The sequence below is a fragment of the Parasteatoda tepidariorum genome, chromosome 6 (genome assembly GCF_982258835.1).
Source record: "Parasteatoda tepidariorum strain Cologne lab strain chromosome 6, Ptep-v5.0, whole genome shotgun sequence".
Taxonomy (NCBI): domain Eukaryota; kingdom Metazoa; phylum Arthropoda; class Arachnida; order Araneae; family Theridiidae; genus Parasteatoda; species Parasteatoda tepidariorum.
This window is the reverse complement of record NC_141760.1, coordinates 23020803-23288114: the sequence shown is the minus strand read 5'-3', so window position 1 is coordinate 23288114 and position 267312 is coordinate 23020803. Positions and strand designations below refer to the sequence as shown.

Sequence of the window (267312 nt, the reverse complement as noted above, 5' to 3'; positions counted from 1 at the left end):
AAATTATCAAAATAAGACTTATTTTTAATATTTATCTAGAATTTTCGAAAAATAATTTCTGGTGAATGCTTATTTAATAATTTCCAAATAATTATAATGAGATTTATAATCACATTTAATATTTAAATAGGAAATAAATAATATATTTTATTCAAACATTCAATTATTTTTATGAAAAAATAACTATTTTTGTTTATATTTTATTTATAATTTTTTGAAGAATATCAAACCATTTGCATGCATAAATTTTTATGCTAGATCTCAGATCAAGTGTGTTGATCTAAAAATTAGTGGTTAGAAATTTCCGTGATAACTCGACTACTGTTCATATTATGATAAAGGTTCGAAAAGTTATTAAATCTAAAATCGAAAGAACTTTTAACCGTGATTCTAAAAAAGTTGAGATTAAGTCCTTGTGCGTTAAAGAAACCTATTTTATTTTAAGAAAAAAAAATAATTAAAATAAAATAAGTCAGTGTTTTTGCTATTAAGTTTGCTATCAAGTTAAGTACATCACTTGAAAGTGGAGATGGTGGAGCGGACTTTAAATTTTTAAACCAGTTTAAAAAGCTTATTCTGAAAGAGTTTAAAAAGTTCACTGAGTTGTAATTGTAGAGAGAAGGAGGGAGATATTCCATTCTTCTTTCTTTTTATAACAAATGATTTTATGTTAAACAAAATGTTTTTAAAACAAATCTTTAGTAGAAGGGCAAAATATTTTATAAAGCTGTACTGACTGCACACGCGTTCACTGTAAAACTTTTGTGCACCTCAACGCTAAAAACGGTGACAACGAGATCACGCCAAAGTGGTGTTCCATGGATAACCAAAGATAGTAAAGTGACAAAAATTTTCTCCAAACTACTTGTTGCAAAGTAGCAGTCTCCATTTTTGTTATTCACGATCACTGAAATATATAATCACTGTAAGCAATGATGGGTATATGAGTCGGTAAATCTATTTTTACGATACAATATAAAATAGAAATTATTAGCTTAGGATGCATATATACTACATTTCTCAAGATAAAATTAGTTTAATTAAGCATAAGCAGGACAGAATTTTTTTTAAATTGAATTCTAACCAGGCTTAATAAAATCAAAGTGAATAAAAGTTGAATATTATAAAAGTATTTAATACTATTGACAGATTTATAGAAATCTTATTTGAACATAAATACCTTTATTGTACAATTAAAAGTATTCATTCTTTTTGCAGTAGTTTATACGAGTAGTGGGTCAAATCATTCATTAAAAAGATTGAAATTACTTAAAAATATTCGACCACAATTAATATGTTCGACCAATCATTAAAAAGAATTGAAACTAACTTGGTATTAAATTGACAATGATCAGTTTATCAACTCAATCCGAGAAGAACTTTGATATCTTGGGAAATAATTGACAGATGTTGGAACTCACTCCCCAGTAGGTACGACTTTCAATATCCAAGCTTCGATGTCTGTCATTAGAAATATAATGTAACCAGATTTTTCAAAACTTAAAATTAGGATATATCACTAACTAGGGGAACTTGGGAAGTGATGCCATTTTTTCCCCGGAGTTTTATAATTAAATAATTTTGCACCAGGCATTCATCTCACTTCTCTTGACGAAGCGGGGGTGCCATCCCCTCTGCAGAGGATCAAAATTGTGAAAATTGTGATGGCATGTCTTCGGATCATGCTCAGGGATGTTTCCCAGACCGTCGCCCAAAGCCCATTGTGCAGCTCTAGTGCGACGTAAATTAACTACAACAACAACTTACTTCTCTTGCAATTATATTTTAACGTCTATGAAGAGAGGTATAAGCAAAGCGTAGCAAAATATTTATGAGATAAATTATTGTTGTAAGTTTTTGATAATGGGAAGTCAAAACGTTGGTCATTCTGGATAATCCTGTATTTTTTTATACAAATTTTGTTTGGTACTTTTCGATTAGCCAAACGCAAGGAAATACACCTTTTTTTAATTTTTTTTTATTTAATGTTATTTAATTTATTTTCATGTATTTCATTTTATGTGATTAAAAGTAAATAAATAAGGAAACATTAAAAATTTAAATAGGTGAAGGTGTGCATTTTTTGGTGACTATTTGCTTGTGGCTGGCTAACAGAAAAGTATCGTTTATTTTAGATATCAAGGCTTTCATTCAGCCAATTTTGTCTAAAATAGAAAGTATAAGTATTAAAAAACTATGATGTTTTCAAAAATCTATAATTATGAATCTTGTAACCAATTGTAATTTAATTGGGAATCTCTGTCCAAATTTCCATTTGAAAAACAATTTCAATCATATTGATTTTACTCTCTTGACCCTGGAAATAAAATCCAATGACAAAATTATATAAATTTAAAATAAAAAACCGGCGCCATTCTTTTATCAGATTATTGGCATTATTTTATAAAAAAAATGAACATTTACGTTGTTTTTATGCTGTGGTGACTTACCATCTAACTCAACAAATATTTTACTAACGATAAATTTAAAATTAAAAATCTAACAGTTTGTCACGCAAAAAAAAAAAAAAAAACAGTAAAAGAATCTGAGAAAATAAAATCAAAACACTTCGTGATATCACGGTTGTTTTCCAATCAAAAATCGAGCTTGGAATTGTATTGTCGTATTATTTACTCATAATTTGTTTAAATAATCCATTAACTTTAATCTATACATAATAATAAACGCGGCTGTGTGTGTGTCTGTCTGTAATCTGCTTGGAATTCTATTGTCGTATTATTTACTCATAATTTGTTTAAATAATCCATTAACTTTAATCTATACATAATAATAAACGCGGCTGTGTGTGTGTGTGTCTATAATCACAATATATCGCCCCAGAAGCCTCGCCCAGGCACGAAACTCGGCACATAATTGCGTTTTGACATAATGAAGAAGTATTTTTTTTCTTTTTCAAAAATTTGGATTAGTTTTTTAGCTATCAGTCATTTTGTAAGAAAATCTATGCTTTTTCGTCTTCAAAAAGCCATATTCAAAAAACTATTAAAAAATGCATATACTTTTCTCCACTCTTATAAATGTATGCTAATGCGAACCTTACAATTGGAATATTAATTTTCGACAACTTAAACCAATAATATACGAAGGAATTAATAATTTAATTGTAGGGTTCGCATTAGTTTACATTTATCAAAGTGGAGAAAAGTTTAACTTCTGTATTAAAAATGTGGCAACATATTCCATACGTAAATAGAACGCTTCGCTTTGATATATTTGTCGCTGTTCATAATTGTTATAATAAGTTTTTCTTCTTCTTCCCACGCTCTATTTTTTTTTCTTAAGCGAAGACGATAATTTTTGTAGCGATATAGAAATGGAAATTGATACCATAAAAAATTATATAGAAATAGAAATTGATACCATAAAAAATTTATTCGTTTTCGTGTTCTTTTCATGTATTTAGCATTTTAGTTTTTTTTTCTTAAGCGTTGTAGCTATATAATATATAATATAAGAATTTGATTGTTTTTGAAGGAACGATCACACTTACCTTGGATCTCTTTGATTATTCTTTTCCTTATTTTAACAGTTTTTATTAAATGTAATTAGTTATTTTCAAAAAGTTTCAGTTTGCAGGTAAGCACTTATATCTTAATATTGAAGTTTCATGATTTGCTTTCATAGTAATTGTTGTTCTAAAGTATTCGTTGACTTCTTAAAAACCCGATTACTGACATGGCAGAACCACCTTCCAAAAAACTTAGCACTTTTTCAAGGAAAAAGAAATTAAGAGATTCTCAAAGAAGAAGAAGGGCCCAAGAAGCGTCTGTGGAATGTCAAAGAAGGATGGAACATGACCGAATTTCGACAAGCAATTCTAGAGACCAAGAAGTATCAGAGAAACGCCAAAGAAGATTAGAAGAGGATCGTGTCTCAACTAGCAGTGCTAGGGTCCGAGAAACACCTAAGAAGCGCCAAAGAAGATTGGAAGAGGATCGTGTCTCTACTAGCAGTGCTAGGGCCCAAGAAACATAGCGTGGCGGACAGCTGGATGCCTTAGGCGGCTAGTCTATATTATATAAAACGCTAATACGTACGTATGTATCAATAAAACCGATGATATTTCTTTTCTCGCGCTGGCAACAGTTTTAATTTTTAATGATTGGATTCGGCGCGCAAGAGCACGTAGTGTGCATCATATGGCTAATCCATGTTATATAAAACGCTAATACGTTTTAATTGATAGGCTTCGGCGCGCAAGAGCACGTAGTGAGCATCATAAGTCTAATTGTTAACAATGACTTAAACAAAAAGTTTTATTTTAACTGATAAATATTATATTATAATTTTAACTTTTTCTATGACTATACTCATTTTCTTACTCTTTGTTTTTAATACATTTTATATTTTTGTGATAAAATAAAAAACTTATAGTTGTTCTGCTTCTGAACACTGATGAAAACGCAAAATGATGGGCTTCATCAAGAATCAAAAATATATACATTTATTTTACAAATTCCATATTAGGGTGGCGCCATTCAGAGAATTAAAAATACAAAATTATCTTTAGCGAAGCCGATGCTTTACATCCGGCGTTCAGTGGCAGACTACTATTTCATATTGTTTTACAACACATGGCTTTAGCCCTTTTGTGGGAAAGACTTTAAAACAAAACTTACAACAGTTACTTTTCTCAACAACTGAAATTTAAAATAGTGTGATTAAGAAAAATATGTGAACTGTTTGCAATTTCAAATTAATATTGAAATGTACAGGTTTAGAATTTTCTACAGTGAAAAGTTTTCGGAACTTCAGTGTTCAAAAAAGTATACGAAAGCTAGACGTTAAGAACGTATCCAATGAGCGAGTAAAGCGAGCATCGGATTGCGAAGCAATCCGAAATGAACTGCGAAAGCAGTTCCGGGGGTTGGCGAGGAGGTTGGCGAGCCCCAGCGAGCAGGGGGTGAAGCCTCCTAGTATTCAATAATTTATTAACTGTGCGTGCGTTGTCATTGCCGTGAAGCAATAAAACTTAGATATTTCAACAGCATGATTGGAGTTATGGGGAAATACATTTTAAAAACAGTAAAATTAACATAGAGGAGTCTAAACTTTGGATTACTCTCCTAATAGAACTATAGAGACCATATTTCCCAGATTCGCCCTTTGACCTCTGTTTCGACAGTACTACCTCTGTTTCGGGAGTAAGAAATCTGAATCCATCGAAAAAAAAGATATGTTTATACAGAGAAAGTACGTTTGTGTGTCTGATTACGTAACTTAAAATATCGTCGGTACTTATTAATAGGCATATTTGAGTTTTTAAATTTTGAAACATTAAGAACGAGTTCTAGAACGTGAGAATCCGAAGATTAGATCAAAAGTTATTTGTGAACTGTACATTGGCAATAAATATTCGGTCAAAAAATAATAACCGGATGAAATTTTTTTAATTATTTTATTGACTTAGGCTGCGTATTTACAATTTAATTAAACATTAATATTTTTATTAAGGTATCTGATGTAAGATTTCTCTAAACAGATCCTAGGTTTTCAAATTCTAGGTTTGCTATGCGGAAAGGACTGCTGGGTAAAATACGACTTTTTGCGTGCAGAACCGTCAATAGGTTAAAGAGAGTTGAAACTTACTCGGTATTAAATAGACAATGATCAGTTTGTCAACTGAATCCGACAAGAAGTTTGAAATCTTGTAAAATAATTTATTAACATCTTGGAAACTGCTTCGCAGTAGGTATTACTTATTACTTTCAATAATTGAGCTTAGATAGGCTTCGATGTCATTAAAGATATGATGCAACCAGACATTTCAAACTTGTTTATGGAAAATTGTAATTTATTTGGGATTTTCTCTCTAAAATTACATTAAAAAAGCAATTTCAATCATATTGATTTTTCATACTTGCTCTCGGAGATAAAATCCAATGACAAAAATATATAAGTAAAATTGAGTAAAAATAAAAGATTGGTGATTTTTTTAGCAGATTCTTGACATAATCTCATGCAAAAATAAATAAACTAACGCTAACGGTGTTTTTATAACGTGGTGACTTACAATTTGGACTACAAATATTTTTCTAATAATTTTATTCTCCAAAAGTTTGTCACGCAACAGAAAGTTATTTCAATAATCTGTAATATGAAATCAAACACTTCGTGATATCACGATTGTTTTTTCTTTCAATGTTTGTTTTTCTCTGATTTGTATGTCGTCGTATTATTTACTTATAATTTGTTTAAATAATCCATTAAATTTATAATTCAATAACACATCAACTGTGCGTGCGTTTTTATCGCTATGAAGCAATAAAATTTAGATATTTCAACTATATGATTGCGCGAAATATTAAATTGGCAGTTTTTTTTTTCAAATTTAGTCTTGATCAAACAAACATATTTCAGCGACTAATGCAGTAAAATAAGTATTAAAAAATTAAATTAACAGAAACGATAGGTGAATGTTGCAAAGAAAAAAGTGTTTAGTTTGTTAAATCCTATAGACAGTTTGCATTTCAGAAGATATGTGTGATATTAAAGAAAATTTACTGCCATCCTCATTAATATGTGCTACTAGTGCTCCGATTGCAAAGAATAATGCGATCGAATATAATAACAGAAATGATAGGTGAATATTGCAAAGGAACAGGCGTTTAGTTTCTAAAATAGAGCAGACAGTTCAAATTTCTGAAGTAATGTGTGAAATTAAAGTAAATTTATTTTCGTCTTAATTTATGCGTGATGCAAGTTCACATATTTTAGTGAATAATGCAATGGAATAAGTATGGATTAAATACATTATCATAAACGATTGGTGAATATTACACAGAAACGTTTAGGTTTTTAAAACAGATCACACAGTTTGCATTTCAGAAGTAATGTGCGACATTAAGAACATAACTGTTTCGATAATTAAATTGAAAGACGTCCTAAATTTGACTACTTTCTCAGATGGACGCTATGAACTTACAGGGTTTGAGGGAAAATTTTTGCAACTGTTGCTCCATTTCTTGGGCGTAAATGTGAAATTTATACATCACCATGATTTTGATGAGTACAAAAGTGCTTTAGAAACTGTGAATGCCGGAGCAGCAGATATAGCCACATCCGAAGTTGTGACATACGAGTCATTTGTTGAAGGTGGTTTCAGCAACCCCTACAGCTTCACTTATTTCACATTTGTGATAAGAAAGTCTGTGCCCATATCTACAAAATTTGCATTCATTTATCCTTTTACTTTTGAAACATGGTTGGGATTAGGCATCGTTTTTACTTTACTTCCTCTAGTAGCAATCAAAATATTTAGAACTAAGCAATCATATACAGACCTGTGTTTTCATATGCTTGGTACAGTGTTAAGGCAGGCGGTAGACCTTCCTCTTAAATCTTTGAAAAGAAGATTATTTTTTCTCTTTTGGCTGTTCTTCACCATGGTAATTTCATTCAGTTACTCAGCAGTTTTTTTCTCCTTTATGGTGAATCCCTTAAAAGATCCTCCAGTACGGAATTATGAGGAACTCTCGGATGCCGTGGTTGCTGGCACACGCAAATCTTATATGCTTTATACTCAAGGCACAAACGCGCTAAAACTTCAAAACAATGAGAAAATGAGAATTTTGGCAAAAGAAATGGATGATAAAAATTATTATTATAGTCCTGGAACAGAGCTAGATTTTCGTGAAGTTTTTGAGGAAGGTGATGCATTTAATTTTGTAGAGACTTACTTGAGGTTAAAGTTTGGCACAAATCCAAATTTATTCATATGCGATGACAGAATTTCACCTATTATGCTATCCTATTATTTTCGCAAACATTTCTGCTTAGAAGAAAGAATAAATACGTTCATTTCCCGTTCATTCAGTGCAGGATTATACCAGAAAGTATTTAAAGAGGTTCAGATGAAAATACCTATTGTTGAAATGAAAGACTCAGATTTTACTTCAAATAATGTGAATCCAATACACCTGCAAGATATTTCAGGTGTTCTCATTTTATTATTTTCTGGTTATATCTTCTCTTTCTTCGTGTTGATACTCGAAATATTTCTGTACAAGCATTCAAAGTCATTCTAAGTATGAACTCATTTTATTTTAGCAAAGATTTCTGTTTAAGAAGAGAATAAATATTACGTACATCGAATGTAAAACTATACGAAAAATGTTTTAGATAATATGAAATTAAAACATGTGCATTTCTATAACGAAAATGAAAGACAGAAACGGCTACCATATTACTATAAGTACCCTGAATCTAATGCGATTTCATGGTTTATCTCAGTTAATTATTTTCTAGTTACTTTCTATGTTTCTCCATGTTTGTACTAGAAATTGTGTTTAAAAATGGAAAGAAGTGAAAAGTTAGAGTGTGTGAAACGTAATAATGAACGCTTTGTAGGGTAGACTTGAGAAACTTTAATTTTAATATAAATCTTTTATTATGATATATTTCCAAAAACACTTTCTTTTCAAAGATATGGAAAAATAATTGAAATGTAATTAGACGATGTTAAATGATTAATGTTGAAAAAAAATTTCTAACTTTCAAACTACAAATGAATTATTGGACTGAATAAAAAAAGGATTAATTTATTAATATTGAAAAATAAATAAATACATTCCTCCATGTTTGGCATTGATGGATCAAATGTGACGGATGAAAGAAAAGCATCCACTTGTATTTCTAATCAGAAAAAAGACTTTCAGCGAAATATTGATCTCTTAATTGTACCAAAAATCATGGACTTAACACCCTCTAAATATTATGATATATTTGAGATAAATTTTCCCTCTCATTTAGCGTATTCTGATCCCAATTTTAATAAACCAGGTAAAATCGATTTATTAATTGGGCTAAATTATTCTACGAACTTTTAGGCTCAAATCAAATCAAAATAAAGGGTACTGATATTATTTAGGTGGAAAGTAAATTGGGATGGATAACTACTGGGGTTATGGATGGAAACAATTCTGCAAATACCTTAGCTTGTTGCTTAGTAAAAAATCAGGAATCTCTAAAAAACAATTTAGATAGATTCTGGCACCTTGAAAGCATCGAGATAAAATATGATTTAAAAACTCTAGAAGAGGATTTAGCGTTACAAATTTTTAATAAAACTATTACTTTTAAGAAGGATCGTTATGAAGAATCTTTGCCCTGGAAATGCGATACGCATGAGTTACATGATAACTACAATTTGGCCGAACGGTGATTTAAAAGTCTTGTCAAAAGAATTCATGACAATGATAGTCTATAACAGCAGTATAAGGGAGTATTAAATGAACATTTAGAGAAGGGTATCGTAGAACCGGTGATACAAATAGTTCCAAACAATAAACATTTATTCTATCTTCCGCATCAGCCTGTATTAAAAAATTAAAGCGTAACGAGAAAATTACGCATTGTGTTTGATGCTAGTGCTCATGAAAATGGACAGCTTTCACTTAATGAATGTTTATGTCCAGGTCCCAATTTAAATCTAAATCTCGTAGATTTATTGGTAAATTTTCGCTTAAATAGAATCTCTTATAGAGTAAACCAACCAGTGAAGGAACACTACCTAGTGAAGGAACATTTCATATATATTGATTAAAAATAAGAATTTGAAAGCTTTTCTTTAAATTGATTGGTAACAATAGTTTACTGCCAAACAATAGGAAGTCATCCAGCATTGTTTTTACTTGGTCACATAGACTTCTCTGGAAAAAATTTTAAATTTGTTATTATCTCTGCAAAACCTTGTTTCTTTGAAAAAATTATAAGGTGAGTGTTTGTATTGATATGTTTGAAGTGGAATTAATTGCATGTAATAGTTTTATTTTTCTCACCGTGAAAAAGAGAATTCAAAATATAGTTATTGAAGTTGAGTTTTATTTTTTTAAGCATCATAGCATAATCAAGTACTGAGATAAAGGGGTGTTTATTCACTGGGTCACCTAACGATGAAAAACCAATGAAGGAACAAGTGTTTCTTTACTGTTTTTTTTTCTAAGTTAATGAAAATAAAAGATAAACTTTAATTTTCTTGTACCTTTAGTGATGTTCCGCATCAAAAGTATGTTAAAAATATGAAAAACAACTTCTAACCAGTGAGAGAACAGGCATATTCCTTTACTGGGCATAGATTTCCCAGTGAATGAACAATATGTGTTAATATGTTAACACTTTAATTTTCAATTCATAATTACGAAAAAAAAGTTAACATTTTCCAACTATTTATGTGTAATAATGTCAAGAATAGGCTTGTTTTTAAATATTTGTATGGCTTATAAATTCATAAAGAGCATTAAAAAATAATCAAAATTAAGTGTTCCTTTACTATGAAATTTTGTGTTCATTCACTGGTAAGAACTGTTCCTTCACTTGGTCTTTATTCTACTCGCTATTTGAACCTCCAAAAATTTAAAACACTATTATGTAAGTTCTCTACAATTTTTTTACATAATTTGCAATTAGTAACTAGTAATGACACTATCATTTAACTAAAATTACGAATTTTGAAATTATTATGATTTTTTAAAAGGCAAGCGAAGCTTAAGTGTTCTTTTACTGGTTAGTTTACCCTATATCGGACATAGCTCAAGCGTTTTTACAAACATCATTGTCAGAAACGCACAGGGATGCAGTAAGGTTTTTATGGAGAGATAACTTGTCAACTAATGAGGAAAATTTAGTTATTGGGTTAGTTTATTTAGTATCGATTAACTTGCGTACTTTTCGGAGTAAATTGTCGCCCATTTTTATCAGCCGCACGACGAAACGAAATATCGCAAAGATTATCCTAAAGTATATCAAATTTTAAATGCTTGTTTCCATGTGGGGAGATCGGACAATATTTCAGAAGCGTTTAAAAATACTAGTAAAGCTTACAGTATTATGAAAGATTCAGGAGTGACTCTTAGAAAATGGGTTTCCAATGATCGAAATTTAATACAGAGACGGGAGGAGTCTGGATTTGATACACATCCGTGTCACTCCAATGTTGCATTAGGAACTCGTACATTAAATATTTTAGGATTAAGCTGAAACACTGAAACTGATTGTTTCACGATCGATGTAAACAATGTTTTGGAGCTCTTGACCAATGCTTAGAGCACAAAGCGCTTTCTCCTGAAGGTAGCAGGGATAATATTTGATCCGTTAGTACTCTTAACGGCTTATACTTTACGAATCAAGTGCCTATTTCAAGAACTATGGATACGAGGTATCTCCTGGGATGAAGAGCTTTCTCCTGACATAAAAGAACCGTGGCCACAATCGTATTCTGAAATTTCGAACTTACAAAATTTGAAAATACCACGATACATCCACAATTCATTTGAAGACACTGCTGATTCCGCAACAGAAATTCATGGATTCTCGGATGCAAGCAAAAAGGCCTATGGTGCTTGTATTTATGTTAGACTCTTCAAGAAAGACAAAATCGAAGTGAGTCTGGTTACTTCTAAAAGTCGTGTCGCACCACTCAAGAAAATAACTTTACCTAGGATGGAATTTCTTGGTGCTTTGTTATTAGTTCACCTAAGAAATAAAAAAAACATAATAGAGCAAAAAAAATCTACCAGCGTAATTCTATGGTCAGACACAAAGATAACGTTATGTTGGATTAAAGGTTCCAGTCAAAACCATTTGTTGCTCATCGGGTCAAGCAGATTAAGAACTTGATCGATATAAGCTCATGGTACCACTGCAATGGAAAGGAAAACCCAGCTGATGCTTTGACAAGGAGTCTTACTGTTGACTCTTTACATACCAATACTTCGTGGTGGAATGAACCTTCCTTTTTTCATTCTGATTCTGAACTTAGTGACTCTCATTCCTTTAGTTTAGATGAAGACTGTGCTAATGAATTAAAAAACTCTATTAAACATAATAGTGACTCTAACTACTGTTTAGCCAGTGCTAATGATTATAATCTCTTAACCAGAATATTTAATATCTCTAATAATTATTTTACTATAATTTATGTCTTAAGTTATATTTTCAGGTTTTTTCATAACTGCCGAAATTCCAACTCAAAAAGAAAGGGACCTATTTCCCAGATCGATTTAGAAAAAGCAGGAACTGAGTTAATCAAAATGGTTCAGAAAAAATCATTCTCCATGGAGATAAGTGAGATTAAAAAGGGGGATCCTATAACAGGTAAACTTAAAAATTTAAATCCCTTTTTGGATGACAAGGAAGTCTTTCGAGTTTCTGGAAGACTAAAAATATGCAAATTTAACTGTTAACAATAAATTTCCGATTATATTATCAAAGAACAGTAAGCTTACTTATATTGTTATTGAATATTATCATAAAAAGTATTTCCATCTTGGCGGACAATCACTTTTGTATTGTATTCGCCAAAAATACCGGCCAACTAATGGCAGAAACTTGTGCAAAAAAATTGTTCACAAATGTTTAATTTGTTTTAAAAATAATCCAAATCTTATTGAACAAAGTATGGGTAACTTACCCAATAAAAGAGTTACGCCAACATTTCCTTTTAATTATATTGCGGATATTTCATTGCCGACCGTTTTTTATTAAGTATAAACACCAAAGAAAAGGTTCTTTAAACAAAATATATGCATTTATATTTATATGTCTTACTACAAGAGCCATTCATCAGGATATTGTTACTGATTTGACTACAGAAACATTTATCGCCACTTTAAAGCATTTTTTTGCTCGTAGGGGCAAATGTTCGAAATTGTTTACACATAATGCTTGAAATTTTAACGGAGCTAATGCCGAAATTAGAAGATTAAACAATCTTGTAAAATATCCAGATGAAAGCTTAGCAAAATTTCTGACTAATGAGAGTGTTGATTGGAAATTCATACCCCCCAGATCTCCTAATTTTGGCGGTCTTTGGGAAGTAGGGTTAAAGTCATTTGAAAAATTCCATTTGAAAAAAATAGTTGTAAATCAAGCTTTTACGCATTAAGAATTTTTTAATATAACTTTACAAATTGAAGGTATATTAAATTCTAGACCTTTAACACCTCTGTCGTCAGACTTTGGCGATTCTGAAACTCTTACTCCTGAACATTTTTTGGTTGGTAGACCAATAAATACTCTCGTTGAACCAGATATTTGTAAAATAAATGATAACAGGTTAAATAGGTGGCAAAAAACCAGTAAGTATATTCAGAGTTTATGGAAATTGCGGTCACGAGATTATTTAAATAATTTACAATTGGGTATACTATAGCCTACGTCACAGATCGTGTTATTCCTACTAAATTTAACTAGTAAACAGCATTTTATGCGAACCTGATTTCTAGCAACAAGTAAAAGCATCAAACGAAGTGTCTTGTTTATAAATCGCTACTCACCAGGTTGGAATTGTATTAGTCTAGTTCAGGGGTTGCCAAACTTTTTTGATCATCGACCCCTACATAATTTTTCGAAATCTCCATCGACCCCCATAAAAGTAATTTTCTGCTAATTAAAATAAAACTCTATTAGATACTGTGTTTGTACATTTATTTTATGATTTTGAACATTTAATAAAGTAATAGTACATAGTGGAACAATAGTTTATGAAAAATATATAAATGTTGAAATATAAATACCTTAATATTTATGAAATAATAAGTAATTATAAGTAAGATCAAATAATAAGTAAAGTAACTTCGGATTTATTGCTTCTTAATCAATGACATGGGTGTGCCTGGTGTTTTTTTTTTTTTTTTTTGCAAGGTTCGTTATATTAGGTTCAAAACTGGTCAATTTTAATCTTAAATCCCCTCGAAACTCCACATTTAATTTATTTCTGTTCTTAGTCAAGATTGAATTTACGTGGCTGAAACCGGCTGAAATCATATAGGAACTTGGAAATGCTATCATAAATGGCTGAGCTATTTCGTAAAGTTTTACATATTTTTGCATTATATTTATATTTGTCCAAAATTTGCTTATTGTTAAATTTTCAAAAAGCGTCATCGCTTCAAATCCCCATAATAATTCAGCAAGCTCATCTTGCAGGTTGATATCCACGTTTTCAATTTGAGCAGAAAATGGCACAATAATCCAATCAGGGATGTCAATGTTTTCCAAATCAACAAAACGCAGTTTAAAATCGTAGCTCAATTTTTGAAGATTACCTGTATATATTTCTAAGCCTTCTTCTTTTATTTCTAATTGTCACATATCTGAAAAATACTGATAATCCTTCGACAAATCGACCCTTCCGCTTCGGATCGACCCCCATTCGACCCCCTGGCTCAGATCAAACCCCACTAATTTAAAATAGACCCCTGGGGGTCTATATAGACCACTTTGGCGACCTCTGGTCTACTTCCTTTGGAAATAATTTATATTGTTGTTTTACCGAAGTTTATGAATTTAGTAAACATATTTAAAACTCAGTTTATTAATTAAACTAAAAGGTAAATGTTATTCCTAGTAAGTGAAAGTAGTTGTGCTTTTTTCATATTATACCCAATTAAGAGGTAAATGGCAATTTGAAAAAGATAATGTTGAGAAAGGTAGATTAGTTTGGATTAAGGAAGACAATCTTCCAATTAACAAATGGTTAACTGCTCGAACGTAGAAGTTTATGCAGGTACAGATAACAAAGTCAGAGTAGTAAAGGTTAGATTGCCAAATGGCAATACTTTGAAGCGTAGTGTTAGACATCTTTGTTTATTGCCAGTTGAATAAATGTACTGTGCAAAGTTTTACGAAATCTAGAATGTTACTGAACTATGAAAACTTGTATTGGGAATAATTAATATTTGGGTTTATATTTACTCCTCTTGTCAATGCATATGTATTATATATAGTAATGTGTTTTGCGAATATTGTGCTGTCTACTATTGAAATAATTTAAATTATTTCAATGGTGAGGGCAGCATGTTAACGCTTAATAAGATATGTTCAATTCTAATAAATTAAATTAGCACCCACGCATGATCTTCTAAAGCAGTGTTTCCCAAACTTATGACTTTTGTGTACCCTTTCTACATTTTTCATAACGCTGTGCACCACTAACAAAAAAAAAATGAATGCATTTTCTTAAAAATATGTTTTTTTTTCTTTTTTGATACAAAGTTTTGTAGATACCAACCGGCGCTCCATATTCTATGTTAGGAATAAAAATTATATTTCGTAAAAATAATCAAAATAAGTAGAATTTATTACAAACCTTCACTATAAAAAAATTGCACAAAAGTTAAAAATCACAACTGGCTGTTGACACCACTATTTATTAACTGTCAACTCTGCAAAAAATAGCCTATAGAAAAATACATAATCGTAAATTTTCATAGCTAGTTTTGCTTTTAAATAAAAGTTTTTGAAATTTTCGTTTGTTGCTAGATATTTCGCATAAGAACGAGTACCCCTGCTAAACTGTTCCCGTACCCCTAGGGGTACGCGTACCACACTTTGGGAAACACTATTCTAAAGGATCATGAGTAGGTGGAAGTGGCGTTCATCACGCGCCACGGGAAATAACCGTGCCTTCTCGTTCTCTCTCTGCACAGAGAATCTGTGGCGTAACTACCACTATAATTATTAAATACCCAATCACTAGTATATAAGACATATTAACTTGATAACATGTCTTATATTAATTGGTGACCAATGAGGGGATTTTAATCTTAGACTATGTCAACCTTCATCTATCAAAATTTATCTCCTGACAGAATCAAGTTAACATGTCTTATATACTAGTGATTTGGTATTTAATAATTATAGTGGTAGTTACTCCACAAATCACGCAGGTCAACAGCTCCTCTACAGTCCGCCAAGCAGGCTTTGCTGTTTCTTATATTAAAATAAAATTTTTGTTTGAATCAGACAGTCAGCTGCTGCAGTCATTTGCAACACACACATTAAACCCCTCCACCATTTACCATTAAAAGGGAAAAAGTAATGAATACTTATGAATAGTTTAAATACTCTGGTTTTATTAACCAGATTAATGTTTTTTTTTTCATTTTTTTTTTACCCATTGGCAAAATGGGTCTTGGTTTGGACTTCATGGCATCCTCAATTTTCAATTACTATAATCAAGAGTAATAGCAAACAGTGCGCATGCGTTGCTGTGGCGACTGCGAATGTTTGATAATTTGTTTAGAATTCTTTTCTTCACTTTAAATTTTCTAAAATTTTCTTTATTTTGTAGTGATCCGTATTATATTACATTTTTACATTTTTTAAATTGTATTTTTATGTAGTTTTTTAAAAATATTTTATTACCTTAAATGTCATGATATGGTATAGATCAAAACGGTAATTTTGACCAATTTGTTTCTCCCACCAGATAGTATTTTATGGAAATAGTGGAATATTACGCCTTTTTATGCTTATGAGAGTAGAAATAACAATACAAAAAGACCAATGAATGAAAATAAGAATTTTAATCAAAATTAAGAAGATAAATTATTGAAAAAGTGAATGTATGAAACACTGCTACCCCTATTATTTATTATTTGTTGCTAAATATATAAAAAAATTACACTCATGAACAATGTGTATATCATTTGGTATAGTTTGTTGCTTTTAATGAAAGTTGAATTGAAACGCTCTTTTCAAGACATATATTTCTATTTCCCTTCTCAAAGATAATTAAATACAGTTTTCATCTGAAAGGGCTGTTTACCCATGAACGATAACTAATTTTTTTAAAATTTTTTTCTCCCTTTCCCTTTCATAAAATATATTTTATTAGCACACTTATATAAGCACACTTCCCTATATTACTATTACCAAAACATCCACTTGCATTTGAGAAGCGTGCTGTGCAATAGATCCTATTTTAAATTTTATTGATTTATACTATTGAAAAAAGAAATTTATTTTAAAAATATCTTTCATAATCATCGAAAAAAAACTTTTTTATATTTTTAAAACAAACAAAACGCAAAAAATATTTAAATAAATGATATAAAATTTAATAAAGCGTACATGCGTACGCTGTAAAACATTTTGTTTATCTCAACGTTAAAAACGGTGGCACCTAGAATACGCCAAAGTGGTGTTCCATGAATAGCCAAAGATAGTTCCTGGTGTAATGTGACAACAATGTTCTCTAAACTACTTGGTGTAAAGTAGCCGTCACCATTTTTGTTATTCAAGAAAACTAAATAATCACTGTAAGCAATGACTATACACGTGTACACAGTAAAAACCTTTGTGTATCTCAACGCAAGAAATGGTGGCAACTACTTTGCACCGAAGTGGCGCTACACCGAGTGCCAAGGATAGCTGCTGGTGACAAAAAAGTTGCTCGACTACTTGGTGTAAAGCAGCCGCCACCATTTTGTTATTCAAGAACACTAAAATTTATAATCACTGTAAGCAATGACACACATAAGAGTCCGCAAGTCTTTTTTTACGATGCAATATACAATGAGAATCATTAACTTATGATATACAACATTTCTTAAGATAAAATTAGCTTATTAATTAAAATTATACACCACAGAGAGAGAATTTTAATATGAATTCTAACTGGGCTTAACAAAATCGAAGTGAATAGAAGTTAAATATTATAACATTATTTATTGCTATTGGCAGGTTTATGGAAATTTTTTGAGAACATGAATATCTTAATTGCACAATTAAAAGCATGCAATAGTTTACGCGATTAGTGGGTCAAATCAATCCATTAAGAAGATTGAATTTGCTTGGAAAATATTCGATTGCAATCAATATTTTCGATCAATCATTAACCCATAGGAAGTTTAGCAAAAGGTCGAATTGGAAGGATGTTTCTCCCCAACACACTATTTTTCTATCTAATAACATGAAGAAAAAAAATCAGTTTTGCTTTGCGGAAAAGACTGCAGGGAAAAATACGACTTCTTACGTGTGAAACTTACTTGTTACTAAATAGACAATGATCAGTTTGTCAACTCAATCCAACAAGAAGTCTGAAATCTTGGAAAATCATTTACTATCATGTTGTAAACCGTTTCCCAGTAGATATTACTTTCAATATCTGAGCTTAGATAGACTTCGATGTCATTAAAGATATAATGAAACCTGATATTTCAAACTTGTTTATTGAAAATTGCAATTTATTTGGGATTTTCTCTCTAAAATCACATAAAAAAGTAATTTTAATCATATTGATTTTTCTTTCTTGCTCCTGAAGATAAAGTCCAATGACAAAAATATATAAATAAAATTGAGTAAAAATAAAAGTTTGGTGATTTTTTTAAAATCAGATTCTTGAAATAATCTCATGCAAAAATAAATAAATAAACACCAACGGTGTTTTTATAATGTAGTGACTTACAATGCAGACTAAATATTTTTCTAATATAAATATTTTTCTAATAATTTTGTCACGCAATAGTAAAAATAATCTGAAAAATAAAATCAAAGCGCTTCGTGATATCACGATTGTTTTATTTTTCAGTGTTTGTTTTTCTTGAATTGGTATCGTTGTATTATTTACTTATAATCTGTTTAAATAATCCATTAAATTTATAATTCATAACATATCAACTGTTCGTGCATTTTCATCGCTAAATAGCAATAAAATTTAGATATTTCAACTATTTGATTGCGTGAAATATAAATTTGACAGTTCCTTATTTCCAAAGTTTGTTTTGATCAAACAGACATAATAATGCAATTACATGAGTATTAAAGAAGTAAATTAACAGAAACGATAGATGAATGTTGCAAAGAAACAAACGTTTAGTTTGTTAAATACAATAGACAGGTAGCACTTCGGAAGAGATGTGTGATATTAAAGAAAATATATTGCCGTCCTTATTAATATGCCTTATTAATATGTGATACTAGTGCTCCGATTGCAAAGGATAATGTGATAGAATAAAATAGCAGAAACGATAGGTGAATATTGCAAAGTAGCAAGCTTTTAGTTTCTAAAATAGACCAGACGGTTCGAATTTCTGAAGTAATGTGTGAAATTAAAGTAAATTTATTGTCGTCTTAATTTATGTGTAATGCAAGTACACATATTTCAGTGAATAGTGCAATGGAATAAGTATTGATTAAATACATTATGATAAGCGATTTGTGAATATTACACAGAAACGTGTAGCTTGTTAAATAGATCAGACAGTTTGAGAAATAATGTGCAATATTAAAAACATAACTGTTTCGATAATTATAATGAACGACATCCTAAATTTGACTACTTTCTCAGATGGAAGCTATGAACTTAGTGGTTACGAAGGAAGATTTTTGAAACTGTTGCTCGATTTCTTGGGTGTAAATGTGAAATTTAAAAATCACCATGATTTTGATGAGTACAAAAGATCTTTAGATATTGTGAATGCCGGAGCAGCAGATATAGCTGCATCCGAAGTTATGACATACGAGTCATTTGTTGAAGGTGGTTTCAGCATCCCTTACTGTTTCACTTATTTCACATTTGTGATAAGAAAGTCTGTCCCCATATCGACAAAATTTGCATTCATTTATCCTTTTACTTTTGAAACATGGTTGGGATTACTCATTGCTTTTACTTTACTTCCTCTAGTTGCAATCAAAATATTTAGAGATAAGCAATCATATACAGACCTGTGTTTCCATATGTTTGGTACAGTCTTAAAGCAGGCGGTAGTATTTCCTCTCAAATCCTTAAAAAGCAGATTATTTTTTCTCTTTTGGTTGTTCTTCACCATGGTAATTTCATTTAGTTATTCAGCAGTTTTTTTCTCCTTTATGGTGAACCCCTTAAAAAATCCTCCAGTACGGAATTATGAGGAACTCTCCGATGCTGTGGTTGCTGGCACACGCAAATCTTATATGTTTTATTCTCAAACTCGCATAAACGCACTGAAACTTAAAAGGAATGAAAAAGTGAGAAATTTAATAGTGGAAATGGAAGATAAAAATTATTTTTACAGATTTGGTCATAAGCTAGATTTTCGTGAAGTTTTAGTGGATGGTGATGCATTTAATTTTGTAGAGAAATACTTAAGATTGAAGTTTGGTACAAATTTAAATTTATTCATATCTGATGACGAAATTTCTCCTGTTATGCTAGCATATTATTTTCGCAAACATTTCTGCTTAGAAGAAAGAATAAACACTTTCATTTCCCGTGCACTGAGTGCGGGATTATACCAGAAAGCATTTAAAGAGGTTCAGTTAAAAAAACCTATTGTTGAAATGAAAGACTCAGAGTTTACTTTAAATAATGTAAATCCAATACATCTGAAAGATATTTCTTGTGTTCTCATTTTAATATTTTCAGGTTATATCTTATCTTTCTTCGTGTTCATACTCGAAATATTTCTGTACAAATATTCAAAGTCATTCTAAGTATGATCTCATTTTATTTTTAGAAGGATTTGTGTTTAAGGAAAGAATAAATTTTACTTGCATGGAATGCAAAACTGTACAAAAAAAGTTTTAGACAATATCAAATTGAAACAGATGTATTTCTATAATGCAAATGAAAGACGGAAAAGGCTAGTATATTACTATAAGTACCCGGAATCTAATGCTATTTCATGGTTTATCTCAGTTATTTATTTTCTGGTAACTTTCTATATTTCTTCCTGTTTGTACTAGAAATTATTGTGTACAAAAATATAAAGCAATTAGATTGTGTGAAACGTTATAATGAAAGCTTTGTCGTGTAGATTTGCGAAATTTTGTTTTTAATATAAAATTTTTATCATGATATATTTTCAAAAACACTTCCTTTTCATAAATTGAAATGAGATTAGACCATGTTAAATGATTTAGGTTGAAAAATATTCAAAATATCAAACTGCAAAGGTACTAGAACTTTCTTACAACGCAATTCTAAGGAAGCTTATCATAATTTGCTTGCATTTCGATATTTTGAAACTTTTTTTCCCCTGGTTTCAAACATTATGGCTTACTCTAGGTAGGTCTAAATCAGGTAGGTTTCGCGATAATCCGATATTGAGGGTAACTTAGGTGGACGATACACACCACAGGAGGACGCCACAGGAAAAACTTTTCATCGCAAATTTTATTTTATTTCCATTATTGTGTTAAAGTTTAAAGAAAAGTAACAGATATACTTCGAATAAGTCATGAAGTTTCATATGCTGAAATAAAATTCAATACATCAAACAATGAATTATTAGAGTAGAACTTTCCCAAAACGTAATTCTAAATAATACTCTCATAATTTGTTTGCATTTCGATATGTTGAAACTTTATTTTTCGTAATTTGAAAATTTATTGCTTATTCTAGGTACGTCTAAACTCACTTTCTTTCTAAACTTAAGATTTTAAATTGCCTACATAAGTGAAAAATAATTGTCTCCAGTGGAAAGGTGTTCTCTCACCGCACCCAAGTTTTCAAGTTTTTTATCCCTCAAGGTTTTCGTCTGTAATATATATATACTTTAAAAAAATTTCAAATAAGTTTGCAGGGTGAGTATTTATTGTAGTTCTTTATGTATATGTGTATCCTAAATTGGTCGAATCTTAGCTTGTCCCTGAAGGTTTCTATCATTAAAGATAGACATTTATTGCATTTAAAAACACTTACATTGGATCTCAAATTTGAATATGCTATTATTAGATATTTTTTCAAGTTGTTAACATAAAAATTGGATGTGATTGAAAACAATCAAAAAATTTAGCCAATTATTACCTATTTAAAAGTTTTGCAATTATAAGCATACTTTCACTCGCTGCGCTTGAAATTAAATGTTCTCATATACATTGCGCAAAATTAAAAATGAACCATCCTTAATAAATTTTAATCTTATCATCGTATCTTCACTTTCTAGGACTCAATCTTAATGGTTTAAGGAGTTAACCTCGAATTTGCCAAATAATTAGGACATACGATATTTCAAATTCAATAGATAATTCCATGCAAAAAATAATTTTAATAAATATTTATTGTTTATTATTTTTTATTTAATTTTAGTCGAAAAAATTTCGAATTGTCAGGTATACAATTTTTTTATGTGAGCAAACATTTTTGCATTTGCCTAAAAATATCTCGAGTTATGGTGAAATATATAAAAAATAAAATTAACATTAAGGAGTCATAATTTTGGATTGCTCTCCTAACGGAGCTATAGAGATAATATTTCCCAGATTTATCCTTTAATCCCTATTTCGGCAATACTGCCTCTCTTTCGGAAGTAAGAAATGTGAATCCATCGGAAAAAAAGATATGTTTATTCAGGAAAAGTACGTTTGCGTGTCTGATTACGAATTTGAAATATCGTCGGTACTTATTAATTGGCATATTTGAGATTTTAAAGTTTGAAACATTAAGAATGAGTTCTGGAATGTGAGAATCCGAAGATTAGATCAAAAGTTATTTGTGCAGTGTAAGTTAGCAATAAATATTCGGTTGCCGAATGAAAAAAGTTGTAATTATTTTATTGACTCATGCTGCGTATTTAAGATTTAAATAAACATTAATATTTTGATTAAGCAATCCGATGAAAGATTTCTTAAAATAGATCGAGGGTTTTCAAAAATTGGTATAAAAAAGTTTTCGTTAAATCGATATTTTTTTTATCGTTAAATATCATTTCGATATTGTTAAATCGACAATCGATCGATTTAGACACAAGCTTTTTCCTCCCATATTTCTTGAATTCATTTCAATAATTTTTCTATAGCATTGTATCTGTTGATTAATTAATTAAGAACAATTTTTTTCTTTTTTGTAAAGCAAAAAAAATTTTCATGGTATGTAATCTTCGCCATTTTTTTTAATTCGTTTGTTTTTTAATAAGTAGATGGCAGCACAACTGATATTAATGGCAAATGTGGTAAGATTTCGTAATTTTATTATTAAAGCATGTAGTGTTGGCATAAAAACCATTTAATCGGTAAAATTTGTTTTTCAGATTTTTATTTTTTACTAAATGTGTGATAATAAGAACTATAACTTTAAAAACCGGAATTTTCGGTAAACCATTTACCATATAAAGGGAAAAAGTAATGAATAGTAAGGAATTCTTATGAATAGTTTAAATATTTTGATTTTATTAACCAGATAAATTTTTTTTACCCATTGGCAAAATGGGTCTCGGTTTGGATTTCATGGCGTCCTCTTTTTTTGACTACAACAATCAAGAGTAATAGTAAACAGTGTGCATGGGTTGCTATGGCGACCGCTGCTGTTTGATAATTTTTTTAGAATCCATTTTTTCAGTTTTAATTTCATGATGCATTAAGTTGGTGAGTTTATTTTTGAAATATGGGACCAGAGAGAATCCATATATACTTGAGTTGTGAATAAAAGAGAATTTCATCATTTGAACAATATTTTTGCTTTTACTGTTTTAATTAAGAATCGAAAATTCTAACCTACAGTTTAAACTGAATAATTTTCAATTCAGGTGAATATCACAAATAAAGAGGGTCCAAACTGATTGACATGGTCTCAAAAGTTAGAATTGAAGCAAGAAAAAAAAAAGAAAAAACGATGCCAAGACCTAAACTCACCGAGGCTGAAAAGGCCAAAGAACGCAGTCGAGAATACCTTAAGCGTTACACACAAACGGAAAAACGAAAGGATTCCGTTCACAAACGCAAAAATGAATGAAGCCCGTCCCACACAAAAGTACCAAATTGGTTGAGAAAATTGAACCCTACCGATGAGCGAATGGTAACTCTCTGAACCCCTTTCTTTCAAATACAAGAACTGGGTGTTGATCGCCAGTTAGGGATGAAAGCATCCGTTGTCAACGTACACAATAACTTGCACAAGACTGTAGACTGTCTTCCACGCTATATAAATGATTCATTTACTATTCATGCAAAATTGAATAAAAAAAAGCCAAGCTTTCTCAATCATATTTCATGTATTAACTTGCGAATCCCAAACGGGTGTATGATGCAGCTTACAATCTCCATCAAACTACCATTGTACCAATCCGAAAATGTTGATATTGATCTCGATATGCTGTTCAATGTCTATTCAGTCATCAAAAGAATTTATACAGAATGTGTCTGAGCTGCATTTAAATATGTCCGCGAAATTGTGTACCGAGCAGTTCAGGATTAACAGTTAAAGATGTCCAAGATGAAAACAGAATTAAGTTTCTTTTCCAAAATTTTTTTTGACAACAATCATTTTGCCAATGTGTTACCTGTGATCGCCTTGCGGAGATCACAATTTTCTTATTTTGTAGTGAATCATATTATATTATGCATTTATATTTTTTATTTGTCTAGTTTCAGTTTTTTAAATTGTATTTTTATGTTGTTTTTTTAAATTTTTTTTCTTCCTGAAATGTCATGATATGCTATAGATCATAACGGTAATTTTAACCGATTTTTTTTCTCCGCTCAGATAGTATTTTATGGAAATAGTGGAATATTACGTCTTTTAATGCTTATGAGAGTAAAAATAACTATACAAAAAGATCAAAGAATGAAAATAAGAATTTTAATCAAAATTAAGAAGATAAATTATTGAAAAAGTGAATGTATGGACCACTGTTACCCCTTTTATTTATTATTTGTTGTTAATTGTATGAAAAAATTACACACATAAGGAATGTATATGTTTATGATTTGGTACACTTTATTACCTTAATGAAAGTTGAATTAAAACGATCCTTTCAGGGCATATTTTCCTATTACCATTCTCAAGGAAAATTAAATACAGTTTTCATCTTTAAGGGCTGTCCATAAATGATAAAAAAAAAAAAAAATTCCAATTTTTTTCTCCCTTTCCCTTTCATAAAATATATTTTATTAGCACACTCATATATTAGCACACTTCCCTATATTACCAAAACATCCATCTGCATTTGAGAAGCGTGCTATGCACTAGATCATATTTTAAATTTTACTGATTTATACTATCGAAAAAGAAATTTATTTTAAAAAAAATTCAAAATAAAAAATATTTTTAAAAACCACGTTTTTGTAGTGGAGAATAATAATTAAAAAAAAATTGAAAAACGAAAAACGTGGGGCGCATGAAGTACATAACAGTAATGTTATATTAATGTTTGTATGTGTGCTCTTGAGAATATGTGTATGTATATCTGTAATTGCAATTGTATCTGAATGTGGAGGCGGAGTTTGTTTGTGTATATGCATATGTATGTGACTGTGCATGTGTATGAGTAAGAAAATGTGTATATATGTGTATGTATGTGTATATGTACTGTTATGTATTTCATGCGCCCACGTTTTTCGTTCTTCAATTTTTTTTAATTATTATTCTCCACTACAAAAACGTGGTTTTTAAAAATATTTTTTATTTTGAATTTTTTTATTTTAAATTATAATTTTTTTTAATTTTTTTTAAATATTTTTTTAAAATTATTACTTTTTAATTATTATTCTTCACTACAAAAAACGTGGTTTTTAAAAATCTATATATTTTTATTTAGATTATTTTTCTTAGTCAAGAGTAGTCAAGACTATTACAAGACCACTATTAAAATAATAGAACTTTCATTTTAAATTAGGGATACAAAAATCTTTATTCGCGATCGCAACGAACTATAGGGGGCGTTGTTGTATGAGACGCTTACCTGCGATTTCCATATGAACCGTCATTCAGTTACTCTGGAGACGTCGTTAATGTAGCCTGTAGCATTGCAACGTTCCTTCTTTAATGTGGCTTATTAAATTTAAAAAAGAAAAATGCTTGATCTTCTTTCTTGCACAACCGAAAACAAAATGGTATCTCTTTTTATAAGAGAAGGAATATCCAAAACACATCGGAAAAATATTTGTACATTAACAGAAAAAAATATGTATATTCTTATAAGAGTTAAAACCTAATGCCCGAGAAATAGTATTACTAAATTTAATGATATAACATGAAAGGCCCATTTAAACTTTACATTCTATAGTTTTAAGAATCATATTAGTTCAAAAATTAAAATGAACAAAAAGTATACATAAGCCTCATAATTTTATGAAATTTAATTTTGTAAACATTTTGACAACAATTTTTATCAAAAAATTTCAAGTTTCAATAAAAATCATTATTTAGAAACTAAGAAACGTAAAATAAAGAATGCTGACGAAACAAAAACAAATGAACAATTCTTTTTTGTCGCCATTTTTAGTGCTACGAATATTCGTCTTTGGGATTTCCCAAAAACAAAACAAGATGCAATTTTATTTTTTCAGGAGGGAAATATTTTACCGAAAAAACGAAAATGTACCAATTCCCACAACATAAAACTTTATCTTGGCAAACGTACGTTTTGGAAATGTTATTTCATTTGGAATCTTATTCATCAGAGTTCATATGGCGATATGATTGTTTTGAATCTATGCTAAACTCTATATCGGCTCATTTTCCACCGAAATCCAATTAACTATTTTGATTTCAAATAAAGTGTTTTATTTTATGAACTGTCGCAAAAATTTTAAGTGTAGATTGGCGGCACTTAAAAACCGCCAAATCTGTAGCGGCGGTGGCGTTAATACGTCGTAAGTACCGAATTTTTATTCCATACTTTTCTGAATCATATTATTTCAAACATTGGAATATACAAGAAGTATACATAAACACATAATGTTATACCATTTAATTTTTCAAAAGTATTTTGAGAACAATTTTTTTAAAAAATTATAAACTAAAAAACGGAAAATAAAGAATTCTTAGGATAAAAAAAACGATTTTAAGAATTATTAACATTGAAATAAAAACTTTCATATTGTTTCTTTTTTTATTATTCTTATAGTTCTTAATCAGACGTAAAAAACCATTCTGTAGAGAACCATCATCAAATGAAAAAAAAATATTTACAAGCAAATTTTTTATTGTAAAAATCATTGCACTTACCTGATTTATGATTCCCGGAGAATTCCAAAATGATAAGTTCCTTGTTTGAAAACTTTATTCTCAAATAATAGATACATAGTTTATACCTTCATTACTTTTAGATAACATACTACACAGCAAAATTTTATAATTGATATGAATTTGAATATGTAGCTAAAAACAGAATAGCTGAATTCTAGTTGAACTTATTCTTTCAAAATTAAAAAAAACTTACCAAGAAAACGATTTAAATTAATTAAGAATCAGCAGAAATGGCACTATTTCAAGTAACTTGGATAATTTTTTATTGTTGTTTTCCGAATTATATGGATACAGAAATATATACTATTCTATAACTATTACAATTCTGTATGTTCTGAATTCATATTTATTCACTGGAATGACGAAAGCAATGTTGACTTCACTTTAATTCGTAATGAATTGAAGACAGAAGAAATGCATTTTACCTTAATACACACATCTGTAACAGTATCCGAAATCGGAAGTCATCAGTTGCAAGTTTGTTGATAATAGAAATTAAAAATTATTGACGAATTTTTCTTCAAATGTTTGGCGTGTTCTGTTCCTGAAAGATTTACTAATATTCTGGAGATTTTTTTCAAGTTCTTCGGCCTTTTCCTTAGGGAAATTTTGTTTCTTATTTGCTGCTAAAAAATGGCGTCTAATTCAGTCAATGACTTTGATGGAACTAAATGAAAACGTGATAAATTAATGTCCGATATTTACAGTCTCCCGCTAGACGGCGTACTCGAGCGTTGCGATCGCGAATAGAAAAACAATACCTTTACGACTTTCATTAGTTTTATGCTGATGACCACCAAAACAATCAGGAAATGAATGAGGAAAAACTGGATCCTGCCACGTGATTTTTCAGCCAATAAAAATACTCCGACAACAAAAATATTTTCACCTGACACGTAATAATTTGAAATAATGGAATCGACAACAAAAGACAATCTCGAAAATATTTTTTTTTTTTAATTTTAATTTTATTTTACTTTGCATGTCTTTTTTCTCTTCATTTTCATGCATTGTCATCCAATTCTGAACTGTGTGCTAAATTTGAAGTTTGTAGCTAGTCGGGAAGTTAGTTTAAAATCGATTACAAAATTCCACCCGGACAGACATACACGAAGGCAAGTTTATATAAACGTGGTAATAAAATATCTTTAATCATCATACACTGTAAAACATTTTGTGTATCTCAACGCTAAAAACAGTGGCAACTACCTTACACCAAAGATGTGTGCACCAACTGCGAACCAAGTATAGTTGTTGGTGAAGTGAAATGTCAAAGATGTTTTCTATACTAGTTGGTGCAAAGTAGCCGCCACCATTTTTGTTATTCAAGAAAACTTAATCACTGTGTTACATTTGAATTAGTAATACTTAATGGTGCGAATTAAGGTAATTTATTTAATCTTATTACAAAGATAGATGATAGATGGGTTGTAATGCTTGTATAAGTACTTATATATTTGTATTTGTATTTGGATACACTCATTATTAATAAAATAGTTAAAGATCGATTTTTATAATAAACAAATTAAGGCCGAAAATGGTATAACAAGTAATTAAATAAAGGGGGATTTGATCGTTAAGGAAGTGGTAGTGCAATGTTTTCGTGGGATAGCAACAACCCAATAGGTTCAAAGGGTCACAAAGTCTGAGGTTTGAACAAACTGGATAAATTGGTATCACAAAATTTGGTAAAAGGGTGAAACTAAAGTAAATTAAAGACTAAAGATTAATGCGATAATGACATGCCATATCCAGACACAAACTTAACATTTAGTACTGCAAGATGATGTTTCCAATAAGAAAATTAAAAAATTCGCTTAACAATAAGAAAGGTACTCACCATATACAGGAGGACAAAGGTAACAGCAATTAGCAAAATCACCAAATTAAGAAATGAAAAAAAACACACACACTTGTTTAAAATCAACACGTTTTATTATGAACGAATTCACGAATTATTTTTTTCTTTTTACTTCTTCTTCGGAGGGAACTATACGGAATTCAGCTTTTTTCACCTCATCCATTGGAGCTTGTTGACATATTATTAGTTGTTTCTTTTCACGTTCTTTTTTGGTCTGCGGCAATTATTTCCAAACAAATTACTTCGCCACTGCCGGTTTGTAATGTTATGCCTTTAAAGGCTAGATATTTGAAGAGAATTAGGCGAATACATTTAAAAAGGCATTTTATTACTTATATGGAGTATGGAAAACAGTGTTCGTGGAATCTTTACAATAATGATTTCCCCATTTCAGGGATTGTTTGGATTTGGCCTAGATTTCTCTAGCCATGGCAAATATGGAAAAGACACGCATTTTTGCCTCTGCCGAGCTTTTAAATCGAGGTCCTGAAAGTGAGGGAGTTGCAAGCATCTTCTTATCTCAATGAAACGTCATTCAATTGATAAAATTTAGAGATTTTGATTCGCTAAAAGGATATCGCCACTCTGGCGGTGGGAAATTTCGGGAGTATTTTAATGTCTACTTCATTGACGAATTATTGCCCATTAGCTTCAGAAAATAATCTTTTATCTGGCCGTATCTGGTTCATCTTGACTTTTTATGGCTCTTTGTGAGAGACTGACTTCTACATCTTAAACTTGATAAGAAACATATGTTTTAAGCTTATCAGTTAATATAGAAAGACTCGCATGAGAAATTCTATATATATATATATATATATATATATATATATATATATATATATATATATATATGTATATATATATATATATATATATATATATATATATATATATATATATATATATATATATATATATATATATATATATATATATATATATATATATATATATATATATATATATATATATATATATATATATATATAACACCGAGGGCGCCGAGGATAATTGCTGGTGTAGTGAGGTGACAAAAATGTTGTTCTACTACTTGGTGTAAAGTAGCCGCCACCATTTTGTTATTCAAGAACATTAAAATTTATAATCACTGTAAGCAATGATACGCCAAAAAGTTGGTAAATCTATTTTTACTATGCAATATATAATGAGAACTTATGATATACAACAGGGGTGTAAAACTCAAAAGTAAACTTGGGCCAAATGTACAATGCTTCACTTTAGGTGGGCCTCAAAAAAAAAGTTTTAAAAAAATCAGTGTTTACGGAAACAAATATTTTTATTTTGAATAGTACATTGTAATAAGCATATATAAAGTAAAATTATTGTTCGGTATTTGACATCTCTTCTCTGCTATTATCTTTCCTATTTCGGGTGAAATTTTATTGGCCGAGACTACTTTCAAAATTGACCCAACGAGAGCTATTAATATGGTTTCGGACAGGAGATTTATTTTCATTCATAACAGAAAAAAATTGTTCGCACTGATAAGTACTTCCAACCATGGAAATAATTTCATATGCGAATTTTCGAGTATTTTCAAACCTTGCCGGTAAATATTTGTAAAATTCAGGCACACCCACTTCAATAAATTTTGTCTTCAAATTTGAGTCGCACTGAATCCCAATGACTTCCATTTGCATAATACTGGGTTCTGAGTCTATATTTATTGAGAAAATCGAAGAAAACAAACAAAATTTGTCTTTCAAAGAATTAAAATCTTTAAACCTTGTTTCAAATTCTGTTCTAAGATTTGAAATTTTTTCTGCTTATTTTTGATAAGATGCAGTATCCCTGGAATGGCAGGTGCCGCAATCCAGTTGGAATTTTACATTTTCGCGAATACAATTTAAAATGATCCGTATAGTTTATAAATAAAGTATATTATAATTTTATATGCTAGTTTCCTTTCTAATTCACATTTCTATTTTATTTTTACTTTGCGTTGGATATATTGACTGGGCCGCAAAAATGTTCATCTCGGGCCACATGAGGCCCGCGGGCCGCGAGTTTGACACCCCTGATATACAACATTTATTAAGATAAAATTAGTTTATTAATTAAAATTACATAGCACAGAGAGGGAATTTTAATATGAATTCAAACTGGGTTTAACAAAATCGAAGTGAATAGAAATTAAATATTATAAAATTTTTTAATGCTATCGACAAAATTATGAAAATCTTTTGAGGGCATAAATATCTTTATTGTGCAAATAAAAGCATTCATTCTTTTTATAATAGTTTACGCAAGTAGTGGATCAAATCAATCCATTAAGAACATTGAATTTGCTTGGAAAATATTCGATCACAATCAATATTTTCGACCAATCATTAACCCACGGGCGGAGTAGCAAAATGTCAAATTGGAAGAATGTTTCCCCCCAACACACTATTTCTCTATTTAATAGCATGAAGAAAAAAAATTGGTTTTGCTGTGTAGAAAAGAGCGCAGGGGAAAATACGACTTTTTACGTGAAGAATTTTCAATAAGTTAAAGAGAATTGAAACTTACTTGGTATTGAATAGACAATGATCAGTTTGTCAACTCAATAAGGCAAGAAGCTTGAAATCTTGGAAAATAATTTACTATCATGTTGGAAACTTTTTCCCAATAATCATTACTTTCAATATATCTGAGCTCAGATAGACTTTGATGTCATTAAAGATATAATGTAACCAGATATTTCACACTTGTTTGTTGAAAATTGTAATTTTTTGGGGATTTTCTCTCTAAAATCACATTGAAAAAGCAATTTCAATCATATTGATTTTTCTTTCTTGCTTCTGGAGATAAAATACAATGAAAAAATATATGAATATAATTGAGTAAAAATAAAAGTTTGGCGATTTTTTTTAAAATCAGATTCTTGAAATAATCTCATGCAAAAATATAATAGATAAACTCTAATGGTGTTTTTATAATGTGGTGACTTACAATCTAGACTACAAATATTTTTCTAATAATTTTATTCTCTAAAAGTTTGTCACGCAACAGAAAGTTAGTTTAAAAAATTTGAAAAATAAAATCAAAACACTTCGTGTTATCACGATTGTTTTTTCTTTCAGTTTTTGTTTTTCTTGGATTCGTATCGTCGTACTATTTACTTATAATTTGTTTAAATAATCCATTAAATTTATAATTCAATAACATATCAACTGTGCGTGCGCTTTGACGCAATAAAATTTAGATATTTCAACTACATGATAGCGCTAAATATTAAATTGGCAGTGTTTTCTCAAAGTTTGTCTTGATCAAACAGACATATTTCAGTGAATAATGCAATTAAATGAGTATTAAAGAAGTAAATTAACTGAAACGATAGATGAATGTTACAAAGAAGCAAACTTTTAGTTTGTTAAATTCAATAGACAGTTTGCATTTCAGAGGAAATGTGTGATATTAAAGTAAATTTATTATCATCTTAATTTATGTGTGATGCAAGCACACATATTTTAGTGAATGTTGCAATGGAATAAGAATTGAGGAAGTGCATTAACATAAACGATCGGTGAATATTACGCAGAAATGTTTAAGTTTTTAAAATAGACAGTTAGCATTTCAGAAGTAATGTGTGACATTAAAAACATAACTGTTTCGATAATTAAAGTGAACGACGTCCTAAATGTGACTACTTTCTCAGATGGACGCTATGAACTTAGAGGGTTTGAAGGAAAATTTCTGCAATTGTTGCTCGATTTCTTGAGTGTAAATGCGAAATTTAAGCATCACCGTGATTTTGATGAGTACAAAAATGCTTTAGAAATTGTGAATGCCGGAGCAGCAGACATAGCCACATCCGAAGTTGTGTCGTATGAGTCATTCGCTCAAGGTGCTTTCAGCAACCCCTACTGCTTCACTTATTTCACATTTGTGATAAGAAAGTCTGTCCCCATATCGACAAAATTTGCATTCATTTATCCTTTTACTTTTGAAACATGGTTGGGATTACTCATTGTTTTTCCTTTACTTCCTTTAGCTGTAATCAAAATATTTAGAGATAAACAATCATATACAGACCTGTGTTTTCGCATGTTTGGTACAGTTTTTAAGCAGGCTGTAGTCCTTCCTCTTAAATCTTTGAAAGGCAGATTATTTTTTCTCTTTTGGCTGTTCTTCACCATGGTAATTTCATTTAGTTACTCGGCAGTGTTTTTCTCCTTTATGGTAAATCCTTTAAAAAATCCTCCTGTACGGAATTATGAGGAACTCTCCGATGCTGTGGTTGCTGGCACACGCAAATCTTATATGTTTTATACTCAAGGCACAAACGCACTAAAACTGCAAAGCAATGAGAAAATGATAATTTTAGCAAAAAAAATGGATGATAAAAATTATTATTACCGATCTGGACATGAGCTAGATTTTCGTGAAGTTTTCGTGGATGGTGATGCATTTAATTATGTAGAGATGTACTTAAGGTTAAAGTTTGGTACAAATCCAAATTTATTCATATGTGATGACGAAATTTTACCTCTTATGATAGGTTATTATTTTCGCAAACATTTCTGCTTAGAAAAAAGAATAAATACTTTCATTTCCCGTGCGCTGAGTGCAGGATTATACCAGAAAGTATTTAAAGAGGTTCAGATGAAAATACCCATTGTTGCAATGAAAGATTTTACTTCAAATAATGTGAATCCAATACATCTGGAAGATATTTTAGGTGTTCTTATTTTATTATTTTCTGGTTATATCTTATCTTTCTTCGTGTTGATACTCGAAATATTTCTGTACAAATATTCAAAGTCAATCTAAGTATAATCTCATTTTATTTTCTTAAAGATTTCTGTTTAAGGAAAGAAAAAATTTTGCATCTTTGGAATGTAACACTATATAAAAAATGTTTCAGATAATATCAAATTAAAACATGTGTATTTCTATAACGAAAATGAAAGACAGAAACGGCTACCATATTACTATAAGTACCTGGAATCTAATGCGATTTCATGGTTTATCTCAGTTAATTATTTTCAAGTTACTTTCTATGTTTCTCCATGTTTGTACTAGAAATTGTGTATAAAAATGGAAAGAAGTGAAAAGTTAGATTATGTGAAGCGTAATAATCTTTGTTGAGTAGATTATTACGTTTCACGCAATACGCAATAATCTTCGTAGTGTAAATTATTACGTTTCACACAATACGTAATACTCTTTGCAGTGTAGATTATTACGTTTCACACAATACGTAATAATCTTTGTGGTGTAGATTTGCGAAATTTTGCTTTTAATATAAACCTTTTATTATGATTACTTTAAAAAACACCTTCTTTTCAAAAATTGAAATGTGATTAGACCATGTTAAATGATTAATATTGAAAAAAATTAATTATTTAAGTAGAACTTATCCTTATTTGAGTAGAAGTAATCCTTTCATAATTTATTTGAATCTCAATATTTTTAAATTTGTTTTCGCCGTTTGAATTCCTATGACTTACTCTAGGTACGTCAGAATTCACTATTCCTGAACTTAAGATTTTAAAATACTTATGTGGGTTAAAGAGAATTGTCCCCCGCAGTACTGTGTCCTTGTAAGGCAACCCTCAATATCAACTTTTGGAAAATGTTACCCTTACTGTTATAATATATATTTTAGAAAATTTTCAAACAGGTTTGAATGGAGAGTATTTATTGCAGGGCTAAAGAGAATAGAAGGGCTAGTTCACTCCGCTCTTAGAGCTGAAGCTACGATTTTCCTCCTCATGACGTCACTGTGTCCACAGATCTCGGTGATCGCAAGCAAAGATATTATGATGACATCTTTCTCTTTGTAAAAATAAGTTAGACTTTTTCTGGTTATTAGCTTTCAAGCTTTACGTGATTAACACATTATTTCCGTTCATAAACATAGTTCAAAAAAACTTTCTTGGTTATTATATTAAAAAAAAAAAAATAAACATTTCAAACTTATAAAAATGTTTTACTAGTTGGCGAAAATGACACTATAAATACTTTATTTTAAAAAGTTCAGTTTTAACTTTAATTATTAAGAAAAATGAAAGCATATGTCGACAATTTTTTTTATCTACACATTCTTTTATAACGATAAGTTGAGTTAAATTTAGAATCCCTGATTTTAAAATATGTCGTTAATAGCAATTTGTTCATACTTAATCATTAGGAAACATCAACCTTAAACGCTAATTACTGAAACAAAATAATAATTTAGGTTCATAATGACATTAAAAATTTTACAATTGTTTATAGATATATAAATTTACGATGATATAATTTATAGATATTTGAAATGAAGAGAATATAATTTTTAAAAAAAATCATAAATATTTAGAATAAAAAATATGTTATGAAATTAGGAGAATTTCAACTATATGCTATATATTTTATTTATACTTTTTATTTACATTTTAATTTTCTTTGACTTTATCCATTTTTAAATTCTTTTCACTTGCCTTTCTTTTTGAAGTAACGAGGCGGTTTCTATTTAGATAATGAATTTTTATGAAAGTTCTTAACGACAGAATAAACGTATTGCTGCTTAATATTAACTGTATCATTTCGAAATCCATTCTTTACAAAGTTGTTCATTTACTTTATTAGGGAAGATGCGGAAAATTATATTTTTTCAGTTTGTTTTTGTATCAGAATTTTTGCAAATTGCAATTGCGCAAACTGGCATTTCGATGATAGTTTTAAATTCTTGTAAATTCACTGCAAAAACTGAGGAAAGTCATTATAGAAGATAACAAATGTCTTAGAATATCTCGCAAAAAGAAATGATCTGATATTAGTTAGAGCTAGTAAGACCGAACGCTCCGTTCTTGAAGTAAAAGTGTGAGCTTTGCGCCAAAGTGACGTCACAAGAGAAAATCGGAGGATTGGCGCGGCGAGAGTTACTTCAAAGGAGTGAACCAGCCCTTCTATTCTCTTTAGCCCTGATTTATTGTAGTTCTTTTTGCATTGCTATTATATGCATTCTAAATTCGTCGAATCTTAGCTTTCTGCTTGCTCTTAACGCAGTGTTTGAAAGTTTCTCTCACTAAAGATGGGCATTTATTGTATTTAAAAAAACTTACATTGCATCTCAAATATGAGTATATTATTATTAGATATTTTTTTCAAGTTTTAAAAGTAAAAATTTGATGTGTTTGAAAACAATGGAAAAATTTAACTAATAATTACCTATTTAAAAGTTTTGCAATTATAAACGTACTTTCACTCGCTGCGCTTGTAATTAAATGTTGTTGTTGTTTGTTGTTTCTAATGCCACTTGCCATGCTAGCAAGCCTGCTTGGTGAAATCGAGCAAATTTAAGGCAGAGTGTGCGTTTCTTGTTTTTCAATGGCGCCATCTATGGCCAAGAATTCGACTTCTTCCACACCATACGTGACACTCGTGTATAGGGCAGACCCATTCATACATCCATTCATTCATCCGCAGATCGTGATCTTGGCCTGCATCAGAGAACGATCAATCTCCAATCCAGTACCCCCAGAGGCATTTATTGTAATTAAATGTTCCCATATACATTGTGCAAATTAAAAAACGGACCACCTTGAATAACTTTTAATCTAACTATCGAATCTTTTCGTTCCAGGTCTCAATCTTAGGGGTTCAACAGGGTAACCTCAAATATGCTAAATAATTAGGGCAGGCGATACTTTAAGTTACGAAAGCAGACACAAAAACGTATTTTCTCTGAATAAATATAGTTTTTTTGTTGTTGACGTATTTGGAGTTCTCACCCCCAAAATATAGGGGATAGCTGCAATCTGCGAAGTATGGTCTCCATAGTTTAGTCAGGAGAGCTGTTCAACGTTTATTTAACTTCTGTCAATTTAGTGTGTAACCCTTAATGCTAATTTAACTTTTTGCATATTTCGCCATATCTCGAGAATTTTTTAACTGATTTGAAAAAACTTTGCACACGACTATAAAATTCATTTATCTAAAGATAATACCATGCAAAAAATATCTTTTAATAGATATTTATTATTTAATACTTTTTTTTAATATTAGTAGAAAAATCGAATCGTCAGGTATACAATTCGTGTATTTAGAATTTTTTTTTTTGAGTTCGCTTAAAAATATCTCAAAATACGGAGAAATACATACAAAGTTAAATTAATATTAAAGGGGTCTAAACTTGTGGATCTCCACTTGCGGAAACTCCAGATTGTGGCAATTATCTATGTTTTGGGGGTAAGAAATCCGAATTCGTCGAAAGAAAGATATGTTTATTCAGAAAAAGTTCGTTTGGATTTCTTAACTTAAAATATCATTTGCGTTTTTTAATTAGCCTGTTTGAAGTAACCCTCTATAAAATATTAAGAATGAGTTCTAGAACTTGAGAATCCGAATATTAGATCAAAAGTTATTAAGGATGGTCCATTTTCTTATTCCGTACACTGTGCGTTAGCAATAAATATTTAGTAGAAAATAATAACTGCGATAAATTTCTTTTAAAATTCTTTTATTGACTCATGCTGCATGCATGCTATTTAAAATTTAATGAAACATTCATATTTTTATTAAGGAATCAGATATAAAATTTCTTAAAATAGATGAAGGTTTTCAAAAATTTGTATGAAAATTGTTTCCGTTAATCGATATTTAAGGCAAGCTTTTTCCTACCATATTTCCTGAATTTAGTTTAATAATTTTTCGATATCGTTGTATCTGCTAGTTAGTTGATTAAGAATTTTTTTAAAGCAAAACAAATTTTTATGCTATGTAGTCTTCGCCATTTTTTAATAAATAGATGGCTGCACGATCTGATATTTATGGCACTTGAAATATTTTGAAATCTTTTAGAATTGTAAATATATCGGGGTTTTCAGGCAATAGCAAAATATTGCATCGTTCTACGCTTTTGAGAATAAAAATCGAAATTTAAGAAAAAAAAATCATGCAACGTAATCTGCTAATTTGTTAACTATTAGCTGATTTGCGTAATGTTAAATAAATTTATTATTCACTGTTTTATTTATTTATTTTCACATAAACTGATGGCAACGAAATATGACATTTGAAATAATCTGAAACATGATTTTAAGAATTTTTAGACTTGAAAACACATTGAGGAAAAATTATAGTTTAAATCTGCCAAAATATGGTAAAATTTATCATGTTTATCGCCATCATAACACCAACAAGACCTGTAATTTTTACTGAAGATCTTTGGTAATGATTTTGGTAAAATTAGCAATAAAATATGACTTTGTTACGTATGAAAAAATTTGGTAAATGTGGTAAGATTTCACATATTTATCATGAAATCATGGAGCGTTGGCATAAAAACCATTTATACATTAAAATTTATTTTTAAATTTTGTATTTTTTACTAAATGTGTGGTATTAAGCAAACCAGAATTTCCGGTAAACCATTTACCTAGTTTAAATGCCATATACTAGTTTGGTTTTATTTACTACATTACAGTTGTGGGGGAGGGGTTATCGATCATGCCAACCTTCATCTATCAAAAGGTACCTCGTGATTGAATCAAGTTAGCATATCTTATATACCAGTGAATTGATGTTTAAATTTCGTAGTGGTAGTTACGCCATACTGTTTATTTTTGCCAGAAATGTATTGATATGTTATAGATCATAACGTAGTTTTACCCAAATTTTTTCTCCGCCCAGATAGTATTTTATGGAAATAGTAGAATATTACGTCTTTTTACGATAAGAGGATAATTTACGTTAAGAAGAAAAACGCTCTTTTCGGGTCATATTTTCCTATTACCATTCTCAAAGATAACTAAATACAGTTTTCATCTTAAAGGGCTGTCCATAAATGATATATATATATATATATTTTAAGTTTTATTTCATTTTTTTCTTCCTTTCCCTTTTTATAAAACTTATTTTTAACGCCCTTTATAGTTGCATAATGGTAATAGTGATATATATATAGTATATATATATATATATATATATATATATATATATATATATATATATATATTTATATATATATATAGTATATATATATATATAGTATATATATAGTACATATATATATATATATATATATATATATATATATATATATATATATATATATATATATATATATATATATATATATATATATATATATATATATAGTAGTGATATAGGGGAGTGAGCAACACTCCCCTATATCACTATTACCAAAACATCCACTTGCATTAAAAAGAAAATTATTTTAAAAATATATTCAATCATCACCGAAGGAAAAAAGCTTTTTTTATATTTTTTATAAACATAAGGCAAAAAATATTTAAATTAATAATGTAAAATTATTTAATCTTTAATTTTTTCATTATTATTTTAATTAAAATAAGGGATGTCACATATGTTTGCTATCCAACCCTGCTTCGAACAAGTTAGCACAATATTGTGACCAACCTTAAAGTGTGACATCATTTATCCATTCTAATCTATAAAGATCTGGTCAATGTTATAAAATCTCATGAAAATATAGTTAACAACTCTTTATTTTCTTAATCTTTCAATGAAACTCAATTCATCAACAGTACTTGAAAAAAGTTCTTTCTAAATAATAAATATAAAAACAATATAAGTTCATGGAAAAACACAGTTTTTCTTTGAAAGAGTTCCTCTACAAGAAGCTAACAAGGCACGCTATAAGAACTTTTAACTTTTGAAATTTAAATAATCGTTTAACTATAATTTTTCGATCAATGCCAACTGCAGTATCCACGTAATGCTGTAATTCTTTTGTCAACATTTTAATTAATTTTACAAAAAAAAGTACAACAAAAAAATTTAAAAGCTTAAAAAATGTAATATTCAATTCATGTGTTTCAGAAATTTGGACAACATTCTTATAAGATCGGATTTCACTAATTAGCTTATTTAAACCGATCTGACAGTGCAGTTATCGATCCGACAATTTTACCGAGCGGACAGTGCAGGCTATAACAGTTCTGTCTATGCAATCGAATTTTCATTTCGATGATTCTTATTTAATAGGTATTTTCATTTTGATGAAAAAGGTACAAAAATTACTTTAGGCCTAGTGTTATAAATTATTTTGCATTACAACTAAAATATCGTTTTCAAAAGACAATATCGATTGTTATAAAAGAGAGATAGAAAATTAAGTTTCCCACTCTTCTCTCTAAGAGTAAAACTGGTTGATTTTTTTAAATCTTTAAGAACGGCAACTTTTGCTATCACTTTAACATTTTTGAGAGTGCGATCCACTTTCTCCATGTCATGAATCTCTCCTAAATGGTGAACTAAATGGAATTGATAAAAAAGAGAGAACTAAAATTTTTTAATCAAACAATTTATTCACTTTTTTTCAAATTATACAAAAAGTTTTCAGTACAAAATAGGAAATGAAAAACAAATCTTACTAAATGGACGTTAAATATTACAAAATTGTGGCACTAAATACAAAACAAATCCTTTATATTGCAGTATATTGGGGGTGGTAGATAAGATAGATAAGGCGATCAAACGTTCAAAATTAGACAACATTTCTTACTAGCAATGTTTGTCATTTTGAGTCGTAATTTGAATAATAAAATCTATTTTTGATTTTCAGAATAAAACCACACACTTAGTCATTAGTCAATGACTCTCTCAGCTCCATGACTCGTGCTATCCCCACCTCCAAGTATATGAATCAAAAGGAGATACTTCGAAAAATGGAAATACTGCGTAAAATGACACTTATAAAAATAGTAGAAACCCACGAAAAGTACAGTACATGTGATCAATAAAATACGATGGTTAAAAAGGAATGTAAAAATAGAAAAATAATATAACTAAATAGCATAAAAATGTCGTATATTTTAATACACATTCTAAAAGTAGTTTTTTTTTTATGTTTCAGCAATTTACGTTCATAAATATATTCTTGGGGACATTCTTTTTTCCAAGACTTCCCTCGTTTGCGAACTAACAAAACAGACCTCTGAAGCTCAAATTCAGTAAAAAGTTAAAATTGTTTACTCAATATGAGATAAAAAAAGAAATGTCGGCAAGTAGTTAAAAAAGTTTTATTTTATTTCAAATTGCTTCTTTTTTTTTAACTACGAAAAAAAGGCGAATTTCTACTCCAAAGCAAATAAACTACAGAGTGAAAAAATTGCTATAGCATAAAAATAGTTCGTATATAGGTGCTTTCCAGTAAATGTTTTGTTAGCACTCATTATTTCAGCCTCTCATCCCTTCAGTGGGTCGATAAATGAGTACCAAACATGCTTGGGAACTAAACACTGGGGGTTCCGCGTTCGGCTGACCACCTAACCGGAACATCTGCTCTTACACTCCAGAGTCCAAAGTCAAGTAAACTGAGATCGGCACAGTAGGCCTTGGCCCTCTATGGGCTGTCGCGCCACTGAGTTTAGTTTAGAACTCATTATTAACATTTTAAAACATGTGAAATTCCACAAAAAATTATAATAACTCTCTTTATCTTCCTATTAGCTTGTAATGTTTAAATTTAAAAAATATAAAATGATTTTTAATTTAAAAAAAATAAAATCGTCACCTAATTAATTTAATAGCATTATGTTCGACACATAGATCAAACATGAAAATTCAATAATTTATGTAATTTATTATAATCCAGAATTATTTATAGTTAAATTTAAACCAGGGGGCAAAATTATATATTAAACTTAAATTTGTATTTCAATATTAACTAATTATAATGCATGTGATGCAAAATTTATATGAATTTGTGCTTTATTGAAGCAAAAATATTATCAACTCTTTACTGCCTAAGGTCAACATGAAAAAAATAACAATAAAAAGAGGATAAGAAAGATTTAAAAATGCATAAAATGATATTAATATTGATAAATAAGTTTTTTTTTAAATGACAGCGAAAATAGCAGCAAAAAAATTTTTTAGCATGCAAACAAAAACATAAAAAATTGCTTCAATGGCTTTTTTTTCATAAAAAAAACGTTTTAGCATAAAACATTACAATCTAAAAATTAAAAAAATTAATATTTATAGCCTAATATTAATTATAACGTAATTACTATAAACTACATAAAACAAATATTACAAAACGCCATTAAGGTCACAAATCATAAGCTGCAGCTAAAATTTGTCAGAAAAATATTAAACAAAAGAAACACCCAAAAACGAACATTAAATGTATATTTTCAACTAGAAATAAAACGAAATGGGAAAACGGTAAATATAACATCATCTTTCTTTCATAATCTTGAAAGATTAAGTATATTTCGTTTTCATACATCTTGTTGAATTAAAATACAACATATGAAACAGTAATATTCTAACATAAAGGTAGAGTATGCGTTATCTCCAGAAAAGAACATATTACGATTTAAACTGAATTATGAAATAAAATTTAATCTTCTTTTTTTAATTTAGTACACTAGGAATCACTTGAAAAAATATAGCTTTAAACTAAATATCTATGTTATGAAATTATATTATCCATGCACATAATATATTAATAGGCACTCTATGAAAATACTTAAAACTGTATCAAAACATAAATTAAATTTAAAATGGCCAGGATTGAATCCCTGATTTTATAATTATTGGAACTATAAAAAATAGAATTCTAATTATTTTCAGGGTCATTCATGAACGAAAACATATTTTTATAAATAATTAAAACTCTTATCTGTATTTAAATGTAAGTCACCCAAGAATTGTGTTTTTATTCTACATATACATTAAAAAATATAGTTTCATGTTAAACTAGTTTACGGGTAACATCACATAAACGCTAAGATGTTTCCAAAATGTACGTTTTAAATTTTTCAAAGAAAAAAAATAATAAATTTAAGAAAAATTATAGCTCAGCACTATTTAAATTTGTTTAAAAATGCAAGTTAAAGAAAAATTAGGCAAAAGTTCTTTTTAGTTGCTCAAAAAGTCAATTATAAAATGTTCAACTGTGAAAAATTATAGTATACATAAAATATCTTTCGGTACTTTTACTTATAGACATAATACACAAATTCAATTAATTGTGTGTATAAATATCTTCTAATTTTTTTTAAAAGTTATTGCTTTAAATTAAAGTTCATCCGTTTTCACATTTAATTTATTAAATTGTAATGATAAGTGTACGATAAAGCCAGAACTTTTTTTAAAGCTTTGAGCATTAATTTTTCTTTTAGAATTAATTGAACATTATTTACTGTTATTCATAAGATTGTAAATTTTTTACAATTTTTGAATCCTGAATTGAGATAATAATGGAGTATAGTTAAAACTCGCTTTCTTGTGAGGAATAAGACTGATTTCTTCTTATGGTTCTTTGCTTTGGACAATCTTCAGTGTCATGCATATTGTAAATATCGCAAATATCACAAAACACTTGAGAGCTAGACCGTGTAGGTATACCTCTAAAAAGAAAAGAATATTAAAATTATTAATTTATTATATATATCAACTTGCAAAAGCCTAAATTATAAATTTAAATGCTTAGTATTTAATTTAAATTATGATGAAATTAAATTGAAATAAAATTTGTTTTTAAGAAAATTTTTAAAGTAGGATATATATGAAAACTGAAGTAGTTAAGACTTTAAAAAACATTTTTAAATTAAATATTTCACCAACAAATTTTTCTATTTTTAATATAATCATAGTGAAAGATTTTTTAAGTATAAAGGGTAAGGAATTGTATTTGCGCTTAATGGTTTCAAGGACTTATTTAAAAAAAAAATTAAAAATTACCAAAATATTGCAAAATATGGGAGTTTCAATCAGTTTCAACCAAAACGATGGTAATTGTAACAGTATAGTACAATTTAAAATGATGGAAAAATGTTCAGTTTGTTAGAATACACTTTTTAACTTTGTATTTCGTCGGAAAGTTGTTTCGATTTCTAAGTAAGCTATAAGCGAACATCTACCAACTAAAAAATGAGTATTTGCAAACACACAAGTGCTTGGACTAGGCTTAACTAAATCAGTAGCTTAGCTGTTACGCATCAGGGCATGTCCTAACATCCAAAAGTATAAGCATAGAGGTTGCGGGTTCAAATCCCACTGCAACCTTGGCAGTATCCAATTATTGATACTTATTTATTGTAACGCATACATATATAGGCTTTTATGTTCATTACGAAATTCAACTTATCAACCCTTGCCAAGTCAATAATACGGATAGCACACGATAGAGAGAGGCATTACTAACTTATATCCTGGGACACGTTGGGGTTTGAACTCGCTACATCTACAGTGCAATAGGTGCGTCTTTGTTATGTTTTTCTCTAACTTTTAACTCTGTTCTTCAGCTTAAAGTTCTTACTTTACAATGAGCACTCGGGCTCGTATATGTATGTGTGACAAGAAATAAATAAATACTTGAAAAAGTTATGTTTATTTATTTTATCATTCGTTTTAAGAAAGCCTCCCTGAGTAAGCAGTCACCCTTTTCCACCAAACGTTATGTAAAATGGAGGTAGTGGGTTTGCTATCCCACAGTATAAACCTGGATATTTAACAATAAATAAATAAATTTGGCTTATATAAATATACAGGCTCGTATGCTTATACATATAATTGCTTTTCTTTCGTCAAATTGAAGAAAAGATAGAACAGAAACGGAAAAGAAAGCACATCGATATTAAACCTTTACGCTTCGGAGCATTTGACAGAAGAACCCTTTGTCATTGGAAGCTTAAGTAATGGTTGTTTGATTGTTTTACTTCAATAAAGTTAAGGAGTCGTCGTGCGGTATCGCTGTTCCGCTAACCCCTCAGAAGCATGGCTATAGTGGAATCGAATCCCGCTATAACCCTAGATGTATACTTTTGCTGTCCTTCTCAAGTTAGTACTATCAATGTTTTTCGATTTGAAACGAGCTTTAAGCTATTCTTAGTATTCAGAATGAAATCCACTTATATTAATGTGAATTAATAAATATACCCTTATAAAAGATGCATACGATATACACATAGCATTTTTTCTTTGTTCGAGAAATATATTTGGGAAATAAATAATTAACTGTTACCTAACTCTTATCGTACATTAAAATTAGCAGCCATTTTAAATAAACCGTAGTTTAAAGTAAACGAAATATGTTGAAAATCAAACATGTAATCCATTTTCTAAGGAATGTTGTTATTTGGTAAGCATAAACAATAAAAAAAATTATCAGAAAATATAAAAAATAATTCCATTTGCTGATTAATTAATTTTTAAATAAATGATTAAATAAATAAAATATTTAAATAAAAATTAAATAAAAACTGCGTAATACTTCATTTGTTAACAAATAAGTAATTAAATAAAAATAACTCACTTAAAATAAATAAAATATAACTAAAATGCAAACGAATTATAGCAAATATGTAAATGAAAACTAATTAAAACATAAACTAAAAATAAAATTTAGTGACCACTACATTCATTTATTAGTGAGCTAAATTAAGGATAAATGCAGGTGAAGTTAAGTTTTAACTTACAGTGCTAGATGCCCATCAAATATGACTTCTGTTTCGAGAATATCCAGTCTTGATTTCAAATCATCGTTTTTATGTTGCATATCTACGATTACACTGTTCAGAAAATTTACCTAGAAAATAATTTTTTTTGTTTCATTGAAAAATGAAGCAATGTTTGGACTTATAGAAAATTAATAAGCAATTAATATTTACTGAATAACCTATGACACCAATTTAGAATTTTAAATAATATTTAAATCTACTTTTAATATCGGTCAAAAGTGCCAAAATTTTAAGCAATAACTGAAATAGAAACTTAATGTAAGATTTATGAAATATAATGGATGACCTACTTGTTGGTCTAAGGCTTCTTTATCTCGAATTATTTGAGTTATGTGATTACCTGTAAAGAAAAGAATACAAACATTTAAATCACTTGAAGATTAAAAATTAAAACTGATAGCTTACTGAAGCTTTAAAAAAATCAACATAATTCACTCTAAGATTAGTAGCAATAATTTGTAAAATAACTGGAATATAGTTAAATATTCATAATTATATGCAATGCGATACTCCTAAATATATATTCAAACATTCGTTGAAGCATTATTTCTGTACAAAAAGATATGCATGTACGTTTTAATTAAAATAAAGTAATAGTTTTAGATAATGATGAAAAATTCACTACTTTTGAATTAATGCTTTTTTCTTTATTCAAATTAGGCACTAACTTTAAACATTATATGCACAGAAAAATATGATATGAAAAACACATCAGGATAATCAGGAATGCAATGGGAAATCAGAAAATTAGAAATCGAACGTTTCTTTAAATGTACAGGAAAATATAAACAGATGTCTCAGTAATTTTACAGAAATAAGCAAAATACTTTCTGGACGTATCAATGACAGACCCAGAGTTTAGCACAGGAAATTTCACCTTAATTAGGACATCTTAGTTGGTGAAGATATTCATTATTTAGTATATCGAATTCATCAACAATATTCATCCACTATACCGAATAACCGGTAACTTGTCCATGAAAAAATTAACAATACATTGAAGCATCTAGAAAAAGTCTCTTTAGTGAAATTCGAAGGGAAAAACCAATATTTTCCGTAATTCAGTGAACAAAATACTTGGTTATATGCATTTGTACATGAATTTACGTAATAGTAGCAGATATTTATAATAACCTGTTGAGTGAGTCCTGTATTAGCAGGATCTGCTTCGTTTCGATAATCTCAGCACTCGTAGTAAGACATATAAGCTAACATCAACATACTAAGTCGATTTAGAATTTAGAGTATCAAGATAAATAAAAGAAGAAAAAAACATTCAAAGAAATGTGATTTAAGGAAGAGAAAGCTGTTTAGCAATGACAAAGAAAAAAGAAAAACCATCAGACAAAATAAGTAAAAAAAAAAAAAAAAAAAAAAAAAAAACCAACGTAACAAAATAGTTTTACAAAAAAAAAAAAAACCTGAATCCTTATTTGATGTTTTTTTACTTTATTTATTTTTGAATGAAGATGATAAAAGCACATTAGATGTTGATTGTTTATCTTTGTGATGATGTATTTTCTAACTTAAAAAAGGAAGAAAGATGCATCCATTGTTTAAAAGTGCTTTCTTTCTTTTTTTTCATCTTTTTTTTGGGCCCACAAAAGCTGCAGTGGAGTGGAGGAAGAAGATAATTAATTCACATGCAAATTTCGTACATAAATTAATGCACCTGATCTTATCCCAATAGTAGGGTAAGATCATGTGATATGACCTTTTTTAGAAAAAAATAATGTTTCGAGGAATTTTTCAAGAATAACCCATTGTTCACAAATAACAGTTTCTGTGTACCTAACAGGCCTTCGAATTTTAACTACGGGGTTTTTCCTTACTTTCCCCTGTTTGTCTAAAAATATAAAATTTGAAAAAGTATTTTAAGATCCTGAACGTATTCAAAACGTAATACAACAACCTTAATGATCTGCTTAAACAATTTATTAATGATATATGAATAAGAAAGAAAATTATTTACTTGATTCTGATTTTCCATTTTTGACAGTCGACAGTTCAACATGCAAATCACTTATTTTCCTCTCCAGTTTCACTTTGTCTTCTTTCAGCTTTTCTGTTTCTTCTCTCTAAAAAACGTATTCCAAATAAAAATCAATATGTTAAATTAATATGCTCAAACTAAAATTAAAAGTTAAGGTCACAATAAAATGCAAAAATAATACCGTAATTATTAAAAATTAATGGTCATTTTAACAGATTCCAGAAGACCGATAATTTAATTATAGTATATCACATATATATACATAGCACTTACTAAGACAATTAAATTTAAAAATAATTACTGATCCAAAAATTATTGAATTACAACAGAATAATTACCAAATTCAGTTTTGATTGTATTTTACTACTTTAAAATCAAATTTAAAAAAACAAAACATGGTATATTTATATTGTTTTGCTTTGTTTTAGTAGAAGATACAGAAATTTGTATAAAAATACAAATTCTTAATTAAAATGAATTAATAATTATCATTACAAGAAATATTTATTCTTGATGTAAATTTTTTCGCTTAATTTTAAAAGCTTTTGCATTTTTTTTTCTGACAAATGAATAGTTCCCCCCCCCCCCCAAAAAAAAGTGCACATCGATTTATTTTAAATTGTTGCAAAATATACAATACTTAACCAGAAATCTCTTTGCTTCGTTTTAAAAAGCTTTTGCAAATTTTTTATGACAAACGAATAGTTTTTCCCATAATACGAAAATACGCTCACTGATTTCTTTTAAATTGCTACAAAATATACAATACTTAAAAGCGTATAATGTAAGACTGAAAGGAAAAAAACAAAAAAAAAAAATAGAACAATTAATTGAAAGGCACCAGATATAATATCAATCTTTTAACTTTAACACATCAAACACTGCCACTCTAATATATTTTTAAATAATCAGAAAAAAAGGAATAAAACTCTTTTCTTTAGCTGTTATTACTTTATTAAGAAAGAATTTTGAAAAAAGAAGAAACTGAAAAAAAAATTTAGTCTAACTTCGTGTTATGTTTTTTTTTTAATTTTATTAATTTTTTTTATTTATTTTAATTATATTTTCTTAAAACTATTAAAGTTATATAGTTCTTTACCGATCATTGGAGTTGCTTGCATTTTTAAAAATGACCATTTAGCGCAAAGAGAATTAATGAATTCGTTCATTTATTTATTTTTATTATCATTATTTATTTTATTTATTGTTTTTCTTACTTGTTGTTGACGCATAGATGCTGCTTTTTCTTCAATTAATAGCTGAGAAGCTTCAAGACTTCGTGTTAGGGATTGTTTCTGAGCTTCGGCTTCAGCTAGTCTGAAAACAAAAAAATAAATAATTAAATAATAAAATTTATAAATTAATGCTTATTTATAAAAGGGAACACTAACAATAAATAGTTATTTGTTTTAGAAAATTTTGTTACTTTTGTTCAAAATTAAAAACGGATTTAAACATTATTTAAAATTCTAAATTGTTGTTATATGTTATTCAGTAAATATTAATTCCTTATAAATTATCAATAAGTACAAGCTTTATAAATATGAAAAACAATCTGTAGCTTTGCATATTATATTCATTGCCAAACTTTTTAGACAGTTTGATATCTCAATGATCCGGAAAAAAAAATATTAGTTGAATTTTTTAGAATTAGCTTTAATTAAAGTGAATCAATGATCAATACCCGAGAAAAAAACAATAATATTTTGTTTTTACTTAAATGCATAACACGTTTATTTAACTTTATATGTTTTAATAAAAACAATTTTATTGAAATGATACTTTAGAAAAATTTATTATTTAATAATATTTTTGGATAGTGCAGGCTTTATAAAGAATAATTTTACTTAATTTAACCGAATTATATAAAGACCTGCAACAATTAGATAAGTCTAAGATAAATTAGATAAAGATTAGATAAAGAGATTAGATAAATAAAGAGATAGATAAAGAGATTAGATAAATTTCTTAAAAAAAAGTATCATAACAAGCTTTATCAGTTTATTTCGTAATTTATTTTATACGTTTAATGGAAAAGAAATGTAACAGTAAAAAATTTGCAATTTAAGTTCCTTTTAATTAATGTATTTCAGGTGCTTCCATCTATTAGCAAAATACATAACTAAAATCATACCTAATATAAAATGCAAATCTATATTTATTTATTTTTTATAATTCAGTGCTGTTTATCCTTAATTATAATGCTGATAATGCTCATTCCCCCTTTTTTTTAAAAAAAATTATAGTTGAACATTGAAATTTTACTCACTTCACAAAACTATTATTATGAAATATACTTTCAAAAATTTTCATTTTTCTTATTTCACAAATAAATATATATATTTGCAATTTTTTTTATAAGAAATAGAAGAATGTTAAAAAAGAAGTAATTCTTTTTTTAAAAACAATTTTGTCAACAGCGATTTTCGGAATTATAAATTTAGTTACTTAAATTTTAATTCAAATTAGGTTTTTGTATAGATTTTGATTTGCCACGGAACATTTGGCAAATCAGATACTAGTTTGAGTTAAATCAGAAAACAAATTTTAATTTATACTTTTCTTTTTGAAAATATTAATATAGAGTTCCACTATACCTAACTAATATGATGAAACAGTGAAATATTGGAAATGAAATAATCGAGAATTAAAGTATACGAATTATATTCATAAATAGATACTTCAGTTATTAACGAATTTGAGAGATCATAAAAAATACATATGCTCTTTCACAACTCATAAAGTTGTTCAAACTAATGTTCTAAAAGTAAATTAGGGACAAAAAATTTTAAAAAAAATCAGATCATATGGTGATAAAAATAGGTATCAAATGTTTGAAAGTGGCTTTTTATAGCATTAATTTCTGTTATCTTGAAAAAAATATTTTTGACAAAAACTACAAAGAGCTTTAATATTTTTTCATGAAACTGAATTTTATCAACTTCGGTTTCCATGTAATATGTAAGATTTGTTAGTGAATATCTTTTTAGCTATGCATCTAGGAGTTAGGAAAGATAAAAGAGAAATATTATATTAATTTAATGTTATTATCACCCAGGGGCAAAAGTAAAACCTTAAACTAAATAAATAATAGAATAATACAAATTTGATTATTTCTATACTTTTTTCAAGGTTTATTTATTCTAATTAATCATCCTACTTAAAAAATTAGGTAAGTAAGATTTTATTTAGATGGCATGGCTTGTGCCTGATTTATTACAGCTCATTACAGTATTTTTACTTTAACACCCATTCAGCATTTGTCAGACAATTGACAGTCCTCTATCTATGTCACCTTGTTGTTTATGCAACCGGAAACCTTTAGCTAAATTGTCTTAGTTTAAGAATTCCAAATATTAATTAATGAAATATATGAGTCATACTACAACTGACCGATACATTCATCCAGAAAAAAAATGCAGACTTTAAAAACGCAGTGAGAACAAATTAATTCTGTAATAAAAATTTACAACATGTTCAACAGTTCAATTTACCAGATTACAGATTATTGCTTTCTTCTTCAGTCAAAATGAAAACAGCTCATAGTAAACAAAAATTGTGTAATTTGTGACCTTCACACTTTTATCACTTCTCTTTGGCAAGAAATATTAAAATCCATTAATCAGATCGCCGATTACAGCGGCAGGCAATTTAACCAGTCGCTGTAACCGTCAATATCTCCTGGACTAAAGAAAGAATTTTATCGTGAAAATTCATCTCGTGCGTCACGTAGCTCGTAATGAAGTCGTGAGTGAGTCACTTTTTTTCTGGAATAGCCCCGCCGCCCTCTCTCTCTAATTATTCAATCAAGATGCAATCGTAGTTAAATTCATTCAACGACTTAAGATAAAAGAAGCGTGTCTGGGAATCTAACAGAAAAACAAAAATCCCAGCAGCTTGTTTTTTGATTGTCTGAACAGTTGACAAACGCCGCATTTTATTGTAAGAGAAATGTTTGATAGTTCATATTAATGCTGTTTTTCGAAGCTCGGTCGCCAAGGAAAATTTAAAAAAAATCCCATATTTTAAGTGCCTTAAACTTAACGCAATGTGATAATTTTAAACTATATATATAATCTTGCCGTGAAGAATTATCTGGGCTTTAGAACAGACAAATAACTTAAATATTCCAAAAGTTGTTAAACCTTTTTTTTAAAAATCGCGACATTTTTCCACCTAGATGAAAATTAACAAAAACACTGACGTATTCTCGATTTTTCCAAATTTTTATGAGCCAAGGTAGTATATAACATTGGAGTAATTTTTTAAATATTAAAAAAATTATACCTCAAACTTTTTCCATTTTCAACAGTTTTTTTTCCAACTGTGGCTTTTCTCCTTTTGCGCCATTTTCAAAATAAGCATAGACAGTGCTGGTTTTAAATAGGCTGAACTTGAGCTATCTCGTCATGAGTAACAGTTGCAAACTAACAGCAGTTGTAAAAATAGCATATTATTCGCAAAAAGAAGCATCATTTCATATTACGACGAAGCCTTCGAAAAAATGCCTGAACTGGCAGAAATTGTGGGGTAATAGAAATGTTTTCATCTTTAGTAAAGTCTGTGTTTAGCTTTTTTTTTTCTTCAATCAAATGTTCTATGAAGTATATATTTTTTTTCAATGCAAGTGCCTAAAATGTATCAGAAATCCAATTTAAAGAAAAAGAATCATTTCATGAAACGTTGAAACCGTTATCGATGAAAGCATTAGCTATATTTCTGTTCCTACAATGGAAAAATTATTTTTACTTTAACGCATATCAAATCCAATTTAAAAGGTGTCCTTGATATATATTTTTAGGATCCTTTGTAAAATGAAGTGAACAAGTGTTCTCAATAAGGGTTGCTATTTGATATTTAAGTAAGAAAGAAATGAGCACGATATCAAAGTATCACGAACCATTATTGAGGAGGGCAGAATTGAAAACTGTTTGGTTACTGCAGTAAACAGGGAGAAGTTAAAAGTTGATTTTTAAAAACACTCCCAAGTTTTATCTATCAATCAAACTGGTCTTGATATTTATTCTTCTTCCATGCCTTCATTACTAATGGTATAAGACAATCGAATCGTAGTTTTATTTCGGATTTAAATATTTATTTCGGATCATGAAAGTCTATTTTTTTTCACTTTATTTCTAACATAGATTTTTATAATATTTATTAAAGGTGGTCATTGCCGAACATTTTTTTAAGGTTTGATATCTTTCAAACGCACCTCTATAACAACTGTCATATTATAGACGTTATACAGTCAATTTCTCCCAATGCCTAAAGAAATTTGGTATGGTTTAAATTTTTTAATAACCATTTTTGTATTTATAAAATTATACGTATTGTATGAATTTAAATTTAGTCGAAATTGAAAACGCATTTTATCAATAACATACATATAAGGGTTTAAAAGTGACGATCATCTTTGATAACCACAACTATATCTCCAAATTCTGAATTTCGGTGTCTTACGAAAAGCGAAGCAGTTTCCTGCCTGCTACATTTGAATTCACTGGAGAGAAAATTTAAAGTTTTTATGATGACAACAAGCGAAAAAGAATCATTTCATAATTTTGTTTTAAAAAAAACTAAATAAAATTATTTTATTACAACTAAAAATGCTTAATTTTAATGCTAAATTTAACTTTATAATAATTGTGTTAAAACACATACGTAAATCAACCACTAAGAATTAGTGACATATTTTTATCTGTAAATTAGGAGTAGGAAGCAACCCATATTGAGCCAGCAGCATAATTGGGATAGTATGGTCAGTATTGTGCACATACCGCCTCTACTTCTCCAACTAGCAATCTGAAGCTGGGTACACTTCAAGTCATTACTGAGGATCTAGCTTCAGTGCTTCGCAGTCCAATGCTTTTAACCACGAATAAAAAATAAATGGTAATTTGCCGGTTAAACAAGAAGGTTCGTTAACTTCATCAAGTCAACCGAAGTTATCAAAAATAAAATATATAGTAAACGAAGATGAGCTGGAACATTATCACAAATCGGTAACCTTTTATTGTTTTTAAACACAAAATATACGATTTTAGCCCCTTTCTTTGTAAATTGTTTACTGTACAGCCTTCTCACTTATACAATTATTGGCAAAAGCAACACTTTGTTGACTATAAAAATAATGAATTGTCCACGTCTCTATTCTCGCAAAAATTAGATTTTTGAATTCCCAGTTTTACGTTTATCTGCTATTTGCAAGGTATGTTTAAAAAATGAACAGCATATCGGACGTATAATTCACAGACATTTGTATATGAAAATACAATCAGAAACTTGAGCAACGGAGAACAAAAGAGGTTGAATCTGTTCATAAGTTACTGCAATTACCTATAAACAATTTACTATTAACATCTGATTCATAAAAACAGAAGAAACACTTCAGATTGAAACCTATTTATATGTAATAACAGAGTTGAAAGCTTATATCAATCAAGGCGGAAAAGAGGAAAAATTAAGGCGAAAGACATTATAGCTTTTTTTTAAGAGAAAAATAAAACAACTACCAAGTTTTTATTTTTACAATTCTAGCATATATATAAAACTGCTTCGTTCCCGAGAAATAGTAGACATTGTTGAATAGTTAGGAGAAGTTGAATAGTCATTGATTTACTCGTCTCGAAAATTAGCTTTAGCTAAAATGGTTTTACCACCAGCTTTTTCTCTTTTCCTTCTCGCTTTTACCCATATGCAAAGATTTGAAACACAAGGAGCTTTCAAACACTTTCGAAAAGAACGAAATAATTATAAACCAACAAATACTTTTTTCTTCTTCTCGAAAATTATTAAACATGTTAAGCTCGTAAGAGCAGAACTTTCCGTAGGCTTTTTAACATTAAACTAACCATTTATTACATTTCCCCTTGTTTAACTCAGGATATCGTTTAAACAGGGAGTGCAATATTCGAACTTAAATGTATTTTTATCTTGCTTTTCCAATGAACGCTTTTTAAATTATTGCAGCACTAACAAACAATATTATTTAACGACTTTCATACATCAGAGATCTAAAAAAACACATCTCAACACATTTTATAACTTCTTAGTTACAGGGAGAAACAGCAGAGAAAATAGTCAAAACTAATTTTCTATATCGTTCATCAACAAGGATGCCCTACAATTAATGAATTATTTATATTTATATTCCACTGTTTTAGTGAAATAGAAGTCTTAGTTCCAAATTTTCTCATTAAATGGCGTAGTTAACAATTTTATTGAGCAACTTCTAGCCACTGTATTATATAGAAACATATTTCTTAATATGATCATTATAAATGTAGTAGATGGTGTTTTTGAAATTTTTGTGCCAATTATTAGAAAGAAGCCACTGTTTAAGGACCTTAAACTTTAAAGAAAGTTTTAATTTAAAACTATATTTATTATTTGGAGAATTATCTGTTACAAGTCCCGCAGTGGACTGATCGTTAAGACACGGTTCCCAGCAGATCACCGAAGTCAAGCATCACTGGTTGCGGTCAGTGTGCGGGTGGCTGACCACTTGGTATCATCATCAGTCTGCGTAAGGACCGAGGGTGTGCGGTATTGGTCCTCGTTAAACTGTTCTACCGTCAAGTACTCGACTTCGCGCGCAGGTCATCGGGCTACCTAAGCGGGGGTGCCATCCCCTCTGCAGAGGATTAAAATTGTGATGGCATGTCTTTGGATCATCCTCAGGGATGTTTCCCAGTCCGTCGCTAATAGCCCATTGTGCAGCTCTAGTGTGACGTAAATGAACTACAAATCTGTTACAAACGAATAGCTCAAATATTCTGAAAAAAATTTTGCAATTTTTTTTAAAACAAGAAATAATTGCAAGTTTAGGGGAATTTTTCAGATCGAGGAAAATTATTTAAATAAATGATAAATTGTCATTTTTTTTGCATTTTTGTAGGATTCAAATCAATGCAACTCTGAAGTAGCATTTTTAAATATGAAAGAAGCAGATCACAAACGCTTCCCGCTTTTACAAACCTGGGACTTCTCTTAAAATTTGTGCCATTTTAGTCACCAGCATACAATAATCTGGATAAAGATGAACATACTATCATACTGAAAAAAAGCATATTTGTTCGGTAAATAAAAAAGTTATCTCCTTTTAGCATTCGCAGAACAGCCTTGAAAAGAAACTAAAACTAGCTACATTATTTGTAATATACAGATTTTTTTTTATCATTATAGCTTTTAATCAAATAATTTGATAAAAGGTATCATTTTATGTTCACCAAGTGCGAATAGTGTGGTGAACGAGATCTTACACATGCATATTACAAAGTAAAACATTATTAATCCAATAACAATTATTATGAAATAATTATAAAATTTTATCAAATTTTTCAAAAATTGCAAGTTATGCTGCAAAAGTATTCAAGACATATAGTTGCATGGTAACACTTAGTTTTCATAAATCAGAGCTTTCAACTTCATCCACCAACTAAGTGTTCTCCAACATCAGTTTTGAGTATTAACTCAGCATTTAATATATACCAAAACTTTACATTTAATGTATACCAAAATACTTTTTTAATGATCTTCTATGAAAAGTTATCAGGTAAGGAAACCATACCATGAGAAATTGTTAAAAAGTAATGTTAAAATACTATTACTTTTGCTGAAAAAGTGTTACAAGTGTTATGTATCACGCAGTAAACTTAAAGGCAAAGTTTAGTAAAGTTATGTGGCAAAGTTATAGAATTATGTATTAAAGTCAAAATATTTAAATTGTGTTGTTATGGTAAAATTTTAAATTGAAGTCATTAAGAATATAAACATATAATCAGCTGTAGTTAGAACTGTGTTAATCTTGTTATAAAAGTATGAAAGAAATTAGTCATATAACTGTTACTAATACTTTTATTCTCACTTATGTTACAATAAGTTAGTCATAAAAATTTGTTCGAAAGCAAGACTCTAATTTACAAAAACACTTAAAGACATAGTAGAAAAATAGAAGCCTATAACACACCTGTTACTAGCAGCTTAAATGAGAGCTAAATTGGGATCGACTTAAAGATTTTAAGGCACGGTGGATTCTACAGGAACGAAATTACACAAAAAATATATCAAGATAAGTTTCAATATTAAAATGGCATTTCGGTAATTTTTTATTACTTTGCCGTGGTTCTATTGGAGTAAATCCAATGCATTAAATAAAATCTAATGCATTAGAGTAAAACAAATATATTAGAGTGAAGTCATGCATACATGAAAATACTTTTACTTGTAGTTCGTTACGTCTTGAATTTGGTACTTTTGTTTATTTTTGTCACTTTCTTTGGAAAAAGGAAGAGTATTTGTAACAGAAATGTGGAAAAAAATCGTTACTTTTTTCTAAATTGTTTTAAAAATTTTCCTCAAAAAAAATTTGTTTCGAAATTTTTGAAATCATATTTTTTCAATATATAAATTTAATGCATTATATATTCTTTCTCGCTAAGAAAAATAGTTTTTTTTTCTTCTTTTCTTGCATCTGAGCACAATTGGGGTGCAAAGAGGTCGAAGGTCACAGCATAACCGCCTGCAAATTTCTAGAAATTAACAATCAACCCACCAGCATAATTAATTTTGTTTCTATCCGAAACAATATGTTCAATTTTTGTTGAATGAATTCAATGCGGAATATCTAATATTCAAATTAAGAAAATCTTCATTATTTAAATTTTACAATTATTTTCTTTTAATTTTTACAGAAACGAAATAGTTTTAGTTTAATTTTACAATTATTTTCTTTTAATTTTTATAGAAACGAAATAGTTTTAGTTTAATAGATTTCAAGGGGTTATCTGTACAAGAATATATTTTTTTTACTTATTTCTTTTAAAACAAAATTTCATACTTATTGAATTTATTCACAAATTAATTTATAACTACATATTCCGGAATTAATAAATTAAAATTTAATTTTTTCTTAAATTTTTTTAATGAAATTTAAGGTTACTTAGAATTTTCGATTTCCACCAAATATACTTGAAAATCCTTACTTTTTTTGTTTCGTACTTGTACTTTTACTCGTACAATTTACTTGTTACTTTTTAAAATCAAACCTTTTTACTTGTTAATTTTGCTTAGAGTACTTATACTTTTACTCATTACCTTTAAAAAGTTACGTTCCCATGTATTAAGCCAATACATAAAAACAGAACCATTGCATAAAAGGAAAACCGTTTTAGTGCAATACCATCGCTTAAGAGTAGATACTCAGACAGAAAGTTTAAATTTTAAAAGAAAAAACTACCATGGTAAACACACTAATCTTTAAAAAAACATTTGAATTTTTGACACCATTGTTTGTTAATATGCTAGAAAAGAAGCAAACTGTGCAAAATACATTGTCTAAAAAAAGCTTCTAAATTTACGTATGAAATTACGTTATGAAAGCTAATGCTTTCTATTTCTTGCATTTGAGTAAAAAATAAGTTCACAATAAATAAAGAAGATGAAAGATATGGCGCAGAATGTTAGGAAAAAAATGAAGAGAAAGATGGTTGTGGATTGTTCTACCTCCTCTTTAACGTGTCCATTTCTTGACGAAGACCATTTTCAACCTGAAAAAGAAAACACAATTAAACTCTGCAATGTTTGGATGAAAGGCAAAACAATCACTGATGAGAAAATTATTATAATAATAATAATCTACAGGGTGCCAAAAAAGTGGACTATCCTGAATAACTTTTGAACTTTGGAACTTCACTTTCTAAGACTCAATCTTAATAGGGGACTTTAAAAAAGCTAATTATTTAATACTGACGATATTCTAAGTTAAGAAATCAGACACAAAAGCGTACTTTTTTCTGAATAAACATAACGTTTTTTTCGACCGATTTCTGACCCCAAAAATATAGGGTGTAGTCGCAATCTGGAAATATGGTCCTAATAGTTTTCATGTATATATATATATATATATATATATATATATATATATATATATATATATATATATATATATATATATATATATATATAATATTGTCATATTGTATATATATATATATATATATATATATATATATATATATATATAAATAATAGAGTCAATAACATTGTTTACATTCCAATTCTGAATTTTCGTTTGGTTTAAATTCATTGGTGTTAAGATAAAAATTGGAAATGATGAAGAAAAATAGCTTCTTCACGAAAATGTGAAAAACAGACAAATAATTCTTCATCCAGTTTTTGATTTTTTCTGTTTCTGCTTTTTGATTACTGATATCAACGAAATGACTATAACTCAAAATTCGTAAAACGTATCATTTCAATCGTTTCTTTTTCTAAAACCACTTACCTGTATCTGATCCTGATGCCGACTAGAAAGCACGGTTTGAAGTTGATCTCTTTCTCCTTCGGTCCATTTCAATCTTTGCGTCATTTGTTCAACAATTCCGCGCTGCTCCTCTCTGAAAATAACAAACTTTGTTCAATAACTCTACTCGAATGTAGTAAAGAAAAATATTCTAATTTATTCTAGCCAGAGAGAAGCAAAACCATTAGTTAGTTGAGTCGCAGTTTAATCAACGAAATAAGAAAGAGCTGAATAAATTGTATTAAGGGTGGTGGTTATGGTATGAGGACATGTTCTGTTTATGGTCAACTTATTGTACTAAGCAAGAAAATAATAATAAAAAAATTTATGCTTAAAAGTCATTCTTAGTCTGCCACTTTATCATTTCCTAATTATAAAGGTTAAACTTTGTCATTTCCGAATAATGTCCTATCTAGGTATTTACCAAGACTGTAAAAAAAAAAAATCCGGATTAAATTATGGTAAAGTTTACCGTCACTCATTTATCCCAGCAGGCATGGTAAAAAGTGCAGGTACTGGCTCTTTTTACAGTAAAATCCATTTCCCCCGAAATGTATTACGACGGAAAAAAAATTTCAAATACCGTAATTCTTACAGCAATAATTACGGTAAAAGTCACTAAGTCTCTCTAATTATGGTATGTAAAAATTATGGTATGGTATTTTACGGTAAAAAAGGATTTTACGGATGATGCACCTAATGGGACGATACTTTATACAGTAATTTAATATGGAACTTTATACAATAAATTTTGTACGTTAGTTAAACTACATAAAATAGTTTTAATCAGAAATATAAAAATTCTGAACGAAACCTTTGACCACTGAGAATTGTTTCAAAAATTAGTTTTGATAATTTCGAATAAAATATGTCTTAAGCATGACAATACCTGCAATGCAAAATTCAGGATCAAATTACAACATAAAGTACCAGTACTTTTTACCTTAAAATCCTTTTTCACCATAGCATTTTATGAAACAAAAAAAACAAAAACAAAAAACTGATATATCGTAACTTTTAAAGTAAAATTTACTGTAAAATCTCTGTAATTAAACAAGTATTGCTGTACTGATTTACGGTATAATTTTTGACGGTAAAAATGGATTTTACGAATACTCCAAGTAGGATGCCAATACTTTTTAACGTAATTTAATCCAGAATTTTGTAATGAGTGGTTAAAACTGTCGTGCAATAGAAAACGGCAAAACATTCTAAATTGAATTTTGCTTTTTTTTTATATAATAACTATTGCAAAAATATTTTTTTACAAAAATAAATTTTGTTATATTAGTTTTTTGAGGTTCTGTTTTAGCGCTCATGGCATAAGCAGCTGAAAGAAAATAATTGTCTAGCCACTTACTCGAAATTTATTGAAAAGACCTTACATTGTTTTTTCAATTCGCGATCGCAACGCTCGAGTACGCCGTCTAGCGGGAGCCTGTAAATATCAGACATTAATTTATCACGTTTTCATTTAGTTCCATCAAAGTCATTGACAGAATCAGACGCCATTTTTTAGCAGCAAATAAGAAACAAAATTTCGCTAAGGAAAAGGCCGAAGAACTTGAAAAAAATCTCCAGAATATTAGTAAACCTTTCAGGAACAGAACACGCCAAACATTTGAAGAAAAATTCCTCAATAATTTTTTATTTCTATTATCAACAAACTTGCAACTGATGACTTCCGATTTCGGATACTGTTACAGATGTGTGTATTAAGGTAAAATGCATTTCTTCTGTCTTCAATTCATTACGAATTAAAGTGAAGTCAACATTGCTTTCGTCATTCCAGTGAATAAATATGAATTCAGAACATACAGAATTGTAATAGTTATAGCATATTCTTCTTCGTTATAGAATAGTATATATTTCTGTATCCATATAATTCGGAAAACAACAATAAAAAATTATCCAAGTTACTTGAAATAGTGCCATTTGTGCTGATTCTTAATTAATTTTAATCGTTTTCTTGGTAAGTTTTTTTTAGTTTTGAAAGAATAAGTTCAACTAGAATTCAGCTATTCTGCTTTTAGCTACATATTCAAATTCATATCAATTATAAAATTTTGCTGTGTAGTATGTTATCTAAAAGTAATGAAGGGATAAACTATGTATCTATTATTTGAGAATAAAGTTTTCAAACAAGGAACATATCATTTTGGAATTCTCCGAGAATTATAAATCAGGTAAGTGCAATGATTTTTACAATAAAAAATTTGCTTGTAAATATTTTTTTTTCATTTGATGATGGTTCTCTACAGAATGGTTTTTTACGTCTAATTAAGATCTATAAGAATAATAAAAAAAAAAAACAATATGAAAGTTTTTATTTCAATGAAAAGAATTCTTAAAATCGTTTTTTTATCCTAAGAATCCTTTATTTTCTGTTTTTTAGTTTATAATTTTTTGATAAAAATTGTTCTCAAAATACTTTTTTTGAAAAATTAAATGGTATAACATTATGTGTTTATGTATACTTCTTGTATATTCCAATGTTTGAAGTAATATGATTCAGAAAAGTATGGAATAAAAATTCGGTACTTACGTATTAACGCCACCGCCGCTACAGATTTGGCGGTTTTTAAGTGCCGCCAATATACACTTAAAATTTTTGCGACAGTTCATAAAATAAAACACTTTATTTAAAATCAAAATAGTCAATCGGATTTCGGTGGAAAATGAGCCGATATAGCATAGATTCAAAACAATCATATCGCCATATGAACTCTGATAAATAAGATTCCAAATGAAATAACATTTCCAAAACGTACGTTTACCAAGATAAAGTTTCATGTTGTGGGAATTGGTACATTTTCGTTTTTTCGGTAAAATATTTCCCTCCTAAAAAATAAAATTGCATCTTGTTTTGTTTTTGGCAAATCCCAAACACGAATTTTCATAGCACTAAAAATGGCGACAAAAAAGAATTGTTTTTTTGTTTTTGTTTCGTCAGCATTCTTTATTTTACGTTTCTTAGTTTCTACATAATGATTTTTATTGAAACTTGAAATTTTTTGATAACAATTGTTGTCAAAAAACTTTTTTTACAAAATTAAATTTCATAAAATTATGAGGCTTATGTATACTTTTTGTTCATTTTAATTTTTGAAGTAATATGATTCTTAAAACTATAGAATGTAAAGTTTAAATGGGCCTTTCATATTATATCATTAAATTTAATAATACTATTTCTCGGGCATTAAATTTTAACTCTTATAAGAATATACATATTTTTTTCTGTTAATGTACAAATATTTTTCCGATGTGTTTTGGATATTCCTTCTCTAATAAAAAGAGATACCATTTTGTTTTCGGTTGCACAAGAAAGAATATCAAGCATTTTTCTTTTTTAAATTTGATAAGCCACATTAAAGAAGGAAAGTTGCAATGCTACACGCTACATTAACGACGTCTCCAGAGTAACTGAATGACGGTTCATACAGAAATCGCAGGTATGCGTCTCATACAACAACGCCCCCTATAGTTCGTTGCGATCGCGAATTGCACGACAGGAAAGAGAAGAATTTACATTGCTTTTTAATTTACATTGTGATGCATTTTTAAACGGTAAGGTTATTGTAAACATTTCAGTGCTTCACGATTTATAAATTTCTATTAAATTCATCATTATTAAGATAAGTGCGGATATAGTTACTCCTTAAATAACCGTAAAAAGCCTAAATTTTACGAATGATTCAAGTTTTAGGAAAACAAAACAACTATTTTAAGGTTGACTATTTAATTTTATTTCAAGTAAATTGTGTTTCTGCATTTAAATTCAAAATAATCAAGTGAAAATATTATTCATTTTATGAAAGCTTTTTATATAATTAATATATTTTTTCCTAAATTTACGTAATTGTGCTGTTGGGAGATTTTTTACTTATATTTTCTATTGTCCTTGAATCATTATTTCGGTCAATTACATTCCGAACAATTTCATTTGGTAATGATACTCACTGCAATTAAGATGATTACGAATTCATTCCTTGCGAACATTTTGGCAAAAAACCTAAACGAACTTAGTCATTTATCAGCAAATGTATATCAATAATGTATGATAAAATGAAGGAAATATTTATGGGATAATTACAGTAACGTTGTTTAGGTTTTATATTTAAAAGGGGGAAAAATTTTATTAACATCGAAAAAGAAGTTTAAAAATACTTTTTTCTTCTTCTTTTTACTCACAAGTAGATGCAATATCGAATTACATATGTTGTACAATGCGCAAAAGAAAACGAAAAAATAAAAAATAAAAACTCAGAATAACTTTTGAATAATCGGATCTTCACGTTATAGGACTCATTCTTAATAGTTCGAGGGGGTGACCTCAAGAATGCTAATTAATTCGTGTAAACGATATTTTGCGTTACGAAATCAGACATGGAGAAGCAAATTCTGGAAAAATTACCGTACAGTATGGTAATGACATTTCTGGTAAAAAAGACAACAAAATTCTGACATAAAAAAATCAAAATATACGATATTGAAACCAGTCATTTATTAAGTTTTCTGTTCATATGGTAACAGCTTACCAAAAATTCTGGTTTTAAAAGTTTTAGACCTTTATATCACACATTTAATAAGAAATGAAAAATTGAAAAGTAAATTTAGCAGAATAAATAGTTTTTATTCTATGAGCTAAAGTATCATAATTAAATTACCAAATATACCAACTTTTATCACTTGTTCTAAAGCCATATTACATTGGTATCTACGAAAATTATAACCAAAGTGTTTCGGTAAAAATTACCGAGATTTTTAGTGTTGCCATATCGATACAGAAATACAATAAATTTTGCCATTTTCTTGTAGATGTGACAATACTTTTTTCTCAGTGTAGTACTTCACTATACCAGGAACTATTTGCGATTCTTGGAGCTGTGAAACATCTATATACTATACTCAGTTGCAAGGTAAATAATAACCATAGCTTTATCTGATTTTAAGTAATCATCTAAGACTGTATGTAGTTTCGTTTTATTTCGTGATCAAATTTTACAAATATGCTTTCAAAGACTATAATAGATTTTAAAAGTTAAACTCGATAGGCAGAAATTTAATTAAAATTTAATATCTTTTACTGTATTATTACCATAGAATTAAAAAAAAGGTTATAGTTCCATAGTCTTACTCGAATCATTAACTTGGGGACATATTACGATAAATTAGAAGAACATTTGTCCTTGAAAAAGAAACAACGGTATGACGTTTCAAGAGCATTAAATTTCATTGGACCACAAAAAATGGCGATTCTTAGGCTGACATACCCTTAACAAATCAAATGCGAGATAATTTTTTTAAACTTCTGTTTCGCTATCGGAGAAAATCGACTGCGAGAAACAATACTTATTTTTTCAACAGTTTCCTTAAATGCTAGCAGAATAATGTATATTTGTTACGATTTTTAGATACCACTTTTATTACTTTTTTATACTAGTTAATTGAGTTTTAGTATTAATTACTGCTTTTTGTTCATAATTGTTTACAATTTTCGATTTCAATTTGCAGATTTTGAATTAAAGAAAAGAATATAAAAGGCTGTAAAACGCAGATTCAAAGCGTTGGTGATGTTGATATACGTTCTCAATGGGAGCTCGCCATCCTCTTGGCGTGCACTTCGATGCAAACAAGCTCTTTTCATAGGGAATAATGGTTTTTCATAACTTGCAACAGCGTATAGAGTCACCTATATTACTTCTAAACATGACTCTGACGTCGAGTATTTGTCACCATTTTAGGTGTGGATGTACATTAAAATTTACAACACATATTGACTTGAGAGTTTAATGCAGATAATTTTGCAGATAACAATGCAAATACTTCTGAATAAGAATTTATTTAGTTACTTGCTGGGAATCAATTCCTCTATTATTTTAATAATAATTTGAATGTTTCTATCAGGAATTCTTGTAATTTACACTTTCAAGAATTTAAAGTTAAAGACTATTTATAATTCATATTAATTTTTAGATTATTTATTTATTCACTGAATCCAAATATTTAATTTTTGAAAAAACAAGACTTGTGGAACAAAAAACTGATTAATTTATTTTAGTAATAAAATTCATAAATGTATAAAACATTTTTTTATCGTTCAGCTGTGTATTGCGCTTTTAAAAATTAATACAGTTTTAAAAAAATGAATCATATTTCTAATCTATAATTTCAATACTGGTCAATTAAACTATTTTTTTGAGACAATTTACAAATATTTAAAAAAAAATAATTTTTTTTTAATTGAAATTATTTTCTTCGTATCAAAAATACGCTTTTTTAATTAAGATTTATTAATTATTTTTTACTTTTTTAGCTAAAAGATAATTACTTACATTTGCATGTGCAGATCTTGAACGACTTTTGAGTCAAATTCTGTTTCGGCTAATTTTTTGACTAAATCTTCTCTGTGGCTCATAAATTCCGTTCTTAAGTGTTGAACTTGAGATTTCAAAAGGTTCACTTCTTCGCTTCCTTTATTTGCTTCAGATTCCCACCTTTGCTTTGTCTTTTCGGCTGTTTGTAACCTTTTCCACAACTTAAAAATACAATCAAATTACGTTAATTTTATGACACAAAATAACATGCAAATCATTGAAATCACAATAAGATGTTTATTACAGTAATTATTATTTTGAAGAAATAATAGCCTACAAATTTTAATCCTAATTATTTTGAAGAAATAATAGCCTACAAATTTTTTTTAGGATTAATTACAAATTTTAATCCTAAAAAAATAGGTTCAACCTTAAACTACAATTTTGGTACTTTAAAACTGTACTACAAACCTATAATTTGGTCATTAGGTAAAAGTATTATCTGCATTGTTGATAATACTTTTGCAATCTATAAGAACAGTATAAGTTGATTTAGAAAACATCACGGGTACCAATTTAAAAATTAAAACAGAACAGAGAAAAGAAGTATGGTCAAAACTACATGAATACTGTAAAATCTATCATATTTCTGGCTCGGTAATTTTTACTGAAGAGTTTTGGTAAAATTAACAATAAAATATGGTTTTATAATATATGATAAGGTTTGGTAATTTTATCATGAATCCTTAAAGCAGTGCTCCCCAACCTTTTTATCATCGATGACCGGTAAACGCTTGATAATTTTACCGCTGCCCGCTGAGGAGAGGGGAGGGATGTTGAATGTTTATATTTTATATCGTTTTGATTTACAAATTTTAATTTAATTGTATTTAAACGTGACATTAAAATAAAATTAAATTACACGAGCAAGATCGGTGCGACTCTAGATGACGTCTCTTCAGATCCCGGTTAACCTCTTCTTTATGGAAAGTCGAACAAACCCACGAGAAATACACCTCAGTAAATAAAATGGAAATAATGTAATGTACCTTGGGTGGCTAGGTACCATTTTATCCACTTACCGGTACCATTTCAAGGCCCCAGAATTATAAAACACTGCCTTAAAGCAGGATATAAAAACCTTTATTCTGTAAAATTTACTTTCCAGTTTTGTATTTTTTTCATAAATGAGTGGAAATAAAAACTATAATTTTGAAGACCTGAATTTTCGGTAATATGTTACCATTTGAACTTTAAAATTACCAAATAAATGTTACTTGATTAAAAAAGCTTTATTGGCTGATTTATTAAATGATTATTTAAATGATTTAAGTATTTAAAAAAAGAAAGATTTTATTGCAACAGGTTCTTGGTATTATTTATTTAATACCGGGTGAATGGTTGAAATATTTACAATATTTTGGTTTAAATATAATTTTAAAATACGTATAATGGTTGAAATATTTATAATGGCTTAAATACTTATAATATTAGAATATTTATAATGGCTTAAATATTTATAATATTTTTGTTTTATTAACCAAAATTATGGCGTTTTCTACCAGAAATGTCATCATCATTCATCAAGGTAATTTTACCAGAAATTTTTTTTCCGTCCATGAAAAAAATAAGAGGAATAAAAATTGAACAAAAATTTGCAATGAATAAAACGTATTGTAAGTACACAAGCATTTATGAAACATTTACCTCTTCTTTTTCAACTCTAATGAGATCTTTTTCCGCTTGCAGACGACTTATTTGATCTCTGAGCCTGTCCACATTCTCAGATTTGAGTTTGGCTTCTTGAATCTGAACTTCTTGCCTCGAAAGCCGGACGTCAGCCTCAGCTCGAGCTGACTCGAGCTCCATACGAAGTTGAGACATACATTTTTCAAGATCTCGATTTTTTATTTTGCCGGTTTCTTCAGATTCCTATATATCAAGTGATAAAAAACTATTAAAATAGATTGTAGCACATTGAGAAAAAAAAATTATGGTCAAAACTACCTATAACGGTAAAATTTACCGTTTTTGTGGCTTTATTGGAGCACCAAAAATCTCGATAATTTTAACCGAAGAGTTTTAGTAATGATATTGATAAAATTAGCAGTAAAATATGGTTTTATAATATGTGACAAAATTTGGTAAATAGTGTAAAATTCGGTAATTTTATCATGTTACTTAGAGCATGGGATAAATAATATTTATTCTTTTCAATTTACTTTTTAGTTTTGTATTGTATATTGTTTACTAAATATGTGGTTGTAAGAACTGAAATTTTGTAAAATCAGAATTTGGGATAAGCCGTTACCACATGAACGGAAAAGTTACCAGTTTAACTAAATAATTGATTTAAATATCTTACATGTAAGATTTATTAACCTGAATTATGGTATTTTTTTTTACCAAAAATGACATTAAGATACAGTACTGTAGTTTTACCAGAATTTCTTTTCATATAACTCTAATATAATTTAAAAACCTATTATCATGCACGTTCACCACCAAATATAATTAATTGAAATCTTTAGGTTGCACAATATTTAAATTTATTTCCAAAATGTAAATAAGATGATATAACATTTTTTAGTCTATTTTTTTAATATTTCTATTATTTAATAAGAGATGACTATGTTTATTTTTGGCCATTTTTCTCATAATTGTTAAAATTTTAAATTTAGAGTAATAAATTAAAATAATCTGCTTTAATTTAGTGCGTAATTAATTTAAAGAAAATCTGTGAAAAACTGCTACTAATGAAATAATTAAATCTATAGGACAGACTAACAGTTTCATTATTCTTTTTTTTAAAAGTTTTAAGTAATAATACATTATAACGTTAATGAGTAGCATTTAATTATGAGGTTCACATATTTTCAACTATTTTTTCTATAGTATCTTGAATTTATTCACAAGTTGATGAAATACATTATTATTGTACATTTTCTAGAACAATTTTCAGGGTGTCAGATAATTTTTGGATTTTTGACAGCACAAGAAAAGAAATGAACAGGTGTTTTTTTGTTAAACGCTTTTTTAGACAAACCGTTGATTGCTTTGATAACTTTGACGTAAAACTCATAGGCAGCGATGGAATAAGCTGAAAATGATTCATTGTATAGGTATAAAACTTTTATTAAATATAATATCTGCGTTTCATGAAATGTATTTGTTTTCCTTTAATTTTTTTAAATGTCCTCACTTATTTATTTAACATAGTTAATTTTAAATCCTGTTTTTTTATTCTTTTGTTTATCAACACATGAAAAATATCTCCAGAGTACCCATTTTTTTATTTTTTTATTTTGTTGTATTTAAATTAATGGATATTTTAAATTGAGAAATCAAATAAGAAGAGAACCACGTGAGAATGAAGCTTACAGAAGCTCTCTTCTTTTGTTTCCTGAAGTCCTCTTCGTGCTCATCTTTCAAGGAACGAATTCTTTCTTCAAATTCTTTTCTCATCCTTTCTCGCTCCGTCCGTGATTTATCTAAATCTTTTCTAGCTTCCTCACATTCTTTTCGCCATTCAGCAATTTCTCTACAAATAAAATAAAAATATTCATGATCTCTAAACTGCATAAAAAATATTATTGAGAAATTACATTTATTTAACTTCAGAGGTGTTTTCACTTTTCAAATTTATACATTAATACAACTTTTAAAGAAACAAAAATATTTAGAATAAAATAACACCGTTTATTTTAATAAAAAAAGAGCTTAAATATATTATGTATTTCAAACGGAGCAACGATTCTAAATTGTTTTCTTCCTATAATATTTCTTTAATGAGAGAAAAATATTATAAAGCACTAATAAGCCTCAAAATCTGTGATAAAATTTTGCTTAACGTAATTAATAATGTTTCAAGACTAGAATTTGAAGTATCCTGAACACGTAGGATTTTCCTTTTGCTAGTATTTAAATGGAGAGAATGTAATAAACACCAATATGCCTGTTCAAAAGAAAGTTTAGATATTACTAGTGAACTTCACTCCTGTTCGCTGACGTCCCCCAACCCCCAGAGATTTCTTATGCAATATTATATGATTAATTTTGCAAACTCTCTTCATTCGTTACTAAGTTAAACCCATTTAAAATATGCTCTAATGTAAAATCTTACGAATTTAAATCAATTATTAAAATCTTTAAAATTAATTCCTTTTTTACAAAAATAGTATTTTTAGTCAATAATAAGTAATTGATATAAAAAATTTAGGATTTAAATAAATGTCATGCAATAGAAAAACTGTCATGCAAAAACAAAAACAATAATTATGTTTTCAAAAACAACATGTATGGCACGTCTCCTACGAATTCTCTCAATGTTACGTCATGCATAATTGTCATCAACGCTGTTCATGCTCTTAAAACATGCTTTATTTTATTGTTCTTAAAAAGGGCAACAACGTGACTAATACTCATCTTTCACTAAAAATGTCGAAGAATAAATTTATTATTGAACTTGCATATGTATGACTGAAATATAATATACTAGGAGGCTCCGCCCCCTGCACGCTAACGCTCGCCAACCCCCGAGAATTGCTACGTAATCCGATGTGGTTCACGCCGTGAACCATGGCTCGCTGCGCTCGCTCGCCAGTGAACACAATGTTCTAGCACAAAGACATAGTATATTATCATCAAAGATAGAGTACTTTATCATCAAAGACATAGTATTGTACTTATGTAGAAGAATTCTATCAATGTTCTTATTGGCTTTTAAAAAAGTATATTAGCTATTTAGATTGTACATGGTGAAAAAATCAAAACATTAGCTAAATGAGAAACATATTAGCAAAATAAATTATCAAATATTGCAGTTACTCACCTAAATTCAACTAAATGTGTATAATAAATTAGTTAATGCTAGAAATTCTGAAAGTTTTAGAATTTTGTTTTTATTATTTAAAAATATAAACTTTAAACTCTAACTTTTCCTTGTGAGATAATAACCCTCAAAAAGTCTTTCATTTTCAAGAACACAAAAATTTGTTTTATCACCAAATGAAATATTTTTTGGTGATCAGCATTATTGAAATCAATTTCTATATTAATTAACATTTGTGATAAAGTACTTAACATTTTTGAACAAAATAAGGATGTTTTACATACAATAAATTAAAATGCATGGTTGTTAGCATTACCCGAGAAATACCACGTGGAGGTCGCCATGATGCATTTCTAATCGGGGAGTTTTGATTTTGGCAGTTCCCCTTGCCTGTATTAGTGTTTAGAAACAAGTCTACTAGTCAGATACCTTAAATGTCGACACTAGTCGGGTACCTTATATGTTAATATTGAAAACAGTAATAGCTACAATGCATGAAATAATAAAAATGTGTAATCTAAGTATTTTATGAATTACTTTTCTCTCTCCTGAAGACGATTGAGAAGTGCTTGTTCTTTTGGTGTGGATTCAGGAGACAAGAGTTGTTCTTCGAGTCGACGCTTTTCAGACTCCAAATGACTCACTTGCTCAGATGTGACTCGTAAGCGGCGATCAAGATCTTTGGTTTCCAAAAAAGAGTAAAACAGTTATAAAATTTATTAAATTAAATCAAATTTAAAAATTCTAAAGAAAAATCTCTCAGATGTGTGTTAACACCAGGGGACTGCCTAGACATTTTGTGAAAGGTCCGTTTTTGCAAAATTGTGAAAAAATGACTCGTAATTTGTGAATATAAAATAAAGGTTAAGTCACATTCTTTCAACCAGGGTCCTGCTTTTGTGAATTTGTGCAAATAGGGTCCGTTATTGCAAAAACGCTTTCAAGGAGTTTTTAAATTGTAAAGACATGCAAGATTATGCTCAACAGTGTGAAATTATAATTAAAAAAATTAAATTTTAAAAAATAAACAGCATTTGCAGCTACTAAATTAGCAATGCAACACACAAATATTTGGTATTGAGCCTATACTGCTGAACGCAGAATATTAATTTCGGACGAATAAAGGAAGAAGCGTCTGCCGAAGACAAAATTTAGTTCGTTTACAACTGTCTCCCCCCCCCCCCTTCCAGGGAAGGGTTTATTCGTTTAACAAAACAATAATGAAGATAAACAAATTTGTGAAGGAGCCGATTAAAAGATAAATTATTTTGTGAAGGGTCCCTTTTTAAGTTAAAATATTTTGTGAAGGGTTCGTTTTTATGAAAAGATATTTTGTAAAGGGTCCGTTAACGAACCCAAATTTCTTCTAAACAGACCCCTGGTTAACACTATAACATCAAATTACAATTTTAAATTAGCCTGTAATTGTCACTTTATGAATTTAAAATAAATTTTTATTTTTATTTTACCAATTCATACAACTCATTTCTTAGAATATATTATACGGCGAGAGGATTATCTAAACACTGTTTTTGATCGATATTTTTGCATTGTGTATTTCAAAATCGGTTATAATTTGCATTAACAAGTAAGGAGCTTATAATTTCATTCCTTTGAGTTATAACGACTTCGTGTAATTTTCATTTCATTTAGAGTAAAAAAAAAATCAAAAAAATTATACCTTCCTTTTTTTGGATAAAGAATTTTCAATTTTCCCCTTCTTGACTCCTCCTTCCTTTTTATTTAAGACGTCCCCTAAAGCTCACCTCACTCTGAGAAAATAAAGTATGGTCATAACTACCAAATATGGTCAAAGTTGACCTATTTCTAACTGTATGGGGTAGGGTTTAAAATATGTGATAAAATTTGGTAAAATATCACGATTTTAGAGCTTAGCACTAAAACTATTTATTAAGTTAAATTTACTTTTTAATTTTGTTATTTTTACTATACGTGTGGTAATAAAAGATAAAATTTTGAAAACCAGAATTTTCGGTAAACCGTTACCATATGAATGGAAAAATTATCTAATGAATGATTTTAATGTCGTATATTTTAACTTTATTAATCACTTATCACTATTTTTTTATATTTTACCAGAAATTTTCCACCACATACTATTGCAATTTTGCCAAAAAAAATTTTTCTCGGTGCGAGGAAAAAAATTTCAGGTCTAAATTACAACTTTTAAAATAGTCTGCCTTTTCCCTAATTATTTCCGTATGCATTCATTATGTAGCAGGTGTAAAAGTAGAGTTTGAACTTTCAGCACTTAAACTTTCGAAAACAGTGTGGGGTATTTAAAAATATTGGGAATACAATCATTTTCTTCTAAAGTTTTCCCTTTCCCTCAAGGTGAGCATTAGTCGCCATTTTGAAATTACTGAAGGGTGAAAAAAATCAAAAGAGAAAGAGAGTAAAACTTTACCACGCATTTTCTTGGTATAAATTTCTTATTTATTTAGGGTAATTAAATTATAAAGCTCCAAAGATAGGAGAACAATAAATAAAAGAAAGCCTAGCCTTTAATGTAATTCAAACGGAATATAAAATGGTATCATGACTTAAAAATTGGGGTATCAAATAAGACTTAGGAAAAAAGAAGCTTGCTCAAGAGGAAGTGTTTCAGAAATTAATATTAAACCATAACAATCAAAATCAGCCAGGTATTATATTACAAGGTAATATAGCACCATACCAAAGGAAATAATCTTTGATATACATAATTTTCACCCTGTATTGAATAATATAAACTATTTAGCATAAAGTTATTATAAGATAGTAATATACAGATAGTAATTATAGCATTATAAGCTATTACTACTATAGTATTATTACCACTATAGCATATATTATATAAACTATTATATATAAGCATTACATAAGCTATTATATAAGCATTATAAGCTATTTAGCACAGCTTCGAAAATCGATAGAAGCGTAACTTGATATATAATTCAAAAATTGAAAAATATTTGAATTATATATCAAGTCACGCGTCTAATATTCCTATCCAACTAAGTAAAGTGTTGTTTCCTAAGAAATTTTCTACGTTGAATCTGATGAAACCCTCCCCCTTAAGAAAATGTAAATAGCGCTAATAGTTCAGAAGCAAGTTCTTCATATTAGAAATCTCGAAAATATAAAGGGTTTAGTGAAGAGAAAGTATAAATTTTTAACTAAGATATATTTACGTTGAAAATATTTTAACTTTTTAAAATATTGACATGATTTTGGTAAACAAATGCAAAAGAAACCATACATAGGTTGTCTAGATAGCATTTTCAGTTACATAAATAGAATACTTTTAAATGAAATTTATATATTTTTTAACGTGCCGTAATGATTTATATATTTTTTTACATTTTACTATATTTTATGTTACGTTGCCGGCATGGTAATTTAATTCATACAAAGTATACATTCAATTGTGCTTAAAAAAGTGGGTTTTTTGTATTTTGTTTTTATTGATAATTCACAGGTTGACCCAATGGTTGATTCATAGGTTGTATTTTAAAAATAATAAAAGTGTTTAAAATATTGACATGAATTCGGTCTCCTTTGATTTAGCGTAAACAAATACATAGGGAACAATACATAGTTTGTCAAGATAGCATTTTCAGACACATAAATAGGAAAAATACATTTAAAGGAAATTTATATTTTTTTGACGTGGCGTAAAAATTTATATATTTTTCTCCATTTAACAATATTTTATGTTAAGTTGCAGGTATGGTAATATAACTCATACATGGAGATATACATTCAATTATGGCTAAAAAGTGTTTTTTTATGTATATTTTGTTTTCTATTGATAATTCACAGGTTGGCTCCAAAGTTTTTTACGCAAATGCATAAGTATCAAAAATATGCACTAAATCAATTAAATTATAAGTAATAAATAAAAGCCGATGGAAGGCCGATACATGGAAGAATTATATTTCAATCATCCTGTATACCAAAATAATAAACACTCAAATTGGACTCCTGACACCCAGTAGCCGTAAACAACTTAATAAAAATATTTTACTTTCGGCTTTCTTATTTACGCGACGTCCGATAAAGCTCTTGATTGAGGATTAAGAGCATGAGATAATTTTGTTATAACACAGAAAAATGAAAGTAACATACCGTCAGTTTTCTCTTTATTACTGAGAATTTCTTCTTCCAAAGCTGAACATTTAGATACTGATTTTTGGAGTTTAACATTAAGCTCTGCCAAAAAAAGAAAATATATTGTATCTAGGTAGAAATATAAAAAAAAGATTGAATTATCAAATTGTGACAATTATAAATTAAAAGTTACTTATTAATAATAAAAGAGCATGATTTTAAGACATTTTTCTCCAATAACACATTCAGTACAGGACTATAATTTATTTTAAAATACTAACATACTTAATAAATTATTCCGTATAACTGTCTATTCGAGATATACAGAGTCATTAAAAAATAAATATATTTTTTACTTTTTAAAGAGTCATAAAAAGAATTAAGAAACTGCAAATAAAATAAAATAAAAAAAATTATAATTCATTTGGTATTCTTACCATCAATGGTATCAAGTTGTCTGGACTGCCGACTTTTACTTTTTTCTAAATCTTTTTCCTAAACAATAAAATAAATAAATATTTTTCACTGATTTCGTGAATTAATCGTAGTTTTTGCAATGTCTTAAATTAATTTAAATATGATATACTAAGTAACAATGAAACATTTTTAGCGTAATGGGTATTAGAATTAAAATGACAATTTAAAAAAATGACTGACCTAACCTATGTGTAACTCTTAATCCCAAAAGTAAAGAATAATATAAGAATAACTAAATGCTTTAGGTATTTTAACGAAACCCTTAAACAAATCCCCATATTTAAACAAAACAGTCAAATAGCCATAAATACGATGGTATTCAAATGTTAAACGGTGAGAAAATCCATTTATTAACTGCTTTCAGCTAATACGGTTAGACAACCAGAATTTTATCACAACAACTAGATCCACCTAATGAAGCCCTTAGCTTCCTGCAGATGGGTACATATTACAGCCGAGTAGACTATTCTGTCAATCTCATGACCGACGGACCTGGGATGCGAATCCCAGCGCTGATACTACAATAATTCCTCCATTCCCTTTAGCACATAAATAGTTTACAGTGTCTTATGCACCCTAATTTGTGACCCTGGCATATAGAATACGATACTCTCATTAAAGCGTTAATGGCAGTAGCATAAAGCTGTTAAACTATCTCCAATGTCTGAGTAAATTTATTTTATATGGTTTTGAAGCCACGCTAGTTGCAAATGATTAAGAAATCGTATAGTTTTATATTCATGATTTTTTAACCATAATAGTAGTAAACGGTTTCAAAACCAGAAAGATGAAAAAATTTCTTTACCGTAAATTTTAAGGTTAATTGGATGGACAGATTGCTGCCAGATATTTCACCATAATTTTAGAATGAAAATTCTAACAGTGTTTTGGAACACCAAAACGCTGGGTAAATTTTACCTAAGTGCTTTAGTAATGATTTCGATAAAATTAACTATAACATACGGTTTCATAATATGCTATAAAATTTAGTAAATATAACAAAATTTGTTAATTTGGGTAATCTTATCATGATACCTTAAAGCACGGCACAACAATCATTTATTCGGATATTTAGTTGTCTGATTGGTATTTTTACGTAAATGTGTGGTATAATTTTGAAAACCAGAATTTCCGGTCAACCGTTCCCATAGGAATAGAAAAACTACCAAATAGATGGTTAAAATGTCGTATTTTTTAAAAACCGGAATCAAGCTGTTCTTTTACGAGAAAAGTCATTATCGTACAATTTAGAAATTTTACCAATTTTTTTTCCGTGTAAGAACCAGGATCTATTTTTCTTGAGACAGCATTTTATCAAATAAAAAATAATATAACCATTTTTTGCTTTATAAAATTATGAAATTATATTTAGACAAATATAGATTTGATTTAATACAATCTGAAATTAAGTAAAGTTGTCAGAAATATACTATTCTTCCAAAACTTTTGCTAGATCTTAAAAGTCATTAAATGGTATGTTATTTTTTAGCTGTACATAATATTTGTTAAATAAATGTTTCATGTACTCAGAATCACCGATTTTTCGCCACATAATTTGTCTAATGCTGTACTTTCACGATTTTTGCTTACGTTTTGGGTAACTATGCTTTTAAATATGTGATTGAATTTTCATATTCGAATCCTTTGGCTTATAATATTTCGCGTTTCACTTACTTAAATATACTTATTAATTAAAATAGAGTTAGGAGTATTTAATAAAAATAGGTCTAGGTAAAATGGATATAGGTAAAATATGTCTATGCTTACAAGCTCTGATATTCTGTCTAGAAGATTTTGTACTTCTCTTCTTTTATTGTCAAGACTCAGCTGTGCTTGCAGAAGGGCTTCGTCTTTACGTAAAAGCTCATCAGATCTTTGGCTGTTAGATAATGAAGATGGTGGTGGTACCGTCTGTAAATAGAAATAGAAATCGCACTTCATATAGAATAATAGAACAACTCTACAACGCTGAAAAATAAATGTAAATAAACATGTTTTGGAATAAAAATGCGGGTTAAATATGTCATGGCACTTCAGGCTGCCTGTACAGTAACACATAATGTTTAATTGCCTGTTAAACTGAAAATATTATTACGTGTTGAATAAATACACGTAGCAAAGTTTGGAATACAGCTGCAGGTTAAATGTAGATCCACATAATTTTGAATAAAAATGCGGGTTGAATGTAGCATGACATTACAAGTCACGATATATGTTCCTTTAGACTTTAAGTTAATAATATTACACAATATTAATAATATTAATATCTAATATATATAATTCTCTTACGTGGCTCCCAAATTTTGGCTGTATTTCTTTTCCCCCGGTGGCAACGTTTGCTTTGTTTTGTTTACGTTACTATTTCTCTTACACGGCGAATCGACCAATGATTTCCGCTAAAAATGTCACTTGCCCAATCTAGCTGAGGTGGCTCAACATATAGAGCTTTTAAAAACGGAAACTGAAATAACCAGAGAGCATCAGCTGCGGCAATCTCATACTATTAAGCTAGGCAAAAGTGAGTAGTCTTTGTCGATAGATCTCTGTTTTAGTATTTTGTCGAAAGCGCTTTTTTCACGAATTTATATATCACGAATTTATTTGACGATTTTTGATTTATATCACGAATTATACTATAGCACATTTCTAATAGGTTTAACGAATTGCATGTCATTTATTTGAATTCAAATTTATTTTAATGACTTAGTATTTACTAAACAGATGTAATTTAAAAAAAAAAAAAAAAAAAAGTTTTTATATGGATTTGAATGATTGTTTTGAATTCTTAGAATTTTGCGCACTTGCAATGTACCTAAGTTAGTAGCGAGCGAAACGAACTTTGTTTGCGAAGCAAACCATATGAGATTGCGTAGCAATTTTTGGGGGTTGGCGACCGTTAGCCAGCATGGGGCGCAGCCCACGTGTTATTAAAAATAATATTACACGTAGAATAACATAATATAGAATACCTCTGAGTTTTAAATGTTGATCAACATTATTTTGAATTGCAATACCGGTTAAATATAGCATGACATTCCAAGTCATCTAAACAGTTGCGCTATATGTTAAATTACATGTTAAATTGAAATTATTCTTATAAATGGAATGATCATATCTGAAACATCATAATTTAGAATACCACTTCAGGTTAAACGCAGATCAACACAATTTATCATATCAATGCAGGTAAAATGTAGCATGACATTCCAAGCGCACTGTTGAGTTTAACTGAAAATACTGTTGTTTGCTGAATTGAAAATATAATTATGCATTAATTGCATGTTAAATACAGAAAAACATTGCATGTTACTAGAAATTTTAAATAAATACATTTCATTGAAGAGTTTTTACTCTTATCAGAACAAGTAGGAAACAATTTTTCCACCAAATTTCTTATTAGGTGCCTTTTGAGTTACAAGTATAATAATTATGCAGAGCGAAAACTATCAACTCTATTTAAGAGCAAGTTGAAGAGATGCGAGACAACAAAAATTTAGATAACAGATATATCCAGTCAAAATGCTGAATTAAAAAAAAAGTATTATATAGTATATGGTCGTTTTCAAATAAAAAAAATCTGGTATTCCTATTCTTATTCATAATTTTAAAGTGTTGCAGTTGGGTTAAAAAATATACATTAAAAATGCATGAATAACAAATTATGGTATACAGCGTAAAAAAATAATTAAAAAAAGAACACCCTAAATATGTATCTAAAAAATATTTTAACTCACTAGATTAGTTAAAATTGACTTAGTTATTAGAAAAAATATTCTATTTTGCTGTACAGTGTGAAAAAATCCCGAATTATTCCAAATAACTTTAGATCTAATGATCGGATCTTCACGTTCTAGGACTCATTCTTAAGGGAGGGTTCGAGGGAGGAACTTCAAATATGCTAATTAATTAGTACAAACGATATTTTAAGTTACGAAATCAGACACAAAAAAGTACTTTCTCTGAATAAACATACATTTTTTTCGACGGATTCGTAATTTCGACTCCCAAAACATAGGGGACAATAGGGAAATATGGTTATCATAGTTTGGTCAGAAGAGCGATCCCAAGATTGAACCCTCAATGTTAATTTTACTTTATGTTTATTTCACCATGTTTCGAGAACTTTAAACTCGAGAACTTGGGATGACATTCCAAAATGCCCTCCAGACTGAACTATTTACTCCGTATTTCTCAAATTGCGACTACCTCTTATTTTTAGAGGGTCAAATATCCGAATCCATAAAAAAGATGTATTTTATCGGAGAAGATCCAATCATTTGGTCAAAAATTATTCAAAGTAATTCGTTTTTTTGTCAAATTATTCACCTCGTAGCAGAGAGTTTATAAGCAAATGATTTATAAGTAACGTTTAATTTTAAAAGCTTGATCAATTATTTGTGTCCAATATCATTTAGAATACGCTTACGAAAAACATTAAAAATACGTTTTTTGAAACTAAAAAAAAGAAAGAAAAAGAAGGACAAAAAATTAAATTACTCAATTTCGAAACAGAGTTTAAATGAAAGAGTTAAACGTTTAAATTGCAGTTAAATAAACCTCTTGAATAAACTAATTAGTAATCTTTCGAAAATGGTCCTCAATTTTAAAACGGTTTTTGAACAAATACGGCCATACGAACACTATTAAAATCCGAAATATTATATGATAGATTTTTGCAAATAAACTTACCTGCTTCTTGTTTGTTGGATTTTACATAAAATAAATCATGAAAGATTTAAAAGTCTTTCAATTGTTTTTATTATTTCTATCTTTGGCAAAACCTCGCTTTAAGATCTTAAGTTTAGCAAAATAAATTATTCATGTTAATAAATACATTTATTTTGCAACTAAACCATTTTTATTATAGTGAGCTTTAAAATAAATTTAAACTGTAAAAGGTAATTAAACATTTGGATAATTAAACAAACAAGGGGGAACTCCATCTCACACAGCTAGAAATTTCTCTGAAAAAATGGTTAAATAACAATTTATTCAGTTGTTATTTTACCATATTCAAACAAAACAATCAAGTAACAATAAGTAAAATGGTATTCAAATTGTTAACTGAGAAAAAAAAACCACTTATTAATTGCTTTTACCTAATACGGTTAAACAACCAGAATTTTATCGCGCCAAATAAGCCCACCTAATGAAGCCACTTAGTTCCCCCTGGTTCACTCAGATCGGTATATACTGTAGTCGAGAAGGCTAATTTGACAAGCTCGTGACCGACAGAAAGGGAGTTCCTGGACATTTAAAATACGATACTTTCATAAAGCAGCTAATCTATCTGTAATATTGAGCTCAGTATTTGTACGGTTTCGAAGCCATGTAAGTTGTAAATGGTTAAAAAACAGTATAGTTTTGTATTCATGGTATTTTAACCATACTTGCTGTAAACGGTTGCAAAATCGTAAAGGAAAAAAATTTTCTTCACCATAAATATTTAAATTAATTGGATGGACAGATTATATGGAATGAAATATGTACAAATATAACAATAATTTTGAAATAAAAATTATAATCACCAGTTTCTTTGTCTGACATTCTTGTATTTTACTCTCAGATTGCCTCAGTTTTTCTTTCAATGACGTTATTTCTTCATTAAGACGTTTTATTTGGTCTTGCAACACACCATCCTGTAAAAAATATATAAGGATCAAACGATATAGCATAAAATTTATTAATTATTATATTTAAAAAAATTTCTAGGAATGCATGGTTCACACAATGACTTGATACGATATTAAATACCTCATCAGCTGAAAGTACATTGTCAGCTTAAAATGCCTAGTAATGGAAAAGAAAATTGAGGTTTTCTGCTTAAAGCTTTTTAATTAGCAAGTTAAGACTGTTGTACAAATGCTCCGTCGTTGTATGAAATGATGCTTTCTTGCTATTTTCTTGACTGCTGTGAGTTCCCTGCTGTTACCCATGGCTGTTAAGACAAGTTTTACCTATCTAAAGTCAGCGCCGCCTATGCTTTTTCTAAACTTCGCGCAAAACCGTCAGAATGGTAAAAGCCAGAGTTTTGTGAAGATGAAAAGCGTAAGTAAACTATTTTTTATTATTTTTAAACATACTCCAATGCTACATTAGCAAGGCTAAAAAAATTGCAAAATTTGAAAATAAGGTAGTGAATTTGATAGTTTTAATCTACGTGAAAAAATGTCGCCAAATTGATGATATTTAACACTGCTTTTCGAAGCTCTTGTCGTCAAGGAAAATAAAAAAAAAGCCATAGTTTAGGCACCTTACACTTGAAACAATGTGATTATTTTAAATTCTATATATAACCGTGGCGTGAAGAATTATCTGGGCTTTAGATCAGACAAGCAACTTAAATATTTTAAAAGTTATTAAACTTTTATTAAAAATTTCAAATTTGGCGACACTTTTCCACCCAGATGAAAATAATCAAAATGACTTGTCTTATTCACAGTTTTTGTAGATTTTCATGAGCCAAAGTATTGCAGCATTGGAGTAAGTTTCTAAATATTAAGAAAATAGAACACAAACGTTTTTCATTTTCACAGAACAGTGGTTTTTCTCTAAATTGGCGTTTTGCGCCTTTTTCCAAATAAGCGTCGACAGCGCTGGTCTTAGATAGGGTAAACTTGTCCTAACACTCATGAGTAACAGCTTCAAACTCACATCAGTTATAAACATAGCATATTGTAAGAAACAACTTTTAAAAGAAAAACAAAACAATACTTTTATTAAAATTTACGCACACCGTTATTCTAAAAACTCAAAATCTATTTCGTACACAAGAACTGCTGTTGCCAAAACATGGAATACTAAATATGTAATAAGAATATAATTAATGTTCACGTGCACACTTTTACACTCGACCATCCTGACTTTTGGACGACCTCGTCCCTTCAAAACAAGTTATAATCCTTCAAGTAATGCGGCACTTTTTTACATCTCTTTGGTCTACTGTTATCTTGGCTTAAATTTTTATTTGGATCGTCGTTGCATTGATTTGTACTGTTGTTGTCGTTTATGGGTTCACAAGCAATGAAGTTTTCCTTACTTCCAGTAATATTGTCCCCATCATCAGACAGATCTTCGTCGTTGACCTGAAATAGTTTCATTTGCGAAGCGTGGGCGGTAGTCGTATAACTATGTTGCCGTCTTCTTCCTTGTCCAACTACGCGTAAATCAGTAACTTGATAAGTGTCGGATGGTAATATTTTGATGACTGTTAAAGGACCTCTGTACTTAACTTGGGTTTTAGTGTTAGATAAGGCAGTTTGTTCAGGTAATCGTCTTACGACCACAACGTCACCTATATTGTACTTAAATGCATCACATCGATGTTTGTCATAATTCCTTTTCATCTTTTCCTGTGCAATGATAATACGTTCCTGGGCATCTCTTTGCAGTTTTGTTGGATTTACGTAGTCATTTGATGTTGGTAGTAGATCTTGAGGAAAATATCCAGGCTTTACTGGCGTGTATCCATACAAGAGTTCAAAAGGGGGTTTTCCAGTCGACTTACTCGGAGACCAGTTAATACACCGTTGTACTTCTGGTAATATTTTATCCCAATCCTTGTGAGATTCCGTTTGGAGATTGGAAGATATCATTGGAATAAGTATACGATTGATGCGTTCAGCTTGTCCATTAGCTTGTGGTCTTTGACTGGAATTTAAAGTATGCTTGATTCCTAATTGCTTACAATAGCCTTCAAACGCCGAGGACGTGAAGCAGCTCCCTCTGTCTGTAATGATTCGCCTCGGAGAACCAAAATCATCAGTAAATTCATCGAGGTACTTCAAAACGCTTTTAGTTGAGCAACTAGGACATGGACGAAGGCGCACAAACTTAGTCATATTGTCGACAAAAACCAAAAGCTCCTTGTTGCGAGCTGAACTTGTTACAAATGGGCCAAGGAAATCCTTATGCACAACTTCAAATGGGCGACTACCAGGTGGAATGGCATTAAGTTTACCTTGAGCTTTCCCACCTGGTACTTTTGTAAATGCACATACGACGCACTGTCGTATATGCTGCTTGATATAACTTGCCATACGAGGAAACCAAAACTATTGACATATCATTTGAATTACTTTCTCAACTCCAAAATGACCAGAAAAGTCGTGGAAACGAACAGCAAGATACTTTCTCATTGATTTTGGCATTACAAACAACTTTCGTGTCTTGTTTCTATCACCTGATTCATAATGGAGGCGATAAAGTATTCCGTTAATCAACTCGAAATTATCGGCTAGTTGTTTTTCTTCTTGTGATCTATTTGTCTTTATTTTTCTTAAGGAAAATACAATTTTTTGCAAATCTTGATCTTGAGCTTGTATGAGGGCTACCCTGTCTTCTTCAGTAGAGATGTAAAATACCGTAGGCTCTCTTGTTAGTTCTACAGGACTCGTAATGTCTATTTCATGCAATGGTGTGCAAATTCTTTCTTCGACTGGTGAACGACTAAGGGCATCTACATGAGCCATTTTAGTACCATCTCGGTGTTTAACATTATAATTAAATTCGCTCAACAGTTCAGTCCATCTCGCTACCTGGGGTTTAATGTTCTTTTGCGTGTTCAAGTATGTTATTGCTGAACAATCGGTGACTAATGTAAATTGCAAACCCAACAACAAAGGGCGAAGTCTAGTCATTGACCATACCGCAGCTATCAGTTCTAAACGACTTGAATGATACTTTTCTTCTTCAGGAGTTGTTCGGCGACTTACGGAATAAACTAACTGAAAAGCACTAGACTTATTTCGTTGCAAGAGCATTCCAGCTAATCCAACAGAGCTTGCATCAGTGTGTAATTCAGTTTCATCGCGTGGATCAAATAGTTTCAACACTGGTCTCGATACTAATTTAGAACGTAAGTTTTCAAAAGCAACATTTTGATCATCAGTCCATGTGAACGATGAATTTTTCTTTAGCATCCTTGTGAGGGGTTCAGCAATTGAAGCATATCGTGTTATAAATCGGCGAAAGAAACTTGTTAAGCCAAGAAAACGACGCAATTCATCTTTAGTCTTTGGAGCGGGGTATTCAGCAATGGCAGCAAGTTTTCTTGGACCTGGTCGTATTCCATTTTTATCAATTACAAATCCCAAATACTCAATATCTGACATTCCGAATTCACATTTAGATAGCTTCAGTGTTACACCAGCTTTTAGCAACTTTTCAAGTACTTGTCGAAGCTTCACTATCATATCATCAAAGCCAATCGAACCGAAGAATATATCGTCAATATAACATGATACACCGTTCCAAAGCAAATCACCCAAAGCTAATGACATCGCTCGCTGAAAAACAGGTGGTCCATTCGATAAGCCAAAAAACAAACGTGTAGGCTCATAATGTCCATCAGGGGTTGTAAAAGCTGCCTTTCGTGAGGATTCTTCATCCATTGCTATCTGATTAAATCCTTGACATGCATCAAGGATGCAGAATAAACTAAAACCAGACAGTCTTTCAAGCAAATCATCGATGCAGGGTAATGGAAATTTATCCTTACTAGTTTGTGAATTTAAATGTCTGTAATCAATTACCATACGATGATCACCAGTTTTCTTAGATACAAGCAAAACAGGGCTACTGTATTCAGAAGAACTGTCACGAATAACACCCTGATCTTTTAATTCTTGAACGATTTCTCTTAAAACTTGTCTCTCGTAGTTCGAAGCTCGGTAGGGTGAACGAGAAACAGGTTTACTACCTGGTGTCTCAATGATACGCATTATAGTATTATTAATGCATCCTAGTTCATCTTGTTTTAAAGCAAAACACAGCCTAAATTCATTTAACAAATCGCATAAAATTTGCTGCTGTTCCTTATTTATTGATGGTCCAATTTTAACACATTCTCTATCGATAGGATTTCGCACAATTTCTTTTGCTAATAAAACGGCTGGGGTTGAATCCGCATCTTCTTTAACCATTGAATTGTAACTATTTTCAGATACCAAATTTCCTCGCAAGATAACACGATTTTTCTGTAATTGTAATTTTACGCTACTAGGATTCACGACGGGCACTTGGGATTTACCATCGTGGATAGCAAACGTAACATCCTTGCTTAGACCATCTCGATCACTGCAGGAAATAAATCCGTTTTGAGACTTGCATGCACTGAAGACAGTTACCAATTGAACTGTACGTGGTTCAATCGCGCACTTTTCGAGGGTCTTCAACACAACCATATCAGGCATTTCATTAATCTGGAAATCATGCAAAAAATCCAGCTCTTCCACGTGAACTAACTTGGACCTGCCTTGATTTCTAACCATTATTATCTCGGGTGAGTCAATGATGTCGTTTCCGATGAGAACATCCGGGCCTTCAAATGTATCATCAGTTACTACATAAAACAGAACTTCCTTCAGCTTTACCCTGTCTATAGTCACATTAAGTATGATAATTCCTAGTGACTCCCTTACACCTCCAATACCTCGAATTCGTGTAACTATATTTTTATGAATATTTTTATTAAGCGTCTGTGCAAAACTATATTTTAACATAGATATATCAGCAGCGGTATCCATAAGAGCACTAGTATTTACTTCTTCTATGATAATATTCTTCGTTGTACTATTACTGGAACTGGGTAAAAACGAAACTGCATTGACTAATGGGAAAGACGCTCTCTTTAGACATTCCTTTGTACCATGTCCTTCTGTTTTGCAGGCAGTACAAAACTTTGGACGTTTTGGCTTTACACAATCACGGGCAAAATGGCCGGTATCATAACAATTGTAGCAAACAGTTTGATTATTAGTTGTACTTCGACTTGGTTCTGTTTGTTTGCCCTTGGCGATATTTTCTTCTTTCAAAAACTTATTGTTACTATATTTATTATTATACTGAATATGATTCTTAAAAACATCTTTGAGTTCAATAAATTCATCTACCTTTTCAGCTAATGTATAGGGTGAAATTATATGGGTCCACTGATCCAAGTAACGTTCTCGTATATCTGGCGGCACCCGAGCTTTCATTCGATCTGTGATGATCAGGTCTTTTAAACTCTCAAAACTACTTATTTTAAGTCCTGCAGTCCACCCATTAAAATACGTTTCAAGCTCGTGGTAATATTCTTTCCATGACTTTCCATCAGTATTCTCATGAGAATAAAAAAGTTGTCTAAATTTTTCAGGACTTAGTCTGTAGCACTTAAGCAGAAGAGATTTAACATAGTCATAATTTTCTGACTGTTCTTCTGGTTCTCTCATTATCATTTGGACAATTTCACTTGGTAACTGGTTAATTAAACATGCCATCCACAATGTACTTGGCATTTGTACTCTTTTCATTACTCTCTCGAAATGTACTAAATAAAGGCTGATATCCTCATTACTCGTAGAAAACTTTCTCAGTTGTGACTGCCAATCAACTTTTGGCGACGATGTTATTACTTCAGTTTCGACTACTTCTGAAGTTTTAGCAGCAATATCTAACTTCTTGAGTTCCAATTCATGTTCCCGATCGGCTTTTTCTTTCTCTTCTTGACGAAGGCGCTCGGCCTTTTCTTTCTCTTCTTGACGGAGGCGCTCGGCTTTTTCTTTCTCTTCTTGGCGAAGGCGCTCGGCTTTTTCTTTCTCTTCTTGACGAAGGCGTTCGGCGTCTTCAACTAAATTTTCTACCATTCCTCGAACCATTTCTTCATCGTAATTCTCGCTATTCAATATTAACTTTCTCAAGTCAGGGATTTTCAAAGTGGTAGACGAAGCATCTTCAGATAACTCATTAGCTATGTAACGTAACTGATCTTTACGAAGTCGCGATAAAAATGCCATTTCAAACTCAAAACTCAAAATTAATTACAGTTGCCTGTTTATCCCACTTCTGATAATGTAAGAAACAACTTTTAAAAGAAAAACAAAACAATACTTTTATTAAAATTTACGCACACCGTTATTCTAAAAACTCAAAATCTATTTCGTACACAAGAACTGCTGTTGCCATAACATGGAATACTAAATATGTAATAAGAATACAATTAATGTTCACGTGCACACTTTTACAATATTATTTGCAAGAAAGCACTATTTCATATTACGACGGAACCTTCGAAAAACAGCTTTAAGTTGTTTTTCCATCCTAAAACGCTGGTCGTTCAATGGCGAGCAGATATCTATAGTACGTCATGACAAGATGATATATATCGTGTAAAATAATCGCTTTGCTTCAAGTGCAAGACTTTGAAAAATCTTGTTAAGTTATACTGTTATCTTAAATTGTATATAGTATTCTTAATGCACCAAAGATATTATTTCTGACAAAGGCTTTTCTGCATTTCGACATGTAAAAGGCACCCTACAGTTTGTAAAAATCAATTAAAAATGGAGCCTTTACACATTCAAGAAAGTCACAGTTTGCGTTGATACAGCAGTGCTTAAAAAATAACTATACAATTTTACTCTGTTAGAGATTTCAGTTTCTTATAGCTCTTCTAATTTTCTTAAAACTTGTGAAAGGAATTTGAGTGATTGAATCTTAAAATAAATGTTTATTTAAAACAAAAATTCAAATATAAAATTACATGTGAGTAATGTACTCACACACGGTGCAAAAAAATTCTGATAATTTTTTTTTCAATATATATATATATATATATATATATATATATATATATATATATATATATATATATATATATATATATATATATATATATATATATATATATATATATATATATATATATATATATGTATATATATATATATATATATATATATATATATATATATATATATATATATATATATATATATATATATATATATATATATATATATATACATAATTTCCTCACAATGCATCATTATTATCCCACCATCAAACAAAAACAGGTGTCTAAATTCAGTTTTACCCAACAAAAATAAAAGACGTAACCATGCTCTTATTGTGTAAAACTAAAGCGTGGGAGCTAATACACGTAGAAAAAGCGTTGTTCTTTTAAGTGATTCGATTTACATAAATGAGCTGGCAAATATTCTTACAGGAGTGGCACCTTCTGATATCATCTCATTTTTACGCATTTCCTGATCCAATCTTCTCTCCAGATTCTCGATCCTCCTCTTCTCCTTCTCTCTCTCAGACTGTCAAAAAAATATGTATGCAATCTCAATTAAAATATTCTCTTCATGCAGATAAATAGTGATCATAATGACTGATAATGGAATTAATTAAAATTTGATGAACGGGTAATTTATTTTATATCCTGCATCATAGCTAAAAGTAGCTTGTTGGCTAGAATATTAAGTTGAGGAATTATAATCAATGATGTAGATAAACAATAAAAATTAAATTATTTATGAAATCTACTGGTAACTCTTTCTGAGAAATCGGTTCAATCATGAAACATAATCTAGGTGTCTTCATGTTATTACACCGAGCATGTACACTGTAAAAAAGAGTTGTAAATTCTGCAGAAAAAAACCGTTCAAAGATAAATGCATGCTTTCTTTCTGTTTTTAATCGTTCGCCAGGCGTTGCAAAATCGTGTTTTTTTCCACGGATGTTCTTTGTATATCTGACGGTTTAAAGCTGTTATTCATATTACAGTTTTTCTCTGCTTTTCGCCCTAACTATAAACGGATTAAAACTGTGAATTCTTTTCTAGTTCAGTCCATTAAATTTTGATTAACATAAGACTTTTAAAACTAACTACTAACTTACTTTTTTTTTAAAAATCATTTTAAGATTATTTTCTAGACTTGCTCTTACTTTTCAGAAACTATTTATGGTTTTGAAGATCAATTAAATAAAATTACTATTTGACTTTATTGTCAAATTAATACTCTACCTGATTATTATCTGTTTTTGGATATACTTTTTCGGCATGTTAAATTGCCAGATATTTCTATAAGGTTGGGTCAATATAGTTTTAAACATTTTTTCCCTTAAATATGATTTAAAGATAAGTAAGTAAGACTATAAAGATAAATGCCTTAAGTAAGACTTGAAAGATAAAGGCGTTTAACATTTTTTTTCATAACTGATCACCAAATGAGTTGTCGTTCAATGGACAGAGCGCCCGCCTCCCTTTAAGGTGACCTGCGTTCGAATCCTTGCATTGACCGGTCATGCGAATTCTGCTCTCGACTTGCATCAACCAGAATGGTGACATAATTCGTTTATGGAGTTTATATAGTTAACCAAAATTTTTGGTAAACCTTTGCCACAAAAATAGAAAAATGACCAAATAAATGACTTAAACTCTGCATGTTTTTTAGTTTAATTACCAAAATTATGTTTTTTTCTTTTTTTTTCTTCCTTTTTTTTAATTTATTTTTACTGGAAATGAACCAGAATTTTTTCTTTGTACTGCTACTTATAAAATTACTGACGAATAATATTGTACGTAAAATGTTAAGGTATGCAAAAACATGATTTTGGGCAAAATCTTCCGAAGTGAGTTTAATATAAATTTGGAATTCCTGCAGTTGTAGCTTACTAAGAATATTTTACTTTTGTTTCTAATCCAATTATTTACAAAGTTATGGCAGTTTTTGTGCATGGTGATAACATTGGATAGACTAATGATTTTAAGTCTTTAAATGCTTTTATAGCAAAATCTTTTTTTTTCCATTTTACACCACCTTAAACATTTTACACCACCTTATCTCATGTAATTTTTAAAATAATTGCCTACAATTCTTCATGAGTGTTTATGATTACAGCACGCACATTTTGACTAACTGATCGTTTTAACTACAGACTAATAGAAAAAAGTAGAATTTCATTATTTATGCATGTTTTTTTTTTTTTTTGCAAAGACAAGTGCGAAATTTTTTAAAATTTGCTTTCTTAATTACATTGATCCCTAACTCAGTAGCATATGCACTTGCTTTTAAGATAATAGTTCAAAACATAGTTGAGCTTTCTGAATAAAATCCTCAAAGGATATTTGGTTTTAGGAGATAGAAATTTTTTTACTGTGCTTAGCGTATAAGTAAAAAATTTCATATTTTCAAATGGCCATCAAAAAATAATAATAATTTTTATACTAGTTTTATAAGCTCTTACACTTAGGAAATTAAACTGGTTTTTTGAAATTTAATATTAATATTTAAAAAAAAGTTGTCGAAACTAGTTGAATACCTTAAATGAGAAAATTAATATAATTTTTATTTAAATGAAACCAATTCCTAAACGAAATTTAAGTCGTTGTAAAAATTAAAAAAGAACATCACTTACCTCAATATCATCCTTTCCAATGCATTCTTCTTCTATTCTAAATTCGAGCTCTTCGACTTTTCTGGAAAAAATATTATGTATGATTTCAAAATTGTTAGATTCAATGAAAGAGAAGAATGTTTTGCAACAATTCACTTTTATAAAAATTCGGACAAAACTTTGCTGAATCAAAACGTTATTGTAATTTTTTTTCCTTTGAAATATAGAACATTAAATGAACTACTATAAATTTTTATTAAGAGATTCGATATTCATTTATTTATTTCACTTTGCATTAATCTTATTTTTGAAACGAACGTAAGTTGAAATTCATAAAAAAATTAAAAACAAAACGAAAATGTTTATTTGAGACTTTAAAAAAAATTATTTTAAGACTTCAGTACTATTGTCTTTTACATTCAGAGAAATATAGCACGAATATTGCTGTAATTTGTAACATTCAGAACTGAACAAGTTATTTCAAACACAAACGTGCTTTTTTTGCTCGGTTGTTCTTGTATTCAAAGGGTATAATTACATAATTGCTATTTTTTATGATTCAGACAGGTGTTCCAAAGCAACAAAACATACCTTACATTGATAACTTAACATTTTTTTTTATTCCCGTAACTACTTGATTAATGAGAAACATACCATTATTGTATTATAATTATTTTTGATTATACATTTGTAAGAAAATTATTGACCGTAATATCATTAAAATGTATTAGCGTCAGATACCTCATAAATAACGTTTATAAAGTTTATTTTTCAAAGTTGAAACAAAAGTAATTAAGTTTATCTACACATTATAAATGAGTTATGAAAGCAAAATAAAAAAAATATTTATTTTCCAGTCATGTTCATATGCATATTATCTAATAATGAAAAAGATCGCTAATTGTAATAAATTGTGACTAATACTAGCTTAAGTACTCAGAGAGTATACAAAATAGGTTCAGAAAATAAGTTGATGAAATAGGTAGCATAATTTTCTAACATTTAATTTTGATTTGAGTGCTTAAAAATATATGCATGAGATATTGGATTCCCTCTGAAGATTCCAGGTTGAAAAATTTATATTTCTGCTGCACTTGTCTAAAATTTTCAACCAATTTCATATGTATTTTATGCAGCCTGATCAAACTTTTGCTCTAACATTTTAGTTTTAGAAAACATCACTGTAAGAAAGGTTTCTTTTTATAACAGTCGTTGAACAGCCGACCCATTTTTTGGGTTTACGACTACTAATGTTCAACTCCGTTGCCTTGTAATTTTGAACCCGATCCAGAAGACAAGGGAATTCTTGGATCAAGTATTGGGAGAAATGTTGCCTTCGTGGAGGACTTTTTGGTGGAGGATGAAACTAACCCGCACTTGTGTTACATGGAGAGGAAGACCCAGTAACCTCCACGGTTAGATAACCACAAAGGGACTCTAACCCATGATCCGTCTGCCACTGAAGATATTTCACGTCAGCACTGCAAGCCGGATGCGGATTCGTATCGATTAGCCACCGCAGGGATTCGAACCCTGTTCACCTCCTTGGAAGGCAAACGTTCTATCCATCGCAGCTCATAAAAAAGGGTTTCTCAAAAATGAGCAAAACTGTCTCAAAATGAATCCAAAACAATACACACGAATTTGAATATTGAAATTTGAAAAAGAATAAACTCATTTTTGAGAAAAATGCAGGTGGAGGTAGAAATGTTTGAGAGAAATGTGCGTTGGCTGCTGGCAGGATTCGAACGAAGAACCTTAGTGTTTGTACTAAGATGCTCTAACCAGTAAAGATGTACCTCTAAGTTCAGATTGAGTTAGGAAGCTTTATATAGTGGCTGTCGTAATGACACATCATGTTATACTAATTCATAATTTCAAAGGATTGCAATTTGGAAAATATGGAGCTAGTAGCTTTGTCAGGAGAAAGGCAATTTTAATTTCACCTTTTGCTTGTTTCACTCCAAACTTAAGAACTTGATGTGTCATTGTGGTGGCCATTTTATAAAGCTCCTTTAACTGAACTTGAACTTTACACTGAACTTGAATATGTAACTATGGTGGTTTAAGCATCCAACTACAAGCCCTAAGTTCTTTGGTTCCTTTGTTTTTCAACTATTAAAAAATTTATTTCCCACTACAATAAAACAACATATTTTTGTTAATATTTGTTGCCAAATTACACAATAAATATAATTATAAAAATGAAACAAATTTTTTTTTTAAAAATATTATTCTGGTCATTTTTTAAATTAAAAACATATTTTATTCATTTTTTTTAAAAAATTCAATTTAAAATTTTCAATAAATTAAAGAAAATTATTTTTTTATTTGATTTTGCTTAAAAATTTTTTTTTTGATATTTTGATTTAAATATTATATCGATGTATATTATATACCTTTAAAAAAATTTATTTTTAATATTGAATAAAAATTAGTTTAATAGAATTTTTTAAGAAAAATGAATAAAAAATTTATGAAAAAGAGTAAAATTTGAAAAAATAAATTTGAAACAGCAAATAACAATTCGTTTAACTATATTTAAATATCTGTTTTTGTTTAAAAAATATTTCTCAGTATTTTAGTTCAAATATTACATTGATGTATGTTATATGTCTTTAAAAAATCATTGAATTTTTAATATAGAATAAAAAATAATTTAATAGAATTTTTCAAAACATTTTTTTAAAAAAATTAATGAAAAAAATGAAAATAAAATAACTTTGAATCAAGAAAGAACAATTATTTAAAATATAATTCCTTTGCTATGCAAAGTCTAAGAATCTGAATCCAATTCTACTGGGTAAATATTATTGTCTTTCAAACCATAGTTTCGTTCAAGGTAAAATTTAACTCGGTTTCGTTATGTGAAAATGAAAAATGGCGATTTCGAGACTAATGTCAAATAATAACCTGCGTTCTTCTTCTAATTTTGTTGCCAAATCTCTTCTTTCTGCTTCTGCTGCTTCTAGAAGTTGTCGTAATCTCTGCGCTCTCTTTTCGCTTTCTTCTGAATATTTTCTGTTTTCATCCTGTTTCAAGAGAATGCTGACATTTAAATCAAAGCTATTTGTTAATTACAATCAATTATGATAATTTGAAACATGCATTAAGATAAAATGATTTTCATATAATACTATAATGGAAGAACAGTAGGACCCACTTATAACGATCCTGCACTTCATGAGATTACAGTTTCAGCAAAATGGAGTAATTTGTTCGGTAGAGGGTTATAATTATATTCATGTTATTTTATTATAATTATGTTACATGATTATGTTATGTATTTTTTCCATGACTTTAACAAGGGTAAGAATGTCACAAATAAAGGAGGGAAATTGTCAAGCTTAAAAGGTAAGTAAATTTAATTATTCGAGAGAAGAAAGTTTAAAATAAAGACATGTACATGTAACTACAAAAATTAAATAGTGCTTTGAAGCTTTAAAAACTAAATTTTATTTTGAAAATGCATCAAGTGTTTTACAGTAAAAATTAAATAAAGCAAAGTTTTGTAAATTAAAGTTGAATCAATATATTTTTACTTGAAATAAAGGTGGTCCCGAAGCAATCAGTGTAATTTTTTTATTTCATACTTTTATGCAGTGTTTGTCGTTGTCGAAATCTTTGTCGTTGTTGTTGCAGTTCATTTACGTCATACTAGAGCTGCAGAATGGGCTATTGGCGACGATCTGAGGAACATCCTTGAGGTCGATCCGAAGACCTGCCATCACAATTTTGATTCTCTGTAGAGGGGATGATGACCCCGCTTTGGTAGCCCGACAACATGAGCGCGAAGTTGAGCACTTTACGGTAGAACAGTTTAAGTAAGGCCAAGAGCGCACATCTTCGAACCCTTCGCAGACTGATCCAAGTAGTTACCCACCCGCACACTGACTATGTCTTAATTATTAGCCCACTGCGTTGACTGGCTCAAATTGAATTTAGATTTAGCGAATGAGCAGATTTAAGAAACAGTTTCTATTTACCAAGCTTTTCGTTAAATATAGTTTCTATTATATTTGCTCATATATTTGTCCCTTACAGAATAAAATTATCAAAATACACTATTGAATGAAACTTATAAAAGAAATTATCTATTCTGTATTAGATATAAACTTATATTTTGGGACATTTTTCTAACTTTAAACAGTAAGGTGCATTTATTTTTGTCATAAATGAACGGAAATCATAAACTTGTAATACAATAGTTTTGACTAAGATTTATTATACTTGTTTAAAAAATTTTTTATAGCTACTATAGTATTTGCAATATTGATTTTCTAATAGATAAGCATCTTGTTTTTTCTTTCATGCTCTCATACAAATTTGTTTCGTCATTTTCAGCACGTATGTAGAATGTTTCGCATACCTTCTTTATAAGTTTCAAATTACATCTTAAGAAAAAAAAAAAATCTAAATAATATCCATTAATCGTGTCAAAAATTCTTATCTCTCGTTAAGATATCAATTTACTCTAACAGAAAAAGCTAAAATACATAAGTGAAAGAAATAAATTATCATACCTAGTACAGGAATATCACGTTTCTGTTTACGAATAAATTTATTCTCATGATTTGACTTTATTAGTGTCAGTAAAAATTGTATGGGTCAATGATTTTGCAGTGATATTTTTCAAACCTGGGACATATACGGAACGTAAAATTTTTTTATCACTGCACACCGTAAGAAATCGGGGACAGTTTCATGATAGAATGTTAATGTGAAGAGAAAAGTGGTATTTGTAATAAAAGTGTTTCAATTAGGAACAGTCTCTTTTAGTTTCTTATTACAGTAAAATAATGTAATTCAGAATGACTACATGATCATTTAATAAAGTAGTGAAAAAAACAGTTTGCATCAATTATTGGCTAAATATGTAATCAACAGAGCGAATAAAATTATAAATGAATGATTTACCAAATAAATTTATAAAATAAATGGGAGTATATATTGAAAATAATGAGTAAAAGTAAAAGGAATGAAATAATTAAAGAATAAACAATTGAATAATTGGTGAAAGAATAAACAATTAAATGTCAGCTGAAAAATTTATGCTGCGAAGAAAAAAGTGCTGGAATGAACAAATGAGTTAATAAATTGATTGAATAAAAGTTGAACAAATATAAGAATGACTGAAAGGGTTAAACGAATGATTATTAGGGGGACCGGCAATTAATGTCGTTTCGACGCATTAAATATTCGTTAGTTTTAAAAACCAATTCATTTTTTTCGATTCATTTTCGATCTGGTATTGAAAGGTTGTTGTTAACGAGGGTGAATACATAATTGATTAAAAATAAAGTCTTGATAACAAATATCAAATGCACCGAAACGACATTACTTTCCGATCCACCTAATAGATAAGAATTTCTTAAACTAAGTAATGTGTTATATGACTAATGGACGTCAACACTAATCAAGAAATAAAACAGTTCCATATATGTTAGAGAACCATAAATCTATAATTCATTGCCTTATGATACTGCAGAAAATTAGGTTATAAGATTAAACAAAATTATGACATCTAGCTACACTTAAGCTTACAAAAGCATTACCTTTAATTAAATTTAAAAAATAAAAAATTCAATATTGCTTAAAATACTATTCTAAACAAATAGTTAGTCAAAAACAATAAAATAAATACTTAATGTTTATGCATTTTATAAAATTAGCAAAAGTCAGATCTTTGTCCCTTATCTTGCTTATGATAGAGATAAAGACAAAACAAAGCAAAAGAGTTTCAGTTTATATTTAAATGTCTAATTTATTAAATTACATATTGAGTTTCATTTGAAATATTAATAAACGACAAATAATGTCATTTAAATTTTAAAAAAAAAACATTTACAAAGTTTTTACTGGTTTACATATCTACAAACTAATCTAAAAATAATTTCTCGTTTTAAATAATGTAAAATTACTTCTTCCTGTTATAATTCAGAGAAAAATTTTATATACATACCTGGAGGTTAATGGTTGATGAATTTTTACTTGAGTTGCTCTTTTCTGAACCCTATAAAAGGAAAAAGGATAAAAGTTACAGCGTGTCGATTCCTTGATTGCACTGACATCTCTCAAAAAATCAAAGCAAGAAAACAGTTATGGTTATAAAAAAAAGTCTAGCTGCAAAATCATTTGAAGAGTATTTTTCTCCCTGAGTTTTCGAACTTAGTTCAAAACTTTTCCAACAGATGGCGCTAGAACGTCCATGTGGCAGCATTTTTCTTTAGGTTTTGACGCCATTCATTGACTACAAGTTGTGATTGAAATCAGACATTTCGGGAAGGTGATTTCATTCATAGAAAAATTTTATGAGATTTCCAGGTATCTTTCCTAGTTTACAAAATTAATGATTGTCGTGCCATATATTGCAAGGATTTTGTGCTAAAATAGAAGCATTGTTTAAAAAAAATATATGCTCTGTCACCTGAATTTGCTTCAAGAGTTGTTACTTAAACCTTCACCGTTTTCCTGCTATAAAATTTTAAAAATCTCCAATTCAACAATTAAAAGAAAGCAAGTATAAATGTAGCAAAAAAGTCTTTTCATAAAACGGTAAGTATATATTTTTAATTGTAAATACAAGTAATAACAATAATATATTCAAAGTCAAATGCTCAAATAAAACAGCATTATAAATGTTAATTTTAAGCTATTTTAATACATTTATGCATCGCAGAAAAAAAAATTACTTAGAATTTTTAACTGTTTTTGCATGTGTAGAAAATATATGTATCCAAATTCCATTTGCAAACAAAAATTGTAAAGAAACATCAATTGGGCAAAATTCACCAACTTTTATTTGATCTCAAATGCTAAACTCCTTTTTTACTGTAGAATTCTATTTATGCTCTTAAATTTCACATTAATTTTAGAAAATCATAATACCTAAAAACTTAACTTACTTCCTTTTTAAATACCTGAAAACCTAAGGTATCATGATCAAAATTTGGTAATTTTGATCATGATACCTTAGAGCATGACATAATAACAATTTATTTGGATGAATTTACTTTCAGGTTCTATTCATTTACGACTTCATTAATTGTTAAACTGCTGTTTGTAGAAAATGCAACAACATGAAAGAATCATCAGAATCAAATGAAATTTAATGCAGAAACGACTTGTACTGATACAAATAAATGATGAAATTTTCAAAACAAAAGAAACAAATTAAGCGTCCGAAATCAGTATTTGGTGCAGCCACCACGCGCTGCAATAAGTGCTGCTATACGACGTGGCATGGAGTCAAACAGATGTTGAATATCTGCTTGAGGAAGAGAATTCCATATCGCTTGTATGCGCAACCAAAGTTCGTCTTTGGAAACTGCAGGACGCGGATCACGAGTGAGACGCCGACCAACCATATCCCACACGTGCTCAATAGGCGACATATCCGGCGAATAAGCAGACCAAGGAAGAAGTTGCATGCGTTGTGCTGAACAGAAGTCTCTAACAGTCCGCGCAACATGTGGGCGTGCATTATCCTGCTGAAAGATAGCTCCAGGGATGCCTTGAAGGAAAGGAACGACTTCGGGCTGTAGCACTTCACGGACGTATCTGTTGCTATTGAGATTACCCTCAATTCGTATCAAATTGGATCGTCCATGATACGAAATCGCACCCCAGACCATAACATCGGTTGTTCGACCACTATGTCGTTCAATAATACACTCAGGAAGGCAGCGTTGACCGGCATAACGTCTAACACGAACACGGCCATCATGGGTCCACAAATTGAAGCGTGATTCATCTGAAAAGACAACTTGGTGCCAATCAGCTCGCCAGTCTCTGTGCTCAAGAGCCCACTGCCGACGCAGCCGTCGATGATCCGCCGTGAGGGGAATCCTGTATAATGGCACCCTTGCACGCAATCCACGGCGCAGCAGACGACGACGAATTGACGAAGCCGACAATTGTACACCTGTAGCAGTAGACCAATGTGCTGCCAGCTGCCTGGAGGAAGCTGTGCGATCATTCACCGCCATGCGGAGCAGGTGTCGATCATCGCGCTCTGACGTCACCTTCTGTCGTCCAGTGCCTGTTTTTCGAGTTGTTCGGTGCTCGTCGGTCCACTGCTTCCAAACTCGCATCACTGTGGAACTGTTCCGCTGCATACGAGCTGCTATTGCGCGATAGGAAAATCCTCCTTCTCGAAGGCCGATTATCCTCCCTCGTTCAAACTCCGTAAGTTGCTTGAATTTCTTATTCTTCCGTCGTGGAGGCATACTCAGGTCTCACTAAACGTTTGCCACTAACAAATAATCATAGACTATTTTCAACGTCCCGCTACAGCACTTTATTTATACGCTTTCAGCATCAATTCAGAGGGCGCTGCGCGCGCCACGCACGCGCGATGGCTCTGAAACTTTATTAATTTGCATAATATCCTATAATTGACATTTGCTGCGAATTTCATTTGATTCTGATGATTCCTTCATGGTGTTGCATTTTCTACAAACAGCAGTTTATTTTTCAATGATTTATTAAAACAAATCAGTTTAAGATGTGATTGTACAAGTTGCGGATAAAGTTAAAACTGCTCATATCATTTCCTTAAAAAGATGAAAATGTAGCATGAACTACTAACTTAATCAACTCGAACGCGTCTGAACGAGAACAGATACTATTACTACTTCTTATATCCATAATAAAGATGAATGTAATAAACATTTCAAACATATTTTAACCTCTACAAAAATCTTGTTCCACACATGAAATTGTGTCTTTCATTTCTTTTATAATATTTAATTTTAGATTGTGTACTTCATAAATAAACTAATCTGATTTTAAGTAGGCGCATTCATCACATCAAGTATACAGTTCGGAAAAATTCCATTACGCTATCATTTTAAAATTTAAAAAAGTTTAGTATTGATATAATTTCCTTTGAGTTAAACTAACTAACATAGATAGATAACTCCCTAAGCTTCGTTTTGGAAAAATATTTTTACTGCTATACGAAGAAAAAAAATATGATCAAAACTTCAAAAATATGCTATAATTTACCGCGCTTTTGGATCTACGGAAACACCAAAAAGGTTGATAGTTTTCACTTGGTAATTAACGCTTTAGTAATGATTTACTAAAATTAGCAAATAAAATATGTTTTTATAATATGTGAGAAAATCTGGTAAATGTTGTAAAATTTGGTAATTTTGATCATGATACCTTAGAGCATGGAATGATAACAATTTATTAGGTTAAATATACTTTCAGTTTTAATTTCTTTCTAAATATGTAGTAATAAAATCTATAATTTTGAAAGCTAGAATTTCCTATTATTCTATGCAGAGTGGTAAATTATAGCAGGATTTTTTCTCCGTCTATATAAATTTATATTTTCTATGAACTGAATTACGAAATTTTAAAAATTAATTTAATCTTTTTTTTACAATTTCTTTTATTTTATGCTACCATTTTGAACTGAAAATATTATTACTAAAATATCATTTATCTTCAATAATGTCACGTGTTATAAATTATTCGGAGAAAAATTAATTGTTTTTGCGACGTATTTAGATTAAACTGTGGATATGTCACATTGTTTTATTTTTTGACAGGTTGATTATGACGTGAGATTACGGCATACTTCAAAGTTTGGAATGATATCATTAAACGCGTTTTTATCGAATATTCTACATTTTCTTCCTTATTTCTATGTTATTATTTGGTACTTGACTCTTAAAAATTTTATTGCCATACGATAAATTGCCTCATGAAATATTTGTGCATAGGTATCCAAATAAAAGAAAAACCAGATTATAAGAAAAATAAGTAAAATATTTTATTTATCATTGCACATGATCTCTCAAAAAAGGCACAATTTTAGAGCAATTAAATAACAATGCAATGCTTATATATTCATGGCTGAAAAAGTAAGGGAAATTGAAGAGAAAAGAAAAAAGGTTAAAATGTAGTTTTATTTAAATTGGTCAATCAATGATAAGTTTCATTGTATGATAGCTGCTCACTGCCAAAAAAGCATATATATAGCATATTTAAAAAATTAACAAATTTTACCACCTGTGTATATAAATAATTTCAGTAGTAAAGACAAAAGTATATGGTATTTAAACTTTTCATTTGGTTATTGTTTGGCTCATATGGTAACGGTTCATATCTTCCCGTTTTCAATATTATCGTTCTTATTACCACACATTTAGTAAATAATAAGAAACTGAGAAGTGACTTTAACAGAATAAATGTTTTTCATGCCGTGCTCTAAGGTATCATGAAAAAATTACCAAATTTTATCACTTTTAGCAAATTTTTTCTTATATTATAAAACCATATTTTTTGTTAATTTTGTCAAAATTAAAGCCAAAGCGCTTTGGTAAAATTTACCGATCTTTCAGGTGTTCCTATAGAGCAAGAAACACACTAACTTTCACCATATTATGGCAGATTTGACCATGCTTTTTTTCTCAATTCTCCACCAACACATATAATTTTAAATATGTTTTTCACTTTTTCTTTCCTAAACTTCAAACAAAAATTTTATTCCACACAATGAAAAATTTTATGATATCTATTCATTTTTCTGCTATAATTCCTTTTTATATTTGATATTATGTCTACATCGCGTATTCAGAAACTTGTACGATTCACATATTTAAAACGTGCTTGGAAATTTTCATTGCAGCAAAAGTCACTACACTTAAACACTAATGAACACAATTTAAAGTTGAAATTCCTACGGATTCCTATGAATATCCTTATAACAGTTAAACGTAATTCAGACCTTTCAGATATTTGACATAGTTAAGTTTAGTTAAAATTACAATCGATGTAAATATAAATATTTTACAAATAAATGTTACGATTATATGATTAAAAGGTTTTGCCTTTTATGAAATAATAGCGAAAAAATGTGATTTTTTTTCATCAAATAAGATTTAAGTTTTTACGTTTTTGGAAAAGAGCACCAATATAGTGCACAAAATAAAAAAAACGAACCACTCTGATAAACTTTTGAACTAATGATCGGATCTTTATGTTCTAGGACTTGATCTTAATAATTCGACAGAATGAATTCAAATGTGTTAATTAATTAGTACAGACGATGTTTTGAGTTACAAAATCAGAAACAAAAACGTTCTTTCCCTGAGTAAAGAAACCTTTTCCTTTCGATGGATTCAAATTTCTAACCCCCAAAATATAGGTGGTAGCAGCAATTTGAAAAATATGGTCTTAATAGTTTGTTCAGGAGAGCGATACAAAGTATTAGACACCTAAATGTTAATTTTATTTTTTGTATATTTCGTCATATCTTAAGAAATTTTTAAACGAATTGACAATTTTTTTCACTCAATTATAAAATTCATTTTTCCAAAGACAATTCCATGCAAAAAATAGCTTTCAGTAAATATTCATAAATTTTTATTTTTTTATTTAACATTAGTCGAAATTGTAAATTTTAATGCACTCAAATTTTTACATTATTTTAAGGAATATAATTTTACATGGCAAAATACAAACTTTGAGTGAAATCAGTCGACTAGATCTTGAGAAATCAAATTACAAAAAAGTAAATTTTAAAATTTCGATTTCTGAGTAAATATTCTACCGATTTCACACAAAATTTGTATTTCTCCATGGAATGTTATGTTCTTTAAAATCATGCAAAAAATTTTAAACATTAAAATGCGGAATTTTTTCTTCTAATATTAAATAAAATAATAAAAAATGATGAGTTTCTACTAAAACTTATTTTTTGCATCTTTGGAAAAATGAATTTTACAATTGTGCGTAAAGCTTTTTCAATTGCTTAAAAAGTTCCTCGAGATTATAATATTTTACAAAAAATAAACTTAGCATTAAGGTGTCCAAACTTTGGATCTCTCTTCTGATCAAATTATTCGGATGCTACTTCCCCTATTGCGACTACCCCCTATATTTTAGGAGTTAGAAATCCAAATCCATTAAAAAAATCTTATATTTATTCAGGCAAAGTAGGTTTTCATGCCTGATTTTGTTGCTTAAAATATAGCAGCAATTAATTAGCATACTTGAAGTTTTCCTTAAGAATCATTAAGAATGAGCTCTAGAAAGTTAAGATACGATCATTAGATGATTTGGTATTATATGTTTTATCACACTTAGTTCTACTTATATATTTTTTCTTGATTGATTTCGAATATAATATGCTATTTTTCCGCTGGTGCCGGTTGAAATTCAATTGTGATTAAAAATAATAATTTATTAAAAGAACAAATTTAAAAAATAGCATGCAATTTTGTCTTTGAAAATTATTTGCAGCGCACAATGCTTCCTTGAAAATTGTAATTTAAAAACTCAACAGAGACATAAAATATTGTCATTCATTGAAACCGATCATGAAGTTGAAATTATATGGTTTATTCGAAGTTAAATTTTTTAAGTGCCACCAAATGTCCTTTTCTTACTAAGTAATAGGATTTAAGTATTGTTTTTCGGACGATAAGAGAAATGAATTAGAAAATGCAATTCCTAAGAATTTAATTCCTAGTTAAAATATGAGGGAGAGACCTGCATTATTTTTATAATAGCATACCCAAATCAAAATTCTTGATGGTCCCATCAAAAAAATTTGATGGTTTATGTTGATTTCAGTGCGACACACGATGGTCCAACAACATTATTTGATGGTCATCATCTTTCAACATTTTCCATTATGTGTTCATGGTTCTTGATATGCCAACAAACATCCATCATTTCATGATGGAAAATGATATTTTAATACTATGATGGTTAATCATCAAGAGAAGTTTGACTCTCATGGACCTACATTCCATGATGATCGGTGATGGTTTAATTGGAATTCTTGTCGGTTCTCAGGAATATACCATCAAAACAATTAGGTTTTTTTAAATGTTGGACCATCATAAATCAGTCCAAATTCCTACATTGGGATGATGGTTCCACACGATCGTTATAACATTTGATTTCTATGATACTATGATGGAAACTCGTGATGGTCCATAATGGTGCAACAATGTGTTTCCATGATGGTTTAACTATTCTTATAGGTTCAGCAAGAATATACCATCAAAACAATTTGGTTTTTTTATGTTGACCTATCATAAATCAGTCTGAATTCCTACTTTGGGGTGAACGTTACTTATGTTGGTTACTATCAAAAAATATAATGGTTCATGATACAATTAATGATGAATATCGTCAAGATTATGTTGGTCCCTCACTGAAAAACCATCGAAAATTTTGACTTGGATATTTTATTAGATTCAGTTAGTCAGGAGTAAAGGATACCATCAAGCAAAAAGTGTTCCAAAATAATTTATGTTTCTAACATATTTATTTACATCTTAGTGCTTGTAAAAAACTTCATGTTCATGTTCAGCTGTGAAAATGAACTTCATGTTCTGCTATGAAAATTTTATATGCTATTATAGTTTTTATTTCATTACGCAAGTATTTGAGTATTATAATCTATGTCACTAATTGAGACTATTTTTCAGCAACTTCAATTTCCAAAATATTTAGCATCTTTAAGAAAATGGTAATAATTTAGCTTGAGGGAGTTATTTATTTTTGATAAAACCTGCAAAACATTTCTATTAATCAAAAAACCTTTAAACCGAGCATAATTCTGATTAGGAGCTACAACATAGAAATTTACATAGTCACTTCATATTTAAATAAATCTATAGTTCAAAGATAATGTCGAAAAATAAACATTATTTAACCTCAATTTAAAACAAAAAAGCTTTCAAAACAGTTTTTTTTTAAGAAAAAAACCAAATAAATTTTTTAAATCATTTTTATTGTTATTGTGATTTTAGTAAAATCATTAAAGATACTTTATTGATTTTTGTTGTAGAATGAATTCATTAAAAAATTCACTTCAAGCTGCAGTCGTATTTTTCACTAAACTAATTGTTCAAAATTCACCATTGCTTGATGTTAGCAAACAGACGCTATTTTAAGGGAAAAATCCAACTGAGGTACCAACTCATTAGCTTTAAGAACTAAAATCAGAATGTATAAAACATTAATTCAACCAGTAATCCTCCATGGCAGCAGAAGCTGTACATAGAATAAATAAAACCAAAACAGAAATATACAAAATAAACTCAGTTCTCAAACTAAATTTGGTTCTACATACTTGGTACAAAGATGCAAACTAAACTTCGCTCGAGGACTAAAAATCCTCAGTGCTTAGTCTGCAAGCATACTTGGTATTCATTTTTATCGACCCATAGAAGGGCTGAATCAACCTTGCCCGGTCCTAGGATCGAACCCAAGACCTGTGACACGCCAAGCGCTACCACTCAGCCACCTTTGGCAATATACTTCGCAAAATATCTAGATTCGGAGAATTTTTTTATAACCTTGAAATGTTTTAGCGATATAAGCAACCAGACATTGTTAAAGCAATAAAACTAAAACTATATCTTAGACACTTATTTAGAACAAAAGATCAACCCCATCCCCCACTAAGCTCTTAACTTTCAATAAGCCAGGAAGCACTAGCAAAAGGGAAAGGCATCAACTCAGGTGGCTTAGTGACGTAAAGATTTGAAAACATCAAAGGTAACTAATTAAAAACATCAAAGTTGACTAATTAAAAACATCAAATTAGACTCCGATAAATATAAACACGCTAGTACGCCTCTGGCCTGTCCTTGGCTTAAATGCCAAAAGAGAAGGAAAATATTTTAAAAAATAGCTTCGAAATGAATCATGTCATTAATTTTCTTAAGGACAACGTTATTTAATTTGTAAAGTATAATTAAAATAATATTTAGCGAATTGTTTTTAAAGTTTTGAACATTTTTTACACAGAAATAAGCATAACCAACATTATTACTTGCTTTGAAAATGAATATAAATGCGTGCTTGTATAGTTTGAAAGCAACGAGAATAAATATACTGATTTCTTACTGCAAAAATTATTATTTTGACTTTAAATAAAAAAAAAATATTATTTTAATAATAAAAAATTATTGACCCCATTATTGACTTTTAAAGTTAATTTTTATTGTCTTCTATATGTTATATTTATATTGAAAGAGTTATAATATATAAAATTAAAGCATGGCAAAGCTGAATGTGGAAACGTATTAAGTTATATACAATTAGAATAAAGCATGCAGAAATAATATTAAATTTGAAAAAACACATATAGCAGATACAAGTCCCAAATTAAATACCAAACTTATGCTTTTAACTTAATAGATTATTTTAAATTGCAAATAAAACTTTGAAAATATCAATTTAAAAAAATCATATTAAAAGTTCATTTTAATATAGAGTTATTTAAAGATTAGCATACTGCAAAATTAAATTAATTGTAGACGAGTAAATTTAAAAAAACGATGAAACAAAAGTATTTAAAATTTTAATTAAATGTTAAATTTTGCATAAAGAATCTGATGTTTAATAAATTTTTTAAGTGTGTATGACCACAAAAATGAAGATCCTCAATTAAAGGAATAAAATATCTTTATTAATAAAGTTTATCATTAAAATATATATTTTACAAATATGAGTTAAACGTTACGACATGCAGCATAATACAATGATGGACGGAATGGTGTCCGGAGGTCAATTGGTTACTCTGGAGTTCGGCACCAAGTTAGAGGGGACGTATAGTCTTTATTTTCATGCACGCAGCCCCTGCGAACACACAACAAGCACAAAATAAGACACACAAACAACAAACACACAACAAAAGCACAAGCAGAAGGAGAAACTAAACTACTGTGTGACTACATTATAATTTTTATAATAAATTCTTAAAACATTATTTTTTAAAAACAACTAAATTAATTGCAACATTAAAGTAATTAAAATGCCATAACTTTAATTTACATTTCTATAAATTATGTTTTAATTCTAAACAAAACTATTAATAAATAGACTAAAAAGTATTTTTATTATTTCATGCAATAAAAAGTTTAAAAGCATTTGTACGAAATCACACTTTTAGATTACAAAAAACGTACACCGAACGGGACATTGGTTTTTCTTACCGTAGTACAAAGTAAAAAAATTACGGATCCAATTACGGTATTAAGTACCAGCACTTTGGAATTATCAACCGTAAAATCCATTTATACCGTAAAATATTATAACGTAATTTTTACAGTAATATTTATTTAGTTAGTTTCAGTAATATTAAAAAAATGCACTTAAAATGTTTTAAATTCATATTGCTTTGTTTTTGACCATGGAGAAACTCATTTTGTAAAGAAAAGTATTTGCGTATTGTTTACATGATACAATCTTTGTAGCAAATTTATTTCAGATTAAAATACTTAACATATCTAGAAATCGGAAATGTAACTGACAGTGTTTCTTTCTATGGGCGCAATATCTGCAATCGTAATGTCAACAAAATCCACTTTGAAGAATAATTTCAATAAAAATTATCACACATTAATAGCTAGTTTTTCCCATATTATTCTTTAATTGCAAATTAATATTTTTGTGGAGTTTTTTTACTATCTTTTTTTTCCTTTTTTCCTTTTAATCGTTCTGGTTGTAAAAACCTGTTGTAGCTTTCTTCTTTAATTTTGAAACAGTTCTTATACATTTTGCTTTGTTTACTTTTTTTGATAGATCGCACACTGAGAAGAAAAAGAGTATGGTCAAAACCACCAGGATATGGTAAAATTAAATTCCAGCTCCATGGAATTTCCAAAAAACACTATAGTTTCAATCGAAGCAATTTTGTTATTACTTTTGATAAATATGATTTTGATAGTAAATAGGATAAAATTTGGTAATTTTTTTAACGAAACCTTAGAACTTTCAGTCATATATACATTTCAGTTACGTATTTTTGTTAAATATGTGGTGAAAAACTATAATTTTAAAAAACCATAATTTCCGGATAATAATAATAAAACCATAATAATCATTGAACAGAAAAATTACCAAATGAATGGTTCAAATACCGTATATTTTGGTTTATTACCTGAATTATGCTAATGTTTTTTTGCCAGAAATGTCATTATTATACAATGTGCTGTAATTTTATCAAATTGTTTTCTCTCTCCATGAATGATATTTTATATTCATCAATCCTTCATTCTTTGAGTTCAGAGGATACCGACTGTGTGATTATCATACTGTCAATTAAATTACACAAAGAAACATTGCTTCGATTTATTATCTTTCCGGAGATCTCTTGATCACCAACTGATTTTATAGCTTTACAATTAAACCGTAAAGGAAAACGCCGAAACTCTCACGTAACAAAACACATTAACAAGTATCTAATTTAATTAAATTCACACGATTGATTTAATTGAATTGTGCATAGATTTATGAAATTATATCTTATAAGTGTTTTAAATAAATATTACAAGTTGCTTTTTTAGCTTGGGATAAAATGTATCTTACTATGCATTTATATTTTTAGGCCAGAAACTAATTTTTTTCTTCATTTTAGTACGAGAAAATGCAATTATATTTCAGGTATAGGAATTAAGAGGTCAAATGATTCATTGTGACATGAAGGAAACTTTGAATACATAGAAATCGTCAAATCTAATGTCTAATTTAAATAATTTCACATAATTGATTTAATTGGGTGGGCGATGGATTTATCAGTTTTATATGATCAAAATAAATATTATAAATTGCTTTTTTTTAAATAATGATCATATGCATTCATTATTTTTCGTAAAAATTAATTTTTATTTTTTGTTTGTTTTTATACGTGAAAACTATTTTTGTACATGCTAATATATATCTTATATCCAATTTAAATAAATTGATATAATTGATTTAATTGAGTCGGAGATGATTTTATTAGATTTATAATTTATAAGTATTTTAAATAAATATTATAAGCTGTTTTTTTAATTTGGAAAGTATGTATTTTGTCGTGCATTCATTTTTTTTGTATGAATCAATTTTTTTATTTTTTTATTTTTGTACGAGGAAATGCAATTTTATTTTAAATATTAAGGCATAGGAATTAAGCGGCTGTAATTATAAATTTTTATATGAAGGAAACCCCAGACATACGGTAATGATCAAATATTTCGTAAAATACACGTCGGATTTTAAGTCCAAAAATACACGAGTTAAATACTTCAAATATACTTCCAAACTAGAACCAAACGGAAATAACCGAATCAATTTAATCTTCGAATTAATTCTTAAATAAAGTGCAGCATGAACATAATTTGAACATTTTAAACAGCATCATCATACTTGATAAACTTTATTTAGGGACCTTATTCATATACGTTCTAATTTGTACAAAATCTACACTGTTAGAATTTTAATTTTAAAATTATGGTGAAATAACCGGCAACAGCCTATCCATCCAATTAAAGTTTAAGATAGGGGACAGCTTTTACCTTGACTGTTTTGATATTTTTTTACAACTAGTATGGTTAAACTTTTTTTACCACAAGTATGGTTTACAACTAGCAAGGTTATAAAAACGATAAATAAGAAACTATACGGTTTCTTAAACATTTACAAGTCGCATGGTTTCAAAATTAGAAAAAATAAATTTAACTGGATATTGGAGATAGTTTAGCAGTTTTATGGTGCTGCTATCTATGCTGAAATGAGAATATCGTATTCTTATAATCCAGGATCACAAATTGAAGAGTGCAGTACATTGGAAACTCTTCATGCGTTGAAGAGATTGGTGGAAATTATATGGTGTCAACGCGGGGACTCGGAACCCCATTCCTTCGGTCATAAAATTGACAGATTAACCCTATGTGGACCTAGTTAGTGCAATAAAATTCTGGTTGTTTAAACGTATTAGGTAAAAAACAGTTAATAAACTGTTTTTCTCACATTTAGCAGTTTGAATACCATCTTGTTTATAGTTATTTGACTGTTTCGGTTGAAAATGGTAAATTAGCAAATAATCTGTTATTTAACTACTTTTCCGGGAGATTATTAACAGTGTAGAATGCTATAAATGAAAACCACAACATCTATAAGACTAGGCTGTTTAATTGGGGATGCTATGACAAACAATTATATTTCTCTAATTAGTGTCATTTTTTGCTGGAATAGTGAACATGTTATTAAATTTCGAATTACGCACAATGCTGTCTTTAATTGAATAAATGAAATTTTTAAATTTGAAATTGTTACATATTATTTTAATCCAATAAAAACCCAAGTAACGTGCATGGCATTTTGAAAACTATGTGCGCAATGTTGTTATCATAAAAGTACAAACTTTTTTCAAAAAGCTGCAATACATATTACGAAGTTTTCTTATTTAGAAAGATAAAAACGTGAAATTGTTAAGGTTCCATTTTCGAATTATAGAAGCAATGCTCTACTATCTATAGTTATCATATTCTCTAACCATATTTATATAAATATGGTTTCTTTTTTTGAAATAAAAGAAGGAGTCTGTAAATAAAAATAACCAACATATATAAATCATTCAAACAATTTGTTGCAATTTATAAATTAATTAATTACCGCTGTTGGAAATATATAGCATCATTTTAATTTTATTCATCAATATAATTTTATTCATCACTCAAAATTTCCTGTGTGAACTATATAAAGATACCTTAGAGGACACATCGGGTGTACTCTATGAGCTTGTCAATTATTTCCGATATAGGTCACCCCATGTGGACATGGAAAGTGGTTGCTTTTCTGTGCGATCTTAGACACGTTTCAAAATGTAGACTTAAAAAACACTGTATATATGTCCATTATCAAGATTATGAGAAAAAAGCATTTTCTGCTCATCTTTGGAATCTTGTGCATAAACTCACTTTCGACGTTGCCGAATTTTTTCTACGCCAGTCACATCAGCTCGTCTTGATGTCCTGGAATCTTTTTTATTCATATGAATGCTGATTCCCTTGTTAACGACAGTAGTTCTTCACCATCTCTCCAAAGAGAGCGGAAATGAATTTTACCCAGATCTGCCTCTCTCTGCTACAGTAGTTTTTCTTATTCTGTATTTTCATCTTTACTTTTATTCTCCTTCGGCTACTGAGATTTTTCTAGTTTTGTTTCTCGCCTTTATTTTTCCCTTTTTCACAGTCAGCTTTATGTTTTATAGTTCAAATAACTTTGGATTTTTCACGTCTAGAAAGTCTAGAAAATGAACGCATATTTTTGAGAGCTTGAAAAATGTTAACTGTTATTTCCAATCTGTATTTTTGAAGCGAATGATTTTTTTGAAAAATCAAGTAGCATATTTACTGCTTCAGTTTCTTGGGATTATTTATTTAAAGTATTGCATTGTTAGAGTCTCTCTTGCTGTTTTCATCATCAGAGAAATGACCTAGTTGTTGGGGGGTTAAAAGCAAAAGAAAACACTTACTGAGTTGTGATGAGTCCTCCGATGATGCCTATCAAGGCTGCCTGTTATCTTGGTAACTTTATGTGATGGTGAAAATAGACCATAATTTGGAGAACACTTGAAATATCTGGAGTAAAAACAGAAAAATCAGAAACAGAAAAAAGAAGGATTTTACTGTCAAGTTATAAAATAATTTGTTATCAGCGTCAAATTTATTTATATATAAAATTAATAATTGTACATTAAAGTCAATTATGGATCATGCTACTCCTTAGAATCCCAACCAATAACACTGGGGAGCAAAATTTTAGTTGCAATTTTACAAATGTTCGATCTTGCCTGATTCTGATGTGGGGATTTCGAATCTGATATCAGTTTTGCTCTTAAAGCTGCAGACTTTTTTGAATGACATTTTAAATCTATAAATATATTTAATCTATAATAAATGTCGTCGTGCGCTGCTGGGGCACTTCTCTTTCATGACCTACTGAGAAGCACACAAAGAAACAGTTTATAATATGGAAGTACCCCTGACATTTTCCGGGAAATGTGTTTCTATGCAGTTTCAATTCTGATTATGAGCCCTAACTCTCTTGGAAGTTTGTGTCAACATTTATGCAACTCCAGTGCTTCTGGCTAGATGGAAACCCAAATAACTCGGGGTAATTTTTACCGAGGTGCTTTGGTAATGATTTTGGCTAAGCTAACACAAAATATATGATAATATGCGATAAAACTTGTGGTAAAATTTTGTAGTTTTACCGTGATACCTTACAACATGGCAGACAGGCCATTTATTTGTGTAAATTTATTTCTCGGTTTTGTATTTTTTACTAAATGTGTGGTAAAAGAACCTTAATTTTGAAAACTAAAATTTTCGTTAAACTGTTACCATACAAAAGGGAAAATTACTAAATGAACGATTTAACTATCATATATTTCAGTTTTATTTACCAGAATTATGGTTTATTTATCAGAAATGTCATTATCGTACAGTACGGTAATTTAACAACAATATTTTTCCTCCGTGCACCAAAAACAAAAAACCTGTCTAAAATTAAAGAATATTAATGCACCCATTTATTCATAAAGCATAGCTTTTATTTCACACAAAATCGTAAACTCTAATATAAATTTATGAATGAATCATTTTAATATGATATCGTGATATTGCAATCAAATACCATTTATACACACAGTGGTGTTGCGAATTTACGATTTTAAGATTTTGAATTAAGCATAGCCATAAAATAATATTCCTTGTCTTTTAAAAGCAATATCTAAGCCCACTAATAAAAAAAAATCGTGAAATATTTCGTTCCAACAAAAATATTATTTGAGTCATAAACGGATGAGAGTTCCTATTTGTGATGAGTTTTAAACCTCAATTTCCGGTGTGTTTCAAGGCCCATTTCGAATTTTAGAACACCTCATTGTCAAAACAATGAAACTCTTCAGAATTCGGAAACTGTTTTCAAAGGACACAATAAATTCCACAAGAGACAGTAAATTCACCAAATGTCACCCCATCAGAGAATATTTTTCAACTTCAATCTCAAGGCCGATGCATGAAAAGACCCAGGAATTATGGAATCCATAAATCATGGAAGTACATGTTAACTCCGGAAACGCTTGGTCACCTTAACTTGCCCCCTTTCGTTTCTAAATTCGAAGATGAAGAAACGAAAAGTAATGGTTTCGTGACTTATTACGGAATGATTCGTGATGCGAGGATTACGTTTTGGCTAAGTGTCGGCAGCTGTGCAAGATGAGAGTTACAGACTACGTCGTTACCACAATGTTATTGCAGTTTCACACTTTTGGTCATGCAATTTAAACATCCGTCGTGCACTTGTGTGTCAACATTTTAATTGGTAGAAATCTTTATGTTTCAGTTTTTTGAGAGAATTTCCGAGAACTTTTAAGTTTCAAAATAGTAATTTATACAAAATAAAAGAATCCGTGTACTCAACTATTTCTTTTCGTTATAATTCATTCCCCACTGCAAGAAATTACGGTATAAAGTATCTCCTTTTTTGGGTGCATCATCCGTAAAATCCATTTTTACCGTAAAAATTTATACAGTAATATTGATTTAATTAAAGTGATTCTGAGTGCCAGTACTTTTCTTGAGTTCCGATATTTTTTTACCTTAATTTGCTTCGGAATATCTTACATAACAGTCTATTTTATTTGAGTTTTCGAATATTTCTTTACTTTTCCTCGCTCGAAAAAAAAATTCTTATAAATCATTATTACTCCACAAAACCACAATTTTGTCTAATATTTGGTATATTTATAGAGTTGCTTAGTTTGAAAAACAGATTGCAAGAAGAACTGGAAATTCTTCATGCTCTGGAATTTTATTTGCTCCGGAATTTCTAATAATAATTGCTCTCTATTTTATTTGGGTTTTTGAATTTTTCCTTGCTTTTCTTCGCTGGAAAAAAAAATTCTTAGAAATCATTCTATGCTCCACAAAACACAATTTCGTCTGATATTTGGGATATTTAGAGTGTTGCTTAGTTTGAAAAACGGATTGCAAGTAGAACTACAAATTCATTGTGAAAATAAAGAATTTTTAATTAAGTTTTATAATAATTTATCTCTGTAACATTTTTCTTGTAACTTGTAATTGTTCTTGTAATTTTAATTTCTAATTAGTTTTATTTTCTAATTAATTTTAGAATTTATAATTAATTGGTAGAAATCTTTCTGTTAAAGTTTCTATAGAGGATTTCTGAGAGCTTTTTTATTGCAAAACATTAAGATATGTAAAATAAAAGAATCCGAGTATTCAAACTATTCTTTTCGTTATAATAAATTAAACACTAAAAAATTCCAAATCAAATGACGGTATGAATTACCGGTACTTTGGGAGCATCATCCGTAGAACCAATTTTGCAGTAAAATCCATATTTACCGTAAATTATCATAACGTAATTTCCACAGCAATATTTCTGTAACTAGGGTGATTCAGTGATTTTAAGATAATTATTACTGTAAAAATTGCGGCACATCAGATTTTTTGCTCCTCATGTTTCGCCTCATGTTCCGTTACAAGTACCGGTAGAAAGCGATTTTATGATAAAAAGTACGATCACTCTGAGTGTCAGTAAGTTTTACAGTTTTTCAAAGTAATAATTCTCTTTTTTATTGGAGTCTTCAAATTTTTTCAAGCTTTTCCTTGATCAAAACAAAAAAAAAATGATTCCTATAAATCACTTTACGCTTTACAAAACCACAATTTTGTCTGATATTTGGAATAGTTAGAGAGTTGCTTAGTTTGGAAAATGAGTTGCAAATAGAACTAGAAGTACTTTGTGAAAATAAAGAATCTCTAATTAATTTTAATTCTTATTAAATTTAATTCCAATTAATTTTAATTTATAATAATTTTAGTTTTTAACTCGTTTTAATTAACAATTTACTTTAGAATTTATAATCAAGTGGTAGAAGTTTTTATATTTAGGTTTCTATTGTGGATTTCCGTGAACTTTTATATTGCAAAATAGTAAGATATACAAAATAAAAGTATCGTGTATTCAACAAATTCTTCGTAATAATGATTTGAAACTGTAAAAAAATTCAGAATTAAATTATGGTATAAAGTACTAGCAGTTTCGGTACATCATTCGTAAAATCAGTATTACCTTAAAATCCATTTTTACCATAAATAATATACCATAAAGTTTACAATAATATTTATTTACTTAGGACAGTAAAAAAATACAATTCAGGAATTTTGCGGTAATTATTATTGTGAAAATTAAAATATGAAGTATTATTGTGAAAATTAAAATATATATGTTTTCAGAAAGCTCTATAGTTTTTCACATCACTTAATATTGCGAAATAAAACTGTTAATTTTATCTTTACAGTGCAACATTTCAATAAAAATAATATAAAATTCGTAGTTAATTTTATATTTATTTTTGTGTCACAAATTACTATTATTTATATCTAAAAAATATCTCCAAATTATAATAATAAAAATAGCATGTACGTGAATTTTCTAAATAATTAAATATTTTTTTAATATCATTTTTCATAATAATAAGATATCGTTATATATAATATATTATTATAAATAATAAGAACTGAAACTCTTATTGAATCAACAAAACTCAAATATGAAATAAATACATCTTTAGATATTTTATTTTCAAGCGAAAGTAACTTCAGTGATATTACCATAGCAATTTTCATAAATAATAACAAAGTTCTGAGAAATTTTCTTAAAAGAACACACAATGAATTTTTTAATTTAAACAAAAAGAAACTTGTAAATGTAACTTGTTTGCAAAAATAGATTCAATTTTTTAACTTTGATCCTAAAAAAAGATCTAGATTTAAAATATGTTAAGGCTACTTTGTTCCAATCGTTAAGCTTGTATTTAAGCAACAATAATTTGCAAAAAAAAGTTATAATTTTCTTAGACTACACTGAGAAAAAAATATGGTCAACACGATCATGTTCTGATAAAATGTACAGTGTTGGGAACACCAGAAAGATCTGTAATTTTTACAGAATTTCATGGGCAAAATTCGAGACTATCAATTGAATATAGTTTAACGATAATTTTTTCTAAATTTTGTAATTTTATCATGATAACTAGTGGCATCAGAGCCATAAAAAAATTTTATATTTTTTGAAAAATTATTTAATATTTCTGCAAAAAAGATGAAGAAAGAAAAAGAAAATTTATTTTGTGTAGATTTATTTCAGCTTAAAATGTTTTTATACGAATGCGTGTTTTCTACGTGTACATAAAAATAAATAGTTTTTTTTTTGTATTTATGAAAATAATTAACCTGAAACTGAAAAAAATAGTTTTTGATTTGACTTTGATCAGGAAACCTTTTCCTTGAAATTTATAAATTTCTGTCAAAATTAACCTAGATTATTAACTGATATGATTGGTATGATATATGAAAATAACGAAAAGTTGTAAAATATGAGGCACACTTTAAGCAAACTGTGACAAAAATACGTATATGCTAAAGCAAATTTACTATGCAACCACTAAACTCGGCAAGAAAAAGAAAAATATATATCTACATATTATTTACATTTTAAATTACAACTTAAAGCTCATAAAATTATTTTATTTAATTCCTTAAACTTAATAAAATATTTTCTACGAATAAATAAATTCTCATATTTCACTTTTGCTTATTTTAAATATAAAATGCTATCACCATTGCTTTGTTTAAATATAAAATTTCTAATAGACTGAAATAACTAGAACTTGTGATTTATAATGAAAGATATATATTAAATGAGTTTTATGACCTATGAATACGATTGCAAAATTATTCGTTTTGAATAAAATGAATCTTTCATATGAGTTTTGTCGTATATTTTTATTTTTGAGTCCAAAAAATATTATAACCTAATAAAGAAACAGAAATAAATTATTTTTTATTAAACTATGCTAATTTCTTTCTGGATCACGTTATAAAATGTCACATTTATGGTGAAATCAGAAGCTTAAGTAGTAAATTTGTTATAGCTGACACTACTAACTAGCTTCAAAAACCAAGCAATCAACCTAGTTCAATTTATCAGTCGCTGACCTTTTCACTTCTAAACAATGGTCTCGTAAAACATGTTGCCCAAAATAAACGTTCCATTATAAATCTTCAATTTTAAACTTATTCTCGATTGTCTTGAACTTGTAACAATATTCAAATCCGCGGCAATTGTCACTTTTAAAGTACAGCTTTGAAACTTTCACCTTTAACTGTCTTTATTCCATTTGAAAATAATTCTTCCAAGAAAAATGTGAGAACAGAGCACTTTAATAGTGTAATTTACTGTCTGACGAACGTGACGTCATCAAGCTGATGATAATATTGCATAAAAGCGTCCATTGTGAAGGATACAATGAGGTCTTTTAGAGCTATAAGCGTCTTTGTCACCGTTACTGTCACATGCGACACCTTTCTCAATCTTTATTTTACGCATATAAACTACATAATCTTTGGTATTATAAGATATTCGTTACACCTTTCAACTTTCTAGTAAATACTGTGATTTAATCATCAAAGAAAAGCAACAAAAAAGTTTGTTTTTTGGATATTTAATCCTAGAAATTTAATTTCTACACCATATCAAAAGTTCGGTTGTATTTTCATTTAAAATGAAAAAAAAAAGTTTTATTATGTCCTTAAATTAAAACAATAATAATCATGGCAAAATCATCATTAATTAAACAACATTAATTTATAATGTAAGGTAATAATGTATATTTTTATTTAAAATTTGGAGGTAAATATTTTTTATAGTTTCACAATTTAAAGGGAAAAACGATTGATCAAAAATAACATTCCTGAATAGAAGTAAAATAAAATAATTACAGATATCACTTAAAGCCTAACGATTGAATTTCACACACTAAATACGCATGTAATTAAATATACTTAAAAAAAGCATTATTTATATTTAAGGCATTATTCAACTGATTTGTTCTAAATTATAACAATAATGTCTATAGTCCTAACGTTATTAGGAAAAAGAAGAAATTAATCTCTAATTTTTCAATTATTATCAATAAGAGAAATTTATCTTTTTTTATTTATTTTAGTATTTATTTATTTAGTTTTTTTTTGTGCATAAAATTCATTTTTGAAAATTCATTTTTATAATTAATTTTATAATCGTTACAATTATTTTTATAATCATTTTTATAAAATTCATTTTTATAAATGAGCAAAATTACTTGGCTTCACATAATTGGCTCGAATGAAATTGTAAAATATTAAGAAGTTAAGTATCACATTACAAGCTTAGTTCAACCCGATTTGTTAATTAAGTTCTTGGTACCACATTCCTTGGATAGATTTACATTTAAGATCAAAAATCTAAATCTGCGAAAAACATTTATTAGGAAAAATAGGTCCTTGTGACCTGCTTCAGTAACTTAATCGAAAGATAACATTCAAACATTAAATTACTTTATTATTTCAGAAATTAAATTCCTACTAACAAGCATTTGGTAAAAAAATATCTAGGTTGAAATAAGAAATAAATAAAATACATATTAAAGAAGGATGAACTTTTTCTATTAAATAGTTTATTGAGGTCATCAGCACTGGTTATATTTAGCCTATTTAATCTTTGCGATGCATTTCAGATAAATACTAATTTCTTTTAAGATAGAACATGAAACTAATCTAGTATTATTACGAAGATCTTCCAATTTTGGTAAGGGATACTCAATGTTCACAGGTCAAGTTCAAATGATAAACACAATCGTGTGTTTTATTTCGCCTACCTTAGTTACGACCTACGCACCCCAGTTTCTTGAATTTATTTTGGCGTTGAGGCTTCCACGGGTACTTCCATTTATTACGAACAAAACGTAGTAGTTTTTTTTAAAGAAAATTTAAGTTTTATAATAAGTTAGTTGCACTGTTTTAGCCCATTCTACACAAAAATATTTCCTTAACTGTTATTTCTTCCTCTGTAAATACTAGTGACTTATACGCAGAGACCATAACATTTTTCAAAGACCACCGAAAAATGTAGCTAAATATTTACGCAATTATCCCCACCTATAATCAGTTTTTTGAAGAAATGCAAACATGAGTAAGGTCACGAATCTCTCTCTTCTAGAGATAAGCAACACAAGGAATAGCACTTTCTTAAACCTGTGATAAGTTCACGATATAATAATGATAAATTAGCACCTCTTCGGAATTATGTGCTTCAAGTGTTAAGATAAAAAAATTTTTCTCCTACCTCAGTTACTGTAAAGTTAATTTTCATCAATTTAAGTAACTAACTTAAGTATCTCGAAACTGATAAAAGGATACGGTTAGTGTAAAATGCTTAATAGTAACAATTTTAAACAAAATTTATCCTCATTAATTTTTTAAAGCTTAAATTTTTTCGAATAAAAATTATGTTTGAGTGGGTGAAAGTTTCAAGTAAATTTTAGTAGATTAACTTTAAAGTTAATCTGTTGACGATAGAAAAGATTATTATGCTTTGTCGTTATTTTCTCTCCTTTGCGCTACCAATTGTATAAAATATAAAATCTTTATACTGGCTACACACTGAAGAGGCACGCAATAAGAAAGAGGCATACAGGTGATAAATTTCTATACTTATGTAAGTAAGGATGCGCAGAGTTGATGTGCGCATTCTAATGCAAAAGTATGGGAAGCTGCCTCTCGTATGTCAATTACTTTACGCTTGTATCCTCAGTGTGCCGTTTGCTTTAACTTTATTTAAACTGTTCGAATCCCAGGGCATCTTGGCCTTTTAATTTGGTTCCAATAACAAAGATTTTAAAGGAAAAGTTACAGTCTGTTCATATTCCAATCAATAAGATTTGAAAATTTTCTTCTTTTAGTATCCAGATGCACGAAGGTCCTCAGAATTTAATAACTATACAAAATCAACGAATGCTATATGCTTGAATTATACTAGAAAAAGATTTGCTCAAGAAAGCTTTTTATTTTATTTTAAAGAAAAGCATCTTCCAATAAACTTCTAATTTGAGATATAAGCACAGTATTTCATATGAATGTAGTTTGCCGTATTTGCATAATTGGAATTTTTTTCTCGTTCCAATGCCCTCCCCACCTGAATTGACATTCGACAATTTAGGCGTATAAGGACAGATTTGTTAGCCACTCTTTCAGGGACACCATATTAAGTGGGCCACCTCTGCTCCCACAATAAGGACAGATAATACAGAGAATGAAGGAACAGCCATGCCTTGTCCGGGATTCGAACCCAAAACTTTTCTGACGCAAGGGCAGTTCCCTGACCCCTACACAGTCATGTCGGCACATAAATCGAATATTGAATTTACCTTTTTCCGGCAACAGTTCCATCATTCTTGCCCAAAGGATCATCTAGTTCTACCCCAGCCCATTCTCCAGCTGCAAACTCTGTATGTCCAATATACCGGAGATATCCAGTTTTGGGTAGACCAGTTGAACTGGAAATAGTCACTCTATCACCTTCCCTCAAGTTTCTAGCTCCGGGTGATGGTGTTCTGGTTGGTGTGAGACATCTTTGAATGGGTGGTGGCGTTGGTGAATCACACATCATTTTGCCGGATGGTGAAGTGGCGTGAACCAATGGATATCTGGTTAGTTTGTGTGGTCTTGCAAAAACTCCACGTTTTGTTTCACACTGAAAGTATCGAACCCCCGCAACGGAGCCATCGTTTTTACCTGAATGGTCATCGAGTACCACTCCGGCCCAATCACCGGGGGAGAACTGTACCTCACCTAGGTACTGGATGTAGCCTGGTTTTGTACCATTCACCCAAACTCGATCACCAATGATGAAATCATCTACGTTTTCTGTGAGGATTATATCTGAATCTGAAAAGAACATGAAAAAAACATGTTGTTATTAACTAGTATTGTTTTTTAAAAAAATGAAGATTGCATAGTAACTCACATATAAACATAAATTTTTAATTTGTTAACACAAAATAAAATTTAGCAGTTGATTTTCCTTAAAGGAGAGAACGTTGCGTACAAAACGAAAGAAAAAAGAAGCATACATATTCAAGTAAACAAACTGACATTTATATTACTAACACCTTTTGTTGTTTTATTTTAATACTAGTATTAACATCATAAGAACAAATATGACATAACATCAAAAAAGAAAAAGAAAAAAAAAACTGAAATATTCATCAGAAATGGGCGTGGTTCACATTGGTGAAATATATTTCATTTAATGCATTACTTCTCCTATTTGGGTCGAGGGCGACCAAACAGTAAAATTCACTATCATTACCTCTGTCTTATTATCGAAGAATTTCTATAGTTTTGCGTGCTGTTTAATTGCACCATAAAGAATTACTTAGTTCCTACCAAAACTTTGAAGTATTTGCATAAAATTAGTAACCGTTTGAGTAATTCCGACAAAGAGCTAATCCGACTAATGTAATCTTTTTATCTTACATCAGGCTTTCTATTTAATTGGACTTTCACATCAACAAATTACCCCTAAATTGTTTAAAATTAGTAAAAAACAAACTGGTTAATTGGATGATTTATTAGCTAATTTATGTGATTTGCATATCATGCATAATGAATACCCTATTTTTGTTCATGAGAAATGTAGAAACTTAATGAGTTTAGTTAGCAGATAGTTTATTCATGCATCAGTTTAAATGTCTTAGAAGTTACTATTATTATTTGACAAAGTACTACTAAATTTGAGCGCATTTTAAACAATGAATCTAAGAAAAAAATCTTAGCTACTAATTGCAATTAAATTCTTTGTCAGTTCGCTAATTAATTTCTCATAAGTACTGAATATAATTTATGGCAAATTGCATATCAAGATTTCTTGTATTGTTTCCTTTGTAAATGTAATCGACTGTATTCTAATAGAGCAATACTTTAAAGTTATTATTTTGGCAAAATAAATGTGTGGGAAGTGTAGTTTGAATCCTCCGGTGACTTTTTCTTTTCTAGAAAAAGACTTAGATATTGGATTAAAGTAATTAAATAATGTTTCTAAGCCGTCCAAGGCAGGAAATTTTCAGGAACTAACAAAGGGATTCAAGGTTGATATTGCATATTGATCCGCGATGGCCCAACCAAGGTAAATAGGCACAACTCTATATCTAAAGCAAAATTTCGGAAATACAAATTTTTAATAAAATTAAAATATTATTTTCTTTTTTTTCAAATTCCATTTCCTCTTAGAAAACAAAATACGTAATGTAAATTGCCGAAATCTTTGTTCTAGGCCTTTCTTTTCAGATGAATAGGGACTTAATTTTCACCTTAACTTTTCCAGGTTGCAAGCTTTTTCCTATCTTTAATCAAGAGCTTCAGCAATTGAAAATGCATGCAGACATTTTAGAGCTATGCCATTAGCAACGAATGAAGATAAAGTAATTGTTGATAGTTAAACATACAGGGTGTTAATAATATTTGTTGATAGTTGTACGTAGAGAGTGTTCAAAACAAACTGAAGGTTTTTTTAAAAATTTTTTTACCAGGGAAACGGTTAAGGTAAAATAAATAATAATTGCTGCAAATTCATGGACAAATTTCATTTCCCGAACTGGCATAAATTTTATTTCCCGAATTTTGATTTTAGTTCAAAAAATCTTCGACAGATAGTGCTATAATTCCCTTTACTATTTTTTTCCGTTACGTTAGTTGATTTCAACCTCCGTTTATGACGAGCAGTTGTGGCTAACGAGGGGCATTCCAAAAATATAGTAATAAGATTTATATTCATACAAAATATCGAATATTTGCAACTTATTTTTCTTCTATTTAAAGATTTTCCTAATTGCATAGCCCTGTGTCAATTTCTTTTCTCCACTAAAATCAAATTATTTTTGTTATCTGTCATACTGATTTGCTACAATTACTGTTTATGTAAGCTTAACCGTTTCCCCGTTATAAATTTTTGAATACATTCGCTTTAATTTAATGCAACCTGTAATGGCATATTTAATATACAGATTTTTTCTTTTAATTTTTTTCTTGACAACTACTTCTTTTATCTTCAACAGCCTGTCATGTGGCTAAGCTTACTGAAAGATGTTGTTCGAACCTTTTCACCTCGAATTTCTACTTTAAAATATTCATTATTGTTAGATCTTTTTTTGCATTTTTTGTTACATCATCTGTCAATCTTTGTCACAGTATTGAAAGTTTTCTTTTCTTAAGCGATAAATAAGAGAGGACTGATTTCGGAATTGAATTATAGTCCTGTAATCGTGCCTAAGACCCTGACAAATCCAACAAGCTCAACAGATTTTATTCTAGATGGCAATTGCAAAAAGTAGAAATCTATGGATATGTGAGAAACAAAAATTTTCGTCTTCAGCAAGCACCCTATTAAAATTATTATCAAAACCCTACTAAAGTATTTCCTACTAATTAAAAAAATTGATTAATTACCATGATTTAAAATTCGCTGCTTAAAATGATTACGCGATTGCTTGTTTTCTTCTTGTAACCATGTTTCATTCCAGAGGGCTTTGGAATTTTTGCGCTAATGTTTGGTGCAAAGTAATTACCATAAAACTCACTCAACAAAGGAACCATAAAATTTGCGTTGGTTTATTACATATTCATATTTTTATTGACCTTCAAAATCTGTGCTTAATAAATGGAAAAATTAGCAACTAATTGTTTTTGGTTCTACCTCATCGCTCACATTTGCATAAAAGAAAACATAAATATATTAAAATAATGAGCTGGACTGTAAGGAATAGAAAACTGGGAAAACAGCCAAATACTCATATAAGTTAGGCGTAAAAAAATGACTTACACAATTAAATGAACACAATAATTTTTCCTTCATTCCGTTTACTTCATTTTTGTTTAGTTAAATTTTACAATAATTATTAGTTTTAACACTAGCATTTTTTATAAAAAAAACTCATGGAAAAGTTTTAAAATTTTTAATTAATATTAAAATAGATCTTATTTTAATTTGTATTTAAATAAAACTATGATATATGATAGACTTAAAATAAAGCTGAAATATAAATTTTCAAAACTTTAGAATTTTGAAGGATAACTTTGCATACTTTATACGAAATACTTTGCTTACTTTAAAAATATTTTAATGTTAATAATTTCTATAACACTATTGATTTACAATCTTAAAGTCTGAAAGCAAAAACTAAATATGTAGTTCTTATTACCACATATTTAGCAAAAAATACTGACCTGAAAAAGTAAATTTAGACGAATAAATGGTTTTTATGCCATGCCAAATTTTATTATGTCAAAAGCATTATGTAATACTTTATCATACATTATAAAACCATATTTTAGTGTAATTTTACCAAAATCATTACCAACGAGCCTTGATAAAAAATACCGAACTTTTATGTGTTTTCTTAGAGAAAAAACGTGACAAATTTTACCATGTTGTGGTAGTTTTAACAGTACATTTTTTCTCAGTGTACTGATTACCATTTTTTTCTATTATTATTGTATTGACGAATCGAATTGAAATTTTTTGCTTTCACCAGTGATTCTACTCCCTTATTAAAGGACAACTAATAACTGAGCAGTTTTCCCTAGACCACGTTACTGTATCATCAAGAACCGGTTGTTGCAAATACCACCGGATTGTTGTATTAAAAAATATGTATATTTAGAAACAGTTTTCAACTTGATATTTAGCAATATGGCTAATATGTCACGATATAACCATGATATTATTGATTTTTTTTGTTATTATATTGAAGACAATTCTGTACATGATATAGCTAATATATCGTAATATAATCATAATATTATTGTAAAACAAAGAAATATTTAAAAAAAATAAAATTTCAAAATAAAATTGCCGAGAATAATTAAGTGGTTTTAATAAAAAGAGCTTGAATAACGAAAACGTTACACACTTTGTCAAACGTTTGAGGTGATGGATGTCGCTAAAAAGAAAGTATTTAGATTTTTTAAACTATAAGAGACCAGTTACGTTTGCAAAGGTAAACAAAATCAAATACGTTAAAGAAAAAGAAAATAAAGATATGTTTAAACGATTTGATTCATTCTATTAAATAAGTTCTACTTAAAAATGAATTCTGAAATTCTGTAAAAACAAGAACAAAAACATCATTTATACAGAATGGAAAGTAAATAAATCTTGAGCACAACCAGCGACTTTACAGTCGCTGGTTGTGCTCAAGCAAGAATGACTGAAGCAAGAATGAAGCAAGAATGCTCACTGAAGCAAGAATGACGTTCAGTTCATAAATTCAATTATTTCCAAAATAAACTTAATATTATTTTAATTATCTTATTTAATGCTTTTGTACTTCTTAAAATTCTGTAAATCACTATATTGTAACCACAAATACTGTAGCAAATATGATTTATCTCAACTTAACAATTCGTGTATTTTTTATTTATAAAAGTTTATTTACTTATTTTATAATTTTTTTCAAGCTTTCGTTCATTAATATTTATGAAGGAACTAACGACTAAAAATTTTTGAAGTTGTTGTATAAAAACCATAGAAACGAACCCTAAAAGGTTAAGCGCCGCTATTTATATAGACATAATTTTAACAAAATATCAAAATATTGATTTGATTGCCATTCAATGAAATAAAAATTAAGAGAAACTTCTAAGCCGAAAAACTCATTTCGGTACTTCAGTTCTTGCAGAAATAATTGACAGCTCATCATCGTGTGCCAATTGAAAAAAAAAAATTGGATTCAATTTTTAATTAATTTCTACGCAGTGACTATGAAAATTCAAATGACATCCTGAGAACCTGTTTAATTCCAACTTATCTCTCCTTACAAGACACAGCATCCCTTTTTACAAACAGAGCCCTCCGGCTTCCGCTAAACAGAAGGGATTGCTTACTATATCTTAGTCAGTGATTCCAAAAAAGGACTAAAAAAGAATCTAAGCAACTGTGACGTAACATATTCGCCCTTTTCTTCTTCACTCGCCAGACGCTGAAAAAGAAGCATTTTTCTTTGGTTTTTCTTTAAGAATTGCGGTGTATACGTGAGGCACCTAAGGGTTGGACCGAGTTTCGCCCTGGCTGTGCTTTGTTTTTAATTGCATCTTTCATAACTTTTGGCTTTTCATAAGCATCGTTATCCTTTTTTCTTCCTTTTCTTATTTGGTGAATTTTGACCCTAACGCCTTTGCGATATCAAGCATTTACTTTATCTTTATTGATATCTTTATTACTAGAAAATAAGTATTATTTTATGTTATTTTGTTTTTCCAATTGTAGTTATAATAAATATTTTAATATAATAATTAATATCGACATTAGACGACAAATAATATGATAAAGATATGACACTATATCAGGTGAAAAATTAGCCTTTCAAATGTGTGAATGGTATCTATACTTTGATTTATAATTGAATCGAAAGCATTGTGTTTATGATCAAGAAATCCTCTATCGTCATTAATAGCAAATAAACACTCTCTTATATATATATTATTTTGTTTTTCGAATTGTAGTTATAATTAGTATTTTAAAATAATAATTATGATCGATATCAAAATTACAAATAATAGAACAATGATATGACACTATATGAGGTGAAAAATGCGCCTTTCAAATGTGTGAATGGTATCTATGGGAAATACTTAGATTTATAATTGCCTCGAAAGCATTGTGTTTATGATCAAGGATTCCTCTATCTTCAATAATAGCAAATAAGCACTCATTTATATTATTTTGTTTTTCGAATTGTAGTTATAATTAGTATTTTAATGCAATAACTATGATCGATATCAAAAGGTAAATAATAGGATAATGATGTGACATTATATCGGGTAAAAATATGCACCGTTCCGTTGTCTGAATGATATCTATGGAAATATTTCGTTTTATACTTGAATCAAAAACATAGTGTTTATGATCAAGCATTTTTCTATATTTACTACAGTTATAATTAGCTTTTTAATATAATAATTCATGTTGATATCAAAAACCAAATAATAGGGTAATGATGTGACACTATATCAGGTAAAAATATGCTCTTTTCAAATGTGTGAATGATATTTAGGAAAATACGTCAGTTATTAATTGCTTTAGAAACGTTTGTTTTATTTTGTCAAAGCTTCTTTCAATTTAAATTATTTATTGAAAAGTTTTAATTATTTGTAAATTGAAGTTAAAATGAAAATTTAAAAAAATCATATTTGAATAAACTGATGCCAGACAATGAAAGATGTGCGTAGATTCTTAAAATAAATCTCTATCAGAAAGAAATCTTGCTTTTATTAAACCAACGAAGAATATGTGTATATATAAACTTTTCTTGAAACAAGAATAATATGTGAATTTTGCTTCTAAGCATTTATAAGAATTATCTAAATAGACAACTGCTTCTATTACAGAAAAGAAAAATAGTAAATACTTAAACAATAATATCAATGATTAATATCAAAAACTTGTTTTTTTTGTGATTTTCGAAAAAACGTCCAAAGTGTTTCTGACTATTTTTTTAAAACTAAATGCCAATTTAACGTGACAAATTAAACTAAATATTTTGAAAAGTTTAGCAATATTAATTTAAAGCAAAACCCCATTTAATTCATAAAATATAGTATGATTTGAAACAAGTCTCTGAAATATTTCCGGGATCAGTTATAAGGAATAATACATAGTAAATAAAGCAGATTTATTTTTTCAGATAATTAACAAATTAACAATGTTTTTAACAATAAAAGTTTTAAAAAAAACTTCACTTTTTAACTAGAAGAAATTTACTACTCAGATGAAAAGATTCTGGCATCTTGTAAATAAATTATACTTTTAGCATTATAAGTGTTAAAGAACCTGTTTTGTTTTTATGAACTTAAGACAAAGAGCAAAATGAACTCAACCACTTTTGTTTACAAAAACAAGTTTTTTTTCTGACCACAAGATGACCAACATCATTAGAAATAATCGAGATTAATTATTTAAAAGACAAATTATAACCTCTGTAGTTTTATTATGTTATAGATTTGGTAAATAGCTACGGCTATTTCATAGAAAACTTGTTTTTATACCGATAACAAATTTGCTGTGAAATGAAAATAAAGTAAAAACTGAGAATTTTCTGAATAAATGCAAGATGATTGAAAAAATAATAATATCAATAGTTATGCATATTATTTATGAAGTCTCTGGAGCACAATTACCAACATATACTGTAAAAATTCCTAAACAAATTACGGTAAAAAACACCGGCATTCAGGGAGCCAATTCTATGCTGGGTTTTTTTCATTAAAATTTACTGTGAAATCACTAAATCACTGTCATTAAGTAAATACCTCTATAAAATTTACAGAGTAAAATTTTACGATAAATGGATTTTACGGACGCTGTACTCAGGGAACCAGTTTTTTTTTTTTACCGTTATTTGATCCTAAAGTTTTGACTTATATGAGAATTATTATCTGCCAAATTAAAAACCTCGAAGCGTGATCAACCATTATTTCCTCCAAATTTGCCGTAGCTTTAATATTTGATAATGAAGTCCTAAATTGAAACCATATTATCATATTTCTTAAGATTTTTCACATGTTCCTATGGTTCAGTTAGAGCAGAAATATGATTTAATTAAACACTTAATAAAGGTTGCAGCAAATTTGCACCGTTGAATATTTGTTTAATGCTGAACCATTCTTTGATAAATATTTCCTGATAAAATGACTAATTGCTCAAATCTTTAAAAACCTGTAGTGTCAGTCACTATAACAAAAATGTACATTATTTAAAATTTTCTGATGAAACCATGTGGTATTTATCATACAGCGGTATATATCTTAATACCTAGTCACGATCCACCGAAAGACTCATTAATTTTACTTTAAGAAAAAGCTTGCGGTTTTCAGAAAAAAACGGAAGTAGTTATTGACACAGATGTTTTTTAGACTTCATTGATTAATGAATTTTCCTATGTATAAAGAGACATATAGTGCCTAAAAGAAAATTTAATTGATAAAATATCAGACCATAAAAAATTTCTTTCATTAAATTATTGTTAAAGAAATGTTTATCATTAAAATATTTGAATTAAATGTATAACAGACAAAAATCATATTTTTGAAAATACTTATTAAAACTGTCAAACGGTGGAGATTTACACCTAAAAACAATGGAGCAATCAAAAGTAAAAGTAATTAAGTAAATAAAAAACCATTTCTGCATATAACATGTAACATGTGCAGCTCGTCATATTTAATGATTAGTATTTTCGTTAAGAATATTATAAAGGATAATTATTATATAAATTGTATCAAATAAATTTTATCTTTTATTTTAACATGTTTATAATCATCTATTGTATTTTACAAAGAAGCATAAATTATAAATGACGAATCAAATTTTAAAGTATAATTTTGAAAAGTCTTTCTCAGTTAAATAATTACCGCTATAATAGCAAATATTATTGACTAAACCACTCTTTTTAAATGAAAAAAACTAGTCATAGGTCTAAAATAATGTAATTTTTTTTAAATATAAATGCGATAAAAATATATTTAATATCCTTAACAAATACCCAAAAAAAGTTAATAAATTTTGCATAGCATAATTATAATAGTTTGTTTTTGTAATTTGTTATATCATGAATATTTTTATTATTGTATATTATTCCTATTTTAAAACTGGTTTTTACAATTATAAGCAGTTTTACTAGGACTAATTTGAAAAAATACATTCTGAAAAAAAAGCAAATGAGCATACATTTTTATGTACCACACTTAAAAGTAGGTACTTATAAAATAATTAATAGGCACTTTATAAAATAGTCTATAGGTATTTTAAAAAATAACAAGTTACATAAATAAAATTGACTAATTAACTCAATTAACCTAAAAAAAAATCAAATTGTATGATAAAATTGGAAAATAATGTATTAAAAGTACAGTTTTGTTTACAGTGTAAACAAAATATACAAATGATGAAACAAGACAAAAACAAAACAAATAATGTAAACAAATGTACCTCTGCTTTTCGGGCGATCCAAGTCCATGTCGGATGAAGGCATTTTTAGTTGTACTCTGTTTCTTAGGATAAAACTCTATTGAGACAAATCTTCGTAATCACGCCCTCTATCGGAAAGCGTAGGCGACACTTTTGGAAACAAATTTAGAAATCACCTGTTCTTTACGGGCTTCTTTGGCGACAAATTCTACTAATTCGTCTTTATTTGGTTCTTTATATCCTACGTAATGACTTGAGACAGATCTGGTTTTCCAAAAATATTCGTCTAAACGATGTGTTAATTCGAAGATTATACAAAAATAACTACTTTTTCGGTAATTTACTCGACGTTTGAAAGAAATAACGCACTGTAGGTTGCAGGTTTAGTTCCGGTTTGCATTGGATAAGATTAAAAAAAATATTGATAGTATCGAAGTGATGCGAAATAATTTGTTTGGAAAATAGATGACTAAGTGATGCTTGCGTGATAACGTCATAATCTAATTAACTGATTTTATCTTCGAATAAATTTAGTTATCGGGTAAATGAGAGTACTGATTTCTCGAGATAATGGCTATATACGTAATAATACGTCCTTAAATGCCATTAAAATGTTGCATAATTTTTTAATGTTATTATTTTCTATGTAATTTAATAGTTTTATTTATTACAAACATGAAATTTTAAATATGTAAGTTTTTTTTAAGGTTTGAAAATTGATTTTTTTAATGCTTTTTGTATAGTTTTTGTGTGTTTAACCCGTTGAATGTGTGTTTCGCAAGTGGGGCACGATGAATTTCTAACAATGGCAGCTGAAGGTTCAAGAAAACGTATTTTTAAAATATAGTTGTCTTCAAAAAATTTGTCAAAGTCTGTAAAAGTCATATGCTACTGAATACATTACGCATAAATATTATGGGACATTTAAATAATTTAAATTTAAAATTACAGGAAGATGATTGTATTTTTCCAATTATAACAAACCGTTCATTTTTTGTGAGCAAACATATACTTTTTTATCTCAATTTTGAAGAAAAAAAATAAACACTTTTTTACGAGAAAGCCAAAATCAAATCAATAATGCTCCAAATTATAATAGATTTATAAATTTAATATCCGAATTGTGATAATTTTCAACATGTTAAAAAAATTTTGATCTTGTTACAAATCATTTCTCAGTTTATTTGCAAAGCATTAATTGTCAGCCATCAAAAATTCAAATCTAAATTGTTGTATAGTTATTGTATCAGGATATTATTTCACCAGCAAATTACCCAAGTTATATAGAATTTTGAAAATTTGTACCAGCGAGCAATTTCCAGCTACAGCTGACAGATATTGTTGTAGGTTTGGATCAACATATATTTGTGTCTCTGTATACACAACATATATTAATCCAAAGTATTGTTTAAGATTAGCTGATATGGACCTAAAACACTTAATTTTCCTTCATCGCTAGTCAAGTAGAAATAACTGATAAATATTAATTCTAGTCATTATCAGTTAATTTACTTAACAATATTTCAAGAACCTGCAGTTAATGAAAAAGGAAAAACTTCGAACGCCATGTAAATCTTTCGATTTATTGATCGAACTTACATCTAATTGTAGATTGACTTCTTCCTGTCTTTTACCCATGACTTAGGTACAAATTAATATTTTTAAACTACATTTATTAAACTGAGAAAAATAACTTAAAAATCTAAAAAACGTTTAAAAACCTTATTATAATATACAAAGTAATTATGTTTTTTTAAGTATAAAACTTGAAAAAAGTGTCTTTAAAACTACCAGAATATGGTAATATTTACCGCACTTCTTCTTTTTCAAATGGCAGGCACTGAATTTGAATCTTTTGCCTAGACTATGCCAGAATTGTTGCTCATTTCGCGTTACCCAGTGGGCACCTGCGAACCAAAGTCACGGAGGCGAGCAGCATTGCCCACGCCACACTGCCACAAACCCGTTTATAGGGTGGACCACATTCACACATCATACACATACACAACAGAGGACAGCACAAAGAGAGAGAGAAACATCCATGCCCAGAGCGGGATTCGAACCCGCAGCCAATGGCTTCGCAGTCAGGCACGCTAACCGCTCGGCCACCTGGCCGGCTTACAGCATTTCTAGATCTATGGAAACCCACGATAATTTTTATCGAAGCGCTATGTAATGATTTTGGTAAAATTAACAATAAAATATGGTTTTGTATTTTGTGATAAAATTTACTAGTGGTAATTAAATTTGGCAGTTTTATCATGATACTTTAGAACATGACATAAGTGCTATTCATTCGGTTATATTTACTTCTTGGTTTCGTATTTTTTACTGAATGGGAGGTAATAAGAATTATAATTTTGAAAACCAGAACATTCCATAGAAACGGAATTTTTTATTTTTTTTCCTTAAAAAAAAAAAATATTACCATACAGACAAGTAATCTTAACAAAATCTTTTCTTCATGATTAAACAGGGGAAAAACGAGCTATAATATTATATTTTTCACAAATTTATTTATGTTATTTGTTGTGCGTTAAGGTAATAATCTAAAAATGCTTGCACCACAATAAGTGAATAAATAAAAAAATTAAAATAGCATCAGAAAAAGCACGAAGTCATTTTTTTTAGATGGAAAGAACAGGTTTTAAAACAGGCAACAATAGGGATCCAATGATTCATTCGTTTTTATTTTTTTAAAATATGCATTTGCTTTGTTTTCTTCTTCTCCTTCTTCTTCTTCTTTTTAAAAAAAGTAAAAGATGTTTTTTTTTATTTGTTTGAACCATTTCTTTTTATTGTTATTGCCACTTATTAATTTCTACTCATGATATTTGTGCTTAATAATAATATATGAGGTAATGTGCTTAATAATAATATTAATAATAATAATAATATGCATACAATATTATTATTATTATAATACTGCACAACAATTCATGTATTTCTAAAATATGAGAAGATTTTTAAGATCTTTCGGTAATTTGTCATTTGTATTAGCAAGGCTATTTTGTCTGGGTAGAAAATGTAATACGAACCTATATCGATAAGTTGTGCCATTAAGGGGTGTTTGTATGTTATATTAAGATAAGGAGTTTGTACGATTAAATTACTGCTTAAGAATTGTAAATGAAATTATTTGTAAGTTTATGTAATTTATCCAATTTTATTTAGGATAATATGTAATAATTTGAAAATGCAAGAATACAAAGAAATAAAAATAATTGCAAGATGTAATTATTGTTTTTCTTTACTTAATTAGAAGTAATCAAATAATTGTTAGTCATATTATTGGAATTTTGAATAATTTTTAACACGATGAAAAATATTTATCATTCATTAAAATTTAAATTTTTCCCATATTTTATCGACAATGAAAAATAAATATTCTAGATTGTTGAACTTTTAGAATGCTCTAATTACATTATTCTTTATCTATTCATTTCGAATGTAAAATGAATATTTTAAAAATTACGTATTTAAAACTCTCTCTCTGGGGAAACATTTTCAATAGGCTGTGCAATTAAGATTAAAAAAAAATTTATGAGCTGGTAAAAAGCATAATAGCAAATTCAATTAAAAAAAATTTAAAAAGTTTACTCATGGTAGTTGATTGCCAGAATTTCATAATTCCTTCACAGATTAAAATTTAAGTACGTAATTCTGCATTTAAAGAAAAGTAGCTAAAATAGGGAAAATTTTCATCATGAAATTCGAAAGTAATTAGTTATTTTTGTATAATATTCTTAATGACTAGTAATCATTAACTATGTCATAATACTGAACTACATACAATTATCTATGTGTGCTCGCGTAAAATGCTACTTTAAAAATAAGAACAACCATATAGAAAAAAATTTAAGAAGGCCTGTTGGTGCACATTTCGAAATTTAAATTTAGATTTTCCTTATTATCTTAAGGCTCTAAACTTCAGACTACCAATAAATCTATAAGTGATGCTCGAGCACGGACTTATATCTCAAACACGTTTCACAACACGTTGAACTTTACACAAGATCATACTGAAGAAGATCCGTCGACTCTTGAAGTTTTTGAACTGCTAACACTAGGCGACGATGACAATCTGGTCAAAATGAAGGTAAATACGAAGGCGGGTGGTCTTTGAACATTTCCTAATCACTATTACCTGGCCAGATTCGTAAATAAAACACTCAGGTGAAACTAGAGGAATGCAGCGAGATGGAGGAGTACAGCAAGGTCAACCAGTTCGCCCCCTTCATGGAAAGCCCACGTTTATTATTTTTTTTTCAAAAAGCAACCCACGTCTCAACAAAAAATACGCTTTTTGAATCAGTTTTTTTTTTCGCTTGAAGATTGTTTCATGTATTCCTGATATATCATAAAAAAAATAATTATTAAATAGGTTTGTTTGTCCTTGCCAAACATCTTGTGAATGAGGTGATCGGTTTTTGTACGAGAATTGATGTTATAGGCTATTAATATTCCGTGTAAATTTGTGTCTGATATCATTGATAGGTTAAAAAGAATAAATGTATAATATTTTCGGATGTTATTTTTTTCATCGGTTAAGAAGTAAATGACTGGCGTGATAATAACTGACCTTTAGGGTTTTTTTCCTTTTTTCTTTTTTTTTTTTGTTGCTCGAGGAAACAAGATGCCTTAATTTTGATTGGGTAGAGTTTTTTTACTACAATTTCTATTCAGTTTTTCAGTAATAAGTTCTTTAAATTATAAGAGAATATTCAGTAAGGATCAATGAAAACTAAAGAATGCAGTGTTATATTATATATTAAAGTAGTTCAAGTTTATGAACCACATCAAGTAATCGATGTTCTAGCTGGTCTTAAAAGTTTCTTAGTATAGCTAAAAATATTGTTTGTGATAAATTTATTTAGAGCATGGAATGTAAATAAAAGAAATAGGGTTTTAAAAATTAATATGATAAATATTTTCGAATTACTCAAAACATCAATTAGTTATTGAAATTATTTAAATTTATTCAAGATAATTTGTAAAAATTGTTGGAAACTGTAGATAGTTGTATTTTTGTCTTCTTTATTAAAATAAATTTTGCAGAAGCATTTTTTGCTTTTAATTAAAACTCACCTAAATTTTGGACTGTATTAAGTTGAATTAATTTTCAGCATATATGCACACTCGAAACTGATCCTCGAACTGCCAGAAACTGAATTGATCTGGATTTTTTTAAAAGTTTGATTAACATTAATCGAAATTGAATTAATCTGCTATACACTACAGAAAATTAAGGATAAAATTACGATATAAAGTACCAGTTTTTCTGGTACATTATCCATGAAATCAATTTTACCAAAATTCATTTTTACAGTAAATTATTATACCGTAATTTTCACAGTAATATTTATTTAATTAGAGTGATTTTGTGGCAATTATTGCTGTTAACGGTATATCAGATTTTTTGTTTCGGTAAAAATGGATTTTATGGTAAAAAGTTACGGCAATCTGAGTGTCGGTACTCTTTATCGTAATTTGACGCTGAATTTTTTATAGTTTATCCGCGTAAAGCCTTAATTGCCATTTGGACTGAAAGAAATTGAATTGATCTGGAATATCTCTAAAAGTTTGACTGGCACTCGGATTATACAAAAAATAAATTGAATTGAATTATCTGTAAACAATTAACTAAAACTCGGATTTTGCCAAATTGAACTGATCTGCCACAACTCTACAGTAAGCCCTAAAAAAATCAAAATCTATTTTTTACTGCAACACTTTAACTTTAGATGAACTGTATCTGAGCGTACGCTTTTTGTTTAAAAAATTGTGTGAAATTTTACTTGGGGTCACAGGTTACGAATTTCTCAATTCAATGTTAAATTGCAGCTGTTACAACGAGAAATTATATTTATCTTAATAGTCTAATTTCTCATCATACAATTTGTTTGTTTTGTATGTTTTTATAATGAATCCATATTCAATACTCAAATTTGTAATGGATTTCATTTGACAAAAATGTAAAAAAAAAAAGAAAAAAAAGCATGAATAAAAAGCAAAATCAAGTGCCCAAATGGACATACTATAGTTTCGGTTCTCTGCACGATAACCCTTCTCGGTGTATAAATAATCGTCAGACTCTATGGAGGCTCTTGTTTAGAGAACCAAAACTATAGCATTTCCATTTCTGTACTTGATTTGTCCTTTATTCATGCTGTTTTACACTTTAGTCTAAATAGCGTAAAATATACTCCATCATTTTGGATATGGATTACATGTTTAATAAACCACGCTGTTTTACATTTTAGCCTAAGTAGCACAAAATATACTCCATCATTTTGCAGATTGATTACATGCTTAATATACCATGCTGTTTTACACGTTAGTCTAAAAAGCGTAAAATATACTCCATCATTTTGGATATAGATTACATGTTTAATAAACCACGCTATTTTACATTTTAGCCTAAGTAGCACAAAATATACTCCATCATTTTGGATATAGATTACATGTTTTATAAACCACGCTGTTTTACATTTTAGCCTAAGTAGCACAAAATATACTCCACCATTTTGGATATGGATTACATGTTTAATATACCACGCTGTTTTTGTTTAACTACTTACGTCACGATGTTGCACATTTATTTAATATTATCCACTTTTTTTTTAAATCTATTATTCGCCCTTGCATCGTGTAAAATTCCTGTAAAAACATAATAGAAATAAAAATTAAATAATGTCTCTTTTTATTATATAGATTTATTTAATTAAAAATGTAACACAAAATCCATGTTTTTCCTTTAAATTTTCTAAAGAAAGCAAACTTTAGTTTCTTTTATTTATAATCTATTGAACAAAATTCCCGAAACAACAAAAAAGTTACGCAAACACATTATTTATATTGTTACCTATTTATTTGTCAATTTGACACACACACATGTTCTTAAACTACCATTTACCTTTAGCGCTCAAAGAAAAACATTCCGTTTGTTCCAGTAAATTATTGCTTAGTTGTAGTACCATATTTTACGAAAAGACATTTAAGTAGCTTTAAAGGAATATTAATTTCAAGTTTCTTTCGCATTTGTTTAATGTTCTCCCTACCGAAAGCTAAGACCTGGACCTGAATCCCAAGTAGACATTCATTCATTGGTACAATTGCAAGCTTATCAGTTTGCATATCACGCACAGTTATAAATCATTTGGGTTATTGAAATCCAGATACAACCGTTTAGTTGACCATTTCTCCCGACAGCTTGAATTTCATGGCATGTTTCGATTCAAATTAGGTAAAATATATCTTCGTTCCATTAGCGTATAATTTGAACTTGAGCTTTGCGATACCTTTCATTTCCTTATAATTTGTCGATCAATTTTATGTCTAATTTATTATTATTTTATCTATAGAGCATTAAAGAACAACAAAATGCATTCACGACTTTTATGTTAACTTCTGCGGTATTTAAAGAAGAGCGTAGCATCTTGAACTGCATGTACCTAGGATCAATGTTAACTTTCAATTAGTGCTATCAACTTTTACACACAGCATATGTAGTTGGTATTTATAACGATAGGTACTATCTGCTATTTTGGTATTCGTTTAAGATTACCCATATCTGTGCGTTTGAAACCTTTAATTTTCAGTTGCTGAGTAATAATTTTTATTACATATGATTCGATATCCTCCTTACTCTTTTTTGGTTTAGAATTACATTTTGAAATCGGAAATGAGGTAAAAAAAGTACCTCTGTTTAATAAAAATTATAACTTTTTTAAATGGTAACTGTACCTCAGCCCAGTCTGCATTGTACCTTAGACTGTTCCAAGGTACGTGCCGCAGTCAGTTGCAGTTAGTAAAAATCTGTGGACAAGGCTTCTCAGAAATTCTGTACATTATGTTTTTAAAAAAAACTATAAATATTTTAAATATCCTAATTAAATGATACTTGATACTAAATGTATAAAATGCATGATTATTGATACTTGATACTTAATTTATGGATAACATGATTATTGATACTTGATACAGGCCACTTAAAAAGTAGCTTTTATCCAAAAATAAATGTAATTTTTCGTCTATAAAAGTAGGTTTTATCCAAATTGAATAGGCTAATTAAAGAAAAGAGCAAGTTTTTAAAAAAAGAAAATTTATCCAAGGAGTGCAACACCATCATATTGCACCTGTGACCTTAAAAAATGGATAGATTAAGGGAAAGAGTGAGAGAGAATTTTGACGAGCATGGCAGCATGCGTTCACTAAAAAATTTTACTAATATTTAAACGTTTAATGTATTCCCACAAAACATCTGAATTGTTAGAATTATTTCTTTCTGCATGAAAAATAATATGTATTTAGTCCAAGTAACTTGTAATTTAAGAGCTAAAGAGGAGATTTTAAAAAAATAAACTTTTAAGTATATTTTTCAAAATGAAAAAAAAAACAGTTAAATTATAAACTTTCAAGTTTAAGTTAAATTAAAAAAATTCTTGTTTAGTAACCTGTTTGGTAAAATAAAGCTGAAATGAAGTCATCTTAAACAAATAGACAAAACTTGTTTTTAAATTTATTACTTACTCTTTTTCGAAAATGTCACTGAATATCATCAATAACAAATGTAACCTATCATCTTTTAAATAATGCTTGCTAAAGTCAAGTAACAGCAGAAATGTTATTAATATTTTTTACTTTCAATGTATGAAAAAACAGTTTCTAATATTACATTGTAAAAAAATTCTGTATCAAACTAGGGTAAAAACGGTTGGATTTTACGGTGCAGCATCCGCAAAATCGGTTTTCACACCGTTATTTTATAGAAATATTTATTTAACTACAGTGATTCAGTGATTTTACAGTAAATATTGCTGTTCTGTTTTAAAATTACGGTATATAGTTTTTTTTGCTCAGTAAAATTTTGCGCTAAAATAGTTTTTACGTTATAAACTTCTGGCACCCTGAATGCCTGTAGTTTTTACCGTAATTTAAAAATGAATTTTTTACCATACTACATGAATCTTAAGTATATCTTATTTCTAGCAAATTATTAAAATCCTCTTACATTTTGTCTAATGTCAGAGACTAAAAATTTCATACAATTTTTTTTTGTTTTCTGAATTCATGAAAAATATTCTGTAAATTTTTGATCTATTTAATAGAGAGAAAACGTATATCTATTACAAAGCTTAATCTAAGTAAATCTGAGTACCGAATCATTATGCAATTTTATTCTATTCAACAAAATTTATTACATAATTTACTAATAAATCGATTTCAATATACATTGCTGAAATGTTCAATATTTTATGAGAGATTTCTTAATATATATTACAGAGAGACTAAACAAAACTAAGCAAACATTATCCAGTTTCAGGATATTTAGTAAATTTAATATTATAACTAACTAAAAAATAGATTTCTTTACGAAATAATGAAATACTTATAGCTATAAGACGCAAGGGCAAAACACTTAAAATTACGAGACACAATGAAAAAATGTTAAATATTTTTTATAAACATTTTATTTTTTGTACTATGTTCGTGGTCTAGTACAAGTCTCAAAAACTTGCAACTGAAACCAAATAGACACACTAAAAAAATTGTTATATGAGCAGTCAAAATATCATATTTTAAAGATCATATTTTAGAAACATCATATTGAGATAATAAAAAAATTATATGAGGAATTTTTGCAGCTATCAAACTTTTTTCTGTATACATGTTGTGAAACATTTTACAGTTGTAACATGTGATGATACATTGAAACACTGATGCACATGTTGTTAGATTTTAACATCAAAACTTATATGATAATATTTGTGGTGCATTGGTTAGGGTAAAAAGAAGTATTTGAACAATTGATTTTAAAATGCACCTAGTTCCAAGAAATTTTTATATTGCACATTTTTACATTTCGTGCATTTCAGCTAATTCCTAGAATAAAACTTTTAAATATCTGGTTTCGCTTGGATCATTGGAAATTTCATGCAAACTTTTATCCCATCCATTAGTATTATTTTAGATAAATGGCATTTTAATTCCCCCTTTTTATGGAAAATAACACATTTGTTTTAATATTCGAATAAAAATATTTTTTTCTGCTTTACTATAAGTATAATTTCAATATTTTTTTCGTCAATTATGGGTCACTAAAAATTTTTACTAATATTGTCAATAAGTCAGGTGGCTTTTGAAAGCTCAATCTCCACATTAAGAGTATAAATCATTCAATACCTTAAAAGGGCTAAACCAGTAGACTAATAATTGAATTATTGCCTTATAAATTTATTCGTTGTTTATGTATAAAATAATTAAAGAAAATTAGTTATGCAAATAATATTATTTATAATGATTATAATTTCATTACATTCCGTTTAGATTTTTTTAAATTTATGCTCATTAATAAGACATTCAATTTTTAAATATGCATGTAAAATTTTTTTAATGCATTGTACTATTAGTGTAAGTTGAATGCAGTTACTTATGTTTCAAACTTTTTTTTAAAAAAAAAAAATTCTTTTATAAACCATCATAACAAATGTTCGGATATAAAATATTCGAATTTTATAACAAAAAAATACTCAAAATTGATGAAAAAAGTTCTTTTTTTATTTTATTTAATTCATTTATAGTAATTATTGAAAATTAAATTTTCTATTTGTCAGTTGCTTTAATTTCCTATTCATTAATATAGAGGGCAGCATCATAGCAGTGCTGAAATTTTTTTACTCAAGCTGACTTTAATGAAATTATTAATTTCAATAAAGTAAAAACTTATTCTTGATAAAAGCAATATCAGTAATTTTATTTATTATTTCGATTTTATTTATCAAAAAAAATATTTTTTTTAAAGTCTAGTACCTATTGTTTAAGTTTCTTCATAGCTAAAAAGCATTGTTTATGTACATAATTCTATTAAATTAGAAACAAGTACAGCAGCAGCATTTCTGCGGATATTTTTCAAAATATACTTTGTTCTGGAATCCAAACACATAGAATTCACCTTCTCGATCTTTCCAAGAATAATTTGCAATGGTTAAAGGAACCGCTCGCAAAGTTTGTTTCTGTAATCAAAAGAAAAATTGTAATCGCCATAAACGATAAATTTTACAATAAAATATTCTTTTAATACGCCATTTTGCAATAAAATATTCTTTTGGTTATAAAAGAGTTCGTGAAAAAGTTTCGTTTCTTTAACCTACTGAAGCTCTACCAGGTTATGAAACCATATAAACCTTATATGTACAGACCATAACCAGTGGCGTAGCGAGGGGTGGGCAAAGGGGGGCATCATGCCCCGGGCGCTGCTCACAAAAGGGCGCCAAATGGTCCGCAAAACAAAAAATTGCTGGATATTTTTTCTTTATTATAACAGATTTCTGGAAAATATATTTTAAATTAGCGCCAGTGTAATATAATAAATGTTAATTCATAAATATTATTCATAATATTTAATTCATATTAAATATTATATTAGATTCATATTCATATTAAATATATTTCAATATTTAATTCACGTCCTTGTCATCGTGCTCTGCTTAGAATAAAAATGAAATGTTATTAAATATTAAATGTTATATATAAGTTTAATGTCAGCATAAATTATATTGTATATTTCACTGTGTTACTACCTTTAAAGTTCAAGGCATTCTTAGTAAGTAATAAATCAAATAAGATTACTTACTACATCTACTAGACGATTCTACTATTATTAAGTGAATAAAGTATAAAAAAAAACTTGTTGTTCTCATATTCGTCACCACAAATTAAAAATGAATTCATTCATCTTCTGGCATTTCCAGTTCGAAATCAACTAATAAACGATATCAAAAGAAGTAAATATTATGGATTTCTGTTTGATTCAGCTCCTGATATCTCTCATCGAGAACAAATGTCCCAAGTCGCTAGGTATGTAGGTGCTGATTTTATCAATAAAAAAGTTTCCATTAAAGAATCTTTTTTGAGTTTTATTGAAATACATGCTAAAGATGCAGCCTCGATCGAAAATACAATTTTAGAGAAATTAAATTACGATGAAATTTCATTAACAAACTGCAGATCACAATGTTACGATAATGCTGCCGTGATGGCAGGTCACACATCTGAAACGCGATGGAGCGCCAGAATGCAAGCGGTTATCGTTATCATCTATGGGCTAGAGAATATAAAAGAACTAATAGGAAAATTAGCAGAGCACGCTACTATATTATTGATACATTTGCTTCATCAAAAGCACGGAAAATTTAGACATAGTCATTAGTTTTATTAATGTATTATAATCACATGATTGTTAAATATATGTATCTCCTTAGAGATAATAAATATTTACTTTTTTATTGTTTTAAAACTGCGTGTTTTTAAAATATTTCTTTATAAATATGTAAAATAAATAATAGGTATCTTTTGAACTAATTCTAGATGATCATATACATTTCAAAATCTAGTCTTGTTCTCTCAACTACATTTTTTGTCTCAAATTTAAAGCCTAGCTTGAGTCTATGACTTTATTTATTTTACTTTATTTATTTATTAATTTGCGAGTATATTTTACATACAATATTATACGGTTTTCGAATGGGGGGGGGGGCGCTAAAAGGGTATTGTGCCCCGGGCGCGAGTTAAGCTCGCTACGCCACTGACCATAACCTACATCTCATTCGTCAGAAGTGAATCATAAATTTCGTTTTATTTATACGCCATCAACAATAGATTTTACAATAAAATATTCTTTTATTACGTTAGGCTTAAGGGAAGATGGGCGGGATCGAAAACATCAAAGCATCTATAATTGCTCAAAACTGAGAGGATATGAAAAGTAATTGGTAGAAACACATTGAAGTTGTATCTGAAAATCAAACTTTCAGGTATTATCAATTCCGACTTCTTCGATAATTATTCATCATATTTTGATAATGTTTTTTTAAACACTATATATTCTTCACGATTCCTAGCTTTTATAATCGCGATCTCTTGTTTCGGTTTTGATAAGGATTCTAAAATTCTAATTCTAAAAATGAAGGACGCAAAACACCATGTTTATTAAATATAATGATGTTTTACCTGCATTCGAATAAGCTCATTGGGAAAAGAGCATTGGTGCTGCATTAGTAACGTCTGTGACGCTTGGTTTACAGCAGGGTCTGGACAATGGTTGACAGGATAAACCTAAAAAAGAGGTATAGAAATACAAGAATTAGTATAAAATTGTAAGCCATTTTTTATTCTAGGTATTTTTAAGTTGAAAAGCTATGGTAGTGCAATCGGTTAAAATTTTCAGATCTTTGTTGTAGCTTTTAACTTCATTGTTGTTTATATTATTTTTAACATTAGTTTTGCATTACATTAAAATTACAATAATAAAATAATAATCTAAAACATACTTTTGTCTGTTGCTCTTTAAATAACTCTCTTCCGCTAACTTCTAAAATCAGCTCTTTAGGTAACTTTGAAGTATCCGAAATAAAATCACTTGCATGGTTTTTCCTTAAATATTGAATATTATATCAATTTTGAAATTTCAATTACTAACATGTCACATCAATGTAACAACTATTTTGTATTAAGTAAATAATCATATAAAAATTTAAGTGCATTTGATAAAGGTTGTTAAAATTCAAAATAACACAATTTGATTGCAGAATGGTTAGCTTAAAATTTTTCTTTTATACAATCTCCGAACCCATATATGATATTAGAAAGAAAATAACTCGAAAAAAATAATCTTGTAAACCTTAGGTAAAGTTACTTTGAACTCTTAACTCTCAATCGAGGAAATACAAACTAACCAGTAAAGTAATTTGTTTTATTTCTAGAAATATCCTAGATATTTATATACTTCAAATCAAATTACAACTAAAAATCAAAATGCAAAAATTAAAACAAAAATATTTATCTTTGGTTATAAAAAAAAGTGTTCTTTTCAAAAAAAATTTCATAACAAATTGAAATTTCGACAACTGAACAATAAATGTTTTTTTAAAGCACAATTTAAATAATTCTTTGATGACCAATAATTAAAACAAAAATATTTTAAACAAAGCGAACAAAGTTCTTATTCTTCTATTAGTTATAAATGTCTATTATCTTTTCTATGAAATATCTATAATCTTGTCTATGTTAATGTCTATGTCTATGAAATGTCTATGTTATAAATGTCTATTATCTTTTCTATCTTTTCTATGAAAATGAAACTTAGAATAGAATGTGAAAATCAACACTTTTAGTATCTATATCAAAGTAGCTAAACAAGAATAATTCTAAGACCGAATTGCTCGTAGAAAAATTGTTCATTTTACTAAATTTTCAAAATACAAGTATTTCATTTTTTTCAATAAAATACAATATTTAAATAAATCTCTTGCAATAAAATCTATTTTATATCAGCATTTTAAAAATTATATATATAAAAAAAAATGGAGATCTATTTTGTGTGTAACATCATTTACCAAAATCATCTAAATGAAAACTGTATGAAGATTAAGGGGGAAAGAACAGCTTATTTCCATAAAAGTTGATTCTGAATTCTTGATTCAACCATTCAGTACCCATTTTTGCCCTGATCGGTTCATGTTCACTGTGTAATATCTCACAATCAGAATCTATTTGATTTATCATTTGATATCTATTCTATATATTTGATATCTTTATCTATTTGATTAATGTAAAAATTAAGAAAATATTTCGTCATTTAATTTTTTAACAAAAAAGAAGAAGAAAAAAAAACACACAGTTCCTAAAGTATAACATTTTTGTTGTAGTAACTTTATCGTGGGCACCATGTAAGTAGATCGATGTCAACGCAAGGACAGTTACAGTAGAGACATAAATTACGTCCATGCCTGAAGCGGGATTCGATCCCGGGATCCTCCTGGTACAATGACAACTTCTTTGGCTACCATACAACCAGTCTGCTTGAGTCGTCACGATAATTTAGTCTACATTCTAGTTTCATCATTCTAGTTGACGATTTCCCACAATGAACTATTAAGAGCTTTCAAGTTGAGGAAGCATTTTCTCATATATTTGAAAGTTCGCGTTTCGCCACAAATCACGTGATTTCGTGACGAAATTATTCTCAAATTTAATGAAATTCAGATCAAAGATTGCTGAATCATCAAAAGTAAGAGATATATTTCTAAGAGCGTGCAACAATTTAAAATTAATTATTTAAAGCACTGCCCGATTAGTGATTGGCGACTGATCAGGTACAGTTGTTGCTTGATTATTTTCTGGCATGGATTAGAGTAAACATTTTCAATTCATTACATTTCTCATTTCAAAAAGATCGAATAACATATAAGAAAATTAAAAATGATGAGAAAACAATAAAATCAATGACAGTGTAAAGGCAAATTAAAATATAAAATCATACCAAGTAACAATTAACATGAGGAAATGTTTCAGCTTCCCTTTGCCTTTACAAGTATGGCACTTCACTTGCCCAGTACCTATACAATTGCTGCACCTAACAATAATTTTTTTAAAAAATTAACTACATATAATTTGAAAAAAATGTGTTTTAAATATGCCTAAGTATTGGGTTAGAAACTAAGTTCTCCCAAATTTTTCTTTAAATTTTAACATTCCACATTTCAGAATATGCTTTTGTACTAATGTTTTATATCATTAAAAAAATGTTTTGTTTTACCGGAATCAATGTCTTATTTATAAGTGGCGTAAATTAATGTTGATTTTTAAATCATTAAATTGGAATGTCAAGTTGAGAAAAATTTGAGAATTTTCGACCTATTTTCTTTGCTTTTAATCAAAGTTCTGTGAAAACTTCTCTTAATCAGTGCTTTTAATCAAAGTGTCTCAGAGGGGAGCGTTTGCCTTCCAATGAGGTGAACTAGTTTCGAATCCCAGCCATTGCTGCTCGATACGAATTCCGTACCCGGCTGGCACCGACCACAGTGCTGTAGGTAAAATGGAGCATGGGTTCGAGTCCTCTTGCCGTCATGCTAACTTTCAAAGGTTTCTGTGGTTTTTCTCTCCGTGCAACGCAAATGCGGGTTAGTTCCATCAAACAGTCCTCCACGAAGGCAAATTTCTCCCTTCAAAATTACAAGGCTACGCTGTTGAACATTAGTAGTCGTAAACCATAAAAATTGGGTCGGTTGTTCAACGACGATTATTAAATAAAGAAAATCAAAGTTCTAAACCTGTTAAAGCTGCTCGTGACAATTGTGGTCAGTAGGGAAAATGCCATAGATTAAAAAAACCGCTACTGATTGATATGCCAAGTTTCAAAATGGAAATTTTGGATTTCAATGTCGCACAACATTCAGGTGTCTAGTTGTGTTTGATGAAGAGCGAATGAACCAACTTTTGTGCAATTTCGCTTCAAATGATAACGGTGGGAACTGGCAGGGAAAATGAAATGCTCCCACACTTTAAATTTAAAAAATGAATAAATAAAAAATGCAATGGGAAGTTAGTTGCTTCCCCAATATTATTATGTTCGTAGAGAAGCGTTTATCAACTCAACTCCTCCCGCCTAAAAATAGTTCAACGTTAAATTATAATATTGCTTTGAACCCTAATAAGGTGATTAATCAGGGTATGTTCCTTTTCAAGTTTCAGATGTACTACATTGTGGTTTACCACCGCTGAAAAAATTTAGATCTGGAATTTTCAACATTGAACAATGTAAAGCAAGTATCGTTAATTTTATCTGACAAAATAAACAAAAAGCATCTGACTTAACTATATTTTTGACAAATAATATTTAATTTACATAAATCTTAAAGTTATTAGAAATATATAACTATCTCAAAATAATTCAGAATTCCATTTGAAAGCAAAACTATTTAAATTATCACTGTCACATTAAACTCTCACATAATAATTTCACATAAAGTTATCACATATGATTTTAAAAATCAAGTAAGTGTGATGTAAAGGGGTTTTCATAATATCAGAAAATATTCTTAAGAATTCCACATTTAGTAAACAACTTGATAAAATGTACATGAGGTGCATTTTTTTATTAAAAAAGCGATGATCAGGTGTCGTCTGGTGGAGAATTTTTGAATCGCTTCTTCTTATATTTAGTCGCCCGATGGCCGATGGCCACTAATAATTTTGGCCTATATCAAGCAAAATATTTTGTTAATTGAACTGAAATACTCTTGAATAATGCAACGTTTAGAACCCACATCTTCCTACTTACCAAAGGTCAAATTATTCTGTTCATTTATTGAGTAAAATATTTTATCAAAAATGTGAAGAGACTCTCTAAATAACTATCAAAATTTTAAATTTGGAATAAATTTTAAAAAAATGTATGTATCTTTTTATTTCCTACACACTGTAAGAAATCAGTCAGAATAAATGGTTAAATAACACTTTATTTAAATGTTATTTTGTCATATTCAAAGAAAACAGTCAAATAACCATAGATATGAGAGTATTCAAAAAATTAACCGTGGCAAAAACCGTTTACTAACTGCTTTCATCTAATACAATTAAACAACCAAAATTTTCTCGCACCAACTAAGCCCACTTAAGAGCAAGAATCTGAGAAACTGTCACACCTAACATTATGGGATGATTCATGTGACACACTTGAAATACACCCCATCTGAGATTTTCTTCAAAAAATTACCAGTTGTTATATACCTTGTCAAAAGACAAAATCTAAAATTTTTTGTCCCAAAGTTGAGTTGTTCATTTTTTATGGACCCCCAAAGTTCAGAGCGTTGCAGGAAAATTTCAGCGTTTTTGCACTACATAGAAATTGCAATGATCCACAGCTCTTAGCGCAAACAAAGTGCCTCCAAGTAATTTAAATATCTGAAAAGTAAGGAGGTTGAACTTTGTAAAATGGGTGAAAAGTTTGTGGCAAGTTGTTGCCACAAGGTCCCTGAAGGTCGTAAAAAGAAGCGTTTTTGCTGTTTTTTTCAATTTTCAACGACTAACTATAGCTTGCGCCTTCTAGTTGCCACAGTAAATAATATGTCATTTGAAAGATACACAAAAACACTTTAAAAAATTATTTATATAATTGAGGCATATTTAATGCGCTCTTAATTATTTGAAGTTGAAACTTGAAAATTTTCAAATTTTACCTATATTTTAACTGTCATAACTTTTTGCGGCATAAATATATTGAAATGATTTTTTTACCTTTAATTTACTCCATTATTTGTCTATCCTAAGAAGTAAAATTTATTGAGGCATGTAGCTTTAAAAAAATTAAAAAAATTTTTTAACATACCATGTTTTGGTATTTTCTTTCTCGAAGCAATTTGCTCAAACACTTTACTTTCTATATACATGTCACCATAAAAACCGATATTTTTAACAATTGATCTTGCTGGTTATCCATTTAAAATAATATTTTATTATCATTGACACTTACAATTTGTATAAAACAGAAATACATAACGGTAATGCTGTAAAACATTTGTTTTGTAGTTACAAAATGCATGTGAATTATTTATTTAATAGTTCCTTGTATAACAGTTGGATGCCTTTTATCTAGTATTTCCCATCTTTTAAGCTAAGTTAAACAACCAAATAAATTTATAAAACCATATTTTACGGTTCATTTGGGGAAAAAATACAACTCCACCACAATCCAATTCCAATGTCTATTTAATTCTATTTATATGATTTTGAAACCCATGCTAAAGGAAAATAGTTTTTAAAAAAAACCCGTATAGTTTAGTATTCATTGTTTTTTATTCATGCTAGTTGTAAACAGTTTCAAAGCCATAAAGGTCAAAAAATATTCATTACCGTAAACTTTACACTTAATTGCATGGATTGACTGCTGCCGTATATTTTACCATAATTTTAGAATAAAAATTCTAACAGTATACAATTTATTGACTTTTTCTAAATTTGAAGAATATACAATAATTACTGATAAAAATGACACTATACTGCTCTCAAAGCAGTGCTGATAGTAGTGACAGTAATTTTTTCAATAATTCAAGATAGAACTTTCATTACTAACAGTACCTGAACAAAACACATCAAAGACTGATAAATTATATAAATTAATAGGTTTTTCAAACCTTTTTTTTACCTTTGTCGGCGAGTTCCAAAGCACATGGGACATTGTCGCTCATGTCTTTTACCACTTCCACCACAGAACTCACAGGGCGTCTATATAAAATTATATTCAATTAATTATTATCATTAAATGAATATTTCTAAAATCAATGCATTATTACATTCTTTATATTCTCTAAAAATGTATTGAGATTTTTATTCTTGCAAAAAATTTTCAAAATATAGTTTCTTCGAAACAACTATAAGCTTCACTCAGAAAAAAAACTGAATTATCAATTAGAGTCTAATAAAGAATAAAGAACGAGAATATGGAATAAATGACCATGTTTCTGGCTCTATTCGACAACCAAAAAACTCGTTAATTTTTACCAAAACACTTGTTATTGGCATTGGTAAAATCAACAATAAAATATGGTTTTAAAATCTGTGATAAAATGAAATTTTCTTTTTAGTTTTTTTACTTAATGTGTGCTAATAGGAACGATAATTTTGAAAACCAGAATTCCCGATCTAGCGTTACCACATGAATGAAAAATTATCAAATGAATGGTTTAAATACCGAATATTTTGATTTATTAACCAGAATGGGATACCTGTAAATGACGTAGTGTGGGTCTCTGTATCCTGATTGGTTGCTAAAAAGTGGCATTTGTTTACGTTAGAAACTGTTCTTTCCATTTTGTTTCCAGTAAATCAAGCCCCTCAAGTATCAATTCCCTTAAGTGATATATTCTATATTCTTACACAAAGATTCTTTCACAGAGATATCATTCTTTCACTATATATTTTTCACTTAACACAAAGACAGGCAGAAAGCCTCGTAGAACATAAACTAACTAATTATGCATCGAAGTTGCCCCACAAAACAAAAATATATCACGGTTACTATACAATACTCAAATAATAAATCTAAGTTAAATATGTAGATAAGAAAAAGTTATATTTCAACAAATATGATGTACGATATCGTGCTGTATTTAATTAATTTCAAATTAATTAACATTCTAACTTATGTGGCTCAACTTTAATACGCCATTTTGCTTATGAGCGGTCAGCTGCAGCTGACGTCATAAGTCACATCTGTGGGTATCTGTGATTTTCTTCTTTTTGAAATGCTAGTTTTTTTTTCTTCATAAATGTCCGTACGAAACAGCACAGTTAGTTTTAGTCAGAATTTATATGTCCGCGAAATATCGTTATGAAAGCAAAACGCCATAGAGGGTATTATTAAAATGGATTATTTGTTAAAATGGATTATTTGTTAAAAAATATTTAAGTTCAATTCATACCCAAATAATTATTTTTGAAATGTTGGTACCAAAATAATCAGTGTCGCATTGTAAGTAATGTATGAAATATAAGTAAGCAATTTTCCTTTCTTTTTTTTTTTTAAATGAACGTGTTGAATTTATTTATTTGTTGCAAGACACGGTACCACATTTATATATTTCTCTCTACATTTTTAGAAAATAAGTAATATTCCACCACTGCTAATATAAAATGTCACGTGTAAAATGTGTGTTTAAACAGCACATTCTACGAACATTAAGTGTAGCTATGAAAATAAGACCGTTTTTTCACTACCAAATTCTCGCTTGGGAAATGTGTGTGTGAGTGTTTTTTTTTAAAAAATCGCATGGGGATAATCATGAAAATACGATGTTGCTACACATGCTTACAATACACAAATGTCATACAAAAAAGTGAAAAGGCGTTAATGTAATTCATTCAGCTTTTCAGTTTACAGATTCGGTTCAAGAAATGACATAGTTTTTTTCTGTGTTTCTTTTTCTTGATATTAATAGACATCAGAGATAGTAACAATTATTTTTAAAGGGAAAGTATATTTTTTGTTGCTATTTATAGAGAGCAGAGATTTTAACAGTGATTTTAAAAGGGAAAGTTAGATTTTTTGTTACTATTACTATTGTTTTGATAGCAGAGAATGTAACAGTCATTTTCAAGGGGGAAAAATATTTTTGTTGCTGTTTATAGATAGCAGAAATAGATAGCAGTTATCAAAAATAGGAAAGTATATTTTTATTTCAATTTATAAGTAGCAAAGATTGTAACACTCATTTTAAAAGGGAAAGTATATTTTTTGTTGCTATTTATAGATAGCAGAGATTGTAACAGTCAATTTTAAAAGGAAAAAATGTACCTAGAAAATATAAAATGAATTATTCTTTAATTAAACTAAAAAATATATAACTATACAGACTTCAACTCAAATGCATCATTAAAAATTTCATAGTACTTCATTTAAATTTCTGATCTCTGATGCCTAAAACACACTCTTTTTTTCTGAAATACTGAGTTTAAACTAATTTTAGGAATTTAAAGATTCCACTTACTCCCCCAATTCCGTTGCAAACGTCGCATCGTATCTTGCAATTGCCAACGCAATTCCAACAATCTTTAACGTATGCTGTGTGAGGAACTTCGAATGTTCTTTTGTTGTCCATGAACAATCCTGGAATAGTGACTGGAATGTCCCATGGGCTAGGAGGAGTACCATTTTCTGGACCATCGATGACTTGACCTATATTATTTTTATTAAACCTGATTACAAATAGTTTTTACCATTATCTACATAATTATTCGATACACTGTAATAAATAGATACTCGATTATCACGAAACATTCTTAGTTTTTGACAAAACCATTTCCTGGTATATGCTCCGAGCGAAAATTTCGTCAATATGACGAAATTACTAACGTCACTTCCTTAAGGAAACGAATTTCGTCCAACTTACAGAAATATTTCGCCATTTTATTTCGTTCCAAAAAATAGTAGTGCTTAATGTATCTAACTTTTTTTAAACATTCGCTTTAACGTGGGAACCATATAGACGGCGAGACACAACAAGGGCAGACAGATAAATTGTAGCCATGCCCGATGAGAGATTCGAACTTCAGATCTTCCTAGTACAAAACCAACTTTTAAACCACCGATCACCGGAATTCGTAAGTTTATTTCGATTGTCTAGTCTTTATTCTAATTTCATCATTCCGGTGAACAATCTTCCACAATGCTCTACGAAGAGGTTTTGAATTGAGGAAGCATTTTCGTCATACACTTGAGTGTTTGCGTTTCGTCATAAATCACGTGATTTCGTGACGAAATGTTTCTCAAAATTAACGAAATACTGCTCAAGAATTGCTGGACAGTCAAAAGTAAGAGTTTTATTTCTGAAAGTGTACTCAGTTCCTATTATCATCTCCATATTAATTACCCTTTGGAAATAATATTGCTTATTTATGCGATTAGAATTAGGAATACAAAAAATTATATTTGTCGTTATTTAGAAAGTTAACCACAATATCCGCTTCGTAACAGAAAATTACATCAAACAATGTGACTTCAGACTTTATAATAACCTAGTTAACATAATAGTTTAAAGTTGATAGCTGCAAATATTGCTTTATATACATTTTTCTCATAATATTTTAAAATTATTAATGAAGAATTAGCGTAGTCTATAATACTTTATAATGTTTGAATTAAAATGAAAACGTACTTTATTACTAAAAACACAATCAGTCCAGTCTCATTTCATTCAATTTCACTTATAAACTTTTTTTGTGATAAGATCTTTCGGTGAAAAGGTTTGAAACCATTAGTTTAGATCGAAAATTTCTTATTTAATTGCGTAATTTAACAATTTGCGAATTTAGTTAAGTAATTTAACTATGAACAAATAATAAAAATATTTTCAAATCTAAGTGAAAGATACATTACCTAAATACGGAGTAGTTCTTTTTGCTGTTTCTCTTTTTTCACCAAAAGATTCCAATTTGTACTGGAACATAAAATTTATTTTACTATAATACTTATAATTTTTGAATATTTTAGAAACTAAGTGAAAGAAAGGTTGATTGAATATATAAATACTTAAATTAAATAGTATTCTCTCCCAATTTCACAATTTGAAAGTTAAGTGGTCAAGTGATTGGAAAAATGATCTAAATGAGTTAAAAGATAAACTGTTAGAATTTTCATTCTTGAATTACGGCAAAATAATCAGCAACAACCTGTTTATCTGATTAACCGTAACGTTTATAGTTAGGAACACTCTTTACTGTTACAGTTTTGAAACCGTTTACTACTGGTACGATTAAAAATCATGAATACAAAACTTTGTGGTTTTGTAACGATTTACAACTAGCAGAGATTCTAAACCCTAAAAATAAAAATTAAACCTACATTAAAGCTCTGTGGGTGCCGCACCTTTCATGGGTGAATGGTAGTTTCGTATTCTAATAGACCAGAGCCACCGATTAAAGAATGTAGGACACTGTAAAATCTTTATGTATTAAGGGAATGGAAGAAATATTGTGAAAACAACACTTGGATTTGAACCCCTGCCCCATGTTATAAAGTCATGTTGTTCCGTGGAGCTCGGTACGCACTGTAGCTGAGACGATTGATTAATCGACAAATCTCATGACCGGTTTTAGAGGGGTTCTAATCCCATTGTTGATAATACAATAATTCTTTCATTCTTTCAATACGTGAAGAGTATTCAGTGTCCTGCACTCTACAATCTATTGCCCTGAACTAAAAGCATACGAAACTATCATTCATACATAACTAGAGGAGCATCCACAGAGCTCCACTGTCTGTTTAAGTCTAATTTTATGGTTTAAAAGCTTTGCTGCTTGTAAATGGTATCAAAACCGTATAGCTTTGTATTTTTTAACAGCATCAGTTTTAAACTGTCTCCAAATCGTAAAGCAAAAATTGTTCCTAACCAGAAACTTCATGGTTAATTGGATGGACTGACTGCTGCCAGTTATTTTACTACAGCCGGTTATTTTACTGTAGAGTGAAAGATAGAGTGATGGAAATATATTTAAACAACATAAATGAACTCTATAATTTCTCTAAAACCTAAAAATTATTTTCCCTATTTCAACTGAAACTAACGTGTATGGAGTTTTAACTTAAAATTTAAAATGGGGCTTTGAAATCCCGATTGTCGGTTCGTTTTGTATTTAGAGTGTTTATGCAGAACTATTTAAAATTACATTTCTATAATGAAAGTTTATTTTGCCCTTCATGAAGTCTAGTCAAAGTTTAAAACTATACATATGCTTATTTTTTCAAAGAAAACTGAGAAAGAAATAGTATTCTCTGAAAATTAAATTTTTGGTGAGAAGCTTCATGCTCTCAAACGTTAGGAGAGATAAATTAACGTCTCAAAAGATAAAGTGTTAAAGTATAGTCGATAAAGGACACAAAAATAAAATTATTAACATAAATAAAACGTAGAATTTAAGCCTTCAAAGTTATAAATGAAGATAAGGGAGCAACTATTAAAAAAATAATTCTTTGATTTTTTTTTACTTACATGGTAGGTGCATCCATTATTTACACTTGAAATGGTGGTCTCTCTGACAAATTTCTTGCCATAACAGCAGTTATTCGAGGCATACTGAAGACACGCGTCTCTCACTTCTTCAGCTGTAAGTGAACCTAAACTACAGCAAAAAAATTTTAACTTGAACGCTTGATTTACCAGATCATTTTTTTCACCAGACAAATTTTTTCAACCTGATCATTTTGAACCAGACAAATTTAGCGAAAATGTTTCTAATTATATTCTTATGTATAATTAGAGATTCTGATTAAATTATGAACTATCCAAATACTCGTAATATATTACTTTATGAGGAAATCGTTAACTGTATATATATATTTTCATAGTTATTAGAATATTTATGTAGTTCATAAATTATTAGTTTAAAAATTTAGTTATTTAATATTTTTATTTGTTTATAAATGTCATAGTTTAGATAATATATGTCAATATTCTATGACATAAATGTCATAGAATATTGCTACAAATAGTAAAATCAGAACTCAATCCAATGCATCAGGCCACTCAATGTAGTGTTATACACACCTAGAGCAAAGAGATTTTGAAATACCAAAACAATACAAGAACTCAAAACACAGAACACTCAATACACAATGCGTCGGTTTATATGCGTCGGCTGATTCAAAGAAATATTAACAAATTGCTCCCATGCAATAGGTCAAAAACCTCTAAAATCTCAAAAATAGCCAAAAAATTTAAAATAAAATTTATTTAAAAAACAGAAGATTAGAAATTACAGTTTGATGTGCGTTACTAAGTATACCAGGTAAATTTATATTCACCAACTGTTAAAATTAGTAATGAAGCTCGTTAGCAAACAACGCTGTTGACTGAAAAAAGTGTACACCAATTACTTCTGCTTTATACCTGATTTCTCTAAAATAAATATTCGCATGAACACTTGTTACTTTGTTTTCAAACTACACAATATTGTTATTGAAAGCGGTAGTTATTTTGAATTAATTTTTTTTCCAAATTTACTCTGTTAAAAGCGCCATCTATTGAAGAACTCTGTAATGTTTATTTTGCAATTAAAATTATTCCTAAGCAAAACTTAACAAATCGTAATTTTCTCTCGTCTTCTGCTTTTAATTATTACCGTTGACTTTTCAATCGACGGTCAGTTTAGTGAAACATGGAGATTTTAATACAGTAAATTATTGAAAAATAATAATTGTAGAAAAATAATACTCACTTTATAAGAGGTGGTCGCTCTGTACATATTTGCTCCAAACTTTGATTGGAAGGTGGACATACAACCACTAAAGAACACAATAAATATTACGAATAGGAATGCGTATAAGTGAATAATATAGTTAGCAAAATCTAGTTGAATATTATTTTAAGGAAACTGTTTTACTCCATAAAACTTTCCAAACAAATACTACCACGTTAAACAGTTTTTTTGCAACTTTCAAAAGAAAGATCTCTTATAAAATATTAGTTTGTTCTAAAAGGGATTTTGTTTCATCCAATAAAGGACTTAATTTTTTTTCATAACCAACATTACGTTCGAGCCACATTTTTATTATATATTTTGACAGCCGATATGACACGGCTTGTTATATTCGTCTAATTTCAGTTCAAATAACTGGACTAATAGGATGTTTCACTCTAAGAGAAAAAGCTAGATTTCATTCATTGGAAAGTAAATAGTGTTTCAATAAGATCAAAGCCCATGCTAGTTGAAAGATTCTCCAAAAAATTTTACAGGTTGCTTCAAATGCACTAGTCTATACACCGTATTTTCAGTATTTGGCACCTACGAATCATGACTGTCACAACTTTATACGAATATATTTTGACGTCAGCGACTTGATTTTTAACGAAGACATCAGAAATGTCTTATATTAATCTTTTTATTTCAAACTCTTACAATGATTGAAGCGTGTAGTATTCAGAAAGATAGCAAAAGACATGGGATTAAATTCGAGCATATTATTGAATAAATTATTTATATGATTTAAGACAAATTGTTTTTATTCACAAAGAAAGAAATTGATTTCATATAATCCAATAAAAGTTTGAATCACTGTTGATTTTCATCATTGAACTATACTGTGACCAACGTCCATAATTTGATTTAAGTTACTCGTATATTTTTTGTGCTCAAAGATTAAAACAGACAAATTTTTATTTAATTATTGTCAATAATCTCTTCGAATGATATTAAATTGAAAATAACTTTATTAATCTTAAAAAATATCTATGCATTTTTAATCACTTCGATGCATTTTAAATCATGTTTATCACATTGACAGTAATCTGAATGCATTTTAAATTTATGCAGTTTTCAAATCCGACCTACTTAGAATCGTATTCATGATTATAGCTCAATTTAGGAAAATAAATTTCAATTTAACAACCAATTTAATGCGTGATATAATTCCAATAGCATAATTTTTTGAAAATTTAAATATTAAGATTAATTTTTGGGCCGAATCTCCTGCAAGTTTTATGTACTGCATTTATTTGACAAAATTACACTATCAGATTTATCGATTCAATTATTTTAATGTATATTCTCTGATTCATTAAATGGTGTAAATTTGCCTCAAGCGTGATTAAGTGTTAAATTAAACAATATTTCCGTTCGACTTTTACGATAGTATCATGCAATCTAGTTTAAAAAGTAATATTAAATACTAGGAGGCTTCGCCCCCTGCTCGCTGGCGCTCACCAACCCTCGGAACTGCTTTCACAGTTCATTTCGGATTGCTTCGCAATCCAATGCTCGCTTTGCTCGCTCATTGGATACGTTCTTAACGTCTAGTTTTTGCATACTTCCGAAAACTTTTCACTGTAGAAAATTCTAAACCTGTACATTTCAATATTAATTTAAAATTGCAAACAGTTCACATATTTTTCTTAATCACACTATTCTAAATTTCAGTTGTTGAGAAAAGTAACTGTTGTAAGTTTTGTTTTAAAGTCTTTCCCACCAGAGGGCTAAAGCCATGTGTTGTAAAACAATATGAAATAATAGTCTGCCACTGAACGCCGGATGTAAAGCATCGGCTTCGATGAAGATAATTTTGTATTTTTAATTCTCTGAAAGGCGCCACCCTAATAATATGGAATTTGTAAAATAAATGTATATATATTTGATTGTTGATAAAGCCCATCATTTTGTGTTTTCATCAGTGTTCAGAAGCAGAACAATTATAAGTTTTTTATTTTTAAAATGTATAAAAACAAAGAAAAGAGTAAGAATAGGAGTATAGTCATAGAAAAAGTTATAATTATAATATAGTATTTGTCAGTCTAAATAAAACTTTTTGTTTAAGTCATTGTTAACAATTCAAATTTCTCCGAGGCAATTCTAAACCTTAATTTTGTTCAAAATGTCAGTAAAATTAAAGTAGTATTGTTAAGTTGAAACACAATATTTTTAGTTTTGATGTCAGCAATACAATTCAATTTATTTTTCGCAAAAACGATTGTTTTTATTATTAAATTCAGTGTCAACAATTCAAATTTTTCTGAAACAACTCTTAACCTCTAAATATTATTTTTTTATGTACACATTTCTAAATGTCAGTATTCAACCACAAAACAGCTTAAAGTCCTCAAATTTTGCATGAAGTTGTAAAATGTAATGAAAGAGGGTCATAGCAATAATGTTAGTAGAAGTAAAGTTAGTACTGTAAAATTAAAACAACATTTGTAGAAGTTGCAGTTGTAGAAGTAGCTGGATAGAAGTTTTTTTTTTAAAACTTTTTCTAGAATTTCTTTAAAAACACAATTGTTAATCTGGGCATTTGGCGATACAACACTTATAGAATTAAAGGATTTGTTAAGTCAAGCGCTCAGGTACCATAATTTTGATCTAGTTGCGCTTCTATATCATTTTGATTTATGTTGCTAAGTTAACTTTCAAAAAATTCTACGGCTGGCAACAGCATTTTTATTTTTTAAATTGTTTATATTTATTTCTTTTAGAATTCGTTATTTTTTTAGCGAAATGTTTTTTAACCTAACAGAATTCTTTGCCGACTGTTTTCTCTATGAATGAAAAAAATAAAGTAAATATTTAACTGTTTTGAAAAGAATCTTATTTAATTGTACAAAGTACTTCAGCCAAAATTTAGGAGCCACGTAAGAGAATTATATATATTAGATCAGTAACACATCATTAAAAGGCAGAATGCTTTGGTGTTTTCAAAACAAAGCAAACGTTGCCACCGGCGGAAAAGAAATACAGCCAAAATTTGGGAGCCACGTAAGAGAATTATATATAATAGATTTTAACTCAGCACCATATTAAGATTATAACAAACTAGAACGATATCAAAGTTTAACAAAATTAATATTTTTAATAGTATATAAATTGAAGCTGAAGGAAATTATTGTATGGATTAACACTACCCAATTACGTGTAAATACAATATCTAAATTTAGGAAATATGAATATGAGTTTATATATATATTACACACAATATTAATCCAAGCAAAAATAAATTCATTTAAAGATAATGTATGATAATACTTACCTTCCTCTGGTTGATAACAAGGATTTGTGGCACAAGTATTTAGATCTGATGAGTCTAAAATAGATTTTGTTCGAATCATTATATAACATACATTTGCTTAAATTCTATTTTCTTTCTTCTCATAGAAATTACAAAGAAAATTTCTTTCTATATTATATAGGAGGAGGTTGCTATGGTATGACCATTTGCTTTCGGCAAATGCATCTGATTAATGCAATTATTATCTTCCAATCTCCATATAGGCATAGGTACTATAACTTTAAAATGCAAAGTATACACTGAAAAATAAAAATAAGTGCCATAGGCTTAATGAAAGATAACACATTTCATGTCATTGGATCCAGGAGTTGCTGCAAATAAACAGGTAACACAAAACTCTAATACAAGTCAGTAAAATGCTTAAAATATTATGAGTCTAGAATGCTACAGTGTAAGAAATTTCCGTTCCAATTTACTGCGAAAATTACTGGCGCACTGAGTGCAGCATCCGCAAAATCTATTCTGGCGTAATATCCAATTGTACAGCAAGATTTTATACCATAATTTTAACAGTTATATTTATTTAATTATAGTGATTCAATTATTTCGCAGTAAGTAATACTGTAAAAACCATGGCATATCAGATATTTTTGCTCTGTAAGACTTCGTGGTAACTTGCGCTTTTACCGGTACTTTTTACCTTTGATCAAGAAATTGTCACAGTGTAACTAATTACACCAAATAATCTCAATAATCCCGAATGAGATTTTTAATGAGTTTAACGTGCGCAAAAAAATACCATCCTAAATAACTTATGATCTAATGACCAGATCCTCACGTTCCGGGACTCAATCTTAATGGTTCAAGGGAGTAACCTCAAAAATGCAAATTAATTAGTGCAGACGAAATTTTAAAGCTATAAAATAACACACAAAAACGTACTTTCTCTGAAAAAACATATCTTTAAGCATATTTTAATTCATTCAGATTTCCGATCTTCAAAGTATAGGGGGTAGCCGCAATCTGGTAACAATTGTTTTGTCAGAAGAGCTGCTTCAATTTTAGACCCCTTAATGTTAATTTTAATTTTCGTGTATTTCGCCATACCTTGAGAATTTTTTAAGCGAATTGAAAAAATTTTGCCCACAATTGTGAAATTCACTTATTCAAAAATAATTCCATGCAAAATATAACTTTTATTAAATATTTATCATTTTATTCATGAATAGTAGAAAAAAAATTACATAATTTCAATGAATTTAATTTTAAAAACAAAATCCAAAATTGGAGTGAAATTCGACTTTTTCAAAATTTGATTTCTCAGGAACTGTTCGGCCGATTTCTTCGGCCGAATACGCAAAAAATCAAATTAACATTGGGATCCAAAATTTGGGCCTCTCTCCTGACAAAACTATTTCACTCAAATTTTATATTTTACCACTTTAGACTCCATATTTCCCAGTTTGCGGCTGCCCCCTATGTTTTGGGTATTAGAATGATTTCATAACTTAAAATATCATTTGCACTAATTAATTAGCATATTTAAGATCACCCCCTTTGGCCATAAGATTGTGTCCTAGAATGTGAAGATCCGATCATCAGATTGAAAGTTAATCAGGCTGGTCCATTGATTTTTTTGGGCTCTTTACATCAATCTAGACGAAATAAATATTATTATTTTCTAATTTATATTTAATTACTTCTGATATGCTTTTAGTAATTCAGATGCAATAGCATTATTTTTCCCAACTCGTAAAATATAAATCTGAAGAATGTTATTTATACATTCATAACAACTGAGTTGAAGAAAATTTACAATACGTGTGCAATGTATTCGTAAATTCAGATTCAACGAAGTAAACAATCATTAATAACAATGATTAAGCATAGTTTTAAATATTATTAGTAACATTTTAAAATACTATTTGCGTCTTTCTATTATTCATAATTTGGTTATATTGAAACATTGGAAAAATGTGTACAAAAATTCCTGCTTCCATCAACAAGAACTCAGTTTATATTTGAATTAAATTAATTCACGCTCAATATGACATCTTTTTACTTCATAAACTTTATGAATGAGTCGACGGGTAGTACTTGCTTCCAATGACTACAAAACAATAATCAATGAAGCATCCAGCCCAATGATAACATGACTTCCCATATGTTTACTTCAGCATTTCTTCAGTAAGAGTTAAGAATAAGTGAAGCAAAATTTATTTAGAAAGATACAACGAAAATAAATAAATCATAACAATAAGCAAAAGCAAATGACACTAAAATCATACATATAAGTATTCATACTATAATATATTACAGCATATTTCATAATATAATTTATTTCCCAGTTTAGTATATGTCATACTATAATCATTGTTAATTGAAAGCTAAAGAATGTGTGAATAGCTTATTGAAACATCAATTCAAAATAATATAAATTTAAACAAGTTTAAAGCTACTTTCACTGAGTACGATAAAAACATTATATTGTTTGTAAATATTTACATTACCTTCTCCTAAATTTACTTTACCCTTTTTTGGTAAGAAATTATTAGTTATTCAAACTTCAAGTTGAACGATGAGAAAAAAACAAATACAAATACTTTGCACTTAAAAATGATACAAATTATACTAAAATCATGCATATAAATATAACGTAGTGTAATGTATACATATAATTAGATACACAATTCTATAAGTATTGTTAACTAATAAGCTAAACAATATAATTAACTCATGAAAACATCATTTCGTATAAAAATAAATATAATTTAGTTAAATGCAACTTGTGTAGAATATGATAAAAGCATTATTTTGTAAAAATAAAAGTTATATTTCTTTCCTTTAACTCCACTAAACTTTTTAAAAGTTGATAAATTAATCAAAATTCATCTTGAACGATGCGGAGAAAATAATTACTTTATACTAATAAATGATGCTAAAATCATGTTAATATAACAAAGTGTATTGTATACAAATTGTTTCATTTAAAGGTCTATAAGTATTGCTAATTAATAGGCTAAACAATGTGATTAACTCAAGGAAAAGTCATCTCAGAGAAAAATGAATTATAATTTAAAACCTACATGATGCAGGATATGATAAAAACATTATTTTTAAAATAAATTTTTTTTATTTCTTTCATGAATCTTGTATTTGGATTTTTTTTCTCATTTCATTTATCTATCAATATTACAAAAATAAATTCTTTAGTAATTTTAATTTGATTATTTTTCATAGATTACAAATATACAAAATATTATTAAAAGGCAGAGTGTTCCTTTATATTTTTATATTTCGTCCTGACTAATTTTTTTTTAAAATTGTAAATTTAAAATTTCCTTGGCATCAAAAAAAAATTTATTATAATGAACGTTTTTATTTTTTGTTGTAAAAAGACTGTAAAATAATAGATAATTTATGAAATCAAACTGAAGTCATAGTACTATTTTTGATAAGAAATTAAAACACACAAAATTTACGAAGAAAAAAAAATTCTTTTTTTGATATGAGAATGTAAAATATTGTGAAAAAAATATACTGTGTATGTATATATGTAAAAAAAATATACTGTAATGCTGTGACAATTTATGATGACGCCATCACACAATGATAAATAAAAATAAAATTTAGAAATAAAACAATAATAACATATGACAAAAAATAAACTATGTTAAATTACTAATATTATTTTAAAAGATGTAAGTTTTTTGAAACAAAATCAATTACAATAAGCATAATGTAATTTTAATATTAACAATAGTCTATTAATAATATTCTAAAAATTAACTGATTAATTAATAAGTTAATTATATTCTCTTGTTCATAAATTACTAAAACTATAACTCCCATATTTATTTTATTTCGACATCAAAACTTTTTAAAATCTTTCAGTTTCTAAATATGAGTTTATCAGATTAAATATAGTAAAACTTACCTATATCAGGAAGAAAATCCAGCGTTTTTGACATTATTAAGTAGTGATTAAAATATTCTTTAGCAAATGAATCTTTAGTTTATTTTAAAAAAATGACAAAAGGTGGCAGTTATCACTACTTTTGTGCACTGATATAATCATTTAAGAAAATTTTTTTCGTCAATCATATCTTACTTGCGTCGCATAATATCAGGATATTTTTATCGATGCGGGTAGTGGAAATTAAATATCCAGTTATTGTATCCTTTGTTTGTTCTTTGATAAAAATAGGAAAGGCGTTGTTGCTTGTTTCGCCAATTTCTTCCAGTTTATAAACGCATTTTAGAAGAATTGAAAATTTTTACCAATTTTTAGTAGCTGTGGTCCTACACATTTATCTTTTTAACCTAGCCTACTTCTTTCATACTATGCAAATTACTAATTGCTATGTATAGATTGTATGACGCTTTAGAATTAAAAAATAATTATATTTACATTCCTAAAACGTCAATTACTCTAATTACCTATAAAAATCTCAAACAGTCTGATTTTTAAAACTGATTCAGAATTATTTTATTCTCTGACAAATTCAAAGTTAACGATTATCATGTTTACAGATTTTTAATAAACAAGCATCGGTTGCTGTCAATAGATATCATGTTTATGTTTTTTTTAACCAAACCGAAAACTTATTATAAATTAAAATTAAATAAAAGCGAAACTATATTTTAATATTTTTTCTCTTTAAGTTAATTTATTTTGTAATTTATGCTATGAGAAAAAAATTGTGGTTAAAACTAACAGAATATTATAAAATTTACTGTATTTCTAGCTCTCTGATCTCATCAATATGTATGGTAGTTTTTATCGATTCGTTTTGGTAATGGCTGTTGATAAAATGAACAGTAAAATACTATTTTATTACCATCTGCTTTTAAGTAAAAGGGGTAATTTCAAGTGACACTTTAGATTTAGAGCTTGTCATAAAAATCATTTTTTCGGTTAAATTTTCTTCTAACTTTTGTATTTTTACTAAAATGTTTGCTAATAACAATTATAATTTTTAAAATTATAATTTTGAAAACCAGAATTTCCAGTTAACCATTACCATACGAACGGAATAATTACCAAATGACTGGTTTAAAAAGATAGAAATAAACTGGTTAGACTTTCATAATCTGAAATATGCTTGTTTGCTTTTTTACCATACCATAAATATCTTTACAGTACTGTAATTTTACCAAAATAAGTGTTTTTCTTTTGGTTAACTGACAAAGTTTTTATTTGCTTAGTTACAACCTTTTAAGTCCAGGATATTTTAGATAATGCAGAAGGAAAAAAACCATTTTATTTTGAGGCATTTACCTCAACTAAATCACTTAATATTAGCACTTTAAGAGGGAATGTAAGCAAACATTTCACAGACGTAATCATTAAAATGTGTTTTTTTTAAATTTTCCATACATATTTTTACTGAATAAGTTTAAAATGACAAGAATTTAACTTAATAATAATTTTAAACAAAAATAAGGATTTTTGTCACTAAACCTTTATTGCTCACTTTCAAATATTGTTTCTAATATTAGAATTCAATGTTTTGAGTTCTAAGAAATATTTCCTAGATGCACTTCCTTATTTTGAACTGTTTCTTCGTATGCTTCTGAACAGGTCATAGTAGGGAATCTCCTCTAGCCGCGTATGACGACCAAGCATCGGCTTCAATGTAATTTTATTCTTGATGATATGCTCTAACACTCCTAAAAGTTTGTCGCTATATTTTTGTGTTCCCCTGATATATATATAACGCTTTTAAATTTCTACATTTTGAGAAAATAATAGACTAAAAATTTCAGTTTAAAAAAACTGTAGCTTTAGGATCAAAACTAATTTTAAATTTAAAATCCACTCACTCGAGTAAGACAAGATCAGGCTAAACGCAAGAAAAAATTTGTTTCCCAGTGTTATTGTACGAATCATTTCCTTTCGTTCCTATTAACACAATGTGCTTACATAATATTATAATTACTACATATTTTATTGCATTCATCAAAATGTTCTTTACTCTTTTAAAAAATATTGATTTTGAAAACAAGAACAATGATTAATGACGAGTAATCATGGGGATCGATTAAGGAAGCACCCCAGTTAAAATGTAGAAGCGACAATAGTAAACGATGTTACTATAAATAAAACGATATGTACTTAGCAATTTCGCAAAAATATGCTTTAAACTAATTTTCTTCTGATAAAATTATTTTTAGTAAATTACTAAAATCACATATCAACCTTTTTGAAGACGTGCGCCAACATAATAAACGAATTCAAAATCGATTTTTTGTATCTGATTAATTTTTTAGGGATTTATTAAAAATATTATGGCTGAAAGTGGATTTATTAAAAATGGTACTATGGCTGAAAACGGATTTATTAAAAATATTACTATGGTTAATAAAGTTTTGCAGTGATCTACAATTTACAGTACATTATAAGACATGCGTAAATTTTGTATAGTACTGCACAAAGGAAATCAATTCTTGTAAAGTTTAAATAAAGAACTAATACTGGTAATAAAAACCAAAATATACGATATTTAAACTATTTATTTGGTCATTTTTTCCGCTCATGTAGGGTAACGGTTTAACGGAAGTTCTGGTTTTCAAAATTCTAATTCTAATTACAACACAGGGAAAATACCAAACTGAAAAGTAAATTGAACGAAATAAATGTATCTTTTATGCCATGTTTTAAGGTATCATGGTAAAATTATGAAATGCTGAACTATTTATTAAATTGTGAGATTGTAAAATGACCATTTTAGTGTTCCTATAGAGTCAGAGACACAGTAAATGTTACCATATTCTAGTTGTCTTGACCATACATTTTCTCAGAGTGAAAAAGAAAGAAGAAAGAAAAGAAAGCAGTTTCTTTTTTTTTCTCAGCGTGAATAAAAAAGAAAGATTAGAAGTTTTGTTTTCATGTTCTAAAAAAAAGGGCAAGCCTTCTTTTTTTACTCCCTGAAATCAAACATTCATGCTGATTCAAACATATGTTGCGTTTTATATTTGCTAGCTTTAGATTACAAATTATATAATACATCACATGAATACTTAATAAAATAAAAATTCTCAGAATTATCAATTTCTTATTCTTGATGCTTATGTTTTTTAACCAAACCGAAAACTTATTATAAATTTAAATTAAATAAAAGAGAAAATATATTTTAATATTTTTTTCTATTCAAAATAATTTATTTTGTAATTTGTACTTTGAGAAAAAGAAAGTATGGTCAAAACTAACAGAATATTATAAAATTTACTGTATTTCACTGGGCTCGTCAATAAGCATGGTTGTTTTTACCAATGTGTTTTGGTTATGGCTGTTGATAAAATGAACAGTAAAATACTATTTTATTATCATCTGTTTTTTTATAAAAGTGGTAATTTCGCGTGACACTTTAGAACATGTCATAAAAACCATTTTTTCGGTTAAATTTGCTTACAACTTTTGAATTTTTACTAAAATGTGTGCAAATAAGAATTATAATGCTGTTTTCAATTCCTGATATTTAATTAATATTGAAAAGTAAAATATATAATCATAGGGCATATATTATTTAACTTCTATAAAATCGTATTAATGCTTTTTTTTCTTATTTTATAATTGTTTCTCAATGATATATATTTCATAACATATAATAAAATCCTGATTTGTTTTGTTTTCCCTATATACTACATTTTAATATTAATTATATCTAGAAATTCTTTAATAATAGCATACGTACTCAATGGATTTCATTTGTACATTCGCACATTTTAATTAATTCGATAAATTATTGTAACTAAATGTCAATAAACATCATATAATAAAATAAAATCGATATAATCATAATAAAATCGAGTTCAAATTCATTTTATTTAGAGAAAAATGCGAAAATATGCTTGTAATCATGTAAGTTGCATCTTTCTCTTAATGTGTAATATAAAGGCCCTTTTCAAGTGTATTAATTGATTTCGTAATAAATAAATTACAATCGAAAATAAATTCGATAACTCTAACAACGAAATATGAAACGTTTCCATTTATTGCATTTTCGTCAATTGGTATTCATTGATAAATATATGAATATATGTAGCTACATTTATATTTATATCAATGATTTTAACAATAAACAAATTAAGACCCTTATTACTCGGAGATATCATTCTAGAGAAATTACCGTACTATATGGTAATGATATTTTTCGTTAAAAAAAGGCATCAATGATTTATAATACCTAATCTGGTTAACAAAGTCAAAATATACGATATTTAAACTATTCGCTTAGAACATTTTCTTTTCATATGGCAACTGCTTAAAGAAAATTCTGTTTTTCAGAATTTTAGTTCTTATTACCACAAATTTAGTAAAAAATACGAAACTAATGCAATTTCAATGTAAATTTTGAATGTGATTAATGTAAATTTTACCAAAATAATGATTTGATTTTCTTGCCATCCTCTAAAGTATCATAGTAAAATTGCTTGATTTTACCACATTTAGCAAATTCTTTCTCAGATTATTAAGCCATATTTTATTGCTTACTTTACAAAGTGTCAATAAAAATTACAGATCATTTTGAATTTACCATAAACAGAAATACGGTAAATTTTACCATACTCTGGTAGTTTTGACTATACTTTTTTTTTTAGTGTAGATTTGTAAGTTCCTTTGTACTAATATATCTATAGCTCCTTATCTAATTGCACAGTGATTTCAGATTAAATATTAGGTTGAAAGAAAAAAAGGTTTTCTCTTTAATTAAATTTTGTTTCACATTTTGCATCTTTGAAACATTAATACTGATAACATTATATTTTCATTATTTTATACTTATCTATTTATAATTATCTATTATCTCATTTTTATGATAAGATTTGTTTTAAAAAAAGAAACTACTTGAATGAAAATGAATAAAAATAAATTTACGAATTGCAAATGTAGAGAACAATAATAAATTTTATCATAACTTTTGGAAAAACGTTGAAAGATTGCTACCATTGCAGTAGATGATTGAAATTTCATACAGAAACGATTCATTACCCCATTTCCTTATGAAGTTTCTATTTCATTGTTTGTTATTTAATATTATGCTAAAAATTTGTATGTTATAATTGATATAACAAATTTTGCATTGAAGAGTGCAAAATAAAAATATAAAATTATAAAATACGATTTTAACAATACTGATTATAGGCAGAAAGCAGAATACAGCATGATGGGTTGAAAAAGTCAAATATTTTAACATTAAGAAAGAATCATTGCCAAATGAAATCATTAAAAAATATTCAAAATCTTAAAGTTTTGAAATATATTGTGCCACTTTAACGAGCCAAAAGTTATTAAAAATACTCAAAAATGCTTTAGTTTTTAAAAAAAATTACTTTACAGATTTTGTTGATTGGTTTGAAATATCTCTTAAAAGTTTTTATTTCTCAACAACTATATAAAGGGACAAAATTTCAGAATTGTACTTTTTTCTTTCTCAACATCACGGAATTTTAGATGTTAAATACATATTTTTAAAGAAATGTACATAGCATTTACTGCAATTGAATAAATTTACCAAATACAAATCTTTATTATCTAAAATTTGATGCCGTTGAGGTAAAAGAATAAAAAAAGAACAGTAGAAGATATCGATTCAGAGTTTTCGATTTTGGTGAGGGTAATTGACAATTTTTCCGGACTAGATCTAAAAGGTTTAAGATTCTTCAACTTTTTAGTCTCCTCCTATCTGGCTTATAAAATTATTGTTGAACATTTTATCGGAACTATACATTGCCAATAAATTAAAGACGAAATTAATGGTAGCAACTTTAAGCAAAACGAAAGATTCATCAACACTGGAAATAAAGGAGTATATATATATATATATATATATATATATATATATATATATATATATATATATATATATATATATATATATATATATATATATATATATATATATATATATATATGCTTTTACATATACAAACTACTATTTAGTTTATATCTTGTGTTGAGATTTTGGTTTTCTTCTGCTGTGCTCATCATCTCGTTTCTCATACACAAACTACAGTAATATTGAATTATCCTAAAATTTAATCTGCAATAGGTTGAAACGCCTTAATTTTAATGTTAGAAGTTATGCTAAGAAAATATAAATCATAAAGCCTTGTTAATTTTATGATTAAAGACTTAAGTAATTCGTTACCATCTTTTAGTAATTTGCAGAAAAAATAATAAGAATTAATTGTATAAACTATTTTAATAAAAATTTGAATAATAACACTTTATTTTAAATACAAAACTAACTAAACAAATTGTAACATCACATGCAAACACAGCAGCATTTCTGTGGATATGATTCGAAGTAAACTCTGTTCTTAAATCCGTATATATAGAACTCTCCTTCGCTTCCGCCCCAAGAATAGACAACTCTTGTAATGGGAATAGCACGAAGGGTATGCCTCTGAAATAGAAATAGAAATAGTTGCAATATTATATCCCGTAATATTAGACAAATTGAACTTCATTAATAATATCATTCTCTCTGAGTACTCGGAGATTACAATTCTGGTAAAACCACAGTATGGCATTAGTAATGACTTTCTAGGATTTTTTTTTAAAAAAAGGAGGAAAAAACATACTTTTGGTTATAAAAGCCACAGTATAGGACTTTTAAACCATTCATCTATTAATATTTCTGTTCATATAGTAGTGGCATGCTGGAAATTACAATTTTCAAAATTATAGTTCATATAACTATTTTTTACACCCCACATCTTACATGTTTTATAACCTATTTTAACCAAAATTTAGTAAAAATTTCTAAACTTAAAAAATAAAAGATAAAAATAAATAAAACGAAAACAAACAAAAAATGATTTTTATGCCATGCTAAGATATCATGTTAAAATTACCAAATTTTACCGCATTTACCAAATTTTATCATATTTTATGAAACTATATTTTTTAAACTTTATTATATTATTACCAACGCCTGTTGGTAAAAATTCAAGAGCTTTTTAGTGTCCCCAAAGAACAAGAAAAAATTTAAATTTTACTATAGTCTGGTGAATTTGAGCCTACTTTTCTTACTTAGTGTTAAATTATAGGAAAATATATAAATCTATAATTGACAAAAAAGTTAGCAAATTATTTATGAACTATATTTTTATGTTAATACAATTTAGAATATTATAAGAATTTTAAGAAATTTATTAATTCAGAGGAAAGATAAAAGAAAACTTATTTCTATTCAAAATTAAGTTTTACTTTATTAAATTAAGTTCCCCTTAGATTAATCAAAATCTTGCTGTTTCAGTGTGAAAATCAGGAATTGGTATTTCCTGTTTACTACGCTGACTTGGATGAACGTTGGTATACATGATAAATATACATGATAAAAAAATAAGATTCTGACAAAAGAGCTAGATGTTTTTATTGCAAGATGTAACCAGGTTTATATTGTCTGCTGCACTTCTGATCATGACAATAATTAACCATTTATTAAAAAAAATTTGTAAAAAGAAAGATAACATGAGCAGAATTTACTTTTAGAGGAATAGGGTTTGAATGTTGAAAGTTCCTTGGATCTGGAAGAATAAAATTTATCAAAAAAAAAAAAAAAAAAAAAAAAAAAAAAACAGATAAAATTTGACATTTTGTTTAAAAAAAATTTAAAAAGACAAGCTTGTGACAGAAAACGCAGCCAACAATTTACATTTTAGATACCTGCATGATTATAAGTTCTTCAGGAAAAGCGCTTTTGTGCTTCTGAACTAAGTTATATGAAGCTGCACAAATAAGTCTATCTGGAGCATTTATTAAAACAGGAACCTGAAAGCAAAGTTGAAATTTATATTAATGAAAAATCATTCTAAAATATCACTATTAATTTAATTTAAATTCCATTAACAATTTCACAATAAAAATATTAAAACCTGTAAAATTAGAAAATGAATAGAAAAATATTATAAACTTATATCTTATCATTTTTTAAACTGTTCACCATCATTTACCATTTTTTAAACACCCTCATCTTGCTGACCTTAAAATATGCTTAACTGATAGCACTGCAAAACATTTGCCATACTTTACCATACAGAGCAAAAAAAGCTTGAATTTTATGTCAAATCCTACTTTTTAGCATCTAAAAATTCGTGCACTGTAAAAAATTCCAGATTAAATTATGGTAGAAAAATCCCTTTTAAAATCCCTTTTAAAGAACATGTTACGGAACAAAAATTTGATATATCGTAATTTTTACAATAAAAATTACCGTAAAATCAATAATACTTAAATAAATAATAATTTAAGAATTATGGTATTCGGTAAAAAAGATTTTACGAGTGATACTCCAAAATGCCGGTATTTTATACCGTAATTTGATCCGGAATTTTTTACATTGTGTAGTTTCGTCTGGTGTCTTATAGTTCAAAATATCTTAACACATTTTATAATAATTGGTAAAAATAATAATAAAGAGTTATTAAATAATAAATGGTTTAAAAAAGAATAAAAACAATAAATAATAAATAATTGTCACAAATTATTGTTTCATTAAATTATTTTCTTATTTTACGGGATTATAAGTGTGAGCATTCTTTTACAAATTAATTACAGAATTTTGAAGAAATCTTTGCATGTATAGGATAATCTACAGATACTCGTTTTGAAGTTTCATGTATTCACCATATCAAAGAACGTGTTCAAAAATTCGAAACATGCTGATTATATTCAACTTATCTATTTATCTATTTTTTAAAAAATGGAATATTTTTTAATCAAATAATTAACATAAATGTTTGAATATTTTTTAATCATATTTAAGAGTACGTAGCTTAACCTGGCATTTTAAAGTTCTTAATCTCTTGATTCGCTTTAAATAATCAAAATAGTAATAAATAATTATTATATAATAATAAATATCTTTAAAAATGATAATAACAATAAATAATAAATAGTTATTACAAATCCCTTTGCCAATAAATTATTTTCTTATTATAAGAGTGGTCATTTTTTAAAAAAAAAATTATTTTATAATTTCGCGGAAAATCGTTACACACATAAGAGGAACTGCAGCATTTAGAGATTCACACATTCATCTTATTAAAGAGCATGTTCAAAAATTTGAAACATGCTGATAAATTTATAAATTTTGTAAAAAGTTTGAAATGATTTTAATCATATTTTTAGAAGTATATTGTTAATACTTAAATTATCTTTCATTGTATCAATGTACAAAAAGAACAATTTACAACTAAAAATTAAAAGAATATTTTTTATACATATCCTATATACCTCCGTGTCTTGTTGGGTAAAGATTATTCTTCCAGCTAATGAGCGAATACATTCTTTAGGTAAGTTCATAGTATTAGATAGAAATTCATCTGAATGAGTTACCCTGAAAATTACAATTTTCATTTTACTCAATAATACTTGGTATCATAATCGTTATAACACTTGATGTCAATAATCATTTTACTCAATAATACCTTAAAAAGTTTAGATGAAGTTCTCTTTTGGAAAAGCAAGTTGATATAATTATCATATTATTACCTATTGTCTAAGAGAAAGTAGATATTCTTTCAAAAATAAATATAGTGAATAATTTGTAAGAAATCTATACTTGAATTTAAAATCACTATAAAAAAAATTCCGAATCAAGTAATTGCAAAAAGTTCCGGTTCTCAAGATCTCAGTACTATTTACCATAAAATCCATTTTACCGGAGCATGTTACGGAGCAAAAAATCTGATATACCGTAATTTTTACAGTAAAATTTTCCTAAAATCACTTAATAATCCTAATTAAATAAATATTACAGTAAACATAACTGTTCGCTATTATATTTCATGTTAAATATAGATTATTCAATAAAATGGATTTTACAATAAAATAGATTTTTCAATAAAATGAATTTTACAATAAAATAAATTTTACAATAAAATGAATTTTAAAATAAAATGGATTTTACGGATGATGCACTCAAAGTGCCGTTACTTTATGCAGTAATTTACTCCTAATAAATTATTTGTAGTTTTTTTGCATTTATTTACTAAGAGAAGGAAATGTCTAATTAATATAAAATGACGTGTCGTTATTGAAACTTACATGGAGATAAACAATGTACAGTCCGCAAAAAAAAAAAGATATCACCCTGAGTAACTTTCGTTCTAATGATCCGATTTTCACGAACTAAGTGTCAATCTTAATGGTTCCTGGGGGTAACCTCAAATATGCTAATTAATTAGTGCTAACTATTAATTAAGTTACGAAATCAGACACAAAAACGTACTTTCTCTGAATAAACATATATTTTTTTTTACATATTTGGAATCTAGACACATGAATTAGGGGGGGTAGACAAAATTTTAAAAGAATTGGGTCGTAAATTGGGTTCCAATAAAGGTTTATATATTTGGCGATAGTCCAGAAAACCGCCAAAAAAAGTCGCCTGCGCAAATAAATATTTTAAGATAACCCTTGACTGATTCAAAAGAGAAACGCTTAATTTTACTAGGTTGCTAGGCAACCAATTTCTGACTGTAAAAAAATTGAAATAATGTTTTGTGATTGCTCTGAGAGGTTTAATTAATAGTTAATAGAAAACTCCTCGAAGTTTCTAGGCAATAGACAATTTTTAAGTTCATTTATGTCCAAAAAACAAAAAAAAATAAATAAATAAATAAAATAAAAAATTATTTTAATCTCTTTTGAAAAGAAAATTTGAATCGATTTATAAGTTTTCAGAATTTAAATACATGAACTTTTTATCTGATATTATTTAGATTATGCTATTTTTGCTATGTTTATTCGAGGATTTCAGACTAAAATCAAATTAACATAACTTATAATAGCTATATACAAAATTTTAGGGATAATGATTTTTACAGCTTTAATCGAGTCTTCTAGGCATGAAAGTTTGAAGGAAAAAAAAGTGCATGAAAAATAAAATGTAGATTGTATAGTAATTCTAATGCACATTCACAAGGTTTTCTGTAATTTACGATTTCTTTTTTCTATAACTCAATGAATTGCTGAATGTTTACTGGCATTTTAAAAACATTGAAATATGTTATGTTTAAGAATAAGATATAGAAATAATATGTTGCATATTGTATGATTCATTGTTTAAAAAATTGCTTCATTTTGCTAGATATTTACGTTACATGGTTTTCTTTGGATAAAAATGATTAGCAAATAGCATCCACATGTTTCGATACATTCTGAAACTTACGTTCGCAAATTCACCATAAAATGTCGCACAGCATATTCTTCAATTACGATAAGCTACATTTACCACCAAATACTGCTACTATGATTATTTTTGTTATATATATATCAGATATATATATATATATATATATATATATATATATATATATATATATATATATATATATATATATATATATATATATATATATATATATAACGTCGTTGCCGAGTGGAAGGATTAAAACAGGTCATAGGTCGGGAAGGAGGGTACAAAATTTATTTATTAATTATTAGACAAGAGCAGTCATGAGAATGAGTGAAAGTGCACATGAAAAGTTGCGCTCCTTGGTTATATGTTAGGGAAAATCTTGCAAAGTAAAATCCGTAATATGTCTTAATTTAGGGAAAGAGGGAACTCTTAGTAGTTGCTATTGGTTTATGAAATAGATCGAACGTTTCCCACACAAGAGCAAAGGGAAAAATGTCCTGCTCTTAATTAAATGCATACTTGAGCCAAAAATAGATTTAAGAACAGGATGTGGTTTTTAAAAGTGTGAGAAAGTATTTCGTTTAGAATAATTAATTAGGATGAAGTTTTATAGCAAAGAAACTAACATAAAAAGATTAATTGAAGCTTTTTATGTTATATATATATATATATATATATATATATATATATATATATATATATATATATATATATATATATGATATGATACTCTCTTTTTAAACAGAGCTCGTAAGGCCCTTAAGATACTGAAATGGGGGCACGAAAACTTAAAAGATTTTTTTTTTCCTAATGCCCGCCTGTGTTAACATCCGTCAATTCAGGCATCTACAGGGCGACAGATATCTGTGTGGCCTAAGGATTCCTAACGAGCATCAAACATTCTCAAAATTAAGTGCTCATTCACTGGAAAATTTAGTGTTTATTCAATTTAAGAACTGTTCCTTCACTTGGTTATCTTGCTACTTATTATTTAAACCACCAAAAGCTTAAAACAATATTATGTAAGTTATCTAAATTTTTTTTACATAATTTGCATTTAATAACAAATATGTCGACATGCATTTAATAACAAATACGTCATTTAGCTAAAATTACAAATTTTGAAATTTTTATGATTTTTTTTTAAAGACAAGCTAAGCTTAAGTATTCCTTCACTGGTTAGTTTACCCTATAAGATTTTGAGAAATTTGCGATGTTGTGAGAGATGCTTAAAAATGTTGACTGCGTATTTTTATTAATATTTATAAAATATATATTCAAGAAATTGATGAATATTTTATTCCAAATTTATTCATTCGTATGTATATTATTGAAATTTTATCAGTTATTGAGAAAAAAAAATCACATTAAAGAAGCACAATCTGTTGTTTAATCATATTCTATCAGAAGCATGCTTTTATAAAACTCCACATTCTCTGAATAAAATGTATTTTATTCAATAAAATGTTTTATTCAAATTTCTTTACTAAATTGCAAATAGAATTTTAGACGACTAAAGAAGAAACATCGTATTTTATAGCTTAAAAAAATAAAAATGAAAAGATAAGCAAACGATTATTAGCGAAAAAAATATGAATGAAATTTTATGCTAAGCGCGCGAAGTCAAGTTCCTCGCAAGTTTATCACATTTTAATATTAATCGCTCCATTTAATCATTTCTTCATTGTCGCCAAATTATTTTTTTAAAAACAATTAATTTTAATTTTTCTCAGCTTCTAATTAATAAAAACAGTTGAAACTTTAGATTATTCAATTGAAAAATATGTAGATTAATATGGTATAAAAAAATTCATACCTTATAATTCAAAAATTTTTCATCCTTAATTTAATTAAATAATAAAAAATAATTAACAATTATTAAAAATTATTTTTTTCGTGAAATTATCTTTGGGTAAATGAGTTTTATGACTGGGTGAAATTTTCTTCGAATTGCTTTATTAGTTTTTAAAATATGACTAAAAACGTAAAAAGTGAAATTAACATTAAGGGGTACGAACTTTGAATCGCTCTCCTGACCAAACTATGGGGACCATATTTCCCAGATTGCGGCTACCCCCTATATTTTGAAGGTTAAGAATCCAAATATGTAAGAAAAAATATATGTTTATTCAGAGAAAGTACGTTTTTGTGTCTGATTTCGTAACTTAATTAATAGTTAGCACTAATTAATTAGCATATTTGAGGTCACCCCCAGGAACCATTAAGATTAACACTTAGTTCGTGAAAATCCGATCATTAGAACGAAAATTATTCAGGGTGATATCTTTTTTTTTTTGCCGACTGTACAGTTTGCTTTTCACTGGTAGACAATGGCTAAGGATTAACTATATTTTTGAAGGGAACTCAAGGAATAGTGAATAAATATAAAACTTTAAACGAATATGCTTCAAACTATGACAAAAACAGTGAAAACAATAGGTTAACGGCAAGAACACAAGATCAAAACTTAATTGACATTACATCGTAATGGTCCAAAACTGATATAAAAGTATAGCATTTGTGGAGAGTTTCAAATTGGGTTTGACCACCCTTGATGACTATGCAGGTTATTGAGAGTGATCATTCCCAAAAGGAAACTCTACCAGACTAGTATAAATAGATCGAGTGTTTTCAAAATTTCATGCCTGAAAAACAGTTATGATAAAAACAATTATTGCGGTAAAAATTATGTGACAGAGCATGAATTTTTCCTCCCAGGTTATAAGTTTAAATTCAAACTTTTTCTAGCAGAATGCGTTGTAAGTAATTTGTGCTGTTTTCTCCGATGAGTCTGGATGAAGGAAAATTTCATTCTCAACTTATGACATATGATAATGGAAGCTGATGGACACTTCATGATTGTAATTTTAATTTATTGATATTCATTGAGAAATTTTGAAAGCTTGTCATGTGCTTTTTAATTAATTTTGTTTGGCTTACAGGCTTATTAGTTGCTGCACTAATATGTCAAAAGAGTTGGTCTTTACTCGTAACGGTTTCCTTTTTATAATTGTTTTAAAGACCACCTATTGAATTTAGGACAACTTGCAGTAATATCTACTAACTGCAATGATCATATGTTTTACTTTTAGTAATAATTGGAAAAAAATTAAAGTCTGCTTTGATTAAAAATGTACTTTAGTATGAAATATTTTTATACGTTTGGAGTTTTCAGGTAATTAGAACATATATTGACGTTTCTTAGTCATTAGCTACTTGAATTAGAAGCTGCAATAAATTAATGGTATATAATATTTACTGCTTAATATTTTAACACGAATATTTTGTAATTAAACATTTCAAATTATTTGAAACGGTATATCTAGTTGACTACATTTCCAATTAATGTATTAAGTATAAGTTATAGCAATACAGTTCCTTTTTGTTTGAACCAGGATCACATAATTAGGCTTACAGCTCTTTAAAAAAGATTAAAATTATATCGAAAAACGATATGAAATATTTCTTTTAAATCAAGCTCGACTTTTTAATTTTTTCCTTCTTTTAGTTTTTGTGGTAGAAACTCAAAATTATTCAAAAAATTAGCAATATTGGTTGCTATAACAACAAAAAAATATTAACAAAGAAAAACTCATCGCAAAGACTAAAGTAATTGTACATAATATGCTTAAACATGAAAAGTTTGATTTTTATTTGAAATTAATATCCATACAGCAGTTTATTATATAATTATACAAACATAGTCATTCAAAAATAACAAGTAAACAACAAAAGTATACATATTTTATCGCTATTTTCGTTAATTATAATGAAACAAAATACATTAATTAAATTACGGAACACGTCATTTTACCTTACCTAGTGACAATGAGTTGTTTATAATGCTTTAGTCGTCCATAACCATCACAAGTACGGCATTCTACTAGTCCACTTCCGTAGCAAATTAAGCATCTAAAATCAAAAATAGGTTTAAATTCTGTACTTCTACATTAAAGATGCACTTTAACTTTTAAGATTTTTGTTTTATTTTAGTTTAGAACCTGAAAATGAAATGTATCTAATAAACTTAGTGAAAGAACATAACTCAAATAAAGGGACATTCTAAGAATGTTGGAAAATGTAGATTGAAACAAATTGTAGTCAGGGGTATAAATATGAATAGCTGTATGAATTAACTGTATGGAAATACTTCGAAATTTATTATTTGCCACTTTTTAGAGATTCACTAAAATTTAGTACTTTTTTTATTCTTTCATATTTCATTATAACAAATATACTTGTGAAATAAATACTATTATTATTATTATGCATTTGCATGCATATAAAATATTTCACTAAACTGTTAGAAATGTAAAAACACGCTAACCATTTAATGATTACTTCGTATGCAAATAAATACATAACAATAATAACAGAATTTGTTACCCGAGACAAATATTAATACTTGCCATTTTCTCCTGCTTAAGGGGAAATTATACAATAATACTAAATAAAGCTGTAGTAATTTTATGCTCAGCCATTTTGTTTTCGATTTAATATATTTTATTTATAATGATTCCATGTTCACTCCAATTCACTCCAATAAGAAGATTATTCAAACAATGATGAAAGACCCAATAACCATACTGTGAAGTTTTTAATAGCTTGCAAAGTTAATTTTACCTTTATTGCTATTTTTTTTATTTAATACATTTTTTTATATATTGTGGGGAGTTAGGACTTCCTGTTGGACGTCTATGAATATTAGTATAGGTGAAGTTCATATTACAGTTTAAATTTTCAGATTCAATTTGGTCAGAAACAAGGTTGATTTTAACACCTTATTAGGTTGCTCCATATTAACGTCTAATATTATTGTTCTATAATGCATAATTTTTTCTTAGAGTGTTGCATAGTTCAATAAGTTATTGATTAAATTTCTGACAACTCTTTATAACTACTAAAGCTCTGTTTTTCCAGATATTTAAATGATTACGATAACAAATTTACCTACTTTCTTTTCCCAGTACCATCGCAACTTGGGCAATGGTCATCTTCATGATCTCTTCCTCTTCCTTCACAGAGAAAACAGGTGTACTAAATTTTGAAAGAAGGTGAAAGCCTTAATGTAAAGTAAATAATGATAAACTATCAGCTCAAATGATGCATTTTCACTTATTGTACTACATTGTAAACATACCCGTTTTTTCTTAAATTTCTGTCTATTTAACAAATTAAAACCGTCAGTTGAAATTTTAGTTTTTGCAATGCAGCTTCACATTCCGTGATATAACCTTGCCTTTTTTTTAAAAATCATTTTATGGTTATTTTCCATAATTGCTCTTCCTTTTTAGTAATTACTGCATGGTTTTAAGCATCATATTAATAAAACTGTAATTCGAATTTATGGTCAAATTGATACAACAATGAAGTGTAATTCTTAATATCACAATTTCTTCATAATAAGACACTTAAGCCAGTCACAGTGGAACTGGGAACCGAGCGTACGCCTTCTAATGAAGTACCCCAGGTTCGAATTTCAGCGATGACTGGTCGGGACGAATTCGGCCTGCGTAAAATACTCACACCTGCTGCGAGTACATAGTCACTTCGTATCTTTTACAGAGAAAACATGTTTCCATATGTTAAAAGTCTGTTGAGACAACAGATTTCCTTTTGTTATAAAAACTTGTTTAGTTAAGGTAAAAAACCAGTCTAATTACGAGTTTTCTTCTTAAATTTACGATTTTTCACAATCAACCCAACTACGGGTTTAATAGCGTAAATTCTACAGGATTTCTTTGCAGTGTATAGCTACGAAATGTTTGTAAATAACTTAATAATTGATAATTCAGTGTTAACCTTCTGTTCTTCAATTTTTTACATGTGACATTGTTAAATTCCTTAGCAATCATCCAGCAGTCTATTTATTAAGCTCCAGATGTGGAGAAGTTACGTTTTTCTCTTTTGTAAATAATTTAAAAAATGTAAATTTCGAGTTATGAAAAATACATTAAAATTATGAGAAATACATTTAATTATTGGAGAGCTTGTTACAATGTAATAATAAACCGCATTGTCATTATGTTGAGGAAAGCATTTGTTAAGAGCATTCCAGTGGATTCTCATTCATTCTTGATTTTCACGTGGCTTTCTGAAAGTTACAAAATACTTACCAGGAAAAATATAGAGGAACAGATTGTTATAAAACTATCTCCTTACAAAAAATAAGGTGGTTTCGAGGTTGACAGATGTAAAAAAATACGCCTGACGTAGTTAATGAGGTTGTGTTTTGCACCAAAAATAACCTCATTTATAAACCTCAATTACCTCACAAAATCAACTTCATACATTACTCAGAAAATTTTTTTGTTCAGATCGGGGGAAATTATTCACACTTCAAATATAAGTATTTTTTTAAAGTCTAGAAAAAGTAATCCATACACCTAAAAAACATAAAACTAAAAAACATCCATAAGCTGGTTGCTCTAAAGTAGATTCCCATCAACCTCAAGTGTGAATAAAAACAACTTCGTTTGATTACACGCTTTGGAAGGTTGATCTCTAAAGGCTGTTTTTGAAATAAACTTTGAATGAACCTCAAATCTACCTTGACACCTCAAAACAACCTCATATAAACCTCAAAAATACCTTAAATTTTGTAAGGGTCACCGTTGAGAACATGAAGATTATCATTATATTGCTTCTAAGTTTTTACAAAATTACCGTTCCATTTCCATAACAAGTGTCGCAAGGCACTCGCCGGTTTCCTCGACAAGTTTCACATTCTTTTATAGAAGCTGAATGAGGAACTTCGACTTTAGTCACGCTGTTTTTGAATTCGATGGGTACGGGAACCACAACATTCCACGGATCAGTTTCGGGTCCATTTTCTGTTCCATCAACAGGCTGTCCTAATAAGAGAAAAATTTCTACATTTTCTTACAAAGCTAAAATAATAGATACATTTAATAAGTAGCTAAGTAAAGGTCATACAACAGGATAGCTGCACGTTAGTTGGCTGTCTAAGCTTTCTTAAAGTTTTCAAACACCACTGACTATTGATTTAAGTTCTATACTTCAAGAAAATGACACGAGATGGCTTCATTCAATCAATCCCTCCATTATCAGTAGCTTAATTGCTTGTGTGACAAGTACAGCTGCCTGGTGAACAAAAAGATCACAAATCCTTCCTCCAGCAACTAAGTTTTAGTTATTAATGTGTTATCTAACCCGTTTTTGACCAACGTAATAAATATTTTTTATTAACACTGTAATGTATATTTTCCACTGATTTTATATTTTTGCTAATGTCAAGGTTTTAAAAGACATCCATAAAATATTTGTAATTCAATTGGAGAAGATACTCTCCGATGAGAAATTTTTAGTTTCTACTACAGTTTCTTAACTTGAAACGAATATTAACAAATTACACTTTCTAAAAATTTCTCTCTTTGAAATTAATCATATGTTTTCATGATGGCTTAAAGGTGCAAGTTCTGTAAATAAAATAAAAAAATAAAAAAAATTCACATAAAAACTGGTTTTCAACCTGAATAGTCTGTCTATTCATTCAGACAATAGGAAATATAGGCACCATTTTATTTCTTAAATGCTATAATATTTTTTATGCACGAAACTTATTTATGTCTTAATGAATGTAATTTAAAAATATTTCAATGATAATACCTCGTAATGAAGTTAGTAAGTCAGTTTTTAACGAGTTTAACCATGAAGAAACCATTCTGCTAAAAATATCCACTTCAATTCTTTTTTATTTGGAACAACTAATTTATAGAATTTTCCCAATATGGAAATTATAAATTTCAGTGCTTTGAGAAATGACGATCATAATTCTTTCATTTCAATATAAGTTTGAAAAGTGCATGAAAATCAAAGAAAAGGTTAGAAAAGGAATAAAACGCATTGAAGTAAGTTGAAATCGAAGTTGTAACTCATATTTCATGAAAAAATTACGAGAAACAAATTTTTGACCCATCTTCATTCATAAAACGCATCCCTCCTTGAGGCTAATTATTATATATTATTATGTCAGCTGCATAAAAAAAGTATAAATATAAAAATATGTATGGAACAGTTTATTTATTTAGATGTATTATACTTCATTGCAATAAGAACAACGCACATTAATGGTGTGCCATTTATGCTTTTTTTCGTCATTGTTTATGACTTCTTTATGTTGTGTTTAAATTAATATTAAATACAGGTGCCTGATTTATGGATTTATATGCAATATAACTCACTTTAAATAAATTATTTACTCTCATACTCATTAATGTACATTTACATGCTTTTATAGTCACAATCTTGAGCCATGATGGAGCAGGGGATAGAGCGTTTGCCTTCAAATGAGGTGAACCGTGTTCGAATCCCAGCGATGGCTGATTGATTCATATTCCGCACCCGTCTCGCACCGACCACAGAGCTGACGTCAAATATTCTCAGTGGTAGTGGGATCATGGGTTAGAGTCCCCTTGCAGTCAGGCTACCCGTGGAAGGTTTTCGTGGTTTTCCTCTCCATGTAACGCAAATGCGGGTTAGTTCTATCAAAAAGTCCTCCGCTTTCTTCTCCAATATTTGATCCAGGAATTACATTGTCTTCTGGATTGGGTTCAAAATTACAAGCCTACGGGAAGTTGAACATCAGTAGTTGTAAACCCCAAAAAAATTGGGTCTGCTGTTCAACGATGGTTATGAAATTAAAAAAATATAGTCACAATCTTATATAGTTCTATAGTTGCAAAATTTATGCACTTTTTACAGATGCAAGAAATATTACCGTAATAAGCTGAGAATTTAGCGATCGTTTCTCTCTTTTCTCCATAAGACTCTAATTTGTACTAGAAAAAAAAGACAATTTGTTTTTGTCAGTTATGTGAAAGTTAAGAACTTCGTACAAAAAATATTTTCAAGCCTTACTGTAAATGAATAACTGTTGGTTACGTCCATTAATGTCATATTTCTAATAAAACTAGTCCCATAGCAACAAGAATCTTGGGCATATTCATAACATGCTTTTCTAATCATTTCCTCCGTAAGGGCACCAACACTGGGAAATTAAATTCAAATTAAAAAATATGCAGTTGAGAACAATCTCAGAAATAAAACTAATATGTAACGTGAATAATACTAAAACTAGATAACTCTATATTTATGCTGAATTATGCATAAATTTTTTAATGTTAGATTATCTAATAATAACTTAAAAATGTTTTAACTGCACTGTAAAAAAGTTTGAAATTTTTCTGAATGTATGAGACAGCTACGGTGAAAGTAATTTTCAAAAACGCTTCGGAATATTTCAGAAACCTCTGAAACTGAATCGGCGTTAATGCAATTCAGTTTCATACTTTTGAAAATGAATAAAATGTTTCTCAATGGATCGGATACATGCTATTAAAAAAAGCTCTCTAAGATCTTCGGAAACGCTTTTGTCGAGTCAAAATTCGTTTTTGAAGATTTTTACAGTGTAGATAACTCTATAAATAACCGAATCTGGAGTATAAGGATCAGCCATAGAATTATGCAACTCTTAAAAGAAGTTATCTAGTTATTAGTCCTATTTCAACATTTTGAATTTCTGTTAACTTCGACCTAAGTATATAGATTTTAAGATCTTTCTCAAAAAATGAGTCAAATTCTGAATTAAATAATTTATCAAAATATGAAAAATCATTATTGACAGACCAAGGGGAATTTAAATCATAATGTCATTTTTTTAGTCTCATAAAATTGAGGGATGGTAAAAGAATTAAAAAGGAGATTGCTAAAATCTCCTTTCAAGACGACAATCAAACTGATTTATGCAGGTTTATATGAAACCTATTACTTTAAAACTATTATAGAAATGCTGACTATGATGGATTTAAGAACCCTCCTTCAGCTTTATTGAGTTTGTTCTTACTAATTAATCTTTAACTTTTGCTTAAGTGCTTCTATGTTCGCTTGTATAATAATTTTCTAGTTTTCAAGCACCCCATCTTTGCTGTATATTTTAGAAAGATATGAATATTGACTAAAGATTCTACAAGTATATGTTTTGTGGAGTAAATAAAGAGCTATCGGTATATGTAATAAATATATTTCAGTTGATATTTTATTAGAAAATGTAAGAAATGTCCATACCTTGGCATATATATTTTTGATCTTTTTGGAATCAAGGGGGGTGCCATCTGTGGGGAAAACTCATCTACGAAAAACAAAAATATTCTGTACTAATGGGAAAATATTTTTTAAGCATTTTATGCATTATAAAATATCAAAAGAAACTATGAATGAATTGCTTTTAATTTTAAAAATTGAAATTTATATGTTGGAGATTTAGCAATAAAATGAACTTCAATATTATAAAATTTATTTTCTTACCTGCATCTGGTTCAAATCCCTCATTTGTAGAAGGTTGAAACAGTCTTACTTTATCCTCTAAATTAAAAATGAAATAATGGTATATTAAATTGTAAATAAAATTACCTTAAGCTCTAGCCTTAAGCTTTGGTATGGAGCAACATTTTTGAGGATTTGTTGAGTAATTACTTTTTTTAAAAATAATATGCACTTAATTTGAAATGATTTGTAAGAATAATTTCTTAACACCAACAGAAGGAAAATGAAATAAAAGATCATTAAATGAAACTTAATAATGTTTCAAAACAGCCTTCAAACCAAACTACAATAAAGAAGAAGAATTTTTTTTATTTTTTTTTTACTTAAGAAGATCCTTTCTTTTTTTAAAAAAATTAATGCCTGTTATCATTTCAATATTAACGCACGTGGATACTATACCTTTATATGTTTTTAAAACTATATGTTAAAATATTTTATACAGAGTATGATCAACAATAGCTACTAAGTTGTACAAATTTTGAAATTCATATTTTATCAGAATCAGTTTTCTCTATTCTATAAGTAACAACTACTTAAAATGGATCTTTGAAAAATAATTTTATCTTGCAATTTACAGATATTACAAGTCGCCTTTGGTAGCTAACTTTTCCGAGATACTACTGGCTTTGGTAGAATTGCTCTTAGTATTCAATACTCTCTCACGGACAAGCTCCCTTTTTCTTCATAATGATCAATCTCTATCTCTGGGTTAAAATATTCGGCATTGGGCAATTCATTTTAATATCCGATAAAGCTGCTAAAAGTCTAAAGAACAATGAAATAAATATCATCAATTATGGGGACTCGTGTACGCTAAAATGCTTTCGGCAGCACTGCTCTGAATATTTTGGTTCTTTTTAAAAGGCTCACCGCTTTGTGGTTCCCCATTGATGAATTCCAGATAATTTACTTAGAAGAAATTGCGAAACAGCAAATTTAATTAAAGCGTAAGAAAGCGGAAATTTTGAAAAAAGCTAAAAAATTGGCTTAAAACGAAAAGAAAACACAGGGAAAATCCTGCTTGGGTGCAAACCAAGTTATCTTTGCCCGTAATTATTCTAGTATTATATCTTAAAGTAAGTAGATCGTAGAGAAGTAGATATTATTATATCTTAGAGTTGATCATATAATAGTAGATATTATTATATATTAGAGTAGGTCATATTGCAGTAGATAAAATTATATCTTAAAGTAGATCATAGGGTAGTAGATATTATTATATCTAAGAGCAGCTCATATAGTAATAGATATTATTATATCTTAGAGTAGATCGTAGAGAAGTAGATATTGTTATATCTTACAGTTGTATTTAAGTTTTTATCCTTTATGTTGGACGTTGTTTATATCCTGCATTATTTTACGACAAATGTTTTTGTAAATCCAGCAATTGTATAAATATTTAAGATTAATATTATAAAGATTTAAAAGAAAGAAATGAATTATTTAAATAAATAAATGATGATTATCTAAAATATAGAGCTATATCAGTTTCAAGCAATTTAAACTTAAAACAATTTGCATTTATATTACAACAAGTCTAATGTTACTTCATTAACGAAATCTAAATAGAAAATGTATGAAATATATTCTTATGAAAAATTGAAAACTTGAACTTCGAGTTACATAAATTCAGATCGAGATACATTTTTATGATAAACTTTGTAGCTGTAAGCTTTTCTTTGTTTACAATCAATACGTATCGAAACGTACTACAACCGATACGTTAAGGCTTGCAGATGGAAATATATCGAAGAAAGGAAGCAATGTAGTCCGCATGACGCATCGACCGCCTGTACTTCTCAGGCAACCAATACCCATCGATCTGAAGCTGACACTGTGTATGGAACCCCAAATTCCTCACAATGCTCCGTAGATATACAAACGAAGACAGAAATTCATATTTTCATTATTCGATCCGATTCATAATTTTATGCCTCCAATTCATAATTCCATTATGACTTTTTATTGCCTCATCATTTTAAATTTTTCTTTACTGTTTTAATGGCGTCTTGAAAATAAGTATTTGATCCGATTATTACCAACAACGACTTTAGTGAAAGCCTTCCAGTTATTAAATGGATTATTATTACTTTTATTATTATGGCGTGGATTACTTTTTATTGCCTCACTGCTGTAATTTTGGCTATACTATACTATTTCTGGCATCATAAATATAAATTTTTGATTCTGTTATTCCCAGTAACGACTTTAGTGAAAATCTACAAGTTGTTGAATGAAAATATTTTAATAATAATAATAAAAACATCGAAAAAAAGCTCTGAAGCGTACCTGACACAGCTGTATTATAACTTGGTAATTCAAAATCACTCATTCCGGTAGTTGATCAAAACTTTCAAAATTCTAAAAATAAAAAAAGTTATTTTTCTGATCAAATTTATGCAGAATAGACATGCCTAAATGGGAAATTATCTATTTCTAAGTTTTTTTTATCAATCACGTGAATATTAAAAGTTTCATTGAAAATAATTGTATATTGCGTGAAGCGAGGCACACTTTTTTTATTCAGAAAACTGTCCATTTATTTTAAGTTTTATTTATATTTGCATACTTATTTTTATATGTATGTATACTTATATATAAATTTGTGCATGAAACTCAAAATAGAAAAACAGTTTTGTAAAAACAAAAAGTGTGCCCCCCTTATTTACCGGAAGTTTCGGTCTTCCAAATTATAGTTCCTATTTTCACACATATAGTATAAAATACTAAATGAAAAGTAAATTTAACTGAATAAAAGGTACTTATGCCATGCTCTAAGATATCAATATAAAAATAACATATTTGCCAAAATTTATCCTGCACAATTAAGTCTTTTTTTATTGTTAATTATTTTACCAAACTCATTACCAGAGTGTTTCGTTAAAAATTATTGAGCTCTTTGGCGTTCCCATAGAGCCAGCAACAGGATAATTTCAACCATATTCTAGTACATATTATGCTTTTTTTTCTACCATATATACCATATTATACTTCTATCATACCAGATTATACTTCTTTTTCAGTGCACAAATCAATAACAAGAATTATCTTGCGATAATGCTTTATTGAATTTTTAAGGGAAATCCCCTTAATATAATGCATGTATTTAACCATTTTATTAATAGCTTTCTTTAACATTTTTTCAGTATGAACGAAGGTTCTACCTGTTAAGAAATTATGAACTTGAATAAAAGGTTTCGATTCTAGCAGAAATTTATTAAAAGTCAGGAAAAATAATATTTTGAAACAAATAAAAAATAATAATTTCATTTTACAGAATAAAGTTTTAATGTTATTTGAATACAACTTTAAACGAGATACAATAGTCTAGTAATCTTAACTAAAAGTTTAAATGATTTCATTAAAGAGTGTAAATCCCTTACCTCTTAATATTCAATCCTAAAAAAAAACAATTACATTTGTTTGTATTTAACGCCTTATGATTTGTAGTCATTTAAAGTGCAAATAATCGCATAATATCACACTGCTGATAATTCTGCCGTGACATGCAGTGATAAAAAAGAAACTTTTATAAAATTGGTCTGAGATAAGGCGAATAATTCATTTCAGTATCTTTGTTTAGTGGAAACGCGACAAAAAAATATATAAAAAGGTATGAAGAAATTAAGCATTTAGTATTTGACTACTAACACTGAAGTAATAATTGTAGACTTTCTTTTAATCATTTTTGCCTGTTGTTTTAATTTATCAAATAGTATTAGATGTGGCGAAAAGCAAATACCCAATTAAAAAGATATTATCATTATTAAATAAAATAATAAGCAACCGTAAATCTTAGTGTTTCTCATGAAATTATCGTGGGTTAACTAGCTTCGTAACTTTTAAATTGCCTAAGGCTTGGGCAATTTAGGCCCTAAGTAATTCCAGAAATATGGCGAAATGAGCCAAATTTGAAATTGATATTTAAGGAACCGAGTTTTTTAAAGCATCCACACATTTGAAACTTTTGAATTGTCCATATTACCTGGTTATAAACTTCATTCGCCTCAAATATTAGGTTATATTTTAATCAGGTAAAATATGTTAATTTGGTAATATGTATCTTACCGTTTCAGTTTCTGGGTTATTGTCTTCGTCGTCGGTATTTTCGTCTGCTATTAAAGCAGAGGGTGTGCGATTGTTCTTGTTTTCAAGTGTCGCCATCTATGGCCAAGAATTCAACTTCTAACACACCCGTTTATAGGGTGGACCCATTCATACATCCATTCATTCATCCACAGACGATAATTTCGACCTGAACCAGAGAACGATCATTCTACAATTCAGTACCTCCAGTGGTTTTCATTTGTTATGGTAACAAGGAGGATTTTGTCCTCCAGCAAGTTTAACGTGCACCATTTACCATTTACTACACGGAGAGTCTTCGGTGGTCTGGCTATCCCGGCTCAACTTCTGGGAATTTTTCATTCATTATTGTGTCCCTGATTACCTAATTTTATTTTATTTTAAAACCTTCGTTGAACAGAAGACCAAATTTCTGAGTTTACGACTACCAAACTTCAACTATGTCTTGAACCAAACCTAGAAGACAATAAAACCTCTCGGGTCAAGCATCGGGAGAATCTTGGCGCGGTAGAGTAATTTTTGATGGAACTAACCAGCATTTGCGTTATATAGAGAAAGAAAAAAAACACGAAATCTCCAGCAGTTGGTCGGATTGCAATCTATCATGCATCCACCACTGATGATATTTTACTTTAGCTCAGCGATCAGTTCGAGCCGAGTGAGGAAATCGTATCGATCAGCAATCGCTGGGATTAGCATCTGGGTCACCTCATTGGGAGGAGAGAGCTCTGTTCCCCGAGCCTCCGCATTTTTTTGGATTTAATTTTACATGAAATCTCTTTAAAGAAATAATTTTAAGTAAAATAATTTAAGGGGAAGTGATTTCTCTTATCTAATTTTGTAACTCGAAATATCGTCTGCTCAAATTAATTAGCATTCGAGATCAGATACTTGAACTATTAAGATTAAGATAAAAACTTAGAATGCCTAGATCGATAATAATTGAGATTTTCGTGCATTGTTGCTAATTCCTAATTCATACATAGTGATTTATAGATATTCAGTGATAATTATATTTAAAATCAATTTTCTTTTTCCGAATTAAATGATGTATTAAAATTTTCATGAAATTAAAATGATAAATTTTGAAACAAACCACAGATGATCTGGTTACGCTGCTGATATATTGATGGAAAAAAGCTGTCAGATTTCTGTACATAATTTGAGAAATTAGTTCCAATATATGCCAGCAGATGACGTTAGTCACAACTGCCAAGGATATTAGCAAAGGGCAAAATCATTAGCAAAATCATAATCCGATGGGGGGAAAATTTATGTTTATTCAGAAAATATGTTAATTCTGAATATATTTTGGTGTCTGATTTCCTAATTGAAAATATCATTAACACAAAAATTGCATATTTGAGGTCACCCTCTGGAACTATTAAGATTGAATCCTAGTACGCAAAAATCCAATCATTAGCTCAAAAATTATTCAGGGTATTTCATTTTTTTCCCTTTTTTGCTCACTATACATTGTATAGTGTCTTCTAGAACGAAACCAGCGTAAAGCGCCTTTAATTAACTTCAATTTATTATGAGTACACGTACATTTTCTAACTGTACATTCTATACAAATTGGCATAATCCTCTATTCATAATAGAGAAACATCATCCATTGAAGAGTCAGTATAATTGCCCTGACATTGTGCACTGAAACCTTTTTATGAAGGGAATGATTGAAAAGTTGCGGTTTCAACGCTGAGACTCGAACCCCCATTCTGACGGTCATGAGATTGACTGATTAGCCCACTCGGCTATAACATGTACCCAGCTGCAAGAAACTAAGTGGCCTCATTTGGCGGGCATAGCTGTAAGATAAAATTCAGGTTATTAAACCGTATTAGGTGAAAGCAATTAATAAACGGCTATTCTCACAGATGAGAAATTACTAATATTGCGGATGGGATATAAAAAATACTCCTCTGTATGAGAGAAAAAAAATTTTTTTTTTCAACTTTATAAATAATTTTTTTGCATTTGCACTTTTTTTGTCACTGTTGAATACACACTAGATCTGCACAAGGGAATAGACAGACACATTTTAAAACTCTTGTAAATGTTATTCATTGAGGACATAGGTGTTTAAATCCTAAGTAGGTGTAGCATGTGTTATGTGTGTTTAGTAGGTCCTAAGGCAAGTGTTTTGTTTTAAAAAGAAGACATATAACTTACCTTCGACTTCGATGCTGTCTAATATCGACGTCGACTTATAACAAGAGCGGAACTATTACACGCTGTGATGTAGTAAGCGGCACACCTAATTTAATTTACGTCACATTAATTTAGTACCTCCTCTATTCATTTGGTATTTTGCCCTTTCATGTGAGAATAACGGACACGTGCTTATGGTTCTTCACCGATGCATTGTCTGGCAAAAAATTCATGTTTTTTCTATCACTCTCAATTTTTTGCCAATGAGTATCCAGCATACTTGATAAAAATACTACTAAATTTTTTTGTTTTTATTAATTAAATAAAATTATTTTTATTAAAAATAATGCCAACTTTTCTCAAATTTGACACAAAAATGCTCTCTCAAAGTTACCTCATTTAATATGGAAACAGCTCTGTAAAGCTTTCGAAAATTATTATTGTCATTATTACTATATTGCATTTTTGTAAATGAGAATGATACAGCGAATGTAACATTGCAAACACATGAATAAAATTTGTCTTCGATAACTATGACGCTTTTTTCAAAAAACCGCTGTTGTCTGTAAAATTTAGCAAGAAGCATATAATTACTTTAGTTCAGAAACACTAAAGAACTTCATTTATTGTTTTTATTTTAATTACTTCAAAAACTGTAGAACTTACTGTTGTTATACACTTATATTCGTTATTTTACATTAAAACTAAATTCCAAATTCTGAATTTAAAAAAAAATACAGCTTCGTTTGATTTATGAAATACATTTTTCTGAGAGTAACTGATTCAAATAAACTCAAAATATTTCTTCTTCCAATGATTAACCATGCATTGAATGAAACAGAAATGTGTAATTTATTGCACTGTACAGAAAATTAAAGAGTAAATAACAGAAAAACATAAATTAACTAGTGGGCTTCACCCCCTTTTCGCTGACGTTCCCCAATCCCTGAAAATTAAAATGCCACCTTTTATAGTTTGCTTTGTAAACTATGATCTCTACTAAGTTAAACAAATTTGAAATGTGATGAATAAATTATTATAATCATTAAAATTTATTCTTTCATAAAAAATTCAATTCTTTAGTCAATAATAAGTTATAGAAATAAAAATTTTGAACTGAAATACATGACTTAATATTAAAGATTCACAACTTTGCTAAAAAAAAAACAATGATAAATTTCAAAACTTTGAACTATGACTGAAAAGTTATTATAATCATTATGAATAAAGTTTTTATTATTGAACTGTATAAGTATAATTAAAACATAATATTGATGTGAACTATGTGTTTATCGATGTGAAATATTAGCTTTAGTATTTTAATTCTTACGAAGCTCAATTTGTTTCAGCTTTTCATTGTCTACGCAAGGAAAGAATTTTCATTCAGAAATTTGTAATCAAGTACGTTTTGGCTTTCATGCTTACGATAGCTAACATGCTTGTTATTTCAATTCTTTGTTACCAACGAGAAAAAAAGGAAGTTATTCTTCGTCGCAAATAAAAGAAATACATATATATATATATATATATATATATATATATATATATATATATATATATATATATATATATATATATATACACGAGCCACCCTGCTAATAACATGTAGGACCACAAATGCTCTATTGGATTAAGGTCAGGTGAATTTGGGGGTCAAGACATGACTTGAAAGTCACTGGAATGTTCCTCGACGATTCGACCCTTATGACATGATGCATAATCCTGTTCGTAAACACCATCCCCGCAGGAAAAACTGTTGCCATGAATGGGTTAACCTGGTCTGCAACTATGTTCAAGTAGCTTACAGACGTCAGGGATTGTTCTATGAGGATTATCGGTCCTAATGTGCCCCATGAAAATATTGTTCCTGGGAGAGAAACCATGAAAACCTGGGCGAGCCCATTGTTATAGATGGAGGGTGGTCATAATGTAATGGATCTTCGGTGTATATATATGTAATACAAAAATCATGAATACTTTTGTATTAATAAAAGAATTAAAACTCTTTCGGTTTCATAAAATGTCTTTGTTAAAGAGTAAGAGTAGAGATATTCTATTTTGGGAATTCAAGGTTGAAAACATACCATTGAATAATAATTAGATTTATATTTCAAAGGAGGAGTTGTTTTTAGAATCTTGTTCCTCTTTCACTTCCATATTAGGAAGCATTAAATGATTTTCCATAATGCGTATAGTTACAAAGGTATGTACGACTGGAACCTGTTTACATCAAAATCTGTAAGTATTTAATGAGGGAGCGATTGTTTTCGCATTTCTCTTGCTGAATAACGTGTTCCAATAAACATCTGCCGGAGCCATCCCCAGTTTCGTCCACACCCCCTCCCTTGTGGAGTGGGGATGGGAACTGTTATAACCACCTGCCTATCTTTAAATAAATCTTTTTATAAGTATTATGGCTTTTGACTGCATTATTAAAGATGAATTTAACAATGATAACAGGGATGTAGTCCTGTTGTTATGTATGTATATATATAATATATAAGTACATAAACATTGATCAAAGTTTGAATATTACATTAAATTTTAATAAGTTGTAAAACTACTTTTTAACAACTAAATCTTTCAACAATACATTCGTTTTCTTTTTTCAATATTCAACTGCTATTTGACTGAAGTCTCTTTGTTAAGACTTTTTTATATTCCTTAACAGGAATCTCATTGATTTTCACGTAGGATGGGACTTCTTTCTTCATTTTTGCCATCCAGGCAGATATTTTTGGGTATTTATCAAATGAATAATCCAACCACTGCAAAAAAAAGCGAAAATTTGTTAAAATGTATCATGACAATAAATTAAATCAGTAAAGTTACAATATCTTCAAATTTAAATTTTATATGAAGCGAAATCCAATGAAAAGGGTAAAACATCTATTTTTAGAAACGGGATATTTTGTCCGCAGTAATTACTAAAGCAACAGCTCGATAATTCATAATGCTTGTTTTTCAAATGACTAACATTTTTCTACAGGTCATGAAATCTGTTTGTATTTTTTTATCATGCACATTTTATTTATAAATATATAATATATTAAGAATTTTAATTTTTCAATTTCCGTAGAAGAACTAGGTAGTTTCATCCGTTAATACAAACATATTTTTCGCTTATTTTCTTAACGTTATAAAAAACTTCAAAATTAACACTATTAAAAAGCTTTTATTGCTTATTATCTCGATGAATTGAAAACTACACTTTTTATTAATGATTTTTTTTAATAGTGAAAAATTGGATAAAATCTTCCCGTTGGTTGAGGGTTGACAACTTGTGAGAGAAAATAGACTTACGGGAACTGAAAGAAATAATAAATTGTAAATTAATTAACAGTATAGCAATGTTAAAATGTCTCAAAAATGATAATGATATCGTTAAAAAAATATCAAATATTTATTTACTGATTAGAATTAAAATAATCTAAGCTAAAAGTTTTAAATGTTTTCATCACATTTGGCAATCATCAGACTAGTATAACATAATGTCATCTTATCAGTAAACTGCACTAACTATGTGGAGAAAATTCGTTTTATAGTCTTGATGTTTGTAAAGTTCTTCTTTTCTTTTCATTTTTGGGTAGACTATATTTGAGGGTGCCCCTTTATTCTCGGGACGCCAAGTTGCGATCGCGGTTGATCGCCAAGCTGGGCGATGTTGAAACCCAATCGTGATTCTAATAGGTTTAGATTTCAGCTTTATTTTTAAATGTTCCACAGTATATGTAATTTCAGAGGTCCGTTAGTTCTACGTTGGATATCGGCTGGTAAGGTTACCTTTGCTTCGGGTCAATAAGATCGGATTTATGTGGGCAGTCATAAAAAGGGACTATAAAAAAAATGTCACCGCCAGTCCGGTACCACGGACGCCATTTTCGATTCTTATTTCGCCGAATTTATGTGGCGATGGAGGTACACAGATTCTATTCATGATAAATTTAGACAGTATCTAACTGCTATTAGAAAATTCTGTGCATGATCTGAGGATATCAAGCTTAATGAAGAAGTGAGTTTTTTTCTTTTCCTTTTTTTTCTGTGCTTACTCCATTAATTTTTGTTTTGATTCAAAATTTATTTTATTGTGTTAATTAATCTTGCTTATATTGGGTTCCTTACAATTTTATAAAGTTTTACCCGCCATTCCTGTTACCACAGTGTTCCGCTCAAATAGGAATGGCGCCATACATAAGTCGCCAATTTCACCAAGGGGCACCCTCAAGTATATTTTAACCTCATTTTTTTTCCTTTTCTCGTTCAGAAGTTTCATTCTCGTTCTTCGTTCAAATATCTGTCAAAGTCAAAATCTTTGATTTAGAACCATAAGTCAACTTCCTCTGAGCAGCCATTTTGTTACATAAAAATAAGAATGAAAATAAGAATTCATGTCTCTGTGTGTGAGTCTCTCTTATAGCTCCCAAATTGTTTGAGCTTGGGTACTGAAATTTGAACAGGCTGTTGCAAGAATTTAACCACCAATACTAAAATTCCTTCAAAACTTTTAATTGGTCTATTTGAAAGGGATGTTACAAAAGTGAATTTTATTCACCAATTTAACATTCTAGACGTTGGACGATTGCGTCTTTTTCCAATAATTAAAAGTTAACACTTGGCATTTTTTCGAGCTTACAGCTCTGCTTGATCACATTCGAGTTTCCCTCACGTTTGTGACGTTAACGAAATAGTGATTTAAAAATTATCCAAAACGACAAGTTTATTTTAGGGATATTTCTGTATCATGATATCTGCTACACCAACTGCAATCGCAAGCGCCAAACTGATTTTAAATGGAAAAAAAATCAAAAAGAAAAAATGTCGAGATTTGCCCGGAGGTGGCTACGAGTTATACCCTCCCAGTCTGCGATGTTTTTCTTTTAGTTTCTTGCTAGCTGCTACCCGGAAGTTGCCATGAATTGGAGATTATCCAGCCACAGATCACAATACGGAAATTTCCCCTTAAAAAAACACACTTTTGAAATGTAAAACATAAATTTGAAATCAATCATAATTGAGATTTTAAAAAAAACAGTAGCTCACTGAAGAGTAAAATTAATCGAGACAATTGCTTGACGTGATAAATTTCGACAGCCTAAAAGCAGGGCTGAATACAGTTACTCTTTATTTTAATAGGTTCAATTTCAATAAACGTGCATTGTCCAAACTAATAACGTAAAGTTTAGGCAACAAATAAGAATAAAAAGTATTGGGATTATTTTAGTTTTCATTTCAGTTTTGTGCACCATTGCGTAGCGTTGATTAAGACCGATTAATTGATTATGCCTAATGTTTTTACCTGGTGCGAAAAAAGATATTCCTTTAGTAAAAGTATAAAAAAAGGCATGAATATTATAAATAAATTCAAACAATAAGGATTTAAGAGTTTTAATAAAAAAATAACCTTTTTTTAAATTTATATGTTACAATAAGGATTTAAGAGTTTTAATAAAAAAATAACCTTTTTTTAAATTTATATGTTAATGAAATATGGCTTAGAATAAAAAAATCTACTGCAAAAAAAATCATTTTTGTATGAAAAGGATATCACTTGTAAGTTCTCGTTTATTTCATTCCATTGACTGCAAGATGAGATCGCTTACAATATAAACTAAGTGGTAAATTGCGATGTTAGTGTTTCTATTTCGAAAACGATACGAAATTTCAGATCAAAGTGAACTTTCTGAAGCTCTGTGCAGAGAAAATACAGGTACCTCATGTTTTTCCCATTTTAAGATCATTTTGTCACGAAGTACGAATACTTTGAAACAAATATATTTGTATTCTAAGTGTTCTTTCCTCAGCGAGATTGTTCACAATGAGTATATCAGTATTAAAGCAATGCTGCTCTCAAAGTCTTCAAAATCCTTTTTAACAAAATCTCGTAATGATTTCTATATAGAAACACTATGTTACGTCGACCGGCCTGTGCACGGGGCAGGGAACTGTCCTTGCATCAGAAAGGTCCTGGGTTCGAATCCCGGGCAAGGCATGGATGTTTCTTTCTCTCTCTGTGTGTGTTCTATGTCCTTTCTCCTTTGTGTAGGAATGCGACCCGGCCTATAAACGGATTGCGGTTGTGTGAATGGCGTGGCAGAAGTCGAATTCCTGGCCATAGATGGCGCCACTGAAAAACAGGAACAATCGCACCCCCGCTGCCTAAACAGGCATACGACAAAAAAAATAACACTATGTTACTACAAAATTACTACAAGATAATGCTATAAGCAGTCCCATTTTACTAGATATCATTACTTTCAGAACTATAGTTGCAGTCGATCAAAAATTGAAATGCTAGCTTGGGACTTTGGTTAGTACCCTGTAAAAAATGGAGCTAGAGCTAAGTTTAATTAAAAAGAAAACATGAATCTATTTAATGACAGTTTTTCGACTTGTTTTAACTTTATTTCATAATCGGTGTTGAACCATTCAGATTTTAAGACTATCAATGTTCAACTCCGTAGCTTTTTATTTTTAGGCCCGACCCAGAAGACAAGGCTATTCCAGGATCACGCATTGTGACGAACGCGACCTTCGTGGAGGAGATTTGATGAAACGTATCCGCAAGTACAGTTTATGGAGGGGAAAACCACGTAAACCTCTTATGGTTAGCAAGACGGTAAGACGGGAACCCATGCTCGATATACCACTGAGGATATTTTGCGGCAGTGATGTAGTCTGTATTAGACGGAAGCAGAATTTTTAACAACCAGCCATTGCTGGGATTCGAACCTGGGTCAACTCACTGGAAGACGAATGCTCTCTCCCTTGTGCCATCAAGGATCAGTTTTTCTATTTTGTGGAGTTTTGTAATCTTACTTAAAGCTTAAAAACTTGCTTCATATAATTATTTATTTTGAACTTACAAAACAGAAAAATAAGTCCAAAATAAAATTCAAACAGAAGTAGGAATAGTAATTAATTTTTAAGCATTTATCTATGATTGACTAATGATCTTAGCATAACAGATTAAGAAAGTTTGAGCTATTATTCAAAAACATTCTAAGTCAAGTTTTTGTCAAGGAATCGATTTTTTTAGTCTTGATTTTTTTTATTGCTTAGAAGTAAAATATAGTTTTGGATAAATGTTAATATTTTAAAATATCACTTATTATTAGGAAAAGTAAAATATTACCTCTCTTTAATCTTTTGATTGTAATATAGAAAGAAATGTTATGTAGATAACTACAAATTTAAAAAAAAAATGCCCCTTTTAGCAATAAAATTAAGTAACTATTAAAAGGTTAATTTTTTAGTTCAATAAAATTTAGTTCATACAAACATTATTATGAGATGTAAATTATTCTCTACATGTATATAAAAAAATATTAAAAACTTTTCCACTTACGAACTTAATGGATGATAAATTCGCAATAATTGCAAAATCTGCGATGGTAATGTTATTTCCTGCAACGTAAGCCGTTTTTTCTAAAAAGCCGTTCAGCAATTTGAAAGTATTTTCGAACTCTTTCACTTTTTCAGGATCTGCAGGTTTATTTTGATACACCATGGGCGTCTGAAAAATATTAAACAAAATAATTACGAGATGAACAAGTTAAAAAATTGAATAAAGACCATGGAAAAAGAATTATTTATGTCCATAAAAGATAACTGTTAAGAAAATAGATAAACGTTTCATCCAAAAAATCATGAAAGCTAAGACCAACAAAGAATGGCATACCGATTTCACGAAGATTTCCATTCATTTAAGCACTCACACTTCAAAAAGAATATCATTGATACCCTTACATATGACCCATGACCTTAATGTCAGCTGATCGTTTATGAACAAGGTGGCGTGCTAAAGTCGAGCAAAGTCTGTCCACATAAATTAGAATATTAATTAGCCTGAAGTTAATTAAATATAACGCCATATAGCGCATCGAATTCGTTAAAATGTAATTCTTCTTTTACTTAAATTAGATTTATTATTTGTTTACGTAATTTATTGTAACCGTGATATGTATTTATTTTGTGCACCTGGTAACTTCGATGAATAATTGTTTCTTCATGGCTTCGAGCCTGGCGTTGTGTTAAGTAAGATATATTAAGTGATTTTAAATCTTTTTGAAAAAAATTAGAATGCTTCATCTAAGAGAATTGATGCTTGACGGGCTTGGCTTACTCGAAATAGAATGGAAGGAACAGTTGATAACGAAAAAAATGCCACGTTTCAACAACTAATCAAAGCCGAAATACCCACACTACGTGACTTGCAGATATCCCAATAAAAATGACTTGCAGTAAGCTTGAAGTGATTTCTTCACATCCGTGGTTCAAAAAAACGTAACTGTAACGTTACCGGGTTCGAGTTAAAGACGGACGACCGACAAGTTTGAACGAACGACGCATCTATCAACAACAAAAAAATAGTAAAAAGTAAAAGTTAAATCAAATTTTTTTGCTTAGCAAAGTAAGTAAGTTTTTAATTATTGTACCATAAAATATTCCTGTTCTGTATGCACGATGTTTTCAATACGGAATTCTTGTTTGAGTACATATTTTGGAATTGATGTTTAGCTTGTTCGATTTGATAGCTGATTCGCTTTACTTTTTACTTCTAGAAGATAAATATTTTTAAATGCGTTGCTTTAAATACGTTTAAAAAACCGCTTTGTCATTGAAATTTTAACGATGATTATTGTAAAATGTAAAATAGTTCTTCTGATTGCAATAACAATGTGATTTTTTACAATTCCCTTTTACATTACATTACAGCCATTACAATATTTTAACTAAAATAAAATTTCAGCTTTCTTAATTCGGAATTTAATATAGCTATGTCAACACCAAAGCTAATGAAATAACGTAAAACATAAATGCTGTGCTTTAATGCATATTTTATTAATTTCAATTTTTAAGTTCAGTTCAGAACATAAGTTAAAGATAAACTATCCTTAAGTGTAAGTAAAGATAAAGTAAAGATAAACTATCCTTAATTAAAGTATTCAATACAAAAGCAAGTATTCTGACAATGGAAATCGTTTCTACTCATGAGTAAAAGTATTAATATTATTTAAATGCATTATTGTTATTAAAATATTTGATCGCAAAATGCTAATATTACAATTCATTTGAATTAATGGCATCCGAAAGTAAAAAACTATATTATATATATATATATATATATATATATATATATATATATATATATATATATATATATATATATATATATATATATATATATATATATATATATATATATATATATATATATATATATATATATTTAGTTTAATCATTTAATTTTAAAATTATATTTTGAAATCATCTTTAAAAACATCATTTGTCTAACTGCAGTATTTATTGCTCATTTATCAAATGTTTCACCTTAACTCTTACACTCTCGCTTCTAATTTGTATCTCCACCGATTCAAAGTAGACAAAATGCTTTATACAAAGAATAATAATAATAATAATAATTCTATACAAAAAAATGAGCTTACTTGGAGAACAACAGCTCTAATACTTCCTTTATTACAAGTGAGTTCTTAGAGTTACCTAAAGAATATAAAATTATAGTTTTGAATTAAAATCTAGAATCATACCATAACACCCCTCTGAGTTCTGTAGAGTGTTCCACTATCGAAATAAAGCATTCTGTCCACTACAGCTCTTTCAGCAGGATCGCTTGGATAAACAGGACTTTCTGGGGCATATTTATTCAACATGTAGGCCAGAACAGCTCGGCTGTAATATACACATTATTAATACATTTTATCTACCTCATTATAGTTATTATATTATAATTATAGTTTGTATACCGTTAAATTTCATCTATTGAAAAAACTGCCAAGTAACGGATAGACTATTCTGCAACTTTTCTCCACACGCCTGAACTTTCTGAACTATTTAAAATTTGGTTGACTAAGTAGGATCCTTCTGTGACCAAAAGATTGAATTTCTTGAAAATTATTGTAGTTTCAATATTTCTCTAACTTTGTTTTACTTTATTTAATGCATGTTCCTCATAAGAGAAACTTAAAGATTTGCATTTTTATGTAAAATCACAAAATGACTAGTCGCTAATCTTTTAAAACAGCAATGTGAGGAAATGAAAGAAAGTTTTACACACTCGGTAGAACATTGGAGATAAATTAATAAAACAAATTACTACAATGATTTACTCCCATAATGAATGAATAATAATTATTTAAGAAATTTCTTTTTTATATGTCGTTACTTAATGCTACCATTAGATCATTTCCTCTAGGAATTAAATTCGAAGCTTAAGACATTATAATGAAGAATGCATACATAACAAATGTAGTCAACATCAATAATCTTTAGAAGAAATAAATATTTACTATTTATAAAATTGCTTTGTTGAATTGTGTGCAAACTCTTTTGCTTTACCTTACAGGGGGAAAAATCATTTGCAGATTGTTAGACAACATACAATATTCTTCAACGGAAATGAACTTACCCTTCATACAAATAAAATCCATCATCCTCGATAGTGGGAAGCGTGAGAGTAGGATTCATCTAGTTAATGAAAACAATTGGTTCAAGTTTGTTAAAAAATAATTAAATTAGTTACAAAAATAAAGTTAAAAGTGTATCAAACGAAAGAAAATGCGCTAGAAATAGATGATAGCTCAAATGCTTAACTCTAAATATTCTGATTAATTAGTCCAGGCGACTTCCTGGCTAATTCGCTTCAAAAACATGTAAAGAGGACATAACAGTGGACATATTTCAAGTGCTCAAAAACAGGCACCCATTTTCAAGACTTGCCAAATGTGTATGAGAAGAAAACAAAGAGCATTTTCTTTTCATTCACGCCTAGCAAGTCTTGAAAATGGAGGCACATGTTTTTGAGCACTTGCAATGTGCCGACTGTTTTTTCCCACTTATATAATTATGAAGTGAATGATTTTTTAATTAGGTAATATCTTGCCACTTCAGTCTCTTGTGATTATTTATGTAATAGTGCAGGTGATTTTTAAAGCTACGAAATCAGACACAAAAGCGTAATTTCAGGCTCAAAATCGGACACAAAAGCGTCTGAGCAATATCTTTTTTTTTTTTCTCGACTTTTCTAGGATTTGAATTCTTGAACTTCAAACTATGGGAAAATAGTACAGTGTAGTACGTATGATTCCATGGTTTAGTCAGAAGAGTGGTCTAAAGTTTATATTCCTACAAATTGCTGGCAGAGTTTAGTGCGTAATGGAAAATGCTAAGCAAGCATAATGAAAAAATCATCTTTGAGCTAACAAGAATTTTTATTAAGCCAGAATTATAACTGAACTAAAACATCATAAAGGAAAATAAACCTCGAGAGCAGTCTACTCTCCATAACATGAGGCAACTAATTCACTACATACAGTCATGAAAATCACCAAATCTTATCTCGATTTGTCTTATATATACAAGCATATTTATCATCCAATCAAAAAATAACATTTGCATAATGAGGGTAGAAACACTCAAAATTAATAATATGCAAATTCCGTCTTTAATTATTTTTAAATGTTCGAACTCCCTCTTTCAGTGGTTTTTCGAACTCGTGTTCTCTGACTCACCGTTCTTCTGACTCGAACCTTGTTCTTTGTCATTCATAGTCTGACAAAAATTAATTTCATTCTTGCATATTTTGCCATCGCAAAGCTTTTAAATTTTTATCTATGAAAAAACTATTCGACTGATTCCCTTATAAATTGGATTTTTTTAATAAAAACACGTAAATTAAAAAGTATTTAAATTTTTATACCTTACTTATTCCAAATTATTTCAAATTTTTTAGATTGAATAATAAAAGATAATATTATAGAAATTAATTTTCAAGTCAATTTATCTTCGAAAGAGATTTAAAATGCGTATTATTCAGTGTCAAATTTTAAAAAAAAATTATTTTTATAAAATCGTTTTCAGAAGAATTCTTAAATTTTCTATTTAAGGGCAGATTTATGAGATTATCTACTAAATTATGCATTCTATTATGAAATGTGAATTGCAGTTTAACATTTTGATGAAATGTGAATTGCGCTTATTCGGGTTTTCTGTAAATTTTTCACCCAATTTGACACGGACAGTCAACACACCCTTTGGTTTTATTAAACATATTTTTACAAATTTAGATTTCCGCTTATTTTAGTATTTTTTCTCCAACACTTATTTACTTTTTATTGTTAACTTACAAAGTATAACTATTCATGTTTGACTTACTATATTTGTATAACTTTGTTTGAATCTCAGTGCTAAAAACATTAGACAACATTGACGAAATGTTGCCCGAATTCCCTCATAAATCTCATTACTATCTCTTACAGAACCAGATAAAATACCTATTATAAAACCTATTGGTATTATTTTTTATAAATTATTTATGTGCATAGTTTTACTAGTTTTAAAATGTTAATACTTTATTGATTAACTTTCATAACAAGTTCTAAATTTTATGCAAACACTACTTTTTCACATAGTCTATTTTCATTAATAACCGTTTTAATTACTCCAATTGGCTTTAATGGAAATACTAGCAAACTAACGGCAGTACAAAAGTGTATAGTATTGAAAATATTAAACAACTTAAGAATCATTTTTTCATTTAGGAAACTTTTATTTCATAAAAACGAAAGTATCGAAAGTAAAGTATCGAAAATATTAAACAACTTAAGAATTTATTTTTCATTTCGCAAACTTTCAACTCCTAAAAAGTTGGTAAAAGTTAGGAATGGAATAAATACCAATTTTTCTTTCCCATCTCTTTCTCCTTACCCGATAAAAATTCAATTTTTGAGCCAATATGACTTTTTACTTATTTTTAAGAAAAGATTACAGGATATTTGCCCAATGTAGATTTTTTTATGTCCAGTTGAATTTTTTATAACAAGAGTTTAATTCAAGAACGAATCTTGTGGCAAAATGTACCACGTGACATTTAAAAAAAAATTGAAATTTGTGTTTAAAAATATGCTATATGTCTAACATTTTCAGCTAAATCATTTAAATGAGACGATTGTTAATTAGACTATGTGTTTTGTAAACAACGTATTATTATATTTTTTAAAATTGATTTTTGTAAATCCACTAAAACTTCACTTAAAGCCTTCTTTCTTCAAAATCCTCCATTGTGTTAGAGTTAAAATGTGATTTTTAGAAAATACTACCGAATGATATTCTTTTTTATTCACTCATTTTATTTTAACTAGCCGCCTTTGGCGACCAGAACTCAATGAGCAAGAACTTTACACTCAATAACCACTCACACATAGCTCAATACACAATAAATGCTATTTTGGTTTTATGAAACTTCTAAATTCCAAAACAAAGAACTTCAAGCTAAAATAATGTTAGTTTTCTTTTAACTTTAACTAGTTACATTGAGCCATTGTCCAAGAATTTATAAAAAAAATAAAAAACATAAGCTGAAGTTTTTAAGTACGCGTGGCAAAATGCAATGAGTTTAAAAGGAAATAATCAACAATATAACTACTGATGTTCATAAAAAACATATTTAACCCTTCTCACATCTATTTAAATGAATTTTGATAACTTTATAATCTTAAGTATTGTTAATATTTACACAATCTAGTGTTGTCGCCCTATTTTTTCTTCTATCTATTTAACTCTAAAAATATCCTATGACAATAAAAATGTTAATAAAGCAATTTCGTTGGGATAAAAAGGAAGTATAACTTATTTTCTTGTTGCATGTAAGTTGCTGGTTAATTGTGGTTTTTATTTCTTTTTAGTCTTTGGTGCACTTAGATATTAATTAAAGAAAACAATAGATCTAACGCATAAGTGCAATGTCAGTATTGCTACCTAAAGAAATTCCCGTAAATAAAAAATTGAAATATGAAAATAAATTGGGTTTTAAAAATTATAAGATAAAACTAATTTTAAAAGATAATTTTAAATTACTAAAAAAAATTTATAAGATTACTGTTTAGATTGCTGAGCAAAACGAAATGAAAATTATTTAAAAATATGAAGAAAAAAAACGGCTCAAACCTTTCGAATTTCCAAAATTTAGGGCAGTAGTATTCATTTTTCAACATAGAATTACCTATCACTAATATAATATTTTTAGCATTTATTAATTTTGCAATTATTTAAATACTATGACTCTTAAATTAAACAAACAATATTTTAATAACAACATTTTAAAGTACATACCTTCTTATATTCTGGGGTCTTGAATTCCCCTGTACTTAAATTATAACTAATCACATCGATTTCCAATCTCAGGTAATCAGCTGCCATTAATACTGATCGGCAAGCTGGACAAATAGGTGAACTGTGCATCTTAAAAATCGCCATTTTTAGCAATCGTAGAGAAAAAGTATTCTCTACTCGTCAAATATTAAGCAATTTATCACTAACAGTAGATTGACAGTCTTCTTACCACAGGTGAAATATGATATGATAACCTATCTAATCAGACGTTAAGACAAAAATATTTGCAAAAAATGCTAACATCCAGTTTTTGCTTACAATTTGTCACGTTGTTGGCGAAATTCTAAAAAGAAAAGTAAAAGATATTACTTTGTTTACAAATATTTCTTATATAATTTTTTCTACTTGATCCCAAAAGTGCAACAGGTTTGACGAGAAAGTTATAGCTCTCTTAATTTCTAACCTTGTTTGAGAGTTAAAAATAGCGTTTCGTTTCAAGGACATTAATGAAAACAAACCCAACAAATGGATATTGTTCTTCCATGGGATATGATGAAGCCCTCCAATTGATGAAAACCTTGAATTGATTGTTATTGAGTTTTTTTCTATGTTAAACTTGTCAATTTTATGGACATACAAGCTTGAACTGTTGGAGGTAATTTCCAACAGGAAGCATTTTACAAGGACACGTAGTAAAAGTTTATCTATTTCTAATTTTATGACTATTTCGTAAACTTAGTCATGCCCTCTTGAAATATAGCATGTTAATGACTACATGGTATATGAATAGCTTGTTTTTTTTAATTACGAAGAAAATAAACCTAAAAATATATACTAAAAGTGATATTATTACTTAAAAATTTCGATTAACAATTAAGTTAATCATTAAAAGAGATTGGTTTTTTAAATCAATGTGAAAAAAAAGTAGGAAATCAGCTTTCAACTGCAATTCCCAGTATTGTACCATATTAGTGATAACATTGTTATTATCACTAATATGAGGTTATTATCATACGGTTAAGGTTATTATCACCGAGCTTGTTTGGCCAAGCAGGCTTATAGTTTATATATATATGTCTATTAAAAATATGTTAATGTACAGTTATCCTATGTTCATTGGTATTTGAAATAATATATTTTTCATTATTATGCAAACCGGTGTAAGGGGTATTTCTTATCTGCATTCTTTTATTATCTTGCTAGAGCTTATTCCTCTTTCCCTATAGGTTAAAATGCTTTTTTTTTCCTTTTTAAAGTGCGTTTGCCACTTTATTTTCTTCTGTCATTAGTATTATTTATGCTTTAGAAACAATAAATTTTATGTAATTGGTTTAAACAAATTTAAATTTTTCGTGTCATATTTAAATCTTGAAATTTGTGAGCCTTTAAAATCTTTTTTATATTTTTTAATGAAACTTTGCACACAACGTACCTTGAAAATTTATAATTCACAAATATTTAATCAGGTTTCTAATATTAATACATGTGATTAAAATTTTAAAAATAAATAATATTCTTTTTTAATAATTTAAAAAAAAATCAACTTGAAATTTTAAATTTGGAAAAAAAGTTTCTCGTGTTACACTTTACTGTATTTATGACATTTATTGAATCTGAAGCAAAAGTAAGTAACATTTTTAGATGATTTATGAGCCTTGATAAGTTAAAAATACAATTTTATGAGTAATTTATAAACTGCCGGCCAGCTAACTAAGTTGTCCAACGGTGCTATGTGTGGCGGTATGACAAACTCTTTCAAAATAATAAAAGGATGCTTCATTTTCACAGCGATCGCGATAAACCGCGGAATCATGTAAAAAAGAACATCCAAAAAAGGCCAAACTAAGAGTAACCATTCACACTTTCAGTTCCATTTAGGCTTTGCATTCAAGTCGCGTGATCTAGTAATTTTTTTCCGACTATTTGAACATTGAAAAAAAGAGTTGACGATTTTTAATTTATCGATAAATGAGGAAAATGCCATTTCGTTTTTCCAAGAAAAAAAGGTACTACCTCTACCTTGCTATTGAGTAAGCTTAAATGGACCCGAAATGAAACTCTGTGTAAAGGAAAGTTTGCGATGGTTTCAATGTGAAAAGTCGTCAACAAAAGAAATAGCCTTTTTTTTATGTTAAGAACAAAAAGCCAAGAGGCACTCCTCGTCATCTTCTAGAGCCTTATCTTGGCGAAATTCATGTGGGAAAGACAAGCTTGTTGATTTAATATTGATAGCAATCCCGGTGATATACGGGAAATCACAAACTAAATGCGAATAATACTGTGGGGGGCGGAGTTATCGACGATGCCAACCTTCATCTATCAAAAGGTACCTCGTGATTAAATCCAGGTTATGAAGTTAGCATGTCTAATATACCAGATGAAGTTAGCATGTCTAATATACCAGCGTATTGATGTTTAATTTTCGTAATGGTAGTTACGCCACAATTCTCCCCCATCAGAATTTTATCAGGGATAGAATTCGATGAACGGATACCACTAGTTGCTGTTCTTGTGAAAGACCGGGAGAGCTGATTTTAAGGTCACCGGGTTTTTGAGTGTTGAATGTGAGATGTGTATTAACTTCACAGTCGTAGTCGCTCCTGTGTGGCCATTAGCTGTCGAGTGTTTGTGTTTCATCGAGACGAGACTGAGTAGCAACAGCGTGAGGAGGTTGATTATGTTGCAGTCACAAGTAGCAAGTCAACTGTTCAGTGTGGATTACACAACGAGGTAGACGTTAGCAGATTGAAATGGGCGTCATTGCATGTTCAAATCACGTCCGGAGGTCACCAATGTGGGGGGGGGACGGAGTTATCGACGATGCCAACCTTCATCCAACAAAAGGTACCTCGTGATTGAATCAAGCATGTCTTATATACGAGTGAATTGATGTTTAATTTTCGCAGTGGTAGTTACGCCACACTACTAACATGACGTTTTTCTTAGCGTCGTTTTAACAGTAGTCGCTGTGGAAATCAAGTAGTACCAATAAAACACATTTATTTATAGTACATAAATTAAGAAAAGTACAAAAAATTTCATTTTATTCTGAGATTTCTCAAGATGGGTTATGGGTCAAGATGAGAATTCAAAAGATGGGTTATTTATGATTATTTAATCACAGTTTTTCTATAATTGCTCATTGTATTGTTAAGTTTCTTGCAAGCCAATAAAATCCAAGGTGATGTTTTCTTTTATGGTTTACCATATGCTTTAATTACAGCACTGAGATAGATGTTCAGCTTATATAATCCAACAGTTCAGAATAGTTTTTAAAATACACACTGTTCTCAATTCCATACACGTAAAATTCTCCTGTTTTACCTTTGCAATAATAGTTTATCTTTGTGATTGGAACTGCTCGAACACACTGCCTCTGAAATAAGTTGAAAATGTATCCATAAATATTCATTCAATACAAGGACATGAAATTGCAATTCTAAAGTACTAGCCAGACTGAAAGTTTTGCTCGGTACTATTTTCACGAAAAATATAAGCAATATACAAAATAGTATAAAAGGCTTTTTGGTGACAAAAACCACAAATATGGTATAGAAAATTAAAAATTTAAATATGTTTATTGATGAAAAAAAATTTTATTAGAAAAAATTTCATAATTCCAATGTTATACACATATCTTCAAAAGCCTTTAAAGTACAAAAATTATCAGAAAACTAAAACATCTTATACATTAAGCACTACATATTTACATATCGCTGCTTCTCGATACTAACATACCATGTGTCACATTCAGGCCCACACTGTAATAAATTCAGAATCAAATTACAGTATAAATAATCAGCACTTTAGGTGCATCATCCATAAAATTCATTTTACCGCAAAATCCATTTTTACCTTTAAATATTACACCGTAATTTTTGCTATAATATTCATTTAATCAGAGTGATTCAGCGATTTCACGGTAAGTATTACTGTAAAATCAGCCTTTCATCTCTTCAGTGGGTCGATAAATGAAGTACCAAGCGTGCTTGGAAACTAAACACATGGGGTTTCGCGTTCGGCTGACCACCTAACCGGAACATCTGCTTCTGCACCCCAGAGCCCAAGGTCAAGAAAACTGAGATGTTCACAGTAGGCCTTGGCCCTCTATTGGCTGTCGCGCTTAGTTTATTACTGTAAAAACTATGATATATCAGGCTTTTGTTTCGGGCATGATCCCGTAAAAATGGATTTTACTGTAAAAAGTACCTACACTTAACATCTTAGCATCTCTGAGTGTCGGTACTTTTTACCTCAATAGTTCGGAATTTTCTGCAATGTAGTATCAAACTCTATAAGAGAGGAGCAATAAATTTATAGAAAATCAGAGTAAATCATGAAATGTCTGAATCTTTAACGAGTTTCTGTAAGCTGTCTTCTGTCTAATGTGACAGCTGAAGTAATGCGTAACTGATAAAAAAGCATAAAAAACGTTCTGATCTGGAGCATGTTCTGGAATCTCGATAAGCATTCTTAACTCCTAAACATTTCCAGCATGTAAGTCAATGTGAGTGAAACTAATCGATTCTGCCAACACAATAGTTACTTTGTTCAATAAAGAGATTTGGGCTCAAATGCAAATTTCTGCAGTTTTTGTAATACATGAATTGTAGTTTCTAAATTTAGAAATTACTAAACCATCAATTAAAACAGGCTTACCTGCAAGAGTACAACTTTATTGGCACAATCTTTTTGGTGTTTGAAGACAAGATTAAGAGACGCTATGTTTATTCTCGCTTCAGGAAATGTAGAAAGAGGTTGAACCTGAAAAATTCATGTTCTAAATGAGGTTTCTAAAATTATTTTTTTCTAAGACTAACAAGTCTTTGAATAATAAAAACCAAAAACACCTTGCTTTAGCATATAAATAATATCACTGAAACTATAAATTTATAATATTCGACTAGAAATTAATTAAACATCTTATTTTTAAATCAGTTTTTAAAAATAAAGGTTTTGTATTTTCTCTCCCTTTTTTTAAAATTTATTATTTTATTTTCCAGTTTTGCTTTATTTCCGATATCCTTATCTGTTTATGTTTCATTATTCATTTATTGATTTCAGCGACTGATCACGATGTCCCAATATTAAGCAAAATTTGGAATATTGTTTGGCTTCTGATGCAGTACTTTCATCTCTTAATTCACTTCTTTTGCATTGAATTTTCTTAAAATGAATATTAAATATATAAAACTTGAAGATAATGGGGCACTAGCTACTAATGTGCTCGCTGCGCAGAGGTTTGTAATCAACATGGAGATTTGATTTTATAATTGGTTTTGAACAGTCTACCTAATTCTGAGTTTACGACTATATATGTTCAGCTCCGTAGCCTCTTAATTTTGAACCCAACCCAGAAGACAAGGGAATCCCTTGATCAAGTGTTGGGACAAGGTAGCCTTCAAGAAAGACTTAATGATGGAACTAACCAGCATTTGTATTACATGGAGGGGAAAATCTCGCAAACCTCACTCAGTTAGCCCAATGGCTAAAAGATTCTAACCCCTAATCCCAAGAATGTAGAAAGGAGACGAAGTCTAGCACTACAAATACTCAATTAACGTGGGGAACCTCTCTGTGCGGTACGCTATACCAGAAAAGCAACTTACAGGGTGAGCAGCATACTCAGAATCAGCAGAACTTCATTATATGCTAAGATCCAGTGCATACGCTTAAGAAGTAAAGAGACAGTCATGAGGTAGGTCACTCACGAATCGGTTGTTGGACAATTCTACATGTACGGTTGGGTACGCTGTCACCCAAAAACTGCTATTTTGTTCCTTTTTTCTATGTCAAAATGTGTTAGCAGATTTAATCTACATGGATGACATAAATTTAATCTCAAAGAAATATCTTAATTAATAATGCTGTATTGTACAATATTTTATTAATAGTGTAAAAATGCTGAATAAACCAACAAAAAAGGGAAAACTTTTCTTCTTCACCCCAACCTCAGTGGGAGGAGCGGAGGATGCAAACCCATTTCAGGAACCTCTGCGGTTGTGTCCCTAAGTGTTGTTTTCTCCTTTGTACACAGGGAACACACATAATCTTTGGGGACTGATTTATATTATGTTTATGGAAGCTAGATTTTTTCCCCTCTGTATATTCTTTGCCGTTGTCCATCCACCACTGAGGACTACGTCAGCACTGTGGTCGATTCAGGGCCGGGAGCAGAATTCGTACCAACTAGCCACAGCTGGGATTCGATCCAGGTTCACCTCATTAGAAAGCGAACTCTCCATCCCATGTTCACTATGTGGAAATGCTTTATAAAGGTGGAGATGCAGAAAAACTGTTTATAACGAGGAACAAAATTAAAAGCACTACACATATATAAATTTAAACACCCACCCTAGGGCTTTCTTCACTAAATATTTCGTTAGAGGTGGATAACCTCAGGAGATCAGAGGGTATGTCTGTGGGATTAACATCAAATTCATCCACGTGATTTGTCCTATATCAAAGTAAGAAAATGGATATCAACGTATGGAATATAATCTATTAATATTCAAAATTAATCTGTAATTATGGAATTATTTACCATGTCACTTTGAGTTCTTTATAGGTTTTAACCTTCTTATGTCCATCACATACACTGCAGTTCATTCTTCCACAGCTGTAGCATGGATCACAACTAAAGCAATTTTATGAATTAGAATAAATTTTTAAATGTTAGTAGAAAATAGTTCACAACAAACAATAACAGTTGTTCAGAGCTAAATAATAATTAGTTTCCCAGCGATAATGCTATCAATCCACTAATTTCCCGTAACAGTTTGGGTTATTACTTCATTTCTTACAGAGCGATTCGAACGATTTTAAAATCTAACACATTGCAAACTAATGAATTTCCAAATTGCACTGTATGCTCTGAAATACATTGATTCTATGTTAAAACATACTATCGAAAAATTGAACCATATTGCCTCAGTAATTTGCTGTAATTTTTATAGGTTGTTGATTTGAACCATGTTTCCATTTTGGTTGACCCATACTTTTGTATAATTAGGTTCAAGACAGATTAATTTGCACGATAATGTAGTTTGACTTGGAACCGTTTTAAAGTTTAACCTAATTACGGTTTAGCGAGGTGCAGAATTTCCAGCACATGCCGGAAAATAATCGAAGTAAAGCTGTCGTTGTTGGTTCATTTATACTCATTTTAAAAGACTTAAACTTGAAGAATCTATCAATTTTTATTGTTTTTTTTTTCACTTAGTACATTTGTTTTCGCAATAAAGAGTTCTTGAGTTTTTCATTAACATATTTTTGTAAAAAAATGCATTAAATACTGAGTGCATTTTGCAATAATAAGTTTCATCGAAACAGACGTCATCTAGAATAAATTCAGACATGTCTTAAGAAATGCTGCGAAATTCGAAATGCGTAGGTTAAGTTTCAAATTTCGTGGTATAAATTTAAGTACACACTCACTTACAAAGAAATAAGGTATTTTTGATTTTGTTTCGATGTTGAGCGATGTAAATAAGTACACCTGAGGTAGAAAAAGATATTATGTTTTGCACCAAAAATATCCTTATTACTAAACTTCAATTTCAACGTCATTTACACCTCACAAAATCAGTCTCATATGTAACTCAGAAGCTATTTTAGCTTAGACCGTATGAAATTATTCACACCTCAAATATACGTATTTGCTTGAAGTGAAGAAAAAATAATCCAATCACCTCAAAAACAACCAACCTAAGCTGGTTGCTCTAAAGTAGATTCCCCTCAAAACAACCTCAAGTGTGAATAAAACAACTTCATACACTTTGATTATACCCCTTAGGAGATTGATCTTTTATAAGGTTATTTTTTTTAAATCAACTTCAAAATCTCAAATCAATATTGACACCTCAAAACAACCTAACAAAAACCTCAAAAATACCTTACATTTTTGTACAGGTTGATATATTAATCCTGCAATCTTATAATATCTTCCATCACTTACATGAGGCGGCCAGTTTTGTTGCAAGTCAGACAAGCAGAACGATCTTTGAGGTAACCATCACCGTTGCAGCTACTGCAAGGATTCTGAGGAATAAAAAAAATATATAAGAGATGTTTTAAGTTAATAATGCTTTCTTAGATTACATCTTAATATCAATCTTCGTAAGATCTTAACCTTACTATGCATGAAATTCTAAAGATGGTGTCGCAGTTTTCCATTGTTGTCAACGCATTTTATTGGCTGGAAAATCACATGTTAGGATCCAGTTTTCCCACATTAATTTTCATATTTGCTTGGTTGTCATCAGCATAAAATTGATATAAGTTATAAAGTTATTATTTTCCTATAAATATTTTTGTTTCTCTAATTTAAGGGTTAAAATTACCTGTATTGTTATTATTACGTTTTTTATTTAATTTGATTTCAGAATTAAGAGTTTAGGAGGATTGTTTGCTATATTATTATTATTAGGATAATATAATTCAAGAGGTTGTTGTTACATTCTAATACAAAGTTATTTAAATCGGTGCCTGATCTTATTAACCGCTTTGCAATTATTATTTTCTGTGCAAATTACATTAATATACTATTATGAATTACGGTTAAAGAGATTCGTTAAAAAATTTAGAACTTAACTTTCACCTTCATGCATAAAGTGATGAATGCAAAAATCGTATTTAAACTACATCCTTCCGTTGGTACACAAAAATATTAAATTACAATTGGGTATACTATAGCCTACGTCACAGGTTGTGTTATTCCTACTAAATTTAACCCATGAACGGCATTTTCTGCGAGCCTAACTTCAAGCCACAAATAAGCAAACGAAGTGTTTGATCGTTTAAATAGCTGCTCGCCAGATTTTATTGCATTATAAAGAAAAGTAATTGATATTCGATTTTTGATTAATAATTGATTTATGTGGATAGTGGCATAGAACTTAGCATTGCGTCATTGTAAATGTTATTCCTACTAAGTGGAAGTAGTTGTGTTTTTTTTATATTATACCCAATTGTGAACTCACCAAATTTGTTTTAAAAATATACTTTTAGTTTTAAATGTTATTTCAAAAAATTTCGCTTATAGCTCATATCATAGGGAAATATTTGGACGTGGGCTCTTGTTGGTACATATATTTATATTTGAATAATTTCAATTGTTTTATGCCAAAAAACAGCAATTATTGCGAAGAGAAATCATCGGGGTTGGTGATCGCCAGTGAACAGGAAGCTTAGATTCCTAGTATCATAATACAATTTATAAGTATATTCCCGTACCTCAAGATTTTACAGATTTTACCTCAAGACAATAGAGTTTATCACAAGTTTAAATTTATGTTTGTAAGAAATAAAATTAAATCAACGTAATAAACAATTGATATGATTAAGTATTTGCATTTAAATATGTCTGATTTAAGACTTAACGTAGTATATCAATACACAAATTGTGGGTCTGTTCCGCGACATGGAGCTTTTGGAGCATGGAGCGTTCCAAATCTCTTCAACTATCTTGAAGGTTTTAGTTTAACGTTTAACGACTGTTAATAAACTGCTGATTTTTGGATTGATTCAAATCAAAATTTTAAATCATAATTTTTCTTTATTTAATAGTAATTTTTTATCAATATTTTAACTATTTCCTTCAAAAAATTCAACTTCAATTAAAAAGTTGAAATCTTAAAAAACAATAAAATACAATTCACTAGTTTTGCATGCATAGAGAACATTCCTACTGAAAGTGATTTGTTTACTCAACTTTAAATGCACTAAGTGTTAATTTCTTAATATTTATTTTGTATGAATTTTCATTTTGTATGAATTTTTATTGCGGGAATTTTTTTTTTCGTAACAGAGTGACAAAAATATTGTTGTTGCAATTTAGGAAAATATTTTGAATCAAGTTGAAGAGTTCGTTTTCAGAACAGTTTAATTCTACGCAAAATAGTTCTTTTATAACAAAAATAGAAGGAAGGAATACCATCACTTTTTTCTTGATGAAAGCTTTTCGGAGGAATGCTGACTAAACTTATCAATTTATTTTCAAACGGCATCAACGGAACAGTTTGAAAGGCGGAGGGCTCCAAATGCTCTGTGTCATTATAACTGATCCAGTCTCGCATCTCAACTGATCAAACGAAAGCAGTTATATTAGAATTGAAACTAAGACATGTTTTTTTTGAGAAGGAGAAAAAAAAAGAGATTGAGATACTAAGAATTTGAAAGTGAGAACGAGACAAATCTAATGAATATTCGGATATTACAAAAAAAAATTTGTCTGTTACCTTTATGTGTAATAATGTGCATGTAAAAAAACTAAATTGAATATCGTTATTTTTCCTTCAAATAAAATATAATAAAAGATAATATTCGTTACTATGCATTCTTGTAAAAGTAACTGTAATTGTACTTATAAATCAATAAATTGTAAAAAAAAAACTTTCAAATGCAGATACTTAAAAATACGAAAATTATTTCAACTGAAAAAACTAGTAATTTATTATTTCAATGTTTATGCTTCTAATTTTATGATAAATACTTAAGACTCATTCTTTTCACTAATAAATGCCAATATCTCATTAAGTTTAATGATAAATACATAAATCTTGCTTAATTAAACGGCAAATATTTTACATTCTGCTAACTAAATGTTTTCTTTGATTGAAACTGTTTTATATTTAGAATAAGACACAAAATTAGTAACATATTTTAATATTCTTAAGAAAATAAATTCAGTTATTCTTTTAAAAAAATTCCATTGTAAATTTTTTTTTCTTTAAAAGGCTATCTTAAATCGAATTTTTTTTCATAACAAGATTAAAAACCAAAACTTTATGAGCAATAATATCATTTTATCCAGTTCTGAAGGGAGAAACATCTTATTTTCGATCTTAATTACCCTTTCATTTTCTTCCGATTATCTCTGTAGAACTACTTAAATATAATTATTCCTTTAAGCATGTCGTTAAAGCTTAATGTTGTTAGAAATATTATGCGAATCTCTTACATTGAGCCTCATTAAATATGTCATTAAAAGGATCAGATTAATGGGAAATTTAATGTGAATAGTTACTTATCATTACCTATGATATATAAATTTATCAGTTGAGTAATATGTTGTTGAAAAGTTTGCTTCATTTCTTTTAAACATGCTGCAATAATTATTATCAACTTAAGTTTGCTGAATTAAGGTTACAGCGTAAAATATAACTGTTTTCAAATTTTATCATTGCTTTCACTGTTTAATAAATTATTTTATCACAATTTAGATTCTATGCCTCTCCCTTTAATGGAGCTTTTATCGATGGCTAAGATTAAGCTTGAAGACTCTTGGCGTGTCCCACCAGCACACCAAGGGTATAGGAATGATAGGCCTGACGGCTCTCTGGCACTTGTATGCAGCCGACTAGACCAGACCGCCCTCACTTGCTTTCTCAGTGGTCACTTCAGATCTTTAATCTATTCAGGTGCTTTGATACCTGTACCGTGTGCTACAATGAATAGGCGCCCCCTAAACATCATTGCTTGCCTGGGGCTTACCGGACAAAATATGACGGACAATCCTGTGATGTTATTGGACATTTTCAGTGTGCACAAAATCATGGACCTGATTTAGTCCTGCTGATCTTGGGGATATGCAATAAATGAAACATCGCAATTTTTGAAGTATTAATGAGCTATAGAACCTCAATGCAACATTACTCTGTCTTCTGCAACATTGCAAAATTAAGCGCAATTATAGTACAAAATATGTATTTTGTTAAAGTAGTTTTCTTACCCAACCTGCACCTTTACAAACTAAACAATCCTCTTTACCGCGATCGTCACATTTCCGACAATTTCTTAAATGTTCTGAATGCGGTACTGGAACATGCGTTTCAGCATTCTGAAATTTCTGTTTGCAGACGACAAAAATACTCCGAATATTCGGTTCAGGCCCATTATTTGATCCATCTATAGGTTTTTCTGAAATCAAATCAAAAACACAGTCATAAATAAAAATATCCTCACAGAAGCATTATGGAACCTCGCTGTACAGTCAGTTTTAGGTTTAACCGATGACTACAAAAAAGCTCCTGGGTTTTAGCAGACAGTGTGTCTCCTGATAAAGTATTGTTTTTGCTAACAAACATATCTTTAGAATTTCGTTTTTGCTTGTTTTTGGTTTCTAACTTTTTACTTAAATTGTTTAGATAAGACAAACTTGGTATAGTATTTGAAAGTTTTTTTTCTTAAAATTTGCTTAAATCACCTTCATACTTTGATTAGATAGCACACAAGTATACTTATGTTCTCAAAATTTTAATCTAAATTTTGTTGTTTGTGTCTTAAAACACTAGTTTAAAAAATTAGTTTTCATGAATGAGGGAGTTTTAAGCATTAGAAATTTCTTTAAACTAAACGGAACGTGTTAAACTGTAATATCATTTAAGTTTGCTGCAACCTTAATAAAATGCCAAGTTTAAATCATATTATCGGGATTGTTTATCCGTCATAAACTTGATTACACGATATTAAGTTTAACGGAATACATGGTTCGAAATAAAATTTTATCAAGTTTACAAAAACTTCCTCCCATAAGATAGCTCAATGTATGGTTATTATTATGGCTGTATACATTGTGTTTTGAACCGCCATGATATGAGAGTATTAAAGAGCTGTAAAAGGTGTGGTGTAAAACTATTTTTTTTATGTTAACAGGGATGCCAAGAGAAACTAAAAATGTATGAAGTAGTAGAAACTCAATTCATTCTTATTTATTTAATCCATTTAAATCTTCAATGGAAACCATAACTTACAATTTAAATCATTCAATTATAATGCGAAAACAACTTTAAAGCCTTGCATTCAATTTCATTTGTAAACTGAAAGAAATGTACTAGAAAAGTTGCTAATTTTTTACCTATTTTAATGAAATTTTGCTTTTTAATAATCAAAACCTTTTCACATGTTTAGTCGCCCGTGATATCCTATGTTAGTAGAATAGGAAAATAACTCCATTACGCATAACAAAATTCAATAATTGTTCAAGTAACGTTTTGCCCAAACTTAGATCTGCTGTTTATTCCGTTATCAAATTATACAAATATGCTTTCAAAACAATTTAAAAGCTTTCAGGAGTAAAACATGTCAGAGAGAAATTTAATTCGTGCTATCATTTACGATATATACCATAGAATTGTTTTTAAAAAATGTTACAGTTTCGTAGTCTTACTAGAATAATAGACCAGGCGACATATTTCGATTAATAAGGAAAACATTCGCTTTGATAAAAGAAACAACTACATGCCGTTGCAAGAGCATTACATTTGATTGGACCAGTAAAAATGGCTCATCTTACGCTAGCATGCCCTTAACAAAACAAATATAACACAAAAAATTTTTAATTTAGTTCATTGTAGTAGAAAATCATTTGCAAGAAACAATATTTATTATTATTTCATCAATTTCTTTAATTGCTAACAGAAAGACATGCATTTGTTACAATTTTTTGATATAATTTTTATTAATTCTTATTACTTGTTAGTTGATTATTCAATAAGTTTGGTTTTCCTAATTTCACACTTTTTAAGAAAGCAATCAAAGAAAAGGCTGTGCAACGACGCTTCAAGAGTTGTCGATGCTGATACGTTCGCGCTGGGAGCTTGGCATCCATATGGCAAGCACTTAGATGCAAACAGGCTCTCTCCATAGGTATAATGATTTCTTTTTAACTTGCAACTGAGTATAAGACCTTTAATTTAGTAACTCATAATGTCTTAAATAAATTTAAGTAATTGAAACTCACCATTACATTTTCCATTTTTAATAACAAATTCTCTTGACTCCCAAAACGTTTCCAATTTATACTAAAAAGTCAAATAATAAATTAGAAACAATTTAAACTTTACAAGTTAAATTACTTAATAAAAATTATATTAAGAACAATTTCGCAATTCTCACATGCAAGGAATAGCAACTTCGAATACTCGGAAAATCCAAGTATTCTATTATTCTTGTTCCATTTTCGAAGTTTTTAGCAGCGAAGTCGTAGCACACTTTTCTTATTGTTTCATCTGTTAGACTTCCAAAACTAGAAAAAGAAAAAAATAAGAACATGTTTATTTCATGTTCAAATATCATTTATTTCCTGTCTCAGTTATTCAAGATGCTCTGTAATAATCACTCCTAATGAATGCTTCTAGAATCTAAGTAAAGAGGGATGTAAGAAATTTAAGTACATAAAGAGTAACTAAAACATTTAAACGGAACAAAAAGGCGTAAATCTCTGATCAGAGGTTATCGAATTCTGTCAGAGAGAAGGATAAAAATTTCTAGAAGTCAATTTATTTCAAAACGAAGTATCACAATTTTTTTTCCTTCAGATATTTGAATTTGGGTACATAGTTCCAATCTTTTTAAAAGTAGCTAAGATTCAGGACTGCGCAGAAATGTGTTTTGATACCTAGAAGAAAAAAACATGATTGTTCTAAAACATATTTGGAAACAAAATAGCATTTTAAATTCATTCGTTCAATTATTTTGTGGTTAAGCTGTATATAAAAATAATAAGTACGAGTCTTTAAGAAATGTAATATTTAATGAAAATTTTTATAATAAATATGATATTTAGAATTGTTTATTTATTTGTTTATTTAGAGACGAAATAAATTCAATAAACTTACGTTGGCTGCAGTGCCGGAGATATATGAGAAGCGGAAAGTATGGGAGGAGCAGAAGCTAATTGGGAAGGTGTAGGAGGAGCTGAAGCTGATTCCGAAGGTACAAGAGAAGCCGAAGGTTCTTTATAAGCTATTGGAGGAGTCGCAGGTGCTTTAGAGCTTACTGGAGGCGTTTTAGGTACTTCTGAAATTACGGGAAGAGTCGTAGGTGCTACAGAAAGTACGGAAGGAGTCGTAGGCAGTTCAGAAAGTACAGGTTGAGACGTAGATGCTTCAGAAAGTACAAGGGAAGTCGTAAATACTTCAGAAAGTATGGGAGGAGTAATTGGTACTTGCGAAGTTACAGCAGGAGCTGAAACTCTTCTATTACTTTCTAAAAATATTAAAAAAAGAGTAAATATTAAAAATTTGAAGAAATTTTTTTTTTTAAGTTTTAAAGATTATTGTTGAATTAAGTAATTCATGGCATTTATTAAGTGAATTCAAATTCTGTGTTCTGTGTACTAATGGATGAATCAACAATAGAACAGATTACTCATGCTTCGATAATATTTTACCATAATAAAGGTATTAACTAGTGTTAAAAAACTGAAGAATACAATCCTTTGGTTAGTATTTATAATTATGTTTTATCAATGAATTTAGACCCACAGCCATGTATTTGCCCTCACAGAAACAGAAGACCTCTCTAAAGAAGGCAGAACTACTAATATTATTGAAAAGCGTGTGAAAATACTAAATAAATAGTTTTTTGTATCCTCCATCAATTAATTTATGACTTTTTCGAAATTGTGCTCGATATGAAGGAACAGTTTAATGTATAGAATGTATAGTATATATGTATATAATGCATCGCAATATCTAACAAAATTAGAAAAAAAAATCAGTATCTTATTTTCCTGCTACTGAATTTCTTTACCTGCACTATCAAACTCATGCGTGTCGCATGATTTCTCGAATATTGTTGCGGTTCTCGGTCTTAAAAAGTTGAAGATCCCTTATATAAGAGATTGAAATATTTCTTAATTTTTCTATTACTTTTTTCTTAATTTTTCTTATGAGTAGAATTAGGATTTTTTTTCCATCACATTGTATCTGAAAATTATTCAATTACGAAAAAGTTTCTTTTAGATCTTTATTAGCTTATTTTTCTTAAACATCTTTGTGTTTATTTTTTATTCTTTGTGTTTATTTCTTAAACATCTTGTGTTTATTTTTTGTATGACTTTAGCGCAATATGAGCAAGTATTTCAAAAAACAAAAGTTACTTAATATTATCATTCAGACACCAAGTTCTTCAAAATAAAAAATACATAATAAATAAATTTATTGTACGTATGAAACGATGTTTCGGTGTATGTCAAAATAAGCTTTATAAATACTTTTCATTCGAGTTTTAGTTGATACTTTATTAAGTTATACAAATAGGATCAGCTTATTTATAGATAAGCTATGCAATACTTTATAACTGACATAGCTTCAATTTATACACTTGAACTAAAATCCAAAGAGCGTTAAAAACAGTCTGTTCCACAAAGACAGCACATAATATGTATTTTTGGAAAATTATCGAAAATGGAAACAAAAAGAAAAAAGATGCACAATGGGGGTTTGAAAACGGGGAAAATCTGATAAATCACAGTAGAGTTGCACTAATGTAATAAATATTGAAGTAGATTTCATTGGAGGTTGAATTTTGAAGGCGTTTCTAAAAATCGTCTTCCAACTCCGTTCTATTTCCCTCAGTGTGCATACATTTCCTGTTTTGATTTTCGATAATGGTTCTAAAAATGCATAGTAAGGCTTGTCGTTGAGCAACATCTGCATTTTTTATTAAATAAAAAATTTTGCATTGAAAAAAAACTAACTAAATCCATGATGAATTCCATAAACATGCAATATAAATTATAATTTCGGGGACAAACGTTGACTTCTCTTACTATCCTCAAGAATTAAATAAAAATATAATTCATCATAAGCCTAATTAAATTTCATTTCATTCAAGTTGTTTAAAAATTCCGAATGAGTAGGAAGCGCTTAATTATTAAACAATTTTAACTTACCTGCTATGGCAGCTTCATAACTCGGTGGCTCTTCCATGGCAATATTTTTCTGAAAATAATAAAAAGGATTGACCATAAATAATAATATATTATTTAAAAAATACTCGCTTTCAATGCACTATAATTAAAGCTATAAAAGCATTAAGGCTACCACTAGGCGAACTAATGCAAATCCAGTGTTGAATCAAACAAAATAAAGAATTTGAGTTCAATTTGTTGCTTGTATCAGATATTCTGTTACTTTTCGGTTAGCCAGGCGCAAACAAAAGCCACAAAAAAATGTAGACCTTGGTTAAATTTCTTCTAGTATTTTTTTGTTGCTTTATTTATTTTTTGGAACACTGAACAAAATGGAAGTTCACAAAAAAAAATTTTAAAAAAATCTGAAAAAAAAAATGGTCACCTGGCTAACGGAAGAAATCGATTTTCTTTTTAGTTTCATGCAATTATTTTCATAATTTTATATTGAATTCAAAATTCACAAGTGTTACAATATATTGTTTAAAACAATATGAATGTCATGGTTCTACAGCCCTTCGTGGGCTAGGTAGGGGAGGCATGGAGTTTTAGGCTCTACAATTTTGTGACCAGAACATGATTTTGTCTATGAGGTCAGCAATGCTCACAATATCTTCTTCAATCTCAAACAAATTGAAAAATATCCATCTGAAATAGAGTAGTCTTCAAGTCGACTCTGAGGATCGAACCCCAGTTCTTTTCAATGACAACTTAGTGCATTCATTACCATTATGCGCTAAAATGAACCATTATCCTAAAAATACCATCTATGATGTGACGTAAAAATAATCGCCAAAACTAATTATATATATATATATATATATATTTAAATTAAGTATATCAAAATATTGAAGCTTTAAGAAAAAGATAAAATGTAACTTTCAATTAAAAAAATTATAAATAAGCGTAAGTTGAAACATTATTGTAAAAGGTGTAATCTATTTTATCAGTTATATCGAATGAAAAAATTTTAAGTGCAATTACAGCATACATTCCGAAAATTACAGAATATATTAAAACTGGAGTTTGTATGAAAATTATTCAATATAGTAACATGAATACAACTTACCTTAAATCTAAATGTATGTTTTTTTCAATAAAATTTCACCTGTCCCTTTCTGTTCAGCATTTTTCTTTCTTTCATTAATGAAAGGTGCGTGCTTACCTTACATAAAGCAAATGATAAGAAATTTTTATCATAATAAAGATAAGAACCTGAACATATTGTGTTTGATTGTATTATAGAAATACACCTTTTTCATTGCACTAATCTTTATATGTATCTGTCACATATACACTTCATGTAATGTGACAATTTTATTTTTAATTATACCTAAGCCTTTAATTTTTCTTTAAACATTATTCCTTTTTTTCAATTTAGCAATTTTATTTTAACTTTCTTGGTGACCTTTCTCATGGTCAATGCGGTCATCGCACTTCCTGTGGGGAAAGTCAACCAACCCCTCTTTTCACGCCTTTCTTTTTCTTCCTTTAATTTTAGGGGGGCTTACAAACCAATCTCTTTCCTTTAAATTTCAAACTCTCCGCCTCTTTAAATTTAATTGGCCGTAATTTTTCTGGTCCTATACCAGTTAAGGAATTTTTTAAGTCACTTTTATAATGCATTCTTTTTTTCTCGAGCCTTCGGGCAGGTTACCCTTTTTTTAAATTCTCCGCGATGCGGACTTCGGTCCGTATCGAGGGATTTCTTTTTACATTTTTTCTTAACCTTTATTTTAAATTAAATCCTTAGCTGTAATCAACTTCTGTAAAATTTAAAATCAGCATTTTGTACCTTTAATTTTCTTTAACATTAAAAGCCCTCTCAAATTTAAGTTTTCTTTTCATATTTATTTTAACGGTTAAATTAATCGTTCTTTTATATTTAACTTTATGGATGACACCTTTGGTTTCTTTAAAATCTCTTGTCACCCATTTCCTTTTCAAAGATATATTTTTTTTTGTGCCACAAAATGTGTTGCAATCATATTGTTTGTTTGTTACGAAATAATCAAAATAAGTAGTTTTACAAAAATAAATGTTTAGTTGAACAGAAAGCTTTGTGCGATTGTTTTTTTAACTTTACCTTTATAGCTATTAGTTATCACCTTTTTCCTTCTGTATGTGGTGAGTACCTTTTTTTATTGTTATGGACATTTACTTTCTTTCCTTGGAAACATCACAAAAATTGCATTGAATATATATTTATGTTTGGATATAGCATGACTATATCTTATTTATCTTTAATTATTTTAGTTTCGCCCTTTTTCCAAATTTGGTGATACCAAATTATCCAATTTGTTCAAACCTCACACTTTGTGACCCTTTGAACCTATTGGGTTATTGTTATCCCATAATTGCATTGTACTACCACTTTCCTTAACTATCACATCCCCTTTAATTTGATTTACCCTATAATATGTTCCGGCCTTTAATTTATTTATCATGACATTTCAATCATTACCCATTTTTTAATCATGACTATATTCAGAGATACATCCAATTATGTAATCCACCCATTTTAATAATAATGCATAAATAACGTTACTTTATTCGCACTAATTCAATTATATTATTAAACTCTTACAGTATCGTTTACTACTCACTGAATTGTGATTCATTGTCATTAATGTATGAAGTATCGAGTTACTCAGTTACATGGCACTTTTTGGAAAATATTAGGATCAAACATCGATGTAAGACCACCCTAACGGTAAAATAAATTTTTAAAAAAATATTACAAAATGAATTTTCGGAGAAAAAATTAGTATAACCTACATGATTGTCAAAAATTTATAGTCAGCTTTAATCAAATGAATTCCGGGAAAAATTATGGTTATTATGAGAAAAAAATGAATTGTGAGAAAATAAGTATGGTCAAATAGTATGGTATATGGTAGAATTCACCGTGTTTCTCACTCTATGGGAACACCAAAGAGCTCGGTAGTTTTTACCGAAACGTTTTGTAAATGATTTTGTTAAAATTATTAACAAAGCATGATTTTGTAATATAAGTGATAAAATTTGGAAAATGTAGTAAAATTTGGTAATTTTATCATAATACATTAAATTTTGGATCATAATATAGTTCAGATCTGTTGCAATCTCGGTGAGACTATTCCAACTACTATTTACATTTCAAATAATTTTAATTTTTAAGTAACTATTGTTCATGTTTTAACTATCAATAATGTTCAGTTTTAATGCTTTTTATTTCAAATAACTGTGCTTTTTATTTTAAATTTCATATTTAAAATAATTATGATTTATAATTTAAAAATAAATTATTTTTTTACGTAAATAACAATGACTTGGCGTTTAAATAATCATGGATTTTTACTCTTACAGTCTATAAAGTGCATCAGTAATCAAAATTTAATTTATTTATTCCAATATAGTGAATATATTTTCCCACTTTGATCAATATCATACAAAAGTATTCACTGGTTTACAATTAAACTTATGGTATTATGGTAGTAAAACTCATTAAACTCTGGTATATGCATTGCGTTGTAAAAGTAACTTGACTGATTCTTATGAGTATCATATCTTACTGTAATTATATATTTTAGCGTTACTGAACAATCGGAGAACGGTTAAAAATGTGTCGCGCTAGCATTCATCCGATTTTAAATAATAAAATGAATTGAGTTGCGAAAAAAGGATCCAGCTGCCAAACATTAAGAGAGAAGCTGAGGGGAATTAATCTTAGACTATGTCAACCTTCATCCATCGAAAGGTACCTCAAGATAGAATCAAGTTAGCGTGTCTTATATACTAGTGATTTGGTATTTAATATTTGTAGTGGTAGATACGCCGCAAGGCGTCTTTTAATTCTACAATTGTGTTATAATTTTAATTGTGAGATATTAAATTGATATTGCAATTTTGCAATATATTGTTAGATATTGTCTTTTTTTAACTGTGTTTATGGCTAATAAACACATTCTTGAGGTTCGTTGATCTCTTCACTAACCAGACTACAGTTGCTTTTTTAGCTTTTTCTCTTTCCGAGGTTGAAAATGCATATCAAAGGACTTCATTTTAAGAACGATATTTGAAGGGCTTTAATCTGTCGTATAAAGACTCTTCCAGTATCTGAGTTTCAGCACTGCTATGAGCAGTCGAAGAACCATCAGCGACGATGTATTGTTTCCCAAGAGAATTATTTCGAGGGAGACAATATTGAATTGTAATTATATACGAATTAAAAATATTTTTTTTTAAAACAAAAGGCTAATTTATTAATTTGCACAACTTGTATGATGAAGATTGGATATTCAATAGGCTAAGAGCATCTAGTAATGCAAGTACGTCAGGATTAGAATATGTTACTTAGGTACCAAAAATAGGCTGCAAATGTGTGACTTATTGCTTAGTCATCGATCTTCCGCAAGTCATTGATCTTCCAATGAGCAGTACATTGTATAATTCGAAACAATTTGTGTACTTTCTTTATCAACTTTTATTAAATGTAATTTAAAATTTAATCTCCCTGATTTCAGAAATTTTTTTAAGCGTTGAGACACCACTCACCAAACTTCAAGATTACTGTACATTCATTGTTTATTCTCCCTAAAATGTCGATATTTTCAACTGTTGTTGATGAGTGAACAGCACCATTTTTCTTTCCTTCTCAGTGAGTTGATGTTATGTCTTTCAGGCTACGATTTTCTGATAAGGGAATTAACTATATAAAAACTATGAAAATACCCGAAATGGAGGTAGAGTTAATTTCTTTTACATGTGCTTAGGAAGTACTGTGTTTGTGTTATGTACTTCGAATTGCACCGTATGTGCATGATATTTTCTTAACTATATTTGTTTTAAAAAATTCTTAATTTGCCGACAATTGCTTTTGTCCAAGCTCAATAGATGGCGGCAAACTGTGAGTTTACGAATCGCCATGGAGTCAACTTTTGGAATTCCGAATTCGACATCCTGCGATAATCAGCGATAAACTATCATCTTTAAGCAATGAAAGTGGAAGTATTTTTGAACATGAAAACGCTTATAACAGTCTTTATTAATCTAACTCTGACTGATTCAGCTAAACTAATCATTTCAGAGACTATAAATGAAGATGCAGTACAGTTTCTTATAAAAAGTTATCACTGTCATCAAATTATATACATATTTACAAATCAAATTTTTTCTCTCTTTTTGTTAATTTATTCCATAAAATATTTAAATATAGACTGAGGTTATAATAATTGATTCAGATAGCATTTTGTTCAAAAACGTTTATTGTATATTTGAGGTAATCAACACTTGGTAAATATTCAATGTAGTCTACAATACACTTTATCAAAAACAGATAGCTAATATCAAAGAGAGTTCTGAGTTGCGTAGCAGTCAAGTATTAAATATTATTATATTTCTTATTGTTTTATTAGTACGAAAAAAAAACAGAAAAACAGATAACACAGAAATGTGGTTTAAAAAGATTTTTAAAATTGGACCGGATTAAACAAAAAAAGCACAAAGAAAAAATTTCCCTTCAAATTTTGTCTCTATTTATCTTCAATTTTTACCTTCAATTTTTGTTTCCTATCATACATCCAAAAATAAGATTTTGAATTAAAATATATGAGAACTTACCAAATGTTTCTTGCTTTGAAATGATATTTAAAAGGAAAAGTTCAAAATAATCTTTTAGCCTAAGAAAATACTGTTAAGCATACTTGATATTTTTTGTGATTTATGATTTATTATTTTTCCATAAATGTAAAACAATTACTATTTCTTTTCTCATTCTTTTAAAAATATAACTTAATAAAGAATGATTTTCGTAAAATTTCATTAACCAGTTAATACTACTTTTTAAATTAAGGAGTGTATTTTAAAATTGCAAAAAAAATCGGTTCAAAAATATTGAAACAGTCTAAAACTTTCAAGAAATAACCAATTTTTCAAGCATGCTTTTTGATTTTTTTTATGTTATAAATCATTTAAAAATAATAATATCTTACATTGAACCCACACCGAACACAAACATGAACAAAACTACCAGAATATGGTTAAATTCACCATGCATCCGGTTTCATGAACTCGGTAATGTTTACTAGAGCGTTTTAATAAAGATTTTGGTAAAATTAAAAATAAAATATGGCTTCATAATATGCGACAAAATTTGGTAAATGTGGTTAAGTTTGGGAATTTTATCTTAGAATTTAACTCTGTTAGAAATTTTTCGGAAAAAAAGATTAAATTACAAATTATTTAATTGTTATTTAACTATATCCAAGCAAACCAGTCAAGTAACAATAAATAAAATGGTATTCAAAATAAAAACTGTGAGAAAAACCGTTTATTAACAGCTTTCACCTAATACTGGTAAACAACTAGAATTTTATCGCATCAATAAAGCCCGTTATCAATAGGCCCACCTAATAAAGCCCGTTAGTTCTCTTTGCAGCTGGGTGCAAATTATTGCCGAGAGGGCTACTCTGACATTCTCATGGTCAACTGAATGGGGGGTTAGAATCCCAGCATTGGCACCACGATATTTCTCCCCCACAAGAGACACGTTCCGTTCCAGAGTGTTCAGCACTCCCAAATTCGTTACCCTGGACAACTAAAATACGATACTCTCTTTCACGCCAAAATGGTAGCACCGTAAACCTGCTTAAGGCAAAAAAGAAGTCTAGTATTTCCCTGCTAGTTGCAAATGGTTAAGAAACCTTATAGTTTCGTATTCATAGCTTTTCTTAACCATTTTAGTTGTAAACGGTTTCAAAACCGTAGGGGTAAAAAATGATCTTTAGCGTAAACTTTACGATTGATTATATGGTCAGACTGCTGCCGGTTATTTTACCGTAACTTTAGAAGGAAAATTCTGACAGAGTAGAAAAAGCTATAAAAACCATTTATTCCGTTAAATTTATAATTCATTTTTATGGTTTTCAGTAAGTGTGAGATAATAAGAACTATAATTTTTAAAACCAGAATTTCTGACAAACCGTTACCAAAGGAACGGGAAAACTTCCAAATAAATGGTTTAAATATCGCATACTTTGAGTTTTAACACCAAAATTATTTTTTTAACCGGAAATATAATTACTATACGATACAGAAATTTTTCCAGATATTTTTTTTCTCTATGCATTTAACATGAAAATCCCATTTAATTTGAGAGAAATTTATAAAATTGTAAATAGATCATTATATATTTTTTACTAAAAATCGAAAAGAGGGATTACAAAGATCTTTGCTTTAAAAATTGTTTCACATTCGAATCGTGAAATTCATTTTACTACAAACGGCACAAAAGTCAAGCCTTATATATGCACCAGTTTTTGCATAATATTTTACTAGCAGCAAATACAACAGCAGCATTTTTGAGGGTATTTTTCAAAATAGACTTCATTCTCAAAACTGTAGACATAGAATTCCCCAACTTTTCTTTTCCATGCATAGTCTACTTTTGTAATAGGAATAGCACTAAGAGTTTGTCTCTGAAAAAAATTATGAATTAATTAAAACCTTTGTAAATAAATAATAAAGAGATATATAAATAATAAAACTACCTAAGAGAAATGGCAAAGCAAATAATGGAGGGTTAGAATACAAGGAAGTCATAGATACAAGGAAAATTTTGTAAAATTAAATTGGATTGAATTAATTTATGCATACACTGAGAGAAATGGTCAAAACTAACAAAATATGGTAAAATTTGCAGCGTTTCTGGCTCTATGGGAAGTGATTTTCATTCACGCGCTTTAGTAATGATTTTGGTAAAACTGACAAAAAATAGGGTCTTAATGCGATAAAATTTGGTACATATTGCAGACTTTGGTGATTGTATCATATTATCATAGAGCATGACATAAATTCATTTAGTCAAATAAATATTATTATTCTTGTATTTTTCATTTTTTATTAAATATGTGGTGATAAAACCAGAATTTCCGGTAATTTTTTATCTTGTGAACGGAAAAATTACCACGAAGGTTTTATTCCTTCTTTTTTTAAATTTTTTTATCGATAGATTGAATGAAAAATATTCATGGAATAATGGGATAAAATTTTATACATATTAGAAAATTTGGTAATTTTATCATATTGTTATAGAGCATGGCATAAAAATCATTTATTCGGTTGAATTTACTTTTCTTTCTTTTTTTTGTACATTTTACTAAATCTGTTAAAATAAAACCAGAATTTCCGATAATTTGTTAACTCGTGAACGGAAAAATTACCAACTGAATGGTTTAAATTGCCTCGCTACATTTTTTTTTTTTTTTTGCAAATTAGGCACACGTTGAATGGAAAATATTCCAAGAAATTTCATTTAATTTGAAAGTCAAAAGCAATAAACACGATAAAAAAACATGTAATCGAAAATGTAATCGAAAGTATGTCAATGTCATAAACTATTAAATTTTTAAAAGAAATCGAATTGAAATTCCTATAGTTGCTGTTTTAAGCAGCATTATTTCAAAATTCACAAGCCCATCTGAATTTTTAAAAAAATGCAAAATTTATCAATTTGAAGTCAAGTGCGATGAACTACAGCATTAGCGTAATCAAAAATTTACAATTGCCTCAAAGTCAGAGATCATATTGTGAGAGGACAAACTAAATTTGTTACCGTACTCTGTAAACCCTAGCTATGCTTTTGCATACAGCCTGTTTAAAAACTATAGCAATAGGATGTCGAAGGCAAGTAAATCATCAAAAATGCTCTCCTAAAAATAATGATTAAGTGGCTTATTATTAAAATGCCCCAAGCTTTTCAATTATAAAGTGATTTTAAATTTCACCCTTTGAGTTAAATTAGTAACATAATAATCAATTATTTAAGATGAAGATTAATGGTATATTCATGCAGTCGTAGTTATGTATGTTATATGCATAGCATGCGTCATCAGTTTTAATAATTTAAGAAAAGGTCTTGATTGAAATTTATTAAACGACATATTACCAGCCATAAGCCATTACAAGAATAAAAATTTTGTAATATTTAATTTCTCATATATGTAGTAAATATAACATTGTAATATTAACTATATTGTTATTGTAACGCTGATATAATGTGGCGTTGTTAGCGAAAGTTATGAGCTCTAGGGAACGCACAAAGATGGAACCATTTTTCTTCGAGCATATTGTAAAAAACTTACAGATAAAATTACGGTATAAAGCAATGGCACTTTGGGTGCATTATCCGTAAAATCCATGTTACCGTAAAATCCATTAAATTATTGTACCGTAATTTTTTCAGTAATACTTATTTAATTAGAATGATTCAGTAATTTGAGGGTAATTATTGCTGTAAAAATTGTGATATATCAGATTTTTCGTTCTGTAGCATGTTCCCGTAGAAAAAAGATTTCACAGTGAAAAGTACCGGCACTCTGTGTGGTGGTACTTTTTACCAAAGTAAGATCCAGCATTTTTTACTGAGCAGACATGAAATAAAATTTATTGTGACGTTTAATGGAGCATAATATTCAAAGAAGAAAGCTTGAAACATTGTAAGTCACACCAATCCTTCTTTCTTTTTTTATAATTCAGATGCAGATAAATATTACATTTAGTTGTTAAATTTGTGTTAGCAAGCAATTGAATTTATGAAGTGTTTAAGTCGACTATTATATGTTATTTCAACTTAGTGGGATTCAGATATCGATAGTTATCTTATTTTTTTGAATTGAACTGTAAGAAAACTCTTTACCAGAATTTTGTTCTAAGTTTCGCATTGTTCCTAAGTTTAGCTAAATGAAAGATCATTTTAATTTAGTTACACCATAAATTGTGAAGTATGATAGAGAAACACTTCCATGGAGCAACAGACAGCACCAAAATTTGGTAAAAGACACAAAACTTTGACTGTAAACTTAACTATATTTGTTTATGAAGCCATGTTTTCTTTACAACTCGGTCTCGGTGTATCGGGACGACTAAATGCACCACTTTTAAGTATCCAACTTATTTCGATAGGTGAAGGGCTTGTTTGTATTATTTAAAGCTCATTTCTTTTATGTTGCTGTTTTAAATACAATGGCGGAATGAAATGGTTAGAGGTATGTCATAAAACATCCAACTTACGGTACATAATTTTGCTGCAGTAAATAGCAATATCGGCCTGCATTTGAGTGCTTTAAAAATACCTATTAATGGTTCAACCATCCTCTGCTTTTATAAAAGAAAAGAAAAAAAAAAGATTGAAAATAGGTGTTTTGTTTCTTCAAAACACCTACGTTAGATGCAATTTTCTACTATTCTATTTGGAGCTAGTGAAAATAACAAAATATAGTAAAATTGGGCACCATTTTATGTAACCAGAAAATGAATACGAATTTTTGGTACAACGTGGTTCGAAATTTTTACAATGTAGCGTTTAACTTCCGAACAATATGCAGTAACTTACTTGCAAAAGAATGAGTTCATTTGCGAAATCTCTTCTGTGTTTATTTATTAAGCAAAAAGACTGCTCGTTTAGTAGTGCATCTGGTGAATGTGACACGGGTGAAACCTGAACAAAAAACAAACAAAGAAATGTCATAATAATGTAATGACAATTAATTACAAACGTGAGAACATTAATTATTATCACATTGTGGCGATCACAGAATACTCATTGACCGAATTTTTTTTTCCCTCTCAGCCTTCCACATAGAGGATGTGGTATCTAAATAGACGCTCCATTTCAAGACACGAGTTTCAAAAACTGCATCAATTGATGTTTGTCATCCTATGTCCAATTGGCTGAATTGGTATTATAATCGACGCTGAACAGCCGACCCAGTTTTGAGTGTACGGCTATAAATGTTCAACTCCGTATCTCTGTAATTTTGAATTCTATCCAGAAGGCAATGAAACTTCTGAATTAAGCTTTGGGATAAACCAGCATAAGTAGAGAGCTTTTTGATGGAACCAGTACAAACCTGCGTTACATAGGGAAAAAACCACGAAAACCTCTTTTGATTAGCCCGACATCAATGGGATTCTAACCCAAATAGGAAATTTTGGCTAAATCAGTCGAATGGTTTCTGAGAAACTGAATTTTAAAAATGTAGTATTTTTGTCGTAAAATTATGTTCCATACAAATGTCGAAAAATTATGTTTTAACTTTGTTACATATTTTGAAAAAAATTGATTTTCCAACTGCCAGAGTATAGTTAAGAAAAACATTTATGTTATGGCATTAAAACTATTTAAGACTCTTAAAAGAGTTTTAAAAAAAAGTTTTTGGACATTTTTAAAGTCAAAAATATTACAGCCTCCCCCCTCCCTAGAATCGCTTTGACCAGTTGCATTTGAATGCTGTATGAAATTTAGATTTTAATTAATGAACGAAAAAAATACAAAGCTTTTTTCATTATTTACAGATTTATCATAAATATAAAAAAAAACATTATTTTTTCGCAGTTGTAACGAAAACTACAATTAGCATCATATTTATTAACATATTGTACATATCGTCGCTTGGAAACTAAACCGTGGTAACTCAAAAAAGCAAGTTTCTCAGGAGAGCGATTTCAAACTTTCCGCGGTAATGCTAATCGCGGCAATGCGATGACGATTAATCTGCTCTCTAAATTAACTTTATGGAACTATAAAGATAACAGGTTGTTTTTCTAAAAGGGTGACTTTTTTTACACAAAATGACCCAAAAATCTCATTTTTCGACTTTTTTGAGTTACAACGGTTTAGTTTCAAAGCGACGATCATACATACCACTGGATTTTCCTCAATAAAAATTATTCTACCAAGAGCTTTAATAAGTCGCTTTTCTGGTATATTCATGGGATTGGCGACGAAATTGTCAACGTTATTTTTCCTGCAATACAGATATTAATAACAACAATAAATGAATATTTCTAAATAAATTTATTCTTTTTAGTTAGAGTAAAAACATCTAGAATGAAACTTAACACAAATAGGCAAGCTCCAACATTTTTCACACATACGTTCACCAATACATACAGTTTTATTCATTTGAATATTGAGAAATTAAAGTCATTTTTGTCTCTTGCTAGCGTTAAATGTAACGCAAATGATTCTTTCAATAACTCTTTTCTTGGTTAATTACTCCTTTAATTCGACGTTCTTAAAAATATTTTGTAAAAATAATAGTGACAGCAAATTTAAATAGCTACACGGAGCAAATATTTTCTGGAACAATGAAGTTTTAATTTAAATTCGATAAAAAAAAATTTAATTAAGTATCACCTTTCGAGTATTAATTAATTAAAGTATTACCCTTTTTTACTGATTTTTTGTAATCTAAATTTTCTATTTTTGAACTTGAGATTTAAGACTTGTATATTTATGCTTTTTAAAAAAGTTTACTTCAAAAAATGAAATTTAAATTTATTTCATAAGACAATGTTTTGTTATTATATTTTATTTTATTTTATTGTATTTTATTTTATTGTATTTTATTTTATTGTATTTTATTTTATTGTATTTTATTTTATTGTATTTTATTCTATTCTATTTCATTATAATTTATTATTATTTATTCATATTTATTATTATTTATTCATATTTATTATTATTTATCATTAATTTTATTCCACAGCAATTAAGTATTTTATTCAACATTTGCCAGTTCCACAGCAATTAAGACATAAAGCAAAGAAAAATGTTTCAAAAACATTTATCAACAAAGGCAAATTTTTAACGAAGTTTTGAATTTTGATAAATTATTTTACTAATACTCCCTATTCTTGAAGAAAAAAGAAATCAACAGCGATTTTTAACCTCGAGCATTTTATACTCCACTCCCTCTTTTAAAATCAAAAATCTATATTTCAAACAGGAAATCTTAAATGAAATCGATTATGCTGGGAAAAAAAAAACATTTTTTGTCTTACCATGTAACAATAAGCTCTTCATAATGTTTGAGTTTTCCGTATCCAATACAGGTGTCGCATGTTACTTTTCCAGTTCCACAGCAAAAATTGCAACTGTAACGGAAATTACAATCATTTTCAATTATATAATTTTTACTAATTTCTAATAGTTTTACTTTAATATTCCTAAACAAACGACAAAGTATATCATACAGGCTAGCGGGATAATCCGAGCTGTAATGGAAATAAACATTCTCCGAAATACAACTGATATGATGCTTTTTAATACATACAACTAAAACGGTATGTGAAACCTCTAAACACCTAAAATGCATAAAGTTTATTCTAAGATCACGTGCCTTCACATTAAGCGATAATTAATTCTGCTTCTGAAAACTCCAATGTTAAGGTGTTTTGGATACCGTCTCTAATTGTTTCAATCGATGACGAGTTGGCTAGTGTTTGTGGTTGTTTCCAATACTGCTTTTCATCCACAGAAAATAAAATTCACGGTTGAAACATGTTTTTAGTTATATAAAATAGATATTTGCATTTTAATTTTTAATCTCTGATATTCATATTAAATGTTTTCATAATGTATAAATTCTATCCACTTTCCTTTCTGCGTATGTTTGATTTACAAGCAAATTTTCAGAATTATGTATGAAACTTAAATTACTGATTCGTATTTTATATTGTCTTGTAAGAATACATTTATTGCTTTTCTTGAGTATCTTTCTGTAATTATAAATTTTAGAGTTGCAGAATTAAAAGGAAATGGCAGCGGTTACTTTACACCAAGTAGTGTCTAGATCAGGGATGGCGAACCAATGGCACGCGTGCCATTTATGGCACGCGACACAATATTTTGGGCACTCCACCCATCACAATTGTTGTTACACTATGAATTGTTATTACACAAATGTTATTACGCTATCAAGCATATGTAACAATTAAATTAAAATTCACAAAAAAACAAACAAAATAATAAACAATTATTAATAAAAAATTAATACTAAAAAAACAATTAATAACCGTAAAAAACAAGTTAGCAATAAATAACGAGCAAAGAAAATCAACAATCCTACTTAAACTAACATCTTACAACCTAATATAAGTTATTGGTCATCTAATCTGCAACAACAGAAGTCACACTGATCTTACTTTAAGTTGAATTACGTGTATAACAAACTGAGACATTGCAAAATGTTTTTTTCCAATGTAAGTAAAGAGTTTTGAGTTGATAGTATATAGTATTACTATTTTCCCAATAATCACGAAGTCAAAATTATTTGACGGCACGTCTATGACCTCACTAAGCAATTTTTTAGAGAAAATGGCACGTTGGTGTATAAAGGTTCGCCACCCCTGGTCTAGATCTTTCATTGAACTAGGAACCTGTTCTTGATTTTAGTGAAGTAGGACGTCACTTTGGTATAAAGTAATTGCCACCATCTTTGGTATAAAGTAATTGCCATCCATCTCTCAATATATTACGCGAATTGATTCAGCATATCTGATATCAATAATAGTTTTGCATCTCTACAATTCGTCTGATATTCAGTAGTACGAAGAATATTTTAGATTTTTTTTCTCTTACAAATATTTAAATATACATCCTTACAATGTTCGTCCAGAGCCGCCACAAAGTGTGCATGAATTGTTTTGATAATCTCGCCCTCTGCCACCACATGAGATGCACGTACTCTAAAAATAGAACAATATTTTTAAAATCGAATAGTCCATAAATGCTTTAAACACAGCCATTGCGATAAATGAAACGTGTTACGCAGTTTCACGTTAAGTCGAATATTTCTATTTGTGAAATTTCGCAAAATTTTTCTAACAAAGTTTTCGTAGAAAGAACTGACATATCGTGAAATTGACAAGAGACGTTTTTTTTTTCATAAATATTTTTCTAAAAATATATAATTGTTAAAACATGTTTTTCATGTAATTGTTAAAATATGATTTTCACGCTATCATGAATTGAAAGGATTTTTTACTTAGAAATATGACATGTTATGATTATGCGGAAGCTCAGAGATGATATTAGGCATTTTTTAAAACTTGTTTAAGTAAATCAACAAGAGGCATTTTTTAAATAAATACTTTTCTGTAAAAATATATAATTCTTAAAACATGTTTTTCACGTAATTGTTAAAATATGTTTTTCACGCTATCATGGATTTGATTGAAAGGATTTTTTACGTAGAAATATGACATGTTATTATTATGCAGAAGCTCAGAGATATTAGGTATTTTTTAAAAATCGTTTAAGTAAATTAACAAAAGACGTTATAAAAATAAATACTTTTCTATAAAGATATAAAATTTTTGAAACATGTTTTTCATGTAATTATTAAAATATGTTTTTTACGATATCATGAATTTGATAGAAGGGATGTTTTGCGTAGAAATATGACATGTTATGATTATGCAGAAATTCAGAGTTATTAGGTACTTTTTAAAACTCGTTTAAGTAATTTAGCAAGAGACGTTTTTAAAGTAAATACTTTTCTGTAAAAATATATAATTCGTAAAACATATTTTTCACGTAATTGTAAAAATATGTTTTTCACGATATCATGAATTTAATAGAAAAGATTTTTTACGTAGAAATATGACATGTTATGATTATGCAGAAGCTCAAAGATATTAGGCATTTTTTAAAACTCGTTTAAGTAAATTAACAAGAGACTTTTTTAAATAAATACTTTTCTGTAAAAATATATAATTCTTAAAACATGTTTTTCACGCTATCATGGATTTGATTGAAAGGAATTTTTACGTAGAAATAAGACACGTTATGATTATGCAGAAGCTCAGAGATATTAGGCATTTTTTAAAAATCGTTTAAGTAAATTAACAAGAGACGTTTTTTAAATAAATACTTTTCTGTAAAAATATATAATTCTTAAAGCATGTTTTTCACGTAATTGTTAAAATATTTTTTTCAGGATATCATAAATTTTAATTTAAAAATTTTTATATAGAAATATGACATATTATCTTTAGGCGGACGTTGAAGATATTATGTAATTTTCAAAACTCGTTTTTTTAAGTAAAGAGTTAACGCATGTATCATAAAATTCAAAACTATACTTTTTTTGCGAAGCATTTTATACTACAAAACTGACAAAAACGTTTAGGAATAGGTACTGATTTTTTCGTCTTGTTTTCCTCCGATCTAATGCACTGCAGAAATACCTTGTGTTGTGCTGTTGTTTCTAATGCCACTAGCCAATACCAGAAAGCCTGCTTTGTGAAACCAAGCGAATTTAAGGAAGAGAGTGCTTATCTTGTTTTCAAGATACGCCATGTATGGCAAAGAATATGACTTCAGCCACATATACGTCTCAGCCAGTTTATAGGGCCTACCCATTCATTCATCCACAGATTGTAATTTTGACCTGAACCAGAGAACGATCAATCTCCAACTCAGTACCCCTAGAGGTATGATTTGTCTTGGGAATATGGAGGGCTTTGTGATCCGACAAATTTAACGTGCATCAGTCACCATTTACTACACCAAAAAAACTTAGATATCAGGTTCATTTTTATAAGAGAAATTATTTCTTTATCACTCTGCATTGAAATATGTTTGATCTGAAAAGAACCTCCAATTTAAAATAAATAAACTAAATAGCGCTTAATCAAATATTCTAGAATAATAAGATAAAAGAAAAACCTTCCTCAAAATAAAAAAGGCCTTTTACTGCAACAATTTTTTAATTGTTTGCTATTTTTTTTAAATATAATTCAAAAAATATCAGATCTGAACTGATCATGGGATTTGTTTCGATTGAGAAGTTTTTGAAACGTTATCAAAATGGACTTAGCTATGGTTTCTTGGTGCTAAGAAAAAGAATATAATCTGAAAAGAATATGAATTCTAAATACGAAGAAATGGAACTATGAATTTTAATATTTTAATTCGATTCACATCTTGATTCACATATTGACAGACATTTTGGAACAATATCGATTTACTTTTGAATCCAGTGACAAGAAATTTCTAGCTGATTCTTTTTAATGTCATTAAAATAAAAAATAAAAGTTTCTCAGTGGAACTGAAACTCACGCCATCTATCGGAGAAAAGTTTTATAAACCGAATAGGATGTCCCACCTCAGTAATTTCATCTCCGTGTTACGCAAGTGTTGATTAGTTTTGTATAAACTCTTCCACTACTCTGTCTAAGAGTGCCTCTGTCTTCTGTGTTGGGTGCGCAATTACAAGGCTACGGAGTTAAATAATAAGAATAAAAGACGTATATGCGTTATGTGGTTTAACGGGAAAAAAATTTAAAAATTAATAAAAAAAGGGGTGTATTTTACCCTTCCAAACCCTCCACATAAAAGACATCTGACTTCACCCCATCCACCGCAATCCCAACATTCTTTAACGTAAGCTGTATGCGGAATTTCAAAATATCCCCTTTCATCTTCGAACTTCGTGGGAGTGCTGACCCTTATATCCCAAATGGCTGGTGGCGGGCCATTCTCTGCACCATCGATTTCTTCCCCTAAAAATTAAATATCTATTAAATGTAGATAGTGAGTGATTTCAAATAAGCATGAATAGAATAAATAGGAAATAAATTTTCTTGCTCGAGATTTTCAGGTATACGAAACGCCCGTTCGTTGCAAGCAACTAAAAAGATAATTTCGAAGTCTTGTAGTTTTATTTTCCAAGAAATACCTTTTTATTTAACATAGAAAAACATGATCTAAACTATCAGAATTTATTAAAATTTGCTCAAATTTCTTTGGCGTATGAGAAATACCAAAACATATTGAAATTTTTACTGTAGTAACTGCTAGAGCCGTGATGGCTCAGGGGATAGAGAGTTCGCCTACGAATGAGGTGAACCAGGTTCGAAGCCCAGCGATGACTGGTCAATACAAATTCAACATCTGGCTCGCACTGACTACAGTGCTGTCGTAAAATATCCTCAGTGGTAGATGGATCATGAGTTGAAGTCCACTTAACGTCAGGTTAACAGCAGGTGATTCTCATGGTTTTCCTCACCATGTAACGCAAATGCGGGATTTTTAGTTATGGAAGCTATGGAATGGTTAGAGTTATGGAAGAGAATTCTATTTTGCGTATCTATAAATTGTACTCTTTCTGTATATAGATATTAGATATAAGTATAATATATAATGCATAAAAATTTTAAATACTATCACATTACATGCACTTTCTTTCAATTTATGGATACATGTATACCTAAAGCATATAATTTAACGAACACTAAAAACCTTTTTAAACATAAATATATATTTCAGTCTTAAGTTATCCTTTGTTTTATGTGAAAATGAAAGCTCATTTTTCACTGTTATAAACTCGCATTCTTCGCTATTGGAGAGTGATAAGAATTTATAATCTGTGATCCATTACTGTTTTCACTACTATACATCTTCTTTCATTTTAATTTGCATTCCGCGTGCTGCCAAAATGCCGAACAGTTTTCACTCATGCATAATTCTTGAGAATACTAGAGAACTGGTAAACGAGAGAACACTAAATAACTGGTCACAAATTACGGTATAAAGTACCGGCTCTTTGAGTGCATCATCCGTAAAATCCCTTTTACCTTAAAATCCATATTTACAGTGAAATATACAGTAATTTTTGCAGTAACATTTATTTAATTAGAGTGATTCGGATATTTCAAGGTAGTTATCACTGTAAAAAAATCAGGATATGTCAAATTTTTTGTTCCATAATCTGCTCCGATAAAAATGGAATTTACTGTAAAACGTATCTGTATCCTGAGTGTGACATTAGGTCACCTGATGAATTGCTTACTAAAGAATTTTCCTTTTCCTGACAAATTGGATTAATGTTTCATAAAGAATTTTCCTGACAAATTGGATTAATGTTTCATAAAGAATTTTCCTGACAAATTGGATTAATGTTTCATAAAGAATTTTTCTGACAAATTGGATTAATGCTTCATAAAGAATTTTCCTGATAAATCGGTTTTTAGTGCCTACTAAAGAACTCTCCAGATAAAATCTCCAGTTTTTTTAAAGGATGATCCGCTGACCAACTACCGTTAGGGATGGAAATCCCCCACGGTCATTTTTTACTCCTGTTCCAGTCATCACTAGTCCCACATCCTTGGCATGGGCCATTCCTAAAATGATGTAGTGCCTCAACACAATGATTTTTCTAGTTTGTTTTTCCTCCAATAAAACAATAGTGATTTTTTTAAAAAGAACTGGACTGACTCCTTTTTCAATACCCAAAAAGTTTTGTTTGTTTCATCATAAACTCATCTCCGATCCAGGACTGGATATCTTTGTATGGATAAAAAGGTACGTGCTTTAAATATACTTGGTATATTCTAGAACTGTTTTTGAAGAAGAAGAATTACTAGTTTTTGGGTTAGTCAAACTTCGTAAAATGTACAACTAACTATGTTTCACCCGGCCATTATTATTATTTTTTAGTTTTTCGCTTTTCTAAATTGTTATTTTTTTGCAACTTTTTCATTCTTTCTATACCCAACCTTAATAGGGCATCTGGTGCCGTTCCGCTTTTCGGTTGGTGTATATAGTTTTTAATTATATTTATTTTGACCAGGGAATGTGTATTATTTCAAATTAAATTTTTTACTATGAGTAAAGTAAGATATTATTATTCAATGTTTAATACATTTAATTTCAATAAATTTCTTTAAGTTTGGAGTAGGAAATGAATTGTTTATTTCAATAGTTTTTGATAGAATAGCCAAATAAACAATAATAAATTATGCAATGTAATCAAATTTTTTTAATAGACTTTACGTTTTGATTAGTTAATTAATATCTTGTTGTGGTTATTTACTAATTTGTTTCATACAATAACCAAATAGATAATTTTTTTAAGTTGAGTTGATAATAATTATTTGTCATAATTTCTGTAATTGAATATTACAATTGTTTTATAATAGTGATTAAAAATAACGATTTTGATTAGGATGATTAATATAAATATTTTTGATTAAATAATAAGTAGTAATTGGATAAGATTTGGTAAATAATTTTTCATATAACAATTTAAAAATAAGAATCCTTTTAATTTATAAAATTGATGTTTACATAAATTATTTGAAAAATAAAATTTTTTCACAGCAATTGGTTAAAATAATAATCATTACTTAATATTGGTAAATTCTATGTGTACTAAAAATTTTGCTTATTATGCTTTTGAATCAGGTCATGTTTAATAATTTAATTGATTATTTTGTTGAAAGGTTATTGAATTGATTTTTAATATGTATTGCCAATGTCTTACTCTCCTATATTGCTAAATTATTAGTGTTCTAATATATTATACTACAATTGATTGGTTTTTGAAAATGTTTGGGTATTTATTTGCACTTTGAAATAATTAATGACAATATTTTTTTTCTAATGGTTGATATTTCTTGTTTATGCAAGTATATCGTTATATGATTAATTTGAAGGGTTACCTAATTTTTAATTGTGTTTTTCTTGATACTAAAATTTATTATATTTCAATATATTATTTTCATGAGGTTATCAAAAGGTTACAATTAGTAATAATACCTGTGTAATTGATACTTTTATTATTTAAATTTTTTTTCTCATTAGATGACCCCAATTCAAACCCGTAATAGAACTTATTCTAATCCAATAATTATGCCTGATAATTTTAACAATATCACTATCTCTAAGGTTTATCCTTATGGTTTAACAAATAATTTTTTTGACAATAATTTTTGTAATTAACTTATTGATATATGTGTGACGAGTGTTATTTGGGCATCGTTGTGTGTGATGCTGGTCATTACATATCCGTGGAACAGCGGGGTCTTGTAACAGTTGTTATACAATATCAATGACTTTTGCATTTATAAATTTATTTCTTCTAACTTTTTAATGTTTCTAATTTTACTAATTTGCTTTTAATTGAATGAGGTATTCAAAAATGAAGGGTTTTTTTAATGATGGAGGATGAGCAGTTTAATTTTGGATTTTCTTGTGGTCATTTTTTATCATTTTTTCAAAAAATAATTCTCTTTCCAATTTTTTATTATCTAATGTTCTCAAATTTGGCTCTCTCCCAATTTTTTATTAAGTCATGTTCTCAATTTTAGTGAATCAATGTTTTGATGTAAGCTTTGCTAGGCTTATATGTTTGAATGCGTTACGATTTGCTTACTGGAGTATCTGATAATTTAATATTTACTTGAATTATTAAAAAAAAAAAAAAAAAAAAAAATATTTGGGATAAATCTATTGTCCTGAATCGTGTCTGGTAATACAGATGCCTCAATTATTATTTGGGATTAATTTATTAAACTAATTGGGAAAAATATGTCCCGATTGCTCTGGGTAATACCTGAGCTCAACGATTTTTGCTGGTAAATTAAACCAGAAATTTTTTTCTTTTACTTTTCCCTGGCCATAATAGAGCCAGACGTTAATTATTAATTTTAGTTTCCTGATCAAAAATGAATCAGAAGGTATTCCTGGTCAAAGAAACCAGAAGATCAATTATGATACCCTGGTCAAAGAACCGGATGATATATATGACATATATATATAATAATAATTTTAATTAAATAAATACTAAAAAAAAAAAAAAAAAAAAAAAAAAAAAAATGATTCGAGTCAATTGTTAGATAATTGAATTGTTTTGATGCTCTTTGAGAAAAATCTTTTGCGTAACATTTGAATATCCATATGTTAATAATTACTAAAGTACATAACTTTCACAATGTTACCTTCACTGTTAATGTTAAACTAATAATTAAATGTCTTTTGAGGTTAAACATTTTTTGCTTTGTTTGAGAACATTCTTTCGTTTGTGTTGTAATAATATGAAATAATCATCAATTCTTTCATAATCAATAATACATTGATTAAGTAATCACTAATTTTCAAAACGAACAAATGTTACAACGTTGTTCATGTCTAACTGATTGCAATTTTTTTTTAACAAATATTTCATGTTAATATTTGTATTTTTTTACATTACGTAAACACATAATTGTAATTAATTAATGACGTCTGATTATCGAATGCCAATTTTTTTGTTTTTCGACCCTGTAGTTCTGTACAGTATTTTTTTTTCCTTTTCTAGTATGTCATAAGTCACTATTATTACATACAATTTTTTTTGGATTTTTGCAGAGTGTGAATTCTCTTTGCATTAGTAATGTATACAAGTACACCTCATTGTACATCTCAAGGTGTCACAACGGTTGTTATGATTTTTTATTGTTTTGTGTTATGTTGTTTCATACAAAATTGTTGATGCTGAGTTCATTAATTGTATATTGTTCAGCAATTTTTGTTAGGTAATGCTTTTTGTAAGCAATGTGTCAAGGCCTTGTTTTTGTGTTTGTTTTGTTTTTAGCAGTTTTTTTTTTGGTCAAAGTTCTGTGAGTCAATTTGTTGTTTTTTTAAGTGTTAAAATTCCTTGCAGTTTTTGTTAAGTTTAATGTTTTGCCTAGGCTTTTCCTGTTACAACTAGTAAATTTAATTGCAATTTTTTTTAAATTTTTTTCAAGTCTAAAATTAATAATGTTAATGCACTTATTGCTCTCACTAATGACTTTGATTTGTTTCAGGTATACAGTTTGATGTGTACTAAAAATTTTTTTGTCGTTTTAACTCGGATTACTACTTATCAATCTTGTTTGATTGGTTTCAATTTTTTTCTCAAAATTCACTTAATGGATTGATGTACAAAATGTTGTACAAAGTTTTTCGTTTAAGCTCGGAGTATTGTCAGTCTACAATGGTAGCCTGATTTTTTTCGTTTGTTTGCAATTTTTCAATTTTTTTTTTCATAATAAATTCCAGCAAACAAATCAATTTCTTTTCAATTCCTTCTTACAAGGAATAATTTGAGTTAATGTCCTTTACCTCAAAACATTTGCTTTTCCACTATTACTAAGTGAGATTTGTTTTTTTGAATAATCAATTATCCATTTTACCTCCTTAATGTTATTTTATTTGAGGAAGATTTTCTCAGTCTACTTCATGTAGCCTGAATTTTTTTTATACGGGTGTTATTGCACTTATAGGCATTCACATGCATCAAGGCATATGTTGTTTAAGTTTAATTTATAGTACATGTGTTGACGATTCTGTGTTAAAATGTTTGTTTTCATTTAGCAAACAATTAAGATTGTTTCGTGTTTTTTTTTTCCGTCCATTTATCAAACAATTAACATTGTTTGCCTTTTCACTAATCAAGATGCAGCCATGTAAAGCTGCTTATATGTATGTGTTGTTATGTGTTACTAATTCTTTGTATGTCTTATGTTTGAGGCACAGCTTTTCTCATTTCAGACTCTTACTATCCGAAGTTTTGATATAGATTGTTATGTAAACATCTGACTATTTGTAAGTGGAGTAGTGGTGAACTGGAGTTGCAGGCTGTTAGAACTTAATTTCATTTATAAATCTTTTTGGATTTAATATTTTTTGGCAAAAACAAAAAAAAAAAAAAAAAAAATTTTCTTCAAAAATTTTTTCTGCAGTGGGGGGTATAATGTGACATTAGGTCACAGCCTAATTTATAAATATCCTGTTTTTTTAATCAATAATACTAATTCTTTTAATTTTGTAATACATTCTTTTATTTCATCATCTTTCTTTAGCCCCTTAAGCGGTAGCGCATTTTGGACATTCTCCCCCTAAAATTCCTTACAGCTCCTTAAAAGAGCCCCTTTCCTTCGAAAAGTTTCCACCCTTTTTTTTTCTGAGAATTCCTCTGGTCGTCGGCATTCTTTCATCTCCGCGTGTTTGTTGTGTTTCTCAACCGTAACTTTTAACGCATAATCATTTTTTCATCTCAACTCGTGATTTTTAGGTAATTTAACTTTAACTTTTACAACATGCACTACAACTTCAATTTTAAGTTTCTGTATCTTATAAAAAGGATGAGCGCGAAAGACGAAGAGCTTTCGATAATTTGATGTCATACAATTTGCTGCACTCCGCTTAACGGAGTTTTTAACATTTTTGCTCCCACCCCCCTAAGGTGGAGAAGCGTTTTTTTCGAAGGATGGCCTCTCTGCGCCATCTTCTTTTGTGGGGCTTTGTTCACTGAAAATAACTCCCCGATCGCCATGATGTCCTTTTTCATTACCTCTGATGAATTGCTTACTAAAGAATTTTCCTTTTCCTGACAAATTGGATTAATGTTTCATAAAGAATTTTCCTGACAAATTGGATTAATGTTTCATAAAGAATTTTCCTGACAAATTGGATTAATGTTTCATAAAGAATTTTTCTGACAAATTGGATTAATGCTTCATAAAGAATTTTCCTGATAAATCGGTTTTTAGTGCCTACTAAAGAACTCTCCAGATAAAATCTCCAGTTTTTTTAAAGGATGATCCGCTGACCAACTACCGTTAGGGATGGAAATCCCCCACGGTCATTTTTTACTCCTGTTCCAGTCATCACTAGTCCCACATCCTTGGCATGGGCCATTCCTAAAATGATGTAGTGCCTCAACACAATGATTTTTCTAGTTTGTTTTTCCTCCAATAAAACAATAGTGATTTTTTTAAAAAGAACTGGACTGACTCCTTTTTCAATACCCAAAAAGTTTTGTTTGTTTCATCATAAACTCATCTCCGATCCAGGACTGGATATCTTTGTATGGATAAAAAGGTACGTGCTTTAAATATACTTGGTATATTCTAGAACTGTTTTTGAAGAAGAAGAATTACTAGTTTTTGGGTTAGCCAAACTTCGTAAAATGTACAACTAACTATGTTTCACCCGGCCATTATTATTATTTTTTAGTTTTTCGCTTTTCTAAATTGTTATTTTTTTGCAACTTTTTCATTCTTTCTATACCCAACCTTAATAGGGCACTGAGTTCTAGTACTTTTTACCGTAATTTGATACAAAATGTTTTACAGTGTACTGAAACAATGTTTTTCATTTTTTTCAGCTACGAAACAGTACATGATCGAATTTATTTGATGGAGCCCTTGATTTTAAGTAAAATTCATTAGCAGGTGTTAGTAAGCTATCTAAGAAAAACTGCTAGCTAATTTTGAAACATTTGAAACGAAAAATTAAGTTTTCCATGGATTCATCAATATTTTTTTTTTGGTAAAACCCTTGCTTTTAAGTAAATTTTATTAGCAGGTATGTATGAGTTAACTAAAAGGAAAAACAACTGCTAATTAAGTTTGAAACATTTACTTTTAGAATCAAAGTTTTTCATTGTTTCATTATTATAAAATTACGTTTTATGTTAGATAGTTGTAAGTAGTAGTTTTTGGTTAAGATAGAAGTAGTTTTCGGCATATGAATAAATCGAATTGTATAAAAAAAAGCTGAATTATGGTTTTTTAGAAAGGACTGTTATAAACTGTGCGAATAGTTATCTGCGAAAAATAATTCTTTATTCTTGAACACGGTTATTTTATTTTAAATTTAAAACTCGACAAATACTGTTAAGTATAATACTGATAAATACTGATGCAATTATTTGCAAATGCATATCTTTTTAGTGATTTATGCAGTATATTGTTATTGCAAAAAAAAAATAATAATAATAATAAATAAAAAAATTAAGCTTTGTTTTTTTTTCTTCATTGGCAGTTTACTTGAATAACTTCTTTAAAAAAACTTATATATTAAATAACTAACCGGTTATTGCTTAGATACAAGTTTATTTCAAGTTTCAAAAATCATTACTGCTTAAAAAAAAGGCCCTAACGTCTGTGATATCTGGAACCCTTGTGACATTTACACGAAATCCTAGGGTTCTGCGGAACATCTTTTGGGAACCATTGTACTGGATAACTGGTTAACGAGCGAAGCAAACATGGATTGTAAGACTATCCGTAATTAATTGCGAAAGCTGCTAAGGGATCGGCAGGCGATAGCGAGCAAGAGGCGGTGTAACGCCCTAATAATTATAACTAAAAATACTTAATTTATATGTTTTGCTTCGTTTCGAAATCCACTTAACATCTAAGTGAATATTGTATGACGAATTAACAAATATTTTAGACATCAACAGATTTGTCAAGTCTAAATATGTCAAATTTAGAAATCTCTATGATTAATATAGTTATATTTCAATTGAACATAGGGAATGCCATATCAAATGTTTTACATCAAATGAATTCAAGTTTTAGCTAAATCGAGTTTTGTTTAATTTTCATTTAATTTCGAAGAAATATTTCATGATTTTTGACAATGTATATACAGATTTTGACTATGAGAACAATTTATAACTAATAAATCGTGTTTTAAAATAGTACATTAAGGTAGAAATTAATTTTTATGGAGAATGAATTTTTTTTTTTCAAAAATAAAATAGAATAATTAGTTTTACGTACCCTGGTATGGTGTTTCTCTGCTAGCCGACTGCCTTTTCTCTGTAAATGATTCTAATTTATACTGGAAAAAATTAAATATAAACAACTTGTAGAATAAAAAAAAAATTAAAAAATGAATTGCAAGTGGTGCATGAAATTCATTTATACTCCACCTACAATTGTATTCAGTATCAAAATATTATTTACCTTGTAAATAATTTTGTGGTACTGAATAGTTTTTAAAATATTGAGCAATATTTAAATATGTGTTAACTTGCACAAAAGCCGACCATTTTTTACAATAAGATTATTTTATGTATTTAAATTGAATTCTGCTACACGTTTCAAAATGTGAAGACTCAAATATTTTAGAATTAACTGCTGTTAGAGTCCATGGCTTTCATTAACTATACATTTTAAGGACTGCAGGAATCAAATGTCGCTATGTGGTGTCAAATACAAGATTTAAACAAAATGCCGTTATGTGCCATTAAATACAACATTCAAAAATGAATCGAGTTAATTTTTTAAATCATGAATTGGTACTTGAAATAATAAATCTTTCTTACGTGTAAAGAACAGGAGATTGAAATGTTTTGAAAAACCATGTCTCTTATTGCTCGTTTTCCATAACAACAAGTATCATCCACATATTCATAGCATGCATTTCTTATTCCCTCATCAGACAGACCCTCAAATCTAAATAAAAATATTTATCTTAATATTAATTTTAAAAATTCCTTAATTAAATAATTGGTATTTATACGTTAATTAATTGCAATTAAATACGAAGCAAAAATTATGAAGTTAACATGAATTAACTTTGGTTTTCAAAACTTTTAAAGTTAAGGAACTTTAAACAAAGCAAATTAAAAAATCATCATATTATCAGTTATTACTATTTTGTTATTTAGGATAGAAAGTTTCTTTTAAAACAGAGAGAAACATATATGTAAAATGTTAATTGCAGAACATTCAGAAATAAAATTATTATTCTAAAACATCCAATTTAACAAAAGTTTTAAATAGCATTTCCTCTATATATTTTAGGACGCGTAGCTAACATACTATTTAAAAATGAATTGTTTTGTAATATAAAATTATAGTATTAAACATACTTATAAATTATTAAAAAATAACACATTTTATATCATTCAAACATTTTTTTAAATCAAAAAGCTTTTTACTCATTTTCAAAATTATTTTTACAATTGAGTATAGTTATTCAGGAAAATTACCGATACAAATATATATAAATAGTTAAAACACATCAATGAAATTTACAAAAAAAAAAATTATGAAATTACAAGCATTTAAATTTAATTATAAAGATTTTACAGAGGTGTTTTATATTTTATTTATTTACATTTCAAAATTCATAAGAATATTTACAAATATTTTAAAATATTCACTTACTCTGGAAGGACCATTTGAGGTTCTTGCATGTATGTCATAGGTGGAGCTGTAGGAGGTAGTGTATTATCTGGAAATATAATCATTTATTTGTAAAACTATATGTGAAAAAATACTAACAAAAAATTTTTAACTTTTTAAATCAATCTATAAGTATATTCACGAAATGATTTATTAATGTCAAACTAACCATGATCTCTCTCAAAACCTTCATTAATTTCCGGTTTACATCTGGACGGTTCATCTGAAAAATATATTTTAATATTTTATAAAAAGTAATGCTTAATATGCAATATGTAACATTTTTTGATCGCATTTATTTGTTCACAATTTATAAAAGCCTTTAATGCAATCCATAGTCGCGAAACAAACTTGAATCACTATATTCCTTATGGTTGTTTTATTAAAATGAACCATAATAATTAAACCATCAGTTTTCAAGCTAATTATGAAATAAAAACAAGTTTTTTGAAGTACTGAAGGTTTTTTTAGCTTAGGTATCAGTTTTCTGACCTCCTCTCTTACTTTCAATTACTATTTTTTTGAAATATCCATAATAAAAAAAAAATTTTTTTTATTAGCATTATATATTATTGAATATTATATTCCTTAACTTTTCGGTAATATTTTAAACAATATTCAAATTATTTTTTTATTCTTGCAATAACTTGATGTTGCTCTTATTGAATTACTAATTATTATTATTATTTTGCTAATTATTATATTGAATATTGTATTTCTTAACTTTTCGGTAATATTTAAAATAACAGCCATCTTATTTAAAACTTAAAAAATGGACAGGAATCTTCAAAAGTTTGAAAATAATTTTTTATTCCTGTCATAACTTGATGTTGAATTTGAATTGATTTTGAATTATTATTATTATTATGAATATATTTCTTAACTTTTCAGTCATATTTTAAATAATAGTCATCTTACTTAAAACTAAAAAGATGGACAGGAATCTTCAAAAGTTTGAAAATGTTTTTTTTTTATTCTTGCCATAACTTGATGTTGCTCCTTCAAGGGAGCTTGAAAAAAAGATTGCACTGAGCTAAGAACTAAACCCTTCTCATGCTCTCTTTTCTGTAGAAAAACTAATTTGAATTGAGCAAACTTCAATCAATCTTGTATCGTTAAAAACAGACTTCAAAGCAATTTTAAATAATCTTCTATTTCTAACAAAGCTTAACTTTTTTATTTATTAAAAAGTTAGAAAAAGTTTCTGTTGCGATCGGAACAGAACTAATTTAAAAATGGCTTTTCGTAGTAGAAAGCTAGTTGTTATACTGAAATAACCTTAATCGGTCTTGTAATGTGAGAAAGTTATCCAATTTCTTTAAAAGAGTCATTTATTTCTTTTAGAAGATTCTATTTGGAATATTAAGTTATCTGTCTATACTTTTGATTTTAAAAAAAAATCAGATTTACACTGACAACTTGTACTGTCACTTGATGTTGAGGGGAATTATTTATGGACCAACCTTCATCTATTAAATGGTACCTCTTGATGTAATCAAGTTAACATCTCCTATATACTAGTGATTTGGTATTTAATATTTGAAGTGGTAGTTACGCCACAATGTCTAACCTTCAATAAAACAAAATTTCACTGCACTTATATCGCATTCTGAGCAACATTTTAGTATCATCTTTAAAATTTTAACTCTTATAAGAAATTATTTTTTTACAGGAGATATAAATTAATTTATGAGACATTTCGAGGCGTTCTGAACACATAAAAAAAGTACTAATGTTTATTAAAACGTAGCTGTTAAAACTATTTTTTCATAATTTTGCTGAAAACAAAATAGTACATATTTCTTAAATGTACTAACTAAACTACATAAAAACAAAAAAGCTAAAATGTTAAAGGGAATACTTTAATGGTGCAAACAATACCTGCTAAAGCATCTTCATAACAGGGAGGCTGATTTACAGACATTGTATAACGTTTTTATAGTTGCAAGAATAACACCTATAAAAATTAAATTATTAAAATTAATATTGGTGCTTTTAAATTTATATTTATAACTCCAATATATATTTTGAAACGGTCTTAAAAGAGGAAATAATTGCCTTTATTTGCTTTGCTTTGAAATCCATACCTTGATCATTGGGTTATAGTTATTTTCCTCATATATAATACCACCAATTTTGATTTCAGTTTAGTTAAGTCACGCATTAAGTCATTTTCCGTTGCAATTTTGTTACATTCATTTTTGAATTTTTTTATAATATTTTCTACTTACATATATAATGTATAAGTCTGATTTAAGTCTTATTACTAATTGCTTATATTTAAAGCTATAGAAGTGTTTATAGAACCACTGTGTAAGAAAATCGGCAATAAATCACGGTAAAACGTACCAGCACTCAGAGTAGCAGTGCTTTTAATCCTAAAATCTGTTGCGGAACAAAAAATCTAATGTACCGTAATTTTATTGTAATATTTACCTTAAAATCACTGTAATTAAATAAAAAATGGTGTAAAATTTCACTGTAAAAAAAGATTTTAGGGTAAAATGGATTTTAAGATTATGTACTTTTTGCCGTAATTTTTTCCAGAATTTTTTGCAATGCATGAATAATTACACAACTTAAAACTCATTTGCCTCTATATATAGGTTTCATAAAGATTAAGGTTTGTTATAATCAGATCTATATTTTGAAAATTAAATATTATCATAGCCATAACAAAAAAAGACAAAGTACTTGAAACTATTTATAAATAAGATATTATGATATTTTTGGATCTTCTTACCCTAGATTATAATTTATCGTTGATTTAGCGAGAATAAAGTTAAGTATTTTAAGATGAGTTAGTTTAATAAAAATCTTAATGTTTGAAATATACCATTGCACCATGAAAAATTCCAGATCAAAACACGGTAAAAACTACCGGCACACTGGAAGCCGATACTTTTTACTGAAAAATTCATTTTTACCGGAACATGTTACGAATCCAAAAATATGATATACCGTAATTTTACAGAAATAATTACTGTAATATCACTCAATCTCTTTAATTAAAAAAATATTACTATAAAAATTACGGTATAATACTTTACTAATGAAAGTTGCAGTGTATTTTTTTGCAGTGTACCTAAGCGATGTAGACAAATTTTATTTTACATTTCTTCATTTCATGTAAAAGAGTATCGATATGAAAATATAGTGATGTCTAATGACACCTCGGGAACCTTCCCCTTTAGATTTTACAAATAAATTATATGAACGTTTTATCATAAACATGTAATAAAACATAATAAGAGAACGTCAATAATCATCAGCAACCTGTATAGTTATAATATAATATAATATAATATAATATAATATAATATAATATAATATAATATAATATAATATAACATAATATAATATAATATAATATAATATAATATGAAAATAAATTCATATCTTACCTTTAGTTTATGCTAATTCCTTTTTTATCAAAGTTATAAATAATCTTTCTGAGAATTCTATTAAATAATGTTTCATAGGTAACGATGAATCCAAAAGAAATATTAGATAAAACAATTTCTATGTCGTATGCCTGATAAAAATTATTTGTTGGGGAAGTCACTGTATGTTCTAAAGGCATTTTAAATAATAAATTTTTATTTTTTGACGTCAACCTGCAAGAGTAACCGATATCAATGGCAACCGATAAGATATATTTTATTTATATGATTCTGTTTCACTTTCAGATAAATTTGAGTGAGTAACGTTCTGTGCATAATAGGAAAAAAATAAAAAAAGAACATGAAGTCTTTTATTTTTTTCATTTCTGAAAGGCAAAACAAATCGTCAACTAACGTTACAAAACGTGCAATTGCGTACTATTAAATACCATTGACAAAAAGTAATGAAACTTTTGCACTAATGACATATGCATGGTCTTATGCTATCACAATGTAAAAAATATTTTTTGCACTTAACATTGAGCAGTTTTTTGGCATTATTTAATTTTTTAAAAGCAACCAACAAATCACCGTCTCTTTCTCAAAAGTGGCTAAGTATTAACGAAAGCTCTTCGTGAATATTAACGCTATTGACAAAAAATTTATTAACAAAGTTTTTAAACGACATTTTGCTAGAAATACCAATGTTTTGATCATTAATAACGTGTCAATAATAAGAAAAAGAAACTTTAAGACATTTTCATACGCAAAATTTATTAAACAAAATCTCTAGTAAACCGAATGAAAATCTTTTTTCGGAAACAACAAAATTTTATAAAAATCGAGTTATAGTTATGAACGTAATTTAAAGGTCTTTAGGATTATGTTTGTTGATGTTTAGTAGTTCTTTTTTCTTAATTAAAGTAGAGGCCCATAAAAAATATTCTAAAATTTATTTAATTAATCAGCTAAATGTTTCAAATTTTCTTTATTTCGTGACTTTTAAAAGAATTGAAACAAAATTCCTCGCGATTCCTCCAAAATAAATGAACTATCGAAGTATATGCTCAATTATTCTGTGATCTGAAATCTCTATTTCTTTTTAAGTGTTTTAAATCTCAAGTATGACATGTTATTGTTGGTACTTATGCTACTTACGAGCAAACCTGGTATTAAAAACCTAATTTTTAAGACAGAGGGTGGGCTTCTTGTTTTTCAGTGGCGCCATCTATGATTTTGAATACGATTTCAACACGCAAGTCATAAACCGCTTCACACGGAGGACCCATTCATACTTCATTTATTCATCTACGGATCGTAATTTTGACCTGAACCTGAACTTCGAAATATATATATATATATATATATATATATATATATTTCGAAGTTCAGGTCAAAATTGAAACAAAATCAAGTTCAAAATTTGATCTGATCAAAATTGAATCAGGTCAAATTTTTAACTTATATATATATATATATATATATATATATATATATATATATATATATATATATATATATATATATATATATATATATATATATATAAGTTCAAAATGAAGAATAAAACAAAGAAAAATTAAAGACATATGAAGAAGGGGGATAATAAGTAAAAAAATAACAAACAACAGTTTAGAAAGAAAAAAAAAAGGGATGAAATTTTATTTAAAAAAAACGGAAAAAAGAACCGGAAAAAAGTCTATAATCTTTTCATCAGCTAACACGATTATATCCGTAACACAGAGTGCTTTCGATACCTTCCAACATACACAGATTAACTTCAATAACTCATCAACTTATTCACTTTTTCATATTAAAGATAAGCGTACAAATCGAGGTAAACGGGGTTCAAGAAGTAATAGAAACTCTCTTAATAGTGACAAATTAAATATAAATTTTCTTTCTAATTTGGAAAAAGACTTTAATAAAAAATATACGAGTAGCATTAAACCAATTAAAGATTTTGTCTTCTCCCTTAAGAATTATGAAGTATACAAGTTCTACGATCTTATTATTAACTTTTCTTTCATTAATTTACATTTCAAAATTCTTTGTTTCGATCTTATAAAAGCCAAAATGAGCAAAATTTCGCCTAATAAAAAGAAAAGTTTAGATAATTTATATTTCGTTATTAACTTTCAAAATCCTACTTTCGATAAGATCAAATTTCACAACATTTTTGAAAATTTTAAAGCTTTATTTCCATTAAAAGATTTTAACATAATTAAAAGTTTTAAATATAACAAATCTCTTGGTAGAACCATATTTAACTATAATGATATAAGCAAAAATTTAGGGAGTACTAATATATCCGATTATAAATGTCACTGTGAGGAGGATAAATATTTTGATTTTGTTGAGAAGCATCATAAACATATTATTACTGGAAATTTAAATATTATAGAAAACTTGGAACTTAGGAATTTAATGATAAAAGGCACAAAATTTAGACCCATTTACCATATATCAGTCAATAAAATTCTAAAATACTTTCTTAATGATCTCAATAGTTTTTGTTTAAAGATATCAAATAGATTCTCTTTACCTTTAGGTATGCTAACAGAATGGAAATGGGGAGTTTATTATTACTTTAAAAACTTTATTTTCAATAATAAGGATAATTTAAATAAGAATAACAATTAAGCAAATTTTTCTAATATTGTTCAATCAATTAAGCAACTTCAAAAAAAATTTGTAATTACTCCCATAGACAAAGCTAAAAATAATTATGCTATATTCTGTAAAAAATTCTATGCTGAACTTTTGAATACGGAATTAAAAAATAGTAAAAATTTTGAACTTAGTAATTTCAATAATAATATTGTCATTAAAAAAATTTTATCTTTTTACAAGAGATTAAAAATTAAAATTAGCAATATACAATTTCCTTACTTAATTATCAGTTCTAAATTTCATAAAATTCCAGTAAAATTTAGAACTATCACATGTGGGTCTAATACTTATTTGACTAAACCTGGCACCATTTTCTCCAATTACTTAAATAAGATTATTAACAATGTTACTAAAGAAGGTTTCTCTTAGATTATCACTAATAATCAACCGATATTAGATTTCATTAAACATAATAAAATTAATTCTATTGCGACTTTTGATTTCCAGGATCTTTTCAATAACATTGACCTTTCTAAACTAAAAGATGTCCTTTTGAATTATTACTATGATTTTAAAAATATCCTTTGTTGCGATTTTGATTATTGGGAAATTCTGATTAATTTTTGTCTTTTTAGTAATTATCTTTACAATGGAAGGGATATTTTTCTTCAAATTAATGGAATACCACAAGGATCTAATTATTCATCTCTCTTAGCTAACTTATTTTTGCATTATTATGAAAAAAATTATATTCTTAGTATTAAATTTGTTTTTAGATATATTGATGACTTAATTATCTTTAATTTCCAAGATTTTATTGTTTTATTGAGTGATATATACCCTGAGGAATTAATCTTACTTCGTAATCATAATGATAATATTGATTTCAATTTTTCGGATTTGGGTATTATAGAAGTTGAAAATATCTGCTTTGTTGATTTATACGATAAAAGAAATGATTTTAATTTTAATATTAATAAACTAATTACTTGGAATTCTAATGTTTCTTGGAGCATCTATTTAAATACCATTTTTAATGAAATGAACAGAATTAAAAGAATATGTAGTAATAATTATTTATGCAAAAAAACAAATCGATAAACTCTTTCAAAATTTGATAAAAAAACAATGGATACCCAACTAATCTTATAAAACTTTATATAAAATCATTGAATTAATCGAATATTTTTGTGGATATATTTACTAAACATTTTTTTGTTAATTTTTATAATTTTCCCATGTGCAAATCCATTTTGGGTAAATCCATTGCCAAAATTATTTACTAAATAATTTCCTTGTTAATTTGTATAATTTTTCCATGTGCAAATCTATTTCGAGGAAATCCGTGGGTAAAATTATTTACTAAAAATTCCTTTACTAAAAATTCCTTTACTAAATAATTTCCTTTGTTAATCTATACAATTTTTCCATGTGCAAATCTATTTCGGCCAAATCCGTGGGTAGAATTGTCTTCTAAAAATTTCTTTATTAATTTATACAATTTTTCCATGCGCAAATCCATTTCGGGCAAATCCGTGGCTAAAATTAACTACAAAATTTTTTTCTTTGTTCATTTTTCCATGTGCAAACCCATTTTGGGCAATTTCCGAGTTAAAATTATCTATTAAAATTTTTTTCATTGATAATTTCTATAATTTTTCCATGCGCTAATCCATTTCGTGCAAATCAGTGGCTAAAATTATTTGCGAAACAGGCAATTTACGTTTCTCTTTTCTATTTTATATTTTTTCGTAAATAAACATCTATTTTATAAAACTATTTTTGGTCAATTTTTAAAATTATCCAGTATAATATTACCTTGCGCACATCCATTTCGGGACCATCCTTGGTAACTAACAAATCAATGCACAGAATAACAAATCACTTCAGCGGTGCAGTAAGAACAACACTTTAAAGCCCTCTTGTTACACTCAATTTGCGCTTTTGTTTTCATATTTTGTTATCTGGCAATCTTTCTGCGTAAACATTATTAAATCATTCTTGAAAAATTACCATCCATGTAAGTTGATCTGATTTCGCTACTCGCTTTATAGTCCAATTTTACTGTTTTTTCTTTTTCTTTTATTTTATTTTCTGTTTTTACATGTTGTTTTAACTTATTTTTACTTTTTGTGTTCTATTTTATTTGTTGTAATTTTTATAAAAAAAAATTTTGAGTGCTCCTCACACTATTGTATTAATATATTTTGCTTTGGGTTTATTGATACAATATCAGAAAGCACTCTGTTTTACGGATATAATCGTGTGGGATGATGAAAAGATTATATCTTTTTTTTTCTTCCGGTTTTTTAAATAAAATTTCATCTTTTTTTTTTTTTTTTTTTTAAACAGTAGTTTGTTATTCCTTTACTTATTATTTCCCCCTTTTTCATATGTCTTTAATTTTTCTTTGTTTTATTCTTCATTTTAAACTTATCTAATGGGTTCTGTTTACTTGCAGCTTAAGCGCACTAAATGAAACTTATTGTTTTTCTTAACTTTCTTCGTGTTTTCCTGTATTTATTTATTTATTATATATCTATATATCTATAAATAATTATATATATATATATATATATATATATATATATATATATATATATATATAAATAATCACATATAATTAACAATCTATGCTCTTACAAATCACTTATTCATTTTCCTTACTTACTAAATGCTTGTATTCATGTCCCTTCATTGCTGTTTATATTGTATTTGTGTGTTGAGGAGATCAAAATTAAGTATAATGTTTATATGTACAATGTATTAGAAGGCTCTCTTTTCTACCAATACCTCCTAGAAAAGAGAAGACCTCAGCACGGGTTACTGTAAGCAAGAAATTTGATTCTTAGCTAGTCCAAACGTAATGACATCATTCGCATTTACCAACACTGCGCAGCTTAGTATCCCGAACGCAGTGACGTCTTCTTTATTTTTCATCCATTGCGCAGTTTATGTTCGTTACGTCGGGCTACTAAATTCATTTGTGGTGCGGCCTTATTTCTTCTAGAAGGTGTTGTTCCTGCTCATTAACCATATTTAAAATATTTATAATATTTAAATATTTAAAATATTTCCTCATATTTAAAATATTACCATATTTAAAATATCTTATCTTGATTATAAATGCAATTTTTTTAATTTCTTCATAAGTGAAACCCAAAAGAGAAGTATTGTTTATTGTAAATATTGAATTTTCCGTTGTTTTACTCTGCATACAAAGTAATAAAATAATAAGATACAAAGTAATAAAATTATATTGTTGATAAAAGTGAGCCACTGAGTTCTGTATACGTTATGTTTCGAACCGCCATGATGTAATAATGTTCTGTAAAAGCTGTGGTGTAAAGCTATTTTTTAATTGTTAGCAGGGGTGGCAAGGGAGCCTAAAATTGTATGAAGTGGTAGCAACTCAATTTATTCTTATTTATTTAATCCACTTAATTCTTCAATCGTAAATGCCACCATAACTTACAATTCAAATTTATAGCGAAAACATACCTTGCATTCAAATATAATCGTAAATTGAAAGAAACGTACTAATTTTTTCCTCTGTTAATGAATTTTCGCAATTTATTAATCACTACTTTTTACATTTTTAACAGCCCGTGACATTCTGTGTTAGTAAAATAGGAAACTACCAACTTTATTAAGTATAACGAAATTCAATAATTGTCCACATAACGTTTTGCAAAGATCTCCGGTTTATTTCGTTATCAAATTATACAAATATGCTCTCAAAACAATATAAAAACTTTCAAAAGTTAAACACGTCTGACAGAAATTGAATTCCTCCTATCATTTACGATAGATATCATATAATTGTTTTTAAAAAAAATGTTGCGGTTTCATAGTCTTACTAGAACATTCGCTTTTGAAAATGAAACAACTACATGACTTAGCAAGAGCATTGGTTTTGATTGGATTGTGTGTCTTATGCTGGCATGCCCTTACTCTTGTTCCATTTTCGTTGTTTTTTGCAGTGAAATCGTAGCACACTTTTCTTATTGTTTCATCTGTTAAGTTTCCGAAACTAGAAAGACAAAAAATACGAACATGTTTATTTTATGTTCAAATACATATCTGTCTCATTTCTTCTAGAAGCTCTGTAAAGATCACTCTTAATGAATGCTTCTAGAATCCAAGTAAAAAGGGGTGCAAAAACTTTAAAAACATTAGGAGTAACAAATGTAAAAGAAAAAAAACTTATCAATCTCAGACCATAGATTATCGAATTCTGTCAGAGCAAAAGAAAAACAAATTTTTTTAATAAACTTATTTCAGAATGAAATATCACATATTTTCAATTCAGATATTTAAATTCGGGCACATACTTCCAATCTTTTTAAAAGTAGCTAAAAATTAGGAATGCTCAAAAATGTACTTCAATATTTACAGCATATTTGGAAAAAAATAACATTTTAAGTTCAATCGTTGAATTATTTTGTGGTTAAGTTGTATATAAAAATAATAAGTACGGGTATTTAAAACTGTAATATTTAATAAAAAGAACTAAGATAAATATAATATTTAGTGCTGTTTATTTATTTATTTGTTCATTGGCGAAATAAATTAAATAAACTTACGTTGGCTAAGAATGTACTGGAGGATTTTTAGGTACTTCTGGAATTACGGAAAGAGTCGTAGGTACTTCAGAAAGTACTGGTTGAGACGTAGGAGCTTCAGAAAGTACAATGGAAGTAGTAGATACTTCGGAAAGTATGGGAGGAGTAATTGGTACTTGCGAAGTCATTGCAGGAGCTGAACGCCTTCTATTACTTTCTAAAATTATAAAAAAAGGGTAAATATTAAAAATTTAAAAACAAATATCTTTATTTTAGTTTTAAAGATTATTGTTGAATAAAGTAATTCATGGTATTTATTAAGCGAATTCAAATGTAAACAATTTTGTGTTCTGTGTACTAATGGATGAATCAACGAATGGAACAGATTATTCATGCTTCGATAAAATTTTACTGTAATAAAAATATAAGCTAGTGTTAAAAAACTTAAAAATTCAATCCTTTGGTTAGTACTTATATTTATGTTTTATCAGTGATTTAGCCCACTTTGGGTAATATATTTGGCATCCCAGAAACAGTAGATTCTTTACAAAAGACAGAACTACTAATATTGTTGAAAAGCTCGAGAAAATATTAGCTAAATAGCTTTTTGTATTTTCCATCAATAAATTTGTGAAAATAGTTTTTTTTCTTTCCGAAACTGTGAACTCGCTATGAGTGAATAGTTGAATGTCTAGTGTATATCTATAGAATGCTTCGCAATGTCTAACAAAATTAGAAAAAAAAATCAGCATCTTACTTTCCTGCTACTGAATTTCTTTACCCGCATTATCAAACTCATGCTGCTCCGCTTAATTTCCTGAATATTGCTGCGGCTTTCGGGCGCAAAAAGAAAACCCCTTATATAAGTGATTGGAAAATCGTTTTTCGATTTCTTAATTTCTCTTTTACGTAGAATTAGGATTAACGCATTACTTCTAATATTTTTCATAACACTGAATTTGAAAATTATCCAAGATTCTTTTAGTTCTTTGTTAATTTATTTTTCTTAAATATCTTTGTTTTCGCTTGTGTTAATTTTTTATATGACTTCAGTGCCATAGGAGCAAGTAATTCTAAAAACAAAAATTGTTTTATATTAATATTTCAACTCCAAGGTGTTACAAAATAAAAATATAAATACATTATAAATAAATTTATTGTGCGTATGAAACTATATTTTCGTGTATGTAAAAGTAAGCTATATAAATACTTTATTAGATTTGTTATCATCTTTTTTATAGACAAGCTCTGCAATACTTTATAACTGGAATAACTTCAATTTACGCATTTTCCAATCCAATTAAATCCAATGTGCGTTAAAAACAGAGTGTTCCGCAAAAACCACGTGAAATATGTTTTTTTTTTTTTTTTTTTTTTTTTTTTGGAAAAATTATCAAAAATGAAGAAAATTATACACATTTAGGATATTGAAAAACGGGAAAGAAACGTTTTCAAAATCTAACAAATCACAGTAGATTTAGACGAATGCAATAAACAACGAAACTGGTATAATTCAAAGTTAAAAGTTGAAGGCTTTTCTAAAAATCATCTTACAACTCCGGTTTGTTTCTCTTAATATGTATACTTTTTCTGCTTTTTTTAATAAGGGCTTTAAAATGCATATTAAGGTTCGTCTTTACGCGAAACCCTGTATTTTTATTAAGCATAAAATTTTGCATTTAAAAAAAAACTTAATTCAAGGTAAATTCCATAAACATACAATATTATAATTTTTGGGACAAATGTAGGCTTCTCTTTCCATCTATTGTCCAGAATTAAATAAACGTATAATTCATTACAAGCATAATTAAATCTCATTTTATTCAAATAGTACTTTTTAAGAGTTCTGAATGAATAGGAAACGCTTTATCATAGCACAATTTTTATTTACCTGCCATGGCAGCTTCGTAACTCGGTGGCTTTTCCATGGCAATATTTTTCTAAAAATAACAAAACGAATTGACGATAAATAATATTATATATTACAAAAAAAAAAAAAATACTCGCTTTTAATACACAACATTTAAAGCTATAAAAGCATGAAATCTACCACTATACAAATGAATGCAAATTCATTGATTCAAGCAAAATAAAGAATTCTAGTACAATTTCTTGTATGTTTCAATTATTCTGTTACTTTTCGGTTAGCCTGGCGCAAACGAAAAGTAGCCAAAAAACGTAGATATTCACCAAATTATTTATAAATTTAAAAAAAAAATTTTAAATTGTATTTATTTTTTGAACACAAAATGAACTTTAAAAAAAATTAAATTAAAAAAAAAGCATTTAAAAGAAAAATAGTTGAACTTAATTTCACCCGGAAAGGTACCGATTTTCTTTTTAGTTTAACGCAATTATTTTATTATTCATAATGCATTTATTTCTGTATTCCATATCTAATCCGAAATCCGCAATTGTTGTAATAAATTGCTTATTAAAATAACATTAATGTCATTGTTTTAAAGTAAAGTACGCATGCTAGCAACAGCGCTTTGTGGGTTAGTTTGGGTGACTTGGAGTTTTAGGTTCTTCAATTTTGTGACCAAAGCATGATTATTATTAAAAGGTCATCAATGCTCACTATACCTTCTTGAATCTCAAACAAATTGAAAAATATCAATAAATTGGGTAGGCCTAATGCCGGCTCTGAGGATCGAACCCCAGTTTTTTTCAATAACAATTTAGAGCCTTTAACAACTGAGCCATTATCCTAAAAATACAATCTTTCTTGTTCTACAGAAATATTTTCTAAAACTAATATATATAGCGTTAAAAACATATATTTAACTTAAAAAATCAAAATATTTAAACTTTGACAACAAAAATTTAAATATGACTTTCATTTCTAAAAAATTATTAAATTATTATTAAACATACATTGAAACACTACAAGAAGTCGTAATTCATGTTATCAATTTTAAATCGAATTAAAATTTTTTAGCACAATTACAGCATGCATTACGAAAATTACAGCATATTTTAAAAATTGTGTTTGTATGAAAATTATTCAATACAGTAACATGAATACAACTCACCTTAAATCTAAATGTATGTTTTTTTAATAAAATACCAACTGTCCCTTTCTGTTCGGTACTTTTCTTTCTTTCATTCAAAAAATGTGAGTGTTTACTTTAAATAAAGCAAATGATAAGAAATTTTTATCATAATAAAGATAAGAACATGAACATATTGTGTTTGATTGTATAATAGAAATAAGCCCTTTTTTATTGCACTGATTTTTATATGTATCGTTTACTGCTCACTAAAATGTGATTCACTATCATTAATCGAGTTACTCAGTTATATGAAACTGCTTGTAAATAAGTATTATCAATCATCGATGTAAGACCACCCAAACTGTAAAATTAATTTTAAAAAAAAATATTACAAAATGAATTCTTAGAAAATATATGAGCACACCTAGATGATTGTCAATGTTTGAAAAATTATTCGGCATCGCTTCGTTGCAAGAAGTGGCGAATAATGAAAATTTCTTGAATTTTTCAAACAACAACAGAGCTCTAACCTTCAGTACTGATACTGTAATCTCACCGGATTTTTTTTTCTCTCATAGATGAAAACTGATTTGAATTGAATCATAAACGAAAGATAACAAACTTGAATTTAACTTATTTATTTAATAACGCTAATATAAAAGCTTGAATTCAATTGTTCTTTCATACAATAGTCAGAAACTTAGCTTATAATATATTTTCTACTATGCATCTATGAACCTAAAGTTTTAAAAACAATTAAAATCTCCATCTCCCTTTTTCATAGAAAAATTTGATTTAAATAAAATTTTGTGTTTCTATGTTATTTTGATATTAATATATCAAAAACTTTTCTTTTACATTCAATGGTTATTTTTTGATTAGCAAAATTTTTCTAAATATTTATGAAAATTATTGCAAAAACATTTAGATGTTGCGTGAGTTTGAGATGAATATTAAAAACAAATAAACGATAAAACAAAGCTCTTGTGAAAAATATTACTTTATTTTTTAAATTAAAAAATTTTTTTAACCTATATACAAACATATAAATATTTACAGGAATAAAAATTTTAAGAAAAACACAATATGCTGAGGATTCAAAATATTTGAGCATTTAACAACTTTATTAAATTTTCGTGAACAATAAATTTATTTACAAAATTAATCGTTTCAATATTTGTACACAGAAATGAGTAAACAATGGAGCATAACTTATTTCTACATATTAGAATTAAAGAAAATTTTATTTTTCTGTTCATGTTGATATAAAACAGCCAATTTTTAGTAACATGATGTTTGTGCGTTATATTACTACAATTATACCATTTGTGCCTATCACAAACATATTCAGATTATAAACAAAAGAAACAAAGAACAAAATAACAGCAAGATAAGAAACAAAATCACATGTTTAAATTATATACATATATACAAATAAAAAATTTACTTCTTTTTATTAATTTATTCCACAAATTATATAAATATAGACTGAAGTATCATAATTGATTCAGATAAATTTTTGTTCTAAAAAGTTTGTTGTGTATTTGAGGTCATCAACTCTTGGAAAGTGTTCAATGTAGTCTAAGATACACATTATCAAAACCACAAAGCCAATATCAAAGAGAGCTCTGAGTTAGGTAGCAGTCTATGAAGTATTAAATATAATTATATTTCTTATTGTATTATTAGTACGAAAGTAAATAAACAGAAAATACAGATGACACAGAAACATGGTTTAAAAAGATTTTTAAAACTGATCCAGATTAGACAATAAAACACAAAGAAAAAATTTAGCTTTTAGTCCTATGTATGCTTCAAATTTTGTCTCTTGTTATTTATTTAAATTATTATCTTGTTATTTATTTACTTAAATTTTTACCTTTCAATTTTTATTTGCTTCATCCATCCAAAATAAGCTACATTCAAAATTTGCTACATTTATCCAAAAATAAGATTTTGAATTAAAGTTTACTAGAACTTACCAAATGTTTCTTCCTTTGAAATGATATTTAAAAGGAGAAGTTCAAAATATTCTTTTTGCCTAAGAAAATACTGTTAAGCATACTTGATATTTTTTGTGATTTATGGTTTATTATTTTTCCATAAATGTAAAACAATTACTAGTTCTTTTCTCATTCTTTTAAAAAAATAATTTAATAAAGTTTTATTTTTGTAAAATTTTCATTAACCAGTTAATACCACTTTTTAAATTAAGGAGTATATTTTAAAATTGCAAAACGAAATCGGTTCAAAAATTTTGAAAAAATCTAAAACTTTCAAGAAAAAACCAATTTTTCAAGCACGCTTTTTGACTTTTTTATGTTATAAATCATTTAAAAATAATAAATTTTTTTACGTCAAACCCACACCGAAAACAAACATGAACAAAACTACCAGAACATAGTAAAATTCCCCATGCTTCTGGCTTCATAAACTCGGTAATTTTTACTAGAGCGTTTTGATAATGATTTTGGGGAAATTAAAAGTAAAATATGGCCTTATAATATGTGACGAAATTTGGCAAATGTGGTTAAGTTTGGGAATTTTATCTTAATACCTAACACTGCTAGAAATTTCTCGGGAGAAAAGATTAAATTATAAATTATTTAACTGTTATTTAACTATATCCAAGCAAACCATAAATAAAATGGTATTCAAACTGAAAACAGTGAGAAAATCGTTTATTAACTGCTTTCACCTAATACGGTTAAACAACCAGAATTTTATCGCATCAACTGGGCCCACCTAATGAAGCCCCTTGGTTCCTTGCAGCTGGGTACATATTGTTGCCGAGAGGGCTACTCTGTCATTCTTATGGTCAACTGAATGGGGGGTTGGAATCCCAGCGTTGGCACCACGACATTTCTTCGCCACAAAACATTCCAGAGTGTTCTCCACTCCCAAATTCGTAACCCTGGACTATTAAAACACGATATTCTCTTTGACGCCAATATGGCAGCACCATAAACCTGTTTAAGACAACAAAAAAAAGTCTAGTATTTCCATGGTTAAGAAACCTTATAGTTTTCTATTCGTAACTTTTTTGACCATTCCAGTTGTAAACGGATTTGAAAATGTAGAGGTAAAAAATGATCTTTACCGTAAACTTTACGGTTAATTGTATGGACAGGTTGCTGCCGGTCATTTTACCGTAACTTTAGAAGGAAAATTCTAACAATGTAGAAATAACTATAAAAACTATTTATTCGATTAAATTTATATTTCTGTTTTAAAATTTTTAGTAAATGTGTGATAATAAGAACTATAATTTTTAAGACCAAAATTTCCGGCGTTACTAAATGAACGGGAAATCTTTCAAATAATAAGGATTAAATACCGCATACTTTGAGTTTTAACACCCATATTATTGCTTTTAAGCAGAAATATCATTTCCATGCGATACAGAAATTTTTCCAGAGATTTTCTTTCTCTATGCATCTACCATAAAAATCCCATTTAATTTGAGAGAGATTTATAAAATTTAAATAGGATATTATATATTTTTTACTTTTAAAAAACAAAAAAAAGGGATTACAAAGCTCTTTGCTTTGAAAATTGCTTCATATTCGAGTCGTGAAATTCATTTTTCTACAAACGGTACAAAAGTCATGTCTCATATTTGCACCAGTTTTTACATAATGTTTTACTAGCAGCAAATACAACAGCAACATTTTTGAGGGTATTTTTCAAAATAGACTTCATTCTCAAAACTGTAGACATAGAATTCCCCAACTTTTCTTTTCCAAGCATAGTCCACCTTTGTAATAGGGATAGCACGAAGAGTTTGTCTCTAAAAAAAAATTATGAATTAATTAAATACATATGTAAATAAATAATGAAGAGATATTTAAATAATAAAACCACCAAAGAGAAATGGCAAAGCATATAATAGATGCAATGAAAATTTGGTAAAATTAAATTGGATTGAATTAATTTATGTATGCACTGAGAAAAAAAAAGGATAGTCAAAACTAACAGAACATGGTAAACTTTGCCGTGTTTCTGGCTCTATGGGAACACCAATAAGCTCGGTGATTTATATCGAAGAGCTTTAGTAATGATTCTGGTAAAACAAATAATAAAATAGGGTTTTAATGTTATAAAATTCGGCACATGTTGCAGAATTTTTTAATTTCATCAAATTATCATAGAACATGACATTCGGATGATTTTTTTGGTTTTATTTTTATTTTTTGCTAAATATGTGGTAATAAAACTAGAATTTCCGGTAATTTGTTATCTTTCTGAACGGAAAAATTACCAAATGAATAGTTTAAATTGCCTTGCACGCAGGTTTCTTTCCTTTTTTTCTGACAAATTAGCGATTCATTGAATGAAAAATATACTTAGAATAGTGGGATAAAATTTGGTACACATTTGAAAATTTGGTAATTTTATCATATTGTTATAGAGCATATAGAGCATGGCATAAAAATCATTTATTTGGTTAAATTAACTTCTCTTTTTGCATTTTTTTCTAACTGTGGTAATAAAACCCGAATTTTTGAGAATTTATTAACTTGCGAGCGGAAAAATTTGAAAATGAATGGTTTAAATTGCTTCGCAAGCAGTTTTCTTTTTTGAACAAATTAGCCATACGCTGAATGGAAAATATCCAAAGAAATGCCATTTAATTAAGAAGTCAAAAACAATAAAAGCGATCAAATCGTCAAAATGTAGTCGAAACTATGTCAATATTATAAACTATTAAATTACAAAAAGAAATCAAAAGAATGTAAATGTACACAGTTGTTGTTTTAAATATATATAACTTTAAAATTCCCAAGCTCATTTGAATTCTTTTTTTAAATTTAGCATTTAACATTTCGAAGCCAAATGCGATGTACTTCAACTTTTGCGCAATCAAAAATTTAAAATTGTCCCGAAGTTTGAGATCATACTGTAAAAGGACGCAAAAACTGAATTTGTCCCCGTACGCTGTAAGTCCTAGATACGCTTCTGCATACTGCCTGAGTAAAAACTATTGTAATAGATTGCCGAAAGTATGGAAATCATCAAAAATGTTTCCTAAAAGCAATGATTATTGCGAATGAAGCAATGATAAGTGGCTCATTATTAAAATGTCACAAGCTTTTCAATTATAAAGTGTTTTTGGCTTTTACATGAAATTTTACGCTTTGAGTTAAATTAGTAACATGATAATTAATTATTTAAGACCAAGACTAATGATACATTCACGTAATCGTAGTTATGTACGTTATCTGCATAGCATGCGTCATCAGTTTTAATAATTTAAGAAAAGGTTTTGGTTGAAATTTATAAAAAAGTAATATTGCCAGCCATTACAAGACTAAAAAATTTTTTTATTCAATTTCTCATATATGTAGTAAATATAATATTACGATAATAACAATGTTGTTATTGTAACGCTGATATAATGTGGCGTTGTCAGCGAAAGCTATACGCTCTAGGGAAGATTTAACTATTTTTCCTCGAGCGTATTGCAAAAAAATTCCAGATAAAATTACGGTATAAAGTAACGGCACTTTGGGTGCATTATCCGTAAAGTCCATGTTACCGTAAATTATTATACCGTAATACTTATTTAATTAGAATGATTCAGTAATTTGAGGGTAATTATTACTGCAAAAATTGCGATATATCAGATTTTTTGTTCTGTAACATGTTCCAGTAGAAAAAAGATTTCACAGTAAAGAGTACCGGAACTCTGGGTGGTGGTACTTTTTACCAAAGTAATATCCAGAATTTTTTTACAGAGCAGAGATGAAATAGAAAATATTATGACATTTAATGGTGATCTATTCAAAGGAAAAAACTTGAAACATTGAAAGTCACCCCTATCCTTCCTTCTTTTTTTTAAAATGTAAATGCAGATAAATATTACATTTAGTTGTAAAATTTGTGTTAGCAATCAGTTGAATTATAATTTTTTAAGTCCACTATTATATGTTTAGCAAATATTTCAGCTTAGTGGGACTCAGATATAGATAGTTATCTTATTTTTCTGAATTGCACTGTAAGAAAACTCTTTTACCAGTATTTGGATCTAAGTTTCTCATTATACCTAAGCTTAAGTTAAATGAAAGATCATTTTATTTTACTTACACTATAAATTGTGTAGTATGATCGAAATCGTGCAACAGACAGCACCAAAATTCGGTAAAAGACACAAAACTTTATCTGTAAACTTAACTATATTTGTTTACGACGCCATGTTTTCTTTAAAACTCGGTCTCGGTGTATCGGAACAACTAAATGCATGTTGTTTTAAATATAAACTTATTTCGATGGGTAAATGACTTGTTTGCATTAATTAAAGCACATTTCCTATATGTTGCTGTTTTGAGTTTGATTGGTGGAATGAAATGGTTAGAGAATATCATAAAATAACCAACTTAAGGTAAATAATTTTGATACAGTAAATCGCAATCTTGGCCTGTATTTAAGTGCTTTAAAAATACCTATCGATGATGCAATCTTTCTCTGCTTTAATAAGAAAAAGAATGAAAGTAGGTGTTTTGTTTCTTCGTTTGGTGCACCTACGTTTGGTTCATCCTTCTACTAATATTTGGAGCTAGTGAAAATAACAAAATATGGTACAACTCAGCTCTATTTTATGTAACCAGAAAATGAATACGATTTTTTTGGAGCAACGTGGCTCGGAATTTTTAACAGTGTGGTATTTAATTTCAGAACAATATGTTTTAACTTACTTGCATAAGAATGAGTTGATTTGAGAAATCTCTTCTGTGCTTATTTATTAGGCAAAACGACTGCTCGTTTAGTAATGCATCCGGTGAATGTGTCAATGGTGAAACCTGAACAATAATTTCACAAAGAAATCTCATAATAATGTAATGTCAATTCATTTCAAAAGTGAGAACATTAATTGTTAACACTATAGTGGCAATCACAGAATACTCATTGGTCAA

The 267312-nt window shown here is 28.7% G+C and overlaps 7 protein-coding genes and 1 long non-coding RNA gene across 8 annotated transcripts in view; all 8 read right to left on the bottom strand.

Annotated features, from left to right (window-relative positions):
• Nucleotides 1-42652: 42652 nt before the first annotated feature.
• LOC107457554 (uncharacterized) lies at nucleotides 42653-128294 on the bottom strand. Its single transcript, XM_043044937.3, has 22 exons — nucleotides 127912-128294; nucleotides 118295-118814; nucleotides 109487-109592; nucleotides 95168-95218; nucleotides 92119-92237; nucleotides 89227-89287; nucleotides 87027-87125; nucleotides 79569-79679; nucleotides 75808-75951; nucleotides 74001-74058; nucleotides 73582-73665; nucleotides 69988-70129; nucleotides 68001-68160; nucleotides 66327-66551; nucleotides 64638-64840; nucleotides 58285-58396; nucleotides 57504-57547; nucleotides 48215-48314; nucleotides 46977-47082; nucleotides 45295-45344; nucleotides 44963-45072; nucleotides 42653-42892 (listed from the first exon to the last, which is right to left on the bottom strand). Exons 1-22 carry the CDS (start codon nucleotides 127952-127954, stop codon nucleotides 42754-42756), a joined length of 2787 nt encoding a protein of 928 aa, XP_042900871.2. The 5' UTR covers nucleotides 127955-128294; the 3' UTR covers nucleotides 42653-42753.
• Nucleotides 128295-137345: 9051 nt separating this feature from the next.
• On the bottom strand, nucleotides 137346-161155 carry LOC107456051 (protein SSUH2 homolog). Its single transcript, XM_087165549.1, has 11 exons — nucleotides 160656-161155; nucleotides 156740-156793; nucleotides 153442-153508; nucleotides 152217-152346; nucleotides 150605-150665; nucleotides 149217-149404; nucleotides 146876-146955; nucleotides 143213-143305; nucleotides 141222-141324; nucleotides 140902-141006; nucleotides 137346-138905 (listed from the first exon to the last, which is right to left on the bottom strand). Exons 1-11 carry the CDS (start codon nucleotides 160687-160689, stop codon nucleotides 138762-138764), a joined length of 1059 nt encoding a protein of 352 aa, XP_087021675.1. The 5' UTR covers nucleotides 160690-161155; the 3' UTR covers nucleotides 137346-138761.
• A 5776-nt stretch (nucleotides 161156-166931) lies between these two features.
• LOC107456052 (protein SSUH2 homolog) lies at nucleotides 166932-185733 on the bottom strand. Its single transcript, XM_016073812.5, has 12 exons — nucleotides 185601-185733; nucleotides 184507-184578; nucleotides 182200-182256; nucleotides 181960-182023; nucleotides 180754-180883; nucleotides 180614-180674; nucleotides 178540-178727; nucleotides 176828-176910; nucleotides 175693-175785; nucleotides 169965-170067; nucleotides 168396-168500; nucleotides 166932-167130 (listed from the first exon to the last, which is right to left on the bottom strand). The coding sequence occupies exons 2-12, from the start codon at nucleotides 184547-184549 to the stop codon at nucleotides 166990-166992; spliced, it is 1068 nt and encodes a 355-aa protein (XP_015929298.2). The 5' UTR covers nucleotides 184550-184578; nucleotides 185601-185733; the 3' UTR covers nucleotides 166932-166989.
• A 5248-nt stretch (nucleotides 185734-190981) lies between these two features.
• LOC107456039 (glutathione S-transferase 1-1) lies at nucleotides 190982-203037 on the bottom strand. The gene is made up of 5 exons (XM_043044941.3): nucleotides 202585-203037; nucleotides 198884-198942; nucleotides 198006-198147; nucleotides 195803-195970; nucleotides 190982-191225 (listed from the first exon to the last, which is right to left on the bottom strand). Exons 1-5 carry the CDS (start codon nucleotides 202726-202728, stop codon nucleotides 191073-191075), a joined length of 666 nt encoding a protein of 221 aa, XP_042900875.2. The 5' UTR covers nucleotides 202729-203037; the 3' UTR covers nucleotides 190982-191072.
• A 2530-nt stretch (nucleotides 203038-205567) lies between these two features.
• On the bottom strand, nucleotides 205568-220469 carry LOC107456037 (protein SSUH2 homolog). The gene is made up of 11 exons (XM_087165548.1): nucleotides 220350-220469; nucleotides 219263-219311; nucleotides 217203-217572; nucleotides 216481-216610; nucleotides 216326-216386; nucleotides 214316-214503; nucleotides 210542-210624; nucleotides 209129-209221; nucleotides 208939-209041; nucleotides 207244-207348; nucleotides 205568-205960 (listed from the first exon to the last, which is right to left on the bottom strand). The coding sequence occupies exons 2-11, from the start codon at nucleotides 219297-219299 to the stop codon at nucleotides 205823-205825; spliced, it is 1308 nt and encodes a 435-aa protein (XP_087021674.1). The 5' UTR covers nucleotides 219300-219311; nucleotides 220350-220469; the 3' UTR covers nucleotides 205568-205822.
• Nucleotides 220470-226518: 6049 nt separating this feature from the next.
• LOC147807693 (protein SSUH2 homolog) lies at nucleotides 226519-250434 on the bottom strand. Its single transcript, XM_087165544.1, has 12 exons — nucleotides 250246-250434; nucleotides 248723-248798; nucleotides 247011-247064; nucleotides 246824-246890; nucleotides 245977-246106; nucleotides 245429-245489; nucleotides 236424-236611; nucleotides 233709-233791; nucleotides 232106-232198; nucleotides 230964-231066; nucleotides 229653-229757; nucleotides 226519-226737 (listed from the first exon to the last, which is right to left on the bottom strand). Exons 2-12 carry the CDS (start codon nucleotides 248763-248765, stop codon nucleotides 226594-226596), a joined length of 1071 nt encoding a protein of 356 aa, XP_087021670.1. The 5' UTR covers nucleotides 248766-248798; nucleotides 250246-250434; the 3' UTR covers nucleotides 226519-226593.
• A 6089-nt stretch (nucleotides 250435-256523) lies between these two features.
• On the bottom strand, nucleotides 256524-260542 carry LOC147807692 (uncharacterized). The gene is made up of 4 exons (XR_015434555.1): nucleotides 260438-260542; nucleotides 259294-259342; nucleotides 257424-257619; nucleotides 256524-256870 (listed from the first exon to the last, which is right to left on the bottom strand). It is a non-coding gene; the product is annotated as an uncharacterized LOC147807692 (long non-coding RNA).
• Nucleotides 260543-263913: 3371 nt separating this feature from the next.
• LOC147807691 (protein SSUH2 homolog) overlaps nucleotides 263914-267312 on the bottom strand; it is a 19089-nt gene continuing 15690 nt past the window's right edge. Inside the window, exons 11-12 of the mRNA XM_087165545.1 lie at nucleotides 267094-267198; nucleotides 263914-264188 (exon numbers count right to left, since the gene is read on the bottom strand). Of these exons, the coding sequence (XP_087021671.1) occupies nucleotides 264045-264188; nucleotides 267094-267198 (249 nt within the window). The 3' untranslated portion in view covers nucleotides 263914-264044. The remainder of the gene's footprint in view (nucleotides 264189-267093; nucleotides 267199-267312) is intronic.

Coding starts and splice junctions, on each gene's coding strand:
- LOC107457554 (XM_043044937.3), bottom strand. CDS start 127,954: ATGCCTTCATCCGACATGGACTTGGATCGCCCGAAAAGCAGAG. Junction 73,666..74,000: donor ACAACTTGATACCATTGATG/GTAAGAATACCA, acceptor TTTTTTTGGCAG/AGCTTAATGTTAAACTCCAA. Junction 45,073..45,294: donor AAGAAGCCTTAGACCAACAA/GTAGGTCATCCA, acceptor ATTATTTTCTAG/GTAAATTTTCTGAACAGTGT.
- LOC107456051 (XM_087165549.1), bottom strand. CDS start 160,689: ATGTCAAAAACGCTGGATTTTCTTCCTGATATAG. Junction 152,347..153,441: donor GAGCGACCACCTCTTATAAA/GTGAGTATTATT, acceptor TTTTTGCTGTAG/TTTAGGTTCACTTACAGCTG. Junction 138,906..140,901: donor ATGAGCTTATTCGAATGCAG/GTAAAACATCAT, acceptor TTTTGATTACAG/AAACAAACTTTGCGAGCGGT.
- LOC107456052 (XM_016073812.5), bottom strand. CDS start 184,549: ATGAGTGATTTTGAATTACCAAGTTATAATACAGCTGTGTCAG. Junction 176,911..178,539: donor CTTGTTATGGAAATGGAACG/GTAATTTTGTAA, acceptor TTCAAAATTTAG/TACACCTGTTTTCTCTGTGA. Junction 170,068..175,692: donor AAACAACTCATTGTCACTAG/GTAAGGTAAAAT, acceptor TGTAATTTTCAG/GGTAACTCATTCAGATGAAT.
- LOC107456039 (XM_043044941.3), bottom strand. CDS start 202,728: ATGGCGATTTTTAAGATGCACAGTTCACCTATTTGTCCAGCTTGCCGA. Junction 198,148..198,883: donor GGATTTTATTTGTATGAAGG/GTAAGTTCATTT, acceptor TGTATATTACAG/CCGAGCTGTTCTGGCCTACA. Junction 191,226..195,802: donor ATTTATCATCCATTAAGTTC/GTAAGTGGAAAA, acceptor TTTTTTTTGCAG/TGGTTGGATTATTCATTTGA.
- LOC107456037 (XM_087165548.1), bottom strand. CDS start 219,299: ATGGAAGAGCCACCGAGTTATGAAGCTGCCATAGCAG. Junction 217,573..219,262: donor TTATGAAGCTGCCATAGCAG/GTAAGTTAAAAT, acceptor TAATATTTTTAG/AAAGTAATAGAAGAGTTTCA. Junction 207,349..208,938: donor TTAGTGAAGAAAGCCCTAGG/GTGGGTGTTTAA, acceptor TGAATTTTTCAG/GTTCAACCTCTTTCTACATT.
- LOC147807693 (XM_087165544.1), bottom strand. CDS start 248,765: ATGTCTGTAAATCAGCCTCCCTGTTATGAAGATGCTTTAGCAG. Junction 232,199..233,708: donor GGCGGCTCTGGACGAACATT/GTAAGGATGTAT, acceptor TTTCCGTTACAG/TTGCAATTTTTGCTGTGGAA. Junction 226,738..229,652: donor ATGAACTCATTCTTTTGCAA/GTAAGTTACTGC, acceptor AATTTTTTTCAG/AGACAAACTCTTAGTGCTAT.